This window comes from Alternaria novae-zelandiae, assembly GCF_023758075.1.
Source record: "Alternaria novae-zelandiae strain BMP 2774 chromosome Unknown scaffold_18, whole genome shotgun sequence".
Lineage (NCBI taxonomy): Eukaryota > Fungi > Ascomycota > Dothideomycetes > Pleosporales > Pleosporaceae > Alternaria > Alternaria novae-zelandiae.
In genome coordinates, this window is record NW_026056978.1 from 126,138 (window position 1) to 356,116 (window position 229,979).

Below are 229,979 nucleotides of genomic sequence, written 5' to 3' on the forward strand. Positions count from 1 at the left end.
CGATGTGGGGGATGGTGTGGGTGTCGCCATGGTTGAGGGAGTCACTTGACGTTTCGCACACACGCAGAACGTGAGAGGATGTGCGAGTTAGTACTCAATCCCAGAGTACAAGTTTCGGGCATATGCAGTACATGTCGGAGCAAATATTGCGGCGCAGTCGTGAAGGCTGCATGATCGCCGCACCAGCCTGGCTATGAAACCATGCAAGAGGTGCCTTCGGCGGCTACAGGATTATGAATTGGGGGCTACAATCACGCCGCTCTGGACCAACCATGCCCCGGCGCGTAGGGCAGTGCAACAGACGTGGAACGTGGCACAAGCTTGAAAACCGGCATCACGATCCTTTTTAAGTGGTGGAGAGGAGTTGGGGTTGCTGTAATGTAAGGAGCGTGAGGCGTAGGTCCGGTATGCTTACGTTGCGGCACGAGAAGCGTGGACGAGTGGCGGTGCGGCGTGTCATCATTTGCCTCCTAGGTAGAACTCGAACACCACGCTCTCACCGGACGCTCTCACAAGTGCTCCCATGGGCCATATCACCGTGCGCCATGTGTTTCCAAACGATGAATTACGCGCTGAATGATTTTGCAGAGGCCCACCTAGGCATTTTAAGCGGGGTGTCTGCGGGTGCCCGCATCCTGCGCGGCTCTGCGGCTCTTTACCGACATCTCCATCAACATCGCCTTTCTTCTCTTCTCAATGTTTAGAAACACCAACTGATACAAGCTCTGTCGCACTGAACTCAGCCGCAAATTTCAAACCCAAGGACAGGTTGCCAGGCTGCCTCATAGCCATTGGGGCCGCTGGCCGGTCAGCCTCGCTGGCGGCCTGAACCCACAAGTTCGGGGAAGCGGCCCCATGTGTCGACACGCCTACTACTTGAGTCAAGCAACTCCGCAAGAACTTGCTGTGAGTACCGACGGTCGCCACATTTTCCTTACTCAGACAAAGCGTGTTTTGTTGGTGTCAAAAATAACTATCGCAGCGAGCCGATGTTAAGTAGCGGTTGGTACCCAGGTAGCGGTCAACTGCGCGACACCGAATCGCATTGGATGCCCTGCTCACAGCAAACCAGGCCTATCAGGAAGCATTGGAGTCGCACGGCATAGTATATCCAATGACCTCATCGCATACATCGCATACATCACAAGCACATGCCGATTACTATGGTGAGAAAATTGGATTATCATTAATCTATCGTGATCTTCTGTGAATCATGTAGGAGCTCAATGACAAAGTCAAGTAAGTCCGTTATTCGTAGCCACATGTGCGGCTATCATGTCGTAAACGCTTAAGCAGGAGGAGAGGTAGGCTCTGGGACGCCGGGAGGGCAGTGCCAGTGGTCGTCGTGAGGCTCGCAGGCCTCAGCGGGGGCAGCAGCGGCAGAGGTGGCGGCAGCAGAGGCAGAGGCAGGAGCAGCAGACGCGGAGGCAGTGGCGGAAGCAGTGCTGGTGGCAACAGCGGAAGACTCTTCCTCAAGAGCGGTGTAAGTGCCAGGGCAGCCAACACCGGGAACGACGATGTCATGGGCGTAAGCCTCAAGAGCAAAGTACTGAAGGGTGTCGCTGTTCCTCGCGGCGTAGGTAGCGTTGTTCTTGGCAAGAGCGATGGTTCCGGGGTACTTCTCCTCCTCCTCATCGTTGTAGTGCTCGACGACACCCTCACCAACCGGAGGAAGGTGGAGAAGACGGTGCAGAAGGTCAGAAGCCCAGAAGGTGTTGGTGGCGCCGTTGGCGACGTCGTATCCGAGCATGCACATGGTGGAAAGAGGCCTGCGGATCTCGTAGGACAAGTCGCAGATGACAGTCTCGGAAGTCGCGTTGGAGCCGCGCCAGTGGCCGGCCCAGCCCTCTTGGTCGCAGTTGCCGTCAATGTTGTCGCAGCGGAAGAGGATGCCAGACTTGTCGCCGTCGGCAATCTTGGTGAACCAACCAAGGGGCTCACCAGTGGGAGCTTCGCCAAAGTACTTGGTGTAGACCTCGGAGTTATTGCCGAAGCGGAGGATGTGGTCGCGAGCATGGCTGACGATGGTCATTGTCTCATCGAGACCCTTCTGAATCATGCTACGCTGGGTAGCGTTGCAAGAAGCGTGGATGGGGAACTGGTGAACAGCACCGGCGTCCCAAGCTGTGGCAGCAGGAGCAGCCTCGGCGGTGTGGGTGACGGTGACAGTTGCCTGGCGAGGGGCAAGAGGTCCGGCCATGGCGACGGAGGCTCCAAGGAGCATGAGAGCAGAGGCACGAGCAGCCATTGTGAGATTGATCTGAGTGACTTTGAAAAGGTCTTGGGAGTTGATATGCGAACCGGAGTTCAGTGAGTGTCCCGAGAAGCTGGTTGCCGGATGCTTGATGGAGATACTTGCAGACGAGCTGCAGGCCTCTTTATATTCTACCAGAATGACATCTCACCACTGAGGACTGTTCCTCTCGGTGCTCATGTACCGACGTCCCCGCAACCTCGACCGCCGAGACGTGAAGAAAAAACGCCTCATGGCTGCAGCCGCAGGTACATCAACCGGTATACTGCCGGTCTATCACCTTTCCGGAGATGCAAATGCTACACTACACGGATCTGGAGGCTGATCTATACCTTGGCCTGACGTACAATTCGAATGGTGGAGCTTGGCATGGAGGTGCATGGGGGCCTGGGCGACATGTTTTCCACTCAGAAGGTGGATTTATGGGTATGTAAGTACCATGATGGGCGCCCAATGGCGAGAAATTCTCCCACCCAGGAACATGTTGTCGGGAGGATTACCTGCGTTCGGGAAGGCCGAAGACATTAATGTGGGTGGTCGCTTTGTTCCAAAGCGGCCTCCCACGCGATATGTCATGTTGGGAGTGAAGCAAGGTAGAAGTACGATGATTATCGAGTCACTGTTCTCCAACGGGGCTGATAGTTATGCAGCCTGTTTCCATGTACAACTCTTAGGCAGCTTTAACAACTCTTACTGGAAACATGAAGACGACTGCCATATTGTGATCTCTGGAGGTTGAACGACGAAAAATGATACTAAACTCAACGCTTGTAGATTCATCGGAATGTTGGAGTTGTCAGACCTGGTGTTAGTGCTATGCGCCGAAGATTCTCCTAGCCGTGGAGGTCACGGCTACTACGATGCATCCCCAACATACCTCGCCAAGACCTCCGCCACCTAAAGCATTGCGCTATCCCACCCACCTACTCCATCTGTAGCGAAGCCGCCTACCTAAAAGCATTCGTGTCGCCTCTGATTCGACGTTTGCTCCGAGACAAGACTTATGCCAAGGTAAACCATCCAACAGGGTACTCAATGCCAAGACCGCCCGTGGCGCTCAGTGTGAAGCAACGGCAAGCCCAGAGACAAATGGATACCGAAGAATTCTTCGCGGGATCCTTGTGGGGGGCTGCCTTGCCCCATCACGGTACATGCGTTCCACTCCGCTGACACGACGAAAAGCTTGAACGAAGTCGATATATCAAGGGCCTGAGCTGGTATCACCTTGAACAGCTTTACACCCGTCGGTTCGCTCGTTAAACATATTCGGTAGACCCTGAACATTCATTCAGCCATGCTCTCTACCCTCTCTGCTGCAGTCCTGCTGCTTGCGAGCTCTGTCGCTGCGCAAACACCCACCGTCACTGTCACTCAAGCTGGCGCGACTACCACCGTCTTCACTACCGGAACCCCCTCCATCACGGCTGTGTCATCATGCCATCCTCATGAGACTGTTCTGTATGTTTTCCCGTTGTCAAATTTGGCTTGTAGAGTTCAGCGCTAACTTGTAACAGCTATTGCATGTTTGGCTCAGATGAGTACCAGGTAGTCGGGCCCACTGCGACAGAAGAGTTCCAAGCAGAGTACACGCAATGTCACAAGCACCAAACCGACACGTAGGCATCACCCAGAACAACATTTGACGAGATGCTGACTTGAGAAGATACTGTGTCGACGATGCTGGCGAAGATGTCCTGCTCATGACCGAGGCTGAAGAATCGACAGAAGGCTCCTCGCACACAGGCGAAGAGCCAGCTGCTGAGAGTGAGCCAGCAGGAAGCAAGGGACATTGCCACGACCACGCCGGTGTTGAGCACTGCGTTGGTGGAAGCGCATCCGAAGTCAACTGCGATGCTCCCCAGCGCGACTACAACATCCCCCTACGAGTCGGTCTGCTCTTCGTCATTCTCTTCACTAGTGGACTTGGTGTGTTCACCCCCGTCCTGACCCGGAAGTTCAACCTCGTTGGCGCCAACAACATCGTCTTCGTTGTCCTCAAGCAGTTTGGAACCGGTATCGTCATCTCCACCGCCTTCGTCCATCTCTTCACCCACGCCCAGCTCATGTTCGCAAACCAATGTCTGGGTGTTCTGGAGTACGAAGCCACCACCGCTGCCATCTTCATGGCTGGGTTGATGCTGTCCTTCCTGGTCGACTACCTTGGTGCGCGCTTTGTCCAGTGGCGCCAGGGAAAGCACACTGCTCCCAGCACCGAGGTGGCAGCGAGTGGAGACAAATCCGGAAACAGCTCTCCTTCAGCAGAGCCCACCCATGACTTCAATCGCAGTCATGGAATTGTTCATGCCCATGGTCCGATGCGCGAGGCTACTCCCATGGAAGAGAAGATCAATGTAATGAACCTGGAGGCGGGTATCATCTTCCACTCCATCCTCATCGGCATCACCCTTGTCGTCGCAAGCGATGGATTCTTCATCACCCTCTTCATTGTTATCCTCTTCCATCAAATGTTCGAAGGTATCGCCCTTGGAACCTGCATCGCCGAGCTTCCCAAAGCTGCTGCTGGTACCGCACAAAAGCTTCTCATGTGTGGCATTTTCGCGCTCATCACACCCATCGGCATGGCCATCGGTATCGGAACGCTAGACCACTTCAACGGCAACGACCCTAGCACCATCATCGCCATTGGAACCCTCGATGCACTGTCCGCTGGTATCTTGACGTGGGTTGGACTTGTGGAGATGTTGGCAAGGGACTGGATGCACGGAAAACTGCTCAATGCAGGTGCTGCCAGGACCATCAGTGCTCTGTTCGCACTCGTTTGCGGTCTTGTGCTCATGAGTGTTCTGGGTAAGTGGGCTTAATCAAGCCGTTCTGGAGGAATGTAAGACTGTACGATGCTGAAGTAATGACTTTACGGTTCCACGTTGGAATGAGTGTTTAGGCTCTTATTTAGACCGCATCATAGTTTGGACTGTCACTTAGCTTATACCCTTAATGCCAAACCTATAGAAGAATGCACCTATTCTACGATAGTGCTCTTCATACTCTGCTTTCCAAAACTATCCCAGACTTCCGCTCTCCATCCTCCGGGTGTTGGATCGTGCTCCAGTAATATTCGGTACGGCTCACCGACGTATAGCGGGCTCATAGCACGATACGCTATGGATCTTGGTACTGCCTCCGTGTCCCCATTCTTGCTCGTATCTCGCCAAAAGTCCAGCATATTGATGAGGTTGAGCGGTCCATGTACAACAGCATTCCGATGGCCCTCTACTTCTCTACACCACCTAGGCAGGTAGTGTATCTTGTGCGCATTGAACGTCAGCGCCGAGAAGCGAAACAACGAAGTAGGCGTTTGGCAAAAATCTCTTTGGTGCTTTCCAGTAGGTAGCTCTTTCTCTTCTGGCTTTGGTGGTGCTTTCATTGGATTCTCAAGTGTCAGTTCACGCTGAAATACCCAATTACGGCGGTCCGTTAATGCGATACCGTGGTCATTTGAGAAGGTCTTCTCGACACCCACGAGCAGCATTTCTCCTCCATTCTTCAACGTTTTAGGCTCAGCACTCAGCAGTTTCGTCGTCTCTTTGATTTCTTGGCCCACTCTCAGCAATGCGTTCCGGTTTTGCGCCCACGTCAACTCGCCACCAGCCCACATTCGTCTGGTAAATGGACTCAATGGGTTCACAGTGCGATCTGTGCCATCAAGTCCTAATTCGGCTTCAATGATTGAGGGAGTGAAATAGACTAGGTGGTAGCCGGGTGGAATCGGCGTGCCGGTTGGTGGCGGGTTGAAAGAGGAGGGTGTACGGTTGAGCGTTATGGAGAGTAGCTGAAGCTGATTTGCATCGAGGAGCTGTTTACGGATCGAGACGGGCCCTTTTTGGAAACGTGTGAGGAGTTCACTACATGCTTCTGTTGCGGAGGCTTGGCGGTGGGAGGAGGTCGTGGAGAACAGGCGGCGAGCCACGGAGGTCATGGTAAAGCTATCTTACTATCACCCTGAAGCATGGACGTCTCAATGAAATCCTCGCAATGAGTCTGATGATGCGAAATGGATAGTTAGTGATGGTCGACGACTAGAGGTGAAGGAAGATGCCGAAGGATAGCCGATATCGATAACGTCACCCTTCACGGACAATTTTGGTAACCGACTTCGGCGTCTTCCAAATCAAAGCAAACGTCGAGCTTCGGCAACATGTCCGAGCCACCACGGAAACGCGCAAAGTTGGCGTGTGTGACTTGCAACGCGCGACGCGTCAAGTGCGATGTCACGGATCGCCATCCCTGTAGCAACTGCGCAGCCGGCAACGTCGAGTGCGAGACGCGTGAATCGAGACGCGGAAAGCACATCAGGAAGCCGCGGGCCGAGGCGGAGACGCGTAGTAGAACGTGAGTTAAACCCACTTGAAGCGCCCTAGAATAGGTACTGATCCCGGATAGCCCACCAAGTACATCGGCGCTGAGCCCGCAGCGACATGAGGATGAGGTGGCGGCGTCACATGTCCTCGCGTCGCTATCGTCGAACTTCCACAGCCCCGTCAACCACACGCCAGCTCCCGGAAGCCAATACCAACTTCACACTCCGGCAGTGTCGGCAGAACAGCAGAGTAACCCACCTACAACAGGGTCTGTCCACCAAGATGATGCCGTTTTCCTTGGTGAAAGCAGCTCTTTGCGCTATGTGACGACGAGCGAGGCTGGTGAGCCATCAGAAGCAGCAGCTCATCGCCGACAGTCCTGTTTTCGTCATGCCGTTCCAAGCGCTGCAAGAGCAGAATCGTTCGTGCCCGAATGGGAATCGGAAAGACGTCTTACGCGCAAGAAGATCCTACAAGCAGAGGGAGCCTTTTCGTTTCCCCCCGCCGAGGTCCGGCTCGAGCTCCTTCAGGCGTACTTCAAATGGTTCCATCCACACTTTGCGATCATAGACGAAGAAGACTTCTGGGCCTCGTACCAAGACTTCACGTTCTCCGCCTTGTCTTTACAAGCTATGATGTTCATTGGCGTTATCCACTGCGAAGAGTCTACCCTCAAGGCTCTTGGGTGGGGGAACCGTCATCGAGCGAAATGGTTCTTTTACATCAGGGCAAAAGACCTATACGATTCTACGTACGAGACTGACAAGGTCAAAGTCATACAAGCTCTGTTTCTGATGAGCTTTTGGCGAGCCGGTGCGCTATTAGAGAAGGACGCGCGACATTGGCTAGGCACGGCTATTAGTCTCTCGCAAACAAGAGCACTACATCGTTCCGGTGGCGATACTGATGAGGGACGCGCGAGGGTCAAGAGGAGGCTCTGGTGGGCTATCTATGTGCGCGAGCGACAATGCGCCTCAGCTCTGGGGTTACCGTGCCGCATACGCGACAAAGATTGCGATATTGAGCCGTTGTCTTCCGCGGATTTCACTTCTGCTTTTTCGCCGTCCACTCCTCTCGAGGACCGCCATAGGTACATTGTGTACACGATAAGTATGGTGCAGCTGGCGGTCTTCCTTGGCAGAGTGGTGGATGCCGGTTATCTGCCGGGACGGGACCTCGCGCCCGAGGAGAGAGTTAAACTCCGCAACGAGCTCTACAAATGGAGGCAAGACCTTCCAAGTATTATGCAGCTGCATAGCGATGCTGGCGACCCGCCCAACTTCCAAGCCAGCATGCTTCATCTCGCGTACAACAATCTACTCATTCTGCTCCATCGCACCAGCTTCGTTGTAGACGAGAACAACAACACATCCGCGGACGGGAATGTAGCGCTACAGGCAGCAGCGCGCAACTCACGCATAGTCGAGGATATGCTGCCGGACGGCAACATCGGGCACGCTCAGATGCATGTCATCACAAACCTCTTCAACACACTATGTATACATGTTGTGAACTTCCGGCGCTCGAACGGCATCAATCGCACGCTCGCTGAGCATCGAGCCAAGCTTTGTCTACTGGGCTTGCAAGAACTTCAGAAGACGTGGGAAGTAACGAACTGGGTGTTACAGCTATTTTTCCAATATCTCGACAGAGAAACAGCCTCGAGGCTAGCTATGGAAGCGGATGACGGAGGCGCCGCTCGGAATGTTGGCCAGACTACTTCAGTCGGCACTACTGCGCAACTGCCTTCGCAGCAACAAGGTATCGATAGCATCGCAATTCGTAATACTCAACATGATATGGAAGGTCCTGCGTCAGCCGCCACCAGCCCTAAGCCTTGGTCGTGGACCCTAGACGAAGCAGATCAATATCTTTTCACGCAGATTGAGAACGACTTTGCTTTTGGGGAAGGTACCCTGCAGCAATGGTGTCCAGAGGACCTGGTCATTCCCGAATGACGGATCCCGTCTCGCCAACATTGGAGCAAATTATTGAGAACACGCGTAGCTCTCGCAATTCATGATTCATTCTTGCCGATGGGTTATTACAGCGCTAGGTATCTCCGCAAGCATTCATATCCAATCTCAATCAAAACCTCAGTTGTAGACTGGCCCACTTGGCGCGTATCCAGTCAACCTCGTACCATTCGAAGGCCTGAACTTCTCCTCCTTGAACCACACGTGTGCCGACTCAGACAGCTTTTCGACTTCCGAGAAGGGGAATTCCGGCTTGGAGTCAGAGCTCGCAAGGAGGTCGTAAATGCCTTGAGCATAGTCGGGACCAATGTTGTACACTTGCGCGAGGTACTTCTTCTAGTAGGGTGTCAGCACGGGTGATACGACAGAAAGATACAGGGCAAAGACTTACCTGAATGTCAGCGTACTTGACAAACTTGAGCATGTTGAAGGTGTTGGTGATGGTGTGTTGCCTTCTCTCAGGCGACATGACCCTGCTCCACAGCTCCTTGGCTTGGTCGTACTCGTTCTTCTTCGCCTCATGCCAGTAGTGGCTCTTGCGGCTCATCACATTGTCCGAGACCTGGTACGGCGCCTCGGCCACATCGGGGCGGAACTTGTGCGCGAAGCTGTTCGGGTTGTATTGCTTGTTCCCTGCGTGGTTGGCATCGACACGCATCTGGCCGTCGAACTGAAGAGGCGCGAAAGACTTCGACATGAAGGGGCAATTGACAGGAATCTGGTGGAGGTTTACTCCAATGCGGTGGTACTGCGCGTCGCGGTAGAAGAACATGCGGAACTGGAGCAATGGATCGGGCGAGTCCTCGATACCGGGGACCATGCTTCCGGGCGAGAAGGCAGCCTGCTCAACGTCGCGGTGGTAGTTCTCAGGGTTCTTGTTCAGCACAAGACGGCCAAACTCCTGCATGGGGAACTGCTTGCGCGGCCAGACCTTGGTGACATCGAAGGGATCGAAGCCAAGCTTCTCGGGATCCGCATCCTCAGGCTCCATGACTTGTACCATGGCGGTCCATTCGATCTCCTCGCCCTTCTCGATGGTCTCCCACAGGTCGCGCTTGGAGTAGTCTGGGTCTTCACCGCACATCTGTGTCGCTTCTTGCTGGGTGAACTGCTTCTGGCCGTGCTTGGCAATGAAGTGGTACTTGATGTATACGAATTTGCCCTGAGCGTTGACCCACTTGAAGGTGTGGCAACCGTAGCCGTGGTTGAAGCGCCAGCCGACGGGAGTGCCGTGGTCACTGAAGAACATGAGACCGGCATGGTTGCTCTCAGGTGTGTTTGCCAGAAGATCGAAGATGGCATCGTAGTCAGGAAGGAAATTCTTTGGGTTACGGGCTTGCGAACGGATTACGTCTGGGCCTTGAATAGGGTCGCGGCAGAAGAAGATTGGGAAGTTGAGGCCGACGATGTCGTAGTTGCCCTCCATGGTGTAGAACTTGATAGCGAAGCCACGGGGGTTGCGGGCTTCGTCAGGGTATTCGCGACCGACCGTGACCGTCGAGAAGCGGATGAAGATGGGAGTCTTTTCGCCTACACTGGAGAGGAAGTTGGCTTTCTAGGAGAAGTCAGGTTTGGCAGTTGTGAGATGATCAAGACAGACGTACCGTAAGAGCGTCAACCTTCTTGGTGCACTCAAAGTATCCAAACGCGCCGGAACCGCAAGGGTGCACCATACGCTCAAGGTTCTTGGAACGGTTGAACGTCTGCTGCTTCTGGAAGAGGAAGACATCGCTGGCCACAGGGATTCCGCCGATAGTCTTGCTGTGTGCCCTATGAGACGTTAACAACGACGTCGTTGAGGCATGCAGGTACTCGCAAGCTTACGGGTCAATCCACGGGATACCTTCGTTGGAGGTGAAGTAAGGGCCATCATCTTCGCGCTTTCCGCCTTGAACTGCACCTGTTATCTTCGCAGCGATATCCGCAGGACCCTCGTTAGCTGAGCCCATGTGGCTCTGCCTAGGCGCACGTTTCTCTCCAGTAGCGCTTTGAATCCCCTGAGAGATGGCCTCGAGGGGATGTTGCAACGGGTCATTCTGGGAAGCGTTTGCACCGGTCGACATGGCTGCGGTCAATTTGCTTGGTAAAGATGTGGGAATATCCATGAAGAAGCAACAGCGGGTGCGAGTTTAAGAGGGCCAACTTGGAGGGCACGCCATTGCTGCATACATGGCCAACGGGTGTTACGGGCATTTTGTATTTTGTCACGTTGATGCGTCTCTGACGCGTAGAGGAGAGGGGTAAGATGCCACGACCTCACGTGCAGGGACAGTTGACAGCTGGATTGGTGCTTCGAGGCTTAATGCAGCAGGTATCGACAATTTGGGTGGATTAGGTGCTGTCAATATTTGTTTAATCAGGACAGCTTTTAGTCGGCAATACCTTTTTGGAAAGATAAGACTAACACTTAATCGCTCATTTGCCGTGGCAGTTGCAGTCCGCGGATGCTGTGGAGTGTGGTGGGTAAAAAAGGGCATGGGAATTCTAGACTTTCGCATGTTTCGGCATGGTGGCAATGTGACGTTTCCGATCCGCTGCATCCTGCATCATCAACACGTCGCTCCGCGGAACGCTACTCCACCTTGCACAGTTATCGGTACCAAACACACGGCATGTGGGCACTGCTTCCAGTCCAATCATGCTGCAGGTAATCGTCATCCAATACACTGTGCGACATCACCGACAAGTTGCGCGCGCATGTCCAAAGCGCAAACACCTGGGCAGAGAGCAGCTGGACAGTGCAGGAACGCACCTCTGGCGAAGGAATGACGTCTCACCGCGTTAATAGCCATGTGAGACAAAAGCTCGCGACTTACCTCGAGAATGGATTTGATACACCTTCTATTCAATTCTCACTCAATCCTCAATAATCATCTCAACATATCACAATGTTCGCTCCTCGTGCCATCGCATCACCACTCACCCGAGCCGCCTTCCGGCCGCAGACACTCCGCATTGCTGCCAGACCAGCCTACCTTCGCACGCAGGTAGCCTTCAATTCGACCATCTCAGAAGCCATTACCAAGGACCACCGCAAGCTAGAGACCTACTACAAAGAGATCATCAACAATCCCACCGACATCGATCATGCAACCCGCTACGGCAACCAATTCACCTGGGAGCTAGCCCGGCACTCCGTCGCCGAAGAACTCCTCGTCTACCCAGCCATGGAGAAGTACATGGGCGCAAAGGGAAAGGCGCATGCGGAATTAGACCGGAAACAGCATCACGAGGTAACATACCACTCCTCCCATGCCAATCCACACCACGCCCCTACTAACAACACACGCACAGGTGAAAATCCTCCTCAAAGAGTTCCAAAACATGGACCCCGCATCCTCAACCTACATCCCGCAGCTCAAAAAAATCTGGTCCCTCCTCTCCGTGCACATTGCCGAAGAAGAAGGCTCCGACCTACCCGCCCTCGAAGCCGCGCTATCCTCTGCAGAAAACCGGGGAAACTCAGAGTCCTTGGCCAAGAACTTTGGTCGGACAAAGATGTTTGTGCCGTCGAGAGCCCACCCGAGTGCGGGCGAGAACCCGTATTTCGAGGGCCCGATGGGCATGTTGGCGGCGCCGATTGATCATATTGCGGATATCTTTCGCAAGTTTCCAGAGGGGACGGTTAGTCCGAATCCGAGTAAGAAGTGAGGGTGGGGTTAGGTAGCTGAATGTAAAACTGTGCTCAATGCTATGGATCTGTGGATACTTGAGAATACGTGGCATATACCTTGATCACGTGTGGTTCTTGGAGCGATGAATAAGCAGCAATGCGTCACTCATACAAAGACCACGGCAACAACAACATATGTAGATAGTCATGTTGAACGTATCAATTCGCATAGGTATTCGAAAGGAGACGTAAATGCGAGTATTGTACAAGAAAGAAGGTTCTCGCTCGCTCGCTCACTCTTCGCCATGCTATGCTATGCCATCCCCGTCGCTATGCGTAACGAAAGTGAACAGAGAACCTCCCTCTAAACGCCAGCCAAGCGCCAAACAACATTGATCAACAAAAGAGTGCCATGTACTTTCATAACCAATCCAGTACTCTGCAAATGCGGTTGCGTCTGCGCCTGACCCTGCCACCGCCATGTGTGGATGAACGATGATCGAAGCTGTGCTCTGGTCCACTGCTACTTCGGCGGTGGCGCCTCGAAACGCGACGTTGAGGCGGGGAGCCAGGGCTTGTACTCTCCAGAAGGGCAGAGGATTTGGTGTTCCGGTCTTTCCAATGTTACTTTTTAGATTTGTGGGAGGTGGGACGCGCGACCTCGTGTGGGGGCTTCTCCGTCGTTGTGTCCTTCTCCACGGACCTGAAGGACTATTCCTGTGTCCTTCGTTCTCTTCTACAATCCAACTAGCGTAAGCGCGTACTCGACATGTTCTCAAGGGAACGATAACACGGAGTACAATGCGCAAAGCTATTCATTGCAATCACCTTCCTTCATCGATCTCAACCTTCCTGGGCCTGTCGCGTTCGCGCTCTCGCTCTCGCTCGCGGTCGTCGTAGTCGCTCTCATCGTCGTAGCGGCGACGTCGCTCACGATCGTGGTGGCGACGCTCTCGGTCGCTGTCACGCTCCTCATCATCCCTGTCGTCCTTGGAACGGTGGCTTCGCCTGTCGCGGTCGTCACGGTCGCGGCGGTCATGGTCGTACTCCTCTTCTGCGGGTATGTTAGTACTGATCGTGAAACAAAGCCCAATGTCAACGTACCTCTGCTCTCGCGGATCTTCTTGGTGCGATCAGCGAGCTTCTGGATCTCTTCCTTGGTCAAGACACGCAGCACGATGACACAGTCCATCCGCTCTTCGAAGCGCTCCTTGGCTTGCTCCAGGGCTTCAGGGTTGACGAGACGACGATCGATCCTTGTCCATCGAGCCCCAACAGGAATGTCCTTGCCCTTCAATGCGTCCTTGTGTGGCGCAACACCCTCGCGGATGGGCTCGGGGTCCTCGGGGAACTTCTCAGTTGGCTTGCGAAGGATGCCCTTGACGGGCGCGACGGGCTCCTTGGGTGGCTCGACAATCACCACGCTCTTGCCCGTGGACTCCCTCTCCATTGACTCCGGTTCCTGCACCATGCCTCCGTCATATGTGCTCACAGGGCGATCCCTGGGAGGAGACGCACGCGAGCGGTCTTCAGGACCTCGAGACCTGTCACGCTCATCCTTCTTCCTCCGTCGCTCCTTCTCGCGGTCAGAGTCGCTGTCCTTGTCGCGAGTGCTGCGGCTAGAACGTTCTGCTTCCTGCTGAATGCGTCGTCGGTATTCTTCGTCAGGGTCCAGAGCAGCTTCCTGGGGTGCGGGGTCCCTTCGGCGTTCGGGTTCGCGATCAACGTAGTGACGTGGGCGCTCCTCGTCGCTTCCCGCAGTGGACGGTGCAGGTGCCTTGCGAGAAGGAACCTTCTCTCTCTCGTCATCTTCGTATCGACGCTCGCGAGGAGGTTGAGGTATGTAGTCGGGTTGCATCGGAGGGTAGTCGGGAGCTGCGATCGCTGCGGGGGCAGCGGCTGGAGCAGCAGCCGGGGGCGGTGGAGGCGGCTGAAGCGAGTTGCGACGACCTTCGGACTTCCTCTCTCGTCGCTCGTCAGGACGGTCTCGCTTGTCACGCTCGTCGTATTCCTTCCGTCGCTCGCGCTCACGCTCTCCTGACGAGTCTCGGTCGCTACCACGGTCCTTATCACGGGACTTCTTCATGTAACCAGCGCCGGCCAGTGTCGCTGCTACGCCTGCTGCTGCACCAGTGATGGTTTGCACCAAGCCACCCTTTTCTTCTCGGCCGCTCTCACGCTCACGGGGGCGCTTTTCGTAGTCCTGCGGTGGAACGACATCTCTGTCACGGGAGGAGCGAGGTTCCGGCATGCGTGCCTCGGCGCGGTCTGGCTGATAGTAGTGGTTGCTAGACTCTTGTGGCCTCGGTCGAGGAGGTTCGGCAGGAGGGTAAAGAGGCTGTCGGTCCAGAGCGTGGTGGTCGTGTGCGAGGCTTGGGGGGCCTGGTGCAATGCCGAAGCCACGGCTGGTCACTTCGCGGTCCTCAAAGGCGGTGCTGTGGCGCTTGTTCTCGACTCCACGGCTCGGGCGGTCGTAGTCATCGCGGTAAGCGTCTCGGCGGGGCTCCTGGTGGATAGCGGCAGGAGCGCGAGAAGTGCGAGAGGAGGAGGATCGTGCGAGGCTTGCGTCTGGGTAGGGGTCGTACTTGGGGATCTCGCGTGCCCGTTCAATCGAGGATGATCTGTGGGGCCGCGGGATGTTGTTGATCTTGTCGAAGCCACGTGTGGACGGGGGAGGACCAAGTTCGCGAGTAGAGGTACGAGAGGGACGATCCGCAATCATGCTGGTGGGGCGAGAGCCACGTTCCAAGCTGCCAGCACGTGGCCTCCGCCAGGCTGGCTCTGTGTCACGGTACATGCTCGCGGGGTCCGTGTAGGAGTAGCCATCGCTGTTGCTCAAGTCGGTAAGGCGCGACGGGGGCTTGCTGCTGTCGTGGTAGCTGCGGCCGCCACTTGTGACACTGTAGCCCCGGTCTGCATGATCCCGGTGGCGTGCGGGCTCGACCTCAGCAACGAGCTTGGTCAGGTGGCTGCTGTCGTCGACGCTGTAGACCTTCTTATGGCCTCGTGAAGCGGCCGGGGTGATGTAGGTATCGGATCCCTTGGCATAGGAGGGTGTGAGTGGGCTCCGCGGTCGGTCGGTGTGGGTGTGGGACGAGTACGGGGTGCGGAGGGGCAGCGAAGTCGTCGGCAGGGCGCTGGTGCTCACATTGGGGCGGGTCAGGTCGTTGGTGTTTCGCCGTGGACGTCCAGTGTACGAGTCGTACTTGGTGCTGCTCGCGTGGGAAGAGGTCGTGGGGCTGGGCGTGTAGTAGGGCGTGTGGTGCGAGGCGTGCGAGGTGTGGGAGGTTCCAATGCGGTCGACGCTGGAGCGTGGCGAGCTGGGACGGCCATAGTAAGACGAGGTGTAATAGGGGTCGGCGAAGGTGCCCGTCGAGGACCTGGCGGGGTTGGAGTAGCGGCCCCGCGGGGACGAGGGGCGGTTGTTGTACCGCGTGTCCATGCCGCCTGACAGGGTGACGGTCTTGATATGGAGCGGAGCAGTTTTGGCAGCAGTTTTGGCGGCGGGCTGGGTGGACAGCGAGTTACGGCGTGGGGGAAGGGGCGGCGCAACGGTGCTAGAATAAGTATTCGACCTCAGGCCAGGCGGCTTAGTGGGGAGGAGAACGCTGCCCAACATCGTGTCAGCCCAGCCGTGGTTTCAAAAGGGGAAATGGCAGGAAGGCAGTGAAGAGAAGAAGAGCAAATGGCACCAACGAAGGAGAATTAGAAATTAGGCCTGGCTCAGAAGAAAGCCGCAGCACGACGTACATAAGGGCGTTTCGACAGCGAGGATGCAGCCGGTGGGCTCAGCCGGCGTAGGGTCGACGACTAGCAGCGCGAACAGGTTGCCCGAGGGTTGTAGGATAGCCCAAGTTCCCTGGCGTGAGTGGTGACAGGGGGCGGGGGTACTGGCACGGTGTAAAATCAACGTGATATTTGCAGCCGGCTCCCAGGGTGTGCCCAGCAGAATGCTATGGGCTCTCGTGGTGGGGACCGCGAGGCAGCGAATGAGGCGGACAAGCGCGGTGGGGGGGATAACGGCCGATGTGCACACGGCGATGGGAGCGATGGGGTGCAGCGCGCGACACGAGATGGACAGTAAGGATAGACAGCAGGAGGGTGAGGATTCGGTCGGGTACAGAGAGCGTGCCCAGGCCGCCGCCCGCCTGGTTTCGAGGGTGCGTGGAGAGCGTCAGATTGCACTATGTCATCGCCCTCGCTTGGGCCCGCGCACCCCTGCAGGCACAGCCACTCAGCAGCCGGCATGGCTCGCCGCACAGAAACAGGGTCCGCTACTCTAGACATGTCCTACCAGTTGACTAGATTTCAGACTAGCTGCAGAGGATTTACCACGTTCCACCGCGACGCTTCACTCTACCCAGGTGCCCACTGCTGCCACAGGCACGTCAGCACATGCGCCCTCGACCTGTCAACAACGTCGCCCCGCCGCCTAGCTGCCCTCTCTAGCTGTTACAGACGTCTTGCGCCGCCCAACTGACCCCGCTAGCTCGGGATAGCCCTGTGATACCCAACTTGACCGCCAGGTCCGCCATGGCCTCGTGACTCGTCCGGTGCGACTGCCCTGCGCGGGCCGACTCAGCTCCTCGTTCCGTTCACGATCTTCGCTGTATGAACACGTCGTACAGATCCTGATGCACAGTGTAGTCTCATGTTCGCGATCGATTGGTCTAGCTACAGGGCCATGGCTTCGGCACCTCTCAGCTACCGAAGCACTCCTCGCGGTACTAATCCGCCGGACGCGCCGCAACGTAAGCACTGAACATTGGCTGCTTCTTGCTTTTTGCCATCGCCTCCTCCCGCCCGATGCTCTACACATCCTCGATCTGCTCAACCCGCGCAGCCTTGCCCACGCCGCTTTTGGTCGAATCGGCATCGTCCGTGGCGTGATGGTGCCTGAGCTGCTTCGCCCGCGACTTGCTCGGCACCGTATCCTGAATGCAACCCCTGATGATGTTGCCCTCGAACAGCTCGCCGATGGACTCCAGGCGCACTCCCTTCGTCTCGGGCACGCAGAACACCGTCCAGACACCCATGACAATGCACAGCGAGCCGAATAAAAGAAACGTTCCGTACGTAATGTTGTCCAGCATCAGGGGGGTAATCTTTGCGATGACAAAGTTAAAGAGCCACTGCGTCATCAACGAGGCCGCCATGAGCAGAGATCGCACATGGTTAGGACTGCACTCCGATGCCAGCACGAATGGGATCGGTCCCCACCCGAACGAGTAGAACACGACGAAGAGATAGACGCACATGATGGCGAAGATTGCGTTGCCATCCAGCTCACCTGTGGGTGGGTGGACTGCCTGGTTGACGCCAATGTAGTACATCGCAAAGGCTTGGCCCATCGAGCCGAGGATCAACGACCACTTCCTTCCGAGTTGCTCGGTGAAGGCCATCAGGCCAATCGCGGTAACGACGATCTTGACGATACCGTATACTCCAGTTGCCTAGTTGCATGTTAGTCTGGCTCGCATGCAGTCTTTGCAAAATACGTACGAATAGCCCGGAAGAGTTGCCAGTAAGACCAATCTGCCTGAAGATTTGCGGCGCATAGTAGTTGATCGAATTGGTACCTAATCACCACGTCAGTATATCCCTCAAATGCAGATTGCACGTCGGAACTTCTTACCGGTCCACTGTTGCCAGAACATGAGGATTACAACAAAGCTCGAGCGATACAGCATCTTCTTGCTCGAGCAGGCAGCCCTGAGCTGAGCCATCATTGGCATCTGCTCATGGCCGTTAAAGTCCGCAATAATCTCGTCTAGCTCCTGCACCACCTCAGGGTCCTCGACGCTCTTGCCGCGGACGTGGGCCAAAGCTTTGGCGGCTTGGCTGAGCTTGTTCTTCTCGACGAGCCAGCGGGGAGACTCATTCATGAATAGCATGCCCACAAGCAGGAAGGCGCCGGGAAGCATCTGGAGGGCAAATGGCACACGCCATTTTGTCGCGTCTGTGGGGCTAGGGATGTCGAGCGATATGCCGTAGTTTACGAAAAAGGACAAACATATACCAGTCACGTTGAAGAGTTGCTGCTAGCGTTAGTGGGTCGGTTCCAGAAAAGCAGTCTTGACAGGTCATACCATGCATCCAATACAACGTCCTCGGATAGCCCTTGGCGCATTTTCTCCAATGTAGGTAGGGACGACCGCTGAAATCAGTCCAACGCCGAAACCGCCAATGACGCGTCCAATGTAAAGCTGTGTTAGACTTGTCGTGCCAATTCCGCATAAGGTTTGGATCAAAGACCCAAGGATGAAAATGACGTCCGCAATGATCAGGGCCCATTTGCGCCCAAAAGTATTTGAGACGTAGAAACTAGAGAGTGCACCAAAGAAACACCCCGCCTGGAGAACAGACACGATGTTTCCCTGCAGATTGGCAAAGTCTTTGCTGTCCTTATCTAGGGCGAATGAGTGCTGGAACGCGTCCATCGTCAATACACCTACAAGCGCGTTAGCCATGATCATTGCGCGTGCGAATGCGCATACATACCTCCGATAAGACCCGTGTCCCAACCGAACAGCATTCCACCAAAAGAAGCCACAGCGGTGAGTACATAGGCGCGACGGTACGTCTTGATGTCCGCCCACACCTCGGACATGTTGAGCTTGGCCATGATGGCAGCGCGTCGCAAAGGAAGCCAAATATAACAGAAGAAAAGCCCTACGCGAATGCGATGGCGATGCGACGAGCGGTCAAAGACAGTGATGTCGATCTGTCAATGTGCCTAGGTAAGGTCACATCGCGGCAAGCATCCGACTATATATCGTCAGTTTCCCCAGCACCAGCCTCGCAGCGCCTAGCTAGCCAAACTCCGAACCCAAAACCCGCAGGCAAAAGGCGAAGCCCATTTGGCTTGGCTGTCGGCATAGTGTAACGCGACGTCGGGGAGAATGACGTGGGGACGTATCGTGGGGACTCCAGATGTGCCAGTCACAGGGCGGAGCGCCCCATAGCTGGTGGGTCGGCATGGCGGGTGGTAATTATCCTTCCATTCAAACGCCGTTGCTGCGATTGTGTTGAGGCTCTTGCTGTGAATCCTACAGCTGCAGTATGAGTAAACGAGTCAAACGGCTGCAGGACTAACAGACGGGATGAGTCGCTGACTGTGCAGCGCAGATGCAGTTTCTGAAGGAATCCAGTGTGCGGACGTGTTCACGTGCGAAGATGTCGGGTGCCAGACTAGGCCCATGCTTAGCGTTGCTTACGGGCGGTGAACTCGTCTTGTGCATGTGAAGAACCCAAACAGCAGCCGATAATTTCTCGAACCTGCGATATTCTCACGATGCAAAGACCGACGACTCCAGATTTACTCTCACAGTTCCCCTTCTTCTCCACACTCCTTCAAAGACCGACCCCAGGTTTTCCTCCTCCACATCGTGCCTCCACACGGAAGCTAGGCGATTGAAATTGCGACAAGCTTCTTATTGGCCTAATCGCTAAGCAATCCATATGCCGAGCCAAGTCACCGGCTCCGACGCTGCCTCCTTTGTTCCTTAAGCCGACATGCCGCCTGGCATAGAGCGTGTCGGGACTATGTAAACGACAATACACGAAGCTTTCTAGTTATAGTCACGTCAAGTTCGCTTTCATGCAGAAGAATGGTTGCAGGCTGATTTTCATCATTTCTTCATTACCAAACTGAGTACAAATGTTCCAATTCGAAGACCGATCGTCCAGACGATCAATCACAAGTTTGCCTTGCCCTTCTGTTCGGGTACTTGCGTCAACAACTTATCGCTCTGGATAGCCGACTTCAAGTTATCCAAGACCAATATTTCCATGTCGCGCTGAAAGCCGTCAGTTGTAGTTCATAGTCAATGAGATGCATGGACAGCGTCACTTACCTGTGTCTCGTATGTGCCGGTTCCAACGTGAGGCAGCAAGACCGCCCTCTCGCATTCCAGTAGTCCCGGGTGGATCTTCGGCTCCTCCTCAAACACGTCTAGTCCACATGTCCAGACCTTGCCGCTCTTCAGCGCGTCCACCAGAGCGGCCTCATCGATCAATGCACCTCGTGCAGTGTTGACGATTATCACCCCGTCCTTCATTGTGTTGAACTGCTCCTTGCCAATGATGTGCGTAGTCGACGGGTTGAGTGCCAAGTTCAAACTGAGGACATCGGATGTCTTGAGCAGTTCCTCGAAGCTGACGTACTTTGCTCCATTCTCCTCATTGGCTGGTAGTTGGTTGCGGTTGTGGTACTGTATCTTCATACCGAATGCCTTTGCGCGATGTGCGACTGCCGAACCGATGCCACCCATGCCTAGGATACCGAGTGTCTTGTTCTTGGGGTCGTGACCGAGGGAGAAGTTACCGCGCCATTTGCCTATGAAATGAGTTAGTCACGTTATGTCGAAACGCTGGAGAAACGAACCGTTGTTGACTGCCATGTATGCCTGCTTGATATTTCGCAGCGCGCCTAGCATAAGCCATATGGCAACATCTGCAGTCGCGTCGTTGACCGCTATCGGCGTGCTCGAAACCGATATTCCCCTCTTTGTGCATGCTGCGACATCGATGTTGTTGTATCCCGCTCCGTTGTGGCAAACATACTTCAGGCTCTTAGGCAGAGCGTCGAGCAGTTCCGCGTTGAAATCTCCGGTAATCGGATTCGAGTCGTTGCTTCGGTAGAGAGCATAGATGCCGTCAAATTCGCCGCTCTTGCACTTTGAGAGGAAGTCTTCTCGGTTGCCATCGGGGTACTCGTGTAGCTTCGATGCTACCTGTGAGACCTGCTGCCATTCTTTTTGAGCGTGCGACAGCTTGCCGATAAGAAGTGCTGCTCGTTGCGACATGGTGGATAGGCGATGTGTGAAGGAATTTGAAGGGCGATCGAGTACTCTGGTAGAATGGAGGGGTCGAGACGAAAGAGTTGCCGGTTAATGTTATCTTGAGCGCAGCGGCATTTGGTAACCTTCTATTACGTGCTGCCCAGATCCACCAACGGCGCTGCTCAAAGCGGCCTATCTCGGACCGAACTTGCTCGATTGCAACATCGAGTGTGGTAATTTACTCCGCTCAATTGGAAGCATGACAGTTTGCTATTCAACTACTCAACGGCTGTGTTGCTACAATCATCTGTGTATTGAGATGATGCAACCCCACCATCACGGCCTCGGCTGCCCCGCCATCGTCACTTCCAAAGTACATGCAGCAATGATAATATCCGACAACAGGAACCAATATTTGCCCATACTTTGACGCTGTAGAAACGCTTCTATTTACTTTATCCTATCACGCTTCAATTACGCGACTGCTTCGCGTTGAATGATGACACGAATATAGAACACGCTCGGCATTTGACCTTGCCAGCTTGTTCGAGCTCAAACGCCGACGAAACACGTGAGTAAGCTAGCCTCTTTCGCTGCACCAACACCGAATGAGCCAAGCGTGGTCTAGGATGAGCATCGGTGGTCTCTCATCTCCCGAGCCGAAGGATGCAGCTTCCAGACTCAGGCCGAACGTTTTCCAACAAGATCAGGCAACTACAAGGCAATCATACACATGGCTGCCTACTTCAGCCTGACCCTCCACAAACCTCAGAAACGTACGACTTGAACGAAATGCATGTATCGACGGATTTGTGGCGTCTGTTTTGGAAGCTTTGGTTGCTTTTGGACGAGCACTTCATCACAGATATATAAGATCCTGTAGTCTCATGGAGTTTGGTATTGAAACTCATCATTGACACTCAGCATCCAATATCTCATATCCTTCCATACTTATCGCAAACAAAGCTTCAGAATGGAGATCAAGAACATTACAATCCTCGGGGTATGCCGACTCACCCGAGCTGTCTTACGCCCCCCAGCATTAACACCAATGACAGCCAGGAGGAAACGTCGGAAACGCCATCATAACCGAACTCCTCAAAGACGGGCCCCGCTTCACCATCACAGGCATCACGCGCCCAACATCATCCTACACACCACCTTCTACCATCACCCACCGCACTGTCGACTACACGTCCTTTTCGTCGCTCCAAGCCGCGTTCCAGAACCAAGACGCAGTAGTAAACTGCATCACAGGCGGAGCCACGCATTACGAGCCATCCAAACTCATCATCGACGCCGCGGTCGCTGCAGGCGTCAAGCTCTTCTTCGCCAACGAATTCGTCGGAGAGATCACCCGGGAAGCGTTCAGGAGACTACCGGAAACTTTCGTTGGCGGTAAATGTAGGATCAGAGAGTATCTGGAGGGATTGGGGAGGGAGGGGAAGATGGCGTGGACGAGTTTGAATGGTGGGCCGTTCTTCGATATGTGTATGTGGTTTTCTAGTTATGTGATCTGGTTTTGAGAGGGTGATACTGACTACTGTATGATAGGGTTGATGAAAGGTCCAGCAGGCTTTGGTAAGCACCTCCCCATCAACCACAAACCATCACCATCCCACTAACATCACCAGATATACCCAACCGCCGCGCCCGCATTTACGGCTCCGGAAACCAACCTTTACACTGGACACCCCTACCCACAATGGGCCTCGCAGCAGGAAACATGCTCCGCAGCCCCGACCCCATCCTCAACCGCCCCGTCCTCCTCGATCCCATTGTCCCTTCCTCTAATGTCACTCAACACACGCTGTTGCGCACCCTTGAAAAGGCTCTCGATACCACCTTCACCATCTCGCACGTCGACGTGGACAAGATCCACCGAAACGCTTTGATCGTGCTGAAGAAGTGGAAGGAAGGAGGTGAGCAGGAGGAAGGGAAAGCGCAGATGGGTAAAGCGATGAAGGGGTTGGGCGTGTGTAACCAGTTTTATGAGGGCGATGATGAAGGTCATGCGGAGGACTTGGAGAGGACTGTTCAGAATGAGCTCGTTGGTGTGGAGACCATGCAGTTGGAAGATGCAGTGAGGGATGCGCTGGAGCGATATGGGCAGGACTGTCAGGTTGTTGAGGGTATGTACAACGTGGAAGCTTGTGAACTTTAAATGTTCTGCTGCTGCGGGTATGTTCTTCGGGTCTATCATATTGTTACCAAAATTAGAAATGCAGTTATACAACTTCACCCTGGCATCGAATATGGGGCTTACCTCGCCGTGATGAGTGTCATATCAAAGATGAAGCGCAAGGAGTCTCATGAAACCGCACTTATGCTAAGGTGGAAAACAGCAGCAACATGGGACACCGTCAACGGCTGCAGGAGTAACGGTAATCCTAGTACAGTAGTGTACACAGCAATTATGTGGTATACTACATGCTTTTTTGGGTGTTGTATAACGAGACTGGGATTGCTGATTGCTCAGACATGCCGCTGTCATTCTATATTTTGTTCTGAACCCGTGTCCTTGAAGGCGCAATGTTCATACCTCTTTCATCCACAGTGCTGGCGAGTGTACGCCACACATCTAGCCACCACCTGGATCATACCCTTCATATCCTGGATATCCTTGCTGATCTGGATCCTGAAAAGCCGCTGGATCCCATTCCCAGTGATCGAAAGTCGATTCGTAGGAATTTCCATAGAACAGATTCAGAGGCTGACTGAATTCTGTTAGCTCAGTGGTGGGATCGTTCAAAATATCGCCGCCAGGAGCGTCGTAGAGATCGAAGTTGCCTGTGTTGTATTGCGAGTAGATGTTGCTATTGAATGGGTCAGCGCTTGGCCATGCAACATCTGACTGCTGCAACGTAAGAGGTTGACTGTACGGCTGATATCGCTGCTGTGATTCAAAAGTCATATGCTCTATATCTTGTTGTTTTTGGTGCTGATCCGTTATTTGTGGCTGAGGTAGTCGACGACGGGCCGCCTCTTCCTTGGTCTGCTTATTCATGACTCTGGCAATAATGTTGTATGCGTTCTCGCTGACTGCGTCGACGGGTTTCATCGAATTCAACCATCGTATGAGCTTATCGATGCAGACTGTAATGTGTGACTTTTCGACCGTTAAGTGTATGCCGTCCAATGACAACTCGAGAAGTAATACCGTAAGGGCTTGCATGACTATAGGGGTGGTTAGCCAAGCCCCATATCGCAATGTGTGAGGTTCTTACTTATATGAACAGCACACCACCACGGACCGTATCCGTAAAACCATGCAGGGTTGGGAGGATCTGGCAACATGGAAGTGAGATCTAGAGCTGCACCTATGCAGGCCTCAGCAGATTTCTGGTTGAATCGAGTCGACTGTTCGCTCTGGCCCTTTATGCGCAGGTCTAGTCGGCATAAACAGGGCCGGGTGATGCAAATTTTGGCGTTGTGGTAATAGATGTAGAGCAGCACCTGCTCTCGGCTCAGGTTGCTCTCTGAAGTGGCAGCGGTCGCTGTTGCTGGACCCCGAACCAGGGAATGCAAGGCCCAGGCTTCTAAATCGTCAGACAGCGAAGCAATCTCCTTTTGGGCAGCCTTCCAGGACTTGGCAGACTTTTGTGCGGAATACAAGCCAGACAAGATCTTGTCCATGAGGATATCGATCCTAACGTAGGCTACGTCAAACGGATCTACGCTGGTTTTGATCATGGACTCGCCCGCAGAAGACTCAGATGCCTGCCTGATTGCAGCTGATGTGGTGGTTTCACGAGATGATGAATCCAGTTCTGTACCCTTTGCGCCTGGTGGCGGTACAGTACAGTCAATGGCGCTTACTGTGCGTGGGCGCCCAGTTATGCAAGTAAGAACACATTCGATGGAGTAAAGTGACCACCAAATCTGGGCCAGGGCCTTCTTTCTCTTGGGAGACATGGAAGGGTCTTCGTGTCTGAGGTGCAAGCCTGCGGCCTGTGCGTGTCGAAGGGCGATGCCAATCATGTACCAAGCTCTGCAACGTCCTTGTTAGCATACTTACAGGCTACAAAGGTGAATGTGCCTTCGTTCATTCGAAGTACGACGTACCTGCTGACATGACCTATTGTCAAGTAGTAGAAAGACAGAAGCCCAAACGCCTAGACATGGGTCAAAAGATGTTGGGTCCAAGTTCAACGGATCTTACCTGAATCAGCGCTTGATCTGGCTGCGCAACGAGAGTATCAATGCTTTGGAGCTGCAATAAATGGATTGCTCTCCACATATACACTAGGTGATCACGATCGTCGGCTTGCCATTCGGCGCCGATGAGATGAGAATAGCGTGCGCCAATAGCGAATACGAGGTTCATAACAGCTTTCCACTTTGGGCAGACGACCAGCGTAGGACTGCCCTGATCCTTGGCAAAGTACGTTTTCAGTTGAGCTTCGAACATGTCACCTAAGATGGGGAATGGGCTGTGCACAACTGCTTTGTAGTAGTCGAACAGCCTCTCGGCCGACTCAGCAGAGGGTATGACGTGTGGATCACCAACATCGACGTCGATGTTGGACTTGTCAAGGTAAAAGTAGTAGCCAGAAAACTTGTCATGGTGCGGAGAAGGGCGAGTATGGCTCTGTTGCTGACGCCCGTGAAGCGCTTCAGCACGCTGGTTAAAGGCGTCGCCGTCGACGCCCGGTGGCCCGTAAGGCATGTTGGCAGGTTCGCCCTCGGGCTGTTCGATCTTGGTTTCCAGGGCTCTGAGCCACTGAACGTGCGAATTGTGACCCATGTAGCCCGTGTTATCTGCCTCATCCGTATTGAGAATGTCCTCTTGGACGAAGTCTAGATCTTCGTTGGAGCCGACTGAAGCTGAGACGTGAGCTTCTCCGCCATCTACAGATGTGGCGCTCAGAGCATCGTCATTGGGGGAAGGTGACGAAGCTCTTCTTGCGCGCTTGCCATGAGAGAGAGCAGGTGTTGGTGGAGGAGGCGGCGTGTCGTCTTCGAAAGATGCCAAGGTATCCTCAACTCTCTTCTTGCTCTCATCGTCAAGCTGGCTGCTCACTTCAATCAAGAGTGCAGTCAAGGCGTGCGATTTGCGTTGAGCTCTTTTGATAGTCAGACGGGGATGTGGAGCAGATGAACAAAGACATGAACAGACCCTTTGAGGCGGTCCTTGCGCTCCAGGTCGTAGTGACAATCATTGTCCTGCCGTTGACAGTTGATACATTGCGGACGGTGGCCAGAGCATTTGATCTCTGGGGCTAGTCAGCAAGCCGAAGTTGTGCGATCTGGACATGAGGAAGGGCCCACTTCGTTTACGGCACTGCGTGCACTAGAAGCGGACGTCAGCACCGGCCCAATCGTACAAGAGAGTTTACTCACAGCCTTGCTCACTACTTCGGTGCGGACCCGAGGAGTTCTTGTGGCAGGCGGCATCTGGTATCCATGGCCAGGAATTCTTGGTATGGCCACCTTTGCCTCCCTGGAGCTGGAGCCCTCGGGCGGGTAGCGGCCGTTATCCATTCACTTGGACGTGACCACCTGCAAGTGCTGGGAGAAGGGGCGAAGCACGTGTGCAGAGGCGGAGGTGGAGGGAAAGACTGAGGCGGAGACAACGGTCCGCCTAGATGTCGTAGCGTGGAGTCACGAGTGCAGTCCTTATCGGAGTAGCAGCTGCGTCGTGGTGACGGAACGGGGGAGCATTCCGGCAGACAACCTTTACGCGTTGAACATAATAAGCCAGAGTCGGGTAGTTTTCGAGACGAGGAGGGCGCCCATTAGAGGAAGGCGCTTTGTGCCGTGGCCAATGAGCGTCGAGGCGGGCGACGTCATGCTGTGTACGAGCAGGCAGGCACGTACGTAGGCGAGGAGGGAGGTCGAGGTCCGCGAGCCCTGCACCACCCTACGTGCAGTATAATAGCAATATTCAAGACGGCGCGGCCACGACCCGAATCGCGTATCTGCCTGACAGGTGAGCCAGCTACTGCCCATGGACGAGAACCTGCCTCCAGCCCGCCCGCAGCTCACCCAGCGCGCGGCGTTATCTCGGGCGCGGCCTGCGTTGAGTCTGCAGCGGATTGTGGGCGCAGGAGCATGTGAAGCTTGTCGCGGCCGCATCACCAAGGTAAGTCGGCGGCCGTGCGCGAGCTAAACTCATCCACACCTCTGACGCGCCCAGTGCTCGACCGAACGTCCACAGTGCTCAGAGTGCCGGAAGCGGCACACGCCATGCAACTACCTTCAGCCTGCGGTCCGGCCCGTTGCTGCCAGTGCCAGGCGATACCATGGCCAGGTCCAGGTCCACGCACACCATCACCCCCAGCATGCCCTCCTCCGGCACATCTTCGCCCATCTGCGCTCCCAGCCATGGCACGTCGCCCAGGACATCCTCGCCCAGCTGCGTCGCGGCACCGACGAGCGCACCCTCCTTCGTTTCCTTGAGTATGGCAGTCTACGTGTCCAGCTCAAGCTGGTCCCAGACACGACATACCAGTTCACCGCTCCCTATCTTGCTGACATGATGCCGCTGTTTGACGGTGCCGACAACCCCTACCTTGCCTCCAGACTGTACAAGGCCCTGTCCAACGAGACTGCCCATCACGGCACGGACATCCAGGAGCAGACTCACAGCGCCATCTACCACGTGCCCTATCCAGGCGCCCGCATGTACGATCCACGCATGGCGCCAGACACCCTGAGGCCGTCCAAGTGGACTTCGATAAGCGACGACGACGTCTTTCTCACACGCCTTCTCGAAGGCTACTTCCTGTACGAGTTCCCATTGTGGCCTTGCTTCCACAAAGATCACTTTCTCGATGACATGACTGCTGGAAGGTCTGATTACTGTTCACCACTCCTAGTCAGCGCCATTCTCACCGCAGCCTGTGTAGGTTCCATCTTGGCTTCTCCCACTTGCTTCCTTGTGAGCTGACACGATCAACAGCACGGCTTGAGTACGCTTGGGCAGAGGTCCGAGTTTTGGAATCCCAATACCTATAGCTATCGGTGTATGGCTGAGACCAGACAGCTATGGGAGCTGGAACAGACACAAGCCGTGTGTAGTCTTCCGTCTGCCCAGGCAGCTACCATCATAGGCCGAATATACTTCGCCAATGGCATGGACAAAATGGGCTGGACAATGTGGTCTCACGCTCTAGCGCTTGCGGATAGACTAGACTTATTTGCTAAGAGCGCGCAATACAATAACGAGAAGGACCGCATTTCAAGAACCATCACAGCCTGGGGCATCTTCTCTCAGCAAGCGTATGAGCTTACCTGATTTCTCCTTTCCCTCGTCTCCTGTTTCCCTCACCCTCTTCCTCGTCCTACCCCTGCCCCTGCCCCCAAACGTAGTATTGAGATCGCCTCTGATGTAGGTTCAGGTTCTCTTGCTTTTACCTTATGAAGCCCCCACTGTCTCGACTTCCACCTGAGGACGGCTTGCCCGCGTATCAAGACGCACAAGACTTCTTTGGCGAGATTTGGGTCAAATACCCTCTTGCGACACACGTGGTACGTCCCCACCTGCCCCTTATCATGGACCAAATTGACAAGCTACTAGACCCCCATCTACCTGGGACAGACATTCCTGTCGCTCATCAAGCTTCGATGCATCATGAACGACATAGCCGGAAAGGCTCTTCCAGAGGACGATGGAGATAACAATCTCGATATTGAGCAGGCTAGTCGTTATCATCTTATGCTGGTACAATGGTTCCGTGATCTTCCGGAGCCGTTACAGCCACAGAATGCCGCCATGCCGACACAGCTTCTGCTACAGTGAGGTTTGACATGTATTTCATGTACAAATGACTAACGTTTGGGTCACAGCATGCAGTTCCACAACCTCGTTACCATGACCTTCCAACCGTTCCTGGAAAAGGAAAAGTCTCTCAACTGGCCCAACAATAATGGCGCATTCCAAAAGTATACAGGCTTTAGTCCGGCCCAACTATATGCTGCCTCGAAAGCGAGTCTGCAGACGCTTCTCCATATGTTCTTCCACCGTCACGGTTTCGAGGCATACTACATATTCCTACTCCAGGTCCTCGTTCAGCTAGGCTTCGATTCGATCGAGCGTCTACGCACCCCGGAAGCGCAACAAGAGCATTTCCCAGCCATAATGAAAGCCACACGAGCCACGCTCATATTGTGCGCCAAGGGCTTGCGCGACCAAGGCCACAACTTCTTCTTATCTGAACTCGTATTCCGCATTCTGCGCGACAAGATGAATCCGGTAGACGTCAAGCTGCTCAAAGACTGGGCGCACATCAAAGACGAAGATGACAGGGAGAAGTCGATGATGGAACACGTCTATGGCGAATACCCTGTCAACGTAGAGTCCATCACCTCGGATCCGACCGAACAACGTCTGAATCGGCTGTTGCAGACTATGGCTGATCTCAAGCTTCCCAACGATACTGCTGAGCCAACTCAGCAAGATAGGGCGTCGAGGACATGGCGAAGCATCGTTTTTTGAACGCGCCGAGAGATTGGTGGAATCAGAGCATGGTGGAGGCTACAACAACGCTGGAACAATATACGGTTTATTGGTTACTGTGCTATTCGCTACATCCAGACTCAATGCTTTGCCTCAGAGCTGTAGTTTCCATCTCCTGCGCATCATCACGTGTGCTCAGAAACCATAGAGCGTGACCCACTTTGTCCGATGGGTCTTTTCTGCCGGCCACTAGTCCTGACGAAGTACCGTAATCCGGATAAGCTCACCCACCAGCTTTTTAATCCACGATCACGATCACCATGGTAAAAGTTTTCTGCGTGCTATGTGCTAGCTGCTAGATCGAAGGACTGGACGAATTGCATGCAGGTGTCCGCGGCCTGACAGCTACCATTGGCTACGGGTAGTATGCCCTGCAAGCTAGCCTTATCTGTATGTTCGAATCGAAAATTATGCGGGAGTTATCGTAAAAGTACAAGTATCGTCAGGTGAGGTTCTGGTTCTTTGATTGGAATCCATGGATGCGACAGGGGCATGCGCTGACTGGTGATGTCACTGCTTGATTCGGTCGGTCTTTCGGAACGACACATGTCTGGGCGCGGGTTGGTGGAACTACACATTTCAGTAGCGGTACTCTTACACTCCAGGACAGCGCCACATATTCAGCGATCGTTTTTCAAAACTCGATTAAATGTTTTCGGAGTCGTGCAGTGCATATGCACCAAGCCTCTTTATGGATCTATCGGAGATGCCGACGCTCATCATTGACTCTTCTTCTTCTGCATCTCCATCTTTCTCTCGCGCTTATCGGCGATCCTTTGGAAAATACTGCCATCGTATACGGCGCGAATATCCTCCTTGTTATTGTTAGCATGAAGAGCAACTCAAGATAGGTTCCTCCATATCGCGTACCTTCATCATCCGACCGTCTTCGGGCCAGAGCGTCAAATACGTTGCAGTCCCTACTTGACATCAGCATTTCCCCCTCATACTTTTTGAGAACGATAATGCTTACACTCAAAGATAAATCCACACATCCCGATAGGATCGTTGATATTCCTCTGCCCCTTCAACACGTTCACCAGATCACCCACGGTCAGATAATCCCGTCCCTCCGCGTACTTGGTGAAGATCTCTTCGAATTTCGACGGTATAAACCGTCCCTCGGTGTCATACGTGCCTGTATCACTACCGTGTCGCGCTCTGTGCACGTTGTTCAGAAAGAGACGGAAGTAGGGGTCCGGGAGCCATCCCGAGCACGTGGGATAGGAGAAGTTGATGTGGATTACCAATACGGCGAAGGCGGAGAAGAAGAGTCCGCAGCCAAGGCGGTAGAAGCCGACAAATGTGTCTTGCGGCCAGAGGATACCATCGTGGTCGCGGTCAAAGAAGTCGCAGTGCTGTTGCAGTACGGTTTGGTGCGAGTGCTTGTTTGCCCAGTCGTCTTGCGTGCTGCCTTGAGGTGTTTCCTCTGAAGGAGCGAGGTTCGCACGTGCGACCGCTATTGGCAGTTAGCAGACGACGTAGTAGTAGCGTGCGCGCCGTGGTACGTACCTGCGTGTGGTAGGTTTGACTTCTTTCCTTGAATGTATGGTTTCCTTTCTTGGGTAATGGGTACATTGTCGATTGCGTAGACTGGTACATCTCCACCAGACTCCGCATGTCCATTAGCTCCTTCCATCTTTGCGATCATGATTACGGTAACTATTTGTATGGGAATTAGAGGAGGTTACACACGACAAAATACAGCTCGATTAAAAGCAACGCCCTAGGTATTCGCCCTGCTGTAGTCGCGAGGCTTGAGCCGCATGTTCCTATTGGATCAAGGGCTCACCATGACGTCAATGACTATGTCAAGAGCCTTGGTATGGCAGTGCAGCAACTCAAAGGAGTTTCATGGATTTTTTTGCCACGTCTGAGACTGTCGGGTCATTTCTGTATTGTCACTGTGATTGCAATGTGGCGTGCGTGTGCTTGCATGCTGCACGCTGGTTTGTGGCTGCTATCTTTCGAAATGTGGCTCCGCGGCCAATCACCGAAATGTAACCCTGCTCTGGAGCACGCCGCGGCTTGATCTTCAGGTACGCGTCAGACTTAGATCATCCGCGATATATCGCCTGCTGATATACGTCTGCCGTCTACGTGATGCATCGTCCTGGACCGTCAAGGCAGCGCATGCGCACGATCATACCATCCAACTGTTCGATTTTGGACAGCTGAAGTCAAAACTCGCTCCTCTAAACGCTAAACGTTAAGTGCTCACTAGGAATCGCATGATGCTAATGTCATGCTCCAGCGGAGAATGACAGAATGCCATGGGCGTGTCGTGACATGGACTTTGGCAGTCGATATTTCATCATGGATTTTGCCTTGAATTGCGACAGCGTAGTTCCATATCCAGTGGTAGCACAATTCTTGTGGTGAGATTGATTCGGTGGTTGCAGACTTGGTGTTGATCGAATAACGAATGCGATCTGGCTAGCGCGATCTCGGGGATGAATGACGCGCATGCACGGGACCGCGGGAACACGCGCCTTCCAGGTGTCGCGTCTGCATCGCATTCTTCAATTCCACTATGCAACACGGCTAGTACCCTCGCAGACCCTATTGCTCCCTCCTCGAACGCGACCCCAAATTCTGATATGAGCCGTCACTCGGCATGTCGTCACCATCGCCGGACTTTCATTCGTCGCAGTTCTCCATCACCTCTCCGCGTCGCATTCCCAAGTCCAAGTTTACGTATAAACAGCTGCATCAGCTCAAGACGTACAGCCCGCAGACGCCGCTCCGCGTGATCGCGCACGTCGACCTCGATGCCTTCTACGCGCAGTGCGAAACCGTCCGCCTCGGCATCGACCCCTCCAAACCTCTCGCCGTACAACAATGGCAGGGCCTGATAGCGATCAACTACCCCGCGCGCGCATTCGGACTCAGCCGACACGTCACCTCGACAGAAGCGTTGAAGCAATGTCCGGATCTTATACTGCAACACGTTGCGACGTGGAAGGAGGGAGACGAGACATGGGCATATCATGAGAACAGCTTCAGGGACATGGCGACGCATAAAGTCAGCCTGGACCCATATCGCATGGAGAGCCGCAAGATCCTGAAATGCATCAAGGAGACTCTGCCTGAGAAGGAACAGCGCGTCGAGAAGGCGAGTATCGACGAGGTCTTTATGGATCTGAGTGCGCAGGTACATACCATATTGCTCGAGAGATATCCCGAATTGAGAGGCCCCGCGCCGTACGACGATCCGACGGAGCCACTGCCCAAGGTGCCTACAACCGTGCTGGACTGGGCGGCCGATGCGCTCGTCGAGACAGGCGAGGAAGATGGAGAAGACAGAGATCCAGACTGGGACGATGTGTGTATGGTCATCGCATCCGAGATTGTAAGAGATGTGAGGAGACATATCAAGGATACGTTGGGCTATACCTGTTCCGGGGGCGTCGCGAGGAACAAGATGCTGTCGAAACTAGGATCAGGATACAAGAAGCCGAATCAACAAACCGTTATACGGAATCGCGCTGTCAAGCACTTTCTCTCCGACATGAAGTTTACCAAGATTCGCATGCTGGGCGGCAAATTGGGAGACGAAGTAGTCGCCATGTTCGGGACAGACAAAGTGAAAGACCTTGTGGAACAGCCATTGGACCAATTGAAGAAGCTAGGCGACGACACCGGCAGTTGGATATACTCCATCATCAGAGGCGAAGACAGCAGCGAGGTCAACCCGCGTACACAGATCAAGAGTATGCTTTCAGCGAAATCCTTCAGACCAGCCATCAACTCGTTCGAGCAGGGTGTAAGGTGGCTACGCATCTTCGTTGCGGATATATTCTCACGGTGCGTGGAAGAGGGTGTGCTGGAGAACAAGAGAAGACCCAAGAGCGTCAATTTGCATCATCGTCAAGGCGCACAGACACGAAGTCGTCAAGCACCAATACCCCAGGGCAAACCACTGTCAGAAACTATCTTGTTCGACCTTGCGAAGAATCTTCTGGCCCAAGTCGTCGTTGATGGGAGAGCGTGGCCTTGCTCCAATCTTTCTCTGAGCGTCGGGGGTTTCGAAGACGGCATCACGAACAATAAAGGAATTGGCGGCTTCCTGGTTCGAGGCGAAGAAGCAAAGGCCATGCTGTCAAGTGGCAGAGCTACCGTGGGTGGAGGCGAGCCACCTGCGAAGCGGAGAAGGACGAAAGGCAACATTGCTAATTTCTTTGGCCCGAGAGATGAGAAGAGCAGCGACTTCGATGCTGCAAGAGCTGTGCTGTGGAAAGCACATAGCGAATCTACAAGGGACGAAAGTGGAGATGAGGCGGAAGCAACTGGGGAGGATCTCGATCCTTTACAGGTACAACAAGACGATGAAGTACAGCGACCATCGACACCGCTTTTAGACCGCCATAGTTCAGACATGGACTTGTATCCACCAGATACACCTCCCTCAGCCCAACCCCAGCCCGCGTCACATTCCCCACCACAACAGCATCACGACCCAATAACACCGGTTCCTCGTGCCAGACCCTCCGTACCGCAAAGACCACCCGAGACTTATTTTTGCTCACGTTGCAATCTCCACCTCCCACCAGGCGAAAAAGCCGAACACGAAGACTACCACTTTGCCCTCGACCTGTCGAAGGAAATGCGGCAGGAAGAAAGGAATCCTGCACCGGCCCCTGCGAGAAAAGGTGCTGGCGGTTCGAAACCTTCTAGAGGGCGGGGACGGCCACCGGGAAACGGTGCTGGGAGAGGAGACGGGGTAGAGAAAGGGCAGGCCAAACTGTTCTTTGGAAGAGGGAGTTGATCATATTGAGTGTTACGACGAGTTAATGTTTGAATGAAGTCACGTTGTCTGGAAGTGAACACTTCTTCTTGAGCCTCGGGTGCATTCGTGATAGGGGGGCGCTTATTCGCTTTTCCTCTGCGATGGTACACGACTGCCGAAACTAATGATGTAGTCTGACGTTTACGATCCTCCATTTCACCACACGACGTCAAAGTCCAGCTGAACTCGCGGCACCTCCTCGCTCCCCTCTGGCATCCTGTACGTAAAGTTCCAAAACTCAAAGTCACTGTATCATGTCAGCATACGCCCATTGTTCTTGCCTCCTTCTCCACGAACGACGATCTTCGGGGAACTTACTTTATGACCTCGCCCGCTCCTCCAACAAGCCCATTAAACGTAACCTCAGGGTCCAACCCCACAGACCCCGACACCACAACGTCAATACCCTCTACATCCTTCCAACCGCGCACATCCCTCTTCCCATCCCACCCATTTGTGCCGACCAGGAAGGAAAACGCACTCGACGCATTTCCCATTGGGTACTCCAGCACTAGGCTGCCTTCTTCCACAACAACATCCAGCGCTATGGTCTGCGCATACAGACTCATCCAACCCACACTTCCATCCTGCCTCTTCCACTGCACGACCGCGGGATTGAACGAGTTCTTGTTGATGGATGGGCCACCGACGACATTCTCGGAGAAGGACTCCGCGCCGATGGTTAGGTTGGGGCTGAGATAGGCGGTTATGTTGCGTGGGTAGGTGTCGTAGGGTGGGGAGAAGGCGGAGGTTTTGACGGTGTGGGTGCCGGGGAAGGAGGAGAGCGATGAGAGAGTGGTGTTGGGGACTAGGGTGTTGTGGTAGGGTGCTAGGATAGCGACGAGGGGCCCGATTGCGAAGTCGTTCTTGTGGCCCATGGCATATGGCTATGTTCGAATCGTTAGCTTTGCGTCTCCCTCGCTGGAGATGGCTAGAATCCGTGTCGCATTGTGCAGTATACATGCTGCGATGTTCTAGCAAGTAAACACTTGCTAAGATAATGTATACCGCAACACGAATTGTACCCATCCCTGGTGTCCTTTCGAAAGAGAACAGTACATACCTTCTTGTTAATAGGCGCCATCTCCTTGCCCACAATCGTCCACATATGCAGCGCCAGGATACTCAGATACCGGTTCATGTCGAACCCATACGCGCGATCCCAGGGCCCAGCTACATTCTTCAAATCCGCGTGATACAGTTTACCCAAGACTGACCATGTATCACGGATCATCTTCGGTCCATACTCGCCCATTATGCTATCACCTGGCATATACTTTGCCCAGAGCGTAAGCGCAAACAGCGAGACACCAGCGTACGTCCCAGAGTTGAACTCGGAAAGCGTGTTATCGCGGACAAATAGATCAATGACCTCTTTCGCGTAGGCTTCGCCTGCGGTTGTCATGTTGGAGTCGTTGGCGCGGCGACCGACGTATCCGGAGACAAAGGCGCGCATGATGGAGGGGTTGCTGTAGGCCGGGTAGAGGTTATCATCGTCGACGCCACCAACGCGGTAACTATCTCCAATCGTGGTGTTGAACAGACTCTCCAGTATGTAATCTTGAACATCTTGAGGAAGGAGATGCGGGAATTCTTCTAGCATAACAACAAGGGTTGTGCCGACGAAGCCACGCCAATTAGGGTCCCATGAGTTGTATATGACAGCTGGATACTGCTCCGTACCCACAGTCGGCTCTTCAGGATAGATTTGATAGTCGCCGTACCTTGGTCATGTCAGCAAGGGTAGCTACAGAAGCACTAGGAGGTGTTTTCAAACTACTACTCACCACTGCTCACTCTCGTTCTTGAACTGCCCTCCAATGACGTTCTTCACGATACGTACTGCCTGCTCCACATCATCGGCTTCATTCCGCGCCAGCAAGCCAGCCGCATACCAGACGCTCGACCTCGTGTCATGCGTCAGGGCAGCCGCGTCCAAGCTGAAAAGATAGCCTCTTTCGTTGTCATAGTACATGTCCATCCAGTCCATCGACTCGTGCAACAACCCCGTCGCATACGTTTCCGTAACATTACGCGGCAGTAAATTACGGCCTGCAAACACCTGTTGGGCCAGCAGGGTCGAAGCCACCCACAGCTTTGGGAACGCTATCATGGTGTATGTCGTGAAGAGCTAGAGGTAGAAGGTTTGCAACCCAACATGGCGGCGCCCATGATGTAGTCTGTTTGTGACGACGGGCCAAGCTCGACATTGCGGGAGTATCTCCGCTATCGCTGGTGGATGCCGAGGGGTTCGGCATTTGCTACTGCGAGATAACGGTGCCTTCGGCGTTGATGTTCAATTGCGGATGTGTTAGGCCCGGATCATTGTTTGGCCAAGCGGAGGAAACTTCGGATCTGGTCACCGACGTAGAAAGCGACATCATGACTCGTGAGAACACGTGGTGACTAGAGACTCCGAGGAAGTGACTAGATAGCACGGCTACAAGTTGAAAACCTTATAGCGATAGCAAGAGGATCGTCGTGGAAGTAAACGATTCCGCAAGACTACACTCCTAGCTTCAGAGTGGTTTTGCGATGTGGTTCTAGAATGGGCCGAGCCGCTTCACCTGCTAAGACGACAGTTAGCTCGCGAGATTTTCCAGGCTGCATCATCGGCTTGAGCTTGTGGCGTCAGGAGGCGAAGCTCGTGAGGTCGTCAAACTTTGAATAGCTTCTTTTTTCCAGATTTTCAGCTTGGGAGGTTTAGGGATCTGCGCACCTAAGGTATGCAGATCGTGCAACGTCGGTGTGGTGGCAAGATCTACCTCGGCAATGCACGCAAGCAGGTGTTCATCTGTACCCACATGTACTCAGAAATCAATCGACATGAATATGCCACAGCTATCGGGAATTCATAGAACTCGTCTACAGCACGCACAGCATAATATTGGCAGGCACAGTCCGGGTGTCGGCATGAGATCTGCATAGTCACGTGGGGCAGCTGAAAATGGCGCAAGAAGATTGCCGTAGCGTGGTGATAATCGTGCCGATCGGCGGGTAGAGGCAGAATGCGAGATCAACCCACCGCCCATGCTAGTCATCGTACCATTGAGGCGAATTGCATGAAGTGACTCGGTGGCGCAGAACAACCTAGATTGTGATGACTTCACCAGGGAGCGAGGGGGATAGCTTGTCAAGCACGATGAACGAAGCGTCAGTGTGGTGATGTCAGTGAGGTGAGTGGGTGCGAAGCATCCAGCCGCAATCCAATGCGGGATCAAAGCAATGTGATGGGCACAGTGGTGTTTACTTCTACGCATGCTGTGCATGGGCAGATAACCGTTCATTCGTAAACATCGACTTCGTGGAGCAACGCCCGTGTCGCAGGTATATACATAGCAAGAAAAGCAGAATCCGGGGAATTGATGCAATTGCATGATAATGACAGCCATGAGCGGAATACATGTCCAGATGGAGGCTGGAAGATCCATGGCAGGAATTGGTTCCGCATCCCGCAGAGCAAAGATCCAGTCGTGTGAGGAGAATGAGAAACGAAACCCAATTTCCCAATTAACGTACATAAGATCAAAAACAAAGAAAATCCGGGTAGTAAATGCTCCTGTGGGCTGCTCCGCCAGGCTGGGAGAGGTATGGGTCCATGGCTTAAGTCCCAGGGAAACAAATCTGTCCGGATGCTTTTGGTAATGGCAAACTCCCTACGGTACCCAGAGGGTAGAAGATGGATCCATTAAAACATTAGAGTGGCCAGACTCCAGAGCACCATCCAGTAGCTTGGAAAGAAGGGGTATCTCCGGGATCGGTATATCGACGCAGGAACAAGGACAAGGCCGTCAACGGAGATGGACTCTATCTTGTACTGTACCTAGAGGTGCCAGACTGTGGATTGCGTGACGATTGAGGTTGTTGTGACAAGGGATATTCTGAGGGAGAAATGTTAGTTGTGGAGTCGCGCAACGACTGCAATGACTTACGACGACCGTCAGAGGCAATGTAGTAGCCAGGAGCGGCTGCTGTGGCACTAATGGGGCTTAGCGATAGACCAAATAGGGTTCGTCATAGTAACCAAAATACCTTGGAGTAGCGTACTGGGTCGCTTGGGTGGCCGGCTGGCGTCCATAGGGGTCTGGGGTCTGCGCTGGGTAAGAGGAATAAGCAGACTGCGCAGGGTAATCCCGTCCGCTGGGCTGTTGGTAAGATGAGTACGGGTCCGCTGGCTGGGTCCTGGGAGCAGCGGAGACGGAGGAGGCCTGGTATCCTGGATGCGAACTTCCATACGCGGATGTGGGAGTCGTGGTATAATGGGGATCACTGCTACCATAGCCTGAAGACGCATACGTTGTCGCTCTAGACGACGTTGACGACTGGCGAGGTGGCTGGTCATAGGGATCCGCCGCCGACTTGGGCGCACCGTGTTCATACGGTTTTGTCGGACCCCAATGCTGACGAGCAGCATGTGTACGAGAGTCTTGGTAAGCGACTAATGAAGCGTTAGAGCCCCCAGATACCTTAGTAGTGCGCACTTGAGGACTATGGCTACCTCCACGTCCGACGTCGCCAGGCTGGCGCTCCTGTTGCCAGCGCTGAGAGTCCATCTTCAAGTCCTGAATCATTTGCTGGGGGTTCGTTAGCGAAGTGCGCGAGCACCGTCCGACGGCTCAACCTACCGAAGTGAGAGTGCGGTACGCGGTTATCCAGTAGCCTGGCTGGCCCTGTGAGAGAGTTAGTTTTCCGTCGTACTGGCATCAAGGAGACATGTGCGGACCTGGTACTCTCCGGTGCCTGTGCCGGGCCTGACAAGCGCATCTGGGCCCAGGTAGCGCTGGATGTCGGCGGTGATGACTTCTCTCGCGATGCCATCGCCTGGCACAAACCACTGATTTGCGCGCGACATGGTTATTGAGAGGCGTGTGGGAAGGTTACGAAAAGAAAGATGACAGTGATGTCAGTCCTGGAATGGGGGCCAAGCTATGGGAGCTAAGATGGAGGGGCTCTAGGCAACCAAGATACGGGCAAAAGCAGTCCTGGGAGTCCGAGGGCTGAGGTGTCCAGAAAGAGTCCAGGAGAGAGGTGTTCAGAGATGCAGGACGCAGAAGCGGGGTTTTGACCAATATACCGGCACCTTGGGGGGTCTGGCCTGTGACAAGAGTGGACCTTGACGGCGTGGCTGGATGCAGCTTCCTGGTGGGGGCGGTCACAGCAGGTACTCGGAAGTAGAGGGAACTAAGATCCAAGCACTATGCGCACTCTGGCAGACAATGCGCAGCGTACGGGCGACGGGAAGAGTACTTTACTGAGTGCTCAAAGAGTCGAGGAGCCGCAACTGAAGAATGGCTTGCAGCGGGAGCGGGGGGTGATTGGCCGTTGGGGTGATGGCGGTGATGCAGGTCAAGCGGTTGGGCAGCACGCTGAGAGCAGGCTTGTGACACTGGTTTGGCGGCGTTGATGCAGGCTGGTTCTGTCGAGATGCGATCGATGGGAAAGCAGCAGAAGGGAAGAGAAAAGAAGACGAAAAGAGCGGCGTACCGTCGGCAGCCGAACTAATTATTCGAATGGGCCAGCAGTCTCCATAGCTCGAGCGTCTGGTGCGCATTCGACGGTGTGGAGACGGACCTGGGCAGCCCTCAGGTGGCGTCGCTTGGGCAGCAACTGCGAGGGTGCCCGAGGCCAGCCTGACCCTTCTGAGCCCTAGTGACGGTGATGCAAACGGGCATCGTCGCTTGTCAGCAGGGACTTGTTTCTTTACCGCGCGCGCTGCTAGCCGTGATTGGGCAAATTAAAGCCATTTGCGCTGCTCGACGAGCCCTTCAAGGTTTGCCGGCGTGTGGAGAGGCTTTCGGGGCTAGCCGCTGGTGTTTTTACAGACATTTCTTACCTGTCCGCCGGTGAGCCCTGCATCATCACCCCCAACAACAACCAAGGCCACGCCCTGGTCGCTCGCTTCGGCCATCTGTGACGTTGTGCGCCCAGCGTCGGTCGGTCCAGAGAGCTTCACCGACTCGCTGCCGCCGCTCCAACATGCCACTCCTCTCGGGCGCCGCCTACTCATGAGCGGCCGAGCCCAGCAGCGTGCACGACGATCCGTCTTCTATCACTGCTTCTTCACTCTACAGTGACAGCATCATCGCCTCCGCGGCCAAAACGGAGTGCAAGCCTATCCTCGAGCGTGCAGAGCCTTCAAGCACGGGCTGCCAGTAGGAACACTTCCCTCTACCGCACACTAGGGCTCCATCTCCTCGTGCTTCCTCGTCGTGGCTGGTTCTCATTAGTCCAAATTCCAGACCTACCGCTCCAGCGCAATCTTCGTCAGGCATCCATCAGGTCCAGTACCTCCGCCAGCACAGCACGTGTTTTCGTGTCACCACATGTATGCTGCGACGCTCAATGATGCGCATCTCTTGATTGCACGCAGCCTGCCGTGCTGCCCAAGCCAGCACCCTCCCGATTCTGCAATGGCCACCGTGATGGAACTCTATATCTTCACTACTTGAATCGTCTCTTGTCATTTCCACTTGTTCCTGTCAGATTAAACTTTAAAGTCGTCGGCTTCTGTTCTCGTGGTCGAGAACTTCAGACGAAAAGAGCAGGAGCATCGGCATAGGCGCCAGCCCGACGTCTAGCCATCACAGCGTTTCCGTGCTACGACATGCGGCCCGTGGTCATTGCGCCTCGAGCCACTTTCTCAATGAGTTTCATCTGAATTCCTTCCGCTTAATTGACAATGTTATGGTGGAACAGGGTACCCACCGCTTTCTTTCTTCTCCGTTGCATCCCCATCCGCCGGTGTCAGGGTACCCGACCCACCAGTTGAACACCATCCAAACCTCGCACGGCATGTCCCTCATCTACCTCATCGTCCCCAACATCCCAACATAGACAGTGCATCCTAGTCCGGCCATCTCGGACCCAAGGATGCGCTCTTCCGCTGCTTGGCCGCGCAGTCGACCGTCACCTTGGGCGCTGATGCTTCCGCTGTTGTCACGAGCGGCCCGAATACTCCCGGCAACTGCGTTCGAAGATATAAGCGCGTGGGGGTAATCGTATGTACCTCTCTTGATGCATTGCATCTCAGTGTACCTGATAATCTGCACATATTGCGTTAATGATGCGCAATAGACATAGTAGAGTCCATGTAGTATAGTACCAGTAGTATCATATCAATACCAAGTCAACGTATATCATAATCACGAGTTCACGCGATTCCCGCGACACATCTAGGATACCTTCTCCGGTCGCGACGATCTCACTCTGTTCAGCTGACCGCTTACGAATACCTTTAGGCTCATGATTCATCCGACCGCTATAATACTCTGCCTGATACTCTGCCGTGCGTGATATTGGGCACTGATGAATTGACCAAGCAACGGTGTCCTCTTCAACTCCGGGTTCGCAATCTTCCATTTCCTCCCGAGATGATGGATCACGTCCATTATCCTCCAGTGAAAGGCTTGCGGAGGAGTACCGTACCATCATCGAGATAATCACTTCAGCCAACAATTGGACATTGCCTGTCGAGCTGAGGCATTCACGACGCGTAATCGGGCTTCACGTAGAGACGAGGTTGGGGATTTCTGTTGGGCGTGAAGAATCATCATAGTCTAGTCTAATGTGCTATCTGAAGTCGTAATCGTATCTCTCGTCTCGTCTCGAGGGCAACTGCCGACGTCGTATCCAAGTCCGCAGATTTGGTAAACAAATCGTATCCCGCGGCGGGAGGTTACATGTCCATCGTTGCTCGCAGCTCGCAGAAAGAAGCGAAAGGTCAAGGGGGGTATCTGGGGGTATAAACAGTCCATCTCGCTGGAACGACAGGCCGGAGCCTAAACAAAACGCCGTCGTAGATGCTGTGTCCCAGCACATCTTTTTCGGAAAAGTAGCAATGGGTATTTTTGGTCCGGGGTATGCAATTTCGTGAAGAAATGAAAGAAAGGAAAAGCATTAAAGCAAACGCCGTCGTGACGCTGCTGGAAAGTTCAACTTGGTCGTAACTGGCTGTCGTAACGTGATCCTCGCACAATGTCGTAGTTGTCATTAGACTGATGGTGGACGGCGAGCGGTGAGACGCGTTCGGTAGATCATCAGGGTTCGTCGAAGGTGCGAATCTTCACGCCAAGTGCAAGTTGTGACCAGCAAGCTCAGTAATGAGGCTCGATCGGGATACCAGCCAAGTCCTCAAGGAGAGAGATGGCCGCAGACATGCGTCGCGCAATCTGTTCGGACACCCAGGAACCGCCAATGTCCATACCGATGGGAATGACGCCGAAGAGGTGGCGACCATTGCCGTAAGCTCCACTGCGAGTAGCCACGTTTCCGTAGCCACCACCGAAACCGACACCGTTCGCGTTCTTCCACGCAGCTAGTTCGGCCTCTTGGACGAGTGCGTAAAGCGCCACAAGGATCGCGACCAACCAGGGGATCCATCCCATGAATCCAATCTTCTTGGACGGAGCTGCGACGGGGCGTTGATATTCGGGCTGGAGAAGGGCCTGCTCGATGGGTTTGACTTCGCGGGTGACCATGACGGGAGTGATGCGGTTGGTAGGCTTGACGATGGCAACCTGGGTGTTTGGTTCGACGGGCGTCGTCTCGAGAGCCGCCTGAGGAAGAAGTTGGCTCGTGAGCGCAGGTGCGTCGGTCTGCACGGAGAAATCGGTAGTGGTTGCGGGTGCGTCAGTTTGGGTGGAGAGCTCGGCGGTGGAGTTCTCAGGCGCAACTGGACTCGTACTGATAGATCCAGTTGGGCTCAGCGCGAGCGTAGTGACGCTGGGTATTCTCGGCGCAAAGCTGGCGATCTCGTCTCCGAAAAGTGTAGAGGCAACAGGCACCGGACTGCGGGGTGAAAGGCTCGCAATCTCTTCCTCGTACATGGCGAAACGCGCCTCAGTAGGCACCACTGGCGCATAGCTGGCAATGTCTTCTACACCGTATAACGAGAGTTCAGCGCGAGCAGCGTCCATGGGCTCAGTGCTAGCGATCCTGTGCACATCGCGGTATGAGAGCGCAGGGCGCACGAGTTCAATGGGCTCGGTGCTGGTGATATTCTGCGGGCTGAGGGCCAAAGGCGAACCAGCAGGCTCTATGGGCGTATAGCTGAAGACACGGCGCACGTCGTCGAGGGAGTACGTAACGCGAGTGGGTTCGATGGGCGCGGTGCTGATGGCAGTCGGCTTGCTGGTAGTCAAGACCGCACCAACAGGCTGCTCCGGGGCGCAGTTGAAGATGTCGCGCACGTTGTAGAAGGAGAGCGGAATGCGCGCTGGCTCAGCGGGCGGGCTGCTGGCGGCTTCGCGCACCTCAAGCGTTTGTATAGGCGACCTCGCGGTCTCGGGCTCGGTGCTGGCAGCTTCGCGGATGTCGACGGTTTGTACGGGCGATTTCGCAGCCTCGGGCTCGGTGCTGGCGGCCTGGTGAACGGGGCTGGTGGACAGCGATGTTGGCGATGGGTCGCGCGGTTCGACGCTGGCGGCTACGTGGATCTCGGAGGCAGACGATGGCACATAAGGCTCGTAGTCGCTGGCATCGGCTGCGATCCAATCATCGTCGTTGATCCCGGAGTTCTCGAGCTCTGCTTCAAGGGTACCCTCCATGCTGCCGATGTGGCGGTCATCGTCGACGGGCGAAGCAGCGGCGGCTCGAGCCTTCTCGTCGAGCTCGTGGCGGTTGCGCTCGATCTCCTTCTGCAACAGCGACTCGAGGTGGCTGATGCGCTCATCCTTGACTTCGACGACCCGTAGAATGCGCTCATGCTCGGCGTTGGCCTCAGCGATGTCGCCCTGGAGGTTGTTCTTCTCCTCAAAGTTGATGTGCTCTTCGAGTGTCTCCTTCAGCTCGGCGATAGTTTCCATTCCTTCCTGCCATTGCGCCGTTAGATCCTTGAACTGCAAGTTCAAGTCTTCGAGCTCCACTTTGTACTCGTCGCGGTCGGCGAGGGCGGCTCTGACATTTTGTTGCGCTTGCTGGACGTCGGCGTGGAGGTTCTCGATCTGCTTGCGGGCCTCGCTGAGGGCGGTCTCGTTCTTCTGGAGCTCTTGGGCAAGTTTTGCGTTGCGCGTCTCGAGGGTGTGGATCTTCTCCTGCTCTTGCGCAAGCAGCGAAGTGCTTTGATCGAGCTGGAAACTGGTGTCTTCGCGCCGGCGTCGTAGGTCGGCGAGGTCGTTGTTGGACTTTGCGAGTGATTCCTTGAGTCGCTCGTGCTGCGACTCAAGATTGCCGTATCGGTCGTATTCGCGATCAAGTGACTCCTTGTATTCGTCGCGGTCTCGCCTGATCTGCTCCACAGAATCTTCCTGCCCCGACATGTTGTAGTCGCTCTCCTCCTCCACCAGTCGCGACAAATCCTTCTCTTTAAGCGTGGGTACTTGCTTTGTTGTCGCAAATGCCAAGACACCGCTTCCGGAGTTAGCGCCCTTGTCGTCCCCAGCCCCCGGCCCCGGCCCCGGCGGGAAGACATCCAAGCTCAAGCTCATTTTGGCGCCAGCGCCAGTCGGTCCCTGAGCGGGGGGTAGGGGCTTGGAGGGAGGGAAAAAGTGGAAAGGGAAGTAGTCGCTTTCCTTGCCGAACTCCATCTTCTCGCCGTCCATTTTGAAGGTAGTTGTTTGTTTGAATTGTGAGTATGAAGATGTAGTTGTGAGTAGGGTTTGAAGAGAAAGCAAGAGATGGAAGCAAAGCCTCAGGACGAAAGATATATGGCAACTGCCAGTCGAGTGCTATTGTTCAATAACTGGTACGACTTCAGCTTCCTGCTATTGTGCCTTGGAAAGAGCAGCTCCAGTATAGTGAAGGTGAAGACGACTTGCGTTCACCTGCTGTATGCGATAGTCCAACATCTAAGTGCGGACTACATTGAGTAACACAGTTATTATTTGAATGATGGTAGCGATATGTCGCCTCCCGGCGTATACTTCAAGTTTGGTTCTAAGCATCTCAGCGACAAGGTAGCCTCCCGGCTTGAATTTCAGTTTTCATTCTACTTACATCAAGCTCTTAGTCGTCGGCAAACACTATCTTTGTCCCTACGAACAGCGAGCATGGCTGCGTTGGGTTCACCCAGTCATCACTCTTGTTCTTCTTCTTCGTCAGTCGCCGCCATTTCTCAATATCATATCTCGCCATCGGACAGACTGGATCTCTATCGTGATGTCTTTCCTCACACTTCCAACACTTCGGGGGTCGCCTAGCATGCTTGCCCGGCCCCTTCACTTTGACTACTTTTCCCCTTGTTCGTCTCGGAACGTCAACCGTTTCCTGGGTAGGCGCTTTGTGCAGTTTCAGCGGTGCCGAAAACTGCCACTTGAGTGACTTCTCCAGATCTTTCTTCCATAGCTTTCCCACATATTCCATATCCGTGTGTAAGAAATGCGACACACAACAGAAGTCAGCAATGCGTCGATGTAGCATCGTGATGCAGTCACTTTCGAACTGCGACATGGGTATACCCATTGCTGTCTCTCGTCGTTGTTTCAGCTTTTGCGCCTTCTCTTTTGTCAGAGCTGCCGCCAAAGCTCCCTTGTTCTCTGTGTACTCAACCATGCGTCTTAGCTCCGTCATGCCGAACGCTTCGTAGATGATCTGTTGGCGAATCTCGGAAGGCAGGCCGAGAAGACTGGCTTTCGGATACGAATGCCGAAATCGGCCTGTCGGAGCCATGATCCAGGGATAGATCCATAGTCTTACAGCGCGTTCGCGTGCGATCTGTTTCCTTGCTCCTTTCCGCAGGGTCCGACATTCGATTGTGTTGGCGATGTTGTATCCTTTCTGGTTAAGCTCCCGTCGACGTTTGAGTCTTGCCTTTTCGCGGTGATTCTTTCTTTTTGACATGGTGTAACAGTGTGTCTAGATGTGAGACTGGTCGCCCGAGGTAGTTGTAGATGGTGCGCGCCTTGTATTTCGGCGGCAAAGCGAGACGGCTTCCAAGGGGATTCGTGTCAGGCCAAAAGCTGCGAGGGTGTTGTGAGGTTGGACTCTGTGGTATCGATTCGTAATCATCAAACGATCCCTGGATGCAGGTGCGTGGACCCTGTGCTAACCGCAGGCGGTAGCGAGGCTCAACCCTGGCGCTATGCGTCACAGTGACTCATAAGCATGTCAACAAAGATAAGTTATTAAAGACGTCCTATTCTCAATTTGTCTCTCATCTGAAGTGAGACACTAGTAACAAAAAAAGAGTACCGAGCGGGGTACCCGAAGCCTACGCGACATGTCTCCCGACATCCAAGAGATTCCCATCATCAGGCCCAGTGAACTTCTTCCTTCCAGTCATGATCCAGAATATCAAGCTGATGAACATAACAACTCCTGTCGCCGCAGAAGTGTAGTTCATGTTGTCGCTTGTCACAGGCGTGACACTAGGTAGGTTGGACACGACACAGATGAATCCCAGATACAAAAACCCGATAATGTTGAGAACAATGCCCCAGCGACCGAGTGAGTACGGGCCTTCCAATCGAGTCTTCTTACCGGAGAAGTGGGCAAGAATGCGGGAGAGCAGGGGCATTAGATACGAGAGGTAGAAACCCTGTGTGGCGATGGCGATGATGGTATTGAAGCCAGTTGTTGTACCGAAGTAAATGGAGTTGAAAGCCATCTGGACGACGGCTGTCAATATAATGGCGTATACCGGCACCGATCTTGTCGAGATCTTGCTTAGTACGTTGGAGAAAGGGAGTCCGTTGTCTCTTGCAAAGGCGTATACGGCTCTTGAACCCTCCGCCATGAGCGAATTGGCGCATACTGTGGCAATGATAGCGATCATAGATGCTAATGTAGATGTTCCGGCCACACTGTTCGTGCTATTGAATATGATGGCAATGACAGGTACTCCTGTCGCGGTAGCACCTGTCTCCTCGAGATCGCCAATGCAAAAGCACAATGCGACTAGCCAGACAAACCCGGTGAAGAAGCCAATGTAAACCGACATGACTATCGCGCGGGGAGCTTGTTTCCGGGCGTTCTTGATCTCCTCGGTCATGTGCGATGGCGCATCGTAACAGCACATTCCGAAGGCTGATTGAAGTAACCCCAAGCATGTAGCATATGGCGCGTTCCATCCGGTGAAATTCTCGAAGTCGCTGAATACGTAGCTCGCCGATTGCTTATGATCGTTGGTGACCAGAATGGTGATGAGACAGACGACGAAGGAAGTGAGATTCCAGATGAAAATCGCTTTCGAAAGCTTGTTAAGGATGTGTGGCAGGTAGATGTTAGATGCCGCTGCGATGAATGTGATGAGATAGGCGATGAGTACTGTGTGCCATCGCTCTATCGTGAAGCCATAATTGAGCTGGGCGGTACCGAGAATGAAGTTCGTAGCGACGAAGTTGTTGACTGCGCCCATGCATATGATTCCGATCAGCATGAACCTGTTCATGTTAGGAAGTGATTGGGAAGTCATCTTGAGAATACACACCATCCACAGAGATAACTCATCGAGCGAGCCCAGCGTGTCGGTGCCAGGATAGCCACCCAAGAGTACTGCCCACCTGCAACAGGATATCTTAGAGACGGTCAGCTCAGCCATATAGTCAGGCACAGGTGTACATACGCGCTACACATCTCAGCCATTGAGTACGCAACAGCAAGTGTCACAAGGCAGACACACAGCCAGCCCCAGATCATGACTGGCGGCCCACCCGATTCAACACCAATGATGAGTACACCAGAGAGTGCGGTCCATGAAGTCACAATACTGAACGAGAAACCGACCATCCCAAGTAGACCAAAGCTACGCTTGAGCTCTGTGAACGCAATCAGTACACGTTCTCAACTATGACTTTGTGAACTTACCTTGGGTATATCCCAGCTGCGCCAGCACATCATCGTCGCTGTTGGCCTCCTCCACGATCTTCTTCTCTTCTGGGTTGTGCGCCATCTCTACCATCTCGATTATCACAAAACCGACAGAAAGAAGGTCAAGAGACGACTGTGAACATGCGAACAGCCCGGAAGCGATTGTTCAAGTGTTACCTAACCGCATACATATACCTGTCCGGGTATCGCGCAAACCCGTTTCTCGCAGCCATTGAACGACATGGCGCCGTCAACGGCCGAACCCTGCGTCATCCTGATAACGAGCATCTGCCCCAGGTTGTGCCTCCATTTTGGGAAGCCGCCAAGCATCTCGTACATGTCTTATCGCGCATCAAGCGTGTGGAGTGGATTGGTCGAGATAGGGAGCGGAAGCGGTATGAGGAGCAACCGGGGTGCTGGTAGAAGTGGGGTACGGTAGACGAGATGAGTTGGCTGCTATGCGGTATGTTTGCGGCTGAGAACATCCATCGGCCGGTTGCCGTCGACTTAAACTCTTCGCTATCGAATTGCAGACATGCGTACAGAGGAAGTATTGCGATGGTGTTGTGGTGTGAGGATTGAAGCACTTGCGGAAGGAGTGGAGATGCATAGGTACCTGCCGATCCCGATAACCGGCTATCGCAACCCGACGCGATAGGATCACTCAAGACAATACAAGAAATACACGAACGTAACAGACTGCCGCGCGGAGATGTGAATGTAGGCAACCTTGACGACGCGGTGTATGCACAGATGGATAGCGACATGCCCACCATCTCAACCCCTCATGGTCATCATCGTACCTGCATCACATCATCACGACATCAAGTCGTTCCTGATATACACTCAGTAGCATAAAGCTTGCGACCAAAAGACCATGACATCTCAGATCCCCACAACAACACCGTATGCCTGGCCACATAACTCAACCCTATATCCCACAACAACCGCCCTCGTCATCATAGACATGCAACGCGACTTCCTCTCACCAGGCGGCTATCTCTCCTCACAAGGCTACTCTCTAGCCCGTTTCGAGCCACTGATTCCCCGCATCGCATCCTTACTGTCCACATTCCGCCGCGCAGGCTTCCCCGTCGTACACACACGGGAAGGTCACGATCCCTCGCTAGCAACAGTCAGCAGCAGAGAAGCCCATCGGAGTCGGGTCAACGGCGCAGAAATAGGAAGTCAGGGTCCGTTGGGTCGTCTGTTGATCCGCGGTGAGGAGGGGCATGAGATTATTGAGGAGTTGAGGCCGGCGAAGGGAGAGCTGGTTATTGATAAGCCGGGACGAGGGGCGTTTGTCCATACGGAGCTTGATATGATGTTGAGAGCGAAGGGGGTGAAGAATTTGGTGGTTTGTGGGGTCACGGCGGATGCGTGTGTGAGTAGTACGGTGCGGGAGGCAAGTGACAGGGGGTTTGATGTGCTGGTTGTGGAGGATGGCGTGGAGAGTGTTAGTGAGGAGTTGAAGAGGTGGAGTCTGGAGAGTGTTAGGGTTGAGGGAGGGTTGTTTGGGGTGACGGGATGCTGTAAAGAGGTGGAGGAGGCGGTAAGAAGCTGGATCCAGAATGGGGATGACAGTTGGAGTAAGTAGGCTGCACTGAACGAGACACTTGGACAGTGTACAGAGAGGCCCATACAGTATGTTTTGCCTTTACTTCACCTCGAGAGGATTCTTGCTGCGCGTATCAACGCCGCCTCAAGGTACCTTTACTTTGCCCTGCGCGCCCAATCTGTAATCAGCTCTTGCTCAATCAGCGTATCATATACGCGACGCTCATCTCTACATCCCCACAACAACAACGTTACTTCGAAATCCCAATAAGTACACTCACGACATACTCAGGTATTCCGATTCCCACCTCAGTGCCCACTTCAGCTCTTCAATACTGACGAATCTCAGCTACAGCGCACCCAACCAACATGGCCTTCATCCCCACCGAGCATGCCTTCCCCATAAGAGTAAACGCAGTAGAACGCTTCATCGACACCTCCGCCGCCGAAACCACCTTCTGGGAAGACGCCCGAGACGACCTACAGCCCTGGACCCATTGCAACCTCAACCCAGACCTTGCTCCCATACGCGAAGGTTTCGGTTACGAAGTGCGACACTACTACAAGAGCCCGTCTGGCGATGTTGAGATATTCCCAGGTGCCCAGGGTGTGATTGTGGGTGTACCGCCGCCGGATTGTGGTCATGCTAGAGGCTATGCCAAGGTCCATGTTCCTGAACTCGACCAGGTCAAGATCGTGCCGATGGTCATACTGCGGGCTGGCAATGTTCACATTGAGGATCGCAAGTTGTACAACGAGATCATCAGTAGCCAAGGTATACTCGCTTCGAAGAGTGGACAGCCGTTTGACCAGCTTGATGTGGTTACTCAAGCGTACCTCCTGGCTATGGCTGCGACCAACGTGGAGAAGTGTTAGTGAAGCTGACGAAATGGCGGTCGGAGGATGCCAAGGTGGAAGGGGATTTGTCTGGAGTCAGCTACTGTCGAGTATAGCAGGCGATAAGCTGTGCTCGAGGCAAAGACGGCACAACATGAGTCAACGTCACAAGACAAAACAATTGGACAGCAAGGTGCATGAATATGTATGCATTGACTGAAGTAGCCAAATGAAGATCGAAGCTTCATATTGATCATTTCCAAACCACCCATGAACATAACGCCGTGAAGACCGATAGCCGTGACCAGATCATATCCGTAAACAATGTGCGACCATGCGGACAGTCCCCGACCAAGAAGCCGCAAGAAGCGGTCGATGCCGGGCGCCGATGTGTCGTGACGAGAAGAGGAGATGTTTAACCACCGAAACCGTAGAGGGTACGGCCCTGGCGCTTGAGGGCGTAGACAACGTCGAGGGAGGTGACGGTCTTGCGCTTGGCGTGCTCGGTGTAGGTGACAGCGTCACGGATAACGCTCTCGAGGAAAGTCTTGAGGACACCACGGGTCTCTTCGTAAATCACTGCGGTCATGTTAGGACTTGTCTGACATGTCGACGAGGTTGGGAATGCTTACTGGCTGAGATACGCTTGACACCACCACGGCGCGCGAGACGGCGGATAGCGGGCTTGGTGATACCCTGGATGTTGTCACGAAGAATCTTGCGGTGACGCTTGGCGCCACCCTTTCCAAGACCCTTGCCACCTTTGCCGCCTGCATAGGTATGTTAGCATGTTGTCTTGTGGTGATAATGGATGCCGCGACGGCATGGTGGTTGTGTATGAGTGTCGTGATGCGCGGTGCATTAGTGGGGGCGACGCGTTGAGCCTCAACACCAAGCGCGCCTCACCGCCATGTGCAGCAGTAACAAGCGACGACAACGTCGATGCGCGGGTAATGGAAGAGGAACAAAGATGTACTTACGTCCAGTCATGTTGTTGGTAGTTTATTGGAGATGGAGGTGATGGGTATTGGTATATCACGCGCGTTGGTGCAGCGTAAATGGCGTGGATGAAGATGAAAGCTGGGGGTTGCGAAAAGAGAAGAAAGAAAAGACCCCAAAGACGCGGGTGGGCCGGTTATATAGACGAGGGAGGCGGGCGCGGGTGCCTCTAGATCACACCTGGGCACAGAGTGGCGCTAGGCCCGGTCGGGGCGAGTCAGAACATGAAATCAAAGGCCTTGCGCCTTCACATCTGGGGGAAAATCAAAAGCGTGGAAAGCAGCACTTCCAATTCTCACCTACGCTTGCAGGCGCGCCGGGCTGCTGATGCAGGTGTCGGCGAAATGGCCCGTGCGGGAACTTCAATCGCGGCCTGCCGACGCGACTGGAACACCAACTTCGGATTGTGATAATCGCCCTGCATGCGGCTACAGCATGCTGCACTCTCTCAAAACTTACTAGAAGACGGCGACATATACACCAAGCATCTAGAACTACCATACAATGTTTTGCGCGTTTTCAACTCATTCACGGCACGCCTTCTGTACCCCCCCACGACGCGTTCACGCTGTGCACAAACTACACCAACCACCGCAACAAGCAACTAGCGAAGACGCGTTCAATTCCAGAGAAAGCCTTTTTCAATACTCTGTCTGCTCTTGTCTCTTCACAGTTACATATCATATTTGCTGTTGACTTTCTAGAAACGTCAACCTGAAGCTTTCACCGCCATGTTACAGACTCTCCAGCCTTTTCAACATGTTCACACTTCAAGGATCAAGATTTGGCTTATATCATACCCTTACTTGCTGCTTTCTGAGAAGATGCAGATGGAAATATGGCGTCATATCGGTCGCAACCTATCGTTGAGTGGTCATGTCCCACTCTTTAGATATACTTGCTGGTTGCTCAGGCGCATGCCTACCAATGCAAATGTATGAGTCACGTAATCCGTATTGCTGCCTGGAGTTGCTCTACCCGGCTGCCGTCTAAAGTCCTCAGTGGTCATGTTGGGACGAACCATGTGGCACAAGACGTGTCTACTGCGCTGGGTCTCCACATTGCGCACCTCCGCATGGATGCTCATCCGCATCGAGAGGGGTATCACGGTGGAGCAGCCATGAGAGGGTGATGTCGGGCTAAACCGTTAGCAATAGATCAAACAAGGCCTGCACTTCAAAAGCATATTTCAACACAGTCGATGTGAACTAGAAGAGATTCATTGCGAGAGCTAACTAATCAAAACGGGCTACAAACGAGGGGCATGCTACAAACTATCCATCTAACCAGAAGCGTGACATGACCATATCCACTCGCCACTTGTACCGTCTTCCAGGCCTAGAGTAAGCTTTACTTTGTCTCATCAGTCTTCTTGACAGCAGCCTCCTCATCGGCAGCCTCCTCGTAGACAGGAGGGGCGTCGTATGCTGGAAGCTCGGCGTACTCCTCCTTCTCTCCGCGCTCCTCTGCCTCTTCCACATCCTCCTCATCCAAGGCAATCGGCTGGTAGCGCTGGCCACGGACCTTGGCAACGGTAATAGCGATGAGACATCCGAGAGCCATGCCCACGAGGTATGTAAGTGTACCAGCGAAGATACCGATGAGGATAGGGACGAAGATGGTGAAGAAGGCGCGACGAGCCATCTTGGCGAAGCCGTGGTGACGGTGTTGACCCATGTGGTGAGGGTGATGGTGTGGGTGCGCCTTGCCAGGGCGGAAGCGGTGCGGGGGCTTTCCAGCAATGCCCTCATGCTCCATGGGGTTGTTGGGACGGGCACCGGCGTGGGGTCGCTTGTGGCAGCCGGGCCTAGGCTTGCGCATGTCCTTGATCTGCTCGATGCGGTCGGCCATGATGTTCTTCCACTTGCAGTAAAGCGGCCACTCGTTGCACTCCTTGTCTGATGGTGTGGCCGGGCTACGCTCAGCCTCGTTGAAGGATGCGATCATGAGGCGACCCTCCGAGTTCTTCAGAACGTTGATCTGGAGCGCAGGAGGATTGACAGTGGTGCCTTCGACCGAGGTGATTTGGAAGGTCATCGGAAGGAGCTCGGTGCCCTCCTCTGAGATAGTCTCTGCGCCGTCGTAGCGGAATTCATAGCCGGTGATTTGCAGACGTAGACCCTCTTTTGTAGATGGGTCTACCTGTGTGAGAGTGTAAGGCTGGGGAGGAAAGCCGAACGATGGCGGGTATAGTTGGGCGTTGTTGAGGTTTAAAGCGTCGCCATGGGGTCCGACGTCAAAGTCCAGGCGCTGTTGGCTGTTAGCATGTAAGGCTGTGAGGCATGTAGCCGACTACGTACGAAGGCACTCCCAACATCAGACTTCCACTTGAGGTCTTTTCCATCCAAGGTCGCAACGGCGCATCCAGGGCACTCCAGCGCGACGGATCGCTGGCTGGGGTTGATGGCGAGAGACTCAAAAGCGTGGTCGTCCCCGAGGTCTTCCACGTTCGTCACGGTCGAAGGGATGAGCACGGCGCTGGCGGCCAGCGCCAAATGGGCGAAAACACCCAACTTGCTAGGAGACATCGTGGGTTGTATTCAGGATAGTTCAAAGGTTGAAAGGCGAAGAGGTGTTGCAGAACGAAAGTATCAAGGAGGACGAGGGAGGCGGTGCCTCAGCCGTGCATTACGATTGCCGCCGCGTCATCTGTCACGTGAAGAGCCGGACCCTGAAGTTTAGCTGTCAACATGTCGCACGCGTGAAACATTCGCCGAACCAAGCAAAGCAACCAGTGAACCTAGCGACAAGGCAAAATATACTTCTGGCTTCGGAATGTTGATGTAACATCCTACTGCGCGATGTCCACGGGTGTCGGCGGCTTCTTGACGCCCGGGTGACTGCTTCCTGTGCGCTTACCGGAGCTTCCCCGACGGTCGTTCGTCTGATATCGTCGGGGACCAACGCACAGACCCGACTTTCGTCTGTAGTCTCTAGCCACTCTTTCAGTCTGTCAAGTCAGTACAGATGGGCTTGAGACTCGCAGCGATGCGCGTAAGCGCTGCCAACGTGAGCCCTTCAGCTGAGCTCACTAGGCAGCATCAGCCTAGCTCAATCATCGCAACCTCATAAGACAACACTTCACCTCGTTGTCAGATCCATCTTCAAACTTTCAATTCCGCAAAACATCATGCGACTTATTGACGCTACCACACTTGAGCTACGACTCTTCATGGATGAGTCTCTGATACCGCCATATGCCATCCTATCACACACGTGGGGCGAGGACGAAGTCACTCTACAGCAGTTTACGAACCATTCACTGCGGGACGATGCCACTTTCAAAAACAGCCGCGGCTACTGGAAGATTCTGAAAGCCTGTCAGCAAGCCCTGAGCGACCGTTTGACGTTAGTATGGGTGGACACTTGCTGCATCGACAAGAACTCTTCTGCAGAGCTGAGCGAAGCCATCAACAGTATGTTCCGGTGGTATGAACAAGCGGCGGAGTGTTACGCCTATCTCGATGATATCAATGTGGGCTCCGAAGCCTGGGCTGACAGCCTCATGTCCAATGACGATAAAGAACAGCTTGCCAGGTCGCGTTGGTTCACTCGAGGATGGACCTTACAAGAATTACTAGCTCCAAAGGAGATACGGTTCTACGCAGCAGAATAGAGATATCTTAGCAGGAAGAGCTCGTTGTGTGTGGAACTAGGGCACATCACTGGGATCAACGCAGACGTGCTTTCCAGTAAAAGCGACATGAAGGACGAGAGTATCGCAAAGCGAATGAGCTGGATAGCCGGGCGCAATACGACACGAATAGAAGACATGGTATATTCCCTGATGGGCATTTTCGACATCAACATGGAGCAAATGTATAGTGAAGGGAAAAAGGCTTTTGTTCGGCTTCAGGAACACATCATAAGGTTTTCCGCAGATCAAAGCCTATTCGCATGGGAAGAAACCCTTCCACACTCTCCTGGAACGCCCACCTCGGTATTTGCGAGTCACCCAAGGCAATTCGCCACTTCAAGCGGGATAATTAACCGCAGATTCGACGACGAATTCAGGCTACCAGAGGACTATTTGTGTACGAACCGCGGCGTCAAGATCAGGCTCCGTATCCGAAAACCGACTAATTCCTAGGGCGGATTGGCACGCAGTGAAGACGATTTCTTGGCCGTGCTCGATTGCTGCTACGAAGACTCGAAATTTGAGAACTGCTAGCCTGCCATCACAATCAGACCGCTCAAAGGGCCCAAAGGACAGTACATTCGTGTTGAAGGCCCAGCAATCCTCCCTGTTATTTTTGGCGATGTCAGCGACGCCCAGAAGCAAATGGGCGTTATATCTGTTGGCGATATAGATGACGGAGAATGGGTTTATCTTCGGGCAAAGGTTCCCGGCTGGGCTGCCCGCTGAACTTCCAAGCAAATTACAAACTGTTGAATCTCGGATACGAGAAAGCTGCATTGGATATATAACGATGAAGGTTACGTTCTAAGCGGCACATTTAGCCCGTCGATGACGATATGATTTAAACTAATTGATGAGGAATATGACCAACGCCAGAAAATGCTCAACGCTACATGGTATCTCTCGCTTCCCAATTGCCCCAAGATGAAATGATTTCAACAACACAGACCCCAAGCAATATCAACATCCCAAACGCCATGCTAATCATACAATCATGAACCCCAGAACCTTCTATGCTCACATGCGACTAACCTGCACCGGCACCCCCGGATGCATATTAAGCAAATACTGTGGACCAGGCATCGTCCCACCTCCATAATGCGTGCGACTCGTATTCCTCACATGTTGCTGCTGTTGCCTCTGTCCATCAGCACCAAACTCTCTACTATCATTCTGCTCCGCACTGTGCCCATACGGCATACTGTTCTCCTCCATCTTGCCCAGCATGACCATCTCATCGCTGTCTTCGCCTGTTCCGCGATTTTGTCGCCTCTCAGCGCGGGAATATGCGGATCCGCGTTTCCGGATGCAGGACTGAATGATGAAGATGAAGAGGAAGACGGCGATGGATATGGCGGTGTATATGAGGACGATTGGTCGGGTTTGCCCTGAGAGATGGAGTCCAAGACCGCCGGTTAGGATGAGTAGGACGAGGGAGGCTGAAGCGAGGGGTGTGTGGAGTGCCTTCTGGAGGCGGGGTAGGTACGGTTTTAGGGACGGGAGGATGCTGGTTAGGAGGAGGGGTAGGAGGGATATGAAGGCGATGATTTGGTGCGGGGTGTTGAATGCTTTCGACTGGGTACGCGTTAGTATGGGGATGTTGACGTCGACGAAGGGGTAACTTACGCGATTATACTGTGCACTGGTAACTCCTCCCAATACATAACTGACAAGCAGGAAGATCATGATGAGTACGCTGAAGACGACGTGTATCTTGATGTTCTTGAAGAAGGCTACAAGCAGCACGTTGAGTGGCCAGAGTAGGAAGAGCGCTAGACATCCTATGACTGCGTGTGCGAGGTTCGCTCGGTCGTGGTCTCGGGTCATGTCGCCCACCATGCTTACGCCGTTCAAGGCGTTGCTCTTTGCTGGTACGCCGCCTGGTCCAGTCGCTATTGCCATGTCCATGGTGAAGTGACCGTAGCGGATGTGGCGTTTGAGGTTTGCAGAGGGTGAGTCGGATTGCAGGTTTTGTCCATGACCAAAAGCATAAATCATCGGGTGTGCTGTCGCTTCCGTGTCGATGAAAGAGCGGCAGTTGCCACATCGCGCCCTCAAGATGAGCATGTCGTCGTCGACTCTGGTTCCTGGGAGGACGGTAAGGGAGACTGAGGAGTTGAAGGTTGGTTCCGCGGCTTTGGATCCGATGCGTGTGGATATCGTTACGTCTGGTACTTGTTAGTATAATTGTCGTTGTTCGAAGTTACGTGAAAGCGTACTATCGCTCTTTTCATTGGGGTACATGATGAACATCAGACTCCCTTCCATCTTCTCTCCAAACCCAACGCCGACCCATGAGTACGCCGGACTGGCGTAGTAGATGAACACATCATCTGAGTCGTCCGCGATGTTGAGAGAGAACTGTGTTTCTGTCCGATCAAGGTAGAATGTCGATGCGGTAGTGACGTTCGTTGTTGTGTTTTGGCATGATATGAGCGCTGGGAACACTGCGCAACAAGTAAGCAACGTGAAAGGAAAGACAAGCAATCGTATGTAGTTCAAACCACTAGAGATGACTTACAAGCCAGCAGCGCAAGTACCACACCCACTCTCTGCCGTACGTGTATCATGGCAAACATATCTCAGTACCAAATAGCACTCAAAAGCGCGCGCAATAATCAACCAAGCTCTTCAGTTTCAAGGCAATGAAATGGAAAAGAACGGGAAGAAAAGAGCGAACAGCAAAGCAATACCCAATTAATCCCCTCAAAAGTAAAGTACCACAGCATAAACAAGCCCTAAACCCAACGCCTCCCCCATCGGGGACCTTATACTTTGCATACAAACCTACTCCTACACGCCAAACCCCATGCCTGCCAACACGCCGCACATGAAACAACCACAAACCCGACCCCACCAACCGCTCGTCCAACCACCCGCCTTGCCGCAACGCCAGCTCAAGAATGTCTTATCTTGGAACAAAGTCGCCTATGACGAGGGCAGCCACTCAGCAGCGCGACGAGCTGGAAATTGAGCTCGTGTGGAGCGGGCGCTTAGGGGACGGACAGGGTTTCGAGCGTGTTCGCCGCGTCGTGTAACAGGCGTGGAAGCGCCCGTACAAGACAGGGGGGACGTGCCAAGCGGGGTAAGCGGCGCCCGCGGGCGTCGTCTGTATTTTTAGCCTTGCAGCGCGAGCGCGCTGTATATAGTACACTTCGGGTAGAAAGGAACAGCGTAATTGGAAATATGTGTACGACGTAACGTTGTCTTCGATCGTGTTAGTGACCGCGATTCCGATGGAAAAGGCAAGGGCTTGAATGAACTTGTGGTCTGATCGTGTGTGCACCCTTGCTTTTGCGGCATGCACACAGCCATCACTAAAAGCAGTCCGACGCCAGACTTCACTAGAATAGGTTTTATCGATAGTTCGCAAACAGATAGATCACAACGTCAACGCCAATAAAGCTCATGAATTTGATTGGTAACCGCAGAAAAAAGAGAATTATGTACCTCCCCGCCATCCGCCACTTTGATCGATTTCCACATCCGAAAAAGCATCAAAGAAACTGCAAAAACCACCTCTTTCTTACTCGCTCCGGGTATGCTAGTCATAATCGTCATAGTCATTAGTGCTACAGGCCGTATCCTCGTCACAGGTTGCAGAGATCTTGTGAGTCGTTCGGTGTCAGGTTGAGACTTTCTCCGACAAGCGCGCTGGAAGACCGTGAACGTTGCTCGGAGGTGGCGAGACATTTCTAAACACGCTGGCCTCATCGAAGGATTCGCCTGCCGAAACAAACGATGCAGATTGTCGCGGACTCAACAATGGTGTAAGACTTCGCTGAAGGGCTCCCGAATCTCCAACCCGCAGGTCCGGCGTCAGATGAAAGCTGTACGAGGGTCCTCGTCCACGTTCAGAATCTAACGGTATCGGCTGCGACGGCTGTCGAACGATACTTCGTGCTCGTAGAAACGGTCGTCGTAGGCTGAGGCTGGGCGAGAGTCGTGGATAGACTTGCGCTCAATCTCGATTTCCCGAATGCGGCTCTTGCGCTTACGACGGATCTCGTCGGAGATCTCCACGAGGTGCAGAACGTCCTCCTGTATGAATGTCAGTATACTGCACCTTGTACAAGGCACCACCAACTTACGTATCGCAGGTACTCCATGACGTAGAAAAAGTCGTCGGTCTCCTCGCATGAGTAGCCGCACGAGTCGATGGCTTCGCGGAGGACCAAGTCCTTTGTGATTTCGGTCCACATGTCCTTCTTCTTTTGCTTCACCGATCCCTGGTTGTAAATGTCAGTGGTATGCTCATCGTCGCCGCTGATGAACTTTGATCTGCGAACGCCGTTGTAGCGCTGCCAGGTGATCTCTTGGGCAGCACCACCGATGCCATCCATGCGCACACGACTGGTGCCGGGTGGCACGTCGATGATGGACCAGTCTTTGGTAACTCCATTCCAAGCTTCACCAGGGTAGGCTCGCTCAAGTGCTTTGCGGTTGTAGAACTCGGCTTCCAAATCAAAGTCCATATCGGGCATGGGGGCTGTGTGCACACGCCCTGGGGGGCTAAACGACCGCTCGCGGTGACGTACCTGGTCGCGGTTGAAGTTGATATCAATATCGAGCTCCTCGAAGTTGCTCCTTCCACGTCCACGGCTGTGGCTCCTGGCGGAATGTTAGGTTCTGTGTAATGGCATGTGAAGTGACTACTCACTCTCGTCGGTTGATCTCGATCTCGAGGGTCTCGTTTAGTGGAGGGGGAGGAGACGGGGGCGCCGGTGGGGGAGGCGGTGTTGGCGTGCGGGCCCTGACGACACCTGTACGACTGTCAGTATTGAACCTGGATTGTGTTAGCCACAACACTTACCATGGTCGATGTGTCGGTGATGTGTGATGATCTCCTGGATGATCGGGGGACGGATCTCTGGCTCAGGAGCTGGCGCTGGGGGTGGAGGAGGCGGGGATGGAGAGGGCGAAGGAGTGGGTGCTCGCTCCTCCTTGCGGCGGATGATGATCTCGTCTCTTATGACTTCGCGGTTGTTCTGGGGAGGAGACTCGGCGCGTGGACGGCGGATGACAAACTCCTCGCGCTCCCTAGCGATCAGATCGCCGCGGTTGCGCGATGGGGGAGGGAGACTCCTCTCGCGGTTTCTAATCGTCAAGGAGCTCCTCTCTCTGCTGGTGTCCCTGCCATCGCGGCTGAATTCTCGGCGGTTTGCGCGGAGCTCGAAGTTACCGTCACGCTCCTGGAAGCGGATAGAGCCTCGTTCAGCAGAGACGTCCCGGCCGTGGCGGCTGACTTCGCTGCGAGAGGCGTGGAAGTCGATGTCGTTTCCACCGCGGCCCCTGAAGCGCACATCGTCGTCGTCCACCTGACGCGGGGCGGGTCGGCTGACAGACCTCACAGGGGGGCCATCGCCACGGCGGAAGATGATGTCGTCGCGCTCTGGGGGGCCACGGGACTGCTCGCGGCGCTTGATGGTAATGTCCGTCTCGTCAATGTCGTCTGCTCGTCCGCGGCGCGTAGGGGCCTCGCTGTGACGGATGCTGATGTCGTCCCGCTCCATGCCCCGCATAGCAGAGGGCGGAGGCGGGGGACGGCTCCGGGTAGAGCGCACATCGTCGTCGAAGCCGCCGCGGCTGCTGCGGGGTCCTGCTCGCGAATAGTTGTCCTCATCGCGGCTTCTCAGAACCATGGGGCCAGCCGTCGGGCGGTTGTAGTCCTCGCGGAAGAAGTCGGGGGCACTGCGCCTGGGGTCCGGGCCAGTGCCGCGGCGCAGCTCGAGGTCAAGCTCCTCGTAGTTGCGATCGCTGCGGTTTCCATTGCGGTAGAAGTCGCGCTCTCGCTCCTCATAGAGCTCAGCGGTTGGGTAGCGTCGCGACGACATTGTGCGGCTAAGCGACAAGTGAGCGACGGGCGGGGGGTGTGGTGGTGGGGTGACGTGCCGCTCTCACAGGAGACGGCGGATGGGCTGGAAGAAGGAACACGGGCAAGTTGGTACGGGAAGGGGAAGAGGGATGGTTATCAAGGTAAGCAGAAGAATGGACTTGTGCCGTGGCCTGACGTTATCGAGAAGGCTGGCCCAGTTGACTCCCCGGCGAGAGTAGTGGGGTTTGAGCAGGACCAAGGTCGGGCGCTGTCTCGCTCTTTTGCAATGACGTAACCTCCATGCTGCACTAAACCACCCACCCTGATCACCAGCATCCTTCCTGCCCAATGGCCGCCAAAGCCGCTGCACCTCTGGCCCAGTTCGCAGCAGCAGAGCAGAAGCAGTCGCCTGCACGCCGACTGCCCGTCGCTGCGAGCGCATGGCTGCGAAAATTTAGACATCTGTCTTCTGTCATGTGTCACTCGGCACGTTCACAGCCATCGCTCCCACGAGGCGTTCTGGGGCTGCTTGTGTCAGTCTCACCAGAGCACCGCCCCAGGTGGAAACGCGCCGATTGACCCTGGGGGCCTTCAACCAGATTCCAAGGTCGGAGTCAGGTACAGTTCGGGCGCCACATGGAGTCGCTACCTGACCGAACGACAGCCGCGCGAACTCTCTTACCACGGAACTTGGACCCATCGAGACAGCCTGATCGGCGCACTCGAGGTCCTGTCGTTGGTGAATCTCACCAGATCTTCGTGCCCAACAGCGTGCGACGGCGCGAGGCGACCCGCCTGTACCTCATGCTGATCTCGGCGTGAACTTCATCTCTTGGATATCCCTTCACATTAAACCTCACTCCCATAACGTGTCAGACTTCGATGAACTGCTGACTTGATTCTCGTGCGCTGCCCCCCGGCACAATCCCTCTCTCGCCCAGCATCCCATGCAGGATGACGTTGTTCGGGCAGACTACCTTGGACTGCAATTTCCCCAGGTAGCGATGGCATTCCAAGACACTCTGGTAGTAACCAATAAGCAGAATTACTTTTGCGTGACTTACGAGGTCGTGGTCGGTGGCATGTTGCGAGATATGGCGAGAGCAAGCCCTGGACAGCCCTGTGAGTCGGACCATGTGGCATGTGAGCACGCCCTACGTCATTGCGAAGCTTCTTGAAGTAGTCCAGGCCTTCGTATACTCGTGTGTATTTCTCGCTGCTTCTAACGCTCAGGATATAGAAACATAGCCCTGGAGTCCCAAAGACTTGGAGGCTGCACTAGACATCGTTGTACCTCCAGCCTGGTACGGCAGGTGCGGCGCGACGGTTACGCTAAGATGCAGGTGCGAACTTCCACAAACCTGAGCTCGTCTGTCACCTTCTACCAGCACACCTCTACACGTGTTCCTCTATGCGCTTTCTGTTTTGCATTTCTCTCGGTATCTGTCTCCCACATGCGGGGTTCCTCGTTTCATCATCAAAGGTGCAGCCGTAGAGTTCCTCCATCTCCATTTCAACCGAGTTTGCTACGAGCCCCGTATATACAATCAAATGGATTCGCTCACAAAACCCGCGATGTTTTCGATTTGTATTCATAGATGTAATCATGCTGCCGAGAATCACAGGCCAGCACGACGTACGACTGGCTTTTCTAGTTGTAAACCCCGAACATTACCCTAAAGATTTTCAGCAATTTTCGTCTCTATCCAAAGCATTAGCCAGTCGCATCGTAGTTTCCACAGTATACTTGATGTTTTCCAACCAGTCTTTGAGATCGCACGTCTTTCTACAGTCCAGGTTCTCAGCATGGTTATACAGCGCTGCTTTCCCGCTTATCGGCAGCATCACCTCTGAATCCACGGTTGCTTGTACTCACTCATCTCGCAATCGCGCTTGCTTCGAGTTTTGTGTATTTTGGAGCGTTGCTTGATTGGGTGAGCGATTCGTTTGCCGTGGCTAGACCGCACCTTCCTCACGTTCACCAGCGACTGCATGTTTACATCTCACCGCGCGAGCTTCACGTCGCAGGCCACAACAACATAGCTCTCCAGGGCTGCGTCTTCAGCCATCGTCTATCACTTCATATCTCAGCACGTATTGCATCCACTCGTTGACGAACAATCACGATCAAACATGGGGCGAGGCGCTCGTCTCAGGTCAAAGCGAGCCAACCAATGGGCAACCGGCAGCACGGCTTCTCACAGAAACCCGCAAGCACCGCAAAACAACAATGCGTACGCAACTCTGGAAACATTGGAGTATGAAGGTAAGTCTTGTCTCGCATCCTGTTCCGAGGCAGCAACACCAGCTCCGCATACGTCTTCCCGAGAGCTCTTACCTCCGCTTTTACTAGAAATCGAAATGAACAACGCTAAAATCATATCAGATCAAGAAGTGAATGCCGACCTCGCGGAGCGGTTCCGAGGCATGCCTTCCAGCTTTTCCGAACCCAATTACATCCCCCACGACGGCATTCCCAGGTTCGGACGGCCCAGGCCCAACAACGACATACGGGAGTACTTCGAGCTAGCCAAGCTACAAGTCGCTGGTGGGGCATGGCTAGGCAAGCCCGAGATCCCTAGTCCCTCGGAAATATTACGCCCAGAATCTGATATCAAGAACGGTAACGAGGCACTCATCGAGGTTGACGAAACCATTCGCCCGCACAAGCCAGAAGGTGCATACAAGGACGAAGAAGAATATCTGGGAACCAAGTACGAAATTCTACGAGAGGACGCAGTCCGATCACTCCGAGAAATCATTAGTGAGGTTCGCGCAGATCCTTTCAAAGATGAGGCGGAATATAGCGACCAGAGTATTGGTATCTACGATCCCGTGTATATTAAATCACTTGTGTTCTCTCTGCGAGGGCTCGCAACGCGTGTTGCCTTCTCACTCAGCCGAGTCAAGAAGCACATTCGGTAAGCCATGGCATGCGTTCTAATGCTTGGTACTGGCTAACGATTCCAGATGGGAGCAATCGAAGAGATTGATAACTGGCACCCTTGTTGCCTTGTCGCCTACCGACGATGCGTTTCAGACCCAATGCGTTCTGGCCGTAGTCGCAGCCCGCCCCATATCTGCGCTAGAGCAGAATCCGCCTGAGATCGATCTCTTCTTCGCGCGTCCGGAAGATCAAGAGATAGACCCAATGCGGAAGTGGATCATGGTGGAGTGTCGGAGCAGCTTCTTTGAAGCGAGCAGACATACTCTACTTGCTCTTCAGCACCTCATGAGAGAGCCGTTTCCGTTGTCGAAGTATTTGGTGCATGTCCAACAGGAGGTTGAGCCTCCACGCTACATCAAGCATAACCCTTTCGTCAATCTAAGCTCCCTCGTAAGTATGGAGGAGAGTACAGCATACGAGAACGTCAATGTATTGGAGGATTGGCCTACCATGTCCTCGCACACTCTCGACAATTCTCAGAGCAAGGCTTTGAAACGGATGTTGACAAGCGAGCTGGCTATAGTGCAAGGCCCCCCGGGAACAGGAAAGACATTCGTGTCTGTCGTGGCATTGCAGATCGCCCGCGATAATCTACGCAGAGATGACTCGCCTATCATTGTTACTGCACAGACAAACCACGCTCTCGACCAGCTACTGAGACATACTTCACAGTTCGAGCCCAACTATATTCGTCTGGGAGGCAGAAGTAAGGACAAGGAGATCAAGAAGCGAACTTTGTATGAAGTCCGCCAGGATCTACCCCAGCAAAAACAGCCAGGCAGTCAGAAGGTTCAAGCTACTATCGCACTGAGGAAGCTGACGGTTCAGTGTCAGCTGTTACTGGCACCTCTGGAAGCTAACAAAGGCCCTCTCGATCATAAAGTCTTGCAGAGTCTGGGGTTGATGACCAAAGAGCAGGCCGAATCGCTCGAAATGGACTCACAGTATACTATGGGGGGTTCATCGACCGATAGTCCGGGCATCTTGATGGAGCAATGGCTTGGAAGATGTCTGGCACCGTGCGATCATCCGATTGGGCCAGACCAGTTTGACTGGGGATACGAAGAAGAAGACCTGGAAGTGGAACAGCTCAAGGAACTCGAAGCAGAAGCCGTGGCTCAGGACGACGACGATATCGAAGCTCTCCGTGGAGAAGTGGTATTGTTGCGTGACAACCACAAAGGTACTGGAGCGTCGCTGAACAATGCCGATATTGCGAACATCTTACGGAAGACGGACGATCTGACGATGATTCCCGTTACCCAACGCGGCACCATTTACAACTACTTCAAGCGAGAGGCTAAGAGAATGATTACCACCGAAATCCGCAAGATCGCTAAAGGCTACCAAGAAGCAGTGTTCCAACGCAAGGCAGGCATGTGGGAAGAAGACGTGCGTGTTCTCAGCAAAGCGCGCATCATCGGCTGCACCACAACAGGTCTATCAAAGTACCGCGCTCTACTTTGCGCTCTTCGACCACGCATCTGTATCGTCGAGGAAGCAGCCGAGACATTGGAGGCGCCTGTCACTGCAGCCTGTTTTCCGAGCATGGAACACCTTATCTTGGTCGGGGATCATCAACAGCTGCGACCTCATACCCAAGTGCGTGCATTTGAAGATGAACCATACTTTTTGAACCTGTCATTGTTCGAGCGTCTAGTCTGGAACAACGTCGCTTTCGAGACACTCACCAGACAACGTCGTATGATTCCAGAGATCCGACGTCTCTTGTATCCCATCTACCAGGATACGCTCAAGGATCACAAGAGCGTGAAAGATCTCGATAATCGTCCCCCAGTCGAGGGTATGGGCGGCAACAACAGCTTCTTCTTCTGCCATGAGTGGCAAGAGTCCCGCGACGCCAACATGTCGGCAGTAAACGCAGCTGAGGCAAGGATGATCGTTCAGTTCTTCGACTACCTAGTCCTCAACGGTGTAGATGCCACCAAGATTACCATCTTGACCTTCTACAATGGCCAACGCAAGCAGATCCTCCGAGACATAAGGGCGCATCCGAATCTGCGCATGTACCCCGGCATCCAAGTTGTCACGGTGGATAGTTACCAAGGCGAGGAAAACGACATTGTCCTGCTTTCTTTGGTGCGGTCGAATCACAAGCACTCCATTGGCTTCTTGAGCTCTGAAAATCGCGCTTGTGTCGCGCTTTCTCGAGCGAAGCGTGGCTTCTACATCTTCGGAAACGCAGAGCTTCTAGCCTGCGAGAGTGGTACGTGGGCTTCTGTGGTTGATATCATGTTCAAGAACAAGAAGTCCAAGCCAGCTACAGGTCAAGAGCGACGCGTGGGTTATCAGTTTCCGCTGAAATGCCGCAACCACGGACGCAAAATATGGTGCGAAGTGCCCGAGGACTTCGATCTCATCAAAGGCGGCTGCGAGATCAAGTGCGAAGGCTCGTTGCCGTGTGGTCATCGCTGCCCGTATCCATGTCACCCCTTCGAGCACGACATGATCAATTGCACACAGAAGTGCTCCAAGCGTGTCGAGGCCTGTGGTCATCCTTGCGTCGCGGAGTGCTGCGATCCTTGCAAGTGCCACATGTGTGAGCGGCGCAGTGGAGGCGTCAAATCAACGCTGAAACCAGCGAACGGGGCAACGTCGTTTCGTGGAGCCCGGCCAAACACGCGAAGCTTGATGCTCGAAGACACGCTGCCTGCGACCTCTAGACGTGCTGTGCGTTCCGACACACCCACTGCACGCATAACGACTCCGGGGCTATCGGACTGCAGTACCATGCAGTGGGATGTATACGCCAATGGCGGTGGTGTCCAGGAAGATGACGCGCGAGCCTTTGCAAAGATGAAAGCAGAGGAGGCCGAATACCACGCCCGTAGGGCATCCACACCCCAGACTGGCGTTTCCGCTTCAGACGGCAGGCTTATCGAGATGTCGCCAGTGAAAGCAGGACCTGTGTCCAAGAACACAAACCTGCTCCTGGAACTCGACTTTGAGCCAGAGCATAACCAACAGAAGAGCCGGGCGCATGCGAGTGCTGCAAATGCCTCTTCCAATCTGCTCGATTGAACGACTCATGGTAAAGAAGCCGCCACGAGTACGTTTAAAAATCTTTAGCTAACTCTTCATTAGAATGTGTCCTCCTGGGTACCACACGTGGGTGGAGTACTTTAGACGTTATGGCAGCTTAGAAGAAGGGGTTGCTGTCTTGCTGTACTACCTTCGTGCTAACAACTGATGGGCCTCATCTCATGCCCGGGGTATATAGCTGAATGTGCAAATCACTCCATCATATCCTCCATGCTTAGTCCTTCCTGTCCCCATCCATCTTGACCTCAAACACCTCGCCTGCCAACTTTGCGACCTCGCCACCCAGTCGAGCAAGCCCAGCCTTGATACCCTCAACCGTCTGAGGCGTCAGGTTGCCGTTCCGCGAATAGAAGTCTACGCCTGCAGGCGTGAACAGGGTCTTCGCGAAGTATGTCACGACCCAGCTGTTCCCTGTGCCTTCCTCATCACCATAGCCCAGTATTTCCCACTTGCTCGTCGCAATCACCAGCCATCCCTTGCCACGCCAGTTGTATCCGAGACTCGCTACGCCGTCACCACCCTCTGCATCTGGCGCTGAGGCCGTGTTTGGCACGTCGAACGGCTTATCCACACCATGCACCGTCTTGATCTTCTCAGAGCCGAGGGATTGGTACGTGACGACGTCGTCGATTTGCGCGGGCTGCGTGTCGGGAATGGCCGTGTAGGTGATGCGTACGTTGCGCGACTTCTTCCACATAGGAAGCGTGGAGTGGGTTACATTCCAGGAGCCCGATAGCCATGACAGAGTGGGTGGTGCGAGCGAGGGGGACGGTTCGGTAGACGGCAGGGACGATGGAGCGCGGAGGGTTACCATGGTGAGGCGGCTGATGATTGGCGGTGTCTGTGGAGATGGACGCGTGGAATCTGGAGAGATTTTGTGGGTATCTCGAGGATGATGACAATTGGCGGTCGATGAGGTTGGAGGGACAACGGATTTTTTTCGACGTGGCTGGTTGGGCAGCGGTGTGGTGTGATGTTCCGCGCGCAGAAGTCGCGATGGTGTTGCGATACTCAGTCGCCCGACACCAGGGACGTCGACGCTGCTATATGCTTCATATTTACTTTTGATTAGCTGTAGATCTCAATCCCATCTCTGCTCATCATCGCGTCTGCCATCATCATCAACACTCGATAACGCGACAGGGCTAGCAGATCGACGCTACCGGGAGCCAGTGCAGCCGGATGCACGTGCCAAGCCACCAGCCGCAGCCCGCCACTCCAACAATAGATCGTCGTGTCCATGGAAAATCGGACAACCTGACATCACCATGCCGCGCGCGGACGCGTAACGCCCTTCCCACGGCAGTCTTGGTCGTCTGCCACTGCCATGTCCCGCCAGCAACGGACTTCCCAGAACCCGATGTCGCCAATTAATGCATCAAACCCATGTTTCGACTGCGTCGCGGCGGCTCTCGGTTGGCCGGGGGGTGACGAGGCCTGAAACTCTTGCACCAGTTTGTCCGCGTCGCTTCGCGGGCTGTGCAAGAGTACGAGAAGGCCGTTTGTGAAAATGCTCCGCGTCGCTCCACTCTTTGTGGCAGTTTGATGGTTGGTAGCGCGCCACTTTTTTTCTCTTGGGGCCCAGCTACCAGCTGTTTGCAAATGATTACTGTATACGGGTCTGGGTGGCTAGGCTGAGACGACTGCTGCGTAATGGTATAATAGCAGATGTGACCCCAGGGTCTGACGCTTCTGGAGTAACTCATTTTGCTTTTTACAACGGTTTTATACATCGAGCGATACTGTCCTCCACCTTGTTTGGGAGTATCTGATTGACTGCTTGATCTTCCCTGCATACGATTTACGACTTCCGTTTGACGACGACAACGACCAACGGCTACTGAGCCTACTACACGGAGAAAGGACCATTCTACACACAACTCACACAACATGTTTTCAAGAAGCATACTGCTCCAAGCTGCGGCTCTTTTGCCCTTACTCTACACACCCGCCTCTGCACAAAATGCATGCAACAACTCACCCGATCTATGCACGCGGCCATACAACAACATCACTTACCTAGGGGCACACAACTCGCCCTTCCTCCGCAACAAAGAGACATCCTTCTCCACATCCGGAAACCACTACTACAACACAACAATACAACTCGATGCCGGCGTGCGCCTCCTCACCGGCCAAGTCCACAAATCCAACGACAGTGGCAACGCAGCCTGGCACCTCTGCCACAGCAGCTGCGACCTCCTTGACGCCGGCACACTGGAAAGCTGGCTCGGCGAGATAAAAACCTGGATGGACGCCAACACAAACGACGTCGTAACACTCATCCTCGTAAACTCAGACAACGCCTCACCCGCTGATCTCGGTGGCGTCTTCTCCTCGTCCGGCCTCGACAAGCTCGCCTACAGCCCGCCAGACCAAAGTACCGTGCCGCAAACATGGCCTACGCTCGACACCCTCATCGGCAACAACACGCGCCTCATGTCCTTTGTCGCCAGCCTGGATGAGCCCTCAGCGGAGTTTCCATACCTCATGGACCAGTTTACCTACGTGTTCGAGAACGACTTTGAGAACATTTCACCCTCGAACTACTCCTGCAATCCGTCTCGCCCATCCGCTGTCGCTGGAAACCCGTCTACGGCTCTCGAATCCGGTCGCATGTTCCTGCAGAACCACTTCTTGTACGAGACGCAACTGTTCGGCATTCAGTCGCCCAACGAGACGTATGCGAATGTAACGAATGCCGAGACGGGCTTTGGTAGCTTGGGTGAGGCTGTACAAGAGTGTACAACTGTGTACGGAAAGCCAGCCAGCTTTGTCATGGTCGATTTCTTCAATGTGGGACCGGCGATTGCGAGCGTGGACCGTGCGAATGGTGTTAGCGGTGCGCAAGGAAGAAAGCAACTGAGCACAGAGCCGCTGGTGCAGAGCACTGGTGCAGGTGTGAAGGAGAGCGGGAGTCTACTAGCTGTCGTCTTGGCAGTCGGTGTTGCTGTCCTGTTCGGAGCGTAAAGTTGGGATTAGTTGTACGGCATCTTGGATTATCTGCATGGCGACGGCGTTATGGTCTTCGGATCCTGAGCTTTGACTCGGATATGGGTTATACTGGGTGGCATGGATTTGACTTCGTTTTGGGACAGAACGATTGACACGGCACTTGTCACACTTTGCTACGTCTGGATATGTAGTTTAAGTAGAGATAGATATGATCTTACGATTGAATACGATTCATCAACCTAGTAACACAATCGCTCCTCATCATTTCCGTTCCTCAATCATGTATGCTTAACTATTCTTGGAAAGGCGTGAACTTCTCCAAAACGTTCTCGGCGTTCTTCAAATCTTCCATCAACACTTGCCTATGTGCCTCACTCCTGACGCGAATCTCACACTCAAACTTCTGCGGCCGGATGTTAAAACCCTCTGTATATGCAAAGGTATCATACTTGACCCCTTCCTTGGGCCGGATATCGAATGCCCAGAGAATCTTCGCCAGCGCAATGTACAAACTGTTCTCCGCGAGGTTGGCGCCAGGACAGATGCGTCTTCCCCATCCAAACGAAGAGTGTCCTGATTTCGCCGGATGAGGTTTGCCCGTAAGTGGTGTGGGAGCCTTGGAGCGTTCAGCGAGCGCTTCGTCGAGAAAGCGTGCGGGGTCGAAGCGGTGTGGATTAGGATAATACTCCTCGTTTAGGTTGATGGCCCATGAGTTTCCTAAGACGGTGGTGCCAGAAGGGATGTAGTAGCCTTCGTAACGATCGTCTTCTGTGGATGCATGGGGTGTGCCACCTAGGACTGCGACAGGACGCCAGCGCAGAACTTCCTTGACGAGAGCGCGAATGTATGGGAGGCTCGCTTCATCTTCAAATGTGGGGCTGCGGTCCGCGCCAACAACAGTGTCCAGCTCATGGTGGGCGGCGTGTAAGCTCTCAGGGTGTGTGACCAATGCCAGGAAGGCGGTGCATAGAGTCGATGCCGTAGTATCAGATCCAGCGCCAAAGAGAGATGCTGGGATGTACGAGAAGTTGCGATCTGACAGCGGGATGTGCTCTTTCTCTCGTAGTTCTAGAAGAAGCTTGCACAACGAATCTGGGATATCGTCACCCTGGACTTTTGCCCTCGCTAGATCCGAGCGTACAACATCCACCAGAGCCATGTTTGCAGCTGCCTCCTCGCGACCACGTGCTTTTATGTCAGCCTTCCAAGGTGCCAGCGCATCTGGAACATGCTTGAGGATAGGAAACGACTCGGCGAGGTACTTTCCGGGTACGTTGAGCGAGGCAGCGACATGCATGAACTTGAAGCGCTGGTGGATGACGTTGGCGTTGAGCGAGTCGATGCGATGTCCGTATGCGACACAGAACACGATACTGGAAGTGAAGCGCTCGAGGAGCTTCTCCCAATTCGCAGGGCTTTCGAGCAGCTGGTAGCACAGTCGTGTTGCCTCTGCGGTCTGTACCGGCTTGTATAGCCTTAGCGCTTTAGGAGTCATGGCCTGATGTAGCAGCTTCCTCCGCACACTCCACTCTTTACCATATGGCTGTACTAGTATACTAGCATTGTCCCATAGTATCTCACCCATGACTACCATACGTGGTCGCGACGAGTATTTCGTGCTACGCTTCTCCATCAGCTCGACAGCGATGTCCGGATCGGATATGACGATTGTAGGCTTGCGGCCAATCCATATGGTAAAGATGGGACCATATATCTTGGACCATCTCTGGAACTCGATCCAGGGCTTCGACTTGGGTAGCTGGAGCTTGTTGCCGAGGAACGGGAGAGGCGTGGGTCCTGGGGGCATTCGGAGCCATACCCAGACATCGTGAAGGAGCGTTGCGAGGGGTACTGCGAGGACTAGTGAAAGCCATAGGTAGGGCGGCAGGTGAAGGAGGGAATCTAGTGCCATGTTAACTAAGTCGCACAAGTGAATAGACGCTGCTACTCTCGAGGGTTGGCGAGGATGTATACGATGATATGTACTTACAACACCGGAGTTAGGCGATCATACAGACTCCAACGTGACGCTCGGCAGTTGTATTCGCTCGCTATTGTTGCTCCGCGATGGCGGGAAGAAGATGCGGGGCGCCATTCGGTCGTTCACCGTGTCAACTGGGCGCCACCACCACCTGTGTCCTCCACTCATATGCCATTACACGGATGGACATACGGGCTCCTCGGAAATATGTCGAAATGGCTAGGGAGTTATTGTGGCTGTTGTGAGAGACAGCAATGACGCCGACTTCGAGCTCGGGGTAATTTACCCGCGTTAGCGTGTTGTGGAGAATCCCGCTCCACTTTGGAGAAGACATAACCGTGGACACATCTGTATCCGCCATCCTGCTGCACTCGCATTCACTTGAGTTAAAACAAATTACAATGATGAGGAACTGAACTAACAGTGTGAATCGTCTCTATTCAGAACTTGTTTTCGGTGAAGAGGTGTTGCTTGCGAACAGCGCCACGCGTTTGCTGCCAGTGGTCGCATTCACAATGAGGTCTGCTGTAACCGTCCAAGTATATCAGACATATATTTTATATTCCCTATTCATCGTCTCTCACAACTTCAATTGACTCTGATACCTGGATCGAGAATTAGTTATTCTCATTACCATCGGATACACATCGAAAGCTCAACTATGGAGAAGCTCCCAAACGAACTGCTCATCAAGGTTGCGTCTGATCTAGATCGCGAGAGCCTACGCTCGCTAGCATTGGTCTCTAAAAAGATGGAGCCCGTCGCTCGAGATCTACTCTGGCGCGCCGTCCGCGTCCCCGATCGGACCTTACCTGATGAACCCAGCGGCATTGCAGCTTTAGCACACATTCTGGTCCAAAATCCAAGTCTAGGAAAGATTGTACGTAGTCTTGAACTACATCCAGAGGACCGTATGGTTACTGTCGAGCCATCGCTGATGTCTCCTCAAGGGCCTTTCATGCCTCGCTCTTCACTGGGGCAAGTGAACGAATGCGCCCTGGTTGGGTTCATCCTAGAGCAGACGTCTGAGCTGGAGGTGTTGAAGCTTGAGGTATTGGCTGATGAGCAATCGTACCGCCACGAATACGATTATCAACGCTATACGGATGCAATCAGCCCATTTGAGATGATCTTTGGGCCTCAAAGCTCATCTTACCCCGAGGGACTGGCGAAGCTCAAAGAACTGCACTTCAACGCCCAAGTTTTTGAGTGGTCTTGGTGTGAGTTACCATCGCTTAAGGTTCTGCACATAGGTCGTGGGTGCCGCCTTCTAGAAGACACCAAAGTCCCGGACAACCTTACATCCTCTATTGATACACTCATATGGGACATGTGTACTTCTCAATTCAAATCTGAAGATCCCGAGAAGACCGACGATTTCCTCTCGCGCTTCTCGTCTCTCAAAGTATTGGAAATCTGGCTCTCTAACGTAATAGTGAAGCAAGCCGACCGAGATAGCCCACAGGAATACAGGAAGGTGGTCAAAGACAGCTTGTACGACCAGTGGATGTACAACGATAGCCTAGACGAGCCGCTTTATCATTTCGTCACAGAGCAGCTTTCGAGTCTGACGGATACACTAGACAGCTTGGCCTTGCGCATATCAGAAAAGGGCTGTGAGGATCGATGGTACGTTGGAAAACTCGATCATGCAGATTACAGCAGCTTTACTAAGCTACGTCGTCTCGAACTGCCCCACTGGCTATTAACAGGTCCTTCAGAAGAACGACCAATGGCAGAGGTAGGCGATATACTGCCTAGCACTTTAGAAGAACTGGTCATCACTCGTCTCGACGACGTGGAAGACAGCATCTGGAACATAACGGATGGTATTATTTTTGCGCGCCGTCACCACGGTGGTTTCCCTGAACTACGAAAGGTTACGCTAGACGAAATTGGCCGCCCAATTGATAAGGACTGGGCCGGAGGCCCCATTAGCCGTCTACAAGAGCTCGGTATTGAGGTGGAGGCTTGGGTGCCGGATTGGTCGTCAGATGAGTACTGGGAGTCACGATCGTCTTCAGACTCGGACCGCCACAAAGCGTGGATGAGCTCAGAACCGCGCCACTTACTTTTGCCCCCCAGGCCCAGTACCGGGCTTATTTGAAGGGCCTATTTGACGGGCTTGTTGTTATTTGATTGAGCCTTTTGGACGCGGCGGGCACGAGGGCTGGCAACAATGCGTGTCGCATTTGCAAGGTTCGCTGCATACACACTATTGTAATCTAGTGTGAGTAGTCTCTAAGATAGCGTATGCTACGAGGAAGATGGAAATTTGTATGAGGTTTCTTTAGAATGCGGATTTTTTGCAACCCCCAGTCCGGTTCATCGTAATCATGGGAGCTCTAATCATGTGGAAGACGCAAGATTGCTTGTCAGTGCAATCAACCTAAGTGAACTTCGTCTGTGTGACTTGTATAAATGGAATTCGCATTGCGATATGAACATCTCAGGAATGATTATAGCTTATGAGCAGCAGCGTTTCTACCCCGTGTGTCAGGAGGCTTTGATTTCGAGACTGTCTTGAACTATGTCAGCAACAACCATGGCTATGTCGAGAGACCCGTGCCCAAGGTGCATCAATTCCCCGAACGACAAGCTTCCACCACTGCAAGCGACTTTGAGTGGCTCCCGCTGTCAAAGTGACCTTATCTGTAACCAGCGAGCATAGGCGAGCGTCAGCCCATACGCGTGGATATGATCGCCGAGGTGTCATACTGAGAGCTAGCCACCCGAACGCCGTGCCTAACGAAGCCCAAACAACGGGTCGCGCTTCTGGAGAGCATCCTGGTAGCGCATCTGTGCTAATAGTGTAGTGTTACCGACATTGCATACCGGGTTCGGCGCATAGTTCCTGCATATGAGTGGCTCGGAAGACTGATACAATGCTCCATTGGCGTGAACTGGGGCCGTGGCTGAGCCAGATACCGGGAATCTTGTACGACAGTGACTTCGAGTAGCGACCACGCGCAACTCACATGGCTGTCTTTGAGAGTCGTGATACCGGATCGGCTCGTAAAACGCCATCGAGGCACCAGTGCAGCGGATCGTATGAGCACAAGCTGACTGTGACTGCTAGATGGTGCTCCGAATAGCTGTCATCGGTTCTGGGTCGTAGTCATCACAAAGGGTTTCCGCGATCATGATGCGGACTCTCCGAAGTCGTAGCTTACCCAAAACGGTCGCGTAGTGTTAGTCGCCACGCCAGAGATGGTTGGACGGTATATGCAAGGGCGTTAGGCGCATACCGAGCCGATCACATGTCATGGGCTGGAGCTAGACAGAATCCTTCACCGCCACTAGATATGCTCTTACTTTATGGTTGACGTGCCATTGGAACGTGTGCGGGTGTGTGTGAGGTGTCGTGCGTGGTTACGCAGTGCAGGGATTGCACATCGGCTTCAGGCATCAAGAGCCAAGTGTGTCCTGCAGTCAGGCGTGGTCTTCGCGTCCATGGCCAATTGCCGGTGAAAGGGCCTGTCGGTCGTGCTGCTCGCAAGGATGACGCACCGACCCAACGAGGGGCAAGAGCAGGCGGGGCTACTGCTAGGACCCGAATATTCCTCCACGACCTTCCATGGCCGTGACCATGACATTTTTCCAGGAAATGCCGTCCTCCCATTGCGCTGCATGTCGGCGCGCGCAATCTTTCTCCTACAGTTGCGTGCAAACAATCCCCGCCACTGGTGTCATGCAATGTCTGATCCTCCGCGTCCCGTTCCAGATTGCATGCTCAAAGGCGCTGGCAGCTGTCGAGCCAACGCATCAACTTGACAACACTTAGCATGGCCGTCCGGCAGACTACCCATGCATGTACATAGCTCCACCGGCGCTGCTTTTACACGGCGTTGGCGTCTGCGTCTGCTGCGCTTACTCTGCCTTGCTGCCTTTAGCAACGCACTGATGCCGGCCATCGACGGTACTGCTTCCACAGACGCGACCTTTCGCCATTGCACGCCAATTCGCTCCGCTGAACCTTCTATGCTGATACGAGCTGGCCCTTTTGCCCACTAGTCTCTTGTCCTGGCCAATTGGCACATTTAGCATCCAGTATCGCTCCGAGGCATCGTGGATCGGCTGCCGTCCACGGCCAAGGACACTCATCCAGCCCAGTCTAAATGACGCTCATCAAGCCGGCTCTAGCGGAAACAGACCTCAGTGGACGTAAGACTATGCACCTTTATCACCACAAGGGCGGGGTCGCGAGCTTGAGCCGGCATGAGGGGGTCAGAGCATTGCCCCGTTGACCAGCATGCTCCTAGTACGTCTCTGGCTGAAGGGTATAAAAAGAGGCCCTTTCACAGGCCCTACGAGCTTCCCTTCTGCTTCTGTATTCACTCACCTCTTTAGAGATATCACTAGATTGCACCACATTCAAGCCCTGTCCTGAGCCACCTCCAGTGCCTCATCAATCACTCAAGCTATCATACAACTTGAGCCTCGCTCCGACACACTACCCAACCTTTTCTCAACACCCATCAGAGATCCAAACGCTACCCAAAATGGCCGCCACCCACTCGTTCTACCAATTGCCCCAGTCCTCTTACCCGATCAGCATGCCACAGAAGCCGGGCTTCTACTACCCGCCCCAACACCATGGCTACGGACGTGGAGCAGCATCACCACCTGAAGCTCCATCCAGCGTCACAACATCCGGCGTACCTTCTTACGAGCCGTCGGCGACTTCCAGCAACTACGCCGGTAGTGCAAGCGACTACGATTCGAGCAGTGGCTCTGCGAGCGTAGATCTTCTCGATTACATGGGCAGCCGTGTAAACGGCTCATTCGACCCAATGCCACTAGACCGCAGCTTAGCGAAGCAAGCACAAACGTAAGTTTCAAAACCATATTACCGCGCGACTGTTCGCGCGAATTCGTTTGCGTTTGCGGAACTGACACAACATGCAGATCTGGCGAGTTGAACGCCAAGCATCGCGAGCTTCTCGAACTGCAACAACTTGCTCAGCGCCGACTAGCTGGCGCACGCATGAGCTTCGCAGACGGCATGAAAGCCGCGAAAGACGTGCAGAGGGATTTGCAATACACACAGAAACGCGTGGAGTGAGTGAACAGCGACTCTAAACTTGAACAGCATGACTGACAATTTGGTAGCTCTCTCAACGAGCGTGCGGCGCGAAAGTACCCCGAGCAGTTCCGCACCGCCCAAGGCCGATACCCAGCACCTCTTGACTACTAGTTCTTTGCGCTTCTTACGATATTCGCCTTACGGCTTGTGGATGATACAACCATACAACTTTTCGGATTTTCTCAAAACACGGGCGGCATACGTTCACTTTACGATTCTACGGATACCATCGACTTCATTGTTTCTTTTATAACTCAGGACGTCTCCAAATCGCTTATGGTAGATGTCAAAACGCGAACTGTCGTTCACGATCCACTCTCGGTAGACGGCCTCGCTGCTTTAGCGACCCACACGCCGGCTTTTCTTTTCCCAAAAATATACCGCGGACCGGCCCGCTGTTCGATGCAAGCGCTCAGCGAATGGCAGCTGTCAATCGACTCAAGGCACTCGGATAGTGCGGCGCTGGCGTGGTCCATGCCAACGGTCGACGGGCCAGAGGCGAGCTGCGAGCTGGAAAGCTGGTACGCTTGCTCATTCGTCGAACGTGTAAGACTGGAAGGTGGGGTTCCAACGGCGGCTATGAAGTGTTGAGCAAGGCTGCGTATTCTGTTTTCGTCTCCTTGGTTTGGGAAACGGGCTGCTTTTGGATCGGCGTCATGAACTCATCATATCATGTGACAGACGGATGGACGGCTCGCCAGTCACGAGGATCTCTTTGAGATAGCTTCTTCATCTTTTTTTACGTGTTTATGTAACGATCCACTTCCAAGCGGAGTGACCCACCCGCACGCATGTAAAATGCACTTGTTGAATTAGGTTCAGCGTGAGAACTATTGAGAAACCGTGACTTCGAATCTGCTCAAGTTTTCCGTTGCAGCGGATATGTAAGATGCACTCGTAAACCTACTGACCGTACACGTGCCCGATCCACATTCCAACACTGTAGCAGCGACCTCAAACCTAGCCAGTTGCTAGCCATCCCTTAACCGAACCGTAGTAGACCACTCCCAACACCCCAACCGATCTCAGCTAGCCCATTCCGTTACACAAAACAACACCGGTTTAGAGTTTCAGATCCCGCCCCACCACCGTCTATCTAACACCAGTATCCCAACCCAACAGACGCAAGCCACCATATGTTGTGCAATCTTGCCCCACTCCACCTTACCCCACCCTATGACCGTTCATCCAACGTCTCGGTCTCGGCCTCGCCAACTCGGAAGCAGGGCGGCCCAAGTGCGACTCGGGAAGGAGGGGGAAGGGGAAACGCGGCGGCGACCTCCGAAACCACGGACTTGTAGTTTCGACTTACTGGGATACGACATGGTGATGCTGTGTCTTCCGGGGGTGTTGTTGAGATCAGGAGTACGGGGTGTCAGATGTATGTGAGGTTATTGGAATGGAGTCTGACAGTGACAGGTTTTCTGCAGGTGAGGGGGATGTTGTGTACCGAGGACCGTTCCGAACGAGAAGTGGGAGAGGTTGTATCGTGTTTGATGGTATTTGGAGAGGGACTGGGGTAGAAGTGAGGCTGTTATCGTTTGAACGTTAGGTGTAAGAAAGCGCGAGTACATTGAGGCATGAAAGGGGATAGAACTGTGACTGTGATATAGTATATCATCTCTATTGGGTTTGCTTCATGCATCTACATAAGCCATGACAATGGTGGTCGTGGCGGAGATCTAAAGATACTCGATCTGACATATCTCAAACAAGTTCACGAGTAGTTCGTCAAACTTCAATCCTGGTCTATATTGACCCCCGGTTCGCAGCGATAGCACGAGACATGACGCGAGCGAAGCGGCCGGGTACATCCTGGTCCTGTTTCGCCGTCTCGATACCGGTGAGGATCTTCTTGATGCCAACCCCAATTTCGGTGTTACCTGTCATCTCCTGGATCTCACTGATGGCGCGCTGTTGGTCGGAATCGGAGAAGGCACCGGATTCCCGCAGGACGGCTGCCAGCTCGGATTGTGTGTTGACGTTCGGGACGGCGATCTCGGCGTCGAATCGGGCGAAGAGATCGAGCTGTGTGAGTACCGAGCGTTCGGTCGTTGTCGCGAAGATGAGTAGGCGACGATCCTAGGGTTGTTAGATGGATTACACAGTAGAAGCGGGATAGTGAGGCTACATACCTTTGGTGGCTCCTTGGCAAGCAGGACCTTCAGGGCAGCCAAAACGGTGTTACTGAACCTAGGGCCAATCGGCACCCAGTCCAGTAAGAGCTCGATCGAGTCGATGACAATGACGCTCAACGGACTCTTGTATGCATCTCGGAAAACCTTATCCAGCTGTTGAACCTTTTGCATCTCACTATAGCCGATCATATCTTCAGCCGAGATGAGCTTGATGAATGGGTAGCCTGAGTCTATTGCCATTTTGGCAGCCAGTGCTGTCTTTCCGGAACCTGGTGGACCGTGGAGCGCAACCGAGAGGAGCGGACTCGATTCCGGTTTTCTGACCTGGTTGATGTATAGACGTCCATCCTCCAGTATATCCCTGATGAAGGGCGAGTAATGGATGATACCGTGACGGAATCGCTTACTGAGTTCCTCTTCAGCGACACCAAAGAGCGGCTTGACGTCGTCGAGTGCGCTCAAGAAGTCTTGTCGCATGACTTTGATATCTTCTACGTCTGCTTTGACAGTAGTGCCGTCTTTGATATGTCGCCCGAATGCGTATGATGTGGCGGCTTTGACCAAACCGTTGAGTTCAGCTCCGGAGAAGTTTTTGGTAAGCTTAGCCAGCTCCTCAACGCTGACGTCTTGCTCAAGGACATTGTTCTTGCGCATCTTTGTTGTGTGAATCTTGAGAATCTGAGCCCGGCCGGACTCATCGGGCAGTGAGATCTCCAGATGCACTTCGAGACGACCGGGACGCAGAAGAGCCTCGTCGATCATGTCCATTCGGTTCGTCATACCGATGAGGAGGATGTTGTGTAGCTGATCAACACCATCGAGCTTGGATAGCAGCTGGTTGACAACGCTGTCGCCTACGCCAGTACCACTACCCGCGCCAGAACCTCTCTGCTTGCACACTGCGTCAAGCTCGTCGAAGATGATGATATGTAGACCACTTTCGTCGCCCTTCTCTTTTTGTTCTTTCTCTGCGTCTGCGAACATCTTTCGGATGTTCTCTTCGGAGGCTCCAACGTACTTGTTCAACACCTCCGGACCGTTGATAACCTTGGGCTCCCTGGCATTCAGCATCTTTCCGATTTGCCGAGCTATCAAAGTTTTACCAGTACCGGGAGGGCCGTACAGAAGCATACCGCGGACGTGATCGATACCCAGCCTCTCCCGAATACCTGGAGGGAAGATACGGGAGGCGAAAGCTCGTCGAAAGATGGCACCGAACTCAGCATCCAAACCACCAATGCCCATATCTTCAAACTTGAAGCCTGGCTGGATAATTGAGTTTGCCGCTGCTCGTCGCGCTGACGCCTTTAACTTGATATCTGTCTTGGCATCCTTGAAGAAGTCGACCTGAGTGTGTCTTGTGAGGATGCCACGAGCTCGAGGATCGGTAATCGCAGGCGCGTTGGCCTCATCCTTCTCCATAGACAAATCCGCTAGCGTCACAGTTCGTATCGATAACTTGAGTGGTATGTTCTTGATATCGATCACAAGCTGCTGGCCTGGCGAAAGGATTTGGTTCTCGAAACTCTTCTTGAAGACGGTAGCGAGTTCGTCCTGGTCGTAAGGAGTCTCCGTAGTCTTCCTTCCCGCGAATCCGACTTCCACGTCCACTGCGCCCAAGTATGACTTTCCGCCGCTGTACGCGAAGTGATCGTATGGTGCTGCGTTTACAACCTCCTGGGGACCAAGCGATATGCCGGCCCATGTTCGCTGGAAATCAGTGAGACCGATCTCTCCCGGGTTGCATCCTTGCGTTGGTCGTGCGGAAAGTGCATAGTTGCCGTTGACAATGATGTAGATATCGGAGCCGTCGGCGTTTGGTGGGAAGTCTTGAGGGGAAACTGCGACGCTTCATGTTGTCAGCCAATATCCCGAAGTTGTAAAAATTTGGGTTTTGAGGAGCCCTGCAGGCGACATTGCTGCTAATTGTACATACATGTTGCCAAATGCGTAGGCGTTGCCTCCTGGGCTCTTAATGGGCCGCAGTTGTCGTGGAGGCCCGCCACCTCCACCACCCCCTGGTGGTCCCCTTGCGGGCATGCGCTGTTGTTGCGGCCGGTCATCGTAACCCGCCATTCTTGTGTCTTGGCCTCGCGGAGGTCCTTGTGGTGGTTGCTGTTGCGGGGGTGGGCGTCCGTAACCGTCGTTACGGGGCGGTGGCCGAGGGGAGCTACCAGGAAGGCCTGGAAGTCGATCGCGGTTGAACATGTTTGGTGGTGGGAGGATGTCGCTATCGAAGTCGGGTATATAAAGTGAGAGAAGGTGGATGCCACGTATTCGTGAAGACGTTGGGAGGCAGCAGCAATGGGGGCCTCACGGGGTCGCAAAGGTCTCCAGGCTACAGTATAAGGACAGGTTTATCCGGGTCGTGGTGTAATGTCTACTCCTCGATGATCTGTCCAGACCAAAAGCTATGCAAGCCGAAGCAGAAACAAGCGTGATACAACCTGACCGTCAGGGTCTGTGATGCCGCGTGGGGAGCTTCAGGAACGCGCTTTGGCCAAGCCACACGCCACACGTCATCCCCGCCGCTCCGCCGCCACCAGGGGGGACCTGGCTAGGATGCGAGTCGTTTGCTGCATACACACGAATAAATCTCGACAACTTCATAGGGCCCAAGATAATGTATGCGCCTATCTGCCCCCCACGGAGAGCTGTACACCTACCCCCAACCTGTGGACCCACATACCAACATGTTGAAGAACCTCACGCTGCTCAGTAGCCCTTCCCAAGATGCACTGCATCGCCCCCGCCATACCAAAGGGGACCCGTCCCACAATGCAAACCCTTTTCCTGGCCCACGTTGAACTCTCCACCAGCAGGTATCTTGCCTTCATTATGTTCCGGCCAGTAGTCTTTCTGCAGCCACGCGTTGATCTCTTCGATCTTTTCGATCAAAGCCTTCGTCTTCTCAGGATCTAGCGAGCCGTTTCCGTCTTCCTGATCTTTGGTATATATGAAGCGGCCGATGGTGAGATGGCTTGACGGCACGACGTATCGCGATTCCACTTGAAGACCTGCATCGCGACACATGGAGAACATATCTCGGCGAAGATGGTGGTAAGTGAACTTGTCGTCTTCAGGCGTACGGCCAGAGTGCAGTCCCTCGCCAGCTGCAGGTACAAAGCTCAACGCTATTGCTGAAGCATCGTACCCAATCAAGGGCTTGATGAGGCGCGTGCGATGCTCGTGGGTATAGTCGGTCATGGCAGGTATCTTGTCTCGCACACTATCGATAAGTTGCTGGATCTCTGGTGCCGTCTTCGAGTGCGTTACTTCCAGTACTGTAATGTGTTGGTTATCCCGGGGCATGAGCCATAGATCTACTTTCATTAGAAACACAATACGGTAACCATGACATTGTGCCTACTTGGTGCTACTGTTCGCAGTTCCTGCTGCACTCGGGCGATCATATCCTTGACTTGCTCTGTAGGACGGCCCCAGAATACCTGCGCATGATAAGTACACGTATTCGTGCAAGTCGTACATCAGCATTCTTACGAAACAGTTGCGGGGATCTTTGAATCCGGGCTCGACGGTAGGGTCCTCCAGTCTCAGGAGGATGGGGTCTATATTTACGCCCTGGAAGCTCTTGTCGAGCATCTTCCCCTTTTGCTGGGCATTCCTCGTGGTCCGATGCAACTGGTACTTTTCCTGGATTCGTACCTGCGTTGTTTGCTAAGTACATGCAAAGATCATATATTGAATAATCTTACCGGATCATCCTCACATGCCGATATCAATGCATCATAGGGGTTGCTGAAGGAGGAAGTCGAGACACCAGTGAGGTCCTCAAATGTATTGACTGCCTGATTAGCCATGATGTGTGCTGCGAATCGTGGTGAATACAGGATAATGCAAGGACGCTGTATGATTTCTTTCAGTATTGCGGTGAAGGTAATACGAGTACCAAGCCGCGAGGGTGGGTACGTAGGTATACATTGAGCTGAATGCTGTCCGACTTCGCTACGTAGGATGGCACCTTCCCTCTCAGAGTAGCCTATCCGCTTCGGCTGTGCATGCCTCAAAGGGACACACACAAGCCCTCTCGCCCTCAATTCACATCATGGCCTACTCAGCACATTTTATCTCTCATCGTGTCTTTCCCAGGTCATGCAGTCCAGCGGCGAGAGACGGCATGCGGGGTACGTGCCCTGACAGGATGCCCCACGTGCTTTCGCTCCACTAGCGCGACGCGTCGTCGCGCTACGTGCTTGCATGCCGCATGAACTCCATTGACTTTATTGCCCTCAACGCGCGAATCGCATGCCATGAGCGAACCGCGCCACTTCATTCTTCTATCCCTAGATTAACGGCTGTGCCGATACTCAATTCTGTGTCTTGCATCGAGATACTCTCACCATGGGACAAAACAATTCGCGTAAGCGGAAGCGCGTCGCCCAAGTGTCACCTGCACACAGCGTGTTTGAGTACGACGATGATATTATTCATGTTGCACCACGGCCACACACCGCCAGCAAAGGGAATGCTGAGCGCACTCCTTTGGCCGAGACACAGACACGCGGTAATCGCGCTCGCCGCGCGCACACAGCCCAGCATGTCCATGGTATGCCGTTCACCTTGTTATCATCATTGCCTTTGCTTCAAAAGCTGACCAATTGCAGTCGATCTACCCTCTATCCCTACTGATACCGCGACACCACCTCAAGCGACCGACGATGCCGACCAGGTCATACCTCCAGATTGCTGCTACTTCTGCTTGACTCGCGGAGGCAACGCGGCGTATGAATGCCACATAGAAGACGGAGCAGACCTGTGTACGCGCTGTATACGGGACAAGAAGAAGAAATGTCGACTGCCTACGCCAGAAGAATCGGCAGCGATAGCGGCACGTTGTCCACGATGCACTATACGAGGGTTCAAACAATGCGACGGAAGTATTCCTTGCGATACTTGCATACGCAACAAAACAACACATCTATGTCGCAAGCTACCCGAGAAGAAGAAGCCAAAGCCTGAGGAGCTAGCCACAAGAAGCGAGAATATCCCACAGTCTGAAGGTGTGGCACCAGAACAGTCCAGCAGAAGCCGAAGAACTCGACGTAGCGAGGTACGTCAGACCAGCAATGAAGTACAGGCTACCACGGGGGATGTGAGTGATGCAGTTGATCACAACACAACGCGTAACGGCACATCTAGATCGAAGCGCAGGAAGATCTTATCCAACAGTACACCCGATGAGTACACACAGGTGGCTAGCCCAAAGTCAAGCCCGTCTAGGTCGAGCTTGCGCAAAGCTTCGAAGACCCCAGAAAACCCTGCCGACGAGAACGAAGAGCTACATGGTGGCGACGATGCGCTACCCTCGCCTGTGACTTCGAACGACCTCGCATTAGAAGACGATCCCAAATCAGCGACAGCCGCTGGTGATGAGGACGTTCCGATGATGGACAACGACTCGGATCAAGGAAGAGAGGTCAACGCATTGAACATTGGTCGCAGTGGACGCTCCAGCAGGGCTCGGCCTAGGGTATCTTATGTTGAACCCATGCCTGACGATTTGTCGGACCAAGACCTGGGGCTCGCAGCCGAAGCCGAAGACGAGGACGAGGACGTATCAGACGTCTACAATTCTCCTACAACGGACGAAGAAGAAGAAAGCGAAGCGGAGATTGAGCCTGCATCTTCCGATGAGGAAGCATCGAGCGCCAGTGACGCTGAATCGTTAGACATCTCCATAGATGAGGACGTCATCCCTGTTGAAGACGATCAGCCCAAGCCAAACCCACGCCGGAACAATAAGACTGGAGAACCAAGTCGAGCTGGCAAAGGCATCGATCTGAGCCTTCCCCCGCTCTCGAACATTCATGACTGCATGTTTGATATGACTGCCAAAGCAGTAAACCTCGGCCTTTGTGAAGCTCTTCAAAGCCTAGGAGAAAGGCCTATCAGAGTAGCGACCATGTGTTCTGGTACCGAGTCTCCGTTGCTGGCCCTGGATGAGATCTCGAAAGGTCAGTCGCATCATCACCTAGAGGGGGATGCAAGCTAACATTATTTCTAGCACTGGAAAAGATGGGAAAACCTCCGATGTGCATTCAGCAAGAGTTTTCTGCCGAAATCGAGGTCTTCAAGCAAGGATACATCGAGAGAAACTTTGCCCCAAAGAAGCTGTTCCGAGACGTCCGTGACTTCCTTCGCAAGGAGGCCACCACCGCCATGACAGCGTACGGAGCAGAGGTGGACATTCCCACGCGCATAGATGTCCTCATCGCCGGTTTCGTCTGCAAAGATCTCTCCAGGATGAACAACAAAGGCAAAACTCTCGACGACGGTGGCGAATCGGGCGACACATGGCGAGCAATCTACACCTACGCGGAGCGCTTTTGCCCCAGCCTAGTACTGCTAGAGAATGTCAAGAATGAGAAGAAGACTTGGGATGACGTGGTACATAGATGGTCCAAGATCGGTTACGAAGCTCAATGGATCTATTGCGACACGAAAAACTACTATCTGCCGCAAACCCGAGAGAGAATGTACATGATCGCTGTGGAGCGTAATCATTTCGGAAAAGATGTGAAGAGAGCGACATACCAGTGGAAGGAGTTGATGCAAAACTTGGAAAGACAGTGCAGTAGCCCTTACGAGGCGTTTCTCCTTGAATCGCTGAAAGAGTCAAGTGGTTACAGCATTCTGAAGAACGAGCCGGACTGGGCTTTGTGCAAGCTCCGGAATGACCACATTCGCTCTGAGAAGAAACTCGGGATACTCAGTCCTGTGAGCCGGCGGAGCGACAACGGCACGGTCATGTAAGCTCCCACAATCCTGCTATGTCTTTGATATCCGGGCTAACGAAGATGCAGGCCTCCCGATTTCGCTGACAGAAAGTTCTATAATTCTCAATCTTCGAGAGTACATGATGCCATCGACATTGCTCACCTAGAGTTTGCTGCTCTCAAGGGCTGCGACTCACTTTACAAGATGGCGCTATGGGATGTCAGTCAGAACGTCGATCGATTCAAGGCAGATTTGGGCATTGCACCATGCCTGACTCCAGGTGGGCAAGACTTCGCCAGCAACCGCCAGCACACTTTGAATGGTAGTCAGCTTTTGATCCTTCAAGGCATGCCGCTCGATCGACTACTGTTCGCGAACGAAACACAAAAGGACCTGCAAAACCTCGCTGGCAACGCCATGTCAACTACAGTGATCGGGGCGTCTCTCATTTCTGCTCTCATTGCCGGCTCACAAGCTTTCCGTTCCGGATACAATGTCACATCTGACAAGGCATCATATGTACCCCCCACCAGCATGATGGTAACTCATCCTGGGATCCTAGGGCAAACTATCCTAGAACCAAATAGTTACGCGGATCTCGATTTGGTGGAGCTTCAGCAGGAAGCGAAGCTGAGCGCGCGTATGTGCAACTGCGAAGGCAGGCAGCTCATCAGCAAGAACGAAATTCACTTATGCTCAGCGTGTGAACACACGGCTTGTACATCATGTGCGGGCAACCCCAGGCACGTTTACGAAGCAATCATATCGACCCGACAGCGAAAGCTGCAACCCGACGAATTCATCAGGCGTTGGAGGCCTAAGTTGCCTCCACGACTGAAGCTCAAGGCTTTCCCGAACATACATCATCTCGCTTCCGAATTAGGCGCAGAAGACACGATTTTAAGCCAATATCTTACTACAGTGTCGGAAGCGCATTTGGTTTCCCAGTATTTCTGCATCGACGAGTTTTCCAGGGAGTACAACGAGTGGAAGATCACCTATAGCTCGCACCGGGCCACAATTGAGCTGAAAGTTGGCTTTGACATTCAATGGTCACTTTTCGTTAAATGCCCACCAAGTATTCCTGGCAACAGTCGCTTGCGAGAATTTCTCCGCAATCCGATCGCACAAAGCAATGTCGCAGACAATCTTTTCGACGTTGAGTGGAAAATACGCATGCCGTCTATCAGCAACCATATACTCAATGTCAGCGGCTCAGTTGAGAAGGTCAGCTCGTGGCGGAGTCGACTTGGTCTTGTGGACTTCAAAGAAGAGACCGTACCAGGGACCATCAAGATCCTAGGCGATGATCAAGAGTTGGCGGCCATCATCGGCGATTACGAGTATCAGCCGCATTGTGGAACTGCGTCGACCAGCCTCTACAAAAGGTCGACGGAACCAGACAGCATGTACTTGTTCCTTGATCCCAATCCCATTGGTCGATCAGATCATGACAGCTTCGTTTTCAGCCAAGATAATACGCGGAAGCATTATGGAGACAGCCGTATCACGCTTGCTCATGTGAATCCTGCCTGGCGACCCTGGCATGTAAAGGACGGCTGTGTGCACGCTATTACTACCACGATTCAAGACGTTTGGACTTCTGTCTCGATGCCAATGGAATCAGCAGGTGTTCCATTGGACGTTGGTTTCCTCGAGGAAGAACGTCTGCTTGAGACAGGCTTGCCAAGCTGCTCCCAGGCGCTCACTTGCCTCGACGTCTTCCTCCACGACCAGTTTTCCGTCCAGGATTTTGCAGACTACTCATGGGCCTTAGAACGCGCTAAGACACTGCCTGCATGCTCATCATGGCAGCCTCTACAATCGGAGTCGCTCGAACATTGCTTTTGCGCGCCATCTTATCCGGAGATTCTATGGAGTGTAGACGAGAAAGGCGTAGCGACGGCACACGAAGATCGCCAAGCCGCTGCCACATTCGAGCGCGTCATCAAGCAGCGCCCTGCGATATTCCAGCTAGAAGCATCTAGTGACGCGACGGGGACACGTGTTCAGGTTGGCGTCGATGTCATGTCTTTGGTGCATCGTGCTAAAGGGAGACTTCCAAAGGCTATATCTGCGACCACAGCCTGGAGGCTGGTTACCGATCATGCCGACTTACCCCCTCAGCCCTTCCCAAAGTTTCACTTACAAAGCAACGTGAGCAATAGTCAGTCATCGGCGACTATACTGCCAAAATACTTGCGAGGTGCCCAGTTGAAAACTGTCTCATGGATGTTAAGTCAAGAGCTAGGCAGAGCAATTGCTATCTGTGAAACTGAAGAGTCGATTCACCCCGGTCTAGGCTGGAGAGCAGAGGCTCGGGTCGAAATGGAACAGATTGTCCGCGGTGGTGTGCTCGCAGATCAACCGTCATTCGGCAAGACCGTCGCCAGCATTGGGCTCATCCAAAGTGAATTCGATCAAATCCCGCCGGAAAAGCTTCTGGAGCGCAATCAAGATTTGACGTGTGAACAAGCTCATTTCTTGGATTCAGCAGCTACACTTGTTGTCTGCCCACCGCACATCACGGAGCAGTGGAATACAGAGTTGGAGAAGTTTCTAGGCTCAAAGAAGTATGAAGAGTACGACGTTCTCGTCATAGAAAGCTGCAATCAATTGAGGAGCCTCACTATCGACGACATTCGCCGAAGCAAAGTCATCGTAGTGTCGTGGACGTTGTTTGCTGACGAAGCTTACGTCTCAGAGTTAGCAAAGTTCGCCGCACTGCCTGAGCCCATCATGACCAGTCGGCGTGCTTTCGATTGCTGGATGAAGAGAGCTGTTGGTGAGATACCAAGTCAGTTGGAGGTGTACCAGCATCATCCATACAAGGAGTTCCAACGGTTGACGAACGAGCTAATGAATGAACGGCTTCAGCATCGCGAATTTCAAGCGACCTTGCCTATCAGCATTCAGCATGGTAGCGCGTACCAGTCGTTCAGCACCATGAGGACGAAGCCAGGTTCCTCGAAAAACGCAAAGGCGAAAAGTTTCACCAAAACAAGACAAGACAACTCCTCACACCTCACACCATTGCTTCATCTCTTTCGCTTCAACCGAATCATCGTCGATGAGTACCATTATCTCAATGATACCAACAAGATCTGGAGCAACTTCATTGCGACGAGTATCAAGCAAGTCTCTGCTCACAAACGCTGGGTCCTATCAGGCACGCCAGCCTTAGCCAACTTCTCTGATGTCAACCAGCTGGCATCTTTCTTAGGAGTCAAACTTGGTCGCTATTTCTGCGGCGACGGCTCGGTTACGACATCCGCGGAGAAGATGTCAAAGCTTGATCAGACCGACGTTGAAAGCTTTTTGTCGCAAACGGAAGTGATGTCAAGGCAATGGCATGTGGCGAGACATCAACGGGCACAGGAGTTTCTCGATGACTTTGTGAGACAGAATGAAGCCGAGCTGCAGCACATTAACTGCTCAGAAAAGCTCATATCGGTGGATCTTGATGCTGCTCATCATGCTGTCTACCTAGAGCTCTCCCAATACCTCATCTCTCAGAGAATGCAGATCAAGAAGCTCAACAAGAAGTCGGGCTCAGACAGGAGTACCAGACTAAACGACAGCTTGGAGAACTCCGCGAGTGCCGAAGAAGCGCTGTTGAGGTGTGCATTACTCTTCGAGACCGAGGAAGGCAAATCTGCGCTCGAGCTCCTAATCGAGAAAAGGTCGCAGCAGTTACGCAGCACGAAGAAGGAGTTGCTGAAACTGCTGTCAAAATTCGAGGGCTTGATGAAGAAATCTAAGAGCACTGAGTCGACCATTCAAGATCTTTATGGTCATTTCAAGAAGGATATTTTGATGTACAATTGGCTCGGAGATGATGACTCCAGTCAGGTTGTTCGTGCTTTGATCAAAGAAGCCCAGAAGACACCCAAATCAGGGCTTGCTGATGTCGCAGACATGTCTAAAGTCCAGCGCGAGCGATTGATCAAACAGGAACTATCACAGCTCCGAGATACTGCCCTCGAACTCGCCCATAGGACAAGGTCAAAGCGTTTTATCGTATCTATTCGCGATCATCTTGAGTTTACAACCTTCGACAAGAACACTACCCACTGTAGCTCGTCTGTCTGCAAGGGTGTGACTAGCCCTCAACAACTCTTCTCGATACCACACTGCGGACATACTGCATGTAAGGGGTGTCTTGCGTTACGAACCGACGACGAGACTTGCGTACATACTGGCTGCAATTCCTACGCAAGCGAAGGCAACCTGATCCGGATGGCTGATCTTGGTATAAGCAACGACCAACATACTGGTCAGAGCTTTGGCAACAAGCTTGAGGCGATTGCCCAACTTGTTCAAGGGCTTCCACAATCTGATCAATGCATCGTTTTCGCGCCAAACGAGGAGATCATCAGCATTCTCGAGACCGTGTTCGACCACTGTAATGTCTCTTACCACTCGTTGGGCGGAAGTCGACATAAGGCGTCGGCAGCGAAGCTTATGGAGGACTTCAAGACGAACACAAATCCTAAAAAGAGGAAAAAGCTCATCATACTCAATCTGGGAAGCGAGTCTGCAGCTGGCGTGTAAGTCCCTCTTGCATATGTACACAGATGCCTCGTACTGACCCTCTACAGCAATCTCACAGTGGCCAACCACGTCATATTTGTTTCGCCCTTCTTGGCAAAGACGCAGTATGACTACGACTCGGCCATGGCACAAGCTATCGCTCGAAGTCGTCGTTATGGCCAGCAGAAGAAGGTTCACATCTATCATGTCATCGCAAAGCGTACGATCGACGTAGATATCCTCGAACACAGGCACAGACGCAGCGACGCGATCACTACCATGGAGGCGGCGGTCGAGTTACCAAAGCCATCGTCTGCAAAGAAAGAAAGGACGAAGCTTCTCAAGAACAGCAAGGGCGAGATGATACTGGTGCCGCTTAGCTGGCTAGCAGATGAGGCCAAGCGAAGAACAATGGAGATTAAGGAGACGACGGAGCAATTCACTTCCCTGATCAACTTTTCCGAGACGTTCGAGCAGGAGGACGACGAGCCTTGAGGAGGCATGTATACAAGAGAAGATTGTTTGCGGCGATGTTTCAACTTCATTTCGTGTCTTCTTTACAGACGGCTTCCCTATTATACCCCACCACAGTGTTTGTACCATGTACGCATAGAGTTTTTCGCATCAGCAGGGCGTACAGTGTAGTTGGCATGATACCCCCAAGACGCATTTCCAGCGCTCAATGCATATCATCTGAAGTCGCGGGGATCGTGGATCGAACCTCGTGATTTTATCACATTTACTGTACCTACATTTAAGCAGCAATGGTGATGTAATAACGATCAGCGCTACCACCACCGCAAAACTACCATGTTCCCAATCCGGCGAGCGGCATGCAAGGTTAGCGGTATTCGTCTAACCTGGTAACATCAGCCCATCAGCCTCAGCCCGCCCTGCTGATCGTAAGCAGAACCACCATCACCACCAAACCCCACGCTCACCGGTAAACAAACTCCGTACACATAGGCTCCCGTATCCCGGCCAAGCCAAGTCAGCTCTCCACTCGTCCCCTCTGAACGGTGACTTGAACGGTACAAAAGCTACCCAAGCGGCCGCGCTACCCGTGTCTGCAACTAGCAGCTACCGGAATAGGATGATGCGTCTTTTCATAGTCCATGGGGCTAGTTCACCGATGAGGGTAATGCTGGGACACAGACTTCGATGGTTTTCAGAAAGAGTTACTTGGATGGGAAGGTTGGGCTGGGAATAGGAGCGGGTAGGAGGGGGACTAAGGGTATCGGTATGTGTGGATGCGGCGTGGTATGGAAACAAGTCAAATGGTGACGCGGATGGCTGTGGCGTAGTTGACCCTGTCTCATTGGTGTGAGGGATGGACAAAGGGTTCTGCACCAGAGCATGGCACTTTATGGAAAATGAAGACTTGAGACTTTGATTCGTTCGTCCCTGGCTTTCCTTCCTGCTTCTCAGATAGTACAAAAATGGTGTTAAAAACCAGACCCTTTTCCATCGCCAAACGCCTCGCCCAATGCTACACCGGTCTTGGTGCCTACTCCACTCTGAAGGCCTTGACGCGGCTGGAGGTATTACGCATGCGCGCTTTCGCTTGAATGGCACGCTGTACTCGAACGTTTCTCTCGCAATCTACCCTTCTGCCTGAACGCTTATATGACCCATCGGTAACTGGCGTATCGACCGGCTGTTTCTGACTTTCGGATAATCTTGACGACGGAACCTCTCCTCAGGCCCAGGTACTTGGCGACTGGGTCCGTGGACTGGATTCTGGGGAGCTGTGTCTGCTTCAAACGGTATCGCTGGAGTAGCTGCTGCTTCTCCTCGTCACTCAGCAGGACGTGCTTGGGTACCAACTCGTGCTTTGTGATGTTGACCAGCAGATCTTGCTCAACGAAGACCTCTACACCGCCCTTGGGGCCGTCGGTGATGCTTGTTGCGCCGCGGAGGAGTCGAAGGGCCATACCCGTCATGGGCTTTACGGTGACCATGATGCCGGAGTGGAAGGAGCCGTTGACAAGATGGGACATGTAGTCGCGCAGTTGCTTCATTCCAACGTTCTCGTCGGCGTTGAACTCGATCCAGATGGTGCCGATGTTGGGTTGGGGCTCTGGGTTCTTCTTGGTCGGGGCATCGGTATACCTTCGGAGCATGTCTTCGGAGGGCTGGCAGGAGAAGTTGAGGCGCGAACGGCTGGTTAGAGTCAGTACTGCGGCCTGGACATGGCTGTGGTTGGCGCATACTCAGGCTCTCCGTCTTCGCGCGCATATTTCCTTGAGAACTCCTCGAGTGACATGGTCATGTCATCTTCGACAATCATGTAGCCCTTTGGTAGAGTCAGCGCGCAGTCCGTGGTTCCTTCAAGCGCATGCGCGACGCACCCGGTCGTTCATCATTTCCTTGGTTGTCCGCCAGACCCTCCACAGGCGAATCAGAGACGCGCTGTACTTTTCGCCTTCCATGCTTGCGGTCGGTGACGTTGATGCGGGGGAACGAGTGTCGGGCGGTGGTGTCGGCGCAACAGGTGAGTGAAGACGGGCGCGTCAAAGAAATCTCCAGAAGTGCCAAAGGCAGGCCGGGCGAGAGGCTTGGCGTGCAGCCCTAGCGCGCGGACCTGGAGCTTGGAACCCCACCACTTCCGCCCATCTCGAACTTGGACATGGCCTCCTCAAGCGAAATCCCCAACCTAAGAACTCTTCTCGGACAAGGCCGCGGCGGAGCATCAAGAGGCAGAGGACGAGGAAGAGGTGGTCTTGGAGGCTCCAGTGAAACAAGGGCCCAAGTTCTCGACGATGCCGTCAAGGGGACCGATCAAGATGCGGCGGGGAGCAGGGTGAGCTGTGTAGAGCTAGGTTATCTTCACGACCCATACGCGAAGCTGTTCGCGACACAACAGACGACGAGGAAGCTGCCGTTGCTCAACAGAGGCACTTATGTCCGCACCTCGGCCATCGACCTTCTCGTCGCCAAGTTCCTCGTCACCTACCCGGCGTCGGCGAAGCAGATCATCTCTCTGGGTGCCGGCACCGACACGCGATTCTTCCGCCTCCTCGACCTATACCCTCAGACGCGCCTCGTATATCACGAAATCGACTTCCCTTCGAATACGCTCGCCAAGATAGCGACCATACAGAGGCAGCCGCTGCTTTACCGAAAGCTACTGCACATACCGTCGACTTCAGCCTCCTACCACTCAGACACGTACAACATCCATGCGCTCGACCTACGTACTCTGGCCGACCCGTCGGACGCGAAGCCCCTACCTCAGATTCCGAACCTGGATCCGAGCATACCTACGTTGATCCTGTCTGAGATGTGCCTGGTCTACCTGCAGCCCTCGACAGTGAAATCAATAGTCTCATCACTCCTGACACACTACCTACAACCTGCGACGCCTGCGTCTCTCGTTCTCTACGAGCCCATCCTACCCCAAGATGCCTTTGGTCGCACGATGATCTCGAACCTCCAGTCCCGCAACATTCACCTTCATACATTGATAGCGTATCCTGAGTTGGGCGACCAACGTGCACGCCTTCAGGGCTATGGCTTGACAAACGGGGCAAAGGTCGCGGACACAAGTACTATTTGGCGAAAGTGGATCGACGACGAGGAGAAGGAGCGCATCGCTGGGTTAGAATTTCTAGACGAACTGGAGGAGCTGGAAATGCTGCTCCGGCATTACTGTGTCGCGTGGGGTTGGAGGGATGGCGAAGGCGATGTCTTTTTGAAAGCGTGGGCGGATGTACAGGAGTAGGAAGTAGTTGACCCTGCAACTCACCATGCAGCCGCAATTTTATTATTAATGGCCTTGAAACTAGAACAAAGACTTGATTCTTCTTGCAGCGTGCTTGAGTTATGACGTGACTTGTGTAGACTGAAAGCCACGTGCTTGCGCGCCAGACGCACTTCCAGGGCTCACGCGCTAGGCCTGAGGCGGCCTTGCCCGAACGGCGCCGTGAACCCCAGACACGGTGCTTTGCGACAACAAGAACGACGAACCACCAAGCACTCACCCAAAATCTACGCCGTGTCGTGAGGAAAGCGCATTTCTCGCCAACGCGCAATGGCATAATCGTCGCCTCCACATCTGAACCACGATTATACACGCTCCTTACCCGTCCCGACATAACAAACAAACCAACACGGAGTCGCTCCTGCCATGGCGGTGCGCAACACGACCCAGCCCTCCTTCAACTTCCTCACCGGCGAGGAGGAGGAGCCAGCGCCCGCGCCTGCGACTGCCAAACGAGAACCTTTGCGCGAAACCTTTCGAACCACATTACGAGCCTCCCAGAATGCGCCGCACACAGTCGTGCCTTCGGATCCGATCAATGAAGATCTCCGCGCCCAACTCAACACGGTGCGATATGAGCTCGAAACCGCGAAACAAGAAAAGGAGATGATGAAGCTGGAGCATGCGCAAGAACTCCGCGACGCCCAGAACCGCGCCGATGCCGACTTTCGCAAAGCCCAGCAGGTCGAGGCGTCGAACAGCATGACCGCGAAGAAGTACGATGCGCTGACCAAGGAGATGTCGGAGGCGCAGACGAAGGCTGCGAACGAGCGGCAAGCGCTGGAACGGCGATTGCGGGAGAGTCAAGAGAGGGCGCAATCGCTACAAGAGGAATACGACGAGGTCAAGGAGGAGTTGTCAACGTCGCAACGGCAGAATGAGCACAGATATAACACCCTACAAACAGAGCACAAGGCACTGAAGGAGAGTGTGGAGGAGATGCACGCAGATCTACAAGCCAAGGTCAACGCTCTACAAACGTCGCAGAAGAAGCTTGCGCAGAAGGAGGAGGAAGTCGGTCAAATGGAGGCTGAGGTCTTGCGCCTGAAGGCAATCACTGGAGATGCGGAAACACTGGCAGTCATCAAGAGGGAACTCTCCGATCAAGTCGCACACATCAAGAAGCTGGAGACCCTGACGAGAGAGCAAAATACCGAGCTCAAGCAGTACCGGAAACAACACAAGGCGATTGAGGTTGTCGAGGAGGAGAAGAGGTCCCTGCAGACAAAGCTGCGCATGATGGACGACTTAGAACGGCAGTTGGGAGAGGCAGAGCTGAGGAAGCAGGTCTTGGAAGAAGAGCGCGACTCCTGGACGTCGTACCTTGAGGCCGAGGCAGAGATACACGGCGAAGTACTCTTCGAAACCCCCCAAGACCTCGCGCGAGCCTTCATCCAAGAGCGCATAGAGCGAACTGATCTTCTCAACAGGTTGGGTGAGATCAAGCCTGAACTCACTGTCAAGGACGCTACCATACAAGCACTCGAAGAGGAGAAGGCCAAACTACAAGCGGAAATTCAGCAACTCAAGGCCGCCGGAAACACCGCCGCGACGAACAGTGCCGACGCAAAGGTGCGAGCGCGTCTCGAACGACAGAAGGCTCTCGCAACCAAGGAAGTCGACTTCTTGCGCGCCCAAGTCAAGGCTTTTGACGACGAAGAGCGTGAAATGCAGCCCGACACATTCGACGCTGCAAAGTCTGAGCGCATAAAGGAGCTTGAAGATCTTGTCGACCAATATCGCAAAGAGGTCGACACTCTACAACAAGAGTTCAACAACCTGGAGAAACCCGCGCCTGCGACCACAGGCCAGAAGCGCGCTCTCGATACAGACGAGAATGACGAACGCGTAGGCGAACTACGTCGGAAGAACCGCCAACTACAAGACGACCTCCACGCCCTACAAAAGAAGCAGAAGCTTGTCGAATCCGAATACAAAGCCCAGCACTCGCAGCTGAAGAAGCTAAAAGAATCCTCACGAACACGCGTTCTAGAGCTCAAATCCAACCCCACGGCCGACGCTGAAGCCCTCAAACTGAGCACCGTACGCAATCTCCGCGAAGCCAACGCCCAACTCATCGATCAACTGGAGAACCAAAGGACACCCCCCTCCACCGTCCCCGCCGCCACACTCGACGCCGCCCGAGACGAGCTCGAGGAAATAAAAACTCAACTCGCCTCCTCCGAGAAGAAGATCAAGCGTCTCAAACAGATCTGGGCAGCCAAATCCCTCGAGTTCAGAGAAGCCGTCGCTTCCATCCTAGGCTGGAAGCTAGACTTTATGCCCAACGGCCGCGTCAAGGTCACCAGCATGTTCAAACAAGCGGACGAGGATGGAGAGAACAGTATAGTGTTTGACGGCGAGAACGGGACGATGAAGGTGTCGGGCGGAGAGCAGAGCGTGTTTGCGGGCGAGATACGCGATCAGATTGTGTATTGGGTTGAGGGCAGGAAGGAGATTCCTTGTTTTCTTGCTGCGCTTACGTTGGAGTTTTGGGAGAGGGGGCCGGGTGGGCAGACTATGCATGGGTAGGTGGTTAGAGGTGGAGATGGAATTAGAGATGAAGCGGGTTCATGTGTATGGTATAGCGATCTGACGCTTGGTTCGTCGAATGTAATGATGATTTCAAAGTAATGATACAGATCGTACAAGATCCACCTCTTCCAAAATAGTCCCCAATCTCCTACTCCCTCTCGACCCTTGAATGTATCAAACCATACCCAACCTCCGCATCTCCCTCTCCATATTCTCATCCACCACCGCCCTCCTTCCCCACCATTCCATATTCCTCTCCCCGTCCATCTGCCCGTTCCCTCTATCGACCTTCCTCCACCACCAAAACCAGCCCATGACCCAACACCACGCGAACGCCACCATGACGAGGAAGTCGTAACATAGTAGGGACACTGTTGCGCCTACGACCCAGTCATGGTGTTCTGGGGGGAGATCGGTTGGTTCGCCGAAGGCGTTCATGGTGGTGTTTTTCGTGGGGTTTGCTGTTGGTGTGGTTGGCGAGACGAAGTGGAGTGTGAGGGTAGTGGTTTGGTGCTCTGGTTTGGTAGTCGCCGGGGTGGACTCAGTCATAGTGGTGGAGGTTGTTGATGACGTTGCCTCGGTTGTGGTATCGGAGGGTTGAGCAAGGTAAATCGAGATGGGTGTAGTGAGTGTAGTGAGTGTAGATGTACACGGCGTGGTAACGTCTTGAGCGAGCGCCAATGCGACGCCGGTGTGGTTTGTGAATATGAGGAGCGCGAGAATAGTAATGATGAACATAATGATGTCGTGTCAACTCTGTAGCGTATTGAGGATGTGTGGTCTCCGCTTGGATGGAATATGTCGGTAAGGACTGTGGTGCGTGGAGGCAGAGTAAGGACTGGAACAGATGGAAGAATGGAGGGATAGCATGACCTTAAGAAGCAATAAAGCAAATTAATGAGAAGGGAAGTGAACAATGGTTATGGAAGTGTGGTGAGAGTGGGTTGGTGGTGGAGGCAAGCGAGCTATTGTTCTCATTGCCGTGAAAAGAAGCTTATCATATATACATAAAATTGCCCTCCTTCACCTCGAACGCCTAAACCCTGCTACAAGGCATGCATTTTTATTCGTATTGTTCTCATCATTGCGCCTTGTCCCAAGGTAGCGCAAATGTAGAAACCCAGTCCTCAACCTCCTTCTTGAGCTCGATGATCTCGGTGATGTCCTCACCTTCACCAACGTACTCCTTGAACGCGGCTACACTGGCGGGGTTCTTGCGACCAGTGTCTTCGGCCTTCTTTTTGGCGTCCTTATCAAGCTTCTGGGTAATTCCGACGGCGCGGTGCACGACGTCAGCCACGCGCTTGAAATCCTCGGTCTGGAAGCCACGAGTTGTCATGGCGGGAGTTCCGAGACGCAGACCACCGGGCTTCATGGCGGACTTGTCGCCGGGAACAGTGTTCTTGTTTGATGCAACGCCGACAAGCTCGAGAATGCGCTCTACTCGTGCGCCGTCCACGCCGCGGTCCTTCAAATCGACAAGGACAAGATGGTTGTCAGTGCCACCAGAGACGATGTTGTAGCCGAGACCGCCGTTCTCCTTTGAGTCGCCGAGACGCTGCGCGAGGGACTTCGCATTGTCTAGAACCTGCTGTTGGTAGTCCTTGAACTCTTTGGTTGAGGCTTGTTGCAGGGCCACAGCCAGAGCAGTGATGGTGTGGTTGTGGGGTCCTCCCTGGTGGCCTGGGAACACCGATGCGTTGATGGGGCCCTCCAAGTCATACATCTCCTCCTTGCCCTTCTTGTCGACCTTCCGCACGCCCTTGCGGTAGAAGATCATGGCGCCTCGTGGGCCTCGCAGCGACTTGTGTGTTGTGGTGGTAACGATATCGGAGTGGGGAAACGGAGATGGGATAACGCCGGCGGCAACGAGACCTGAAATGTGAGCCATATCGGAGAGGAGGTATGCGCCAACATCGTCTGCCAGCTTTCGCATGCGCTCGTACTCGATCAACCGACTGTATGCTGATGTGCCCGCAACGATGACCTTTGGCCTGTATAGGTGAGCCAGCTCTGACATCTTCTCATAGTCGATGATGCCAGTCTTCTCATTCAGCCTGTATGGGAGGGTCTCGTAGTATTTGGATACGGCGGAGATCTTCTTGGTGGGTGTTTGGTATCCGTGCGACAGATGGCCGCCATGGGGCAGATCGAGACTGAGGATACGGTCGTGGGTGTTGAGGACGGCGGAGTAGGCGTAGAGGTTCGCAGGTGATCCGGAGAGGGCTGTGTTGTTTTAATACATAGTATGGCAGTTTTGTCGACTGACTCACGCTGGACGTTGACACCCCACTCGTCAGGGCTCAAACCGAATGCCTTGAGTGCTCTTTGCTGACATAGGCGCTCGGCCTCGTCAATGTGCTCGTTTCCTCCGTAGTATCGTGCGCCTGGGTATCCTTCCGAGTACTTGTCTATGGCGTCGTGTAAGCTCAAGGTTGTGGGGTGAGGATGCGCGGAACATACTCTGCATCACACTGCCGAGCGCATCGAGCACAGCTTGGGATGTGAAGTTCTCCGAGGGAATTAGGTTTATGAAGTGTTTCTGGCGATTCTTCTCCTACAATAGAAGTAATGTGAGCTTCGTCTTCGTATCTGCGACCTGGGTATGTGGCAACGAACCCTATTGATGATCTGGTAGACGGTGGGATCGGCTTGTTCAAGATCTTGAGAGAGGATCTGCCTATCGTCAGTACTTCTGCCCGCTTCATCCTGCTATCGTAGGATGTACCTTTTGCTGCGCATCCATACTTGTCGCATAGCCCCGCCATTGTCGTGTCTGTATTCTTGCATGGTTGGTGGCAATTGAGGCTGTGGAGCGAGAGGTGAGCTGGCGCAAAGGCGCTCTGCAGGCTGCTCTGAGGTTCGCCATGTTGAGTCGATCTGGTATACACAGTGGAAGCGTGGCGCGACCTTATAAACGTGCTCGATGCCAGCCGGACTCGTAGTCTCAATGAGGCAACGAAACGATGGGCCCGCTTAATCACGGACTAGGGCGGCACTGGCAGGGGTCAAGGCCTCGGCGCCGTTTCTCCGTTCTCCGGCGGTAAAACATCGACGCTTCCGTCTCGCGTCCTCTCTTCTTTTCTTCACGTAACTAAACCCGAGATGATATGACTGCTTTCAACTCAGCTGCATCCTCACTTGGCTGGCGCAAGCTGGCCGATGTGGGAGCTGTTGACACGCCCCGGCACCCACCACCTAGGGGGACGAAAAAATCTATGATCGGCTCGTTACGTAGGAAGCATCTGTTGATGCTGCTGTGATGTGTCCGGCGCGGTACGGTCTGGAGCACGAAATGTATAGTGCCTTCAGTCAATCCCGCTGTCGTCACCTTGTATGTAGCATTTCAATGTAATCGTTATTGTCACCACGTCTTGTTGCTCATAAGAATTACTCACCATGAATGTGCCACACCTCAGTATGACGTCGACTATATTGACTCTACACCTTCACATAAGCAGGCGAAGCAACAGCGGTTCACTTTAACTCTCAGCATGCGTAACTGCTAATCGAGAAGCCGAACGCGGAACTGAGTTTTGCTCCTGCTAGATAACACGGCTGGACACGCTTTCCACTCACCTTTACCCTGACCCTGAGAGACCCTGACGGACTCACGACAGTACCACTTGGCAGCTTCTTCACACACAGACTGTGATCCATTTCTGATCAGTGTCTTCAACGTGCCGTCTCGAGCTTCGTGCACGAAAGACATGTGACAGCCTGCACCCAGTCTCCAGGTGGGATCACCAGAACTTCTGAGCATGGATGGAGGACACTGCTCTCACCTCCTCCAGCCTACTGCCAAGGCTACTAGTAACAGTCCTTAGCCTGGAAAGCGCGCGTGGCAACGACCGTCACTGCCTTAGACGCGCTTTCTCTGTTTACTGACCCCGCGTCTACTGCATCAGCCCCATCTTGACCGCAGCCGCAACCTCTACCTCTCCCTCTGCTTCTAACAGCGGTCATCCAACGGCCAAGCGTGACCGTTTCTTACACCGCTAACAGCCTCAACTAGCAAGGTGTCCGCATATAAGAATCACATCATGGCGCCCAAACTCAAGACACCGAGCCTGCCTCCTCCAACAACACCGAAGAGTCGCGACTCGAGTCCGGAGCTAGGCAGCCCTTCCAAGATCACGCAGTACAACCAGAAGACAGGCCGTCCGGTTCGAAAGAGCGCAGGCAAGATTCAGAAAGTGGCAGGCTACGTCGATTTCGAAGACGCCGACTTTGACGCCTTGACCGAGAGTGAGTTGAGCGAGTTGAGCGACGAGGAGGAAGAGGACGATATGGACCCGCGCAGCCGTTCAGACAAGAAGAAAAAGGGCGCACTGAAGCGCAAGCGCAGTCCCTCACCTCCGTCTCCGCGTCTAGAACCCGTTGTCTACCGCCAGGAGCTCGATGACCTCACCGACAATGAGGATGCCGGCGCCTTTCATCGGAGTGCTCCGAAGAAGCCGCCCATGACCTTGCAGTTCAACGTCCCGCTAGGCTTCCACGGTCCACTCTTCGTCAAGCTCGACAGCACCATCCTACAGACCAACGAGCAGGGCAAACTACACGAGATGCAGCCAGGCAAATCGAACAAGTCCCGTGTTACAGGTCCGCAGCCAGCCGGAAAGTCCGCGGTAGGCAGCGTAGGTTTCACGGATCTGCCGCCCGAGCTAAGGAACACTATCTATCGGTACCTTTTCGCTCGCAAGGAAAAGACCTCGAAGCTCAGGATTCCGATGACGGCCATCGACCCCAAGGAAAGCCTAACCAAGTCTGGTCAGTTCCTCAGGACCTGTAAGCTGGTGCATAACGAAGGCTGTTCGATCTTATACGGCGAGAACACATTCTCCTTCCACCGACACTACGATACTCGAGGACCCTACTGGGAGCCGGTACCCAAGGAGATCGGTTACCAGGACGTACTGCACTTCCTCAGAATGATCGGCCCCGAGAACATTCAATACCTTCGCGATGTCAAGTTCGTCTTCGATGACGCACGCCCAAAGGACACACCCTATGTCCGCTCCAACGAGGAGCGCCGCTATCTGAACGATGACTACCTGGCGAACTGCCTCCGCATCCTCCGCAACGCCAAGCTCCGCAAGGTCACAATGTACTTTGGCGGACGTCGGCAACTGGGCCGTACCGACGTCAGGTTTTTGGGTTACCTGGAACAGATCAAGGCCGACGAAGTGGTGCGGGAGCCCGAGAAGTACCATCATGGTGCCGATAGGTTCATGAGCAGAATGGCCTGGCATGACCTGAAGGAAGCGATGGTGCGAAAGGACAAGCTCTACGTGCAGGAGTAGCTCAGTACTCCAGATGCCCCAGATACCATCTCGCAGCATACTACACATTACATGTACCTTGCGATCCAACCACTTCGGGTATCAGAACTGTTGGCTTCTGTCAGGTTCTAATATTCTCATGTTATCGGCCTCATGTTCACATTCAGATTGCTCCGGCAACCTTCCAGTAGACCTAGCGATTGCTTTCACTCGAGCGGAATTACCATGGCGACCGGGCGTTGGATGGCTATCATATGTGGTGAAGGTTCATTTTGTACAATTTACCCCCGGGCCCATGTTTCCTATCTGTCGGCGGATGACGTTGTCAGACCCTGTTTGGCGACGGTACAGGCACTTCCTGCAGCACATCACATCAATGTATTTTCCCAACATAAAAATCCAAAGCATTAGATAAAATTCCTTCGTGCTGTCGTGGTGATTGGTCCAACCCCTCATTATCATTCCTCGATATTACCGCCAATGGCACGTCCGGGCCCCAACAACGCACCGACGGCTAAAATGCGACATCCCCTAGCTCCGACCCCACCAGCTATTTCTCAGCCAGCCTGCAGCCGCGCAACGTGTTGAACCATGGGACAAAAGATGTACCTTGCATAAGCGAGCCGTGCGAACGCCTGCTTAATGCGGTACGCGATGGTGTGGCTGCAGGGCAAATCATATACAGTAACATAAATCGGGGCAAGCACCGGGACAACGTTATCTAAGTGAAACTTTGCTGCACGTAGCCGCTGCCAGTCGTTCTTGCGCATGCAGAAACCAATGCACCTCGATGCGTTCGTTCGTGCATGCATCCCGTTACCGGGCTGGAGGGTACGGGCGGAACACGATCTGGAAGGTGGTCAGAGTCCTATTTAGCCTCTGTATACTATTTGGGCGAAGTTGGTGTCGACTTCATAAAAGTGGTTTGATATAGCCGGTTTGCCCGATGAGCTCCTCGGACAGGACAGCACGGGTCAGGGCAGTGATTTGGCGGGGATACTGTACGCGATGCACGTTGTGGATGGTCGGTGCGGGAGGTACGTCAGCGATCATGTACGGAGGCCACGGAGATTTTGTGGAATTGATTAGAGCGGACGGTGATGTGAGGGGTTGGCACTTGGTGCCCGTAGCTTTTTGCATGTGTCTGTTCATTCATATCGTCGATTCGTCTAGACATCGTCATCGTTCGGTCCGGTGAGCGGTTCTATTTGATGCGCTCCTCGGGATTGCCGAGCATGTGCGTTGAACCCACTTATGCCGTCTTTCCTTTCCGCTTCTTGAACTCTTCTATCCAACCAGCTGCCTTGTCCTTTGGTATCACGCTTATCGTTACCAGGCCGTCGACGATCTCTGGCTTTCCGCTTCCAAGTACTTTGCCTAGGCTCATCTTCTTTCCTACTTTGATGAGGCCGCCGGCTGCAGTTTCCATGTAGGACTCTACGTTGTCGATGGTGTACTCGTGCTTCTCATCCCATGGCAGCGGGAAAATGTATTCGAGATGTTCGTCTAGCTTCTCTTTCTCCGAGAACGCCTTGATGAAGTCGGACTGCGAGTGCATGGGATACAGCAGTATGACTGGCACCGTGAGTGTTGAGGAAGGATCCAGACTATTCTCCAGCTTGACAGTGGCGTCTTCCAGATCTGGGGGCTTCTCCGTGCTCCGCGTAAGGATATTCCGGCTCCTCAAGGCGAGTTTGAGTGTTAACCGCTCTGATGCAGCCTTTTCTTCTCGTTCGCGACGCGCCTTCTCGACGGATTCTATGTACTGCTTCCGAGCATCGATCTTGGTTTTGAGGGCCTTGAGAGGGGCGTTGTTGGCATCTAGGGCCAGACCTCTGTCGCAAGCCCAGGCTGCTTCCTGTAACTTGTCTAGTGCTAGACCAGCAGTGGCTGATCTGTAGAAGGCTTTGACGTTTGCGGGGTTGATCTTGAGCGTTGATACGCAATCTTGAATGCAAGAGCGATAGTTTTCTGCCGCGTGTCAGCAGACCAGAGTCGAAACTTTGGTGAAGAAGCCATAATGCCTGTCTTCAGGGTGTGCTTGCAAACTCACTCTTCTCCAAATTGCATAATGCTCGGTTGACATAGACGGCCTCTGCAATCGCTCTTTCCTTCTCCGCCTCCTCCTTCTCGTCAAGCTCTACGGGAATAACGTCCGGACCTTCCGCGTCTGGATCAGGGTTTGTTTGTGGACCTTTGAGCGCCGCTATTGCCTTATCGTAGAACTCTTTCGCGTCTGTCCATTGCTTTGCCCGCGCACATTCGTTGCCTTGTTGCCGGAAGTTCTCAGCGATCTCGGCACGGGTTCCCTCGTACGCCATCGCTTTCAACGCCTCGAGCGCCATGTTCTCGCCTCCTTCGCCATCTGTTTCATCTAGACTGGTCATGAAGATTGGCATACGGTTCATCTCTTTCAGCAAATCGTCTACTTTTTTCGACTTGACACCAGCCATCGCCGGTGGCAAATCTGCAGACGCCGCCGGTGGGCCATTTTGATCTGTTTGCGCCATGTCGCCTGTGTTGTTTCGAGAAATTCACAACTGTTGTCGCAAATATCACGATATGCTCGCTGTGACTGTCTGCTCGAATTTTCGGCGGATAGTCGCTTAGTCACGCGATGGCGGGGCTGCTGGCTTCGGGAACCCTGACGTCTGAACTTGCAATCACTGGCTGCCTGCGGTCGAGCAGACAACCCAGTCAGAGGGCACCACCAGCCACCCGCCTACAAGCTAGCAGTGCAAAGCAAGAAGGGATGGCGCAGGACAACGAGAGGGGCACGCTAAAATAGGGCCAGCCGGCACCGGCGCTTCCGCGTCATGCTATATCGTCTAAGCTTCTCGTCGACGCCGAAGGTTCAGGGCGCTGTAGCCGATTACGACGCAAATCTCCTATTTGCTTTTCTGAGACGACCACGAGTTCCAGTAGGGCCGAGCAATACCGACTGACACCTGACGAGGCATACATTGTGCGACAGTTGGATCGTGAGCTTGTTATGTCGCGTGTCGGGTGGAATCATGGAATGTTCTGCTGATTGCCAGGCCGCCGTATTGCGCCCTCAGCTGTCCGCACATCAGGCCCACTCTCCGCTGGTGGACCAAGTACTCCTTGTCACACTCGTGGTCCATTATTCGTGAACCCCATCGGCGAAGTATCGATTCAGAATGATGGTTGCGAGCAATTCCACCACACGGCAAGGCTGTTTATTTGGAGGCGTTCAACGAAACGTCAATCGATCGCGTTCAGGATGCCACTTGCACGTCGCGCGACGCCTTCAAACTGTATCCTTCCCGTCCGCGGGGGATTGCCCATTCGACAGGCTCAGCCTGGCCAGAGATCAAACGTCATGGTAGCGCGGATCTTGCTCTCGATTTGTTGGGGTAAGAAGACGGCCTGCGATCCTCAACTTTCACATGTGCCGAACTCCTTACTCGACTACCCGACTGACCATGACTGAGGACTGCTACAAATACACTCTGGCATGATAACTAAGCATCTCACAAAAAGAACTCTGAGGCTGAGGTTTCCATTACTTTCAACTTGTAGAATTGCGTCGTCGATCTGGACTCGAGTTCGGCTCCTTTGCACCGCCAAGAGCGCACGGATGAATCCTTTCGTCTCAAAGTAGGAAGTCGACTACCTCTGCTTGACTCTCACCTGACTCGGCAGTACAGGATAAGGCTGCTCATTCATGCAACTGCCTACCAGTATGGCAATCTATATATGCCTCCTTTTTGAGGCTTCCAACAGGCATGGGATTGCCAGACCGAAACGTGATCAAAGTCTCAAGATCGATGTTCTAATTACAGGCGATTGCTATAACCTAACGGTACCGCACTGGCGCACCGGAGCGTTGGGCGCCATCGAGAGTTTGATAGCTCGGACCGGGACACGAACGTGCCACTTGGTCCAAAGCTTTCCACAGTGGGCCAAGTTTGCGGCGTGGGCAGAGGCTGAAACCCTGAATCACAGCTCATCAACAACGCCAGACTACGCCGGAGGCGTCCAGAATCACTGATAGGGCAAGGCATACGCGGAGCTTTGGACGGCGATAATATCCATCTAGCAAATTACCGTCCACGCAACATTCGTCTGAAGCCAGCTGCGCCCAGGGTCGTATGAACTTGCACCTCACATCTGCTGATGCTGCTCCTCTCGCGCATCTGTCACACCCCCTTCGTCAACACCGTTACTGCCACCCGCATTCGTTACCACCTACCCCTTGTCGGGTCATTTCCTTCACCTCGCTAAGGTATTGGCCGTCGTCGCGGGACGCATTTAAGGGAACGTTGGACCTAAATGCGCAGCCAATGACGCTTGGCTGAAAAGCGGAAAGCGGATGGTCTGAGCCAATAGTGTCCCTGTAGTCCAGGGGACCCTCGGCTCAGCCTGCATGCAGGGATACTTGTGCTCGCTAGTGCGGAGATGTGCATAAGCAGATGGACTCGGACATCGAAACAAATTTGAGCAGGCACAGATGGGGTTTGATTGATCCCAGGAATCCTATTCGTGCCTTTGGCCATAGTCCCGCCTCCTCTTGGACTGTGCGGACTTGTGCCTGCGTTCCGGGATCCTAGCTGATGCATGGGCGATCACAGCGATTTCATGCTCAAGTTGTGCCTGTCCCTCCTTCTCCTCCCTACGCTCCGTGCCGTTGACGACACACGGGTATCATTCTCGTAGGGCCCGCTGCCCGTTGCTTGACAGTTCTTTTCTTGCCATCAAAAGTGTTTTAGCACGCGCCATTAGTCGCTTTCTTCATCTCATTTGCATCGTATGTATGGAATGAGTTGAGCACGTTTCTCCATCTATCGACTTCCACCATTATCACGTCATTCCTTTGAACCGTAAGTACGCGCCATTGATTCGTGACTGGACCTATTCGTTACGACAGGACTCTTTGCTTGGAAGCCATTTGGTACTGACCTCCTACTGCAGTATCGAGACCATCCGAACGCTGCCGTACCGTCGATATATCTACCCCACGTAATCCGACCCGACGCTATCCACTATCCTTGAGGACAACTCCTGCTATCCCGCGTAACTAGCATTCTATACCCGATCGCAGTACGAACGACTCGACCGGTACGTGAACCATTGCCAGGTCTATTATTGGTGGTCGATACAATCGCCATCGTTACAACAATCAGTTGTGGAAGCGCGACGACAGAGACTCCACAAAGACATGCCTGGCTACGGCAACAGGAGACAAGCCATTGACATATTCTGACTCTATTGCAGGCATGTGTTAAGCTATACGTACCTACAGCACCACTTCGTTGTGGTTCTGAACACCCTACTATATAATATACTTTCCTGGCCTAGACAATACGCCCGACATGGCTACCGACTACTTTTCCGACCAGGAAACCTTCCTGACCAACCACCCGCTTCCCACCCCCGCTGGAACTCCATACAGTTCCTTATCCCGAAGAACCTCAACACACGAAACACCAGGAAGCGATGTTCCCAGTTCACCTCCTCCACTTCCACACGACAACAGTTCCAGTTGGGACGATGCTGCCAACGACGAGAGTATCTCAGTTCTGGATCCGCGCCGCTTTACTCCAACCTTGCATGCCAATCTAGTCTCGGAGATCTTGAATCTACGCCGGGAACTTGATTCGAAACACAGGTTCATCGATGATCTGGAGACAAACCTAGACACCGCGCGATCCGAAAACGACGCCCTTGCCAAACAGCTTTCCTCGTCCAACAAGGAAAGCAAAGCCGTCAAACGCCAGCTCCAGCACTTCGAGACCGAAACACTTGCTGCATTAGAAGAGATTGCAGGTGAAAGAGACAAGTTCAAGGAGACCAATGCCGACTTGCGAGAGAAACTCGCTGCAGCAGAAAAGAGGACAAGAAGCCAAGATGACGACTCTACCAAGGTGCACGACATGTGGGCTCGCGAAAAAGAAGAGTGGGCGGGAGAAAAACGAATTCTGGAGCGACGTGTTCATGTGTCAGAGACCCGCTTGAGGATGCTTTTGGACGAGATCGCTATCCAGGAAGAAGCTGCCAATGAGGAGGCTGGTGTCGAAAGTGAGGCAGAAGACCCGAGCAAGGACACTGGTATACCGGAGAGCGACGCAGGAAGCGTACGTTCATCGCCACAGCGAAGGTCATCCACACGTCTTGGACGTCATTCCAGGAACAGAAGTAACAGCAGCTACAAGAGCATTGGACGCAGCTACCGGATGTCATTGATGAGCTCTGATGGATATGGCAGAGGCAACGGTCTTAGTCTTGCAGACGAGCTCACATTCGATGAAGAAGAGGAAGAGTTGGATGATCTGGAGCTTGACTCGGACGACTTCCCTGAAAATGAAATGCGCGCTCGAAGAGTCCGCGAGTCGCGACAATCGATGTTACCTGACGAAAAAGCAAAGCGCATTCTAGGATTAAGCAGCGATACCCAGCAAGTTACATGGGATAGCCCTGTCATGGCTGCCGATGATACCGAGCCGCGGAAGTCGTCATATGAAACGGTTCAATCGTCAGTAACATTGACGCCTCGCGATATTACTCTCGTTTTCCCTCCAACACGACCAGTCTATGTCGATACCGGTGTGCAGCCGTCGCCTCCACCATCACCCGCCAAGTTGGTCATGGTGGAAGCGACGTCGCAAACTATTGAGCCATCGGTCCAGACAAAGTCGAACGATTTCCCATCTACTGCTGCTGAGGTTGAGGCCAACCAAAGTCGGAAGCGTGTTTCAGTACCCTTGACTTCCAGCCCGCCGGTCCAAGCCAGCCCTGAAATTTGCACAACGACCTCAAGCTCGGTACAGACAATCGAACAGCCTCTCAGTCCGCCACCTACGCCTAGGATTCCTCAGCCATCTGACAAAGCACCCTTGTCACCAGTCTACCAAACTGAGCTCGTGTCTACGGCAACGCAGACAGACTCGCCGATCGAGCCTGAAGTAGTACCAGAAAAGCCTACCAGAGCGCCACCGCCAGCGCCGATAACAATCCCTTCTATTGCTATCCATGCTCCTACATCTGCTCCTTCGTCGCCCAAGGCCCCTATCCTTCCTCCAGGAACCAAGACTGTCTCGACTCAAACCACCGGCGACCTGGTAGCTCCAATGACTTCTACTGCCATGCAGACTGAGCCAATTAGGATTGACCAAAGAGCTGTGAAGCTTCCTGCGCATCTCCTTCCTTCTGCTATAACCTCCAAGCCTGGAACGCCTGAGGCAGATCACGTCAAGACAATTAAGAAGGATTCTAGCGATGCCGAGAACTCAACTCTCAAGGCCACGTCTCGCCAGGACTTCATTACCCGTCTTGAGAAGGCTGCCGAGAAGAAGGTTGAGAATCGTTACCCAGGAAACAACGACAACGGACCTTTGTCACGCCAGCTCCATTCAGACATGCTCAACCGACCCTTCCGAACAAGCAGCCTTTTCGCCGGTTTCGACGGCCCTTCGTCTGATGAAGAGGATGACGACGCGGACCTGAGCGACGACGACTATAGGAGCCCACAGTTCTCTACCCCAATGCTTTCGTCGCGTAATGCTAAGAGCGGACGGCCAGTGAACCCGCCTACCCCTGTTCCTGAAGACAAGGAATCAACGCCCATGCCTAGGCCATCGGAGGATTCTGTCAACAGTGTATCTATAGCTTCTAAGCGTAGCTCGATGGAGAAACCCTCTAGAGTTGGCAAGGCACAGCGTAACTCTATCGGCCGCCAGCCCAGCATCCGACGATCTGCCATGATCCACAGCGGAACCGCAGCGCACAACATTCCCAAGCCACCCTTCCCGGTTCCCACTCGATCCAGCTCCCGCAACAAGCCAGTGAGCAAGAGCGAAGGTTCGCAAAGCCCAACACCTCGCAATAGTGGCTCGTACGCTGGTCGCCGTCCATATGGCGTGAAGCATCAGCGGAAAGATAGCCTACGCAAGGTGCGATCTGCTGCTCCTGTCTCCAAGGGCGCACGCTCTCGTAGCAGATCACCCACACTCCCTGCGACTCCGAGCATTGCCGACACATCTTCGATCCCTCCACTACCGAGCGACATTGCCAGCGCAAGTGGCTTCCGCCACCGACACCAACTATCAAATGCAACCGCAGCGACAAGCTACACAGCCAACGGATCTACCAACACTTCTGTCTCGCACACTAGTGTCGTCGATGCGATCGCTGCAGCCATGATTGGAGAGTTCATGTGGAAGTACGTGCGCAAGAGGAAGACCTTTGGTGGCCCTGACACGCCGGTGGATGTCAGTCGAGCAGCAGAGGAGGCTTCTTTGGCTAGCCATGGTGTGAGGCACAAGCGTTGGGTCTGGATCTCTCCATATGAAAGAGCCATCTTGTGGAGTAGCAAACAGCCAACGACTGGTTCTGCGTTGATGGGTAAGAGTGGTCGCAAGCGTAAGTCTCTCGAGTTCATGTTACTTTCCATCTACTAACACACCACTAGTCGTCATCCAATCTGTTCTCGATGTCGCCGACACCTGTCCTGCCCCGAAGAACGAGACACTCTTCAACCGATCTATCCTCATCCTTACTCCTGCTCGCGCACTCAAATTCACCACATCGTCCCGCGAAAGGCATTACCTTTGGCTGACGGCCCTTTCTTTCCTCGCCCATTCGAGCGCACCCATGCCAGATCTGACTTCTTTGCCACCGGTACCTCCGCCGGTCGACGAAACACTCCAACGTCAACAAGGTGCGACACTCCGCCGTAGTCGTGTTCAGGACTCTGTGCGTCTCGCCAAGGGAAGGACCAACCCAGTCATGGCGCGTTACGCGGCTCAAGATGAGCCAATGCCTAGCTTGCCATCTCTCGCTGGATTCGAAACGGCTATGCCAGACTCTGCCAGCCCTCCCACTATTCCTCGTGGGCCACAACACGGCAGGAAGAGGAGTTCTACAGGACCAAGCGCACCTCCTCCAACTGTTCCCTTCCGTAGTTTCTCGCACCAGCATGTACCATCGGTCTACTCCAACGTATCATCTGATATGTACAGTGCCGGCGTACCACCATCAGTACCTTCGTCAGTCTACAATCCCAACAGCGGCGCCATGAGTTCGCGAACCTCGGAAGCCAGCACATCGACTCGTCAACACTTCTTCGACACCATGGGCACAGTCCGCATGGAAGCCTTCATCGACAACGCTCTCGGCGACCCCAAGCAGCTGAGCAGCTACGGCGGACGAGCACCGCACATGCAGCACCGTCGCCGACGTGGCAGCAGCCAGTGGAGCGCGAGCACGCGCGACCAGTCGAACCGAGGCGGCGGTCTCTTCGACTTCGACGCTAACGATCCTTTCCGTGGTTTCTAAACAACGCACTGCACTTACGACTCGCTCACGTGTGACGGGCATGCTTTACGGTCGCTCGGATGTCTTCCACCGCCTGTCGCCCATTTGTCTTTCGAACGTCTTCCATCTTTCGCTTGTACCGTCTTATTCTCTCACTACTAGGGCAACGACCCATACGACTCAACGTCATTGTGCGGAGGCCCCATATACCTCGTCTGCATCTTTCCTACCGTCACTCTACTTCGACCCACCTTTTGTATTCTCCCACTCGCTCAACAAACCCTAGGGGCCTGACTGCAAGGCTAGAAAGCGGTTGTGCTCGCGCGCATCTTATCACTCGTACCGCCTATTGTAATGTTTCTTCTCTCGGCCGGCTTTCGCTGCTGCGCACCATTGATACCCCTCTCGCTACCTTTACCTCGTGGTCTTTGAGCGACCTTTATTCCCTTGCTTGTTTTTCCTTTGCACGAGCGTTCTATATCCACTTTGTCTTGGTTGGAGGTGTAGCCTGGGCGATATTCACTCGCTACTTGGTGGGGGATGGGCAGGGGTTAGCCTCAGGGGCAATGATCCAAGTTGGTAGTTTGTGAAGAATCCTACAATCATTACCGCTATCTATGATACTCGATCAATCTGCATGTGATGTTGTAATGCGAGTAAAGCTGTGCCCCCCGATCCCGGCATACTTCGGCGTCCTCGCACCACTTTCCAGCAAATTCTCACCGCAGCCCCACCACGGCCCAACCATGCAAACCACCAAGTCCGTTTCGCATTGCTTAGCCCATTAATATAAACCGTATCATTTTCCATCGCACCATCAATCAGTCAAGCAACTCGCTTACAATCGGTTTTGTAGTGTGCGTAGATCCTCTTCCTCACTTACCAACTTGCCCCCGCTAATAACCATCCAGGTAGCGGTTATCACTCCGGATTCTGATCTCAAAATCAGTGTCTTCCGGCAACCCCGGTTCGATTCCGGGCAAGACCTCTCTTTTTGGATCCGTAGAGGCCCTGGGTAGTGTAGGGAGACGTGGTGGTTTGCGTGGTGGGGTGTTGGTGGAGAATGAAGCTTTTTTGGTTTCGATCATGTTAGACACACCCAACTTTTTTTTTGAACATAGGAAATTGAACTACAACATGAATCCAGCGATGCACTGAAGATGGAAGCGTGCCTCTAATTGTCTGAGGTATATGTTACGTTAATGCGATGGTTGAATATCCTACAGACGTGGCTCGTATAACGTTCCTATCACAAAAGATTGTCTTGCCTACTACATGCATATAGAATACTTTATCAATCCCTTTGAATGTGTGCTGTAGCCTGCAGTAGGTAGCTTTACTTTGTAGCTTCTAAATTGCACGAGCGGCTGCGTTGTATAAGGCTCGCTGCATCGCGTTCCCGAAGTTCGTGTGCCGAAGTTTCGCCTTTTCTTCCCCACCCCTGCCAACGAACACATCCTTCAAAATTGAATGGACAGGATTCTGAAATAACGTGATGTGTCCCTCTGAAGCATAGATTTAGGTATTTTGGAGTGAAATACGGGTCTTCATTCGCCAACTCGAAATCTTCCAGAAACAAAAGTCCAGATCCGCCCACGCCTATTCACTGCCCTAACCCGCAACAAAAAACGAATGCACTACAGAACCTGTAGATCCTCTTGACTCATCGGAGGTTTGAACTCCGGACCTTCAGTGTCCTAACTGGTGGCTTTTGAGGCCCCTTGTTAGACTGACGTGATAACCAACTACACCAACGAGCCCTGTTTTATAGCAACTGGAAAAATTACAAGAATTATGTAGTTGTTCCGGAAGCGCTGGTAGCCAAATTGAGGGACTTGATGGACCTGAAAATGTGCCTTCGCTAGGGCAAAAAGGGGGGGGGGGGTTGAATGTGGGCAGCTGCTGGAGCTATACCCACTTGGCCGAGTGGGGAGCTATCAGCTTACTACAGAAGCACCCTGATACGAGGTGCAACGAGTCTTCATTGGAGCTTACATTAGTATACATCCTCACTGCATCAGGTTATATTGACAGGATGTAGAACAGGTGGTTGTGGCTACTCGAATATATTGACTTATAACGGTATCTGATATCGCGAACAGGGACGCGGAAACAACTCACAACAGGCATCGCAAGAACAACAACAACCCCTCACTAGTAAAAGTGTCTAGAGCTTGCTGCCTGCTAATCTCCTCTTCTCCTTCTCTTTGTCCCTCAGCAACCGTCGCAGAATCTTTCCAGACGGCGACTTCGGAATCTCATCGATGAACTCAATACCACCGCTGATCCACTTGTATCGCGCCTTGTGTTCTTCAACGTGCTTCTGAATCTCGCGAGCGAGGACGCGGTCGTTCTCTTCCAGACCGACTGACGGTGATTTGACGACGAAAGCTTTCGGTACCTCTCCGGTCTTCTCATTGGGGATTTGGATGACGGCGCAGTCGTTTACGGCGGGATGCGTTAGAAGATGCGCTTCGAGCTCTGCAGGTGCGACTTGGTGGCCCTAGGATGTTGTTAGTTTCAAACTTTCTTCACAGGGAGTAGAGGCCCTACCTGAACCTTGATGAGTTCCTTGATACGATCAACGATGAAGACGTGTTCGTGGCCATTCGCTCCCTTCTTGAAGACAGCCTCATCTCCGGTGCGCATGTACCCATCTTGGAACGTTTCCTTGTTGGCCTTGTCGTTGTTCAGATAGCCCAACACGACTGAAGGAGACTTGACTAGCAACTCGCCAGGCTGGTCGTAGCCAGTAATCTCGGTGCCCTCAATAGTAACGATCTTGCACTCGATGCTAGGCAGCAGGGAACCGGAGGAGCCGAACCAGATATCATCGGGAGAAGACGAGGAGACGACAGTGCATGTCTCTGTGAGACCATATCCTTGTCGGATCTTCCATGAAGGGAAGATCTTGGATAGATCTTCTGCTGTCTCTTGTCCTAACGGCGCTGCGCCGGTAAAGATGGACCAGACGGAGCTGAGGTCGTATTTGTCGAGCAGGGGCTTGTTCTTGGTCATGAGAATGATGATCGGTGGGACCAAAAACAACGAGTTGATCTTGTAGTCTTGGATGGCCTGCAGAGTTGACGCAAACTCAAACTTGGGGAGGACTACGACACCGTCTCCACGGTAAACGTTCGCATGGCAGATAACTACCAGGCCATAGATGTGCGACATGGGCAAGAGGCCCAGGGCGATCTCGGTGTAGTCGGACTGATTTCGTACGTCGTTGATGATCGTGTCTCTGTACGGCTTCTCGTAGGTAGTGATTTGCACTGCTTGTGGTTAGCTAGTCTTTGATGCTATATGAGGATATACTTACTTGTGTTGGCGATGACGTTCCTGTGCGATATCATGACACCTTTCTGTATAATACGTTAGAACATATATGCGCGTACGTGCAATACGATCACTCCTTACCGGTAGTCCTGAAGTACCGCTAGAGTAGCAAAGGAACGCGGTCCGCAGAGCTCCGTCGCCTTTCTCCCAGTCCAACTTGGGCAGACGGTCAAGCTTCTCGCCCTCACGGATGAGATCGTCGACCGTCTTGAGCCCCTTTGGTGTTTTCTTGCCAGCAAACGATTCGGGCACCTCCAGTATGTATATGCGATTATCGGGGATGCCGCTGTTCTTCGCCGCCTGTCGCGCAGTGTCTAGGAGGGGAACGCAGGTGAAGAGGGCTTTCGCGCCGGAGTTCTTCAATTGGTATTCGAGTTCAGCGGCACTGTACGCAGCATTGGCGGGCGATTGGATACCACCCAGACGATGGGTAGCCCATGCCAATGGAAGCGTGTCAATCTAGCCAGCGTCAGTATCCTCGTAAATCCATCAACCTGGAGATGCTTACCGTGTTGACGGAGAAGACAGCGATGACCTTGTCCCACTCAGTCGCCTCGTTGGGCTTGAAGCCAAGCTCCTTTGATAAGCCTCGGGCGAGAGCCTCGACGCGGTCTCGCATATCCAAACACGAGTATGTCTTCCCGGTCAACCCGCAGGTGAAGGGGTCGTTCGAGTAGCCGAGCGGGTGACGGCCATAGTGCTCATCGAGCATAAAGTCGCAGATGGGAATCGAGTCTGGCGGGTCGAAGGGGAGCTGCGGCACCCATGACGGAGGATTGAAAGGCATGTTGAGCGATATCTACGCGTACGTCAGTTGTGCGCGAAGTCGGGACGGATGCAGGAACTCACCTATAGTAAGCCTCAATTGGCGATGCAGGGAGAAGACAAAGAAGGAATCAGAACTCGAGCTTTAACGCATGCGCCCATCTTCCTGAATGACGTTAGCATCATCGGATGCCGTGTCTTGTCGGAGCCGACAGCTACTGCCAGCCCCCAACTGTGGGGAAAGCTGGGGTACCGAGGTCACGCCTCGAAGCGGCCAAACCTCTCCTTAACGCCGGCCTTAGCTCAGAGCCACTAAAACGCAACTCACCTTCTCTGTCTTTTATACTTAAGCCTAAGAAGTCTTTTTATAAAAGTACTTTAGTTATATATATTAAAGAGAAGATATTTAGTAATAGTAGTTTACTAAGTTTATCTAAAGTAGTTATTTTTATATATACTTATAGTAGCTAAAAATAACTTTATAATAAATATATAATAAGTTATTATAATAGCTTATAAAGTAGAAATAGCTTATACTATAAAACTAAAGTTAAAGTTTAAATAATATATTTATAAAAGTATATTTACTACTACTATTTTTATTTTTTTATTATAATTATAAATACTTTATTATTTTAAAATTTTTTTAACTACTATTTTTTTATTTTTATTAATAACTAAGTAACTTATTTTACTTTTTTAGTTTTTACTTTAAATTTTAAACTTAATATAATTTACTATAAATTTTTATTTACTAAAAAGCTATTAGTACTAGCTATATATATATAAAAAAGCTAGTAAATACTTTATAAGCTTAAAGTAATAGTAACTATATTTATATTTAAGTAGCTTAATAATAGTATATAATTTACTTAAGTAATAGTATAAAGTTACTAATATTTTAGTTTTTAGCTTTTTTAAGTTTTATACTAATAAGCTTATAAAGCTAAAAGTACTACTTTAAAAGCTATTTTTAGTATAGCTATAGCTTATACTTATTAAAAAAAAATTTTTTAACTAAGTAAAAAAACTTAAGTAGTAAATAGTATTAGTAAATATATTAATTAATTACTATAGTAAGTAATTTTAGTAAAAGTAAAAATAAAAAAAAAGTATTATAAGTTAGTTTTAAACTTTTATAGTATTTTTAGTTTATATAAGTAAGTAGTATTATAAAAGAAAAAATCTACTTTTAGACTAGCGCTTTAGTAAATAAAACTAGAATTATATTAATATATTAAGGCAACTTACCTTCTTAACCTAGACACTAAGAAGAAAATTGTTATAATTCAGGACCGAGTGTAAATAGAAGTCGCAAACATGGCAGACCTCTCCAGAGTTGGCTGCTATCTTGGAAGTCGCTCTTATCGCGACGTAGTACAGCAAGAGCCACCCTCGACCCTGCCTCCGCGCTGGCCGCCTTCTTCACTGTCACCATCTACAACGTTTGCCCACTCTCACTGCGTCGCTCAAGTGAGAGCGTCTCAGCAGAGTTTTCCTTGACTCTCAGTGTACCTGTCTTCCTATTGTCGCACGAACCTGAATTGAATTCCTATTGTCCGCATGACGCGATCCCACCACCTGCCACTCCTGACCTCACACTGTTGTTTCTAGACTTCAATCGTCTTTCTTGTCGCTTCAGCTATCGCTACTGAATATTCAACACGCATCTAACAGCAAACCACTACTCGAATCACTCATCTCTCATGGCATCCTCGAAGCGCAAGTCTGACGACAGCGATTCCGACTGGGAAGGTGCACCCGGAGCGAAGCAACCCAAACCCACGCCCGAATCAGGGACTGCTGAACTCCAGAAAGATCTGGGTAACTATGGCAGCGCATCTTCCCAACGCCCGGCACGAGTAAGGAAACCTCCGGAAAGATACATCAACGCACCGCCTCAGCCGCCTATCTCTAAGAGAAGGAAAGCGACCTTGACCAAATCCAAATCATCCGCACAGAGAGCTTCCGCTACAACAAGTGGTACTTCTCATCAGACTCAAACTGAAGCTCCGGTATCTTTGGAGATCATTGCCAATGGCATCGACACCTCGTCGCAACCACCGGAGAAAGAGTCCATGATAGTCTGTCTCAAAGTCCCAGTCACCACATTCACACGCCGGCCAAGCCAAAAATATGACAACGAAAGCTCCGGTAGTGAGCTATCGTCCCCGCCTGGTTCTTTGCCATCAACTCCGGTTTGTACAACCCTCCGACCCTTCGGTCATCAAGCTAATTTGCAAACAGATTTCCGCCTACAAGAACACACAGACCTCTCTTCCGCTGGACGGACAAGGCCAATGTGCTCAGCGTATACCGGAACCCGTACCGGCATCGAGCCAAGATTTTGCAACTCCATTTGCTTCGCAAGAAATCCTCTCAAGCCAGACCCCCATATCGCAATCATGGGAACCAAATACGCCGGAGGACAGTATGCGCAACGTCCCAGACTTCGTCAATCACGCGCAAACACCGCCATCAATGCTTTCGAAGGAGGCCGATAGCCGCTTCGCATACCTTACGCCCGAATCAGCTATCCACTATGATCCGAGTGTCGTACATGAAAAGTCGAACGTTGAGCTTGGGAACGGCCAGGTGCCTGAACAAGACTCCTATCTAGCCCAGCCCATACTGCATTTGGGTATAACCTGCGGAAGGTGTGGCGCAGCTGGGCACGAAGAGCATGACTGTTCCGTGGCTCCTTCTATCCCCGACAATCGAGATCGCAGCGGGCAGGTCGAGGCTTGGCTTCGAGCTGGCGATCCCGCCGACCAGAAGAAACCGCTCTGTGCTGACCTTGTTGGGCCGGTGCCCAGTCTGTATGCGGAATCAGAAGCAACAACGGATTGCGATGAATTCGTGGGCTCTCCCGTCGGTGAAGGATTCGACCTAGCCGACAACAAACACCTCTATGATATCACCGAGCGACTCATTGCCCAGCAGAATAGAGGTTCGAACAAGCCAGAACCGCACGGACAACCAGAAGTCTGGGCCGATGGACGGCAAGAGATCTGCGAGACGCTACATTACTATCGCGCATACCAAAGCGCCTGCTACTCAACTGGCGGTTTTGCGAGGGGCTTCATGTTTGACAAGGTTGCGCATGCTCGCGATTATATGGATACTAACGTTGTCATCTCACGAGCAGGTGGTGGTCTCGCGAAGGACATTGACTCTGGTGAGATGAAGTCAAAGAAAGACCAATCTGAAGACTCAGCTGCGCTAGGCTTGAGGAACTGCATGCTTCACTACAACCCAGTCGTCATCATCACCGGAGTCGACAACCCCAACATCCCATCAAAGCCACCGCATCAGTACTGTGTTTTGGATCATTTCAAGCCCACCCATATCTGGGCTGAGAAGAGTGGTAACAGCAAAATTGTGCGATACCGCTTTGAGAAGCTGAACACAAAGAAAGAGTCCTGGTGGAAGGAGAAGGATTCACAGGAAGTTGCAGAGCTTGGCTCGCTGCAACCTCCAGTTGAGAAGACATGCGGAAGCTGCAATGTGAAGTCCCAACAGATATACCTGAACGGGTGGATGTGTCTACAACCGACTTGCGCCGCCTTTTGGAAGATTCTCATGCCTACACCAGGACCCGGAACGAGCACGTCAGCGCAGGAGCCAAAAGAAGCCTCCTTGGTATATGACCCACGCTTTCTCAAGCAGAAGACTCCTTGGCACAACGACGATCACGACTACCCTCTGGTCTCTAACGCTGCTGAACTTTCAGGACACTCTGTTCCCGGCGAAAATACATCCGTCGCATTCTGGTCTGGTATTGTTTGCCCTGGTTGCGGACGCTGCACATCCCGTCTGAACTGGACAAATTGGGAGTGTTCCAATGTAGCATGCCAATATACGAGGACGCCTCCGCATACGCTCATCTCCGCGTTATCTCTTCGCGACCCATTATGGCCGGTCACAAGCAGCTACACACTGTCCAGAGATACAATGGCACCTCTGTTTGGACTGAAAGTATCCTTTGAACATGGGTATCGCATTAATTGTTACGAAATACCCGGCGTCAATGGCTTCATCACACACATGATCGCCAATAAGACGGTGCTTGAGGAAGAAGGTGGACCAGATGCTATGTTTGAAGAACTTCAACAGACGGACATTGGGCTGCAGCGACGCTCCATGCCGAACGGTCAGCTCAAGGGACCAAACTACTGCCGCCACTTTGCAGTCAACTATGGTATGCCGTACAAGTTCATCGCAGCGACAGCATCTCGCTCCTTCGATGGAGCCGCTCGTCCAATAACCAGCACACGCAGTCGCTTGAACTGGGCGGCCAAGTTGCTCTTGACGCAGGAGACGGGTAGAAGCATACAGGAAGTCAATCAAGAATGGCAAGAGAAGGAGTTCAATGAAGTTCTTGCACTAGGATATTTCGAGGAACAGAAGATCAACTACCATGATGACGGCGAATTTGGCCTCGGTCCAACTATCGCAACGTTAAGTTTGGGCGCACCAGGTACGATGCGGATCCGCATGAAAGCCCGTCACTACCACGGCGTATCTTCTGTCGCTGGTCTTTACGATGACGCTGCCCCGATACCTGGATGCGAACATTACGAAGCTCGTCTCGCACTTCAACCTTCTCTCGATGCGCTCAAGACATCCGACACCAAGGCGTACAATGCGAGGAGGAAGCAGATACCCAAGCAGTTGAAGCTCAACAACCGAGGCAATGCGAGAGATGCGCTGACCATGCAGCTCGGTCATGGCGATATTGTCATCATGCACGGTGCAGACGTACAGAAATATTATGAGCACGCTGTTGAGCACTCGGGAAAGCTGCGGTTTGCGCTTACATGTCGGTACATCGATCCCAAGTCGCTGAAGGCTGAGGATCAGCCCCAGTATGAGGTTGGACCGGATGAGGAGCGGTACGATGGATCAGGCTTGATGTGAGGTTCTGTGAACGACGTCGAAGCAGGAAGACGGAGAATCTGGGTTGGACGCGGATTACAGCGACATGATCTTAGATAGCATGTTTGACGAGTACTCACATCTGGCGGAAACCATGTTATCATACGAAGGTGGAAATGTCTCATATCTTATACGGGTCTTGCTCTGGATCTCGGGCATTAGATATTCATCACATCAAGCTTGTGTGCCAGTAATTGCGCTGAGCCCAAAGTACCTAGGGTTGTCAACGCATTGGAACGGGATAGAATAGACTTAGTAAGAGCACGTATGCTATAAAATGTTTGAAGACATGCAGCAATTGGGCTGCTTCCAAGATCATCGTGCCACCGCCTTGCGTCTACGTCCCTCCACGCTGGGACCCGGAGTCTGGGGCAGCTAGACGTGTATGGTGGTCGTGATATCGATAGTGAATTGAGGTGGAGGATTACTTCAACCAGGCTGATGTTCGTGTCAAGCGCGAGAGAAATCGACCAGCTTGTGCGTGCCGCAAGGTGGGCATTTAGCTCTACGGTCTCTGCAGGCTTGCAGTGCGTGCGAGGCATGGCAATATGGCGCGACGAAGATGCATACTGCGTCAGCGCCCTAATTCTCCGATCCGTAGACTCACAACTGCCGTCTTATATAAGTCGCATCCGGAGATGGTGCCGAGTAACTGCAGTGATGGAACAATTGGGGAGCAGTAAGCTGGTATCTAGGTAATATGACCGACTGACCGACGGAGATGAGTGTGGTGTGATCCAGGTTGCTTTTCGGATATAAAAAAAGGATCAGGGTGGTTTACAGAGCTGAGTGATAATTTGCTGACGCGCCAGACACGGAAGGGCTCTTAAATGTTGGATGCCAAGACGGGTTGAGAAGATGAGACGGAGTGCGGAAATCGCTCAAATGATTGCGGGGTGAGCACCGAACTAGCACGGCTTGGCGTCTTGGCCACCGCGCTAGCATGTGTCCTGGGGTGGGAGATCAGCGCCGAAGGTCCTGCGCGATTGTTCTGAAGCGTAGTCATCACGAACTTTGACAGCAGCAAAGCATCAAACAGTGCGTACCAAAGCAGTGGGTATATTGAAGTAAAGACTGCTCTAGGGGTAGCGAATGCCAAAACTACGAAGCCCAACCTCCCTATTCCTGCGACATGACTACTAATGAGTGAGATCAAGCACCCTAAACGACGTGGCTCTGCTCGACGTGAGGCTCCTTCTCATCGCCGAAGTTGTTGAGGCGCTCCTTAGCAGCTTGTCTGGCGATCGCATCCATGTCCACGGGAGCCACTGCGGCAGGACCGTCGAAGATACGGGCGATTTCCTCAAGTGTGGGACCCTGTTGTACAAGATTAGCATTGTTCTCATGGGTAGATCAGGAGTGTACATACCTTTGTCTCGGGGTAGACGAAGTAGACGAAGACAAGCTCGACGGTAATCCAGAGGGTGTAGAAGAGAGCCAAGTTCCAGTGCTTGGGAAGGTTGTCCCATGCGACGGGGTTCGTCTGACCACCAACGGCGAGGATAGCCTGCACAGTGATGTTCATGATCATGAGACCCTTAGCACGGAGAGCATAAGGCAGAATCTCAAGAGCGTAGGCAACGAGCAGACCAGACCAGGCGAAAGCGTAGAAGACACCAAAGATCCAGACGAATGGAATCTGAGCGTAACCGGCTGCGGAGTTGGTGTCGCCGGAGTTCTCGTAGATAGCGCAGGTGATGGTCCAGCAGACGAATGAGACGACCATACCGGTGGTTGCGCCGAGGAAGAGGGGACGACGACCAACCTTGTCGATCAAGGTAGCGGCGTAGACGGACACACAGAGAGCCAAGATACGTTCACCACCGGTAAGCTGATCGACGTGTTAGTAAGTGTTTTCATGCAACAATTCCGCAATACTTACACCCATCTTCTGGTTCTCGCTGGTAATACCAGCACCCTCGTAGACCAAGTTGATGTAGTTGGAGAAGAGTGCGTTGCCGGAGTACTGGGAGATGATACCGAGAGAGATGAGAATAGCCAACCTCCATCGGTTACCCTTGGTCTTGACAAAGTCGACGTAGCTGGAGTTCTTGTTGGCATCGGCTTCCAGACGAATGACTTCCCTCATCTCGACGTATTCGAACTGAACCGTGGCGTTGTTACGGTCACCTCCGGCATGGTAGTAGGCGAGAGTGTCCAGGGCCTCTTCGTAGCGCTCCTTGGAGATCAACCAACGTGGGCCTGGAAAGCAATGTCAGCGTATATCCGTTGTGCAGTGTAAAGTTTGACTTACTCTCAGGAACCCACCAAAGGAAGCAGAGTTGGAGGAACGAAGGCAGAGCCTGAAGAAGAGTGATGGACCTCCAAGACCAGTGGTTGTCCGCCTGAGATGTACCCCATGCGATCCATGCGACGAAAAGAGCACCTAAGTTCCAGAGACAGTTGTATACGGCAGTGAAGATACCACGGTGCTGAGGATGGCAGATCTCGGTAAGAAGAATAGGCGAACACATCTGGGCGAAAGAGTTACCGAAACCAAGGATGAAACGGCCACCCATGTAGATCTGCCAGTTCGTAGAGAAGGTCGAGACAAGGGCACCAGCAATCATGATGGAGCAGCCGACGGCGATTGGAATCTTACGTCCGGTCCACTGGGTCAGGAAGGGAACGAGGAAGAAGCTGACGATCGAACCGATGTTGTACATGTTGTTCATGAGACCCAGGCGGTTACCGGTAGGCTCATCAAAGTAGTCCTGCCATCTGCTCATCTGCTGCGAAGAGTTCATCATCATGCTGAAGATGGTCAGCAAATCCCGCTGCATTACTAGAAACTCCACTCACCCGTCATAACCAGTAGTGGCGGAGGCAATGCAAAGGACCGAAGAGTGCCAGAACAGCTTTCGCATGTTTGGGTCCTTGTACCAAATGACCTTCTCGAACTCAGGCACATCCTCGCGGACGGCACTGTTGCCCTTGGCGGCTCCGACGTGCATACCGACCATCTTGAATAAAGAACGATGGAACTGTTAAGTGAAAGATTGACCGAAGTTCAGGACAAGTAGACTGTGCTACTGATGGGCGAAGTCCCTTGGGTTGAAAAAGACCCTCGTCCGGCGTCGAGTACTTATATTCGATCCACCTCCACTGCAAGCGACCCCACACCCCGGATGGGAGATACTCCCATGCTTGTTCCACCGCGGGTTGACGGACATGGGTACCGCACTTTGCAGGAAGACTGCCTGACAGCAACGGTGGGAAGGGCCAGTAAGATGATACCAAGAAATCTCCACCGAGCGATCTGTTGGCACCAGGCCCGTAGCGCCGTGGGACTAGACTTACAAGAACAGAGAAGTCCCGTCTTGTCATATCTAGGCATTGGCCGCCAACGGAGGTATCCAACGTCCGATGCAAATTGCTGTCTCCCCATGGGGTGTTCGGCTGCCTTCCAGAAGTCTATAACCTGGTGGCGCTAGAACGTGTGACCACATTTGACAATAGACCCAGACACGGGTTGCTGTCATTCATTGGCCCTCGAAAGCGCCTTGATATTAACTTCGTGATAGCCAGATAGGACAACAGCATGTTGCGTTTTGGAGACGCGACATGTGCAGAAGCGCCTGCTGGCGAGGTCTGGTGGTTCTATGCCTCGGTCTGCTTCAACTCATCAGATGATAGACCCCTTCATCATGAGATGTCGAAGCCGATCTGCCGAGTGATTTTCGCCATCAAGCCATGCGTTCCCCGATTCTGTTGCTATTCCGCTGTGCCCAGCGTTGAGGCTTGAGACGCCCCCGGGCTTGATTGTAAGACGCCTCGATAGCTCTGGATCCCCATCTGAACAGGCGACTCGTCCCGCGGATAATTTTGCTTAGCATCCGGTATGCCTCTTGGTGTTCTGCACTCAAGGCTTGGAATAGCCAACCAAGAGTCCGCTCACGGTAGGTCAAGCTTACCACGCGATGCCAGGACCAGCCAAGATGGATAAATGGGCCTGCGCGCCGGATCTTGAGCTCGGTGACTGGACTTTGCAAAACAATTGTACTGACGAAGTCGTTCCATGGTTTTTCGCATTGGCAGACGTCGATAAGGCTCAGACGGCTTCGATGTACGCATGCGGATAGGGTGTGCAAATGGTTAGGGGGGAAGCCGCGCTGTGCATACGCGCAAGCGACGAGGCGGGACGGTGTCCAGGTGCACATCGGAGCTATGTTGCAGGCCACGTGCAGCCTTGGCGGCATGCACTTGCGGCAGCCATGGGAGTAATCAATTGCGAGGTCGGTGCTCATACTGATGCGACACTTTCAATTTCCTGGGAGGCATATGTGTGTAGAGAGTTCCACGCGCCGAGCTGTTGGAGTCGACAGTAGATTGTTCATGCGCAAGCGAATAGGCTAGTGGGGCCCCTCTTTCCATCGCAGAAGGCCCCACCCCGGTCCTCTACTCGCGTTGTACACTCATGTCGTGATTGATGGCGCTTAGAGACATGATACCAAGCCTTGCCCTGACAAAGACGGGGCCCCGGTCAGCCGGGACTGCGCAGCTCACTCGATAGCGGATCTCACATTTAGCCGGCCACATCTGCTGGTGGCGTTGTGGTGGAATATTGCTACACGCCAAGCATGCTATTCTTCCTAGAGCGGAGAGCGGAAAGGCGGCACGGTGATGGCTGAGAGCTCAGTGTGAACATGATTTCAACACTACTCGCAGCCTTCGTCCCCAAAGTGCGATGTGGCACGGTGCGAAGACTGACCCAGCAATGACGGGCCGGACTCTGAGCCTGTGCTCTTCAGCGCACCTCTGAGGTACCTAACTCACAAGACGGCACAACACAGTCGCTGCCTGCAATGAACGCGCGTTCTGGTGGGAAGACTTGTCGATAAGATGGCGGGCCACTATCCTGGAGACGACACAAACGCAAGGCCTTACTTCGTCTCCGGTAACGGTTTCTCCAACCGAACGAAAGAGCGACTTTTCTACCACGTTACAGCATCCTAGAATATGGCGGTTCCGAGCAACAGTGTCCCAAGGAGTTGTCAAACTCTGTCGAATACGAGATTCAGCGAAATACATATACAAGCGGAAGATTAATGAGTGTGACAACTTCACAGCGGCCTTCCTGTCGTCACAAACACACATACTAAGTGGATAGTGGCTATGAGAAGACATGGTGATGGGGTTATGTCCTGTGCATGGCCCACAGCACCCAATGAGCCAGACCGAACGATATTTGAAGTTCCAAGAATGCATAGCCAGAAGGTAAGAGACTTGACCACCAGAATCTAGGCTGGTCAACTACAAAGGGCTAATCCAGGCACACTGTCCGTGAGCACTACATACCGCACGAGACCTTCCGTAATACTCTTTTGTCCACTCCAGTCATTCCATGCTCCTCTGGTCCCGCTCGATGTCCTGTTTGTGTACTTCATACACGCCAGCCAAAAGTGTTGTTTTCACGAAGTCTGGTCGGCTGACGAGTGTAGGTAAGTCTTACGATCTGCTTCGGGACTTTGCCTGCGAACTTCTGCTCTATGATTCTCCCCAAGCCCTCGGCCGCTTCCACCGCCATTCGACAGTAACACCCTGAGTGCTCGATGATGACTACGTTGAGCGCGTCGCAGTCCAATATCCGAGCAAGCTTGTATTTGTTGAACAGCTCCTCACCCTCGGCAGGGTAACGGGTGAAATCGTCTTCGTAGTAGTCGTAACCATCCTCGATTTCCAGCCGGACCAGATCGCTGCAGTGAAAGTTGAGCTTGATAGTACGCAGACCCCTGCATTCGAAAGCAAGTTCTAGATCAGCGTTCACACCGAACTCTTCCTTGAAGCGGCTGAAGAACCTGAAGTCCAAGTGACGAACGAGGTCAAAGCGGCACGGCTCTGCGGCCAGAAACGCGCGTGCAAACTGGTTGTCGGCGTATGAGCAAATCATCATTTGTGAATTCTCGATGACGGTGGCGACCGTCTCGTCGAAGGTTCGTCGTGATGTATAGCAGAACTCGGGAAGAAACACGGGTCGAGCGGGGTTATTGCCCCTCCTGACTGCCTTGCGCACTTCCATCACGTTCGTATCGACATCGAGGGCAAGTTTCCAGATCTCGAGGCGGAGTTCTGTAGGCAATTCAAGGAATCCATGAAACTTCGACTTGATGGCAGGGGTTTCGTAGACGTCTGCGACTGCGTCGCTCTCCGGAATCCACGGCTCGCCTTTGATGTATCTGGGCACTGTATTTTGTAAGCATAGCTCGTGATTCCTTGCATCCCGCAACGACCTACTCTTCTTCGACCCGGGTAGCACGCCATGCTTCACTACCTCAGCCCAAGTCTGAAGATTCGAGTGCGAAGTACTGGAAGACGGGGTTGAAGTGATGGTTGAGCCATGAATATCGGGAAATATCGCCGTGTCTAGTTGGAATGTCGCTGCATCATGCGCGACGTTCATGCCAAATCGACTGCCGGCTACTGAGAAGGGAATGAGGACGACGGGCATGTTTGCGGTTTCCTATACTGTCAGGAAAGGTCTTCGTACTAGAAGAGATTTAACTTACAGTGCACAGAGAAATGAACGTGAGAGCCGGAACGGGTAGAAATCGTGAGACCAGGTCTATCGACGTCTGTTCAAATACGCGAAATGAAGGCTCTACGTGTACGGGAGGTAGTGAGTGGTAGATGAAGCAGCGGATAAGATTCCTGCCTCGCCCTTGTAGGAAAGTGTGCCCAGAATAATTTGCGATATTCCTCTTGGGAAAGCGGCATTGTGCGTTCGAATTGTATGAAATGCGGAAGGTGTGGTTGGCTCGCCGTCTGTGGGCCATTGCAGTACCACGGAATGGAGGTGATGGAACCAATCTGCATCTCAGCCTTTCACATATTCGCATCTTGATGTGACCTCTCCTTCTGCGCCTACGCAAGCAGGCAATTCAGAATTTATGGGCGTGCTCTTGCACCACCTTTCCATCTTCGATGACACAGATGTCGACGCCAGCAGTCACACGCAAGCTCTCCATATCGAACAAGTACTCTTCATCCTTCTTTACTACCTCCAAGTAAAAAGGATCTTCGTAAGCCTTCTCGAAATCTTCGTACTTCCGCACCCAGAAGTCCGCCATGCCGTCGTACGAAAGAGTAGGCATGCTTAGGCGTGCTTTGTGTCTTGATGTAGTGTGATACTTCGAATGATCAGTACTTTTAGATGAATTGCGCAGCATCAAGATAATAAGGGGCTGCACAAGTAGGGAGAGCTGATGGGGAAGCTCACTTGGACGTATTTGACGATACCGTGACGCTGCAGCCATGATGTGATGAGAGGGCCATGTTTGTTCGCCCAGTGGTCATTGAACTCATCTTCAGAAAGCTTAGCATTGCGGTTCGCAAAAACAGTGATGCGTATCAATTCTTCGGTCGACATGATTGCTGTTGCTTGAGTTGTCGCGAATGTGGCTGGCGTCCACGGGTGGCTGGGACGAGGATGCCGGGTCAATGACGCATCACTGCTTGCAGGAACCCTGATCGGCATCCATCCAAACCTACCGCATGCACGACTTCAATGTGCTATTCCATGACTGATTACCCCGGACCACTGATGCGATGCTCATTATCGTACCTGTCGCTGCGGACCACGTCGCCAGTTTACTTTTTGCTCATTACGCCCCGCCTTGACCCCGTAGAATGATAAGGATGGTGCTCCACCCCTCCACCTCTCCACTCAACTCTGCGATCAATCACCAATCGCTGGCACGACCTTAGCTTCCAGACAACACATGAACAAAAGGGCCTTTTCACATACGGCTACCGGTAGCGCCCGCCATGGGGCGTTCGGTTACCCGTAGCCCCTCATTTAAAGGAACGGCGATGTTCGGTCGAGGCCGCGGAAGCTATTATCCGACAGCCGCATAACAGAGTAGCGACATTAACTACCAGAGCACTTCAGCTTCTGGCAAGCCTTGAAAAAGACTTATCGCTTGCTGGAATACAATACGATCATTAAGTGTGGAGCTAACATGACATCCATCGACCAGCCGCTGAACGGCAAGATACTCCTCATTACAGGAGGTGCATCTGGTACTTAGAATACTATCGATGTCGGAAAACTGTATGTCTAACATGAACAGGAATCGGCTTCTGTGTGACAAAGCAAGCACACGATCTCGGCGCACGCATCCTTGTCGCAGACCTCAAAACAACACCCGACTTCGATACCTTTGCTGCCAACAAGTCGAACATTCTCTACGTGCAATCTGACGTGACGCGATGGGCCGACTTTGACAAACTTTTCGACGCGTGCGAAAAGCAATGGAACGACGTTCCCGATGCATACGCCATCTGCGCGGGACTGTTCGACCCACCGTTTTCCAACTTCTGGCAAGACCCCGAAGACCAAGGGTATAAGCAAGTGGAGGTTAACGTGAACCATCCAATCAAATTAACAAGATTGGCGATCAGGAAGAGTCTGGGGAAAGGCAAAAGGGCTAGTGTTTGTATCATCGTAAGTCATACCAACATATCAGGGTCGACTTGAAGGGCCGTCACGTAGTCAACGGTGGCACGTCTAACACCAGAATAGGCGTCCGTGGCCGGCATATCAGGCAACCTAGCAGCCCCGCTTTACTGTGCAACAAAACACGCTGTCGTGGGCTTCGTCAAGTCTCTCGGGGCGTCTGAGTCACTCACAGGCGTCAAGATTACTACTCTCTGTCCTGGTGCCGTGGCAACACCGTTGTTCGACGCTGCGAAACTCAAGCAATACTCCGTGACTACAGATAAAGCACTGACGCCAGACGCATGCGCGACGTCTTTGTTGGATCTGCTACAGAAGAAAGAGTACCCGTGTGGTAGTGTACTGGAAATTACTCTTGGGGGGACGAGGCTTATCCCGGAGTGGGGTGTGGAGCCACCGAAAGGCTCAGGTTCGGGACAAGACCTGGATGAGCAGTTCATGACGAACATGCTCCAGCCTATCAACGACAAGTTGAATGCAGAGAAGGCGAAGGCATGAGGACATGTAGTGTAAGGGGTGCGTGTGTATTATGTGTGGTATTGAAATCTCGCTACCAGATCACACTGAACAACGAAAAGTCAAAATAGGTCTGCAGCATACCTCAACATGAAACCATGCAAATTAGATGACCTAAAGCCAACGTAGGCTCCAGGCTAATTAGGATTTCGCAGTACACTCTCAGTATACTTCCCACACCCCTGACACCCCCGGCTTCCAATAGCCTCAAACCCCTAGCAACCCCACATACCCTCCTTGCAGTCCCCCAAATCCCTCTTCTGAACCACCACCTTCTCTGCCTTTGTCTCTTCAAACAGTTTGCCGTGAGTGTGCCTCCATTTGTCGGGGATGACAACTTCGTCGTCGGCATCGTTGTCGTTCGCCCGCGCGACAACAAAGTCGCTGGTGGTGATGAGGGGGAGAGTCCCCATGCCGCTTGGGATGTATGGGCGGGGGCTGGGGAACATGGGGAGACTGAGCCCCAGGGTGATGAAGAGGGAGATGATGATGGTGTTGAAATACATCTTGTTGGTTGTGGTGGGGAGGTTTTTGGTTGGTGTGTTGTTTGGTTTTGGGTTGGTAGTAGTGGATGGTTTGTGGTATCCTTGGAATGTTTTGGCTTTGGATGTAAGATGTTTGTGTGATGGTAAGAAAGCTAAGAGTGATAGCAGAAGCAGGGCGTTATATACTAATGGGCAAATGCGTAAATTCTGTGGGATTTCAGTACCGTGGTTCGGATGTGGTTGGAGTTCCGACTCCACCATGCCCTTCAAACATGGCTCAGTGATTACTCGAGCCATACAAAGCGTTTCTGATCTGTATCACGCAGGGACTAACCAAAGTGTTGAGGTAGCCGGGTGAACTTCGGCTGGTTACCGGGGTGCACAAACTTATGTTGCCGTGGGGTAGTCGAGCATCTTCCGATATGCAATCGCTTTTGCAGCATTTACAGTTTTGCGCTAACCCTACATGTCTACCCGAAGTTCGCGGGAAACACTCCTTCAGTGCCTGCCTTCGGTGCCTTCCTTTGATCAGCGCAGCCCCTGCGCACCCCATCCTACCCTGCATTCTTAGCCCGGCTTTCTTCTCCGCATACTGCTTACGCAGCAGCTGCCAATCTGAACACATGATATCATATCGCTAAGTTCGCTCACAATGGGTCTTACCCTTTCCAAAGTCAAGCAACGTAACTATTAGAGAGCATCGAGATGTACGTTACCGGCTCTCGCGTCTGGATCACGAACACTGTATCTAGAAACTGACACCATCTGAGGGATGCGCTGCAGAATATATAGGTACCAGTCTCACATGATTGCGATGTTCTCAGTCTTGTATGCGGCAAGCGCAGCACATTTTTTGATTACATTGGTCGTAGCTATCACCGCTGTCTAGCATAACGAAACTTGTCTTTGCAAACTACGTGGCTGGAATGTATGACTGCGCTTTGTTGTTGGAGACCCAGGGAGATACCGATGTGTTGTGGTCTGCGCTCGCGCCTCACCTTCACTTTCACCTTCACGTCGGAATGATCTACGTAAGCGAGACCAGAAAAGTGAGTCCGCTCCGGTAGCTCACCACCTGCAAATCGAGCGTCTTGCTTGTGCACTCAACACATCTCGAACCACAGCGCCCAGCGCCGCGATACGCGAAGATGGCAGAGAATCCGCGCCTTCAGGCCATGGATGCGGTTCAAAGGCAAGTTCCTCAAGCTCATACGTAAAGCCTAGAGCTGACCACTGCCACAGCTGTTTCACTTCCGGCGAATACACAGACCTTACCATCAAATGCGGAGCCGACATCCACAGAGTTCACAAGATCATCGTGTGCAAGCAAGTAGCCTTCTTCACTGGAGCTCTCAAATTCGGTGGCAAGGTGTGCATGGCTGTTTCCCGAGGTCTGGAAAGAACTGGAACTGACGACGGACAGGAAGCGCAGACAGATGTCATTGATCTCCCCGAGGACGAACCGAACGTAATCGCCTCTCTCATCGAATATCTTTACACGGGTAAGTACAAGGACGACTCCTCTACAACCCTGAGGAATGAGCATGCGAGCCCGATCACGCCCTCCAACATCCAAATATGGCGGACTGAGACCTGGGATGCCACGGGAGAGCCATATACGTATGATTTCCCGCATACTTGCACAGGGAGATGTAAGAAGTGGAGATTGTGTCCCCATCATTTCTGCGCCAGCGATACTTGCAGTTTGGCTTGCAAAGCCTTCGTCTGCGACGAATGCTGCTTAGTCGGGCGTCTTGATGGGCCACCCCAGCTTCTCAAACACTCGATGATGTATGCGATCGCTGACAAGTACGACGTCACTGGCCTCAAAGAGCTAGCAGTCAAGTACTTTGAGGTCGCTTGCCAGAGGTTTTGGGACGTGGAGTCTTTCTCCGTCGCCGTCGACCACGTCTTTTCTTCGACCCTTCCCGAGGACACCGGCTTGAGGTCGATAATTATCGATACCGTGTCTAACAACATGGTCCTTATGCACAAGACGGAAATACGGGCTATGGTGGCAGCTCATAGCGATCTGGCTGTGGGCGTTCTGATGACGAAGGTGGACTAGCCATCGAAGATGAAGAGGGTCATGACCGGCGACACCACCGGCAAGGCCGGCGCGAATGAGGAAGAAGCTGATGAAGGCAAGGGTGCTGGAGACGAAGAAATTGGTGCTCTCTGAACACGCTACGAAGATGATACACGGCCGGCTCTCCGGCGTCGTTACCAAGATCGTCCGCATGATGAACAGAAGCTCAAGCAAGCGTTCAATGTTCAATACATGATGGAACCAACGTCCATCTCTTCCAACGCCTAAACACCGTTACATATAGCATTACTGCGTGATAGCCCTTAGTCCTTGCAGTGTTAACCCAAACATAACACCCCTCGCAACCCTAGGTTCCTGCAAACAATCAAACACCTTACCCAACGCCTCTCCACTAGCAGCCTGACCCATGACACTCGTAAGCGCTTGCGGCATACCATTCTCGACAAGCAACTTCCTTGCTTTGACTCTCAACTTCTCTTTCTCTTCATCGCTCATCTCTTTTGGCCATCCTTTGAGCTCTTCCTCGGTTGGCAAACCGTTCTCCCGGATCTTTCTGATGTGATAGGCTAGGCCGGCGTCGGACGCGTTCCCGTCGAGAACGGTGGTCTGGAGTAGCGAGGTGATGGAGGAGAGTTGTGGGTTTCCTGGGCGTAAGAGGAAGGATTTCGCGGCGTTGAGGAGGGTGCGACGGAGGGTCCAGGCGGACGAGAGGGTGTAGAGTTCGTTTATGACGGCGAAGAAGAGCTCAATGAGAACAGTGGTTTCGGGCTCGGATAGTGGCGTGTGGGTGGTTGCTGCGCGTGGCCTTGACAAGGGTTTGGCCGGAGATGAGGTTAGCGATGTGGCTGAGGGTCGACGGGGTAGCGAGGGCACGGAATCTGTTGATGGCCGCGAAGGTTTCTGAGGTGGTGTTGGTTCTGGTTGATTGCGCATGGTGCTGTAGTCGTCAGAGATCTCGCTAGGCATTGGCGGCAGATTGATTAGTTGATCCCCTCCCATCATGGGGCTGAGATCTTCGATCTTCTCGCGCATGCTTGGTGCGCGACTGTTGCTTCGTGAGCCGTATCTGGAGGATCTCCCCGAACGCTTGCCGTCTCCATCAGGGTTGTACGATGGCCGACGTTCCATGGGCGCCTCCCGTCCTGGCTGTTGGTCGATCACAGGTGAGTGAGGATCGCGCACAGAGTCCATTGATGTACGTTTGGTCACTAGAGACAACGTGCTCGGCGATCGAATGTGCGTGGGTAGTTCAGAGACCGTCGACTCGGCTCTACTTTGTCGTGTTTGGATAGGCGCCGTGTTGGTCGATGTACGGCTTAGAGGACTTCCGGATGCGTTCGGAGTGGCGGCGTTGCTGATCGATTCGCGATTCTTCTTTCCTCCCAGTGGTGATGCTACGCTGCCTAGTACGCCTGTAACTCCACCGAAAAGAGCTTTGCCACCGCCAGCAACTTCCTTGGGTGCTTTTGAAAGTACGCCCATCATCCCTTTACCCACTGAGTCGAAGGTCTGGCCAGCCCATCCAATCCCTGGAAAGCCACCACCAGGCGTCTTTCCGGAACCCAATTCTTTGTCTAAGAAGCGCTTCATCCCTTCACTTTCAGCAAGTGGTTGGTACTTGACAGCATCGTTGAGGTAGCGCTCCAGCTCTCCACGCAAAGACGCCTTGGTGTGACCTTTCCACGGTGGCAGTGTAGCATGTGCTTCGTTGAAGCCAGAAGTTCCGGTGATAGCTGCTATCCGACGTATGACTTCGTGTAATGTCTCGAACTCGGCGTACTTGCGTGCTGTCATCCACCCGGTGTGATGGTTGGACTTTGGCTCGATCTGAATCAGATACTCTGCTGTGGGCTTGGCCTTGATAGTGCCCTTTTCTCCAGGCATGCTGTCATCAAAGATGGACATTGTGCTGTTGTGCAAGGTTAACGGTGGTGGTCGTTCCGTGGGTGCGTTGTCCATAAGCGCAGTAGGCGGTTGGGGCATTACAAGCTGATCGAAGCTTGTGAAAGCCTTCTTGACCTCCTGAGCTGGTGGGTCTTCCGAACTCCTTGGCGGTGAAGCTGGTGTTGTCTCTGAGAACGACCGGCCGGAGAGCCCTGAAATGGCTAAGTCTGAGTGCTCAACGTCGCCGTGCGCCTCGCCCTCGGAAGACGAGGGAGTAACTATGCCCTGGGTGGTGCTCTCGGACTGGTCGTCGTTCAGGGTCGATGTAGACGCGCTTTGTTTTTGTTGCTCCTTCAGTCGCTTTGCGTCTTCCTCGGCAATCATCTGGCTCAGGAGCTGCGCTTCTCGCATCGCATCGTCCATAGCTTCTTGCGCCTTGCTCATAACACGCTTGTGCTCCCTCTTTTCAGCGGGGGTTGCCGTTCCTGCACCAGCTAACTCGCTCTCCGCGTTCTCCTTGACGCCTTGTAATTGTTCAGACGAGCCCTCGACGCCTGCGTCAATAGCATTGAGAAGCTCGGGCTCGCCCTCCTCTAGAAGATATACAATCCACCCGTTGATCCACTCTGGCTTGGAGCAGCTCACGACGATCATCTCAAGTATAAGTTTCGCGAGGATTTGGTGCAGGAAAAGCCGTGCTGGCACGCAGTTGTCTAGGGTAGGTGCCGGTCAGCGTACGCGCATGAATTGTATATGAGAGTTACTCACATGTTTTCGGCTCCAGATAGTTCTGTAGGATATCCTCGGCAGCCACACTGAACTGCTTCATCTGGTAGTCTGGGTCGAGGATGTTCGCTAGGGTGCTATCCCGCTTCATTTTGAGGTATATATCGACCGCTTCGGTTGGCACATCACCGGGGGACGCTTGGATTGCGGCAGCGATCTCTTGCAGCAGTATGATCATGAAGGAGGATGAGCGCGTCACAAAGTCAAGGAAATTGTCGGCTGGTCGCTTGCGGGAGAGGTGTGCAGATATGGAAAGCACGAAGGCGGTCAGGGTCTGGCGGCACGAGTTCGGGAAAGTGTCTTCGGAAGGCAGTAGGGGTGAGTACCACCACCTGCGTTGCATTAGAACAGTATCTAGGCACTGCGCGGAGGACATACTTGACATAGTCACGAATGACTGCATCCGTCAACTCCGTCAGCGCAGCGGCAGTCTCGGGCTTGAAGTCTGAGTAGTCGAGCGTCTTGCCGGAGTACAGCTGCACATTGAAATCGTAGCCGTCGTCTCCGGACTTGCCCGTGTCTGGTGTCTTGTCCTTCCGCCAGTCGAGGACACGCTGCGCTATGTCGACGGCCAGCTCTCGCTTCCGCGCGTCGGCGCTCTTTCCCTGTGTTTCCTTGTTGTCGCCATGGTGCCCCTCCCACGTCGCGTGGAGGACGACGCCGCCTACAACGCCTATGAGGACCAGCCCGACGCGGCCGAGAATGAGATATGTGCCCGCGCCGAGGCCCGCGAGACAGGCGCCGAGCGTCTCATTGCTCGCCGTCGCCAAGAAGTGTAAGGTGCGATCAGTGAGGGCCTTGAGGTCGAATGGAGGCGCGCCTGCCTCTGCCTTTGGGGCCTCCGGCGTGACGGCGGTGCTATCGCCGAGCGAGTCATGTTCGTGATCGAGTGCTGAGGGGGGCGGGCTCGGGGGTGGTGCTATGGGGTCGCTCATGGTGGCTGTATGTAGGCGAACATTGGGGTCTGCAGTACGTGAGGAAGTCGTGGCCTGCAGTGAAGCATGGTCCGGTGCGACAGACTGGCTATGTGGCGTCCCCGGCCGCTGACACTGGCGTACTGGCCGTTTCACAGCTGCCGCTTGTTGATCGCATGGCGGCCGCTGAATAGTATCGCCGACCCCGCCGCGCGTTGCATCGCTATTTTCAACCTGCCCCGTCATTCTGATCTTCACACTTCCACGCGTCACGTCTCCCGCATCCGCACCAGCCATGTCCAGCGACGCAGCCAACGACCCCGAGATCCTCGCTCATGTCCAGCAGTTCTGGGAGGGCCGCAAGCCTAGCAGTCCTATTTACCAGTTCCTGCTTGACGATATCAAGCTGACCTATGCCTCCAAAGGCGTCGTGCGCGCCCAGCTGCCGCTTACCAAGAACCACGTGAACACGCACGGAAGCATCCATGGCTCCGTCTCCGCGACACTGATAGACTGGGTTGGTGGCATCGCTATCGCAGCTTGGGATAACCGGAGCAAGGCAGGAGTGTCGACAGACATTCACATCTCGTACTTGAGCGGGGCTAAAGATGGTGACACCATTGAAATTGAGGGCAGGGCAGGAAAGGTTGGCGGAACCCTCGCCTTCACCACAGCGACCATCTGGAAGCTTGTTGATGGCAAGCCAGGTCCAATTGTAGCCACTGGATCACACACGAAGTTTATAAAGATATGAACCTTCATATGACACGCCATCTTCTTTGAGATCTCGTCCTGCGCTCCATGGTCGATCGAGCTCACTCGGATCGCGAAGATTGACTGGCCCTCTCGCTACCATCTCGCGCCTAGCTTTACAGCGACGACAGCATGGGTATGTGGGAGGGTCTTACATACTGTAGATGATCTAATATCATGAGTATCGAATCTGTTCGACAGGAGGCTTTTCTGCTATCCCAATATTGAGTTTCAACCTTCGGACATTTTCTGTTACTTTGCCGAGGAATTCTCCAGAATCTAAATTTGCTGGAATAAGACCAATGCCACAAGCTCCCCTGAACGAGTTCAAGATTTCAACACCAGATATCGATATCGCGAGAGAGGGACACGCGTCGCGTATATTGGCGCCACACTCACGAGCCACACTCGGCCCGTGCCAGCCAATCATAGCACGCTTGAGCCACACATTCAACGCGCCAAGCCTCGCGGTTTCCCAGTCAAGCCACAGACTATGCCACAAACACTAGCAAGAGGGGCTGCAATCTGCGGAGTGCAGCGACCCAAGGATCATGTGTCTTGAAATCAAGTTCATGGCGTATGTCATATGGTAGACGGGCACTAGCTCTGACGTCGATGGACCCGTAGACGAAGGCATACATATGGGAGAATGGACTCCTTATATCTATAAGGACTATACAGTCAGCGTAGTACATGCGACGACACACCACTATTCTAATCTGCCACCTACTCAAGACCAGCTTAACTTCGAACGTCTACTCTATCTTGATTAGTCACATCACACTGAGGACACGCAGTCATAACTGGACATCGACACCTCCAACAGGAAGCTTTCCATCAATCGATCTCGAACCTGTACCGTCACGACCTTCCTCTAATACCCCTACACTCACCAACAAACACCACACCATGGGCTGCGCCCCTTCCCGCCCCCGCCGCTTCGACGGCAGAGGAACATCCTATGTCGACCATCCCCCCAGCAGACACAGCACCGGCGGCATGGGAACAAAATACGGTCGACGGAGCGGCAGTGTGGCTGGTCCTGGTACAATCGGAACAAGTATGGGACAGAGCGGCAGACACGGTGGCATGAGCACTGGGACTAGCATGGGTCGTTCAAGTCGCACGAGTGGAGGCATGAGCAGCGGCATGGGTATGGGTATGGGTCGTTCGAGCCGGTCGGGGGGAGGTCTCGGAGGAATGGTGTCGGGGTTTGGGAGGAGCCGGAGATGCTAGTTAGTCCGGAGTGGCAGACTGTTTTGGCGGGGAAGCAGACGAAGCGGTTGGGAGGGGAGAGCAGGAGGGTTGTGGAGTGATTGGGTATTGTACTGGGTGTTTTAGGTATTTCTGCAGCACCAATGTTCATCATGTTTCCATTTCTGATCGCTATCAAGCTATCTAGGTATACACTAGACCCCGTGCCGCGTGTATTCAGCCATCTTTGGCTACAGCTCGCCGCTGTCACCACGTAACACCATCTACATGGCGGTACCGAATTTGACCCTAGCCCTCTGCTGCACGCCGCCCATCGGAGGCCAAGCCTGAACGTCGAACCCATCCTCCACTAGACTATCAACGAGATCACGACCAAAGCCCGTCAAGTCCAACATCAGCGTCTGGAAGAACTTCAAGCGCATGAGTTGATTGATATGAGGTTTCAGCAGCTCGAGAGCAGCTTGGCGCAACATATCGTTCCCATCTGTAGTGTTGCGCCAGACGAGAACCAGAGAATCAAGGAAGGAGTTGAGAACCGACGAGACAGGGTCGGCATCGATGTGCTTGTGATCAAACTCGGGATTGTGGGAGAAGTCGGTTGGGTCTTCGCCAGAGGGCAGTCCCATACTGAGGACCATTCCGACGATGTTGATGTACTCTCCGATAGCGTGGTCGCACAGCTTGGCGACGTCGTACTTGTTTCCGACAACGTACGCGTGGACGTGGAGGTCCAGAAGGGTGATGTTCTCATACTCGTGTCGCATATTGGGGTTGAAGATGTAGATGCCGTCTTGAATGTACTGGATCATGGCTGCGATGGCGTAGGGGAAGTCGTCGCGGACGCGGATGCAACGTGTTTGACCTTCCTTCGGCGTTGTTAGCATTCTCGAATATGCTGAGTGCGAAATGAATACTCACAATGGATGGGCCGTCTAGCATCGGTGCGAAGAAGCGAGACTCTGTACACAAGAGGTACTTGTTGAGCTTCATGACTTGCTTGCCCTTGTCGAAAGAGATCATGACGTCGTCCTTCTGGATCTCGGAGAAACAGCTTCGTTGTGTTAGTATTGTTTGTTCTCACATATTTTGTATATGGTGTTTGCTTACTATTGAAGATCGGTCGACTGCATGGTGAAGACACTAGTACGAGCAGCATTGATATCGACAGCGGACTGCGACGTCAGATCTGGCCGATACCTGCGAGGTGGGTCTAGCAGTGAAAGAGTCTGGAAGTGAAGCGCACTCGGAGTCAACGGACCCACGCCTCCGACTGGGTCCTCGAAGACGATGGGGCCGGGCTCGTTGGAATAAGCACCCAATACCTGATCCAGTGGTGAACTCGAGCCTTGATCTATATCCATGTGGGGGGTGATGTAGGTTTGTTCAAAGCCATTACCGGCGACAGGCAGTTCCGATAGACCACGAAGAGATGAGGTGCGTGGAGGAAGCTGAAGACGATGTCGGTAGCCATCGAAGGGCTTGGCAAACTTGTCCTGGGCGGGCAGATACAGTGTCTCGTTCTCTTTGTCGGAACCGAACGAGAATGTAGGCGCGTAGAAGATTTGTGGTGTCGAAGCAGGAGACGAGGCGACGACACTGCGGAGGGCCTTGCGATGCGGATGACTCGAGAGATTTGAGGCACCTTGGAAAGCATTGCCGAAGGCACGTTTGCGATCTTGCTGGTTCATGTCGACGTGCTGTTAATGTTGACTGCCGTTAAATCGAGTCGCCTGTAGAGGATAGGTAGGATGGAGATCTTCTCCGAAGAGATTTTCGGTATTTATACACCCATGGGAAGTGGAGTGAGTGAGAAACGAGGTGACCGCGTCGTCGTGGAGGAGAAATTTGGTAGTAATCACCCCGGTTCGGTGGTGAACGTGAGCGTTTGTCGAGTCCTTATACTCTATTGTTGTGCCAGTGAATCGAGGACAGTGGGTGTATCTCCGAGTGAGAAGTGAAAAGTGTAGGTCCAACGCAATATCGGAACTAGTCAACACTGGTAGCGCGCTTGCCTAGCTGTCGAGAGCGGGACACTAGGTCAGCTGCTTTCACTGCCACTAAGACGATAGCTACCGGTCGTGCACTATTTCCAGCGTGTTGCCATCTCGTCGAACAGGTCCGCTCTGAAGTCCGGTAGCTCATCCATTGACTCGTATACAAGCGCCATGGTCCTGCCCGTACCATGTATGAAAGCTTGCACATGGTCAGCGCAGAGCTTAATCGCCACGCTCTTGAGACTCTCTGCATTGGCCGTTCGCTCAGGTGCGTAGATAGCGCGGATTGCATGCAGTAACTGCTCTTCCTGGCCATCGACTACCAAAACAATTGCCGCGAGGTCCTCGAATTTCTGGAGTGCGAGTGCTTTCAGGCCGGCTATCCCGTATCGCTCTGCAAGCATATATACGTCAACATGAGAGCGCAGAGTGACCTCCTCGGGTACGTCAAGGTCCGAGCCAGCTAGTTGATCCGTGTAATCCAGTTGGTAACAGTACTGCATCATAGCGGCGACGGCTGCTGGGTTGTCAGCGCTAAGATCAATGATGCCTTTCGGTGATTTCTGTTTGTGTCAACGCGATCGAGACTAGTGAATTGACTGAACATACTGGCGACATGACAACTGCGCAGACTTTCGAAAACCATCGCGAATGATAGCACATGATTGACCTATCGACGTGGTAGACATCCTGCTTAGATCGCACCACTAGATCAGAGCACTGCCAATCCGCAGCAGGTGGTGAAGTTGAGGTAGCAACGGCCATAGGTGAAGATGGAGTAGGCGTTACGGGAGATGAAGTGGGCAATGCTTCGGCTTGCTTTGGGGTAACCTCTTGGGGCTTGTTCCTCTGTAAGAAAAGTCGGGCTATTGAGCTGTTCGAAATGGTCTTGCGATGCTTAGGCCGGCGATTTTGGTTGTTGATTGAAGGAGTGGAAGACGCTGCAGTCGAAACGGAGGCGTTGGAACTCGTCGAGGACGTTCGATGAAGACCGCCAAAGGATGCGTCGGAAGAAGCTATACTAAGTCTTTGCGAAAGCTCATTGCGAACTACGCTGCCTCGCTTGGAGCCATATATAGCAGAAGGATCCAGGCTAAACAAGTAAGCAATTGCGACATTGAACGTCAACATAAACACTCACACATGGCTACTAACGATGACAGGCGTTACAAACATCTCGGTAGTATTTGACAGTTGCAAGGATACCACGTGAAAGCTCGCGCTGCAGGTATCTCTTGAGGCTTACTTGGACTGTGCGGTTATTGCGGTAATGTAAGAGGTCGCAGATGAGACCACGTCCTTGCCGCACCGCTGCTGTATATACGCATTTGCAACACCGCCCTCTGGGCGCTCAGAACTCAAACAACTCATGACCACATGGACAGAAGGGTAAAGCGCAGGAAGAAAATCACCTAGCCTCCGGCACTGATGGGTGCAAAAGAAGCGTTCTGATATGAAACTCGTCAACTGCACCAATGGAAGTTGGGAGATATATTAGCCGTAGCCCCAGATGGACCAGGATGATGAGGCTTATCGATAGTGTTTAATACCGGAGGTGCATACTCGTGGAACGAGAACAGCCGAGCGCTGGAGAACTGTGGGGTAGCGGCATGGCATTCTCCAAAGAAGTCAGCAGACTGTAGCTGAAACGGGTGTTCTTCTTTATTTCGCATGGCACCTAGCCCAAAAAGACAGGTGCGCGGGAGTTTTTCTCATACGGAATTGTCCATCGAACGACGAAGGACCGACCGCGAAGGTTTTGACAAGAACTTTGCTCGATACTGCGACAAGGTGAGATCATTGTGAAGTTAAAGGATATGAAAGGACTAGGAAGCGTTTACGTCACTGTAGTTTTGTCGGATGCGTTCGCACAACACTCTGAGTAGGTTCGGGTGTCAGCGTCTGTCGCGCGCTGCGATGCGGATCTGTGGGCGCATTGTGCCCATGTGTGGCAGATCGCCCCGGTGACCGCTTCCGTCCGCAAATGAGCCTCATCTGGGCAGTGACCATAGTGGCGACTCGATAACGAACACCACCTCGCCTCGTCAGAAATACACGTGCATTTCGAAATACACGTTAAGGTTCCGCATTTTCGATTGCCGATATTCCCCAGTATTGCCATGGGAAACGCGGCCCACGTGCACGGGTTTTGGTGTCAGTGATGTCATTCCGGGAGAAAAGGGCCGAACAGCAACAGGAAATTCCAATTGGCTCCACACGCTCTTTCGACTCCACAGCGCGTCACAGTTCGCGCGCTTTGTTACAGATACCTTCCCATTGGTAATGGCTTGCGTCTGGAAGCCGCTTACATCTACATCTGCAGATCGTGAAGAGATAGAACGAGGCACATCATAGCAGTGAGATGGGCCAATCACTATCAAGGCATTGTCACCGCCCTCGAGGTCGCCACCACCCTTGACGTCGCACTTCTCCCGATTTGCTATCAAGCCACGGGAGTTCTAACCTAACCCGCACCGGTTGACATGTAGGCCTAGATTGACACCCTCTAAGCGTCATGGAGCGTACTACGCCTAGCTAGTCCGATGATGATGCGTTTTCAACATGGGATTTATGCGAAGCGGCTGGAGGCGTTATCAGTATCCCATATAAGAAGATTCTTCGGCGCCTCTGACGAAAGCTTAATTACACAAACATCTCTCTTCACATATCGATACCCAAGAAATCGTAATCATGGCTCCAAGCGCAACCAACGACAACCAGAATGGCAGCACTCAGCATGCTCCCACTGGCTCAAAGAATGGCGACCAGTTTCGCAGCTATGCCGACGACCGCAACGCCTCATCGGAGGATGTCATCTACACCACCTCTAACGGTGTCCCATACCCTCACCCATACGAAAGCCAAAGAGTAGGCGAGAACGGTCCTCTGCTGCTCCAAGACCACCACCTCGTCGACCTTCTATCACACTTCGACCGTGAGCGTATCCCAGAGCGAGTTGTTCACGCCAAGGGCGCCGGTGCCCATGGTACCTACACAACCACAGAGTCGCTTGAGGACCTGTGCATGGCAGACATCTTCAAGCAAGGAAAGTCTTGCCCTGTCACCGTTCGATTCTCAACGGTTGGTGGCGAGTCTGGCTCGCACGACTGCGCCCGTGACCCTAGGGGTTTCAGTGTCAAGTTCCGCACCGACGAAGGCAACTGGGATGTAGTTGCGAATAACACTCCTGTCTTCTTCATTAGGGATCCCGCCAAGTTCCCTCACTTCATCGTAAGTTCCTCCGTGATAGTCAGGCATAAAACACACGCTAAGACTCAGGACAGCATACTCAAAAACGCGATCCCGCAACCCATCTTACACATGCCGATGATGCGACAGCCTTCTGGGATTTTGCTTCTCAAAACCCGGAGTCCGCCCATCAGTTCATGATCCTCTTCGGTGACCGAGGTATTCCCGATGGCTACCGCAAGATGCATGGATACCACGGTCACACCCACAAGCTTCAGAACAAGAACGGTGACTGGGTATACTGCCAGGTAAGATCTGAATGTACGAAGTGCATGTCAGACACATACTGACTTCGTCCGCAGTTGCACTTCAAGAGCAAGCAGGGCACTGCTTTCATTACACAAGAAGACTCCTTCAACTACGGCCCTGACTACTCGACCAAGGATCTTTACCAGTCCATCGAGAAGGGTGACTTCCCTGGCTGGGACGTCATGTTCCAGACCATGACCGCGAATGAGGCTGAGGAGGTCTGGGAGAAGCAGAAGATTAACGTGTTCGACATGACACACGTCTGGCCTCAAAGCCAGTTCCCGCTCCGCAAGGTTGGCGAGTTCTTCTTGAACGAGAACGTGCAGAACTACTTCGCCGAGGTTGAGCAAGTCGCGTTCAACCCCGCACACTTGGTACCAGGTATCGAGCCCAGTGCGGATCCCCTCCTACAGTCCCGCCTGTTCTCCTACCCCGACACCCACCGCCACCGCATCGGTGCCAACTACCAACAACTGCCGGTCAACTCCCCACGTGTTGCATACCGCATGGGTAACTTTCAGCGAGATGGTAACATGGCATTCTACAACCAGGGATCGAGGCCCAACTATCTCAGCAGCATTCAGCCCATCAGCTTCAAGGAGCGTACTGTCGACCTCGACAAGCTCCACGGCAACTTCACCGGCGAAGCGATCACCTTCTTGTCTGAGATTCGTCCAGAGGACTTCAACGCACCACGCACGTTGTGGGAGAAGGTTTTCGATGATGCTGCCAAGGACCGCTGGGTCAACAACATCTCTGGCCACATGTCGACTGTGTCCAACAAGGAGATCATCAAGCGCCAGATCGCCATCTTCAGGGAAGTGTCTGAGGACATCGCTTCGCGCCTGGAGAAGGCGACTGGTGTCCAGGGCTACCCCGGTATCGCCAACCTGCGATTCAACGGAACACACAATGGCATGGCCAAGTCCAAGGACAACAAGGTTGCCAACGGTATGACTGGCATCAGCGCGAAGTACGAGGAGAAGAACAAGACCAACGGTGCACCTGTTCCAGGTACACACAAGGAGATTATTGAGGGCAAGGCTTAAGGCTTTCTTTGGATAGAACGATTTTTGTATATTTAGCGAATGAAGTTTAATACCCTTTCACGGTTGTTGATGTGTTGTTCCTGAGCTTGACTGATCCGCTCCTCTTGTGTTCTCAACGCATAGAGTGAGAATGCTGAAGAGGCCTGGAATCTACAATAGGACAACAAGGAGCAAATATGAATATGTAGCATCGATGTGCGCAGTTTCTCCCTTCAGTAAGGTGTTGTGACAGGCGCCCAAGCGGTAATGATGTGTTTCGCGTGAATCAAGGGCCAGTGGCAATGCACGCAGGCGGTGGGACCCCTCGCGCGAAGCGAGCTAGCGCGACTGCCTCATCGGCAGCGGATCACTGGGCAACTTCTGAATCGAAACCTGCCAGCCAGCACCTTGTGCCCCTCACCGATATTCCCTCAAAGCGCTCAACGTACCCAGACCAAAGTCGCAGATATTCCATCTCGCTCCCTTGTACGCCCCCAAAGTCGTCGACAGCCTCTACGCGCACGGATCCGCCATGCTGCTAAGGGTGCAAGGGTCGGATGAGCCCACGTCACGTGACGGGGATTACGGTTGGCGTGTCGGTCCACCTGGGCAATGGGTTCCATTTCGCGTTCCGCCCGCTAGAGCGTGAGGAGTAAAATCGAGTCCTGGCAGCTCGGTCACTCCCACAGCATTGTCCCGGTCCAGCTCCCCAGACGCCCGCTCCAAGCCATATCATGTTCCTGTCGCACCTCGGCATTCTTTTCCAGTCGTCCATCCATTCCCTTGCCGCGCTCTGAAGCTCGTGGAGCTTTTGGCCCGCTGTCTCCGCACCTGCAGCGTCACCGTTGCGCTCCAGCAGACACCACTGTCGCCGACGAGAGCGTCGTCATTGCGCGATAGCGACGCCCTTGCCATTGACTTGCATCGCTTCCGTCACGTCACGGTCCACTACCGCGTCCTTCTAGTCCTTCCTCCCGCCTCTGACCTCGTTCGGCCGGCCACCCTCCCAAGCGCATCCAACACCGCCCAGCCCGCCAGCATCGCCCTCGCTCATACACTGCTCAGCTATTGCATTTGCCGATAGCGACAGCTACAGGAACAATGTCGCCGCGACGGTCATCGCGGGCTCGCACCACCCAGCCCCCACCCAGCGTCGCAACGCACAGCAACTCCTCATCCTCCGTCTCATCAGCGCGTACCGATCGTGCATCCAGAGTCAATCCCAAACAAACATCGCCGCCAAAGTCGTCGACCCCACACTCGCTCTCCTCGGAAGAGCCCGAAGAACCGCCTCACGGCGTGCAGCCCGAGCCGCCTCTGACACGCCGACGAACACGCGAGCACGACAATGACGAGGACGAGTCGGCGAAGCTCGACGATGAGCTCGAAGACGACATCGCAGAGGAGGATGAGGTCACCCGATGCGTGTGTGGCTACCAGGAGTACCCGGGCCCGCCATCTGACACTCCCAAGTCCATGTCTGCTCTCGCGGACCCAGATGTGCAAGCCGATGAACTTGGCGGACTGTTCATTCAGTGCGACGTCTGCAAGGTCTGGCAACACGGAGGCTGTGTAGGCATCATGGACGAAGCTGCCAGCCCAGACGAGTACTTCTGCGAGGAGTGCAGGAAAGACCTCCACAAGGTTACATCAAGTCCCAAAGGGTACGTGCTTGTATTTATCGTCGTTCTCATTTGAGCTCTGTACCCCGCTACGCGTTTCTCTGTCTTTGGTCTCAAGCCCTAGATTTCCTCCATTGCGCGACCACTACCTTACTATCTATGGAGAGCTAACGAGATTGCCATTCTAGTCAAAAGTACTCTCGATACCTCCCCGTCTACGATCAACAACACAGCAAGAATCGCAAATCTTCTGTTTCCAAGGAATCAGATGGACACCCAGGCAAGGACAAGGATCGCAACAATAGGGCGAGTGTAGATTCCTTTGGCAAGCGTCGTTCGACCATGAACAGTCGAGCCGCCTACGACGAAGACGAGGTGCTCCGCAAGGTACTCGAAGAAAGCAAGCATGAGGGCGGTACAGCCTCAGAGAACGGCAATCGAAAGAAGCGGAGTCGCGACGACAGCGAAGAGTGAGTCTTGCTTGCTGCTCCATGTGCCGCTAGGGACATCTAGCTGACAATCTGCAGGACAAAGCCAGAGATCAAACGACAGCGGACCGGCTCTCGCTCCCCTAGCAATTCGCCCGTGATAGAATCGGAAGACGATAGTACAAAGGCATCTGCTCCTAAGCAAAAACCTCGCGGAGCTGCGGCAAAGAGTCAACGCGAAAAAGAACAGCGCGAGAAGGAGCGCGAAAGTCACCGTAACGAAGCCGCGAATCGACGGAAAGGCCGTGCAGAGCGAAGAAAGGGAGACGGTATGAATTGTGCTTAGTGGAGAAAGACTTAGGCTGACAGTCGCTAGATACAGAGGAACCCGAGCCCACACCTGCCCCTACCATCGAAGAGCCCGTTATGGCCCCAATAGTGACCGAAGCTACAATCCCCGATACCCCCGTCGCAGAACCTAAGCCTGCGCCTGCCCCACGGAGAGGTGGACGTCCACCACAGAAGGCCCGTGGTCGACTTGGGCGGAATCAGTACTCAAGAGACACCATGCCCGCGACCAACGGCACTTCACCCAAGAACGACATCGCACAGTCTCCGCAAACGAACATGACAAACGGAGCGAGCAATGGGCATGACAGCAGCGATGGCACAGCCGGACAAAAACCTACCAAGACAAAGAATTGGCGGCTGCAAAAACTTTCCTGGAACGATATACGAAGGCCAGCCGGAGCTATGCAGAGCTATATAGCTCAACGACAGGTCGAGATGGCTACAGGGGAGAAACATGGAAGCCTCGCTCCGGCAGTCCAACCAGCAAACGGCGAGCCGGCCCAAGAGCAGCAGAAGGACGAGGATACAGACCTGGCGAAGTTCAAGAATTTGAGCACTACCCAGATGATGGACTTCTTGAGTCGGGATCTGGTGCATTGGCAGCAGATGATCACTGAGCCAACGGATAAGTCGCCAAAGTGACACGAGGATTGCATAGCTCTCGATCTCGGCGGCGGCGTACTACTCACTCGATTTTCTTTTACAAACACGGCGCATTCATCACATGTTGCATGAGCCCAATGGGTATGGCATACCAGCGGCATTTTCTTTACACATTGGCGTTTTCATCGGTTATTTACGGATACCCTCCACTTGGCTTTCGACGCCAGACTACCTCCTGGCGCACTCTCCTTTCATACCACTTCGACGCTATTTGTATCGAAGCTTTTCTTACGTAGTATATATACTCCGGGTGTAACGAACCACGACTAGGCTAGAGCAATGCTCCCGTCGTCGCATCCTAATGTATACGAAAACAAGGTTCTCAAACAACTGCAGCGTCTTTGTCTCATTGTCATGAATTATGCTGTGATTTTGTGTCTTATCCTACCCTATTCTACTCTGAGCTACCGAGCTTTATCTCCAGCACACCCATGACAGGATTCGCCTTCAACAACTCCAATATCGCCGGGAAGTTCTCATCCGTTACGACAGTGTACTCGGGCCAGATCTTGCCATCCCGCGTCTTGGTATCCCAGTGTATCCTGAACTCTTGGATCGTCTCTTTGGGGCCGTCGGCGGCCTTGTGCTTCGCCATGACTGTGGTTTCATCGTTAGCGATAAGTCCCAAGCTGTCTGTCTGACATGTGGTGTGTTCGGCTTCGACGTACATTCGGCGCAGTTGGGACTCGATGAGATTGTAGAAGTGATCTGCGCGTTGAGCGACTTCAGCGTGATCTTGGAGGATGTGTCGAGCAGGAGGAATTCATGGCGGTTCGAGGGCGGGATCGTGAAGAGGAGGGGGAGAGACATTGTTGCTGCTGTAATTGTGTTTTTGGTGTCAAGTCTGTTTGGATGCGCGTGTGTACCTCAGAGAAGGACCTGGGAAGCTTCACAAGTCGTTATTACCACAAGAACTGCGCTTTGCAGGTTTCGTAGACTTCCAAGGTTGGATGCGTGGTACATGGATCCCGATTTACGTCATCGGCATGGGTCGCGCTCTGCCGTTGGACGCGTTGCAGCGCGTGGCTGACAGGGGTGTGTGCCCCGCTCTTCATCGAATTCTCGTCGTGGGTCTGGATGCGAGCTATTGGAATTCTGCAGACGCAAAGAAGAACATGCTGCTTTGAATGAGCGTAATTTCGCGAAAGACTATCTTTGCTATCATGTACTATGCAGGCACTCTCTTGGAAAGCACCATCTATGGATCACGGATGATAATGCAGGTACTTCAAACCTCCATGCGAAATCTATCTACAGCCCCTTAATCTTCTCCTCCAGCGCGCGTTTGATAGCTAAAGTCTTGTTAGCAAAATCCTGAACATCAGTCAGCCCAAGCGATAACTTACCGTTGCAGCTCTCATTAGCATCGCCAAACAACATCTTCGTATTCTCCATGAAGAACATCGGATTGGGTACATCGGCGTATCCACTCGCCATACCCCTCTTCATAATAACAACCTGCTTGCTCTTCCACGCATGTAGCACCGGCATACCCGCAATCGCACTACCAGGTTCCAGCGCAATGGGATTGACGGTATCATTTGCGCCGATGACGAGGGTGACATCTGTGTCCGGGAAGTCGTCGTTGATCTCATCCATCTCGAGAACAATGTCGTAGGGAACGGATGCTTCAGCGAGGAGGACGTTGCATTGTCCTGGCATGCGGCCTGCGACTGGGTGAATGGCAAAGCGCACGTTGATGCCTTTCGCACGCAGGCTTTTGACAAAGTCGGCGAGTGCGTACTGCGCTTTCGACACGGCCATGCCGTACCCGACTACGATGATGACGTTTTCTGCGTTGACGAGAGCTTCGGCTGTTTCTTCCGATGTGGTCTTGGTTATCTCACCCTCGACCTTGGTCTGGGATTGGACTGTAGGGGCTATACCACCGAAGAGGACGTTGGTGAGGCTTCGGTTCATGGCAACGCACATGATATATGAGAGAATTGAGCCTGATACCCCAATGAGGGCGCCTGCAGAGAAAGAGGTGCGAAGTCAGTATATGTCTCACATGCAATTCGTACAGCTAGGACTTACCAACACTTGTTAGGAGTGGGTTATCCAGCATGAAACCCTCGGCTACTAATGCGAACCCGGAATATGCGTTGAGTACTGTAATAACAACTGGCATGTCTGCTCCGCCAATAGCGGCAGTAGTCGTGTAGCCTTTGACAAAGGACAGAGCTGCGTTCCCGACGAGACATGCTGCGCCGATAAGAGGGGCGCCCGGTGCATAGGTCAAGAAGGCGCCCATGGTTGCTACGTTCGCACCGAGCAGCGTGCTGTTGATGAGATGCCGGCCAGGTAGCGCCAGAGGTTTCGAGCTCATCTTTGCGGCTAGCTTGAGGAAGGCAACAATCGATCCGGTAAAGGTAACACCTCCGATGAGAACACCAAGGTAGGCGGAAACCATATGAAGAGTGGAGATATCTCCAGAGTGACCCAGGACGCTACCGATACTCGTGAGTACAGCAGCGAGACCGACGACCGAATGCAGTGCCGCGACCGTCTGGGGCAGCGAGGTAGGCGTGATCCTCCGTCCGATCATCAGTCCAGCAACAGTACCCACCGTGGCGAGACCGGCGAACTGGGTGAGAACATCAGAAGAAAAGCCGACGGCAGCCAGGGATGCGAGAAAACCCGAGAAAACACCAAGTATACCCAAGAAATTACCGCGACGAGCTGCAGAGTGGTACGAAGTCAGTAAACGTCTCACATACATTTCGTACAGTCGTAACTTACCTGTTGTCTGCGACGCAAGTCCTGACAACGAGGTCACGCAGAGAACACTACTGACAAGGTAGCCTGCTTGGACCAGACCTGCCATGCCAGTGGAAGCTGCTGCGATGAAGCCGCCTCCAAACAGAGCTGCGGGTACTGCATAAAGCCAGGGATACTCTTTGGGGTCAGTCGGTCGTCTGAACATATCAAGCATACGCTTAGATATAACGAAACCACCCGAGATGTTAACGAAGGCCAATAGAACCGACAAGGCTCCGAGGGTTTGCGGGATGGTCTCGGGCAGATAGCCGCCACCCATAGCGTACAGGCCACCAACTCCGATGATACCAGAGATGGCGTTCGTTACGCTCATAAGCGGAGAGTGCAAAGCAGGTGCAACACCCCAGACCACTACAAGTTATCAGCATGAACAGTATGATATCTTAAAACAGCCAAAGCGTATTTCGAGAGATACATACTAGTAAGAAGTTAGCAAAATATTTTGAAAGCTATTCGTGGCGGCTACTTTACCCTCGATATCCGATCAGACTGGCGAGCGAGAAAGTGAAAGCTTGGCCCATGAACAGTGGGCCCGTGAATTTACCTAGAGTCAGTGCAGCAGTCATACCAGCGGTAACGCTAGCTACCTGACGAGACTGCGTCTGCCACGGTGTGAGAGCGACAGCGTTGGCAACTTGGTCGGCAGGCGAAGGTGCAGGTTTCGCTTGAACTGGTGGAGGGGCCGGACGTGGAGCTGGAGGAAGGACCTTGCCGTTGTAGGTGACAATAGCTCCGCGGGTAACTTCGTCAGTGAGATCGACATCGTAGTACTTCTCCTTCTTGTCCTTTGGAGTTAGCGAAAGCAAGAACTTGGTAACGTTGTTTGAGTAGAGAGTTGACGACTGGGTTGGTAGACGGGACGGAAGATCGGTGTAGCCTGCATTCGCGGTCAGTATTGGATCATCTCGGGGAGTCCCAGAACCAACCTATCACAGAAACATCTTTGTAATCTACCATCTGGCCAGGTTCAGTAGCTTCGCAATTACCGCCAGCTTCAGCCGCTAGATCCACGATGACGGAGCCGGGTTTCATTGCGCCGAGCATGGCCTTTGTGATTAACTTGGGTGCAGGCTTGCCTGGGATCAGGGCAGTGGTAATCACGATATCAACTTCTCGGCACTGGTCATAAAAGAGCTTCATCTCGGCCTCGATGAATTCCTTGGACATGACTTTGGCATAGCCACCAGCTCCGGAGCCGTCTTCGGCGATGTCGACTTCGATGAATTCTGCACCTAAGGATTGGACCTGCTCACGTGCTGCAGACCTAGTGTCGAAACCACGAACAATGGCACCCATACGTCGAGCCTGGCGCCGACTTTAGTGAGACTGCATGAATCCAGGGAAGTGCCGCACTTACCGTAGCAATCGCGCTGAGTCCGGCGACCCCGGCACCGATTACGAGGACTTTGCAAGGAGGGATCTAGCAACGTTTAGCAGGGGTCTAAACTGGATGAAGTGACGATCACCTTTCCAGCAGCAGTCACTTGGCCAGTTAAGAAGCGACCAAAGGTATTGGAAGCTTCCAGGACGGCTTTATAGCCAGCAATGTTCGCCATTGACGACAGTGCATCGAAAACTTGCGCTCGTGAGATACGCGGAATCATGTCCATTGCGAATGCAGTGGCCTTGCGGGAAGCAATTCGATCAACGGTCGGCTTGTTCTGCATCGGGTAGAGCATTGAGATGACTGTGGCGCCCTCTCGGATGGCATCCACTTCGCTGTCTTTTCCATCAATGCTAAGGGCCCGGACCTTGAGCAGGATATCACTCTCTGAGAAGACATTCCTGTGGTCGACTGTCTGCGCGCCAGCTTGCTCAAACGCTTTATCCGTAAACTGCGCAGCACTGCCAGCTCCACGCTCGATGAGGATGCGCGAGAAGCCTTTCTTGAGTAGAAGCTTCACGTTCTGCAAAATAAGGTTGTCAAGTAAGTAATTGTCTCAAAGACAGCGAATGCGAGAAGAGACTATACCTGTGGCGTAATCGCGACCCTTCGTTCGCCAGGATAGCTTTCCTTGGGTACTCCAATAGTGAGGTTGGAATAAGGACCTGCGGTGAACGGCGGGGTGCTAGGTAGCTCCTCGTCGTGCGGATCCGATGCCTGCCCGGATGCATACCGCGCGACAGCGGTGACCTGCGAGACATGGTGCTGCAGGGAAAGCGCGGGCGGGTGCGGGCGGCTAAGTCCCCGAAGGCTTGTTGTAGTCAAAGTATGTTTTGGAGAACGATCACCACGTCCCAGCAGAGGTGTTGCTTTCAGACCAGAGGTGACAGCACACTGCTTCAGCGTAGCAAGTAAGCTGCCCCGCTGCGGGTGAAGGGCCAGCGCCCTACGGCCAGTGAGACAGTTCAGAGAAGGACTCATGCTGTCTCTAATGAAAACGAGCAAAGGGTGAAGCTGGGAACCCGCATCTGTTGGCGATTTCCAAAGTTGTTCCGAAAGAAGGCACGGCTAGCAGCTGAACGAAGGCCAGAATGCAGTGTGAGTGAGCACCACAGATGCCACGGTTTGCGAGACATGGTGGTACAATAAGGCGGTACCTTTGGGCCGCGTTTCCCTTTCTCGTGTTTGTGTTCTGCCGAATTAAACACGACCGCGCAGCGCTTCCCCGCACTCCTCCACTCTGCCCTGCATGAACCCAGCCCAGGATGCACGAGTCCACGAGTCCACGAGTCCACGAGTCCACGAGTCCACGAGTCCACGAGTCCACGAGTCCACGAGTCCACGAGACATATCATAATGCACTTCTCTTCTCTTCATGCGTTCGCGACGGTTTCAAAGCGAAAAACGGTCCGTCTTGGTTGCTTAACAATAAAGTTTACAATTCAGAACGTTACGGGTCTTTGTTCAGCACGTTGTCCTCCCACGGAAGATGGGTGAAGGTTCCCCGCTCGTGCCAGGGGATCACGCGCTGTGGGGCACAGTCCCGACCGTTTGGTCCATCTTCCGTTCGAAGCGCGCTTGGTATCTTTGGTTCCGTCCACCAACGCATCCTGTTAGTACCTCGCTCAAGAAAACAAAAACATAACACCCTGAAGCTTACGTTGACTTCAGATCCCTCACTTTGCGTGTGTGCATCTTGATGTGAGCTGCAGACCTGTTCAGGCGAGCGACGCGCACACGTGGAAGAGCTCCGCCGTCAAAATCGTCGTACGATCGATCGGGATCTTTTGAGCAAGCCTAGTAGATGAGTTGATTCAATCGGGACGATACTTCAATAGGAAGAAGAAGGCAAATTCAAAGAGCACATATTGTTACATTACAACTACCAAGATGCTAAAATCATACTAAGGAGTGACTATGCGACGAGCTAATGCTCAATGTAAAGCCAAAGAGTTATTTACAGAAACGAAGAAGAGTATTAGTCATGATATCCACCGTCAACCATCACCATCTCGAATTTTGGTACGCCCATGCGATGCAGACATAAGTCGTTGTTGTTGTCGGAAGAGCAGCGAGCGTTTACTCGTCGCGCTTGTTCTTGAAGTAAGACCAGCCACCCCAGTTGAAGCTGGCGTTGACATCGACGTCCCAGGTGAAGGACTTCTGGCAGCCCCACTTGGAGGTACCACCGACGCTGATGTCGAGGTTGGCCTGAGTGGCAAGGAACTTCTTGGTGAAGAGACGGCAGTGGGTACCGAAACCCTTGCCGTCCTTCTCGAGGTAAGCAGCCTGGAACTGGACGCAGCCACCCTTGTTCATGCCGAACATGGAGAGCCATGCGCCAATGATGCCGTGCTTGCGGTTGACCTCGTTCTGCTTCTGGGCGTAGGCAGCGCAGAGAGAAGGATCGAAAGGACCGGGGAAAGTAGTCTGACCCATGCAGTAGGGCTGCTGGTTGTGGAGCTTGTGGCCGCAAGATTGGGGCTTGCTGCAAGAAGGAGGAGTAGGAGGGTTGTAGGTGCCCTTGTTGTAACCATTGGAACCGACTAGAGGTAGGGGTACGAAGTCAGTATATGTCTCACATGCATTTCGGACAGCTGGAACTTACCTATCACGACCTCGAATCCATCCTGGCCCTGGCCGACGTTGGTAGCAGACTCCTTCTTGACATCCTGTCCCCAAAGAGTGCACTTGAAGCGGGTAACAGAGTCGGGCTTGTCGCAAGAGCACTGACGCGGGTTCCACTTGGGGTCACGCTCAATGTAGAGGTTGAAGCCAGTGCAGGTGGAGGTAGAGTCGCACTTGGCGGCACAAGCAGCAGTGTCGTAGCTGGTAAGCTCGTAGTATCCGAGGTAACCGCTGCCCTCTACGGAAGCGCTAAGGTCAACGAAAGAGGAGGTGTAGCCAGATGGCGACTTAGCACTAGTAGCCATCTTGTGGTAGACCTCGTTGTTCTTGAAAGCATCGGCAGTGTCGGGGGTGGTAGGTGGGCCGTAGGCGTTGGGCTGAGCAGCACATGGGTCATCGGGGTTGATGAATCCGCAGTATGTGCCGACCTCGATCTGAGTAGCACAAGCGGGATCGGCAGTGAACGCGAAGGTGTTGGTCCAGCTAACCGGGGTGCACGAAGATGGTGCGAGGTTGGTAGAGGACGGGTTGCCCTCAGGTGCGGCGGTGGGGGCAGGAGCAGGAGCCTTGGTAGGAGCGGGAGCAGGAGGGTTGTTCTGCTGGTTCCAGTTCCACCAGAAAGTAGGGTCGCGTGCCTCAAGCTGGGCACCAACGGTCCTCTTTGCCTGCTGAGCAGTGGCAGCGCCGGTAGCAGCGGCGGCGGCAACGTCCTGAGCCTTGGCCTGGTTGTAGGCCTGCTCACTGACGACGCCTGCCTTGGGGCCCTGAGCGAGGTTGTTGGCCATGGAATCGAATTGGTTGACATCGAATGCCTGAGGAGCAGGAGAAGCGGCCACGAGGGCAGCAGCCCCGAGGAAGAGAGAGTAACGCATATCGAAAGATCGAATAGAAGAGTAGCGAAAGTAGTGTAGGAGATTGTAGTAGTGAAGGACCGATGCTGTTGAGCTGATGATGAGTTACTGCCCAGTGTGCCAGAGGGTCTTATATACATAAGATGCACATAGTCATGCCCTGTCGACCTCGGTGGTTGACTACTGATTTGAGATCGATGTCATGGGTGGAGACGAAAACATGGCCGGTAAGTTCGACCTGTCTTCCTGAAAGAGTTGGCGGCAGTGCCTGGAAACAATAGTCCACCAAACTTTAGCCTAGCTCCGGGTGAACTGTCGTGGTCGCCAACGCCAGGAACGTGCAGCACGCATGCAGGTACCGAGGCCGCCACCAATAAGAGCCCAATAGCAGGCTTATCTTGCTGCGCGTTCGTTATATAAATTATATACAATTACTAATTATCTTTTTAAGTTTAAAGTAGTAGTTTAGTATTATAATATTACTTCTTAAATAGATAAGTAGTATCTAGTACTATAAAATAAATAAGAAATTTAGTTAATAACTAAAGTTTAGTAGTAACTTAAATAGTTATAATAACTATAAGTAAAGTCTTTTATTAAAAGATATTAAAAAGTATTAAAAGACTCTAAGCTAGTTCTTTTTAGAACTACTAGAATAATTTTAATATTAATTTAAAATATATTACTATTAGTAATAAGGTTATTACTAGTTTATAGTATAAACTAACTTTATACTTACTTATATAACTTTTTTTATACTATAACTAGAAATAACTAAAAATATCTAGTAATAACTAAGATAATATATAGTAATAAGTATACTACTAATAAAACTTACTATACTTATTTTTTATTAACTATAATTTTATCTCTATTTTTTAGTAATATTAATATTATAACTACTAGTAGATAGATTTTATTTAAAATAACTATAAAATACTACTATAGTATCTATTTAAGTAATAGTATTAAGTAAAAGAAGATAAGCTATAAATACTTTATTTTTAGTATTTTATTTTTTATTATTTATATCTAGAATCTTAGTAATAATCTTATATTACTAGTATATAGTCTAAGCTAAGTATAGAAATAGTATAAGCTTCTTATTTAGCTTTACTATATATATAAAATTATAAATATAAATAGTAATAGTAATTAATAGCTCTTTTTTAGTTAGCTTACTAATTAGCTAATTTTTTACTTAGTTTATAAAAATAAAATTATACTTACTATTTTAGAATAGCTTATATATTTTATTAGTAAGCTTCTTAAATATAAGAATAAATAAATAAATAAATAAAAGCCTTACTCTAATTAGATAATTTTTTAAAATAATAAAAGTATTAATAAAACTTTCTATAGCTCTAGAATAATATATATAATTTAAGATATAGCTTTATATTATATTTCTTATTATATAAATAGTATTTTATTTTATAGTTACTAGAATAGCTTTTAGAATAGCCTCTTTAATAAACTCTCTTTTAGTAAAAGTAGAGTAGCTTATATAAGCTTTATAATAGTAATATAGTTATATAAAAAGTAATTAATATAGTAATAATAAAGTAACTTAGTAAAGCTTTTTAGTAAAGTAGTAAAGTAATATAACTAGTAAGAGATTAGTTTTATATAAACTTATAATTATCTAAAAAACTTATAAATAGTTTAAAGTACTAGTATAGCGTTTAGTATTAGATTTAAGCTACTTTAATATATCTTTAATTTCTAAGAGTAACTTATAAAATAGAAAAAGCGCGCTTTTACTAAAAAAGATTTTAGTATATATATTCTAACTATAAACTTTTAAAATATATTACTTTATTAGTTATAAGCTAATAAGTGTATATAATTATATTATAATTTTATAGAGATTAGTATTAAAATTCTCTTATAAAGTACTTTAGTATTAAAATAGCTTTATAGCTAGTCTAAATTTAGAAGCTTTAACTACTTTAAAAATAGTAGTACTAAAACTCTAAGTCTTAGCTTACTTAACACTATACTTTTAAGAGTAGATAAAACTTTTAGTTATATATTCTTTAGTAGACTAGTAATAGATTTTACTCTTTTAGAACTAGTTTATAAGCTATAGAATTATTAGTTTACTTATAAAAGTTATTATAGTTCTATCTATAACTATCTAGTTATATTATTATATAACTAGCCTAGCCTAATTAGATTAGACTAGCGCTAGCTCTAAAATATAAAAGTCTTTATACTTCTATATTCTACTTAATAGCTTATATTTTATTATATATCTATCTAATTATATCTCTTATATTATATAAGCTTCTTTTTAAAATAAGTCTAATACTTTATATATAAATTATATTATAGTTATAAATAATATTAACTAATATATTTAGCGCGTAATACTAATAGATTACTATAGCTTACCTAATAAAGCGCGTAACACTAACTAGTTATAGTAGCTCTATATTTTATATCTTTACACTACTAAGATATAGTTTAGAATACTAAGAACTCTACTAATAGTAGTAGTAGTAGTAGTAGTAGTAAGCCTATTAATATTACTAATACTTAGACTTAGCTAGATATTAACTAGAGCTTTAATAATAGCTTTAGTAACTTTAAAAATAATAATAACTTTAATAATAGTAAGAAAATAAGCTTCTACTACTAATATACTACTACTTTTTAGAAGTATTAGCGCACTTATAGAGTATACTTTAAGAATAGTAATAGTAAAAGTAGTAGTAGTAGTAGTAGTAGTAATAATACTAATAACTACGCTACTTAATACTATTATAACTTATACTAATAGTCTCTTTAGACTATACTTAAGTCTAAAAGCTAGACTATTTTTTTTATTATCTAGAATAATAATACTAATACTATATATATTTACTTTTATAACGTCTATAAAAATAGTAAAAAGAAGTATCTTTATAATATCTATACTTCTAACTAGCTTAAGAAAGCTATTAATAAATATCTAGACACTATTTTTAGCTACTTTATTAATATTATAAATAACTATATTACTTATAATAAGAAGCTTAACTAACTTTATAATAACGCTTACTTCTAGAAAAAAAAAGTTACTATATATATTAAGCGCGTAAAGGCCTAAGTTAAGACCTTTACTAATATTAAACTTAAAGTACTTACTAAGAAGTATACTTATATAACTAAGAAAAAAAATAACTATACTATTTATATTAATATTATTAATAATAAGATAAAAGCGTTATATAACTCTAATATTTATCTTTAGACTTATATCTCTAAACTTATAAATAAAAAAAACTAGTTATAGTAGCGCGCTAGAATTCTTACTAATAGTAGTATTAATTTAAATAGTAGCGCTACTAGTAGTTATACTTATCTTAATAGTACTAGCTAGCTACTAAATAACTAATATTATTCTACTATACCTACTAGCTTACTACTAGCTCTATTTATATACTTTAATTCTTTTATAAAATATAGTAGTAACTCTCTAGCTTTACTTTTATAGCTTTTTTAATTTACTTATTTAGTCTCTAAGAATCTTACTACTATAAATATAAAGCTTAAGAATATTAATATTTTTTATAGTAACTCTAGTAGTAATACCTCTAAGTATAAGTACTAGTAATAGTTTATATAGAACTTTCTTAATAAAACTAATATCTATACTACTATTAAAAACTAAATAGATAATATTATTAATTACTTTTATAGTTTAGCTATATAATAAATTAAGTACTAAGCTTTTATAAATTATTATACCTAGTTTATTAATATCTAAAAATTTATTAAGAATCTTAACTATACTTTTAATACTATAGATCTTTTTAGTAATACTACTATAGCGCTATATAATAGTACTTTTAAGTAAAAGAATAGTAAAGCTTTTAATACTTAAGTTAGGCGCTTTATCTTAGTTATTACGCTTATTAATATAGCTAACTAAGAGCTTATCTAGTATACTATCTACTTTATAAAGTATAAATATAATACTTTTATATAGTATTATATTAGTAATACTTAGAACTAGTTTATCTATAACTATTATACTTAAGTATAGTTTTTCTACTTAATAGAAGGCATCTCTAGCTCTAATACTACTTATAGTAGCTAAGATAGTAGTAGTTCTACTAGTACTACTATAGCTAATAGTAGTAGTTACTTTATAAGCATTTACACTAACTATAGATAGACTAAAGTCTAGCTAGTAGTTTTATCTAAGTAAAGTAAGTACTTTAAGTATAGTAGTACTTATAATACTAATAGTAAGAACTATTATATAAGTAATAATAACGCTTTATTTATCTATAAAACTAAAGCTATAGTTATAGTATTTAAGATTCTAGCTCTATAAGCTACTCTTACTAATATAGCTCTATAGGCTTTTATTAAGAATACTACTAACTTAGAAAACTAAATATCTTTAGTAATAGTTACTACTAGAGATAGAAGAAATAAAAAAATAATATACTACTCTAGAGTTCTCTAGTTACTTTATATATATCTAGACTAGTATCTACTTACTCTAATATACTTTTTAATATTCTTATTAGACTACTATTTTCTTTACTTCTAACTTTACTAACTCTAAGCTTACTAGAGTAAAAGACTAAAATTTTATAAATCTATATATAATATTTAGAGAACTAGATATATACTAATAATAGAAATAATAGTAAAAAAGTAACTCTTAGTATAAATATAGTAGTTAAGAGTAAGTAACTAGTTTAAAGCTAGTAGTTTATATTTAAATATAGAGCTATATTACTTACTAGTATTACTATTAATATAGAAGAATTAATAAACTCTAGCACTACTAGTAGTTATATATTATTATTATTTACGTAATAATATAAACTTAAAACTATTCTACTTAAGTAGCCTTTATAGCTATACTTAAATAATAGTAGTATTATTAGTTAGACTATTACTTATAGCGTTTTACTTAACATTACTTATAGTAACTATAGAGAAGAAAAGCTCTTCTACTATATTAATATATCTAGTTATAATCTTATCTTTAGCTTTCTATAGCTAGAAGAATATAATCTTTATATTAACTAGTGTAATTATATAATATACTTCTATAGTAAGTATTACTTTACTAATTACTTTACTTATAGTAAGCTTATTTTAGTTTATAGCGCTAAGTACTAAAAAAAAAAAGCCTCTAATAAGAAACCTAACTTTATATATATACTTATAGATATTATTTATATCTTTAGTAATACTACTACTAAAATAGCTTTCTTACTAAATTATAAAGTTATTTAGATATACTTATAAAACTTTAAGTAGCTTAGTTAGACTAATAAGAAGAATTAAAACTATAACTATATAAAGTATATTTTTACTTCTTTATTCTCTATTAAGTTTAATACTTTATTACTAGAGAATATTACTAAGTTCTATAATAAGTTAAATACTTTATCTAAGTATAGAAAGAATATTCTATAGAAGCTTTCTAAGTAGCTTTATAATATAGCTTATTACTTTAACTCTAACTCTACTATAATAAAGTTACTCTAATACTAAAGACTTATTAACTATAGTATTAATATTATCTCTAGATTTAAGTATCTTTCTACTAGAATATATAGTCTTAGATATAATAAGAGTCTTACTATAAAAGCTTATATTTAGAATATAAACTTTAGAGGTAAGATTTATAAAAGTAAGTTTAAATATATCTTACTAGTACTTATTATTAAGAAACTAGAAAGTAGCTTTTATATTTATATTAATTACTATACTTTTAACACTATTATAATTAAAAATAGAAATATACTACTAATAATTAAGAAAACGCTTATATAATTATCTAATATTAGGTACTATACTATTATTAATATTATTACTACTTTTAATAAAATATATATTAAAGAGAGTAATAAATATAAAATAGTTTTTTTTACTAAATATAGACTATTTAAGTATCTAGTTATACTCTTTAGATTATATAATACTCTAAGTATATTTTAGTTTTATATTAATAAAGTACTTTATAACTACTTAAATAACTTCTACTCTATATACTTAGATAATATTCTAGTATATAGTAAGATACTTAAAGATTATAAAAATTACGTTTATAAAGTAATTAGTAAGCTTAGTAACACTAAACTATACTTTAATATTAATAAAAGTAAGTTTACTATAAAAAAAGTTAAGTATTTTAGTTTAATTCTTATAATAAAAGAAATTAAGATAGATACTACTAAAGTCTAAATAGTATCTAACTAGAAGCTCTCTATAATACTAAAGAAGTTATAGATATTTTTTAGATTTACTAACTTTTATAGATACTTTATTATTAGATACTTATATATTTTACGCCTACTTACTAATCTTATATAAGAATTAAATAGTAATATTTAAGCTAATTTCTTTATTACGCGTAGCTTTTCTATATATAAAGCCTTTAAGAAACTTAAGTATACTTTTACTATTACTTTAGTACTAGTATACTTTAACTCTAAGCTTAAAACCTAGATAAAAACTAATACTTTAGATATAGTTATAGCTACTATACTATTATAAGTTTAGTATAATAGTATTCTAAAGTTAGTTATCTTTATCTTAATAAAAATATTCTCTACTAAATATAACTATACTATCTATAATAAGAAGCTAATAGTAATTATTAAAGTATTTAAAAAGTAGCGTTTAGAGCTTATAAGTACTACTAATTCTATTAAAATAATCTCTAACTACGCTATATTATAAATATTTATAGTAAATAAAAAATTAAACTACTAATAAGTTTACTAAATAGAGTTTCTTAGTAAGTTTAACTTTAAGATTACTTACTAGCTAGAATAACTTAGTACTAAGCCTAATACTTTTATATAATACTTTAGTAATACTTTTATAAATCTAAATAATCTACGTATACTATACTAGATATAAATAGTTCTTAAACTAAACTATATTAATCTAATTATATAATAAAATATTATAAAAGTATAATATAGAGAAAGTACTTTTTATATAGTATATCTAGCTTATATACTTTTTAAGAATTATTTAAAGTTTATACCTACGCTAGCTACTATAGTATATTTAATAAGTAAGAAAGTAGTTAGTAATAGTAACTTAGTAGATAAGAAGCCTTAGTCTACTACTACTTTAGAATTTATAGTAGAGAGAGAGTTTATAAAGAACTTTTTATTTTAAGTTATATCTTTACTAGTATAGGTACTAGTAGAAGGTACTATAAATAATATACTTATAATAGCTATTTATACTATATATAATACTAATAATACTATAAAAAAGATTATAAAAGCTAAGGCTAAGAGAGCTTAGTAGCTACTATATAGCTTTATTATAAAGATATAGCTTAAGATAGAGCTAAAAAACTATAAAGTCTATAATAAACTTATATACTTTAGAAAGTAACTTATTATTCTTTTTAATAATAATCTATATAAAGAGATTATTAAGCGCTTCTATAATACTCTCTTTACTAGCTATAGTAGTAAATATCTAATATATTATCTAGTTAGTTAATACTATTACTAGCTCTTAATAATAAATACTATTATCTAGTATATATATAAGTATATAGTCTATTATTATTTAAAACTTTATAAGAACTAGAAGTAGAGACTTCTTTATTCTTTACCTATCTCTTATAGCTTCTAGATAGATATTTTAGTTAACTTTATTACTCTACTACTACTATACTTATACTTTAGTAAGACTTATAAGTATATTATAGTAGTTATTAATAGGCTTAGTAAGTAATAGCGCTTTATTACTCTTAATAGTTTTAATATATAAACTATTATTTACGCGTTTACTAAGTATATATAAAAAGAAAAGAGTTTTCTATCTATAGTAGTATCTAATTATAGTTTATAGTTTATTTTCTATATTTAAAAGAAACTCTATTACTATATAAGTATTATACTTAAGCTATTAATAGCTTATTATTCTAAGATAAATAGCTAAACTAAGATTACTAATACTAGTCTAAAATATTACTTTTATATATATACTAATTATATATAAGCTAACTAGGTAAACTAGCTACTTATTACGTAGCTTACTATTAATAATAGAGAAAATACTTTAATAAGTATCTCTTTTACTCTTACTATAAAAAGCTATCTTTTATATATAAATATTAAGTCTAACTATCTAATCTCTATAGCGCTTTTCTAGTCTAAGTAGTTACTTAGAGAAAAGGTTTATAGAATAGTAAACTATATAGCTAATATTATCTACTTTATATAAAAGAACTTATAATAAGTATAGAATAGAATAGAATACTATACTAACTATAATAAGTAAGCTACTTCTAAATACTATATTAGTAATAGAGTATATCTTAATACTTATAATATTTCTACTATATAACTAAATAAAAGTTTAAGTATAAAGAACTTTAGCCTCTATAAGATTAGCGCTATCTTTAACTAATATACTATTATTCTTAACTTACTAAATTATTATAAAAATATATACTTTATCTTTTATTTATAGCTTTTATATCTTAATATAAACTAAAGTAATTATAATATTAAAGGTAAAGTTATCTATACTAAGCTAGATAGCGTTTATAACTATTATATTAAGAAAGTTATAAACTACTATATTAAGTAATATTATAAAAACTTTATTACTAGTCTTAAAAGTATATAATAGTATAAAATTAAGTATACTTATTTTTTTAATTAGAACGCTAACTTATTTTAGTAGAACTATACTAATTTATAAAGTACTAAGAAAGCTATAAAAAACTTTTATAACTACTATTTTTATAAGCTACTACTATATTCTTTTTACTATAATTTAGTACTATATCTTAATACTATTTTAGTATATACTTTTAATAGCTATACTAATAGCTTTAATAATAAAGATATAGTAAAAGACTTTACTACTTAGTAGTCTAATTTATTAAAGAAAGTCTATTATAGTACTAGTTTAGAAAGTAAGTTTTATAGTTATCTAGTAGACCTAAAGTAGCTAAGTAAAGTAAGATATTTATTTAGTATTAATAACTTATAGTTTTATTACTATATTTATACTCTAACTTAGTTAGATGTTATAGCTAGAATATTACTATTACTATTACTTTAATCTAACTCTAACTCTAACTCTAACTCTAACTCTAACTCTAACTCTAACTTTAACTCTAACTCTAACTCTAACTTTATATTTATTAGCTCTAATCTAGATACTATACCTATATATTATAATATAACTAAATAGTACTTTATAAAAAATATAATATACTATAAAATATAAAAAAATAGAAAATAAAGTATTACTATTAAAGCGTATAATTATATTTAAATTAAGCTATTACTATTAAAGCGCGCGCTTTTAGAAAAGCTTTTTAATTACTAGTATAATTAGTTTAAAGAAAAGAGGTAATATTATAGTTCTATTTATAACTACTTAGTTATATTATTATATAACTAGTCTAGCCTAATTAAGTTAGACTAGCGCTAGCTCTAGAATATAAAAGTTTCTATACTTCTATATTCTACTTAATAGCTTATATTCTATTATATATCTATCTAATTATATCTTTTATAAAAGTAAAGTTTTTTTAGAATACTTATAAGTAGTATAAAATTTTATTTTACTACTTTTATCTAAACTTTATCTCTAAAACTAAAACTATTAAAAATACTATTATAATAAACTTTATATTTATTAATAGTAATATTATTTTTATTATTTATAATAGCTTTAAGATTTTAGTATAAAGCTAGTTAAATCTTTAGTATTTAATAGCTAATTTTTTATATATATTCTTTAAAATAACTATACTTATAGTAGTTTAGTAGTATCTTTTTAAGTATACTAGTATATAAAGTAAGTTATAAGTAGTATATTATACTAATATCTATAAATAATACTTACTTAGAGATATAGATAATATAGAGTAAAGTTTAAGTAATTAAAAAATTAATATAAAAGTATTTAGCGCTTATATAAGTAAAAATTATATATATAAATTTTTTAGCTTATTTTATTTTTACTATAAAGTAGTATATTAAGCTATAAGCTAAAGTTTAGTTAAAATTAGTTTATTACTAAAGAAATAGGTAGATAGCTAGTATTAAAATAGTAAAACTTAATATTTATTATTACTAGTTATTAGACTAGTAGCTAAATAACTTATATTAAATAAGACGTTTTACTTAGATATTTAGTTTACTTTTTGCGTTTTTTGCTCTCTTAGAAGACCTAATAGCAGGCTAAGTCTAGACCTAATAGATGTAAGTCTTATCAGCTCAGCTCGTCGCGAAATGACGAGGTCAAAGGCTTTGCTGTATCTCCCAAGGCCATGGTGTTGCGATGCGATGCTATACAGATCTTTAGGACGATACTACAGCAAAGATCGACACACCAGAAATGATGCCGCTGCAGGTATCGACGACCCGAGGCTTTGCATCACGGTCAAAGCGAATCGCTAAGCGAAAGCTTAGGTTATTTTTGATCCCGACGTCGTCCCGAAGGGTTCTAAAGGCCCACTTATTCGGTTAGCTTAGAGACTACTGTTGGACATATCAATAGTCCGCCTCCAGGGAAGCAGACTTGCGCGCGCAGAAGTCCCGATCAGCTCATCAGGGGTAGACTGTATGTGTGAACGTTTCAGCGGTGTTGATCTTTTCAGCCTTGCCTAAAGCGACTTCTTTGTTCGTTCCGTCGTTTACACCCGTTGGGGGATCCTCCGCGATGGATTTCCTCAGATCTTGTGCTAAGCATTGGTACTTGCATCGATTTGCACATGGATGGCACATTGCGAGTAAAGACGCGATCGCTCCGTGATTGCTGAGATGCCACCGTTACTATGCTTCTCTGCCCCCGCGGCGATGCGAGGCACGTGAGCGCAGTCGGAATCTGAGTTTCTTCGGCCAGGAGCTAGATTGCTGAGCTAGTCATCTTCATTCTCTGGAGATGTGACGATGTGGATGCTCGCGTAAAGATGCTGTCGATGGACGTCGCAGAGGTCATGCAGGGAGTCGCTGCGTACCGTGGGACTCTCAGGGGCCCGAATCCCCTACCCTCTCTTGGCTGGCGCCCGGCAGATCTCGCGTACCCGCTCGTACACCGGTGTATACCTAGGTACGCTGCTCGGCCATCTTTCTGGGCCGAAGACCGGTTCTGACGGTATATGGCGAGTAACCTCATACTGTACCCCTTGTCGTCTTCGCAGTCTGGTGTTGCGGCCTTGCTGTTCGTCTGCTTGATCAACACTCGTGATGGCGTTCGTGCGTCTCAACACTATCGATAGTTGCTAGACGGGAGATGTTCCCAGGGTCACCCCACGATGCACTGCTGTGCGCTGGCGGGATAATCGACGATCTAGCACAACTGTTGCTAATCCTGTGGTGATGGACTCCAGGAGACAAGGAAAATCCGGTGTGGATGGCTCCGGAACTCACGGAGTGGAGACTGCCTAAACGGCTCGGTCGATCTCGCTAGCGCCCTAAGGTTTGGCTAGGCCCTGGCATTGCTCAGCCTCACCACGCTTCTACTCCTACCGCGATTGAGCGTCAACGGCTGCCCTGTCACCATCTCTCAACTAAGTCCGTCTGCGTTCCTCAGCTGTCTTGCCAATGCTCTGGCCCCTCAGTGTCGTCTGTGGCTTGACGTCAGGCATGTCCCGCCATCTTGGCTTGCGCCTCCGCCACGACTTTGTCATCGAATATGTCGGATTAATCGCGGGGTACCAAACACATGCTCACAAATAACTCAGCGACTCATGCTGTAGGTCAGCTCACTTGTTCAGCTGGAACTAGGCTTCTGCAGAGTCTGAATCAAAAACGCCACCGCAAATAGACCAACTCACTCTCGGTATCGCGAATGCGAAACGTAAACAAGCCGAGCGCATGAGCCACTTATGCCTCCTGAGCCACACCTCGGCCGGAGGCATCTCTATACGGTGTCGCTGCCGAGATCCGCCTAGCCAACTGATGACGGCGAAGGGGTTTCCTTCGGACTTAACAAACCGTAACGCCCATTGCTCAGCGCAACAGCGAGGATGTACTCCCTCTTCCACGCGTAATGATCGACACCCCGGAGCGCATTGTCGTCATCTGCTTGGTAGATGAGATCGCAGGATCTGGGTTTTGGGTACATCCCAAAAGACATTAGCGCTCACATGTTGGGAGCTTTTCTCGGGTTCCAGAGCTGGGCTGCGAACGGTTGCCTCGTCGTCTCGTTCATCTCGTCTCAATACATGCGTAAGGGCTTGTTGCAATTTCCGACTTCGATCGAGTATGGCCAAGACAAAGCTTACCAACGAGGTAGTTGTGGAGTACACTACTATAACGATCCTCTCAGCTTGCGTCTTTGGTGTTCCATGGAGACAACCTACTTGTTCTCTGACCTTGAAAAGCTGGCACGTGGATGCATGACAGTGTTCGCATACAGGGCCGACCGTTCTCTTGATCACTCCGGGCACTTTTGTATCTCCTGGTGTGGCAAACCTTCTTGCCATGATCTATGAAGAGCGAACTGCAAGCGACTGCAGAGCTTCGTGGACGATCCAGACCTCCAACATGTCTTTCTGTTCTGTGCGGATGAGCCAAATGATCAGCACGGCGTGGAGTTGTCTTCGCGAAACTCTACCAAACACATGAGCTGAACAGAACGGCAGCATCAACAAGTCTTGTGATTCCGTATATCGCATTATCCGGAGGCGAGAACGTTGCCTGAACCGAGATTTGAGGCGAACAGAACCCCCGACGGATCGATTAATGTACATTCATATGCGAGGAAATTGAGACAAGTCAAAACGAGCGGAGATGGTTTTACTCTACTTGTCTATACATTTCTTCTTGAAGCCGCAAGCTTAGATCACCGTATGGCTGATGATCCCGGGTAAACCCTGCATATTGATCGGAAGAGACGAGCGAGGATTTACCAGATCGCATATTACCCAATTAAGCGACCCGTTTACCGAGCAAACATATTGCACGTTAAATTACGGAGTACCAGTCGAGACCAAGCTCTGTAAGCACAATACCCCAGGAATTCGGGACCTGGATATGGCTATACTATCCGAGCTCGTCGGTTTGGCTGCCGGTCACGCATCACCTGATCTTCAACTCCACCCCAGGTACGGCGATATTGCCTCACCGATGCTGGAGACTATTTTAAGCGCGTCAATCCGCGGCAGAGCACTATCATGCAAGTCCAGAGCCTCGCTGCACGCAACATGGCAATTAAAGACCCATCCAAGCTTTTCGTATTCTCACTATAATGCTTTTTTGTCCTCTTGGATCATGGTGCCACGCCACCACCGAAAGGCCGCCGAGTGCAACAGACCTCTGACTGCAACGCAGATCACTGCCTTTGTAACTTGCTGGCCTCCATTCATCTTGAGTTGCTCTTGGTCATAGTCTCGTATTGATCATATCGTCTAGATCCCGATTTCGGCGGTACCAAATCATTCAATCTAAGAAGCAGCTCAACTACCCTGGCTCAGTGTTTAGATACCGTTGTCTTAATACCGAATTACTCCTCCCGAAACTAAATTTGGGAACTGGACTAGCTCTTTCCAGGGCGCATTGTCTCCAGACTACCACAACAGCCATGTCGGAACATATTCGAGGCGGCATAGCGAGGCACTGCACGGCATGATGGTCTAAAACCGCGAAAAGATGTGCTTTATAAAGCATGTCTCCATGCCTTCTTGTTGAAACCCATCGCAGATCAACAGCCTCCGCTACCAACATTCACTTCAACGTCCACCACTACCAACAGTCTTTGTCTCCGCACAAGCAAACATGCACGCCAAACTCGCTGCTCTCCTCCTCCCGGTCCTTGCCGCGGCCAACCCTCTGCCCCAGACTACTTCTGAGGATGCTCCTCCCGCAGAGCAGATCACTATCGTTGACACGTCATACTCTGGTAACGGATGTCCTCAAGGCTCCGTGTCCACCAGTACCTCGACGGACAAGACTGTGAGTATCATCCCAACACTTCCATACTGGGCTTAGGGGACGGATGTAGTCTTACTTCCGCGATCCATGGCACTACATACCCCCAAAGGACTGGAGAGTCGACATGGTAAGGAAATCAGCTCACACTACAACCAGGTCATCACTTATGGATTCGATCAATTCCAGACCTACATCGGTCCCGGCACTGTACCAGCAGGTAGGATTGAACCTACATCCCTCAAGGAAAACAAAATACTAACAATCCTCCTCCAGACCGCAGCAAGAACTGCCAGCTCCACCTGAACTTGAAGTATCCGGGCGGCTTCCAGTACGCCGTTGTAGACGCCACCTACCACGGCTGGGCGCGTCTCGACGAAGGCGTAACCGGCAGCTTCATCACGACCTACTACTTCTCGCAAGACGCCGGCAAGACGCAAACCACGCGCATGTCCGCCGTCGGCGGCGGCGCTCTCCTGACCGGCCAAGTCTACACCAAGCAAGACAGCGTTGAGACCACCGCTACCATCTGGTCGCCGTGTGGCCAGAACGGTATCCTCAACATCAACAACAGAATCTCACTTACGAACAAGAAGTCTGATCAGGCGGGTGAGATGAGCAACGATGATGCTACTGTTGCTTTCACCCAGCAGCTGCATGTTGCGTGGAGGAAGTGCACACCGACTGGATCGGGTGGCGGAAGTGGTAGCGTTATTGGCATTGGAAGCCCCAGCGCGGATATCGACTTTGAGTAGAACGTGAGTTGGAGTGAGTGATGAGATAGTGGGTGGTGGAGTGGAGGTGGTTAAGGAAGGACAATGATAGGGTTGGACTTGTAAATAGTCGGTTACGATGTTTCTGTTTAGTTACAAATGTCAAAGCAGTTGCTTTCTGCAAAGGACACTCGGTGACGTGATATAGAAGACTTTCGTCTGCCCCTCAATATTGCAGTGGCCGCAGAAGGGTGAGATTGCTCGTGCCGTCAATACTTCTTTTTCTGAGAAGACCTGATTGGATAGGTGCATACGACTTTCGAGGTCCAGAGGTATGAGAGATTGATTATCGTGCCTTCTTTACCTCCAACTGAGGCATACATACAAAGCTAGTGATATCATGCATTAAACCGAAGAAAGATAGCAAAGTTTCCCTCATCCAGCCTGCAAAACCCTGCAGCCCGATTGACACCAAGCTCAGGCCCCAGTCCAACACCAACCTCGTAGTCTCACGATATGGCCGTTCCACATGCAACCAAAACACTTGCTTCCCCATAAATCATCACGATCCCCAGAAGAAACCCACTAGTCGTACAAGAAGCCACCCAATATAAGACCGAAACGTAGCACTACCGCGAGATGCGCCGATCCTGAATGGAACGCAGAACGTCGAGCCAACCACCATCGTCAACATCGCCGTCCCCTATGTATGCGACAAGAAAGTATCAGGAAACTGAAGAAAATCAATAGGTTGCCACTAGATACTTACCATTGTATGCAGCCATGTTTGACGAGGATCCACCCCCATTAACCACGATTGGGTTGCTATCGACAACATGTACTGCCAAGCCGTTGCCTGCAGACGTGACTGGTGGGTCGGTAGCAGAGCTACGAATCCGGATGAGCGTGATCCGTATCCGATAGGTACCAGCCTGGCGAATGACGAGCTCGGGAAAGCGCATGTAGCCTACGCCATGGGGGTCGGCCATGTCCATGGAGGCAATCGATCCGTCTGCTTCATCATCGTTGAACGGGTGAATGGAATCGAAGACACGCCCAGTGAGCAGCGCATTGAGAGCATTCGTGTCCACAGATGCTGGAGTGTTTGGACCAGGTACCAGGGCGGCGACAGCAACCAGATTAGTCGAGTCCGCAACCGCTTCATCTGTGTCCGCGTTGGTGGTTCGTAATCGCACGACGATGGATCCAGGCAAAGTCTGACCAACCCGAGCAGTTCGTGGTGGCTGCACTACGATGTCCATGGCGTACCGGATCTCTTCCGGAGACAGGGAATGCTGGTCTGACCTTGATCTTCCTGAAGTGCGGGCGTTTCCGGAGTGATGTCTTGAACGAACGGACCTGCTTCCTAGCGCCCTTGGTCTTGCGACGTCAGCCATCGAGGATGTGGCGTTGGCTAGCTGATGATCAGTCTCGCCGTTGAGTAATCCTGCGATACGAGCGGAGCGTCTTAGTGACGCGTGGCTGCGGCTGTTTCCGACGGTAGTGTGTCGCGAAGTAGTTCTGGAATTGGATGCTGATGGAGGGTTTGACGTATCTCGCCGAGAAGATGCGCCGCGGGTGGGATGTTGGTTTCTACCTCGTCCACGTCGTGGGCCCCTTCGCATCTGAAGAAGGCTGAACCTGTTTCTCTTAGTAAAGTTTCATTAAAGACTGTGAGTCAGACAGATGATAGCTCTGCTGCTATGTTGTGGAGTGTTGTCTTTTGTTGATGAGGCGGCCGGGAAATGATGTGGGAAAAGCAAGGAAAGTAACAAGTTGTTGGTGTCCAAGTTGACGAAAAGACTGTGAAGAGACTCCAACATATGACGAGGCCTTATATCAACGATAGGCGGTGTTGGATAGTAAAGATATAGGAAATGAAGTCAAGCCACGAGTCAGACCTCTCATCTAAACTCGCTTGGTGAACATGGGGCCGCCCCTCCATTAGGATGACGATGGATCGTTCGGTGCAGTTGAACCCAATACTAGGGCCCTTTAATCTCATAGCCGCCTAGCAGAGAGCAAAAGTGCAGCAGCAAGCGATATTTCGACGGATATAGGCAGAGGTTGAGGTTTGGAAGTCGCTCGCCAGCCCGCTTAGGCCCCCGGTACTGCCCCACATCCCGGCGGCCCTCCAGTGGAGAGACAGCCCTTTGCGCCTGCCTCTGCGCTGTTAATGCAGCGATGCGGCTAAAAGGCGGGCAGCTATCCATGCGCGGAGGTCGGAGAGACGCGTACAACAGCGGACAACGGACGGCCAGAGGAGGAAAAGACAGCGCGGAGTGTGTGGTAGAGATGCAGCAGATGGTGTTGCAGGGAAATTGACGAATGTGATGCGTCACAGGAACCCGGCCGGCCATGTGGCAACAGGGATGTAGGATAAGGACAGGATGAACGAGCAACCAAGCGAAATGAACTGCTCACCTTCTGCCCTGTCACTCCCGCCCGCCTGTTCCTGAGCGTGTGCGGGATATTATTTCGCCGTTTGCTGGTGGCGTGGTACGATGACGCTGCACTTCTTGCTGTGCGAGTCGTGCCTGGCGTGACTTGACAAGGTAATGCCAACAGCGGCTGTGCCTCTATCTGACTGTTGCAGCGTCGATATTCGCTGGGCAGGGGCTTCTTTGGGGCCTCTAGAAGGCGCCGGCTTTGTCAGAGTCCTGGGACGTTCTATGCTGCTGTTGTATATTAGCCATGCTTTGCCCACACAGCCAGACATGTCTTCTCTCATCCAACACCATTGCTGCTTTGCATTGACGACAGAACCGCCAATGGGGCGCCATTTTTCCAGGACCACACCCTCTGCAATCAATGGAGCACTTCCGACGTACCTCTCCTTGGCTGCCGTGTTCGACGTCAAGCACTATTCTATGCACACGGCTGGAGACTGGAGACAAGCCTGAAAGCGGCTTCGGGATGTCGTGGACCGTCGTCGATGGCGGAGGAGATGAAGATTGTCTCACTTGATGAAGGAGTCTTGAGCCAATGCCTTGGACTTCTGGGCGGCAGTCTGCTTCCTGTAGTCAACCGACCAGCTCAGAGACGGTGAGTACGCCGTCTTATACAGACTCCTCGGACTGCCAGCATTTAGAAGACTTTTACCTGTTGCAGTGGGCTGCAGGTCTCTCGTGGCTTGCCGCCCTGCGCTATTGGTCTGAGCTGAGTGTCGCCCAGTTCCAAAACGCGTCCGCCTGCTTCCATCTTTTCTAGCATGGTGATTGACGCCGCCCCTGTGCGTGTTGCGCATCGGCTTAGCGTTGCCGCCAGCATCATGTCGCCCATGGAGCTCTGGAGTATGGCGTTCTTGATGTGCATCTCCCAGCCAGTAGCGCCGGTCCGCCCTACGGCTAGCATCGCACGATTGCCGATCCGAGGCACGACCACGGACCAACGTCATGGTATAGCTGCGTGGCCTCCGCCAGACCACCAATTACCGGCCCATCGCCCTGGTATAAGCCTGCGTGACACGCGCCGCTGTACTTTGCGGCATCGCCATCAGCTTGGCGAAAAAAGACAAGTTCTTACCTCAGGCCTCAGCAAGGACATTGTCCGTGCGCGCCTGCCCTTTTGGCAGCCACCTCCAGCTACCAGGAACATCACTTCCGCAAACCCCTTCCGAAGAACTCGATGCAACTATCGGTGCCATCACCAACGTGCTCCGAAGTTCTCCGCGAGTCGATGCGTACCAGGATAGCAATACTCGGAAGCTGACCCTCGTATTACGAACGGCTACGTGCAGCTCTCACATGGCATCTTAGACATCTGTCAGCTTCATGGAGAGCTGTTTACCCAGCTTTACCGGATCGTGTAACACGCCCTACCTCGATTTTGCCGTCCTCCCGGTTTGTCTTCCGAACGTTGTTACGCAAACCGGTTCTGCAGGGTTCCAAAAGGAATTTGCCGCACCCCCATCATGTGTGGCCTTGTGTACAAGATCTGCTCACACGAGATTTTCATCATAGCCGATATTTGGCTTCGAGTTAACACTATATTTGTCACTCGTATATTCTTGAGCTCTGGATCATCGATGACTTCGAGACTTCTTACTTCTTAAGACCCTGGTCCGTGGTCTAACATTCCCTTCAGGCTTTGAGGTTTTCCAGCACGACCGGTCGTTTGACAGGGCGCCCCTGTCCCTCACCTCGTCCCGCCTCTTAGTGGCCGCATGCGATTTGCGCAACATGCGCGAGAGCTTGGGTAGGAAGGACGGCAAGGACTGCTCACTTTAGCGCCGTATGCGGTCTACTAAAGACTTGATTTGTCGAACCGTGGAGGCTGAAAATGATGTGGTGCTTTCGCGGAAGCGGATTACAGCGACCGGAGCCAGATGACTGGACAGGCTCTTCCCTATCACGAGATCCGACAATCTGGGACCTACTCGTCAACTTGACCGCTAGATGCAAAACCTCGCCGAAGTTTTGTCCAGGTCCCACTTCATCAATCCTCTTTCAGACGCTTGCGCTTCCCTTACTCCATTTCGCTATTACAAAGCTACACGTTCATAACAGCCACTTATCGATTACCTTGTCGACCACTCGATCGCTGCGTCCGCGTCATGCGTAAAGCTCAATGCATGGTCCTTCTCTCACGACTGAAGTTCATAGCTATCGAGTGGCTCATCAGCAATTTGTTCTCGAATCTACCTCATCAGAAGCGATACTCGGGATGTACTGCTCATATCTGTAATCGACTCCGTCGACCCCAACGCATGCGTGATCAAACCATAGCCATGTGAAATGATCGCATGGGGTGCCGCTCCCTTCCCGAGGAGAAGCAAACATGGAACTTCCGCATCGGGATGTTCGTCTCAGATGACTTCCAGATTACACGATTCCATCTGCATCAGATCTGTCTGCAAACCCAGGCATTCCGTTGACCATACAGTTGGGAGCGCCCCGAAGCCACTTCAGAGTCGCCTGGATCCCCATGCGAGTATGTCTCAAAACATCCAGAGGTGCGGAGATTAAATTCCTGTACGACGTTGTGCACATCGCCGCTCTTCCAGGTACACTGCGACCCTGCGCATGCAAGAATAGATTCTGGGTTCGAGATCGTACAGGCTCATGGAAGTTCTAGCGCCTTCAGAATCTGCCACCGGCTTTTTACATAGGCAATGAGCAGAGATCGCGAACCACGCCCACACAGCAGCCAATTCCACTGTCCGCGGACGAGGTCCTAGTAGCCAGTTCCTTTGGATCTACCCAAACAGCTACACAGGATCAGCCGCTAGCATGAGCGACGTCAGACTGTGAGAAGACCGCACCCATGTCTTCACGCTGGTGTGTGTTCATACAATCGAAACACATCGCCTCATTCAGTCAAGGTCAAGGCGGGCTCCAGAGATCTCGAATCAAAGGCACTTGAGCCCGGGCCTCATCACTCCATCCGGCATACTACCTACCAGCCCCTGCCGGCGCATCATGCGTAACTGTGGACGAAAGCTCGCATCACTCAAGCGCTCCTGCAGCCTGCCGGGTTTGACGTCTGCAGGAAGTTTTGACATCAAGTAGTCAGTACGTCCTCAATCTCAGCCGCTTCAGATTGCGCGTCAATCGATCTTGTAGAGAAGCTTTAACATGCCGCTAATTAGGCAGAATCTATCTATCAAGTCTACTGCAAACAGCTATTTGGTCACGCTGGCAAGCACCAAGGCTGTTGATGTTGCGGGTATCGAACAAGGCAACATCTTTGGAATCGCGACTCAAGAGAACGCCTCAGTCGGATACAGCACCCACGACCCCATGCGACTACCCGAATTTCTTCTTTGCATCAAAACGTGTAGTAACATCTATTGAGAGGCGTTTGACGGCTTATGGGTACCACGTAAGACGTGAGATCGCGGTACGCGACACAAAACTCCGACTCTACGGGTCCATCTACGTCAGTGAAAGCGCTAGTCATAGCTTGGTAAGACCAAGGGCGCGCGTGCTAGGTACTACAGTGCAAGACGGGGCTTCTCGTTGATATTTGTCTCTACAGCTACTGCCACAGTTTTCATCGTCCTCTTCTTAGTGCGCATCCAGCGGTCGGAGTCAGCATCGACGCGTGCGTCCACGGGAGCGAGTTTTACATTCTGTGGTGTTTGATGATATGCCAAGGAGTAGGAGTCGCAATGACTTGCTATTGAATTCTGGGATCGGAAGCGAAGAACTGGTCTGTCCCAATCAACGTGTCCGTTCAACGTTTCAATGCGCTCTTCACGATACTTACAGCTATGTCGTGAGTCGATTATATTCATGTGTAGAACAGTTAATACAATAGTACGACAAGGATACGGCTGTATAAACATTGCGACGCGCAAGCAATTCTCACGACACTGCAACAGATTTGAGGTGTGAATCGATTTTACAGGGCAGAAAACGGCTCCTTCTCGGGGCCACTGGCTGCTTGCGTCATGCGGCAGTCGCGTGGTTCTGTTTGGGACCTGCCTTTAACCAGCGGATGGCAAGGGCCGCCCCTTCACCTCGCCTTTCACGTACCTACCAGAACATGAAGTGAAAGCTCTCGTTGTAAGTGGCGTAGCCTATCGCAAACTTTTCTTTTGTTTGTTGTTTTGGCACTTACCTACGTCACTGCTACAGCCTGCCACTCGATAGACCTATATCAACATGTTCCAGCGATGCGCGCGATTCATCGGCTTTCGCAATGCCATCGTCTTTACGGCTGGCTTGGGCGTCCTGCTTCTTTGTAACAGCGTCTTGTTGCTCTGGCAATTCCGCTCGCCTTCACAACCCGTACATCACGACAAGCTGATCCATCATGGTCCAAGCACGCAGCAAATGCACCCCATCGACGAGCTCATGGTAGACGCGCAACGCAAATTTGGAGAGCTCATCTCAGAACGAACATACGACCTAAATTCGGCAGCCGAAGCATATCGACAAAGGCGCGGTCGTAATCCACCACCTCACTTTGACGCCTGGTTTGAGTATGCGCAGAAACGCGATGCGGTCATCGTGGAAGGACTATTCGATCAGATCTACCATGATCTAAAACCTTTCTGGGGCGTGCCCGCAAAGAGTATGCGTGGCTTTGCACAACACTATGAACATCGCATCTCAGTAAGAAACGGTACCGCCACCAGGACGGAAGGCCAGGGTCCAGGCACGCCGACGGACCGTATGTTCGCGTGGTGGGACATGGTCAGGCGCATGGAAGGCTTGCTACCTGATCTCGATATCGCCGTCAACCTTATGGATGAGAGTCGAGTCATCGTACCGTGGGAGGAGATGAGCAATTACACCGAGATTGAGACCCTGACGAGGAAAATACTGCCCGGTGACGAGACCATCTCTGAGTACGGCAGCTTCCAAGCCTTGGATGAGACGTCCGGAGAGCCGCCTCAGGTGAACTGGATGGGACCGGGCGAGCCATATTGGGAGTTGGCGCGGAAAGCATGTCCACCCGATTCACCTGGCCGGAACCAAGTCGCCGCCACGAACCTTGCTGGACCTCCTCCTTTTCCTCGGGGCTATCCAGAGCACTCGTATAAAGGCTACGTGCAGAACTGGGACTTGGTGAGAGATGCTTGTCAACAAAAGCATCTACAAGAGTCCCATGGAACATTCATCGAACCGGTTTCGATATCAACGACTCACGCTCTAGTGCCCATCTTCGGTGAAACGAAGTTGCAGCAAAATTCGGATATCCTCATTCCTCCCGCTGCCTATCTCTCTGAGGCGTTTGCAGGCGGTGACTACTCAGGCACGAATCGAGATGGCAAGAATTGGTCGGAGAAAACAGCAGGCGCTGTATGGCGGGGTGTTGCCAGTGGAGGTCGTAACAAGGCAGAGAACTGGACGCGCTTCCATCGGCACCGCTTCGTTTCCATGTTAAATGGGACATATGTGCACAACCTTGAGATGGACTCAAAGGCAGCGGAAGGAGGCCAAACATACAGCCCGCAGTCATACACCACGTATCATCTAGAAGCGACAAGACACATGAACATGGGTACTTGGCTCGACCGGATTGCGAATGTCGGCTTCACGGACCTTTTGTGCTTCCCACAGTCTGGCAAGCGGACTTGCGACTACAACGCGCAGTGGTTCGGGACTGTAAAAAAGGTCCCCATGTCCAAACAGTTCGACTACAAGCTCCTCCCTGATATCGATGGCAACTCCTTCTCTGGGCGTTATCTCTCCTTCCTACGTTCGACGTCCGTTCCCATCAAGGCGACGATCTACTCCGAATGGCACGATGACCGACTAATACCATGGCTGCACTTTGTGCCAATGGACAACTCGTTTGTCGACATGCACGCTATCTTGGACTATTTCCTAGGCACTGGAGACGACCATGTGGCGGTGCTGTATGGTGCCCACGACAAAGCAGCGGAGAAGATCGCATTCAGCGGCCAGGAGTGGGCGAACAAAGTCAGTCGCAAAGAAGACATGGATCTTTACACTCTGCGGTTATTGCTCGAATACGCCAGGCTTTGCGACGATAACCGAGAGCAGCTGGGCTTCGCTGGACACGTAACCAAAGGCAGCTCAGGAGACAAAGCATGAGAGCGCAACAAGAGACGTAAGCCTGTCGTTGCGTGAGAGTACACATGACATGTGAGCCCGACTCGTCCTTCTGCATTGACGGGCCTGCATCTGACTCGACCTGTATACGAGCCATGCATGGCGCATGTAGTACCTGGCTGGCCGCGGCGACGCACAGGAACATCAGCACGCATATGTGCCGCCCTGTAGGTTATGCGCATGTCAGAATCTGGAGGCACAAGATCCGAATCGTGCGAGGCGTGCGTATACGAGCCTCATGTCGACGCCGTGGCACCTTTGTTGCGCGAAATCGGCGATGGCACAGATTGGTCTGGACTTTCGAGGCACTTAGGTTTTGTAATTAGAGCCTTTTCTTGGATGAGCTGACTCGAGGTGATGCTATGTGATGGTGAGGGATGAGTATGGTGGCTGCGACGATGGCAGGCTGGGGGCTCAGGCCGTGTTCAGCCTCACGTCGGTGCCCCTCCTAAATTTTATACTAGCGCGATTGCTCGCATCTCTCGCGAACCATTGACGCATCGCAGCTACCCCACATCTGGCATGCAGCAAAGCCTGGCAAATATTTGTCGCGCCAGACTTTTTCCCTCTAGCAACGCTTGTCTGACGAGGCCGCTGGCGACTCGCTCCTTCCCTTTGACTCAGAGACGCAGCCGTAGTCCAGTCATACTGACACAGCCTGCCCTTAAGCCCACCACCCCGCGCGCGTCCACCCTCCACACACTCTCCTCCCCGCTGCGACCGCACACACGTCCGCGACATTATCTACACAACCAGCCCATCCCACACGGGCACAACAGTCCCAGAGTCGCAGCTGCCTCCACCCTACTGCGAGACTACTTCCAGTTCGACGCTACTTCCCTCAATCCCCTCCGAAACCTCGACGCGTCGGCGCGCCCACCAGTCAGCATGGAGGACCTCACCAACACACTCGCCACGCTCGGCCTCGACAAGGTCCCGCAACAGCCCAACACATACCCCGCCCTCAACCCCTTCGACATCTACCGGAGCCACATCACCGAGCTGCTCTCGTCCGTGTCAGGCGTCGACAAGCAAATAATATACCCCACACTAGCATGGACAGCCAAGCCAGAGCATGGAGACCTGCAATTGGCTGTGCCCGCGCTCCGCCAGAAGAAGAAGGACATGAAGGCCTTCGCACAGGAGCTGGCAGACGCCTTCCCCGAGTCGCCGCTGGTCAAGAAGCCAATTGTCACAAACACATCCATTGGCTTCTTCTTCAAGCCAGAGACGCTCACTTCGCTCGTCCTGCCCATGGTCCTGAAGTCTAAGGAGGCATATGGTTTCAACAAGAACATCGGTCTCAAGAACCCGCTCGACCCCTCCTCCGGCGCGAAGAAGATGATCGTCGAATTCAGTTCACCCAACATCGCGAAGCCCTTCCACGCCGGCCACTTGCGAAGCACAATCATTGGTGGTTTCCTCGCAAATCTATACGAGGGCGCTGGTTGGGACGTTGTTCGCATGAACTACCTCGGAGACTGGGGAAAGCAATACGGTGTATTGGCTATCGGTTTCGATCTCTACGGCAACGAGGAGGAACTCGTCAAGAACCCTATTGGACACTTGTATGACATCTACGTCAGGGTCAGCAACGTACAACACGAAGAAGCGGAGAAGATGAAGGCTCTCAAGGCCGAGGCTGCGAAGCTTAAGGAAGAGGGCAAGGATGCGTCGGAGCAGGAGGCCGAGGTCAAGAAGATCGAAGCTGAGGGTATCGACGAGCAGGCTAGGAAATACTTCAAGGGCATGGTAGACGGCGAGCCCAAGGCGCTCGGCATCTGGAAGCGCTTCAGGGTGAGTAGACGCATCACTAAGGGTAAAGTACCAATACTGACGTGCCTAGGACCTGTCCATCGAGAAGTACAAGCAAACATATGCCCGACTGAACATTCACTACGATGACTACAGCGGGGAGTCTCAAGTCAAGGACGAGAGCATGGACCTTGCTGCGAAGATCATGTGGGAGAAGAAGGTCTGCGAGGACTCAGAGGGCGCTGTCATTGTCGACCTCACAAAGCACTCTAAGAAGCTGGGCAAGGCCGTCGTGAAGAAGAAGGACGGTACTTCGCTGTACCTGACCCGAGACATTGGCGCTGCGATCGAGCGTGTCGAGAAGTACCACTTTGAGTATGCCAGCCCAGTCATACACTTCCTGACACTTTGCTAACTGCAGCGCAGCCGCATGATCTACGTCGTCGCCTCACAACAAGACCTGCACTTGGCCCAACTCTTCAAGATCGAAGAGCTCATGGGCAGGAAAGATATCTCAGACAAGTGCCAACACATCAACTTCGGCATGGTTCTTGGTATGACCTCCATCCCATCCCTTACACTCCGTTCAGGTCACTAACAACAACAGGTATGTCGACCCGAAAAGGCACAGCCAAGTTCCTCGACGACATCCTCCGCGACGTCGGCGACAAGATGCACGAAGTAATGAAGACAAACGAGACAAAATACGCACAAGTCAAAGACCCCGAGCAAACCGCCGACACACTAGGCATCTCTGCCGTCATGGTGCAAGACATGAAGGGCAAGCGCATCAACAACTACACCTTCGACATGGACCGCATGTGCTCCTTCGAAGGCGACACAGGCCCATACCTACAATACGCACACGCCCGTCTCTGCTCCATATACCGCAAAGCCTGTGACGCGGACCCCAGTCTCGCCGAACTCGATCTCACATCCGCTGACTTGAGCCTGCTGAAGGAAGACAAGGCTGTGGAGTTGGTCCGTCAATTGGCGTCATGGCCAGACACTTTCCTCAACACGCTCAAGACACAGGAACCCACTACTGTACTCACGTACTTGTTCAAGATGGCACATGCGCTCAGCAGCAGTTACGACCACTTGCAGGTTGTGGGCTCGGAGAAGAACGTTATGATTGCTAGGTTGGCGCTGTATGTTGCTGCTAGGCAGGTCTTGTACAATGGTATGAGGGTGCTTGGACTCAGCCCTGTCGAGAGGATGTAGAAGGCTGTATGTAAAGAAGATGTATCGATTGCATGGATATGAGAAATGAGGAATGAAAATATATTCAAATCACAACTCTGCGCAAAACAGCATCGCGAAGCATAGTGATGCAACGCAGTTCAAAGAGCACAGCGAGATCGGATGGAAGTTTGATCGATTGCTTGTTGTTACATAAAACGGATTTTCTAGCTAGTAATTACCAACTTGTATACTATGTAACATGACGATATGTTGACATCTGCCGACCAAGAGTGTGAGACAACAAACTGGACCAGCTGCCCAACTTGGAACGCCATCCGGTATCTTGTAATGTTCCCTCTATACACTGCCGGTGGGATATGTACAGTACAATACAGTCCGTCTCAGTGCTGGAGTTGAGAGGTTGTCTATTTGAGTGGAGTTTATGTATGGTTATATGTTCATGATATGTCGTGAAGGTGAGGGGGTTGGGAACGAGTCGTGATCGGGTGGTGTAAAATGGGAACGACCAACGGTTCAATGACTCCGGGGAAGTGCTGAGAAACAATGCTGGAAGACGACGCTAGAACGCTGCAAACAAAACGAAACAGTGTGCCTTATGAGAGGGTTGCTGAGTATGCTCGGTAAGGCGTCAGGCCGCGGGCGGGGGAAAGCGTGGTTGATCGAATGCGCTAGCCCCCTGTCATCTCGAAGATACGTTTGACACCGCGTCTAGACACCCGAGCAACAGCTGCAACAACTCCGACCATGAAGGCAGCGCGGAAAGACAGTACAAGAAGACTTATTGCAAGAACACAGACGGCCCACCCCGTCTCGTCCGGTTGCTAGATGCCATTGGCAACAGGCGGTCCTCCCACCCGAGGGTCCCCAGGAGGCAAACCTGGGACTTTATGCGGGTGTGGATGCGGAGGATGCGGGTGGTGCTGGCAACCATGTGGACAAGTAGCTATCGGTTCGTCGTAATCGTCGTCGTAGTACTCGTCCTGTGGATCCAGCGACCCTTCATCGTCGCGTCGGTCGTAGCCGCCAGGCGGAGGGTTTTGGTTGTGCTGAGCGTTGTTGGCATTGTTCTGTGCCTTCTTGCTCGCCTTCTTGCCCTTGCGTCCCTTCATCCTGGCCTTCTCCAACAGCCGCCGCTTCTCTGCCAGACGTTTGCGCTCCTTCCTGTCCTTGATCTCATACTGCCGGATCAGAGCCATGGGAGGATGGCCAAATATGTCCTCGTATTCGCAGAATTCGCATATCCACGGCTGACTTGGCGGGTTGTGGAAGTTGGCGTACTCTTGCTGAATGCGACGCTTGCGGGCAGCATACTCGTACAGCTTTGAGGCGCTACGTCGTGGCTTTCGAGGCGGCGGTGCCTGTTGCGGTGGTGGAGGTCCGGTCGGACGTCGTGCAGTCCCATTGGGCAGGGGCGGTGGGGGGTATGCACCTGCTCCGTTCATGTTGGGGCTGGTCTGAGTGCCCTGGGTAGACACCATGGGCGCATCGGGGCGCACGGGGGGCCGTGAGCGGGTGGCTTGGGGGTGGGGTGAAGGAGAGGCAGCGGCATTGGGGTATGCGCCAGGCGGTTGGGGGTACTGGCCGTTTTCCTGGCCCGGCCAGACCATCTTGTTGGCCGAGTCGGAGCCGCAGGTGAAAGTGAATTGCGTCTTGCTGGCAGTATGCTTGGCGGCTTCCTGCTGCAGGAGGCTCACGTTTTCGTTGCCCGGGGGTGGCGGGGTCGCGTTTGCGTTGGCAATGGCAGTGGAGATGATGCCGCTTTGCTCCGGAGGTCCTAGAAAACAAATCGTTAGCGCACGGACTCTTTTAGTAGTAAAGACGTATCAATTCCCGAGGTGACACCGTACGTTTGCTGTTCCCTTTGGCGTTGGCGAGATTGGTCGAACTAGCCAACACTCGCCTTTCTGACCGTCCCGAGCCAGATCGGCCGAAACGCCCTCTGCCTGCGCCTGAGATGCCGGTGCCAGAACTTGTCGCGTGTTGGGGTGTCGAGGGCGCCGAGCCGTAGTAACGCGCGATGCCATCCCCGTCGTCCATGGCGCCTGCCTCGTGAACTGGTGCGACACCCATGCCAGTCAGATCCGCGGAGAGGCTCGCGTGGTGTGACCCGTTGCTACCCATGTTGGGGATTTTGCGCTTCTTCTTGTTGTTCGTGTTCTCGAATGACTCGTAGCCATCGACCGAAGACGCAGGCGAACCTGGTTTGCGATAGGCACCAGTCGCACCCGCTGCCGGCTTGCCTGACGCTTGTCTGCTGTACTGATAGCTCGGGGACGACGGCAACGGTCCGTTTCGGTCGTCCTCTTCCTCCTCGCTCTCGACCTCGGAATGGGTATGGCCACAATGACAGGCGTGGTGGTCGTTAGCCCCAGTCCTGTGAGGTCTGACGCGCTCATCGGCCGTGTATGGCGGGTAGTTGAAGAGCGGCCCTGTAGACGGCGGGTTGTGCGGGTACACGATCGTCTCGGCCTGCTCGGGGGACAAGCGGGCGCGTAGAGAACGAGCGGGCAGAGGGCGAATGGGCCGGTCGGGGTACATGGAGGATGATGTGTCGGGCGAGGAGCGCAGCGGCGAAGAGCGGTTCCACTCGTAGCCTGCGAAGGGGAGAAGCGATGTCAGATATCTGGAGAGACCGGGGAGGAGGCTCAGACGAGGCATGTTGGTGTATCATGGTGGCAGAAAGAAATGGTGAAGAGCGTTGCAGGCTGCCTGCAACGACTTCCTTTACTTACCCGCAGTCGCCGCTGCCATGGTGGCAATCCTTCCTCCGACGTCCGATCACCAAGACTGTGGGGTGGGCGTGACTCCCAGCAGTCCTACTATATCCAAGTCGGTCCCTCTCGTGCTGTATTGCCCGTATTAGCAATCATCCACGCGCAGTCTGTATCGCCGGTGCACAGCCGCCTGGGGAACACGGGGTCTCTCCCAAACAACGTCGAGACGGGGTGTGGCGGTTCCGGAGCTCTACGCACCTTTTTCGAGGGGTTTGTGTGAGGGACGGTACTGGTGGCCAGTTAGCGGAGAACCCCTCTATTGCTCGGCGATGCTAACACTGACAGTATACAGCTGACAACAGCTCCAAAAGAACCAACAGCGACCAGATCACAGGGGAAAGATTGTGTCTCGAAGGTGGTTGGAACGAGTGACAGCGTTGATGATGCGTCAATGCCGAAGACGTGGGATTGGGGTTCGCCCGCCGCCAAGCCAACACAGGCACTTGGGCTCAACTGATGTGGCCTCGGGCTCGCCAAAGCAGGGTCCGTACTAGTGTATATCGCGATGAATCGAGTGACGAGGTCGCAGAGCAGATACGACGTGTTCAGCGACGGCAGCAAGAAACAACAGAGCAGTGTATAGGTGTATGCACAGCTGTCGGAGGATGGCGACGTAGGCTTGCATGCAGGCTGTCTTGCAGTGACCGTGCTGGTGGCGCTAGGGCGAGCAGGGGATTCGGAATTGTACCTGGCCGTCCGACAAATGATAGCTATGCCTGCCCTTCTCGCCTCTTTCCTCGGAATTCTTTGCTTTCTAATCATCTCGAGAATTATCCAAATGCCGTTGCGCTTACATCTCAAGCCCCTTGTGCTGCCCGACTCGGAACACATCCACGGTATTGGAGCCTGCCGAGACGTCCGCCCGCACTGTCACCGCCTATGCTTCGTAGTGAGGAGCAAAGGCCACACGCACAAGACTTGGTGCACCATGTTCCATCTCTTGCAAATAGGAGTGCATTTGAGATGCTGTCATCCTCGCCTGCTCCAAAGCTGTGATTGCAATAAACTTTGCATTAGTAGAGCCATGACTTGTCTATCATGATATACCCATAGATAGCGACGTGATAAGTAGCAAGGACAATCTGGAATCAGGTGAACCCCCAGGTGCAGCGTTGGCGTACAGGTAAGTTCCTCTGCAAATGTATGTGTTGCTTCGCACGTAGCCATAATACATCGACTATGCCGAGTAGATGCACAGGGAGGATAAGTTATCCAAAGGGATTGGAAACTAAGTCGCTCTCAGTCATATGCTTGGTATCGGATTTGCTCCGGCACCCTGTCGTACCTGCATCCGTGAGCTGACCCCGCAGGCACATGGCAAAGCCCAAACACCAGACCCAAGTCACGTTCACACTCCATGACACTCCACAATGTCCATGGACCACAGCCGGGACCCTTGCCCTTGGGTTGCCCTTAGTGATTTTGGCGGAGCGTTCTGCATGGGGGCAAGTCCTACCGATTGCTTGCAGCTGGCTACGTCATCCTCGGTTTCAAAGCTAACGACTCCTAGGCCATCGGAGGGGCAGTTTGGCATGGCATAAAGGGGTTCCGGTACTTGCTTCACCACCACGTCGTATAGCCAGAAGGTGCTCACAGCTCCAACAGCAATTCTCCGCATGGCGAGCGACGCGTCGGTGCCATTGTCGCCCTGAGAACGCGCGCTCCTGTCCTTGGTGGTAACTTTGGAGTATGGGGTGGCCTCTTTAGCAGCTTCGATTGCGCTGTGAAAGGCATCAGGTGCGGAGGCTCCTCTCTGGCCAACGAGGAATCCAAGTCGCGACGAAAAACCAGACACATACTAATTGATCCATTTGCAGGAAGAAGGACGATCCGTGGAATGCCATCATCGGAGGCTTCTTCACTGGAGGCGCGCTGGCGGTCCGAGGCGGCGCCAAAGCCATGCGCAATAATGCTATCGGTTGCGCCATCCTCCTGGCCGTCATCGAAGGTGTCGGTATCGCATTCAGTAGAATGTTGGCTGAGAATACCCGGCTCGAAGCACCACCACCACCACCACCACCACCATTACCATCACCTGACTAAAGAATAGCTGTTGCCGCGGACCAGACCAACTGACATACCTTTTGGATGTCACCTATTCCCGTTGCTGTCACTTGATCTTATCACTGTATTGGCGTTTACGGAAAAGGTCATGAATCGATACCCGGTAACTTTCTTCAACTCGGGATTTAGGAACTGTACTGGAATCAAGGATGGCGTTGTATCTCTAAGCAACAATGGGTCGTCCTTGCGCATGTAAGCCAGGAAAATGGCTATGTTTGCCTTTTCAAGAGTGGTATACATTTTCTGATGAAACCACCGCCGCATTGTCCCTCCAGCTGTAGCTTAGGTACGTCCTTCAGTCCTGGTCACTGATGCCCTTTGCAGATTCTCAAGTCAGCTTTGCTTCGCTTCGCTGTTCACGCAAATGCTCACTGGTGACGCACGAAGACAGGCCTGTTTATGGCTAGCAAGATAAGCTGAGATAGCTAACATTCGCTCGGGACTAACCGCATCATCTTTACCAACATTGCAGCTCTACGCTACGACCAGAAGAGGAAGTGTACGAAGATGAGGTCAATGCACACATACAATGTGAGACCGCTTTTTGCTTTTGAGCCACGTGCAGCGCTGGGTGGAAAGCTTGACACTCCAAAAGAAAGGACGTTTCTATGCAATCAGCGGTAAGTCAATAGTCCGCAGTCTGTTCTTGTCGCAGTGTCCAATCGCACATTTCGTCCTGCAACGCGCGGCAGGTCCCTGTAACCATAACGTCGCCGGTAACAAAAAGTGTCCGCTTTGTAGCCTGTATTGTAATTGGTGGTTGTACTGTTGGGTCGTACTGGCGAACCGGGCCTCAGTACCATGGTCGCACTGATGCGTACAATTTCCTAGGCGAGAAGGTCATCACACCGGTACTTATATCGTCGCTCCACCCGCAGCCTTGCGAGCTGGTGTTGTGGCGCTTCGTCCTCTTTCACTCGTTCTTTCCGCTCCAGCGCAATAGCGCGTTCCTCTCGCTCACCGCGACTGCCCTGGTGGTCAACTTCCCTCACCTCCCTCGTCCCTGCCTACAACACTCGGGACCCCGCTTACGTTCCACTCTTTTGCTTGACGCATCTTCTCACTAGCTTGCCTGGGTACCTAATACTCACCTTCTCGTTTCCAAGGTGGATACCGCCTTTTCCTTGCCTTAGCGATCCTCAACCGCAGGGTATAATTTCAACTACCGCATTAAGATCTTTCCCTTTCCCTACTCACTCTCACGGAATAAAGAAGCAAATACGCCTTTTACTTTGCCCAAGATGATAATCGGCTATGACGGGCCTTGCTACCACATATCAGAGGTATGCCTAAAAGAGTGGGCATACTGGGGCTATCAACCTTCCTTGGCCACCAACATCGCCTTCGCTGCGCTGTTCGGTATCTCGACTATCGCCTACCTTGTGCAGGGCATTATGGGAAAGAGATGGCTTGGCTTCACTGTCGCAATGGGAACGGGTTGCGCGATTGAAGTCGTCGGTTATATTGGGCGCATTCTAGCACATGCAGATCAGTTCGCTGAGGTACGTCCGTGAATTGTATTCGTCGATTCCAGGACTGACACGACGCAGAACCCTTTCCTCATCCAGATCATTTGCCTGACCATCGCACCTGCCTTCCTCGCTGCGGGCATCTACCTCTGCCTCTCGCGCATCGTCACCACTGTCGGCCCACAACACTCACGGATCAAGCCCCTCTCATACCCCAAGATCTTCATCCCCTGCGACTTCATCTCACTTGTGCTTCAGGCCGCTGGCGGAGGTATGGCTAGTGTCGCGACACACAACGGCGAGAACCCGGAGAAGGGCAACCACATCATGGTCGCCGGTCTAGCCTTCCAAGTCGCAACCATGCTTCTCTTCATTCTGCTGGCCCTTGACTTTGCATGGCGTACATACCAAGGTCGAACGTCTCTGGGCCAGATATCTCCGGATCAACAGCCAGCTATCATCCGCCGTTCATGGCCATTCAAAGCTTTCCTTGTGGCTTTGTCGCTGTCTACCCTCTGCATCTTCACAAGGTGCGTGTTTCGCGTGGCAGAGTTGAGTGAGGGCTGGGAGGGCCATATTGCCAACACCCAAAAGTACTTCATCGGATTGGAGGGCGGTGTCATCATTGCGGCAGTTCTGCTCTTGAACTTGTGCCATCCGACTCACTGCTTCAAGGATGTAGATGATGTACGAGGAGTGCAGTTGCAACGTCTCCCTGATGGAAGCACTACGGAGTTCCCAGGACTCAACCAGCTCAGCGGTATGCAGCAAGCACAGAAGTGGATGTGAGGTCTCTGCAGAGGTACCATCGACCTCCTCGGATGGCGTTATGAGCAAGGCCTAGTGCCAAGGATCATATTCTGATTACTTTCTTGTACGATATATCTACCTCATGAATTTTTGATTGATTCCAAGTTCGGAGCAACAAGACCAAGTATGTGTGAATCTCATTGCTGCCACGTAAACAAGAAACAGCGCTACACGATCTCGTTCATACAAACACGAGCAGATACTTCGGCGTTCTGAGTTGGCCTTTAGCTTCGTGTAGGTCTTCAGAGGTTTGTGTGTATATGCGGTGAGGAAATAGCAGATATGCACGATAGCTTCTACATACGTTTTGCCCAAGGTTTCATCAAGGCGTGTTGCTATATGCGTGACAATAGACATCATCTCCAAGTATTCCAAGGTCTCATGAGACAGCATAAGTACTCCTGACTGCTCCAGTTCTAATGTTCCTAGTTATGAAGATGCTCTCGCGAACATAAGTCTATAGTACGGTATACGAGTTCTTGGGTGTTGCACGCAGTCTGCATGTGTTTCGAAGTATCAAGGCAACTAAAGGAATCGAATGGCTTGAAGTCTACTTATTTCGCGTCAATTCGTATTCAAGACGTAAATTGCGGTGTTGAGGACTTCAGCGACTTTTTTGCGGCTCGTTTGACGTACCAACAGCCGCCCGCCGACCTTCGAATAGCCCACTGCCTCTCACTCTTGCGACTATCGGAGGGCCTGGCCCACCCCGTGACACTGCGCTCGGGCTCTTCTACCTGTCCACCTTTACCTTGGGGAATACCACGCCAGCGGTCAGCCGCTAGCAGAAGGCTCCCAGCACTGCCCTATATAATATCTTCACCTGTTTGCTCCAACACTCCACCACACTCTCCACTCTACAAACATTTGGGTCTCTTGGTTGCTAACAGCAGTGATTGCATTGCATACCTAAGTATATCAACTCTTTGCTTGTCGCCTTGAGCCTCCAACACTCTCCTCTTGCTGTGAGCATTGTCACCATAAAGCCTTCGGTAACCGACAACACCCCATCACTCAACATGAACCAAGCAGAAGATGTCGAAGTCGTCCTTGGCCATGAGCGTCGCTACAAGTTCCACTCGGGTACTTTGGCGCGTACTTCCACCCTCCTTGCCGATTTGTTGACCGAATGCAACGCCGTCAAATTGAACACACGCGCCAGGAACGCCGGTATCAAGACGCGCTGGATGATCGAACTCAAGGACCTGCCTTCTGATCAACATCCTGCCGGTCGTCTTGACCTTGTTGTATGAAACTCTACCCCCTGTCCTATCCTTAAGTTACCGATAACATTCACTAACAACGATGTCTCCAGGAACTCACACCAACTGCCGAGCGAGCCGACGGTCGCAGCGGTCTGATCGTCAACGAAAACGGACGTATCCCCCAAGCCGTTAAGACCTTCCAGCACTACGAAAGCATCTTCTATGCCTTCTACAACAAAGAGCTCAAGATTGCCGACACCGACATGTCCGCCGCCCTTCATGATTGCTACCAGCTTCTCAAGATCGCCGACTACCTAGGCTGCACCATACTTATCTCCAAGCCCATCGAGATCGCCCTCCTGAAACATGGCCAGGATCTCTTCCGCGCCATCCAGAAGAAGCCGCACGCCTGGATCGAGATGTCGTACCGAATCCGCAGCGAACTCATCTTCCGCGAATGTATCGTTCATCTAGTCGGCAACTGGAGGGTCCTGAAGGCTTCCCGCAGCACCCTGGACTACCTCCGTGAAGTCCCCGGTCTACGCGCCTTGCTCGAGAAGTACCACCGCGCGATGCTTAGCCAGTGCAAGTCCGTCGAGCTGGCGGTCATGTCCCTCTATCCCGGTACCATGCGCCTCCCCGTAGAAGACCTCCCCATCAAGCGCGAAGCCTACGCCAAAGACATCCTCGTCTGGATAGCACTCACCTTCTTCCGCCACTGGATTGGTCAGCGCCTCATCATGGACAAAGGCCGCCACGCTTCCGACTGCGGTTTCGAACTCTACAAGGCGATCGGCACAGCAGGAGATTCCTACATGGACAAGTCTGTCATCAACCAGTTCCACACCAAATTTCCCATGACGAAGAAAGCCATGAACGTCCTGGAGAACCATCTGCTCGAGATCAAGGAGTGCATGAAGACCGTCGTCGATCAGCACAAGATCCTCAAGTCAACCTGCCAGCTGGATATCCATCGCTTCCCTGTTGAGTATCTGACTTGTACTGAGTTCGACAAGGGCGATTACCCGTGGGACAAGGACAGCGAGGGTCCTAGGGTGCTTCCGGCGAAGAGGGCGTACAAGCCTGGTGGCAATGACATAGCTCGCAAGAATTTGGATACCGCGAGGATGCATCAGGAGAGGAGTATGAGTATGGAGGGTGACGAGGAGGAAGATTCGGTCGAGTTTGAGAGTGATGATGATGAGGAGGATACTAGGGGTAAGCGGGCTAAGATTGATTAGGTTTTGGATTGAGGCATCCGCCAGGCGGTACTTTTGGGCTGGTTTTGAGCTTCACAGGATGCCGTGAGTGCGTCCTGGGCATTGTGTGTTTTTTCAAAAGTGAGGGTTAGGTTGGTATGTCGGCGTCAAACGGATCTATGGCTGGACGGAAATGCGGTATTGGGTTGCTTGTAGTCGGCAAAAGGGTCTATGAGGGCATGGAAATTTCTTGATAATGGCTCGACTACCTCCACGGTTAGACAAAAAATGATGGTTCTTGACTGTATTCTTATGTTGTATTGAAGTGAAAGGGAATATTCTGACTTGATATCTCCTTGATTCCGATTGAAAGCGGCATTCTAGTTATCTCCTCCATCTCCCCTGATATACTCTACTCGTCATCGAAGCCCGTCGGTCTCGGCCGTTGTCCCTTTGGTACTGTGACAAGTCAGCGAATCATCCTATTTCTCCACATTTTCCATATCCAGTCCACCGAATATCTTAGCAACCAATCTCTCCATCCGCCACGTACCTGGGTATGTCATGGGGATCTTGGGGATCTGCTCCTCGCCCATATATCTCCGAATCGGGGGAACGGTAACGACCATTATGGGACCAGCGCATCCGACCATGATGGAGTAGAAGTATGCGGGCTTGTTGATAGAGGCCCATTTCATGTAGCGTATCGGCTGCTGGAAGAAGCGCGGGGAGGGGGGAATGCCGGACATGGTCGCTGTGTAGCTGTTGGTATGTGAGCGCGTATTTCGGAGTCGCAAGGCAAGTATGCGCGTACGTAAACTATCCCTTGTCGTGCGTCGGTAGGTCCGGTAATCAGCAGGCTCAATGCCGCAGTCTGGTGTCGCAATCGCAAGTTGTCGGCGCGAGTCTGGTGTTCGTGAGGTCGCAGCCCGTAGCTCACTCACCTCCGCACTCCAATCGGCGTGCAGCGATTTTCCGGGACCGATGGGCTTGGCAAAAGCATACGTATCTCCGTTACAGCTCTCCACACGCCGGCGCAACTCGACAAGTCCAATCTTCGATCAACCACAAGATGAGGTGGTTACTTTCTTTTACCGTCGCCTTCGTCTGGTCGGTGGTGGTGCAGGCCAAGAGTTTCACTGGCAACCGCTTGCTGGTTGTGCTGGAGGAGCAGACTGAGAGGGAGAAGTACAGTGTGTTCCTGGAGGACTTGACGTGTAAGTTATGACTTAGTTTAATTGTGGCCGGAGATGTCGTGCTATCTTCAAGTCGCGCAAGGTGCGATGCAAAGACGAGGCATTGGCAAAGGTCCGAAGCCGTCGAACTTGCAACTTGGCCTTGCGCAGCAGATGACGCTCAATTGAATCCACTGATAGTGGGCCAATGCTGACACGACTGTATAGCCCGGGGATATACCACATCTGTCGAATCACCAAAAGAGAGCAAGCTCTCATTACTGAAGCACGGCGAACGAGCATACGATCATGTCCTCCTCCTACCCGGCAAGTCGAAAGGCCTCGGCCCTGCCCTCACAGCGAACAACCTCCTCGAATTCATGAAGAAGGATGGAAACATCCTGGTTGCCCTTTCGAGCGAATACGCTATCCCCACAGCCGTCCAGGCCATGCTTCTGGAAGTCGACATCAACATCCCAGCGGACAAGGGCGCATTGGTCGTTGACCACTTCAACTACGATGCGTCATCGGCAAAGGAAGAGCACGACGTATTGCTCCTGCCGTTCCCCAAGTCGCTCAGGCCAGATGTCAAGAACTACTTCGCTGGCGAGGGATACATTGCCGTGCCACGCGCTGTCGGTCAGGCTCTTGGAAACGAATCACCTCTCACCTCGCCCATCCTCCGCGCCCCTAGCACCGCCTACAGCTACAACCCCAAGGACGAGTCTGATGGTGTTGAGGACCCCTTCGCGGTTGGTGAGCAGCTGAATGTCGTCTCTGCGATGCAGGCGAACAACGCAGCGCGTCTGGCAGTTGTCGGCTCAGCCGAGATGCTCCAGAACAAGTGGTTCGCTGAGAAGGCCAAGCTAGGCGACAAGGCCATCACGACTGGCAACCGCGAGTTTGCGCAGAAGCTTTCCGAGTGGACCTTCAAGGAGACGGGTGTGCTGAAGATTGGCAAGCTCCTACATTACCAAGACGAGGGTGCCAGCAAGAAGTTGAACACCAGCACTGCCATTCCTGAGAACAACCCTGGCATTTACCGTATCAAGACCGACGTCGTAAGTCTTCTGTAAACCATGCTTTAGAGGAAGGTACTAACAGACACAGCACTTCCAAGTCGAGATCTCCGAATACACGAACGACCACCTCGCTCCCTTCGTCCCCTCGCCCAAGGATAACATCCAGCTTGAGTTCAGCATGCTCTCGCCCTTCCAACGCCTGAACCTCTCTCCAATCGCGCAGACCGCGAACGCAACCATCTTCGGCGTCGCGTTCAGGACACCCGATCAACACGGCATTTTCAACTTCCGCGTTAACTACCGCCGCCCATTTGTCACAAACATTGACGAGAAGAGGCAGGTTACCGTCAGGCACTTTGCGCACGACGAGTACCCAAGGAGTTTTGAGATCAGCGGTGCGTGGGTCTGGATTGGCGGTATTTGGGTCACCGTTCTGGGCTGGTTGGCATTTGTTGCCGTTTGGCTGTACAGTGCGCCCAGCGAGAAAAGCACAAAGAAGACGCAGTAGATTGGCTACAGGGTTTTGGATGGGAATGTGCTCCGGCTATGTGTGTGTAAACAAAATACTCCGTCGGCGATGCGCGGTATGTATATTATGGATAAAGGGCAAGAATGACCCAAAATTTCGTTGCGAATGGAATACCAAAGAATACCACTATCTGTTTCAGACCTACCATTTTCGTGCGCTCTGGTATCCTCGAAGACTTCACTCATCTCTTTCACGCCGACGTTCCCTCAAAGCTTACTCTGTTCCTCCAAGACCCGCGGATGCGCTACCTTCCCAGGCTTCAACTTACTCCAATCCTTCTCATACCCCTCTTCCACGTCCGGATACGGTCCTAGCGGCGTGATACTAAGCGGGTTGATATCGCCATGACTCTTCGTATACTGTGCGCGCAATTGAGGTCAGCCATCACAGCACCCTGTATGAACCCGAGCAATTCCACTTACATTCTCCTTGATATGCCTGAAATCCGTACTCTCCTTAAACCCCTCGACGTTGTGATACAGATTCTTGAGCCAATTGTTCAGAACAGGGTAGTCATGCCGTATGGAACCCAGATTCGTCTTGAAATGCTGCGAGTATACCGTGTCGAAACGGACGATCGTCGGATAAGCCAGGAGATCGAGTTCAGTCAGCTTGTCGCCCAGGACATACGGTCCGCCGTTCTTGTGCACAAGTTCTTCCAGTCGGTTCAGCGCAGCAAAAAGCGGAACAACACCCTTCTCGTAGCCTTCTTGAGTCGGCGCGAAACCCGATTTATACACGCCCGCGCAAATCAGCGACTGCAACCACGGACTGATCTCATCGATCTTCTGCCTCAGCTCCTCGGGATAGAAGTCGTATCCCACACCCTTCCCCTCACTCTTCAACACGGAATCAAAAGCCCGCGGTAACCACTTCAACATCTCCGCACTCTCATTATTCACTATACGACCGCTCTTCTTGTCCCACAGAAGCGGCACGCTGTATTTCCCCTTGTAAGCTGGGTCGTCGCGGAAGTAGATCTGGTGCATGAACTGGCTGTCGAAGAGGTGGTCGGGTGTTGCGTTAGGGTAGCTGGCGTCGAAGCGCCAGCCAGGTTCGCCCTTTGGGTAGGGGCGGACGATGGAGATGGGGAGGTAGGGTTGGAGGTGGTTGAGGTGTCGGACTAGGTTTGGGCGGTGGGCGAAGGGGCAGAAGAGACCTGGGTGATGCGTTGGCGTGAGTGTTGCTTTGGTATGGTGTCATGGTTTTGTGTGGGCTTACCGATGTAGAGGTGGTATCTGTCTTTCTCGGGTGGGAAGTCACCTCCTTCTTGGATGATGCCGTGCCAGCCATCGTCGGTGCCGTACTTGTGGATTTCTTTGGTGGACATTTTAGGCTGAGTGGATGATAGATGAGATTCAACATATGGAAAGGACAAGAGAATGTGTTTCTATTAGGAGAAGTCTCGGCTATCTGTTCATATGTCGCTCGTTATACTAATGATTGTGTACTGTGAAGCTGGAGCACAGCTCGTAAGCTCATAGTGGGGTATCTCAATGCCTCCTCATAAGCTTATGCAGGGACTGCGGAACTGGTTCCGAAGTCGAGCTAAATCCGGAACTCAGGTGCAGCACTTCAACTCTTCGCAAGTTACACCACAAGGCACACCGCATGTCTCAGTACTCGTTCGTGCAGTATGCGTTGCACTTACAACGCCTTCGGATGTTTCTCTGCCTCCATCTTCAGCCTCATGGAGCCTGTCCGAAGAAGCAGCCAGCTCAGGCTGTAGTGTTGCCGAGTGAATGCCGTACGCATGCAGACATTCAGAGAAAATCTTGGCTTTGCTCATGAAGCTCGCGATGTCAGGGTCACTGACCACAACGTGTGCTGATGCGACAGCTTTCTTCTGATCCAGACGCCAGACGTGCAGTTCGTGCACACTAAGCACACCAGGAATGGCCTCCAAATCGTGTTTGACGTCCTCGATCTTGACGCCCAGGGGAGCAGACTGGAGCAGAATCTTGCCGCTACGCTTCGTGAGGGGAATTGCAGTGAGAAGTATCATGATGGCGATCCACATACTAACTGCTGGGTCGGCATAATAACGATTAGGCGACTTGACGAACCATATGATAACGGCGGAGATGATGACACCGATGTTGTTGATCGCGTCGCCGATAACGTGGATGAGAACTCCGAGAATACCCAGATCCATTCCGTGCTTCTTTGGTTTCGCGGATATGTGCAGGTGATTGGCATGCATTGGCGCAAGTGACATACTCTCCTCGTCGCCGCTGCTACCAGGGCCGTGGTCGTGATCATGCTCATGTAGGAACAAGGCACTGATGATGTTGAGAGCTAGGCCAACACAACCCACAATCAGGACTAGTTTGGGATTGTCGACGCGTTCAATGGAGATAAAGCGCTCGATAGATTGTAGTGTGATGCTGACGCCGAGGGCGAGAAGGAAAGAGCCGTTGAAGAAGGCGCCGAGGAGTGAGGCCCGCGCCCAACCGAAGGAGAGATCTGGAGGTGAAGTCTTGCGCTCTGTCACCTGGACAGCTACCAGGGCCACGATAAATCCGATAAGGTCGTTGAGCTAGGCACGTTGTTAGTGATTTTACGCAAGAAAAGTGCAATGTTGGCAGTAGGATGACGCGGGACGTACATAGTGGAAGGCATCAGCTACCAGGGCAAGTGATGATGTATAGAAGCCTACGGAGATTTCGGCCGCGAAGAAGCAGAAAGATATGGCTATCACGGCCCTGAGTCGGGTCTTTCGGCTGACTTGGAAGCGGCCATGCTTGTGCCCATGCGCATGATGGCCTGGCTCGTGGTGGTCGTGGTTGTGGGCCATGGTATTGAAAAAACAATGATATTAGGTGTTAAGAAAGGGTTGAAGAAGAGCTCATGGTACCGAGGGAGAATAGAAAGTAGCAAACGAGGATGCAGACCGAGTACCTGCCTGGCTTTATGGACGTTTGTACCATGTTCAGGAAAAGGTGTGAAACACAGGGACTCAGTGACGGTGCGAAATTCGAATCAAGATATGACAACGGTTAGATACCTAGATGAACCTCTAAGACACACTACCTGTACTATCAGAACCCTCCAAGTTCATGTAGTACTTGTACGTACGGGTTAGTCACAGACTACTAGAATGCGACTGCCTGCAGATTGCGATAGCCATGTAGTCACTGACGGTAAGGACGGGAGCCATCGCGTAGGTGTAGTTCTCGATCTGTCATCGCGATATGTTATCATGTAGTTCTGCCAAACGGTATGTCATTGCCTAGCTCCCGAGGTCGCGTCCAGGGATAAAACGTGGAGCGTATGGAAAGCTGCCGCACGTCACCATGTGTAGCTCAGCGATATGTTACCGAACGATGGACATGTTAAGGGTAGATGCTCTAGCATACGTGATTCGACACAATTTTAGAGCGGCAGTAGATTGCGGTAGCGTGAAAGACAGATTCACATGATAGCGCGGAGGACCTAACCCAATGCCGCCTAACGCCGGAAGTGCCAACACCGCCTTTCGACCAAACGGCCTGGACCCTCCCCGCCGTCGCAAATAATCTCGCAGAACCACCAGCCTTCACACAAACAAATCCTCGGACTTTGATCGCTCTCGACATATATCTCCACTCACACTCAGCGACTGACTATCAGCAAACTACAAGATGGGTAACGGAGCCAAGTAAGCCACTTTACATGTATCCAGCAGCCCTGGAACGCTCGCTAACATTTTTCGAAGAGCGCAGCAGAAACGCGACAGGAAGGGTTAGCATCTCACCATAGGAGCCGCCTGTGAGACAGACACTAACTTCGTACTCCAAACCTACAGGCGATGCCGGTCCCAAGGAAGCAAAGAGCCAACTGAAAGCCGTACGTAACCCCGCTCCTTTGCGCGATCCTGCAACGTCGCAGTTCCGCATTCAAATCATCGTTACAAGTCGCACTGCTAACAAGACGCCAGAACGCCGCCGCCCAGACCATCAAGTGCAAAACCTGCTTCCAAACCTTCCAGGGCACCACGAGCCGCAAGATGCTTACCGATCACGCAACCAACAAGCACAGCAAGGAGTTCGACGTCTGCTTCAACGCTGACGAGGGTGTTGTGAAATAAGCGACCAGACTTCCGAGCGAGTGCACGACGACAACGGACGATACTACAAAGTTTGCTATTTACACGAGCATGAGATACCACGGGCGAGGAGTGAGGAGTTGAAAGGGGACGGCCATGTATGGCGATTTGACGAGGCATGATACACAGGCGTAGGGATCGATATATCACGAATCAGACTATTGGCTACCATACGCCTTCTTTTCTCATACTGCTACCGAGAGGCTGTCTCTTCTGTGACCGACTGACGGTAGTGATTCAGTGTTGAGGAACCTAAGATTAACGACCTTCCAGGGGCACAGATACGAGTTGTTGGACCAGCGTAAGCGGGAGACGACGCGTGTAACAAGCACCTGGCCGAGATACTGAGTATATAAAGCAGACACGTGCTGTTGGCCGATTCGACAAAGACTTGGGAAATGCATGGACGCGTTGCCACTCACTCCTTTGGAACCACCTGTTGATGCGCTTTAAAAGTCGGATTTCCCCCTAATTCAAACAAGCCACTTTAAAGATGGCACCTAAGCATAGCCTATGGTGCGACGCCATTCTGGTATTGCAACACTTCACTTCAACATCGTTATCCTGTGTTTATGTATGATAAGCGCGCACGTCTCGCGTCTTACTTGATTAGGTGATCCGCACAGTAGAGTCGAACTTGCAGTCCTGATGTGCAGAGCGCATACCTATACACGAAAACCCCGACCCGGAAACAGACAGGCCGAGGTGCAACGTGCAACAGTAATGAATACAGTGTTCCTACATTGCCAATCACCACCATCCCCAGTTCCCGTCTCAGGCCTGGCCAAGTCTAGCCCGCGGTGCAAACCCCACTTCCACCCCACCAACGTACTTCATCACGACGCAGGGTTTTGATTTCGCCACAACAGATTACTATTGGATCTTGCCCCTTTCTTTACCCTTAGCTTTGTCGTCTCTGCTGTCTGTTTTGGGTTATGAATGTTGTACTTTCCATTTTCTCCATCAATTCCCTATCACAACCGTCTCCTTAGCTCAATTGGGAGAGCGCCAGACTGAAGTCTCAGTCACTAAATCTGGAGGTATCGTGTTCGATCCACGAAGGGGACAACGTGCTCGAGCTTGCTCGGGATTCTTCGAACCATTCTTTTTGCGGGTGTGACCGACATGGCGGACGAGTCTGGCTTGTATCCTTTTTGCTGGTGTCGGCGGTTTGTGTGAGAACACGAGGAGTACTCTGATAAGTACTATTACTTTTGCGCATAGTACGAAGTCCACCTGACAGACGTTATAGGCTTGTAGACTCTAGGTCTTGACCAAGCGCACTGGAAGGCTGGCCGTGAAGTGCTTTTGTTTTGAGCACCTGTATGTCATAAGGGTGATACTAATCATTACATCAAGTTCCATATACCTCCTCTCTTCTTGGACAGCTTTTTGTGCACTTCGCGTGCTAAACCCCCAACCCTCCCTGTAGAAACCGAAAGCATGGTATTGTTCCCCGGGAAACACGCTGTGTCACAGCCCTCATATCGCCAACCTGTTGTTGTCCGTCCATCCCACCCACACCCCACCAATCTCCCTCGCGATATCCTCCGCAGTCCTCCCATTCGCATCCCTCAGACTCCTGATATCGATCTTGTCCTCTGTAAGCCCCCTCATAATACCCATAGCCTCCGCCTCCTGGAAGACCTGCGTAGGGAAGTCTAGCAGCGGGTAGTTACTCGCCAGCAGCAGTAACAACCACGCGACCTCTCTGCTCTGCGCATGCACTGCGGCATGTAGTCCCGACTGCATATCCCCAATCGGATCCTGGTATCTCAACATCCTATCAATGCCCACCTCCTTCTCCGGATGATCCGTTGTGCTCATTTCGACATCGCCCTCGTCGTCCTCGCTGTCATCGTCGTCATTCAACAGTAGCTCGACTACAGCCTTGTAATCGCCTTCGCGACAGAACTCGAGGAAGGCGCGCGCTTTCCTATCTTCCGGGTACGCTTTCAGGTATGATTCTTCGGTGAGGAGGGGCAGGATATCGAGGTTCTCTTGGATTCCGCCTTCGTTGTTGAGTCGGCAGAGGACCTTTTGTTGACCGTCGCCTGTGCTGGAGATTTCTTTGCTGCAGTGGGGACACGAGGTTATTTCGTAGGCGGAGAGGAGACAGTCCCTGCACGTCGTGTGTTAGCGATAGTATGCGATTGCGCGGAAGGAGCTTTGCGCACCAGTGGAAGTGGCATCCGCAGGTTAGCTGGACGTCATCGGGATATGTTTCTGGTGCCGCCGCGGGTCCTTTGCCGGATGACGATGCGCCGCCCTCGTACTCTTCGTCCTCGTCGCGCTCGACGTCAACCTCCAGGGGCTTGTCGCAGATGACACAGGTAGACATTTTGGTGCTTTTGCTATGTGCTTCGGATATGTGACGGTGTTGGTGTTATGGGCGGGGCTATAGCGGGGGTTGTACTTTTTTTGTCGCTAAAACGGGAGGGCGTTCACGCGTCACGCGTCAGAGTTTACAAGGACGTCATTGACCTCTTGTGGCGGCGTCAATGACTTTGAGGGGTTCCTGCTGCTCATGGATGCATTATGTCTTTGTATTAATTGGCTATTGATGTCCCTATTATCGCAATCTTTGATAGCTCGGGTTCGTCCACATTAAAGGGACGCGTGCGAGCGCGATCCTTTCCCGTCCTGTTCCCCTCGGCCTGCCTTCACCCACACGACTTCTAATGGCGTCTCTCACAACCCTTAAACCATTGCTGAATCGTGTGCCAATCTCGTGAGCTGTCGAGTTCGCTGTCGCCGGGCGGTGATTGTTTCGAGATACTCGCTGCATGGAACGGTTGGGTGGCATGTCTTCGTCCTGTCCATAATCCTGTTCTGCGAAAGCCGTTGACCTCTCCTGGTTCTTCGTCTTCAATTGCTTGAAGTAGCTATCGTAAAGCTGACCCCAATCCACTAGGATGACCCCTTCTTCCATGTTCCAGTACCGGATCGATTTGTTCGATACCCCAAGTGTCCAGTGTTGTCCGACACTCATCGTCACATTGCATCTGGATCGCGACGCGGAGAAAATTCGGGCCCATCCGTAGCAGCCCCGGCGGTCTTCGTCTCGCCATACGCTTGAGATTGGTGCTTCTTGGTCGACGGAGAACACGGCGACAGTTGGATCCTCCACCAGGAATCGATTGAATTGCAACCGGAAGGTGTGATTTCGGCAGCCGAGATTGGAATTGATTATCGTGTGAGGTAGATGGGCTACTGGGCCTCTATGCGACATGGCCGGTCTTGAAGTGCAGGTATTCGGATTCCGTGGTGGGCTCAAATCGGTGGCGCGTCGACACATATTGCAGGAATGATCGGAGAACTCGTGGTCGGTCTTGTTGGAGCTGAACATGTTTAAAAGCGGAAGGCAGAGCATACTGAAAGGCAATGCGAAAGTGTGCGTAGAATAGGCAGTGTTGACGGGAAATGAACAGCTTGTCAACACCTTCAAGGTGGTGCAAACAATGCCATGCAGGCTTTGCTTGTTTCCGTGGGCGATCGAGTTATCTTCCAAATACCAATTCCGGCACTCTGTGTCTGCCACCATAGCCAGGTACGTGCCGGACTACTCCTCACCGTACCATGGTAATGTCGTTGCGTGGCCCTTTTCATCGGTCGCGCTCCGCAGACTAAGGCAGGGAGGGGGACTCACCAGGCCGGCAAGTGAGGAAAAACAGCATGAGCCTTTGCTTTTTTGGAATTCCAGAGCTAGCGCACGCACGTTCTCTCGAAGGAGCGCAAGCTCCGTCTCACCGTCATCTCGCCAGCGAATGCTTGCTGAGGGGGAGAAAAAGCACTGCGATTATCTATGGAACAACAATGTACATATGCATGGCGTACGAGCGAATTGTAGGAATTGGTCGCTCGTAAACTCCACAGAACAACGTACAACACCAAGACCTCACACACCACTTCAGTGATCCCTCGGTCTGCTTGGCAGAATTGGCTGCCTTCCTGACCGCCATGGACATCTTCAGAATGCCATGCTTGGCCCAACGTAGTGCGTGCCCTTTCCATATCAAATCTCCGGCGCCTACGACATCCTCAACAAACCAATACCAACTGCCCTTTACTTTTGACATATCGTAGAAGCATCGAAGCTTCAACGTGCTGTGCGATTGTGGCTCGTGAATCAGTGTAATTACCGCCGAGCATTTGCAATGTGGCGTTTTTGGTGACGGAATGAGACGGACTTGACTTCCTGGACGCCAGGGAGTTGCGCATCGAACGCAAGTTGGTTTGCGATGCCTAGAAGACGACGCTGTTAGCACGTTGATCCTTCAAAGCGGTCAGACTGCGTTTACCATTCCATTCCTCGTCCGCCCTCCTGTCTTCTTCAGCCATCTCTTCAATGCTCTGAATGCTCCTCATCTGGGGCTGCTGCCTCTTCTCCAACTCCATCCTTGCAGTCATCTGTTCCATTATTGCTTGCTCGGCATCTAGTTGTTGTATGCTATCCTTGTTCCGCAGTAGAAGACGGTGTGACGCTGACTTCCAGATCGCCCTCGAGTCTCCGATGCGTTGCTGAAGAGGCTTTTCCCAGTCTTGTTCCCAGCCCCGCGCTGGCTCCTTACCCGTTGCAGATAAAGCGGTTTGAGAATGGAATGCTGGTGCGTGGAGAATCCGGGCATTGGCAGTCGGTTTGGGTTGGATGGGTACGGCGGCCGATCTTCCTAATCCAGAAGGACAGTATGGCTTCTGGACTTGATGCTTGCGGACGTTAAGGGGTCGGATCGTTACGTCGACCGCAGAATCGTATCTGTCAGAGGGAGGTGGAGGTAGTTCTCTCCTGAGTGTTCGTTGCAGCTCAAACGACTCTTGCCATGAGAGCACGGATCGTGGGCCTTCTAATAGGCCTGACACATTTGCGTTTTGTTTCTGGGGCTCACCAACAGCTCGCTTGGTCACCCTTCCAGCAAACATCGGTGTTTGCGAACCCAGTCGCCCTCCAACAAGTGAATTCACACTCGGGTTTACTAGCCGAATAGTCTCGTCTGTCGGATTTTCTTGCGGTGTAGCCTTTCGAAGGCTTCCTGCTGAAGGCAACGCCCATTTAGTTTGTTCATCCCATGCTTTGGTGCCGCCGTTGTGTACCTTTTTCGAGGGCTGCTCTCTTCGACCGATGAGCCCTTTGCGTGGCGTGTGTCGGACATCGGGGCGACGTACAGGCGACGATGCCGTTTTACCCATATCCACATAGCTAGCGGATTTGTACTTGCGGTGCGGATGGTGATTTCGTAGACAGCTGCCAAGCTTCCTAGCCCAGCGGCGGAGACGCGATTCGCGCTTGTGGACGGTCATGATCGTAATATCAAAGTCAGTGTAGTTGTTTCCAGCGTTTTGAGGGTGAATTATTGCGTCAAAATTGTACAACGTGGCTGCTTGTGAGAACATTCGTGGAGATGCAATCGCGACCAAATAAACCGTCACAATGTTATCCAACGTTCTCATAGCAACGTTGTTCTGCTCCACTCTTCAAGCGGGGCCGATGATGATGTTGCTGCCCTGCTTAGCCATCCGGGTCCCTGAGTAACGCTGACGCCTGTTGCGGATGCCCGTTGGGTGGCTGCTTGGGAAGGGACACCCGTTCCATGTTTCCAGTCATCTAGCCGACCAACGCACCCAACCGTTTACCGTTTGACCGAATAGATACCCAGGTAATATCCTTGGATTCTCGAGCCACGAAGTGTTTGCGCTGGTAGTTGTGGCCGCGCAGTCGGTTCGTCGCTCCGCTGTTCAGGCTCGAGTGAGCCTATCTGGTATACAAGCTTCCACTAGCCTGTCCAGGAGACTCCATAGGCCCTGGGCTAGTCTGCACGCTTCCCAGATAGCACCACCGACAACTAGGACAGACAACGCGGTGGCCACGATGACAACGCCCACCACAATGAAGCCTAGCACGTGCGTAACCGACAGAAGAGGCTCTGTGATCCGCCATTCCACTTTCTTCTTTCCTACTCGTGCGAAGTAGAACGCCAGGAAGCCATACCGGCGCACCTGTATATCACGATCGAGACGTCCCACATATCCCAACCACTCTGCAGCGGTTATTGTGACCTCTTCCCCTCCTCCAACAGAAACACTGATCTTCTGCTCGAACCTCGCGATGCGATTGCACAATCCTCCGAAAGCCAGCTTGACAAGCAAAGCTTGGTCACTGATGCATGCTATGCGCAGCTTTTGCTTGTCACTGAAAAGTGGCGTGATGGTTCTCAAGACTGTTTCGATGGGGGAGTGTCCAAGGCTGCACCAGAAGCAACACCGAGAGAAGTGAACTTGCTCTTCGTGGAAGCATTTCTGTACTAGTACTTCTTTGGCGCAGCTGTAGAGTTGACGAGAAGTGGGGCGCGCGCTGAACCAGAGTTCTGATGGGGATAGGTAACTGCAGATGTTTAGGACGAGTTCGTTTGGCAGGCTATCCATCGAGGCTGTCGGCGGGGGTGAAGTTCTGGAAGGTTTGGAAGACCGCAGAGAGACGCGCTGTGTCGCATTGCGTCCTGAAAGTCCAGTCTCGCCTCCAGTGCAGTATAGTAACATCCTCGTGAAGCGCGTAGCGAGTGACAGAGCGGGATCCGACGATAGGAACCTTGCGGCATTAATACCCATCATTGTGTTGAGTGTCGATATTGCGGGATGGTCGCATGAGCTTAGCTTGCTGTACCTTGTCTTTACGAGGGGGTAAAGCAGGGCATCATACTCGGACTTTGTACCGGCTCAAGGCTTTGGTTGAGGGGTGCTTGGTGCTGGTCTCACACCGATGGGTGGCTCACAATTGGGTAAGGAGGCGTGAGGCTGAGGAAGCTGATGGTTCTGGGCCGCATGGCATCAGGCGCAACGTCGAATCGCAACTGTTGATGCAGTCATACCAGTTTCCCAAAAGGGTAAGAGGCTGCATATGCCTTTACACTGACCTTAGGCGAAACGGGTTCTTATACAACTGACAGGGGAGTATGCCTCGCATAGCGACAGCGGAAATCCACCGACAGGCGCGGATTGCGACGGGTAGGTGTATCGAAAAGGGAGCCAGGGAGCCCTGTGGCGTCGTAAGACTGAGGGTTCCCAAGGAAGTGGAAGCGATACGATCTGATCTTGGCACACGGTACATTGTAGATGCTGAAGGACCCTTAAGGCCCCACCCGTCTCTTTTCTGGTGGTGTGATTCACTGCTGACGCAGAGAAACTTACATTTTTTGCGACGTGAGTTGCGCCACGCTGACTGCGATCAACAGCTGCGTGCTCACCATCGTGGTATTATCATCAGCGCCTGGGCAGCAGTCCTGCTACTATACGCAATGCCATTTCTCGAATAGACCAATGGATCGCATGTGCTGGAAGACGGATCGGCATCTACTGGGTTCATCTTGGTCAGCATCCATGAATCAGCCTTCCTGCAGGTGCACCTGAACCTTCTGAGATGCTCCATCTTGGTCGCAGCCGCTCGAGACAGTATATGTGGCGATATTGATGCAACAAAGCTTCAGCGTATTCTGATATCTAGTGGGTGGGTTCATCAGTCTCTTCTTCGTCGCGTGAGTACATAATCCGCCGAAGGCAGGGTGGCAGGTTGCTCCGAGGACGGGAGCAGCACGGACCCTGACACGCCTGATTGCGGCCTCAGCCGCTTCCACTCCAGATGACGTCGCACGCGAACTCCGCTCTCTGACAGCCTGACGCTACCAGGTTTCACGTCGCAAGTAACTTTAGGTCGCCAAACGACCAGCGAGAACGCACACATCGAATGAGAACGAGGCATGCTCTTATGGAGAAATATCTGCAAAAACTCGGAGGATTCAAATCTCGCCGCGTCTTGGGAAACGGGCCGAAACTGAGCACACGCCTACGTCCTACCAAGGAGAAATGAGACGCCAGGAGATCTTTGTACACGCTGCACAACACAACAAGAAGCTCTAGAATTTTTTTAGAATGCCTACCTTATATTTTATATAGCAGACTCTTTTCTATATAACAAAAATTTCTTAAGAGCTAGTTATTGTAGCGTTGTAGGGTTGTAAAGTTGTAAGTCGCTTAGAAAGTGTCGCATTTTTCCCTGATACGACGTGCGCCCCATGGCCCAAATGAACCGAGGTGCCTAGCAGTCGAGGCCTCCCCTATATTTTGGAATCAGTACTAGTCCCCCGCCGAACCTCGTCCGCGATCAGTAACCGGTTCAATCTTCACACCGAAGGGGTGTATATTGCACCGCAGCTTCTAGAAGAGAAGTACATGTATATTAGAACGCGCGAGCTGGAGAATAGCAAAATAGCATCATCGTTACCAAAAACATAACCGTCATAACCGCACGAGGGCATAAAACCAGCGTTGAGGCTAACCAGACACCCACACAACATTTGGAGTTCAAGAACACACCATTCGGCACCAACCCACACGAAAATCAATAACCAGGTTCCAAGATGCAGAATAATCGTCAACTAAGCGATCCGGTGACATTGCCATCCGGTCTTGTGTTCAAGAACAGGCTACTCAAGGTAGACAACGAAGAAAACAAACGCAGTGCGACCATGTTCCTAATACACCCATAGGCAGCGATGGCAGAAACCATGTCAAAGTCTCATGACCCAACAGAGACCCTTATGTCGGCCTACAAAGCATGGGGAAAGGGAGGATGGGGCGGAATCATAACGGGTACAGTAGAGCTCTCACCAACTGATCTTTTTCAAGACTAACATGCAAAGGCAACGTGATGATCGATGAGCGCTGGCTCGGAAACGCCCTCGATGTCTCTCTCACACCCAGCACTAACCCCAAACTCATTGCTCAATGGCGCAGATATGCAGAAGCATGCCGTGTCGAAGGTACCCCAGCGATCGTCCAGCTTAACCATCCCGGCCGCCAAAGTCCTTTTGGAGCAGGTTCAAAGGGGCTATTCGAGAAGAACATCGCACCAAGCCCTATCGCACTACAGTTCGAAGACAACATCTGGGCAAAGACGGCGCAAAAGCTCATCTTCGGCACCCCTCGCGAGATGACAGTTGCAGAAATCGAAGACGTGGTGAAAAGACATGCCGACGCAGCCAAGTTCCTCAGCGAAGCAGGTTTCGACGGCGTAGAACTGCACGCCGCACACGGATACCTACTCAACATCTTCATGTCCCCGAAGACCAACCAACGGCAAGACAACTACGGCGGCTCAGCGTTCAACCGCGCCCGCATCGTTCTCGACATCATCAATGCTATCCGCGCTGTTGTCCCATCTACATTTACAGTCGGCATCAAGCTCAACTCCGCTGACGTCCAACATTCCAGCGATATGGAGGACGTTATGCAACAGATCGGTTTCCTGAAGGATACCGGTATCGACTTCCTCGAGATCAGCGGTGGATCGTACGAGAACCCTAGGATGATGAAGGGCGACGAGCCAAAGCCTGGCGAGAAGAAGGTGTCTGAGCGTACCGCGAAGCGCGAGGCTTTCTTCCTTGATTTTGCGAGGGTGGTTAGGCAGAAGTTCCCAGAGGTGGTCTTGATGGTTACGGGCGGTTTCCGCAGCTTGACGGGTATGCGTGCCGCGCTCGAGGAGAATGCTTGTGATTTGATCGGTTTGGCGCGACCAGCTGCTGTGGACTCGAGTTTTGCGAGGAAGGTCTTGGAGGCAGAGGCTGCGGGTGGTGATGTCAGTCTGAGGTTGGATGCTGTGAAGCCGAGCTGGCTGGTCAGCAAGATTCCGGTCAAGGCTCTAGGTGCTGGTGCGGAGAGTGTAAGTCTGGTCCCCGAGAAGTGAAGATGTGGATGCTAACGAAATACCAGGCTTTCTACGGCGCTCAGATCGAGCGAATTGGTAAGGGACTGCCAACAAAGACACCTCCTACCACAGCATGAGATGAATCTGGAAGATTTGGGTCGCTTTTACAAGGTCTTGATTTCTCTAATATGGTCAGCTATCATTTTATACTCAGGAGTTCAACAATAGACTTCGGGTATTACGCCTTTTCAATCAAGCTTCTACACGATGTAAACCATGTTTTGGTATCTCTCTAATTGAGCAAATACCATACTGCTGATGATCTCATGCGTTCACTGGAGGATTGGTTAACTGTTAACATGCCGCCAAAGGGAGAGCGATCTAGACTGTTGACAGTACGAGAGCTTTATGTAGGAGTGTTCACCACTTGATACGTTAAGAATAACGTAGAGACGGCTCTTTCCATCTCCTGTAGATGAGAAAGCAGCACGAGGTACCCGACTGTGCCTCCTCTACCCAGCCTAGAACTCTACTAATAAGAACCTCGGATTAGGTACAGGTTTCTAGTAAAATGTGCGTTCGACGGATGTCTCTAAACCTACCCGATGCGGTATAATGAACTCGGCTAATGAACGGTTTTCTTTTGGTACTAGTTTCTAGTAATGGGCCGCCTGTTGCAGTATTCGACGGATTTCAGGTCCTGCCTAATAGAGGGGGTTGACAAGAGCTAATAGGCTTGCAGTTTGGAGGGCCGAGTTGCTTTTATAAAGTCTTCGATAGATTCTAAAAGTTACCTTATTTAGGTAACTGCAATTAGCTAATAAGAATACGTTTTATATACCTAGTTTATTTTAAGCAAAGCTAGAGCTAAGGTTATTAATTAAATCTACTTATAAGCCTCTAATAGTCTCTCTCTTAGTTTTTCTTTATTACTTTTAACTTACTTATAAGCCTTTTTATAAAATTTTATTTACTAAATATATATAATTATTTTTTTATTTTACTTTTATAACTATAATGCTTTTTAAGTATTTTATAGTATAAATAATACTACTAGTAAATTACTTATAACTAAGTTTATATAAAAAAGTTATATAAAGTAATTAATAGTAAAGTTAGTAGTATAAAAATATTTTATTTAAGTTTTATTAAATTACTTATAATTAACTTTCTAGCTTATATAGTAGTACTAGTAAACTATATTATTATAGTAAGTATATTAAAGCTTAGCTTTAGATTAGTTAAGTTTTATTATTATATAGTAAAAGTAAAGTAATATTTACTAAAGTTAGTCTAAGTTTAAATAAAAAAAGTAATTTTAATATACTAAAGTAGCTATATTTATAGTAGTTTATATAAGTAAAAATATTTAAGTAAAAATTTTAGCTACTTATACTTTATATTAGCTTAGTAGTAGTAGTAATATAACTTATAGTTACTATAATAGTTCTAGGCCTTACGCTCTATTAGGCTAATATTAGTCTAATACTTCTACTATATATATATTCTTAATAAGCTCTATAAAAGCTTCTTACTATAATAACTTTATTATTTTATATATATTTATTATCTAATCTTTTATAAAACTTTTATATATTATTATAGTTAACTCTATATACTACTTACTAGCGTAACTTATAAAAGTAAGCTCTAGTAACTACTATAGACTCTATTAAGTATCTAGACACTTTATATTTTAAGCTCTCTAAGAAAACTATAAAGATTATCTACTAATAAGATTAATATAATATAATTAAAACTTCTAAACTTATTATACTTATCTAAGCTAGTAACCTATACTATATATCTCTAGTTCTTTACTATTAGTATAATACTACTACTACTATAAACTATTCTAAGAAAACTAAAGACGCTTTTAAGAAGTTTATATTATTTAGTAACTTATTTAGCTACTCTAAAGCTATCTAGAACTTCTAAATATTAAAATACTTATTCTATATAATTAGCGCTCTATTTTTATTTATAACTACTTTATTATAGCTATTATAGTTATAGCTATTATAGTTCTAGCTATTAGCTTACTCTTAGGTAATACTACTTCTAGCTTTTTATATCTTAAGTAGTAGCTTCTAGTACTTATAAAGTACTTAGAACTTCTACTCTAATAACTATAATATATATATACTAGGCTACTTTTTATCTTTTAGTAACACTAATAGCTTTTAGTTTATTAAAAAGCTTACTAACTTCTCTAACTCTACTAATAAAAGTAAGCTCTCTACTACTATTACTTATTACTTAGTTAAGAAAACTATAGCCTTTACTAATACTAAGAGTATAGGTAATACTAAAGAAAATACTATTTACTACTCTTTAATAAGCGTATAGCACTACTTATTATATCTAGCTTAGATTACTAATAACTTAGAGCTAGAGAGCGCTTAGTATAGTTTTTAGACCTTTTATAATAACTCTTCTTCTACTACTACTATTATATCTTTTCTTAACTATCTATACTTTAAGTAATAACTATCTAAGTTCTTTATTATTTTTTAAAAAAGTAATATTACTATATTTAAGCTATAAAAGACTAATACTAATAGAAAGTTTACTTAATAAAATAGAGTTATTAAGCTAGATAACTTTAAGTGTATAAGCGCTAACTTTAAACTACTATTAGTTATTACTAATATTATAGAGTAACTACGCTTTATATAAAAAGATATTAGTAATAAGTATACTTACTCTAACTATCTTAATAACTACTATCTAGAATAGTTTAAGTAAGTAAAGTCTTTACTTAATAAAATTAAAGATTTTTATAATAAAGCTAAGAGCTTTAAAAGTAATCTAGATAAAAGCGCTAAATACGCTATATATTTTTAGAACTAACTTACTAGCTCTAACTAGTATATTACTAAGTTAAGTAAATAGCTTTATAACATTTAAGGCGCTATATATATTAATAACTAGTAGCTCTATTAGATAAAAAAGAGTTTCTAAAAGCTAACTAAGAGTAAGACTACTTATAAAAATTAGTACTATTAAGAATATAAAGTATATATTACTAGCTAGAAGAACCTCTAGACTTATATTACTACTAAAAAAAGCTTTTAGACTAGTATTACTAACTTCTAGACTTATTTTATATAAGTAGAAGCTACGCTAAAGAAAATCTTCTATTACTTCTACGTAGATTAAAATCTACTAAATACTTTAGACTTCTTCTTCTCTAATAAAAGCTTTAACTATTTCTTTTATCTTTCTTATATCTTAGATTACTAGAGCTACTACTATTATAGTATATTTCTTATTTTAGGTACTAATACTAAGAATAGTAACTATAGCTATTATTACGCTCTACGCTCTAAGAAACTTAAGCTTAATATTTTCTTTAGTAATAGAACTACTAAAGTAGACTATATTAAATAGAAGATAGATATTATAGACTAGTTTAACTACTATAAGTATAAATTTACTTCTAAAGCTAAGAAGCTTAACTACTTATACTAAAAGACTAAGAGTACTACTTTTAGCTATATTTAGTAAAGCTTTATTATTACTAGCGCTAAGTTTATATACTTTAGTAAGATCTAGACTATTCTTAACTTTATATACTAAACTTTTAATAGTAATATTACTACTTTATAGTAGTATAAAAGTAATAAGTTTTATATAAAGTCTACTAAGACTATAAGTAAGTATATTACTTATTTTAATATTAGCGTTATAGCTCTATAATAGAATAACTCTACTAAGATTTAGTTTATATATAATTAGTTACTAGTATAGTAGTATAATATAACTACTATAAAAGTTATTAATAAATAGCTTACTTTTATAAAGTTTTATTAGACTTTCTATCTTCTTAAATAAGCTAACTTTTAATTTATAAATATATATAATAGTAATAATAGAAAAGATAAAAGTAGTAATAGTAGTAGTAGTAGTTAGAGTAAGATAGCTAGTACTACTAATACTAGTAGTAGATAGAGTAATAGTACTAGCTTAGATTTCTAAAAATACTCTAATATTTAGATTAAAGTTCTAAAGTATATAAACTACTACTTTAACTATCTAAAGAAAAACTATAGCTATAAGTTATTATATAGATATTAGAAAGTATAAAGATATATTACTATAAAAATATAAAGTAATTAGTATAAGTAAAAAAGTATATAAATATTAGTTTAGTAGAAAAGAGTTCTATTATAAAAAGATTCTATTATCTAAAGTATTATATAAGAGTTAGATACTAAAAAGTATTAGTAAAAGAAAGATAGTAGATAATTCTAAAGAGCTCTTATTAAAAGACGTTCTTTCTTTAGATAATTTTTAGATTATTAAAAATCTAATTTATATAAGAATACCTTATACACTAGTATAAACTTTTTTTTTCTAGTAGTATAGTTTTATTATACTATCTAGAACGTATTACTTACTTATAGTATAAAGAAAAAATAAAAAAAAATATAAAAAAAAAGTAAAAAGTAAAATAAATAATTAAGTAGAGATATTAGTAATACACTACTATAGTATAGATAGTAGTTAGATTTTAGGTAAAATAAAAAGCTTACCTAAAATCTAAGTACTAGTAATATTACTAGTATATTTAGTCTACTTTATATTTTATCTACTATAATATAGCTTAGATAAGCTAGTAAAAGAAGCTAATAAAGCTAGTATTAGTATCTTAAACTAAAGAGAAAGTAGTAAAACTAGTAGTAGTAATATTATTAGAGAGCATAAAAAGCTAAAAAGTAATAATAGACTAAATACTAGGCTACTAGCGTAAGTCTAAAAAGTTTTAAATAAAGAGAAAGAAGTAGATATAGTATTAAAGTTAGTAGTATTATAAAAGTAGTAATAAATATCTAGTTCTATATTAATTTTATTAATAAAATATCTAATAGTATCTTCTATACTATAATTATAATTTTAAATATACTACTATCTCTTATAAAGAGAAAGTATACTTTTATTAGTAAAAAAGAAAATGTCTAGATATTTACTATTAGCGCTTTTAGTAAAAGTAGCCTTTTTAAGCTTTTTAACTACTAGCTATAGTATCTTAATCTTTTTAATAATATACTTACGCTCTTTTCTAATATACTTTAGAATACTATTTTTATTTTTACTAAGAAAATTATAGATCTTCTTATATATAAGAGAGTTATTCTAGAAAACTTATATAAAAATAGCCTTCTAGATCTAAAAGAAAAAGTTAATATATATATTTACTAGAAATACCTACTTAATACTACTATACTTATTATAATATCTAGATAGTAAAGTAGAAAAGGCTATAAGATTATAATAAGCTTTTAAAATCTTATTATACGTTTCTATAGCTAGATTCTTTATAATACTTTAGCGTACTATAATATACTATAAAAGAATTATTTAATAAGTTTTAGTTACTAGTTCTATAAAGCTATAAAGTATTATAAAGTAGATAATATAAATATCTTCTTCTCTATAAATAGACTTCTTCTACTTTATACCTAGCGCTATTACTTATACTTTTTATATTTAATTAATATTATTCTTTTATTCTTTAATAAGACTACTAGAATTCTTCTTAATAGTCTTACGCTATTATAAGTATAGCTCTATATAATAATAAAAGCTTTCTAAAACCTTTATATAGTTCTAAGAGTTTTTATTATTAATTAAAACTAATTTTTAGATTATATTAGTATCTAGACTTTAAGCGTAGATAACTAATAGATTAAGATTAATATAGTAAAAGAATATCTTATTACTTAGTATAGTATACTTAGTATAGTAAGAGTAGAAAACTATAGTATACTCTTTATAAAGTACTAAGTAGAGTAACTAGTAATAAAAGTTTATATAGATAGCTTATTAAATAAAAGAATAGTATATAATATAAAGCTAGCTAAGGTTCTTATTACTATTAATACACTAGAGGTAGTAATAATATATTTTAAAGAATTTATTAATAATTTTCTTAAGTTTATTATTATTAAAGAATAGCTACTTAAAGTTTTTTATAGTAATATTACTCTTCTACTTAAAGTTTTCTACTAGCTTACTCTAACTTATCTTTTTACTAACTACTTTCTAGAAAGAAATTAGGTATAAATTATAAGCTATCTAAGAATAAAAGTAATAGCTAAAAAGATTAGAGTTTTATTTATCTAGCTTATATTACTTAATAAAAAGAATAGATATAATTAGATAAGTTTAGAGTTTATACTACTTATCTTAAAAAAGATATAGAAGAAGAAAAATATTATTTATAGCTTTTATATTTATAGCTTACTTATAGAAATTTATATAAATAGCTATTACTTATATATAAGTCTAATAGATATAAGTACTATTAATTAATATACTACTAGAGTAGTAACTAATATAAACTTCTTAATACTACGCTTAGATAACTTTAATATATTTATAGTTATTAAGTTTAGTATACTTAGAGTAGCTATTAAGAATTAGTTAAAGAAAATTAGAAGTTCTATCTAGATATTTATAGTTCTTAGCTATAGTTAAAGCCTTAAGCTTATTAGAATTTTAGTTTTTATTTTTTAAATTATTTTTATTAAGCGTAGTATCTATCTTCTTAGATAAAGATTAGTAAGCTAGAGTAGATTTTAAAGCGCTAGCGCTAAATAGTAGTAGTAGTTAAGAAAGACTAGCTTACGTACTATAAAGCCTTAATTTCTATAACTTAGCTACTACTACTCTCTTCTTAACTACTTTAAGACTAGCTTAGCACTTTTAGTATACTTACTTCTCTAGGTTTACTAAAAAAGTAACTAATCTAGCTTTATTTAGTTATCTTACTCTAATTTTCTTTAGCTCTACTTTAATATAATTACTACTTTTATTAATTACTCTTAACTTATATAAAGATAATCTAAGTTCTATTATAATAAAAATAGCTAATTAATAAGTAGAGTAAAGCTTTATCTAGTATCTAGTAATAGTATTAGTAATTATTACTTTATTACTACTATAAAAAGTATATATAATCTAGTAGTCTTAGTTAGAATATCTATTAGCTATATATAGAAAAATATATTACTAAAACTTATATTAGTTATTATAAGTACTATCTTTCTTATACTTATAAGTAGAAGAAACTATAATATTTCTAGTAGTAAGGCTAAGTATACCTAGTATTATACTATACTTCTTATAGTTTTTCTTTAATACTTTAATAAAATACTTTAAAAGAAATAGTATTTTAAAAAGTAAGTTCTTTTTAGTAAACTAAATAGTTACTTTAATAGTATTTTTTAAGATAGCCTAGTTTTATATAATAATATTAGTTTTAGTACTTTTATATAGAGTATAGATATAAATAGCTACTACTTAAACTAAGAATAAAGCTATATTATTAATATCTAAACGCTTAAGATAGAACTATATATTAGATATAGTCTAGTAGTTATATAAAATCTTACTTAAAAAGTAAAAAACGTAGCTTATAAGACTAGGCTCTAATATATTAATAAGCTTAGTAGTAGTAGTTAGTTTTATAATACGCTTATCTTTAGTATTCTTAGCTTAGCTTAAGACTTAATACTAGCTCTTAAATACTTTAATACTACTATACGTATCTATAAGCTCTAGTAGTGTCTTAACTATATTAGATACTTTAAGAATAAAGTTAGTAATCTAGTTAAATAGAAAGATTACGTTAGTTATAAATATATTAAAAATAACCTTTTATTACTTAGAAGACTACTATTTAAGACTAGTAATAAACTTTATTATCTTACTATTAATATTTAAATTTTAGAGATTTAAGTTCTAAGCTAAAGTAAAAACTTAGATTTTAGCTTTAGTATATAAAGTCTAAATAATTTTAAAAGTATTTTTCTTTAGTTATAAACTAAAAGAAGTAGTAGAGAAAAAGCTAGTATTACTTTTAGAGGCTTAACTATAGATACCTAAAGTAGTAAAATTCTTAGTAAGACTAAGTATATAAAGCTTAAAAAGTAAATTTTTTTAAAAAAAAGTTTTTTATAAAAAAAAGCTTTAGCTATAAAAGAAATTTAACTTTCTAGTATCTATAGCTTTACTTTTACTCTTATTTTTATTACTAGCTATTTTTTACTAAGCCTCTAGTAGTATAAGTATTTTTCTTTAGTAATCTAAGACTAGCTCTTATAAAGAAACTCTTACTAAACTAGCTTATAGTATAGAACTAATAGTACTAAGCTTATATATATATATATAGTTATACTTATATACTTATTTATAGAATTAGTTATAGATATAGTAAGCTAAGCGTGTACTTTTATATATAAAGTTAATAGTAACTAGAAGTTATAAAGAAGGTTTAAGTAGCTTATAAACTTATTATACTTTTCTACGCTAAGCGTAGTAGTTATAGTTATAGCTATAGTTATAATTACTAAAGTAGAAAATAAAAAAGATTAGGTAAATAAAAAGAAAAAAAAGATATAGCCTACTTCTAAGAGATAACTATAGTATATAAAAGTAAGAAAAAAAGATTAAAAAGGTTAAAGAAGAAAGAAAAAAGTAATAGCTAAGAGAAGATATATATATATATAATTAAGAGATCTCTATCTATTATAGTATTATAATATTATAATATTAATAAATAAAGTTAGAAGGTAAAATTATAGTAAAAGTAAGATAATTAATTATATAATTAGCTATTATACTTAGTAGTATTCTTACGTATATAATAGTATTAGTAAATAGATAGTATTATATTATTATAGTAGTAATAACTAGATTTTAGATAAAATTCTAATCTACCTAAAATCTATATATTAGAACTATTATAGCTTATAATTATTAGAATTATAGCTAAAAGACTATAATAACTATATAAATATAGTTAAAAAAGAGTTTAAAGCTAGATAGAATAGTTAAAAGAGTAATACTTATTATAATTAGTACTAGTATTTCTAATATTAAAGTTATATCTATAAGCGTATTACTTTCTCTACTTTTCTCTCTAGCTTATTACTAGAGATAATACTTATAGCTTTCTCTTTTATTATTTCTAAAGATATATAAAGATAATAAAAAAGTAGTTACTAAGAATAAAGTATTTATAGTTATTATAGTAGTTTCTAGATAGTTACGCGTAGAGTTATAGCTAGTTATTATATATAAAATTATAGCTACTATATTCTCTAGATATTCTAAGTATATTAAAATAGTAGTAGAATAGATATATTCTTATCTATCTAGTAGTAGTTACTTTTTAGAGATCTAACTATAAGTAAACTAATATAACTAGAAATTACTATTCTAAGCTTTAATTTAAGTAGCTTAAAAAGCTTAAAATAGTAAATTAACTAAGTCTAGATAGTTATTACTAAGTAGAGGTAACGTCTTAGTAGTTATATAACTCTATAGTCTAGTTAACTAGTAGTAGAAAATCTAATATAAAATAGAATATAGTAAGATAGTAAAAATAGTAGTAGCTATTTTTTTTACTTTATTTTAAAGTTTATAGTACTTATACTTTACTAAAAGTATTTAAATATATACTACTTAGCGCTTATAAAAAGAAGTATTAATATATATAGTAAACTTTTTATTTATATTATCTAGTATTAATATTATAGTAAAAAAGTTAGAAGTAGTAAAGAGTACTTAGAGTAGCGTTTATCTTAGACTCTAGTAGTAGCTTCTAGCTAAACGCTGCTATAAGTACTATACTATCTTTATTACTACTTATCTTATAGTTTATAATATATTTATTTAGTATAGTTTAAGACTATAAAGAAGTTAGATACTTCTTTTACTAGTAGTAGTAAGAAAAGTAAAGAAGAAAAGTCTTCTATAAAGAGAAAAAGAGAAAAAGAGTTAGTTAGTCTTATATAGATTAGTTATATTTTCTTTCTTTATAGTTATATTTAGATTAAAGCTAAATTCTATATTATTAGATATTAGCTTTTATTCTTTAGAAGCTTATTATAACTAGAAGGTAATTTTAGCTACTCTTCTAAAGTTTATATATCTAACTATAGTTATTCTTAAATAGTAAGTAGTATATTATACTTTTAGAAGATTTCTCTAAGTATATAGAATATATAAAAAGTAAGAATATTTTAATAATAATAGCTAGAGTTAATAGAAGCTAGAAAAAGAGTATAATAAGTAGAGACTTATTATTACTATTAAGGTATAAGTATAGTAAAAAATAAGCTAGAATAAATTAAAGTTAAAAGTAAAAAGAGTATTATCTCTTTAGTTTTAGTAAAACTTATAAAATACTTTATTATAAAACTAATATAGTTTATATATATTTATAATATTAAAATTCTTTATAGTATAGTTAACGTACTAAAAGAAAAAGAAATAAAAAAAGAATAAAGAAGTATACTTTAAATACTTAGTAATAGTAGACTATATATTATTAAAGAGGCTTTTAGATAAAAGAGTTTATAGTAAACTTTTTCTTCTCTTTCTTAAGTAAAGGCTATTTTATAGCCTAAGCTCTTTCTCTATCTAATACTAATAATATATTAGAATTAGAGAAAGAAATAAAGTTTAGTTTAAATACTCTTTATTCTTCTTCTATAAAGCGCTTAGTAATAACTATACTTAGCTAACTAATAAGCTTTAGAAGAATACTTAGCTAGCTAATAAGTTTTAAAGTATTACTTATTTCTCTTTTCTTAAGTTATAGTTAAAAAGAAGTATTTTAGCTATTTTTCTTATTATTATTAATAGAGCTAGCTAGCACGTTAGCTAAGATATTAGTATTTTTCTAGTTATTTAGATTATAGAGCTTTATCTAGCTATAATATTACTTAGTAATATCTTATAGTATTTATTAGTAAAAGAGCTTTAGCTTCTTACTAGAAATAGTATATAGAAGTAGCGTTCTATTAAGATTTTTAATTTAGTAAGTATCTTACTTTAGCTATAAGCGTTAAATATAATATAGACCTATTTACCTAGTATTAAGCTTCTTATCTCTAGATATATTAATCTTTTATATAGAGTTTTATAAAAAAACTAAGTTACTAAGTTAGAGCTTTTTATAGTATATCTTTTTAGTATTATTTTAATAATTCTTCTTAGATTAATATAGTTAATTAGTATAAGTAATAGTATTTTTAGTAAACTAGTTCTAAAAGTCTAGTTATATTACGCGTATTACTAGAAGTTATATATAATTCTTTACTTCTTAGAATAAAAGAGTCTACTATATTAGAAGCTTTAATTCTAATAGTAGAACTAGGTTTTAACTAGTAATTAACTAGTATAATAAATAGTCTATCTAAGACTAAGTAGAAATATAGTTAGTAAGAAGAATAGTAGGTAAGTTATTTACTTATAAGCCTAATAGCTTAGTAAGAGTATTAATAATAAGCTTATATCTACTCTTAATCTTATTTATAGCTTATAAGTTATATAAGAATAACTAAATATATTTAATTTTATAGTTAGCTATAAAATACTTTACTACTTTAGTAAAGTCTAGTCTACTATTAACTAAGAGCTTATATATTATACTCTATCTATAAATAATATTTTTATAAATAAACTTAGTAATAGTACTAGACTTATTATTAGAAAGCGCTCTAGCCTCTAGCTATCTACTTAAGTATTTTCTAGTAATAATAAGATACTTCTTACTTTAGTAATAAGGTATATAAACTATATTAATTATAACTAACTTCTAGATTATAAAGCTATACGTATTAGTTAATATATTAACTCTTCTCTTAGAGAAGTAAAGCTAGTATTTAGAATAATACTAAATTCTTTTTTAAATATCTTTATATATATTAGGCTACTAGTAATATTAGAAGAGTATAAAGTATATAGTATTAGTTCTATAATAGCTAATAGCTTTATATATTAACTATATAGTTTATAAGTAGATATTAGTATTATTAATAATATAGCGTATAGCTATATTTCTTAAAGTCTTATAGAAGAGCGCGTAATTATATATAAAGAAGTTTAGAGCTTTTTTTTTCTATATATAAAGCTTTTTTAGTATTATACTTTTAGAAATCTTAAAGTTAATAAGAAACTAGGTAATCTATTTTAATTACTTAGAATACTTATACTTAAGTATCTAGACTACTTTAATAGATAGTAGTTTTTTTTCTATACTTTTAATTATATAGTTAATAAACTTCTTAAGATTATTTTTAGATTCTTCTAGTAGAACCTAATTATTAAATTTAAAGTAGTAAAAAAAAGCGTTTATAATAATATTCTTCTTTCTAGAGATATAAATAATATTAAAGTTCTAAAGAAGAATAGTAAAGATTTACTAATTTATAACTAATTCTAGATTATTTATAAAAGAGAAATTAAGCTAGATAATAAGTATTACTATATTAGTTTTAATAGTAAAATATATACTATATAGATATATACAAAACTTCTTTAAAGCCTAAAGTACTATCTTATATTCTAACTTAGTAGAATACTAAAAATGTTCTTTTACTAACTAGAGTGTACTTTTAAATTAAATAGAATAGTATCTACTATTAGTCTATAGCTATTTAAGATAAGCTTCTTTTTTATTTTAACTAGTATTAGTTATAAAAAAGACTTTATACTTTAATATATTAGAGTAGTTAAGGCTTACTAGCGCTAGTACTAAGTATATAGTATACTTAAGTATATATATTACTTAATTCTAATCTAAACTCTACTTATACTTTATATTTATAAGAGTTGCATAGAGATTAGATAATAATATTATATTAAATTATAATATTATTATAGTAAGGCTTATAAGAAGCACTTAAGAGTTAAATATATATATAGTAGATTATTAGCCTAATGTAGGCCTAACGCCTAGAGAACTAAACTATTATATAGCCTCTAGCTAGAATACTTAAAGTTCTAACTAAGCGTCTAGAATAGAAAAGAAATTATAAGTAAGTAATAATAATGTAGATAGCGTAATTACAGCCTAAGTAGCGTAGTAGAAGAGTAAAGAATATAGTAATAAGTATTAAGGTATATATAAAGAGAAGTAGCGTTAAATAGACGTACTACTATTAGTAAGCTAGAGTATCTATATAGAGAACGCTATAATAGATAAGAATATATAGTCTTAAGTAAAGTAACATAATATTATCTTAGAGCTAAGAATATCTATAGAAGTTAAAGTTAGGTAGAGATATACGTTATAATTACTTTAATAGATAGAAGTAATATAGTTAAGTAAATCTATAAATAACTAGCTAGTTCTTCTTAAGTATATAAAGTTTAATAAATAGAGTAAGGTAACTATAAGCTCTCTATAGTTATTATACGCGTAAAATATATTATAAAAGCTTAGCTTATTAGAGTTATAGTTATAAAAGTTCTAGATAAATTTCTTACTACTATAGAAATTAAAATATAGCTACTAATACATAGACTAATTATTACTTACTTACTTAACCTTATATTATAAATAACTATAATAGCTAGTATAGAGATTATTTATTATATTATATATACGTAAGTTAAGAATCTAAGTAATAGTATACTTCTTACTATTATTAGTAAGGTAAACCTCTAGAAAGGCGTAATTACTAGCGCGTAGTTACTCTAGAAGAGTATTATTCTTATATAGTTATAATAGCTATAAGTAAAAAGTAGAGAAGAAGCCTTTAAAGCTTTCTAGAAGGTCTAATTTATAAGCTATATAGTTAATAATATAAGTAATCTAATATAGGCCTATATTCTTATAGTCTAAGAACTTTACTAGTTATTCTATATAAATATACTTTGTATTTAGTAGAACCTAGTTACTAACGTTAAACTTAGAAGTAAGGTATTAGTAGATATTTATAAATTTCTTTATCTTATTCTAGAACTATATAATTTTATTATATAAGTAGTAGTAGATTATATTAATATAATTTATAAGAGCGTTAGTAGCGCGCTACTATATAGTAATAGACGCAGCGTTAGTATTAAGAGCGTAAGATAGCTTAAGGCCTAAGTAGAGTTAATATCTCTTTATAGCCTAGAATAGAGAAACTCTAGTTACTAAGCTAATAGCTAAGTTAGCTTTAAACTCTACTATAAGTAGAAGATAAGACTAGTTATTCTAGAGATAATTAATATAAAAGTGTAAGTATTACTTAAAGTCTATATTAGTGTTCTCTATCTAACTATTAGTCTCTAAGTAGTAGATAGTGCTAAGCTTTAAATAAGTACTAACGTAATTATATAAGTAACGCTAGAAATAGAATATAAACTAGCGTCTATAGTTAGAGACTAAAGTCTTAAAGTATTCTTTCTCTCTCTAGATATACTCTAAGAACTTATTAATAACTAAGAGTACTTCTATATTCTTTATAGTAATAAACTTCTTTTTCTTAGACAACTTGTCTATAACTACTATAATATAGTAGTACGTATAGCTATACTACTTAGATAGAGGTAGAGATATAATAAAGTTAATAGAGATATTCTTCTAATACTATTCTAGAACTAGAAGTAGGTATAAGAGCCTATATTTAGCGTAATAGTTAACCTTAGACCTATAGTAGACTATATAGTTATTTATAAATCTTATAATTATATTTATTATACCTTACTAATAGTACTATTAGCTTACCTACTAGTAGGTAGTTATATAACTACTATAACTACCTAGTAGAGAATTATAGACGTCTTTAATTACTCTTATTCTTAGCTTCTTACTAAAGAGAACTAAGAGGTAGTTATTATAAAGAAATAGCTTACTATTATTACTACTTTCTAAATTACTAAGTTCTAGATAAACTTCTTTAATAATAAGGTAGTAGAGAATATAATAATTACTATTATTAAGTACGTTATATATAGCTATTAGTTAAGTATTATATAGGTATAAGTAATTAAGAACATTCTACGTAGATATATTATCTACGCTATCTAGGTTATTATAAGAGTTATATTATTCTTAAAGAAATATATAAGCTAGCTAAATAGTAGAGTAGTTTAGAAAGAAACTACTTTTCTTAGTTTTATATAGAAAAGTAAGAAAAAAAAGTAAGTTATAAGTAAATTCTTCTAAACAGAGGCTAGTAAGCTAGATAGTAGTATAGCTACCTCTATTCTAATAGTAGTTACTAAGAATTGTTTAATACTAGTGCTAAATATAATTATTAGTAACATACTTAGGCAGGTTACTAGTCTATCTAGTAAGACTATTAGGTTTAGTACTTTATTTTCTAGAGTAATACTTTACCTTAAAGTTAAATTCTTCTAGAAATTTAGCTTACTAAGTCTATTAGTAGTTAAGATAACGCTTAGAGTAGAAGTACTTTAGGCTATAGTAATTAGTTAGAACTTTAATAGTATTAGTAGTATCTACTAACTCTAGACGCTACTTCTTAAAAGCCTATATAATAGCTAGAAGCTCTTTATTATATATTTTATAGTTATATTCTATAGAGGTTATCTTCTTTAATAAATAAGCTATAGATTATATAGTATTATCTAGTTAGATCTATAAAAGCACTACTGCGTAGACGTAGTCTAAGGCATTAGTCTTAAGAATACTTTTTAGATCTAGGTTAAAGTAAGCTAGTATAATATTACTATAGAATATAACCTTTAGCTTATTAAAGGTATAAGCTATATCTAGAGTTATTTAAAATAACGTAAAGTCTCTATAGATAAAGTAGATAAGTAGCTTTATAATATTAGAGAAACTATATATAAATTACTAGTAGAAGTTAGTAAACTCTAGAAAGGCTTAGACGTTCTTTAGAGTCTTAGAGAGTTACTAGTTCTAAATAGTAGTAACCTTCTTAGAGTCTATCTTAATACTATTAGTAGTAATAATTAGGCTAAGAAATTTAACTTTCTTCTATATAAATTTAGACTTAAGAATATCTATAAAAAGACTAGTGTTAGTAAGCTATATTATAATACAAAGAAAATAGTTATTATAAGCTTTCTTAGTCTTACTAAATATAATAACGTTATTAAGATAGGCTATATAGAACTTATCTAGATATTTATAAAAAATGTTATTAATATATACTTAAAAGGTTCTAAAGCTATTATATATACTAAATAGTATAATAGTGTATTAGTATAGCTTATATAGTGTTATAAAAGTAGATAGATACTTATAGTCTTTCTAAATATAGATCTTATTAAATATAGTAATAATATTAACTTTAAAGAAGTAGTAAGCTTTAGAGAGCTTTATAAGTATATTATAAATAAAAAGAGAAGTGTTATAGTTCTTAATAGTATACGCGTTAAGTCTATAGTAGTTAACGTATATTCTTATTCTACTACTAGGCTTCTTTACTATAAGTAGAGAGGCTACCTATTCTAATATACTTCTCTTAATATATCTCTTATATAGTATATTATTAATATAAAGCTTAATAGCTTAGGCTTTATTATAGAATAATAGTTAGAAATACTAGAATAATAGTTAAGAAGGCTGCCTAGTGTTAGAGTCTAACTAGATCTTAATAGTATAGTTAAGCTTATTCTACTATAGTAGAACCTTATCTACCTTCTAGAGATTAAAACTATAGTAGAGAAGATAGAGAATATTTAGAAGTTTTACTAGAATTTTATTCTTAGTTATTAGAAGTTATTCTATATAGTTCTAGAACTTCTTAAAGTTCTTAGGTAGAATCTTAGCTTCTACTATACGTAGATACTAAGTATTAGTCTATTCTTAGTTACTTATATTATAAAGCTTCTCTACTTTCTCTATAGTAGTTATATATACCTTATTACTTTATATAACTAAGATAGTAGCTACTTAGCTAGAAATAAGAAAAATATTAATAAGTAGTAGCGCTTTAGAATAGCGCGCCTTCTTAAGCTTATATACTAAAGAAGCTAGTTACTTATAATATTAGCTACTAGTAATATAATATAGCTAGTAGTAGTATAGATATTATTATAGGTAATAATCTAAGTTAAATGTTATAGATATAGTTTTCTAGTTTACTTAGAGATTATATTATTAGAACTATAGAGTGCCTAGAATTATCTAGACACTACTAAGTTTAGTAACGTACACTAGAACTTATTTATTATAGTTATTAAACGTAACGTCTACTCTAGTTATATAAGTAACGTTAGTAACTTAGAATTTATCTATAAGTTTAAAAATAGTAGAAGCTTATAGTGTAATTATTTTATATTTATTTATATAAGCGTAAGATTTATTAATAAAGATAGAAGTATAACTAGAGTTATCTATAAGTTTAATATATATAGGTAAGAATAGTTATAATAAAGAGAATATAATTTCTTTAAAGACTAGCTACTAATCTACTTAGAGAAGGTATATTACACTACTAATAGCGGTAGCTATAATAGTAGAGATTCTAACTCTTAGGCTAGTAGAGCGCTCTAGGTTCTTAATTTAGTCTAGAATAGCTTATAGCGTAGAGTTAGAGTTATTATTATAGACTTTAATAGAAGAAAAGAGAGAAGATAGTATAGGTATAGATATAGGTATCTTTAAGGTATCTTTATTATTATTTTTAGGCTTAGTAGGTCTCTAGAGGTAACTATTACTAGAGACTAGTTATTTTCTAGGTGCGCTTTAGTATTAGTAACTAATAATAGAGAAGTAGAACTTTAGATAGCATTAATTTAAAGAGAGGTCTTAGAGATAGAGATTCTTATAGCCTTATAAGCTTTATTAAAAGTAGTAATAATTTTAAAGTACTTTACTATTAATATAATCTTATTCTATCTCTTATAGAGCGCGTTAGATTAGTTAGACTTATATCTAGTGTAGGTATAGTTAAAGCAACGTTATAAGTTAGTAAGAATCTAGATTTCTATTAGAGTATAGTTTTTATAAAGCTTGTTAATAATAAAGTAAAAAGTACTAGTGCCTCTAGAGGTAGATGTAGCGTTACGCGAATAGCTATTATAGTTACTACTACTACTACTACTACTACTACTATAGTAGTAAAACTAGTAACATAATAATAAGCTAAATAGCTATTAGGCTTAAGAGTTAGTGCGCTAGAAAAAGCTAGGTCTAAACAGCGTTTAGATAAGAATAACAACAACATATACATATAATATAATTAACTATATTAAGTACCTATTCTAATAGAGATACTTCTAATCTCTCTACTATATATAGTAACTAACTAAAACTTAACCTATTTAGCCTTTTACCTTAGAAAGGCTACGCGCTACCTTTAAGTGCGTATTTTACCTACTAAAGGCTTATTAAGATAATAGTTTAACTAGGCTTTAGAAGAGATATAATTATTGCGTAATATAATAGAATAAGTAATAGGTAAGTATATAAAATAGAAAAATAAGATAATACGTAGAATAGTATACCTAAGAGATATATAGAAGTAAACTATAAGCTGTAGAAACCTAATAGTATAGACACCTAAGAAGTAGGTGTACTAAGAGACCTCTAATAATATAAATAATTAGATAACAATAACTACTACTTAAGCTAATAGATAATATAGCTATAGTAGCGCTGCGCTAAGTAATACAAAGAGCTAGATAAGAGGTTTAGACTAGGCTAATTACCTCTTAGACAGCTACATAGATAGAAAATAATATAATAGAAAGTATATAGCTATATTATTCTACTAAGAATAAATAATAAGACTTAAGAAAGGTAGAAAGAGCTAACGTAGTAGATCTTAATTCTAGTACAGCTAGAAAGAAAGAGGCTAAATAATAAGATAGTAGTAGAAAGCTATTATAGTATATAAAAAAGGTAGCGATAGCTCTTCTAGCAAAGAATACCTAACTTTGTTAGTAAGTAAATAGTTAAACCTAATTAATAGTACTTATACGTTTAACATTTATACTAGCTATTATACTATTTACAATACTTGTATACTACCTTGCATAAATAAGTAAGAGTTAATCTAATAAGGCTAAGATTAATAAATAATCTAAGTTAGTTGCTAAAGCTCTTTTAAAAGCCTAGTTTACTAAATAACTATCTTTGCCTCTCTAAACTAAGCCTATAAAACCTAAAGTAATACCTACGTTATTCTAGAAGAATATTAAGATACTAGACATTCTAGAGTTCTTAGGTATAACTAGCTAGCAGCCTTAGGCATAACCTCTAGTACAACTCTAGAATAATAATATAGTAAAGCTTCTTTAAATAATAGCTTAGTCTCTCTAGTAGCTAGGTAATTACTCTCTAGTCTATTCTACTTAGCTTTCTCTATACCTATTAGAGATAGTTCTAGTATTTAATAGAACTAATATTACTACGTTTCTTAAGCGTTTTAAGAACATGTTAAAGTACTATAAGTTTATAGATAAGATAAAGATTAATTGCCTTTTAGCGCACTATAAACCTAAGTAGAGAGTAATTATCTAAGTCTTAAATAAATATTCTAACGCTCTAGTTACTAAATTCTAGAAGAAGTTTAGAGAGGCTCTTAGAAAGCTCTTTTATACTAATAACAAAGACTAACAGAAAGCTTAGGCTAAGTACTTTAAGCACTAGCTTCTCTAGTGCTAAGTAAGGTCTAATCTAAATATTAAGAAGTACTTATAGAAGTTTTAGATTTATAGCAAGCGCTATGTTAAAGCATTAACTATTAATAAAGATTACTAAGGTTTCTACCTAGTTAAGAGACTACTCTTTAGGTATACTATAAAGATACTTAACAAGTTTAGTTTAAAGACTAATAACCTAAAGGCATTTAACTACACTAAGATTAGTAACTACCTTACTACCTATTTAGAGGTAGAGAAAGAAGCTTATATACTTAACCTCTCTAAAGTAGTTAAAGAGGTTATTCTAGAAGTTAAATTTAACCTAGCGCAGCTAATAGCCTATTAGCAACCTTAGCAACTAGTACTAACTCTCTAAGATAACTACACGCAGGCTTTCTAGCTACTTAAGCTTAACGTTCTACTCTAAGATAAGCTACTTAGGCTCTATGCCTTCTAGTCTTTTCTAGAAAAAGCACCTACTAATATAGAGGTAGATAACTTAGTTAATAAGATGCTTAACCTAAAGATTAATTATGCTAGCCTAGAGATAGAACTATAGAAGATCTAGTAGACCTACTGCAAAACTAAACTTATAAATAACTCTAATATACGTAGCAAAGTAGACTATTAAGCTAATAAACGCGCGAACTACCTAAGAGCGTACCTACTCTAAGGCTAGAGGTAATTCTAGCTAAATAACTAGTATTAACCTTATTAGCAGCAGCAATATAGAGGTTACTAATAGAACACTAGTTAGACTTTCTATAATAACTTCTAAGGCTTTTAGAATCTAGAAACTAGATATAATTAAGGTACTATAAATAGATAGGCTCTTAGAGTAATTATAAATTATTAGGTATATAATAAGAGTAATTATTATAAGTAGAACTACCTAACTCTTTAAGCGTATATAGATAAGAGCTAGCTTTATATAGATAAATAGAATATACTTTAGTAGAGTACGCTAGAGAACCTCTAGAGTTGTATTAATAACTTAGACTAGAGACTATAGGCTAAGAGCATTTTAGCTAAGATTAAGCAACAATTTCTAAAGAAGAATATTAACTCTCTTATAGTTAACGCCTAGTTTAGCAATCTAAAGGCTCTAATTAGTATAGAGAACAACGCTATTTTAGTTTAGCTTATGCTAGACTCTACTAGAAGCCTCTAAGTAGATAACGTAGAATAATTCTAGAAGCTTTTAAGTATCTTTGCTAAAGATAAATTAGACTACTACCTACGTCTAGTAAACCTAAATTAATATAACAACACTATTGTAGCTATAACTATTTCTAGAGTATTCTTAGAACCTAAGAAAGTAGTATCTTATAATTCTTCTAAGGTTTAGAAGAAGATAATACTATAAAGACCTAGTAATAATTACATCTCTTATCTCTAAGGTTATAAGAATAGAATAGAATACTCTTTAAGCTATTAGGCGCTAAATAAGAAGAGAGTTGTCTAATTTAGCAAAGAAGACAATCTTATATAACTAGATAATAGAGTATCTAGAATACTATAAGAATAATTAGAACTAAAGCCTAAAATAACTAATAAGTAACTAAAGAAGTGTAAGATTATTAATAAGCTTAAGCCTAATATATAGGCTATAATCTATAGTATTCTAGGCACTTTAATCTCTCTTTAGATTAGTACTCTTCTTAGTAATATACTTAAAGTCTATAAGACGCTATTTAACTCTAACTACATAAATAAGAAGCTAGATAAGTTTAAAGTTAATGTTATTAAGACGTTAAGATAATAGGCTAGACAAGAGAAGCTTTAAGAAGAAGAAAAAGAATAGAAGTTTAATAAGCTCTTAGGCGCTATAGTTAATGTAATTACTCTTAGCACTCTTTCTAACTATATACTAGTAGAAGTAGAAGCTAGTAAAGTAGTTAACTACTACAGCCTAAAGATAGAATACTAGACTAACTAGAAGATTAGCTATATACAATAGTATATTATTGTAGATTAAGGCTAAGAGTATAACTCTAAAGACGTAGATTATAACTACCTAAGAAATAATTAAGCGTATAACTAACTAATAGGTATTAAGTACTTATGTTAAGACTACCTAAAGGTCTCTATTAATATTAGAGGGAACTCTTTTCTCTACCTTCTAGACTTAGGCGCTAAGCTAAACACTATTAAGAGAGAAGTAGCTAAGAGAGCTATATTACTAATTATATTACTACTAGGTAGTATAAAGGCTGCTTAAATAGTTACTATAAATAGAAGTATAGCAAGCTTTATAGGTATTATCTAGAGTATCTCTATTATTATAGAGTAGATTAAAGTCTAAATAAACTTCTTTATTATAGAATTATGTACTAATCTAATTATTCTAGGTAACTCTTTTCTAATAGACGCTTAGGCGCGTATTAAGTATATAACTAATAGATTAACGTACTATTGCATCTTTAGCGCAGATAGCTAAGCTAATATAAGATTTATATATACTAGAAGTAATAAGCTTATAGCTTCTAGTCTTTATACTAGATCTATATTAGAAAAAGGTATAGAAGTGTAGTAGCTAGCGCTACACTCTAGCACGTAACTAAAGAGCTAGTAGGCAGCGTAGTATGTGCGTATGTAGAGGTAGTAAGTATAATAATAGAGAAAGTTAGAGATAGTAGACTAAATAGTAGTTAAATGTCTATATAATCTATTAGTAAATAGGTTCTATAGAAGAAGCGCAGAGCCTCTAGAAAAGATCTAATAGTGTACTTATTAAGATTAAATAGTAAGTTAATAGGCCTTAGACCTAATAGAAGTCTACTAATAAGAGATAATAAAGGTCTATGTATTTTTAAGATAGAAGACGTTAAAGAGCTATTAGTCTAACTTCTAAGTAATATTATAGAGAGTATTAGTAATAAAGATACTATAAAATAGAGTAAGGCGTTCTTCTAGGTAAAGAACCTAGCTAAGGTAAATAAAGGCCTTACACTAAAGATTAATATAGTTATAGTGTTGCGTAACTCTACGCGCCTGCCTACTAAGTATATAGTAAGTTAGCTAAATAACGCTTAGGTTAACAGAGCTTATAAGCGCAAAGGCGTTAAGATTAAACCTATTAACAACTCTAGCTAACTAACGCAACCTATTAAGAGGTAGTTAGACTAGAAGAAAAGAGCAGCAGTAAAGCAAATGCCTAATACTAATAGCTAATTAGCTCTATTTACTAAGTATTTTAAGCTACGCTACGCTGCATTTCTCTAAGGTACTTAAATAATACCTAAATACATTTTAGAGATAAAAATCTTATTAGAGTTATTACTAGTAGAGAAAGATATACTCTTAGAGGTTCTCTACTATTAAAAAGCAGCACTAGCCTAGAATTTTAAAGAATCTAGAAGAGTTAGCAAAGACGTTATCTCTCTAGTTGTTATTAATATAGTACTACATTAAGCCTAGAGAGCTAACTAGTTTCTTATTCTAAGAAAGCTTTAGTAGGTTATAATTAATATAATTTAGAACTATATTAATAGAGGTACCTTAGAGTTATATAAGAGCTAGTATTACAACCTATAGTTCTTAGTTACTAAGAAAGATAAGAGGTATTGCCTAATTAACAACGCTTAAAAACTTAATAGAGTTATAATTTACAACGCTAACCTACTACTTAATTCTAATAAGTTTTTAGAGGAATTTGTAGAATACGTTATTATAAGCCTATTAAACTTCTTCTTAGAGTATAACTAAGTAGAACTATACAAGAACTTAAAGAATATAACAGCCTTTTTAACGCTATTAGAACTTATATAATAGTGTATACTTCTAATAGGTATAATAAACTCTCTAGCAGAGTTTATATATATTATAATAAAGATTTGTAGAGACTATATCTCTAATAGGTATATACTATACTTTAATAATATATACATTAAGAGGCTAAAGAAGCGCTATAGTAACTATAAGGTAGAACTAGGTATAAAGCAGTTTGTCGCTAAACACCTTTTAAATATTAATAAAGTGCTTATAGACATTAAGCGCGCAGGCGCAATAATATTAGACTATAAGTCTAACTTCTACTATCTCTCTATAATTATTATTAGCTATTAAATTAATAAGTATA

General features: G+C 48.9%; 69 protein-coding genes and 2 non-coding genes across 71 annotated transcripts; 31 read left to right on the plus strand and 40 right to left on the minus strand.

Annotated features, from left to right (window-relative positions):
* Positions 1-1,288: 1,288 nt before the first annotated feature.
* On the minus strand, positions 1,289-2,248 carry J4E88_008155 (uncharacterized protein; the record flags this gene model as incomplete). The annotated part of the gene is made up of 1 exon (XM_049401768.1): positions 1,289-2,248. The coding sequence occupies one exon, from the start codon at positions 2,246-2,248 to the stop codon at positions 1,289-1,291; it is 960 nt and encodes a 319-aa protein (XP_049252306.1).
* Positions 2,249-3,548: 1,300 nt separating this feature from the next.
* On the plus strand, positions 3,549-5,076 carry J4E88_008156 (uncharacterized protein; the record flags this gene model as incomplete). Its single annotated transcript, XM_049401769.1, has 3 exons — positions 3,549-3,712; positions 3,769-3,870; positions 3,918-5,076. 3 exons carry the CDS (start codon positions 3,549-3,551, stop codon positions 5,074-5,076), a joined length of 1,425 nt encoding a protein of 474 aa, XP_049252307.1.
* A 158-nt stretch (positions 5,077-5,234) lies between these two features.
* Positions 5,235-6,191, minus strand: J4E88_008157 (uncharacterized protein; the record flags this gene model as incomplete). Its single annotated transcript, XM_049401770.1, has 1 exon — positions 5,235-6,191. One exon carries the CDS (start codon positions 6,189-6,191, stop codon positions 5,235-5,237), a length of 957 nt encoding a protein of 318 aa, XP_049252308.1.
* Positions 6,192-6,410: 219 nt separating this feature from the next.
* Positions 6,411-8,531, plus strand: J4E88_008158 (uncharacterized protein; the record flags this gene model as incomplete). The annotated part of the gene is made up of 2 exons (XM_049401771.1): positions 6,411-6,604; positions 6,656-8,531. The coding sequence occupies 2 exons, from the start codon at positions 6,411-6,413 to the stop codon at positions 8,529-8,531; spliced, it is 2,070 nt and encodes a 689-aa protein (XP_049252309.1).
* Positions 8,532-8,669: 138 nt separating this feature from the next.
* J4E88_008159 (uncharacterized protein) lies at positions 8,670-10,654 on the minus strand (the record flags this gene model as incomplete). The annotated part of the gene is made up of 4 exons (XM_049401772.1): positions 8,670-8,885; positions 8,941-10,104; positions 10,154-10,319; positions 10,374-10,654. The coding sequence occupies 4 exons, from the start codon at positions 10,652-10,654 to the stop codon at positions 8,670-8,672; spliced, it is 1,827 nt and encodes a 608-aa protein (XP_049252310.1).
* A 783-nt stretch (positions 10,655-11,437) lies between these two features.
* Positions 11,438-12,200, plus strand: J4E88_008160 (uncharacterized protein; the record flags this gene model as incomplete). The annotated part of the gene is made up of 2 exons (XM_049401773.1): positions 11,438-11,782; positions 11,844-12,200. 2 exons carry the CDS (start codon positions 11,438-11,440, stop codon positions 12,198-12,200), a joined length of 702 nt encoding a protein of 233 aa, XP_049252311.1.
* A 786-nt stretch (positions 12,201-12,986) lies between these two features.
* Positions 12,987-15,604, minus strand: J4E88_008161 (uncharacterized protein; the record flags this gene model as incomplete). Its single annotated transcript, XM_049401774.1, has 2 exons — positions 12,987-13,216; positions 13,267-15,604. 2 exons carry the CDS (start codon positions 15,602-15,604, stop codon positions 12,987-12,989), a joined length of 2,568 nt encoding a protein of 855 aa, XP_049252312.1.
* A 1,369-nt stretch (positions 15,605-16,973) lies between these two features.
* Positions 16,974-18,787, minus strand: J4E88_008162 (uncharacterized protein; the record flags this gene model as incomplete). The annotated part of the gene is made up of 5 exons (XM_049401775.1): positions 16,974-17,615; positions 17,665-17,741; positions 17,798-18,200; positions 18,252-18,613; positions 18,664-18,787. The coding sequence occupies 5 exons, from the start codon at positions 18,785-18,787 to the stop codon at positions 16,974-16,976; spliced, it is 1,608 nt and encodes a 535-aa protein (XP_049252313.1).
* Positions 18,788-19,859: 1,072 nt separating this feature from the next.
* Positions 19,860-20,969, minus strand: J4E88_008163 (uncharacterized protein; the record flags this gene model as incomplete). Its single annotated transcript, XM_049401776.1, has 3 exons — positions 19,860-19,961; positions 20,019-20,500; positions 20,549-20,969. The coding sequence occupies 3 exons, from the start codon at positions 20,967-20,969 to the stop codon at positions 19,860-19,862; spliced, it is 1,005 nt and encodes a 334-aa protein (XP_049252314.1).
* Positions 20,970-21,918: 949 nt separating this feature from the next.
* J4E88_008164 (uncharacterized protein) lies at positions 21,919-23,109 on the plus strand (the record flags this gene model as incomplete). Its single annotated transcript, XM_049401777.1, has 4 exons — positions 21,919-21,948; positions 22,004-22,436; positions 22,500-22,526; positions 22,580-23,109. 4 exons carry the CDS (start codon positions 21,919-21,921, stop codon positions 23,107-23,109), a joined length of 1,020 nt encoding a protein of 339 aa, XP_049252315.1.
* A 417-nt stretch (positions 23,110-23,526) lies between these two features.
* Positions 23,527-26,056, minus strand: J4E88_008165 (uncharacterized protein; the record flags this gene model as incomplete). Its single annotated transcript, XM_049401778.1, has 5 exons — positions 23,527-24,122; positions 24,173-24,936; positions 25,011-25,060; positions 25,108-26,011; positions 26,049-26,056. 5 exons carry the CDS (start codon positions 26,054-26,056, stop codon positions 23,527-23,529), a joined length of 2,322 nt encoding a protein of 773 aa, XP_049252316.1.
* An 839-nt stretch (positions 26,057-26,895) lies between these two features.
* Positions 26,896-29,385, plus strand: J4E88_008166 (uncharacterized protein; the record flags this gene model as incomplete). The annotated part of the gene is made up of 6 exons (XM_049401779.1): positions 26,896-27,030; positions 27,106-27,792; positions 27,934-28,169; positions 28,289-28,418; positions 28,468-28,685; positions 28,737-29,385. 6 exons carry the CDS (start codon positions 26,896-26,898, stop codon positions 29,383-29,385), a joined length of 2,055 nt encoding a protein of 684 aa, XP_049252317.1.
* A 740-nt stretch (positions 29,386-30,125) lies between these two features.
* On the minus strand, positions 30,126-31,057 carry J4E88_008167 (uncharacterized protein; the record flags this gene model as incomplete). The annotated part of the gene is made up of 4 exons (XM_049401780.1): positions 30,126-30,221; positions 30,277-30,326; positions 30,380-30,865; positions 30,919-31,057. 4 exons carry the CDS (start codon positions 31,055-31,057, stop codon positions 30,126-30,128), a joined length of 771 nt encoding a protein of 256 aa, XP_049252318.1.
* A 966-nt stretch (positions 31,058-32,023) lies between these two features.
* On the plus strand, positions 32,024-34,174 carry J4E88_008168 (uncharacterized protein; the record flags this gene model as incomplete). Its single annotated transcript, XM_049401781.1, has 1 exon — positions 32,024-34,174. One exon carries the CDS (start codon positions 32,024-32,026, stop codon positions 34,172-34,174), a length of 2,151 nt encoding a protein of 716 aa, XP_049252319.1.
* Positions 34,175-34,351: 177 nt separating this feature from the next.
* On the minus strand, positions 34,352-36,308 carry J4E88_008169 (uncharacterized protein; the record flags this gene model as incomplete). The annotated part of the gene is made up of 4 exons (XM_049401782.1): positions 34,352-34,442; positions 34,514-35,082; positions 35,259-35,919; positions 35,983-36,308. The coding sequence occupies 4 exons, from the start codon at positions 36,306-36,308 to the stop codon at positions 34,352-34,354; spliced, it is 1,647 nt and encodes a 548-aa protein (XP_049252320.1).
* A 1,876-nt stretch (positions 36,309-38,184) lies between these two features.
* Positions 38,185-39,047, minus strand: J4E88_008170 (uncharacterized protein; the record flags this gene model as incomplete). The annotated part of the gene is made up of 4 exons (XM_049401783.1): positions 38,185-38,633; positions 38,694-38,769; positions 38,821-38,865; positions 38,919-39,047. The coding sequence occupies 4 exons, from the start codon at positions 39,045-39,047 to the stop codon at positions 38,185-38,187; spliced, it is 699 nt and encodes a 232-aa protein (XP_049252321.1).
* A 3,241-nt stretch (positions 39,048-42,288) lies between these two features.
* Positions 42,289-44,733, minus strand: J4E88_008171 (uncharacterized protein; the record flags this gene model as incomplete). Its single annotated transcript, XM_049401784.1, has 1 exon — positions 42,289-44,733. The coding sequence occupies one exon, from the start codon at positions 44,731-44,733 to the stop codon at positions 42,289-42,291; it is 2,445 nt and encodes an 814-aa protein (XP_049252322.1).
* Positions 44,734-46,340: 1,607 nt separating this feature from the next.
* On the minus strand, positions 46,341-48,029 carry J4E88_008172 (uncharacterized protein; the record flags this gene model as incomplete). The annotated part of the gene is made up of 4 exons (XM_049401785.1): positions 46,341-47,511; positions 47,559-47,645; positions 47,694-47,886; positions 47,936-48,029. The coding sequence occupies 4 exons, from the start codon at positions 48,027-48,029 to the stop codon at positions 46,341-46,343; spliced, it is 1,545 nt and encodes a 514-aa protein (XP_049252323.1).
* Positions 48,030-48,815: 786 nt separating this feature from the next.
* J4E88_008173 (uncharacterized protein) lies at positions 48,816-50,371 on the plus strand (the record flags this gene model as incomplete). The annotated part of the gene is made up of 3 exons (XM_049401786.1): positions 48,816-49,394; positions 49,570-49,582; positions 49,845-50,371. The coding sequence occupies 3 exons, from the start codon at positions 48,816-48,818 to the stop codon at positions 50,369-50,371; spliced, it is 1,119 nt and encodes a 372-aa protein (XP_049252324.1).
* Positions 50,372-50,747: 376 nt separating this feature from the next.
* Positions 50,748-51,322, minus strand: J4E88_008174 (uncharacterized protein; the record flags this gene model as incomplete). The annotated part of the gene is made up of 3 exons (XM_049401787.1): positions 50,748-50,911; positions 50,965-51,102; positions 51,313-51,322. 3 exons carry the CDS (start codon positions 51,320-51,322, stop codon positions 50,748-50,750), a joined length of 312 nt encoding a protein of 103 aa, XP_049252325.1.
* A 1,359-nt stretch (positions 51,323-52,681) lies between these two features.
* Positions 52,682-53,859, minus strand: J4E88_008175 (uncharacterized protein; the record flags this gene model as incomplete). Its single annotated transcript, XM_049401788.1, has 2 exons — positions 52,682-53,581; positions 53,632-53,859. 2 exons carry the CDS (start codon positions 53,857-53,859, stop codon positions 52,682-52,684), a joined length of 1,128 nt encoding a protein of 375 aa, XP_049252326.1.
* Positions 53,860-54,319: 460 nt separating this feature from the next.
* On the plus strand, positions 54,320-54,947 carry J4E88_008176 (uncharacterized protein; the record flags this gene model as incomplete). Its single annotated transcript, XM_049401789.1, has 2 exons — positions 54,320-54,325; positions 54,354-54,947. 2 exons carry the CDS (start codon positions 54,320-54,322, stop codon positions 54,945-54,947), a joined length of 600 nt encoding a protein of 199 aa, XP_049252327.1.
* Positions 54,948-55,988: 1,041 nt separating this feature from the next.
* On the minus strand, positions 55,989-57,541 carry J4E88_008177 (uncharacterized protein; the record flags this gene model as incomplete). Its single annotated transcript, XM_049401790.1, has 4 exons — positions 55,989-56,546; positions 56,598-57,139; positions 57,191-57,409; positions 57,493-57,541. 4 exons carry the CDS (start codon positions 57,539-57,541, stop codon positions 55,989-55,991), a joined length of 1,368 nt encoding a protein of 455 aa, XP_049252328.1.
* Positions 57,542-58,832: 1,291 nt separating this feature from the next.
* J4E88_008178 (uncharacterized protein) lies at positions 58,833-60,805 on the minus strand (the record flags this gene model as incomplete). The annotated part of the gene is made up of 4 exons (XM_049401791.1): positions 58,833-59,012; positions 59,063-59,582; positions 59,632-59,734; positions 59,785-60,805. The coding sequence occupies 4 exons, from the start codon at positions 60,803-60,805 to the stop codon at positions 58,833-58,835; spliced, it is 1,824 nt and encodes a 607-aa protein (XP_049252329.1).
* A 2,114-nt stretch (positions 60,806-62,919) lies between these two features.
* Positions 62,920-66,775, plus strand: J4E88_008179 (uncharacterized protein; the record flags this gene model as incomplete). The annotated part of the gene is made up of 3 exons (XM_049401792.1): positions 62,920-63,052; positions 63,173-63,707; positions 63,757-66,775. The coding sequence occupies 3 exons, from the start codon at positions 62,920-62,922 to the stop codon at positions 66,773-66,775; spliced, it is 3,687 nt and encodes a 1,228-aa protein (XP_049252330.1).
* Positions 66,776-67,010: 235 nt separating this feature from the next.
* Positions 67,011-67,610, minus strand: J4E88_008180 (uncharacterized protein; the record flags this gene model as incomplete). Its single annotated transcript, XM_049401793.1, has 1 exon — positions 67,011-67,610. The coding sequence occupies one exon, from the start codon at positions 67,608-67,610 to the stop codon at positions 67,011-67,013; it is 600 nt and encodes a 199-aa protein (XP_049252331.1).
* Positions 67,611-68,686: 1,076 nt separating this feature from the next.
* On the plus strand, positions 68,687-69,766 carry J4E88_008181 (uncharacterized protein; the record flags this gene model as incomplete). The annotated part of the gene is made up of 1 exon (XM_049401794.1): positions 68,687-69,766. The coding sequence occupies one exon, from the start codon at positions 68,687-68,689 to the stop codon at positions 69,764-69,766; it is 1,080 nt and encodes a 359-aa protein (XP_049252332.1).
* A 277-nt stretch (positions 69,767-70,043) lies between these two features.
* On the minus strand, positions 70,044-71,663 carry J4E88_008182 (uncharacterized protein; the record flags this gene model as incomplete). The annotated part of the gene is made up of 1 exon (XM_049401795.1): positions 70,044-71,663. The coding sequence occupies one exon, from the start codon at positions 71,661-71,663 to the stop codon at positions 70,044-70,046; it is 1,620 nt and encodes a 539-aa protein (XP_049252333.1).
* A 730-nt stretch (positions 71,664-72,393) lies between these two features.
* On the plus strand, positions 72,394-73,839 carry J4E88_008183 (uncharacterized protein; the record flags this gene model as incomplete). Its single annotated transcript, XM_049401796.1, has 1 exon — positions 72,394-73,839. One exon carries the CDS (start codon positions 72,394-72,396, stop codon positions 73,837-73,839), a length of 1,446 nt encoding a protein of 481 aa, XP_049252334.1.
* A 2,395-nt stretch (positions 73,840-76,234) lies between these two features.
* Positions 76,235-76,929, plus strand: J4E88_008184 (uncharacterized protein; the record flags this gene model as incomplete). The annotated part of the gene is made up of 3 exons (XM_049401797.1): positions 76,235-76,563; positions 76,641-76,793; positions 76,845-76,929. The coding sequence occupies 3 exons, from the start codon at positions 76,235-76,237 to the stop codon at positions 76,927-76,929; spliced, it is 567 nt and encodes a 188-aa protein (XP_049252335.1).
* A 1,638-nt stretch (positions 76,930-78,567) lies between these two features.
* Positions 78,568-81,164, minus strand: J4E88_008185 (uncharacterized protein; the record flags this gene model as incomplete). The annotated part of the gene is made up of 3 exons (XM_049401798.1): positions 78,568-78,900; positions 78,954-80,805; positions 80,893-81,164. The coding sequence occupies 3 exons, from the start codon at positions 81,162-81,164 to the stop codon at positions 78,568-78,570; spliced, it is 2,457 nt and encodes an 818-aa protein (XP_049252336.1).
* Positions 81,165-81,671: 507 nt separating this feature from the next.
* Positions 81,672-82,777, minus strand: J4E88_008186 (uncharacterized protein; the record flags this gene model as incomplete). The annotated part of the gene is made up of 4 exons (XM_049401799.1): positions 81,672-82,279; positions 82,327-82,405; positions 82,458-82,622; positions 82,673-82,777. 4 exons carry the CDS (start codon positions 82,775-82,777, stop codon positions 81,672-81,674), a joined length of 957 nt encoding a protein of 318 aa, XP_049252337.1.
* Positions 82,778-83,318: 541 nt separating this feature from the next.
* On the plus strand, positions 83,319-90,722 carry J4E88_008187 (uncharacterized protein; the record flags this gene model as incomplete). Its single annotated transcript, XM_049401800.1, has 5 exons — positions 83,319-83,523; positions 83,582-84,931; positions 84,982-85,726; positions 85,781-90,244; positions 90,296-90,722. The coding sequence occupies 5 exons, from the start codon at positions 83,319-83,321 to the stop codon at positions 90,720-90,722; spliced, it is 7,191 nt and encodes a 2,396-aa protein (XP_049252338.1).
* Positions 90,723-91,849: 1,127 nt separating this feature from the next.
* J4E88_008188 (uncharacterized protein) lies at positions 91,850-92,659 on the minus strand (the record flags this gene model as incomplete). The annotated part of the gene is made up of 3 exons (XM_049401801.1): positions 91,850-92,390; positions 92,441-92,523; positions 92,579-92,659. 3 exons carry the CDS (start codon positions 92,657-92,659, stop codon positions 91,850-91,852), a joined length of 705 nt encoding a protein of 234 aa, XP_049252339.1.
* Positions 92,660-92,856: 197 nt separating this feature from the next.
* On the plus strand, positions 92,857-93,951 carry J4E88_008189 (uncharacterized protein; the record flags this gene model as incomplete). Its single annotated transcript, XM_049401802.1, has 1 exon — positions 92,857-93,951. The coding sequence occupies one exon, from the start codon at positions 92,857-92,859 to the stop codon at positions 93,949-93,951; it is 1,095 nt and encodes a 364-aa protein (XP_049252340.1).
* A 405-nt stretch (positions 93,952-94,356) lies between these two features.
* Positions 94,357-96,522, plus strand: J4E88_008190 (uncharacterized protein; the record flags this gene model as incomplete). Its single annotated transcript, XM_049401803.1, has 1 exon — positions 94,357-96,522. The coding sequence occupies one exon, from the start codon at positions 94,357-94,359 to the stop codon at positions 96,520-96,522; it is 2,166 nt and encodes a 721-aa protein (XP_049252341.1).
* A 1,084-nt stretch (positions 96,523-97,606) lies between these two features.
* Positions 97,607-99,394, minus strand: CBS2 (Cytochrome B translational activator protein cbs2; the record flags this gene model as incomplete). The annotated part of the gene is made up of 5 exons (XM_049401804.1): positions 97,607-98,751; positions 98,799-98,936; positions 98,989-99,082; positions 99,145-99,201; positions 99,254-99,394. 5 exons carry the CDS (start codon positions 99,392-99,394, stop codon positions 97,607-97,609), a joined length of 1,575 nt encoding a protein of 524 aa, XP_049252342.1.
* Positions 99,395-100,568: 1,174 nt separating this feature from the next.
* Positions 100,569-101,828, plus strand: J4E88_008192 (uncharacterized protein; the record flags this gene model as incomplete). Its single annotated transcript, XM_049401805.1, has 1 exon — positions 100,569-101,828. One exon carries the CDS (start codon positions 100,569-100,571, stop codon positions 101,826-101,828), a length of 1,260 nt encoding a protein of 419 aa, XP_049252343.1.
* A 1,231-nt stretch (positions 101,829-103,059) lies between these two features.
* Positions 103,060-104,317, minus strand: J4E88_008193 (uncharacterized protein; the record flags this gene model as incomplete). Its single annotated transcript, XM_049401806.1, has 2 exons — positions 103,060-103,778; positions 103,861-104,317. 2 exons carry the CDS (start codon positions 104,315-104,317, stop codon positions 103,060-103,062), a joined length of 1,176 nt encoding a protein of 391 aa, XP_049252344.1.
* Positions 104,318-107,143: 2,826 nt separating this feature from the next.
* Positions 107,144-111,104, plus strand: J4E88_008194 (uncharacterized protein; the record flags this gene model as incomplete). The annotated part of the gene is made up of 2 exons (XM_049401807.1): positions 107,144-110,189; positions 110,239-111,104. 2 exons carry the CDS (start codon positions 107,144-107,146, stop codon positions 111,102-111,104), a joined length of 3,912 nt encoding a protein of 1,303 aa, XP_049252345.1.
* Positions 111,105-112,742: 1,638 nt separating this feature from the next.
* Positions 112,743-112,843, minus strand: J4E88_008195. Its single transcript has one exon. It is a non-coding gene; the product is annotated as a tRNA-Val (tRNA).
* Positions 112,844-113,250: 407 nt separating this feature from the next.
* J4E88_008196 (uncharacterized protein) lies at positions 113,251-115,209 on the minus strand (the record flags this gene model as incomplete). The annotated part of the gene is made up of 5 exons (XM_049401808.1): positions 113,251-113,586; positions 113,637-114,358; positions 114,406-114,448; positions 114,504-114,881; positions 114,931-115,209. 5 exons carry the CDS (start codon positions 115,207-115,209, stop codon positions 113,251-113,253), a joined length of 1,758 nt encoding a protein of 585 aa, XP_049252346.1.
* A 1,684-nt stretch (positions 115,210-116,893) lies between these two features.
* Positions 116,894-120,107, plus strand: J4E88_008197 (uncharacterized protein; the record flags this gene model as incomplete). Its single annotated transcript, XM_049401809.1, has 2 exons — positions 116,894-117,385; positions 117,435-120,107. The coding sequence occupies 2 exons, from the start codon at positions 116,894-116,896 to the stop codon at positions 120,105-120,107; spliced, it is 3,165 nt and encodes a 1,054-aa protein (XP_049252347.1).
* Positions 120,108-121,286: 1,179 nt separating this feature from the next.
* J4E88_008198 (uncharacterized protein) lies at positions 121,287-123,088 on the minus strand (the record flags this gene model as incomplete). The annotated part of the gene is made up of 5 exons (XM_049401810.1): positions 121,287-121,442; positions 121,495-121,956; positions 122,008-122,327; positions 122,380-122,879; positions 122,928-123,088. The coding sequence occupies 5 exons, from the start codon at positions 123,086-123,088 to the stop codon at positions 121,287-121,289; spliced, it is 1,599 nt and encodes a 532-aa protein (XP_049252348.1).
* A 2,420-nt stretch (positions 123,089-125,508) lies between these two features.
* J4E88_008199 (uncharacterized protein) lies at positions 125,509-126,573 on the minus strand (the record flags this gene model as incomplete). Its single annotated transcript, XM_049401811.1, has 2 exons — positions 125,509-126,308; positions 126,360-126,573. The coding sequence occupies 2 exons, from the start codon at positions 126,571-126,573 to the stop codon at positions 125,509-125,511; spliced, it is 1,014 nt and encodes a 337-aa protein (XP_049252349.1).
* A 430-nt stretch (positions 126,574-127,003) lies between these two features.
* J4E88_008200 (uncharacterized protein) lies at positions 127,004-127,491 on the minus strand (the record flags this gene model as incomplete). Its single annotated transcript, XM_049401812.1, has 2 exons — positions 127,004-127,252; positions 127,342-127,491. The coding sequence occupies 2 exons, from the start codon at positions 127,489-127,491 to the stop codon at positions 127,004-127,006; spliced, it is 399 nt and encodes a 132-aa protein (XP_049252350.1).
* A 592-nt stretch (positions 127,492-128,083) lies between these two features.
* J4E88_008201 (uncharacterized protein) lies at positions 128,084-129,078 on the plus strand (the record flags this gene model as incomplete). Its single annotated transcript, XM_049401813.1, has 3 exons — positions 128,084-128,144; positions 128,195-128,568; positions 128,647-129,078. 3 exons carry the CDS (start codon positions 128,084-128,086, stop codon positions 129,076-129,078), a joined length of 867 nt encoding a protein of 288 aa, XP_049252351.1.
* A 1,525-nt stretch (positions 129,079-130,603) lies between these two features.
* On the plus strand, positions 130,604-131,763 carry J4E88_008202 (uncharacterized protein; the record flags this gene model as incomplete). The annotated part of the gene is made up of 6 exons (XM_049401814.1): positions 130,604-130,612; positions 130,713-130,794; positions 130,850-130,950; positions 131,005-131,083; positions 131,414-131,595; positions 131,650-131,763. 6 exons carry the CDS (start codon positions 130,604-130,606, stop codon positions 131,761-131,763), a joined length of 567 nt encoding a protein of 188 aa, XP_049252352.1.
* Positions 131,764-131,916: 153 nt separating this feature from the next.
* On the minus strand, positions 131,917-135,236 carry J4E88_008203 (uncharacterized protein; the record flags this gene model as incomplete). Its single annotated transcript, XM_049401815.1, has 3 exons — positions 131,917-134,228; positions 134,284-134,633; positions 134,680-135,236. The coding sequence occupies 3 exons, from the start codon at positions 135,234-135,236 to the stop codon at positions 131,917-131,919; spliced, it is 3,219 nt and encodes a 1,072-aa protein (XP_049252353.1).
* Positions 135,237-135,510: 274 nt separating this feature from the next.
* Positions 135,511-135,969, plus strand: J4E88_008204 (uncharacterized protein; the record flags this gene model as incomplete). The annotated part of the gene is made up of 1 exon (XM_049401816.1): positions 135,511-135,969. One exon carries the CDS (start codon positions 135,511-135,513, stop codon positions 135,967-135,969), a length of 459 nt encoding a protein of 152 aa, XP_049252354.1.
* A 1,477-nt stretch (positions 135,970-137,446) lies between these two features.
* On the minus strand, positions 137,447-138,871 carry J4E88_008205 (uncharacterized protein; the record flags this gene model as incomplete). The annotated part of the gene is made up of 4 exons (XM_049401817.1): positions 137,447-138,049; positions 138,102-138,234; positions 138,291-138,380; positions 138,438-138,871. 4 exons carry the CDS (start codon positions 138,869-138,871, stop codon positions 137,447-137,449), a joined length of 1,260 nt encoding a protein of 419 aa, XP_049252355.1.
* Positions 138,872-139,266: 395 nt separating this feature from the next.
* J4E88_008206 (uncharacterized protein) lies at positions 139,267-139,795 on the minus strand (the record flags this gene model as incomplete). The annotated part of the gene is made up of 2 exons (XM_049401818.1): positions 139,267-139,740; positions 139,787-139,795. 2 exons carry the CDS (start codon positions 139,793-139,795, stop codon positions 139,267-139,269), a joined length of 483 nt encoding a protein of 160 aa, XP_049252356.1.
* A 2,073-nt stretch (positions 139,796-141,868) lies between these two features.
* Positions 141,869-143,724, plus strand: J4E88_008207 (uncharacterized protein; the record flags this gene model as incomplete). The annotated part of the gene is made up of 3 exons (XM_049401819.1): positions 141,869-142,408; positions 142,462-142,674; positions 142,729-143,724. 3 exons carry the CDS (start codon positions 141,869-141,871, stop codon positions 143,722-143,724), a joined length of 1,749 nt encoding a protein of 582 aa, XP_049252357.1.
* A 1,080-nt stretch (positions 143,725-144,804) lies between these two features.
* Positions 144,805-146,746, plus strand: J4E88_008208 (uncharacterized protein; the record flags this gene model as incomplete). The annotated part of the gene is made up of 4 exons (XM_049401820.1): positions 144,805-145,367; positions 145,514-145,795; positions 145,853-146,082; positions 146,130-146,746. 4 exons carry the CDS (start codon positions 144,805-144,807, stop codon positions 146,744-146,746), a joined length of 1,692 nt encoding a protein of 563 aa, XP_049252358.1.
* A 415-nt stretch (positions 146,747-147,161) lies between these two features.
* Positions 147,162-147,577, minus strand: J4E88_008209 (uncharacterized protein; the record flags this gene model as incomplete). The annotated part of the gene is made up of 2 exons (XM_049401821.1): positions 147,162-147,364; positions 147,436-147,577. The coding sequence occupies 2 exons, from the start codon at positions 147,575-147,577 to the stop codon at positions 147,162-147,164; spliced, it is 345 nt and encodes a 114-aa protein (XP_049252359.1).
* A 441-nt stretch (positions 147,578-148,018) lies between these two features.
* On the minus strand, positions 148,019-151,913 carry J4E88_008210 (uncharacterized protein; the record flags this gene model as incomplete). Its single annotated transcript, XM_049401822.1, has 9 exons — positions 148,019-148,059; positions 148,114-148,740; positions 148,805-149,449; positions 149,510-149,856; positions 150,020-150,425; positions 150,475-150,853; positions 150,906-150,968; positions 151,015-151,455; positions 151,521-151,913. The coding sequence occupies 9 exons, from the start codon at positions 151,911-151,913 to the stop codon at positions 148,019-148,021; spliced, it is 3,342 nt and encodes a 1,113-aa protein (XP_049252360.1).
* A 1,098-nt stretch (positions 151,914-153,011) lies between these two features.
* Positions 153,012-154,432, minus strand: J4E88_008211 (uncharacterized protein; the record flags this gene model as incomplete). Its single annotated transcript, XM_049401823.1, has 2 exons — positions 153,012-153,478; positions 153,541-154,432. The coding sequence occupies 2 exons, from the start codon at positions 154,430-154,432 to the stop codon at positions 153,012-153,014; spliced, it is 1,359 nt and encodes a 452-aa protein (XP_049252361.1).
* A 13,712-nt stretch (positions 154,433-168,144) lies between these two features.
* On the plus strand, positions 168,145-169,052 carry J4E88_008212 (uncharacterized protein; the record flags this gene model as incomplete). The annotated part of the gene is made up of 3 exons (XM_049401824.1): positions 168,145-168,321; positions 168,457-168,517; positions 168,574-169,052. 3 exons carry the CDS (start codon positions 168,145-168,147, stop codon positions 169,050-169,052), a joined length of 717 nt encoding a protein of 238 aa, XP_049252362.1.
* A 587-nt stretch (positions 169,053-169,639) lies between these two features.
* Positions 169,640-170,407, minus strand: J4E88_008213 (uncharacterized protein; the record flags this gene model as incomplete). Its single annotated transcript, XM_049401825.1, has 4 exons — positions 169,640-169,713; positions 169,780-170,254; positions 170,280-170,325; positions 170,370-170,407. The coding sequence occupies 4 exons, from the start codon at positions 170,405-170,407 to the stop codon at positions 169,640-169,642; spliced, it is 633 nt and encodes a 210-aa protein (XP_049252363.1).
* A 5,248-nt stretch (positions 170,408-175,655) lies between these two features.
* On the plus strand, positions 175,656-177,520 carry J4E88_008214 (uncharacterized protein; the record flags this gene model as incomplete). Its single annotated transcript, XM_049401826.1, has 2 exons — positions 175,656-175,663; positions 175,705-177,520. The coding sequence occupies 2 exons, from the start codon at positions 175,656-175,658 to the stop codon at positions 177,518-177,520; spliced, it is 1,824 nt and encodes a 607-aa protein (XP_049252364.1).
* A 3,800-nt stretch (positions 177,521-181,320) lies between these two features.
* J4E88_008215 (uncharacterized protein) lies at positions 181,321-183,157 on the minus strand (the record flags this gene model as incomplete). The annotated part of the gene is made up of 2 exons (XM_049401827.1): positions 181,321-182,273; positions 182,347-183,157. 2 exons carry the CDS (start codon positions 183,155-183,157, stop codon positions 181,321-181,323), a joined length of 1,764 nt encoding a protein of 587 aa, XP_049252365.1.
* Positions 183,158-186,578: 3,421 nt separating this feature from the next.
* Positions 186,579-187,595, plus strand: J4E88_008216 (uncharacterized protein; the record flags this gene model as incomplete). Its single annotated transcript, XM_049401828.1, has 2 exons — positions 186,579-186,839; positions 186,888-187,595. 2 exons carry the CDS (start codon positions 186,579-186,581, stop codon positions 187,593-187,595), a joined length of 969 nt encoding a protein of 322 aa, XP_049252366.1.
* Positions 187,596-188,635: 1,040 nt separating this feature from the next.
* J4E88_008217 (uncharacterized protein) lies at positions 188,636-190,062 on the plus strand (the record flags this gene model as incomplete). Its single annotated transcript, XM_049401829.1, has 2 exons — positions 188,636-188,863; positions 188,932-190,062. The coding sequence occupies 2 exons, from the start codon at positions 188,636-188,638 to the stop codon at positions 190,060-190,062; spliced, it is 1,359 nt and encodes a 452-aa protein (XP_049252367.1).
* A 370-nt stretch (positions 190,063-190,432) lies between these two features.
* J4E88_008218 (uncharacterized protein) lies at positions 190,433-190,769 on the minus strand (the record flags this gene model as incomplete). Its single annotated transcript, XM_049401830.1, has 2 exons — positions 190,433-190,479; positions 190,574-190,769. 2 exons carry the CDS (start codon positions 190,767-190,769, stop codon positions 190,433-190,435), a joined length of 243 nt encoding a protein of 80 aa, XP_049252368.1.
* Positions 190,770-191,092: 323 nt separating this feature from the next.
* J4E88_008219 (uncharacterized protein) lies at positions 191,093-192,725 on the plus strand (the record flags this gene model as incomplete). Its single annotated transcript, XM_049401831.1, has 3 exons — positions 191,093-191,237; positions 191,424-192,256; positions 192,306-192,725. The coding sequence occupies 3 exons, from the start codon at positions 191,093-191,095 to the stop codon at positions 192,723-192,725; spliced, it is 1,398 nt and encodes a 465-aa protein (XP_049252369.1).
* Positions 192,726-192,952: 227 nt separating this feature from the next.
* Positions 192,953-195,543, minus strand: J4E88_008220 (uncharacterized protein; the record flags this gene model as incomplete). Its single annotated transcript, XM_049401832.1, has 5 exons — positions 192,953-193,105; positions 193,169-193,905; positions 193,968-194,082; positions 194,398-195,285; positions 195,355-195,543. 5 exons carry the CDS (start codon positions 195,541-195,543, stop codon positions 192,953-192,955), a joined length of 2,082 nt encoding a protein of 693 aa, XP_049252370.1.
* An 826-nt stretch (positions 195,544-196,369) lies between these two features.
* J4E88_008221 (uncharacterized protein) lies at positions 196,370-196,815 on the plus strand (the record flags this gene model as incomplete). The annotated part of the gene is made up of 4 exons (XM_049401833.1): positions 196,370-196,386; positions 196,444-196,469; positions 196,534-196,574; positions 196,666-196,815. 4 exons carry the CDS (start codon positions 196,370-196,372, stop codon positions 196,813-196,815), a joined length of 234 nt encoding a protein of 77 aa, XP_049252371.1.
* A 1,000-nt stretch (positions 196,816-197,815) lies between these two features.
* Positions 197,816-197,901, plus strand: J4E88_008222. The gene has a single exon. It is a non-coding gene; the product is annotated as a tRNA-Phe (tRNA).
* Positions 197,902-198,315: 414 nt separating this feature from the next.
* On the minus strand, positions 198,316-199,174 carry J4E88_008223 (uncharacterized protein; the record flags this gene model as incomplete). The annotated part of the gene is made up of 2 exons (XM_049401834.1): positions 198,316-198,955; positions 199,011-199,174. 2 exons carry the CDS (start codon positions 199,172-199,174, stop codon positions 198,316-198,318), a joined length of 804 nt encoding a protein of 267 aa, XP_049252372.1.
* A 1,904-nt stretch (positions 199,175-201,078) lies between these two features.
* J4E88_008224 (uncharacterized protein) lies at positions 201,079-202,131 on the minus strand (the record flags this gene model as incomplete). The annotated part of the gene is made up of 1 exon (XM_049401835.1): positions 201,079-202,131. The coding sequence occupies one exon, from the start codon at positions 202,129-202,131 to the stop codon at positions 201,079-201,081; it is 1,053 nt and encodes a 350-aa protein (XP_049252373.1).
* Positions 202,132-205,376: 3,245 nt separating this feature from the next.
* On the plus strand, positions 205,377-206,664 carry J4E88_008225 (uncharacterized protein; the record flags this gene model as incomplete). The annotated part of the gene is made up of 3 exons (XM_049401836.1): positions 205,377-205,473; positions 205,524-206,542; positions 206,593-206,664. The coding sequence occupies 3 exons, from the start codon at positions 205,377-205,379 to the stop codon at positions 206,662-206,664; spliced, it is 1,188 nt and encodes a 395-aa protein (XP_049252374.1).
* Between the last annotated feature and the right edge of the window lie 23,315 nt (positions 206,665-229,979).